This window comes from Ambystoma mexicanum, chromosome 7p (assembly GCF_040938575.1).
Source record: "Ambystoma mexicanum isolate Mex_15411 chromosome 7p, UKY_AmexF1_1, whole genome shotgun sequence".
NCBI lineage: Eukaryota > Metazoa > Chordata > Amphibia > Caudata > Ambystomatidae > Ambystoma > Ambystoma mexicanum.
The window spans coordinates 801,860,907-802,149,264 of NC_090939.1; the positions used below are offsets into that span (position 1 = coordinate 801,860,907).

General features: G+C 44.5%; 1 protein-coding gene across 1 annotated transcript; it reads right to left on the reverse strand.

Annotated features, from left to right (window-relative positions):
• Positions 1–5,776: 5,776 nt before the first annotated feature.
• TMEM182 (transmembrane protein 182) lies at positions 5,777–212,364 on the reverse strand. The gene is made up of 5 exons (XM_069636925.1): positions 212,052–212,364; positions 205,504–205,615; positions 151,077–151,175; positions 34,699–34,836; positions 5,777–6,767 (listed from the first exon to the last, which is right to left on the reverse strand). The coding sequence occupies exons 1-5, from the start codon at positions 212,190–212,192 to the stop codon at positions 6,544–6,546; spliced, it is 714 nt and encodes a 237-aa protein (XP_069493026.1). The 5' UTR covers positions 212,193–212,364; the 3' UTR covers positions 5,777–6,543.
• Between the last annotated feature and the right edge of the window lie 75,994 nt (positions 212,365–288,358).

The following is a 288,358-nucleotide window of genomic DNA, read 5'->3' on the forward strand; positions in this document are numbered from 1 at the left end:
TTGCAAGCCATTGTCTTGCTTGTGGGACCATTCTGTTTCCCAGCTGCTAGTTTCGGTTCATCATCATCTCGGCCTGCCACGTGTCCAGAGGCTGTGTTTCTGTGCTCTGCTGCTCTGAATTAGTCCGAGTTTGTGAGGGATGATTCGTATTTCCTTGGCTGGTGTTATTTGAGTTCAGAGAAAGGAATGTTGCTTGCCTTGGCGGCCTTGGCGGCGGCCCAATCCCGCACGGTTGTTTTCTCCTGTTCGCTTTAGATTTAAGCTCTGTAAACTTTTCCTGAGACGGTTGTGGCCTACTGTAAGTTCCTAAGCCATGGCATGGCATCTACTGCTTTTAGTGTCCATAGGTTAGTGGTTTATGGTCCTGTCAGGTCTCTTGGATGCTGCTGCTATTCCATAGGTTTAGTAACATCTAAGTATCTGCAAGCCTATACAGGATCTCTTGCTTCCTTGCAGTTTCAATCATGCTGCAGCAAGCTAATGACAAAATAATAAACGTGAAGAAAACATGTATATGTCTCTGTCCTCTAACTCATAGAGCTATATGCATGTGTTCTTCATATAGCTGGGTGTGTGATAGTGTCCCGATGTGCGGATGGCACGTGTGCTTCATGTCTAATGCTGCTACGTTGTGGTGTCTCTAACGAATTGAATCATGTCTTCTTATCTCTTTAGTTGAGGCTGTCAATTGAAGTGTCTCTGATGACGTCTGGTGACTCCTCATCCACTCTAGGCAGTGTCAGTACTGGTCTTGGGCTGTATGGTTGACGGAGTGGGTACCTTTCAGAGTATTTGTCAAGCAGGGGAGCAGTGGGAGTTGGTGCATGCTCATGCAAACTGCCATATTGTCATCGGTTCTTCTTCCTGTTCGAGTATTTTGTGGGTGGGGGAGCAAGGGCAGATTTCGACCTTCCCTCTTCACTTCTAAAAATGGTACCTTACTACATTGGAACAGTGTACTCAACAGAATTTTGCAAACAATAACTATGTAGACATGCTTTAGATAGGACAATATATATGAATTTTCTTCCACTGTCGGAAAACATTGTCAAACATTTAAAAAGTGCTTAATACATTAAACTGTAGTTTCACTAACCAAAATTATAAGTGTTTGTGTTTCCAGCAGTAAGCAAAATCGAATGGGCTATCCTATTAGTATGTGTTGCAGAAAAATACTGGTATGTTCTTATAACTGCATATAGAAGACTCTTGAAAATACATTAAGTGTTATAGATATACTAGAGCCTTTAACCTGTTAACACCTCATTGTTTAACTCTGCATGGCCAGATTGGTGTTCTAATTTGACTTGGCCAGTGCTGGGTTTATTGGTTCTTCATCAAGCCTTACAAAAGCCTTGTATACAACGCAGGAGAAAATTCTCCATCTAGAGGGCTAGGTCCTTCTCCAGTCATCAAAGAAACATGTTATGTGTAGTACAACCAAACAATGTCAAAAATAAAGGTTCCTGGTAAGGCTTGGATGTCCAGGAGTCATGGATATAAACAAACAAATTTACCAAGACTGTGTTTGGTCACACTCCTCTTTTTACTACTATGTAGTAAGTACCCAAACAATCTGGATGGTTGTTTCATAAAAAAAATATCTGTTTTATTGTTTCGGTACTAACCAATCCTATATGAATCTTTCTTTTACAAGGGACATATTTCTAAACAATTCATTTTTACACATTCATTTGGCCAAACAAAATATAGGCCTTCAACATAATACTTTATACAAACAGGTTAAAACAACATTTTACTAAACACAAGAATAACGGACACCGTTGGGTGGGACAATATCATATTACAATTCATTTCCCTAGTTGTATATGGCCTATAAGGCTTAGCAACCAGTTACTGCAGACGGAGATGCCAGACGCGGCTGGATACAATGGACACAATCCTCTACTGAGACGTGCGTTCCAGAGATCCATGACTAAACTAAGTCGTGGTTACTGCCCTAACCCTAACGGTTTGGTGATGTTTTTGGCTCCATTTATGGACTCTGCCCAACCACAAGGTTTTTCACACCTGCGAAAGCACAGGATTGACCACTACTTAACAAGACACAATGCACACATGTTGGTGTAAATGAAAATGATATCATCATCCTGAGCATATCTGACACACCTCAACTGGTGACGAGATGGCCAAAACACACTGGGCCTCATTAGGAGTTTGGAGGTAACCATGGTGCTATTAGCGCCATGGCTGCCTCCAAATCCTTACCGACTCCGCCCTGGTGAATGGAGCTATTACCGCCCCATTCCAAGGTTGGTGGGGCGGTAATTCCCCATTCACCAGGGCCCTTCCCCATTCCCATTTGAGCCCCCATAGGGCTCAATGGGAATGGGGAAGGCGCTAATAACGGTACCGCAGGCGTTAAGGGAGGACCCGCAATGGGAACTCGTAATAGGGCAGTAAGGGATTACCGGTGCCCTTACCGTTACCAGTAATCCCTTACCGCCTGCCTCGTAATGAGGCCTACTGTGTCGACTTTTCCATACAGCAACCACCAGCACTGCCTTATCAAGATAGGACATATACAACTAAGGAAATTAATTGTAATATGATATTGTAACCCAACAGTGTCCGTTATTATTGTTCAAACAAACAATCATGTGTGCAGGGCTTGGGAAAACAGTGTGTATATATCTGTTTGAATTCCAGTAGAGTCAAATAAGTGGTCCTCCAGTCGATAAAGATCTGAAGTGCTCAACTGTTCAACCCCATTACTTCAAAGGGATATAATTGTTTTGAAGCTCCAAACTATCAGGTCCTCCAATTAAATCTACAAAATACATTAATAAAAAGTTTTTTTTTTTAAAAAGAAGCCTGTCAGCTAAACGTATGAATCATTTACAGAAGGTTCCTCAAATGGGCATCTAAGAGCTGCTCAGATGGTTTATTTTGCTGATACAAACAGAAACGTAATGGGCGTTTGAATTTGCATTATTAATTAATTTAAATAAGGTGTTTTGAAACGGTGAGATTTTCAGCAACAAAATAAGACCAAACACATATTTTAATAATTATGAGTAATTATTCAAACCACAAATGTCAATAATGAAGTCATATTTCATTACAAATATGTGAGCTGGGTGTATTTTTTTTATTTTTATTTTTGGGTGTATATTGTAAGCATCATGGGAATCCAGAAATCCATGTCTATAAATGAGTCATGTTGCTAGCATTAGATATGAGATAAAGTATAATTCTGTGTCAAAAGTGTAAATATATGAAATATTAGCTCTAGTGAGATATACTATCAATTTAGAATACACATAAAGTTATTGTATCAAATCTATGTATCCACTAAAGATTCTTCTTTTCTGAAAGGACAACAAGCACTCCTCCCTTCCCCATTTTATTTCTAAATTGAGTTCTGCTTAACAGATCCCCATTTCATAATTGCTCCATGCCAAAATGATACTGCTAACATGAACCTTAGCAGAGAAAGCCTGCGTTCACTCTCAGCCCCAGCTCTGAAGTTGCACGGGGCAGTGTACAAGGTCATATTTGCATTCCCTTACAGCTACTGGAACACAAAGTTCATTCAGGCAGTGGTGGCTTTTTAATCTTCCGCACTTGTGTTTGTAAACATAATAATTGGAAACCTTAGTCAGTCTGCTGGCGCACCAATCTTTAAATATAAGTCATGCCTGGTTGTAGCATATTGTACAGCTAGTGCAATTTGATATTGTAATAGCGGCGGCTCTATGAGCAGGGCCCAGCTATTGCAAGACCTATGCAGATTGGTGTCTGGCCTGACTGTCGACATGGCTGCTATGAGGAGCAATGGCCAGGATGCCTCCTCTTTGATGCCCCATGCAGAAAGACCAACACATTAACTTCAGGCACAGACACCGTACCCGAGAAGGCCTCCTCGGAACCAGATGTTTAAGGTAAGCACTGACATACCGAAATCACTCTCACATCAGGGTGCTGACGAGTGCAGTTCCTTTGAATTCATCATCCATGGGAAGGGGGTGGAGTTACAGTAGCCAGATAGGAGAGGTGGGCTGAGAGAAGGGTGCCAATATCTTACTTTCTGTTAGGGCTCTGTTCCTTTTACAATCTGTGGTGGCACTTTGGTGGCTGAAGAAAATTAGTTGATGGAGTAATTAAATTGTACCTCTTCCTCCCAATGTATGTAGCTTCCTCACATCTTGTAAACATTGTAATATAACAGTCTCTCTGCAATAGCACACCTACTAAACTGTTATTTTATTTACTATTTTTATTTTGTTTCTGAATGCTGTCATCACTAATCAATCTGGCTTCAGAGTTGTTGTCTGTCTAAGGGCCTCATTACACGGATGGCGGAGAACCATGGCGCTGTTAGCGCCATGGTTCATGCCGGTAAAATACCGGCACTGCCATGGCGGAAAGGGGAATTACCGCCCCATTCCAAGGTTGGCGGGGCGGTAATTCCCCCTTCCACCATTGCCCTTCCCCATTCCCATTTTTGCCCCATAGGGCTCAATGGGAATGGGGAAGGCGCTAATTACGGTACCGCAAATTGCGGCCGCTGATCATTACGTGACAAAGAGCACAAGATCTGTCAGATGAGATTAAAAATGTCGATGACAGACACAGTAATCCTCTTATTGTGACACGTGCTTTCTGGGAACCAATAACAAACCAGATGCAGATGTACCTGACATCACAGAAGGCTCTCACTGTTCTGCAACAAACACCTTGCTTTCGCCCATGCATAGCTCACATCATGCCCTCTTCTTTCTGAGGTGCGTCTGCCACCAAGGGATGGCCAAGGGCGGCCACGGCCACCCTTATAACACTGACTCCTCCCACACCAGCCCCTTCAGTTATGTGTGTTTGTTTTGGTGTGCCACCCCAAGATTTCCAGTCTGGCCACCACTGTGAAAAATGTCTGGTGGCACCACTGGGCTGTCCACGCTTTGTTTGCCAGTTGTGCCATCAATCTGATCCACTTTCCTTCTGTTCTTGTTTCTTCTCAACTGCAAAAAGCCGCCTCTCCAGCTATAAATGTCCCACTGCCCCTGCACCCAACAATGACCCCCCTCTGCTTTGTGCGTACCACAAGCGGTTTCAGCCGTTCCCAGTGCTCCAGATGGTAGGGTGGGCAATATACATCACCAAATTATAAAGTGGCAGCGAGAAAGAGAACACACAACAAGGTTCCAACTGGTATGCATAACGAGGGCCATAGCAACGAGTTAATGGGGACCACTGTAAAATGTGGATAGCAGACCCCTGAGATTCTACCCACCCATAGACATGCCTAGGTCTAGGACAATCGGGAGGTCCATTAACAGCGGAGATACCCTGGGCTGCAGGGTCTAAAGGTGTATTTATTTCATGCCTGTCGAAAACATTCCACACCCCCTGCATGAAATCCGCAAAGACTTCCTACAATATGAGACCCTGAACACACAACAATCAGATCATATGATGTGTTATTTATAATGCGCTAAAACACCGAGAGGTTTCTTAGACCGAACCCTGGGATCGAACCCGTGTTACTCTGTCTGGTCTTTCTTCCAAGGGGAGCACGTTGCCCCTGAGCTATCCTGATCAAAACGGAGGACCCGACCCAGACTCCATGTGAGGTTTGTGTCTGTTGGATGTTTCATATTTAAAATGCGTACGTTAAGAGTACCCTACTCATTTCTACAGCGATTTTAATGTAACTGCTGTCCTTTCAAAATGCATGCAGAGCTGGATGACAGAACTTGACAAGAAAGCCATGTTTGGAAATCTGCATGCCAAAGACTCATTACTTCTCTGAAAAATCATTAAAATCCGCTGTATTTATTTTTAGATTTTACTTGCACAGAAGAAATAGATGTTTCAAGCATTTATTTGGTTCAGATTTCAAATAAAATAACACAAATATTCGCACAGCTTAGATTAGTATTTCACTTGTAAGCACATGGTTTCATTGAGTAGAATGTCAAGCCACCAAAATATAACTACAGTACAGAACGGCTTAACGAGAATTCATACATTTTCCTTTTGCAGACAACATACTATTTTTACTCAACAGAAAGCTGCTGCTTTGTACAGAAGCCTCGGGCGCGCGCTAGAATCCGCTTCATCGGTACTTTATCGCCCAGAAGACATGGATACCACTTGGACAACTGCAATCTATTTTTATGTACAGCCGTGTCTGTCGGCACGAGCGCTACTGAAGAGGGAACATGGGGAGGAGAAAGAGCGCGTGGACCAGAGACTGGCATTCCTCTTGCGTATGGTATGTCGCCCTCTGCTGGAGAAAGCCTATTTTTCTGCAAGTATTTCTCTCAGAAAAAAAAGAATACACCTTTAATGAATGTTTTGATAGTGTAGGTTATCTAATATTTGATCAGTGTCGAAACCTGTTCTCCTTATTGGCGGTGAGCTTGTTTTTTTTCTTCTTTTTGATAATATTCATTGTGAGGTAAAATAGTCCAGCCAAACACTTATCCTAAACCGTTTTTTTGTGGATACTATATCCAAAAACAACGAGGAGCCAGTCAAATGTTTTCCGCCAAGATTCCGGCATTTGCACTTTTAGAGTTATTTAGTGTGCTGCTGAATGGTGCGTCCAACGAGCAGGAAGAGCATTCCGGCAAACAGGGAAAAGAAAATGCCAAAGGGTGCCACCATGAAGGACCAGCCATAGCGGACATAGACACTGAACTCGGCACAGGCTTCCTGTCTCGATTTCTTATAACCCTCCAGGTTGGACATGACCTGTACCCAGATGACATACAGGACTACGACCAATGAGAAGAAAATACCTGAAAAGCAAAGGTCACAGTTAGAGGATCAATTTTCAATACAGTACATACTGTGGCACAATACTTTCCTAAATTTATAATTTTGCAAAAAATGCTACTTTGACTACTTTTGATTTCCTTTTTCATAAAAAATGCAGACTTGTTGAAATACAGTCAGTATCAGGTATATAATACAATGAACACAAGATTAAAATGGAGCTTTAAATAAGGTTCCTGTGATCCAACATTGTGTTGGAAAGAGGAAACGCAGAGATCGTTTGGCAAGGGAAATAGTTTTGGCGTTTCAAGTTGTTTATTGCATTTTACTTTTAGCATGGAGGAAAGGAATGAGGAATGACAGCACAGAGAAGAAGAAATGGCAGCATGGGAGAGAATGAAGGGCAGTGCAGGGGGTGGGAGAAGCAAGGAGGGGGGGGAATAAGAAATAAACAGCAACATGAGCAAGAATAAAATGTGACAGTTCTAGAGGGAAGAGGAGTGACAGCGCAAGGGGGCAGGAGTGACAGCACAAGGGGGAGGAACGACAACACAAGGGAGGGAGGATCAACAGTGCACAGGGAGGATCGACAGTGCAAGGGGAGGTGCCACAGAACAATGGGGTGGTGCGACAGCGCAAGGGGGAGGTGCTACAGCACAAGGGGGAGAAGCGACAGTGCAAGGGGGAAGAAAGGATATCACAAGGGGGAGGAGGAACAGCACAAGGGGTAGGCACAGAACAAGGGGGTAGGAGGGACAGCACAAGGTTGAAGAGGGAAAGGCATAGCTCTCAACCATTTGTGTTGCAAAGGCGGGTGAAATCACCCGATTTTGTTTTTGGCGGGTGAGACGCCCATTGAAATGAATGCAAGAGTGCAAGAGGGAGGAGCGGCCGTGCAAGGGGGAGTGCAAGGGGGAAGGGGGGACAGTGCGAGGGGGAGGAGGGACAGTCCAAGGGGGAGTAGGGACAGTTCAAGGGGGAGGAGGGACAGTGCAAGAGGAAGGAGGGACAGGTCAAGGCTAAAGGGACAATGCAAGGGGCAGGAGGGACAGTGCAAGAGGGCAGGAGGTAAAGTGCAAGGGGGAGGTGGGAAGGCACAAGGAGGGATAGAGAAAGGGGCGCAGAAGGGCCAGAGAAAGGGTGTGTGGAGGGACAGTGCAAGGGCGGGAGGTGGACAACGCAATGGAGGGAGGAGGGACAGTGCAATGGAGGGAGGAGGGGCAGAGCAAGGGGGAAAGGAACAGTAGTGCAAGGGGGTAGGAGTGACAGCGCAAGGGGTGAGAAGGAGGGACAGTGCAAGAGAAGGAGCAGGGGCAGCACAAGGGGAAGGAGGGACAGTGCACAGGGAGGAGAGAGAACGCAGGGGGAGGAGAGACAGTATGAGGGGGAAAGGGCAACAGCACAATTGAGGAGTGACATATGTTGGCACCTATCCAATGAACTACAACCTGCAGATGTCTTCACAACTTATTTAATTGGAGAGGTGCAGTATCACCGATAACACAAATATGTCCTAATGAGAAATCACATTGAGATTTTTTAAGGACATCTGTATGTTATCAGTGCTACTGCTCCTCTCCAAAAAAATAAAATAAAATAAAACAGAACCAGGGAAACATGAAATATAAATGGAAACAGGTAGTGAGCAGGAATAAACTTTGTCAGTGGTACTGCACCTCTCCAATGAGCTACAACTTGCAAACATCCTCACAACTTATTTTATTGGAGGGGTGCAGTAGCACTGACAACATACAGATATCCTCATAATAGATCACATTGAGATTGGAGAGGCGCTGCACCACAAACAAAATACAGATGTCCTCACAAGAAATCATGTAACCCAACGGGGCCAGGAAAGTAGCTCCAATATAGCCCAACTCACTTTGGCTGTGAAAAGAAAGACCACAACACCATGCTAGCTTTGAAAGTTGCACAGTCTAATCACTTGGTACAAAACACCTGACATAACATTTAGTGTGTCGGCCGACTATGTCATAGCATATCCAGTTGTCATGCCAACCTCAAAGTCAGCTCTCTGGCACCCCTTTTCTCCGAAAAGGATTACACACCAAAAGCTGAAATACACGTATCATAGAAGATGTGGGTAACATCAGGAGGCTGGAGGAGCATGAGCAAAGTGAACGTAGTAGAAAACCATCATTATAATTGCTAGTACTGTAGACGTGGCTTACAGAGAATTACAATCAAAGAAACTCCACACAACACCTTAATTTCAATAACGCAATGTTTGTGCCATTAGATCATGTCCCCTGCAGAGCCCTGAGGATGTCCGTGGATGCGACTCAGGATTTCGAGACACACCAGCACCAATGTGAAGAGCGGGCATAAGATCTACATGGGAGGATCCTCTGGTGCCTCTCACAGCATTGGTGGACTAAGGCAAGGAACCACCAAATTTAATCTACTAGTAGTGTTGGCCTTTTAGGTGATCTACGTGTGTTATTAATCTCCTATTACCCTTCTAAACTACTTCATATAAACAATGCCTCTCTAAACTGTTTTACATAAACAATCACTTTATATGCAGTTCTCGCTAGGAAATTGACGAAGCTCTAACCTTAGGATCTATATTTTAGACTGAATTCACACTTATTGAATTCAGACCCTACTTTTAGTCTACACACGAATATAGTGTCTGATTTCACCTCTACCAACCCCAGAGTTAGCAAATCAGGATGGGGCTGTGAGTATCGTCTGGAGCCTGGAACTAATATTGCTCAGGACGTCCTGTGAAAAAAACCTTTCCCTTAGCCACCTAGCTCTGGAACAGCATCCTATGCCTCTAGGCATTGAAAAAGAAGATGACAACGTAAATACAGAACATATGGTTATCGTTAAGTACCCTTAGAGATGGTTATCGTTAAGTACCCTTAGAGTTGGCTCTGTTAGGTTTCACTAATATATACCCATATCACTGGAGAATAAGCAGCATGCAAGACAGAGCCCAGCCACCGAATATAATTTGCCTTTACAGCTAAGCGCCAGGGATAATCACAGTTTACCTTATTAATTCTATGTATTCCACATCCTTGCATTTTGTTACCAACAACATTCACCTTCTCACACATCCAAATCTTGGACTTGACTACATTCTGGAGTCAGTTTGGCAGTCTAAGAATTACTATTCTGGAAATGCATGTGGTACCACAAATAAACACAACAGGCAATCTAAGGCGACATATCTGCCAGCATTGCCCAAGCATTCTCTAAAGCACACACACAACACTACTAAATTCTAACCAATAATTCTTCCAATGCATATATTAACTCTTCTGTGTTGCATCTGCCCATAAAATAGTCCATACATAGTAGACTAGCATGAATCCTCACTAGTACAAAGTAGTTGCTCCTGATTAACCAATCCCCAAAATAAACTAATTATCAGACAGCGTGTGTAAGTCACAGGGAGAAGCCCTGGTCAGTGGGGCGGGGGACCCAGTCTATAAAAGCCAGGCAGAAGAAGATTTTGGAGGTGTTGGGAGTAGCAGAGCAGTGAGCATTGGAGTGGAGGAATTGGAGGTGAAGAAGTAAGTGGACGTACAGAAGGAGTTGAATGTGCAGGAGGAGATGGCGTAACAGAAATAGTTGAAGGGACAGGAGGAGGTTGGGGTGTAGAGGGAGTTAAAGGACCAGGACAAGGAGAGGGAATAGCAAGTGGAGGACATGAACATCTAGACTGAGGGGATAGAACAGAGGAAGATAGAATGGGTAGAAGGCATGGAGGAGGGCACAGAGCATAAGAGATTGAAGGAAGTGAAGATCAAGGAGGAGAAGAGAGAGAAGAACATTTTGAATGAGGTGAAGGATTGAAGAGAGAAGGAGAAAGTTAAAACAGTGAAATGAAGGAGGGAGGAGAACTAGCAAAGAGGAAACACCATTACAAAAAAGGTAGCAGGTGCCCCTCTCCAGGAAGATCATGGCATGATAAACTGTTCTGTGGTGTTTTCCGACTTTGAGAGTTCACAGCCATCGTTTTTTGCTAACGGTACCTTTTACAGATGGGAAATATCCATTTGCATATCAGTCTTTGTCCCGACCATATGGGCAGTCCAGCAACAAAATGCTATGGCAATTCCCTTCTGAACAAGAGTACCAACAGCAGCCGCATACACATGTTTTGTTGGGCCACATCAGTGAGGTGGAGCTGTGCCTCTCTGAGCACAGTGAGCAGTGAGTTCACGTCTGGGTTCCCCCAGGTAACTCAGGGTGACCAACCCCAAGTTCCTTGCAAAACAATTTTAAAAAAAGGTAGCAGGTGCTTCTCTCCAGAAATAACACGGCATGATAAACTGTTCTGTGGTTTTTCTCACTTTGAGAGTTTGCAGCCATTGCTTTTTGCTCATTGTACCTTTCACAGATGGGAAATACCCATTTGCATATCAGTTGTTGTCCCACCCAAATGGGCAGCCCAGCACCGAAATGCTATGGCAATTCCCTTCTGAACAAGAGTAGCAACATCAACCCATAGACGTTTTTCAGCCTTGTTGGGCCTCATCAGTGAGGTGGAGCTGTGCCCACATGGAAACATACATGTACTCTCTGCAACATGTTTCACAAGAGCACCTTCCATTTTTGCAAGGAAATACCATTAGTTTGCAGAGTTCTGAAGGAACAAAAAGGATGATGGTGGGAAGTACCTTGGAGGTACAAGAACGGTGATAGCCAGAAGGCACAACAACACCAGTCTATCCATTGTCTGGGAGAATAGAATGTTGACGGAGTTAGTTGAAAGTCAGATTGTTGGCTAAAAGTGAAGTGTATGTACAGGCCATGGGCAAGAGGGGGCATTGACTGGATGAGTTGGAACGTAAGAAATACTGGGAAGTTAGGTTCAAGATCTTGGTATGGTGAAGTGAGCCAGAGCCCCACCCAGAGTTTTGCTAACCACCTGATCTCAGGGAGACTCTGTGGAACCTTATTCTAAAAATGAGAAGCTTTCAGCTCCATCAAGAGTGCCTGCAATACTTCAATGATGCTACACAAGCAGTGCTCTACCAAGAGATGCCACACAAATACCCAGTCTTCATTCATCAGGGAAGCGCAAAGCTAAAGACTGTCAGTGACATCAGGGAGAGACCCAGAGAGAAACAACTTGTATCAGACGCATTGCTTTGTCGAACAAAGGAAAGAACGCATCTCTGAATTTGTTTCACATTTGGGTTCACTCTCCCAGATGTTTGAGGGCAATAGATCTCCAAAGAGGTGAACAGAGGAACTCTTTTGCCAGTAGGAATGCCTTTGGAAGGTCTCATGAAATCTTACGAGATCTGAACATGTAAAGTACTAATTACCCAGAAAAGGAGTTCTGTAAGATATATGTTTTACCAGAAGCCACCCTAAACAGACAAATCACCACAGAAGACGGCAAGGATAGCTAATAAAATACCTATTGCGGAAGGTGAGGATTGGAAGGTAGATGTATCCCTTAGGATGTTTCTAATGTATTATTCTGGCAGTAAGAGTATGTCCTTTTGATTTTAGTACCACCCACAATTACTGTACAGGCTGAATGAACAGCATATCTCTAAAATCTTAGTCACGGGTCTAGTTGTGTTTTCCCTATGTCTCTGTTACATATGGTGTCAGAAGTGGTATCACTCAACTAGACTTGCAGGTCACACAGTGTTGCCTTCACAGTTTCTTCCTCGGTGCAACCTAACTTTCCAGTACCCACCTTGGCTGTCTGCCAAGGTGATAATGGCTTTTATTCCCTGGCAGGAACCACAGTCTCTAACCACTCCGGAGAGTCCACCGCTGATGCCTGGGAGACAGACGTCTGAATCCAAGCAACATGGTTCTGGGTCTATGTTAAGAGAGACATGTGACCATTTGGATTCTGCCCTGCAGGAGTACAAGGATGAGTAGAGGCTAAAGCACCTACTCAGCCCTCAAACTCCTACAAATCAAGAGCAAACCCAATCATAAAGGTAAAGTAGGCACAGTTTGGAGATGTACTTCCTTTTCCTCTTTTTATTTTTGTATTTTTTCATTTACATTTTTTTAATATTGTGTTTTTCACTATGAAAAAACTTTCAGGTATCTATTTAGAAAACAAATTCATATATTACAAACAATAACATTGTTATTTCCTATTTCGAATTAAATCATTTAATTGTTCCATTGTAAAAAAAACCTAAAATGTGCATGGTTTCCTTAAAACCCATGGAAAAAGATCAAATATCACATAATTATATACTTATTTGATTACTCATGTGTCTGCATCTAAATCTGACACATGAATCTCTTAAGGCTACCGATAAAATCACAGAAGTACCTGCCATCCAATACAACCAGAAGGCGTCATTCGCTACATTAGTCATATTAAACAGGAATGTATCACAGACCTTGTAATACAGACCCAACAGTCTGGAACACTGTGTCAGCACATGCCTACCAGCTTCTGTAGTCTGATGACAAATTATGCATGACCTCTTTTCTTGGGGCATACCTAATCTTACCCCATTTGTTGCTAAGAATCGCCGCTGATTTAAACGTAAACAAATAAATGTACTCAGCGGGGAGTACAGCACTACACACAAATAGCTTTGAGTATGATCCAATATAATTGTTTGGGAGGCATGCCCTCTATTTACACGTCTTGAAGACACATATTCGATATTACATTGCCAATCCCATGTGTACGCCTTTTCCTTGAGACTGTCAATCATAAGGCTCAATATTCCATCCTCCTTTGGTTTCCACTCTATGGCTGCGTGAAAGCTCCCTCGTTTATTTCCAAAACTACACAAGCAATCATGGCTATCCATATTACCACTTTTTACTTTAATTTCTCAGGCCAAGATTCTCCAGGCTAAGTTTGGTAAATTTTCTTGTGCACATGTTTTAACCTTTTTCCAACAGAAAGTTATCCCCATTATTACCTATGGTGCCGAATCTTGGCCTCCTGATAAACAACTGTATTGTCATAGAGTGGAAGCTCAATTTTGGAAAAAAGTACTCAAACTTCCTAACTCAACACCAACCGCTCTCTTGCGATTTGAATTGGGCATGTTATCAATTCATATTCAAGTCTCTTGGAAGAGATGCTGTCTCTTTCGAAAATGTTTATTGAGCCTTGCCACAAATAATTTGCTCTCAATACTGGCCAATTATCTACTGCTGTCCCCACACTCCTTCCCATCTAGTTGGAGAGACACTGTACTTTCTGACTTACTTGAAGCAACTATTTCATTGTATCTTTCGCTTAATAATCCAACGAGAGCTAAACTTAAGTTATACCAACTGGATTGACATCACACCCAACAGAAATGCTTATTGCTAAACGATTTTGATAGACCTTCTTTTGGTCATAAAAAAATTCGTCAATCAGCTGAATATCTATTGAAGTGTCCTTCAAATGCACTGATAAGTCAAATTCTAAGATTTCATATGAATTTATGGCCAACCAATCAAATCTTATTGAGAAGGGGACTAATCCATTGTGATGCATCGTATTGTCGATTCTGTAAAATTGCGGGAATGGAAGAGACATTAAAACATCTACTAATTGTGTGTGTTGCATGAGGAAGCAAAGCATAACTGTTTTACACAAGTCAACTCAAACACATTACTTGATGCGCTCAGATGATGAATTGTGGAATGAACTATTTGGTACTTCTAAAATTTCCATAAGAATAGCCACAATGCAATTTTTAAGCTCAGTATTGTCCATAGATTGGTTTTGTATTAATCGAGCTGATTACACTGTATTTAAAAATAACACATAGTCACTTAAGATTATTTTACTTTGGACTGCTAGATTTTATATCTTTAGGTATTAGTTAGTTTATATGTGGCTAATGTTCTGAATTAAGTTTGACAAGCTACTTTTATGTTGATTTTATATTTTCATGGTGTTTTTTTGTCACGTCTTGATGTGTTATGATGATTTGTAATTTAAAGTGTTATATAGAAATTTGTTTTGAAATGTTAATTTAATTTAGCCAACCAAAATAAATAAATAATAATAAAAAAATAACATTTATCATTCTGCCAAACATATTCATAACAAGATCATTTAAGGCCTATCACATTCTCAAATGTAAAATTCTCCTGAGCTCCTCCTGATATGAAGTTGAACTTTCATTGATGGGATACCCAACTCAAGTCAGATTGCCTGGACTGGGAAACCTTGTACAAGTCCCAATACTGGTCATCACATTTTGCCTTCGAGTACACATAGCCATAGCATCTTAATATTTAGATATATCCCTATAGGATCCCCTGTGTAATACTATTTTTATTGGGCTGTCCAGGGAGCTACCACCTATCGCCTTAATAAAATGCTTAACCGCTGAAGATGTCTATGTTGCATAACTAAAATTTCTTTTGTTTGATTTGAGCTTTGGCATTACAATTACTAATAACCGCTCCAAGATATTTAAACCGAGTGGCACACTATCTTTTAATTTCCAATACACCAAAAAACAGTGCTTTTCTTTTTGTGGTAACATGAGCAGAGGGAAGGCTATGCTCCCAACACGGATGTGAATGGGATCCAGTAATGACCCAAACAGCACAGCAACATGGTCCAAAATAAAGGGAATTTCCAATAAAGGTTCTATAAATATATATATATATATATATATATATATATATATATATATATATATATATATATATATATATGTCAAACACACAAAAAAAACTAAATAGAAAACACTGTATAAAATCACCCCTGTGGAAAGGACAGAGAAGATGCAACAGATAGAGGAATGGCAAATTATGAACCACAAAAAGGATATGCGTTTGTTTGAAAAAACGTAGCAAAAGTGACCTAACTAGTTTCTAGGCCCAAATTGACCAAGGGAGCCTGTATTAATCAATTGTACCTTCTTTCTGGTCTTTGACGTGTCGACAGCATCAAACCCAGCTCAGTACAAGTACATTGGATTGTGTGGGCCCAAGCGGCAAGTGGGTAACAATCAGGTTCAAATGTGGTAGCTTTGTGCTGTTCAAAGGCGGATTTTGGCAAAGCAGGTCATGGTATTCACTAGGATCTGTTCAATATTGAGCCATGCCGAGCCTAGTTGTAAATGCTGGGAAGACCTGATTAGTAATGCCTCAGTGGTTTGAGTTGGTGGATGGCAATGGTTCAAAATGGTGATCGTGTTCCTCTGGTGTGCAATTCAGCGAAGCAGTAGTTCAAAAGCGAGTCAGGTCCAGGCATAACCCCTGGTTTGAGTCGGCAGTTGAGTCGCCAGTGGTTTGAGCCGTATCTAAGTGTTCAGCTGTTGATTCAAGCATAGCAGATGACAGGCTCAGAGGCACAAGCGTGCTTGAGGTGCAGGTACTGTAGCTCGAAGTTTAGGAGAAGTGTCAGAAAGCAGCACCAGCAGGCGTGTCAATGGTGTCAAGTATGGTTTCGACAGCAGTTTGACCGGCTTCATTGTGGCAGAACAGGAAGCCTTAGCTGATCTGATCTTCCAGATGCTGTGAGACCCACTTCAGGTGTTCTGTGATGGGAGCAGTCCTTTTAGGGTCTGCTCTGCCAGTCATGTGAGATCTGGTGCAGAGTGGCAGGTCCATGTCCACAGCAAGAGTCACCCCAATGTGCTCTGAGAGTGGGTAGGGGGCAGGGATCTACTTTGCATTGGGCTGATCCTTCTTCAACCCAGTAGTTGAGGGCTTTGAAAAGTACAACTATACCAAAAGAGGTCCAATTAATCCTTCTCAGGTATTTGCTACAGAGCTCATCAAAAAAGTGGCGTGAGACCCCTTCCTTTAAAAGTAAAAGTACACAGGTGATAGGACTGAAGCTAGCTTGCTTTAATGATCCAATAAATGCTCTTGGAATGAGTTTTTTTCCCTTCTGACCTCATACCCATCGTGTAGCTATGTGAGACCTCCGTCCACAAGTGCCGCACAGGGAGAATGACAGAATCACTCCCTATGCAACCTTTGAGGCCACAGGTGAAGAAGAATCCGGAACCGCGAAGTACTGGAAGCCCCACGGAAGCTGTGAAGGAAAACAGCATTAAGTACCAAGCAAGCAAGGTAATGCACAGATAACCAAAAAACAGGAAGGATCTTACCAGGAATTGACAGAAGTAGGGATTCCGCGGCTCAAGTGGGCAAAGGTCCCGAATAGGAGACACTTACTGGTAGTCACACCAGACCCCACCTGGGGAAGACCTGCAGGCCGGACTGAACCAGATTGTAGGCAAGGAAGGTGGTGAGTCGTAGTTCATACAATGTTCCAGATTCTGTGAAGAGGGGTAATCCACAAGAAGTCTGTGACAACAATCCAGGGTCTAGAGCCAAGGGTAGCAGTCCAAGCTGACGGAACAAAGCGGGATCCAAAGAGAAGTCCGTGACAACGATCCGATGTCAAGAGCCAAGTGTATCAGTCCAAGCCGGTAAAGCACAGATATAACATAATCCACAAAGAGTTCCGAGAAGAGTTAGCCGGGTCCAAGATCAATCGTGAAACAAGGTAAGAATCGCAGGCCAGACAGGGTCTCAGAGAAAACAGCTGTGAAGCACGGTACTGAAGCACTCCACTACTTAAGTACCATTTGCTTCCTGATCACGTGATCGCGAGTTTGGGTCACGTGATCGCAAGTTCAGGTCACGTGATCGCAAGTTCAGGTCACGTGATCGGATAGACCCAGCAGCACGATGCAAGGAAGCGATCTTGATCTTCTGATGGCCTAATCTCCACGGCAACTGCCAATGGAGGAACGGTCGCAGTCGTGACTGTGGAGTGGTAGCGTGAAGCTGCTGCTGTAGCTGTGTGCGAGCCGGCCTGGACCGCCAACGTGAGCCCCGGAAGGTAAGTGGGGGGTGTATTCGGGCTGAGGGGGACCTGGGATCACTGGTGGGTCGGACGGAGGGTATGACAGAGCCCCGCCGCAAAGGCCCACGACCACGTGGGCAGGAAGGATGCTCCCGATGGAACCGAGCAACCAACCGGGGGGCCTGGACATCCGAAGCCGAGACCCAAGACCTCTCCTCCGGACCGTAACCCAACCAGTCTACCAGGTACTGCAACTTGCCCCTAAGGAGGTGGGAACCCAGAATACCGGAAACCTCAAAGACATCAGGGGCATCCAGGGACACAGGGGCAACCGGGGAATGGAGGCGGGAGGAGGCAGGACAAGGTTTGAGGAGAGATGTGTGGAAAACAGGGTGAATCCGCCAAGAAGACGGGAGCACAAGGCGGTAGGCCACTGGACTGATGACTCGGGAAACCACATAAGGGCCCACAAAACGAGGCAGAAGTTTTCGACAACCCGCCAAACTGAGATGTCGGGTGGACAGCCAGACCCGGGAACCCACCGCATATAACGGGGCAGAACTACGTTTCGAGTCAGCGAAAGCTTTCATGGATAACTGGGCCTCCTGGAGGTGAACCACGGTCTGGGCATGGATAGAGGACATATCTCTAACACAGGCAGCTGCGGCTGGGTTGACAGAAGAAGAAGAGTCAGGAACGGGGAGAACACAGTGTGTTGGCCATACAAAGCGAAAAAGGGGGAAGAACCGGTGGAGGAATGTACAGCATTATTGTAGGCGAATTCAGCAAAGTGAATGACCTGCAACCAGGTTGCTTGTTGTTGCAGCGTCAAACAACTCAGGTATTGTTCTATGGATTGGTTAGTTCTCTCAGTTTGACCGTCGGTCTCAGGATGGTAAGCCGAGGAAAACCGTACATCAATACCAAGCAACCTGGTCAAGGCACGCCAGAACCGGGACGTAAACTGGGACCCCTTATCAGAAATGAGCACAGAAGGCAGACCAAAGAGACAGAAGACAGATTCAAAGGACAGCTTGGCCAACAAAGGGGCAGATGGACTACCCCGGCAGGGGATAAAACGGGCCATTTTGGTGAAAGTATCAACCACCACCCAGATTGTGTCGTAACCCTGGACCCTAGGTAAATCAGTTACAAAATCCATGGTCAATGTGTGCCAGGGCTTGGGTGGTATAGGTAGTGGTTGCAAGAGGCCAAGCGGGCGACCCCTGCGGTATTTACTTTGAGCACATACTGCGCATGTGTTTACATAGCAGACAACGTCACGTTTCATGGATGGCCACCAACACCAGCGTTTCAGTAGGTCCAGGGTACGGGCCTGGCCTGGGTGGCCGTTGAAGGGGGCGTCATGAGACCATTCCAAAGCCAGATTTCTGATATCAGTGGTAGGTAGAACTAGACGATTCTGTACATATGGTAGCCCGTCACAGTACACTGGGTCCCATTCGGATAGCTGCTCGGGATGTTGCTGGACCCAAGTACGGATTGCGTCCAGCAATGCCAAAGGAGGTGTACATGTGCATACAACGTTCTCATGAGACAAGAAAGTGTCGGGAAAGATAGGTAGCGAAACCCCCCCGGGGGAACGAGACAGCACATCGGCTTTACCGTGCGTCCGACCAGAACGGTGTTTAATTTGAAAGTCGAAGGCTGCAAAAAACAAGTGCCACCTGACCTGCCTGCTGTTCACACATTTCAGGGAGGCCAAGTCCTGTAGATTCCGGTGATCTGTAAACACAGTGATCCTGTGTTTGGCCCCCAACAGATGGTGTTGCCAAGTGCGAAAGGCATCCATCACCGCCAGAAGCTCCTTCTCAGTAACAGTATAGTGGGCTTCTGCAGAATTGAATTTGCGGGAATGGAAGGCCACAGGGTGTAGGCATCCAGTAGCGGAGCAGACTTGTGACAAAACTGCCCCTAATGCAAAAGAGGAGGCATCCGCCTCAACAATGAAAGATAGGTCAGGATCAGGATGCTGGAGGACAGGGGCAGTGGTGAAGGCGTTTTTTAAATCCTCAAAAGCTTGCTGATGTACCTGCAGCCATTTGAAAGGGACATGTGGACTGGTGAGGGAGGTGAGAGGTGATGCTATGGAGGAGAAGCCAGAGATAAAACACCGGTAGAAGTTGGCGAAACCAAGAAATGACTGTAATGCCTTCAGGGTCTGCGTGGTCGGCCATTCTAGGATCACTCGAACCTTGGAATAATTCATCGCCAAGCCACCAGGTGTGATGTTGAACCCCAGGAACTCGATATTGGTCACATGAAATTGGCATTTCTAGGGTTTCACATAGAGCGAGTGTTTTTGTAACCGGGACAATACTTCTCGAACATGCTGCACATGTTCTTCTAGGGTATGGGAAAAGATGAGGATATCGTCAAGATATACAACCACGTATATGTCCAATATGTCACAGAACACATCATTCATGAAGTGCTGGAAGGTGGCTGGGGCGTTGCATAGTCCGAAAGGCATGACCATATACTCATAAAGGCCGTATCGTGTACAGAATGCGGTCTTACATTCGTCCCCCTTTCGAATGCGGACAAGGTTGTAGGCACCTCTCAAATCCAACTTGGAGTAGATAGAGGCGTGGGTCAATCGGTCCAATAGCGGAGTGATAAGAGGTATTGGGTACCGATTCTTAATGGTAATGGCATTGAGACGGCGGTAGTCCACACACGGACGTAGATCGCCTTCTTTTTTAGGCACGAAAAAGATCAGGCTGGCAGCTGAAGATGTGGAAGGGCGTATGTGACCCAGGCGCAAAGACTTTTCTATGTACTTTTTGAGGGTTTGGTCTTCGGACTGTGACAGGGAATAGATACGACCCGAGGGTATGGAAGCCCCAGGAGTCAGATCAATCGGGCAATCATAGGGACGATGTGGGGGTAGGGTTTCAGAAGAGCCTTGATCGAACACCGGAGCATAGTCCTGGTACTCCGCAGGGATGTTTGCGGTGACTAAACCCACTACATGCGGATCAGAGGGAGCACTGTTTTCTGTGATACTGAGTCGGGCAATAGCACCCAACGCTGATGCGGGCGTGTTCTCCTCTCCATTCATGGGGAGACAAAAATTCTGGCACAGTTCGCATTCAAAATGCACGTGACCCGAACCCCAATCAATGTGCGGATTGTGATCCTGCAACCATGGCATTCCTAATATAACACCGAACTGGGGCATGGCTATCAAGTCAAAGTGTATGGTTTCCTTGTGGACGGACTGGATCGTCAGTATGAGTGGTGCTGTTCTGTCCCATCAACTGCTTGTTCTAGTTCGGGTCGATTCTTGTTTACCAAGGGCAGGTTTAAGGCTCGGGCTAAGGTAATATCAATGTAGTTCCTGGAGGCCCCTGAATCAAGAGTGATCACTACGGGATGGATGGTGCCAGGGGTGGGCTGCAAAGTAGCTTGTACTTGTATGGGTCTAATTCTGCTGAACATTGGGACTGGATCCGGGGAGGAACATGAGGAGCTCGTCCCTCCCCCCGTGTCTAGGGTCGAGCTGTGTGAAAAACCTGGTTCTTGGGTTTCGGTCTCCGGGGACATTCTTTCACGAAATGGCCACACAACCCGCAGTAGAAACAGGCATTCTTTGGTCTTCTACGTTCCCTTTCCCTAGATGTGATGGGGCTCCTGATACCTCCAATCTGCATAGGTTCCCCGGTGGTGTCTGAGGTGGACGAAGAGATGGCAGGGCCTGTGGAATGGGGAAACCCAGCCTTAGCTCTCCGTTCAGAACGCTGTGCGTCTACTTGAAGGGTCAGATCCACACGAGCGGGGAATTGGACGGGCAGGGACGGAACCGCAGCTAAAGCATCCTTCATGGGATTACTTAACCCTCTGTAGAAGACCACTGCCTTCTTACTTTCTGGCCATGATGTTTCAGCCACTATTTGGTTAAATCGAGTGATGTAATCAATGAGGGACCCCCTACCCTGGGTAAGCTCTAGTAGTTCTAGATCATGAGACTGCGCTTTGTACCTGGTGTCAAATACTCGTGACATCTCCGATACCAGTTGGTCGAAATCATAGAGAGCGGGGTGGTCATTTTCTAATAGGGGGTTTGCCCATGCCGCAGCTGTACCCGTTAGGTGTGATAGAGTGAAGGCCGCCTTAGTGGTGGGATCAGGGAAAGCAAGAGGCTGCCATAGAAAGTGGAGTTTGCATTGGTTAAGGAAAGTCCTGAACTTTCTGGGGTCTCCATGGAACCTTTCTGGGGCTGCCAAGGGAAAAGGAGATGGCAGAACGACGGGAACGGAAGTAGAGGCAGTAGGAGCCGGGGTTGCAGGAGGAGGTGGCACAGGTACTGGAGCAGCGTCCCCAAGCTACGGGTCCGGGGGCAAGGGATGTTGGGCACTCTGCAACAAATCAAGGCGTTGATGGATTGTCGGCCCGTAATACCGTGATTGCTTGGATTATAGCAGCCATGGGGTCCTCCGCGGTACCCTCCATACCTGACACGACAAGGCTTCACAGACTGTTGTAACTTGAGTGTCGTGTAGATATGTGAGACCTCCGTCCCCAAGTGCCGCACAGGGAGAATGACAGAATCACTCCCTATGCAACCTTTGAGGCCACAGGTGGAGAAGAATCCGGAACCGCGAAGTACTGGAAGCCCCACGGAAGCTGTGAAGGAAAACAGCGTTAAGTACCAAGCAAGCAGGGTAATGCACAGATAACCAAAAAACAGGAAGGATCTTACCAGGAATTGACAGAAGTAGGGATTCCGCGGCTCAAGTGGGCAAAGGTCCCGAATAGGAGACACTTACTGGTAGTCACACCAGACCACACCTGGTGAAGACCTGCAGGCCGGACTGAACCAGATTGTAGGCAAGGAAGGTGGTGAGTCGTAGTTCATACAATGTTCCAGATTCTGTGAAGAGGGGTAATCCACAAGAAGTCCGTGACAACAATCCAGGGTCTAGAGCCAAGGGTAGCAGTCCAAGCTGACGGAACAAAGCAGGATCCAAAGAGAAGTCCGTGACAACGATCCGAGGTCAAGAGCCAAGTGTATCAGTCCAAGCCGGTAAAGCACAGATATAACGTAATCCACAAAGAGTTCCGAGAAGAGTTAGCCGGGTCCAAGATCAATCGTGAAACAAGGTAAGAATCGCAGGCCAGACAGGGTCTCCGAGAAAACAGCTGTGAAGCGCGGTACTGAAGCACTCCACTACTTAAGTACCGTTTGCTTCCTGATCACGTGATCGCGAGTTTGGGTCACGTGATCGCAAGTTCAGGTCACGTGATCGCGAGTTCAGGTCACGTGATCGGATAGACCCAGCAGCACAATGCAAGGAAGCGATCTTGATCTTCTGATGGCCTAATCTCCACGGCAACTGACAATGGAGGAACGGTTGCAGTCGTGACTGTGGAGTGGTAGCGTGAAGCTGCTGCTGTAGCTGTGTGCGAGCCGGCCTGGACCGCCAACGTGAGCCCCGGAAGGTAAGTGGGGGGTGTATTCGGGCTGAGGGGGACCTGGGATCACTGGTGGGTCGGACGGAGGGCATGACAGAGAGAAACAAGATGGTGAAATCCTTCCCCAACTGTACAGAGCTATCTAAACTAATCCTGCCTTCCTCCCTTCTCAATATTATCAAAGGCCCCTTTCATATGCAGCACCTTGGTGTAATCCTACTCCCTTTAAATGGGTGTGCTCCTTTGATGCCTGGGCACAGGACAGCATCCTGTTAAGTGGCTGTCACAGGAGAAGGGAGTTACCTACCCTCACAAAGAGTTCAAAGAAGAGACATGGACATTCAGGTTCCTGTCCTATAACTTGGCACGACCACCCTGTCTGAACAGACTACACATCACCTTCCACAACCGAGCTGGCTCACAGGATCTGACACACACAAGTGTGATATCAAATTGGATGTAGCTCTAATAATTTGCAAAAGTGCATGCACAATGCCATAATTCAGATACAACTTATATTAGAGTTTACCCTGCTGCCAGCATGGGGTGATTATAATCATGATACATTGGAAAAGGGGTTTGTATCTTGTGCGGTGCAAACTTTGTCTGTCACTTCAGCTGTCACGCGGGCACCTGTGACCTGATCCTACTCTGTGCTACTGTGGAGCAGGTGCTGCAATCAGGCTACTGATGCAAGAGTGCAGAGATGTGTACTGTGCTTTTAGCATGAAGTTTATGAAAGCAGAATCGGATCATTACTCATTCAGAAACATTGGTTATTCCACAAACATGAGGACCACACTGACATACCGCATGTAGTAGTTTAAACATATACAGATTCATGAATCAGTGTTTCTTCCTTTTCTGGAAATCCACATTAAGAGTTCAAATCCAAGGGTGCACAGTGACACCATCTGGGTGTCAGCAGAGGTACCAGCTGCAACCCCAGCAAATCCCGTGGGAAAGCTGCTACCTTGCATCTGTTTCAGGGATTGCAGAGGAAAGACACACATTAAAATCAACAGGGCCCATATGAAAGAAATGGTCCCTCTTAATATTTCCCACCCATTGTTCCTCCTGTAGCTCCTTAGCAGTTTCATAATGGTATTCATAATGGTAGCTGAACTGCAAATGGAGGTCTTAATGCAATGCAAGTGAGAAGAGCATCAGGCTCCAGAGAAGTATCTGCTGCATGGGGTCCTGAATGAGATGAAGTTGGAGCTCTGAAAGAAGATGATAATGGTGCTGGTCTCCTGAAGAGAAGTGAGGGCGTTGATGAAGAATCTGGGAAATGAAGGAACTGAGGCCTAGGAGCAAGGTACTTCTGCATCCAGCATTGCAGGGGCATGGCTGATGGCTATAGGAATCTACATATTACTTTTGTTGACAGCACCATCGATATAAGGCATTTTCTGACGCTGGATGTCAAAACTCTAGCAGGATATGCAGGCAGGTCGGTTGCATAATGAATTTTGAAGGTTGCGTTTTAGGAACACCAGGTTTGTTTGACTTACATTGATTGAACGAAGAAGCAGGTGGTGGTCTGAAAGCGGTTTGAGCAATTGCAAAGGCAGCAGGACTTTGTGGCTCGAGCTGAGGTAATGACGTGCTTCAGCTGGTGTGGTGCAGCATCAAACTGGTTCGAACAAGTGAACTTGTGGTTGGTAGAACAAAGAATGCCAAAAGCAGCTCCTGAGGGTCCTGCTGATTCAAACGGTTTTGAACACTCTAAAATCATGGCTTGGAAGTGGAATGATGATGAGAACATAGGGCTCCTTTCTGTTCTTGCTTTCAGCTGCTGTGAGGCCCAATCCGGAGTCTCAGGGACAAGATGAGCCCTTTTCTCGTGCTCCAAACCAGGGGTGAAGGGGTGTGGCAAACAACTGCAGGGGTGAGTTCCAACATGGTGAGGTCCAGGGTACCGCTGTAGCTGGCAGAGAGGCAGGTCTTGTTCCAGCAGCAGATCACCCCCAATGGTCCGTGGGGATGGTTAGGGGGAAACCTCTCCTCTGCCTTAGAACACCTGCCTTCACTTCACACCTGGAGGACTCTGGAAAGGACTACTCTCCCAGTAGGGTCCAATGAAATCTTCTCAAGTGATGATCCAAGGATGATTCCCAAGATGATTCAAAGAAGTGATGGCAGACCCCTTCATTTAAAGGTAAAAGTCCACAGGTGTTTGGACTAAAGCTAGCCTGACTTAGTGGTATAATCCTTGTTCTTGAAAGAAGTAGACTGTGCACTTCTGACAACACACCCAAGGTTTGTATTTTGCTCCAGAAGACAGGAAGAAGAGAGAGAGGCAGACAGAAACAAGATGGTGAAAGTCTTCCTCCACTATACAGAGCCTCCAGTCTACTCCTTCCCCTTCCCTTCTCCTCAGTAGAAATAAAGACCTTTAGAAATACAGCACCCTGGCGTGAGGCTACTCCCTTTGGATGAGTATGCTCCTTTGAAGCTTGGGCCCAGGGCAGCTGATTGTTGTGTGACTGTCCCTGGCAGTGGATGTTACCTACCCTCATAAAGAGATCAAAGAAGAGTCATGGGAATTCAGGTTGGTGTCCAGTCATATAAACATTCTGCCCATCTCTCTTCTATACAGTCTTTGATGTCTTCAAATCTTAGCCATCTAAACTCATCAAAGCCGAAAATTCAATTTTTTCATTTCCTCTCAAATTCCCCCTCCCATTTCTCCTCCTTCCATCACTTTCCCCCAACCTACCTAGCTTTATCCACCTCTGTCTACAATCTTGGTATTACCTTTGATGCTTCTTTGTCCTTGTACCATATTCTTGTGACGGCTTGTGTGTGCCGTTACTATCTGTTCGATATACGCAAAGCTCGACCATTTGTAATGTTCAGGGTAATTAAGATCTCTAGCATCATTCTTGCTCATTTAGACTATTGCCCCTCTCTTTTCCTTGATCTTCCTGCTTCTCATCTTGCCCCACTTTGGTTTATCTTTCACTAAACTATATGTCTTAAATATTCCCTCCCTTCCTGTTTTCTCTATCTCTGATGCCCTTAGCTCATTATCCTTTGAGGACCGTCTTCAACACCACTTTCTTTCCATTGTTTTCAAATGCCTTTATGGTATTGCACCCCTACCTCAGTTTTCCTGTATCCAGGTACAAACCATCATATTCCCTTCAGGACCCAATCTCTTTGTTTTGTTTCTGTCCACAGCCTCCCTGTGCTCAGTATTGCTTTCACTCTCTTTCTCTCCTAGCCCCCAAACACTGGAAATCTCTTCCTCTACCTCTTTGCTCTCTTACTTTGCATTCCTCATTTCACATTCAGCTGAAATCTAATTTGCTCTCCTCTTCTTAACGTGTAATTTTCCCAAGTTTATTTATTGTACCATTGTCTAATTGATTATATTTATTTAACCCCTTTGTTCAGCGCTTTGGCGTTTAGGACCATATAGCACGAATAAACAAGATAAAAATGTAAAATCAGTCAGAATAAAAACCTCCTTCCACAGCTGAGCTTTGCTCATAGAAGTTGACAAGTGTGATATCAAATTGGATGTGGCTGTAAAGATCATAAGTAGTGACATGCAACTGGCTTTAGCTCAGGAAAGCTTTATTCTTAGAGTTTACCCTGCCGCCATCATGGGCCACTTATGATCATCATAGTTTTGGTACATGGGTGCACATGTTAAATGCAGCCCCAGCCCTGCAGAGGTTTAGCTGTTGTGGCAGTTGTGAAATGGGAAGCAGTGAACTCTGAACCTGCACTGTGCCTCTGGTAGAGCAGGTTCTGCAAATCAGGATACTGATGCAGCAGGGCACAAGTACACACTATGCTTTTGGCATGAAAGGGGAATCTCTAATCAGCAGATTATTCTTTCAGAGATGGAACTACCTGCATCATTTTATTATGTAATGAAAATCAAAAATGCCAGGGCGATCACAACCTTGCCAAATAGAAATTGTTCACAATATCATTAAGAATATACAGTTGTTGTTTCGTCTTTCAAGCAAGCGTCCTCCTGCTTCTAAGCGCTGTAACAATAGCTATTAATAGCACCCAGTTCACATTACTTCATTTATAGACATCAGAACAATGAAGGGCTGAGTTAGCCCTGCCTGGATTTGGTCTTGTGACGTCCATGGTGGCCTGGTGTCAAAGGCCAATGCTTAAGGTATGAGCTGTCCACCTGCTTTACCCCATATAAGATGACCAAAACATGTAGATGAGACAGTCAATGCCAGGCAATGCCATTACTGGGACATATAAGGCTAAGCTTGGCATGTGATACCGCCACCTGCATGTGTTAGAACGTACCTCAAATGTGGTTACCATAAAAACCACATGACGCATTAAGTGGCACAGGATGGCATTTACTGGTGTTTTTGAAGCTGCACTTGGCAAATGATAGCGCACACCCACATGCCTGACGTTGTGCCTCACACGTGGTTACGCTAAAATGCCTATCAGGTATTAACTGACAGTGGGTGGCACTTTCAAATCCACACGCTAAAAGATTCTTTAATTTTCTCGTTGTGCCCGACAGACTGAAACACATCAGAGATCGTATTCCTTCCCGAATTGACTATTGGAACAACATTTTCCTGGGAGCTCCCAATAAGGTTATTAATCAAATACATATACCGATGAACAAACCTATGCCTATAGGACCATATCATCCACCATCAAGTCACTAAATTGTCTCCCTGGGGACATCTTTCATTCTGACCCACGATGGGCATGGTAATATCAACAGATATATTTCTTTTAAGTTCGAGAAGCGTACAAACAGGATCTCCAAGCGCACATATTTTACTCCCAACTACAAGAGACTTAAACCTATAGGCTGGTCCCGGGCATTGCAGGGTGCCTGCTGCGGAACATGGTGACCCGAAAACTAACAGGTTGGACAAGCTACAAAAGAGTGAGACAACTCCTAGAAATTGAATTTCTCTCCTAGACCTTTCCCTCCAAAGCCCCAATCCCCACCAGCCCTCGCTATGCATGTGAATAAGGGCCGCATGTGGGTGCAAAATGGGGTGCAAACAACTGTATGTTTACATGGGGCAATTCTGTCGCATGGCCAGACTATTTTGACTGGGGTGATCGAAGCAGGGCACTGACTTATGCAAGGTGGCATGCAGTATGGGCGCACCCACACATAATGATCGTAGTTTAGGATAATGAGGTGGCACCTGGTTTGGCCAATCAGATTCCAGGGGTAACACGTGCCACCCCAGACCACTTCCTGGACACGCCACTGGGGCAATTCTTAGTCAATCGAGCTGGTGTGCCCAATTTACTTACGGCTCTAGATGCTGTTTGCGCTTACTGATATTTGCACCTGCAAAGTAATATCTCTGAGCATTGGGCTCTGAGTATTTAATGTACAAACAATATCCAATATTCGGGTGACTTAGATGTGCACAGAAAGAATGAACAGGTTCTCACGTCTGCTGTCTGTCAGTTACAGGTTTAACACATTTATTAAAGGAATGGTTCGCCCATAAAATGTTATTGGCCAAAAAGATGGGCAATAATAAAAAAAATATACTGGCACTTTTTTTTTCTAATTACCTTTGTAAAATTTTGAGCATTTGAAGTTCAAAATTTACAAAAGCAAGCACATGGGGGCATCCATTTTGTGAAATGGATGCCCGCCTGTGCTCGCTTTTGTTTTTGCGGCACTAATGAAGGAAAAGCCAGCCAGCTGTAGTAAACAAAATCTACCACTGGGTGGCTTTTCCTTCATTGGTTTTTCTTTCTAAGTTTCTCAGGCTCCTCCGAGCCGGAGGAGCCTGAGAAACCTAGAAAGAAAAACTGCAGTGTTTTCGAAACACAACCGCTTTGTGTTTCTGCCTGCAGCTGCTTTCCCATTTGGAGCTCTCGGGCTCCCCATGAGGAGTCCGAGAGCCCCAAATGGGAAGGCCAAGGCAGGCAGAAACACTGCAGCATTTCTGAAAACAACCGCACTGTGTTTCTGCCTGCAGCCGCTTTCCCATTTGGGGCTCTCTGGCTCCCCATGGGGAGCCAGAGAGCCCCAAATGGGAAAGCCAGCTGTAGTAAACAAAATCTACCACTGGGTGGCTTTTCCTTCATTGGTTTTTCTTTCTAAGTTTCTCAGGCTCCTCCGAAAAACTGCAGTGTTTTCGAAACACAACCGCTTTGTGTTTCTGCCTGCAGCTGCTTTCCCATTTGGGGCTCTCGGGCTCCACATGGGGAGCCAGAGAGCCCCAAATGGGAAAGCTGCTGTAAGCAGAAACACAGCGGCATGGAAACACGACCGCGTTGTGCTTCTGCCTGCCTTGGCTTTCCCATTTGGGGCTCTCGGGATCCCGAGAGCCCCAAATGGGAAGGCCAAGGCAGGCAGAAACACTGCAGCATTTCTGAAAACAACCGCACTGTGTTTCTGCCTGCAGCCGCTTTCCCATTTGGGGCTCTCGGGCTCCCCATGGGGAGCCAGAGATCCCCAAATGGGAAAACCAGCTGTAGTAAACAAAATCTACCACTGGGTGGCTTTTCCTTCATTGGTTTTTCTTTCTAAGTTTCTCAGGCTCCTCCGAGCCGGAGGAGCCTGAGAAACTTAGAAAGAAAAACTGCAGTGTTTTCGAAACACAACCGCTTTGTGTTTCTGCCTGCAGCTGCTTTCCCATTTGGGGCTCTCGGGCTCCCCACAGGGAGCCCGAGAGTCCCAAATGGGAAAGCTGCTGTAAGCAGAAACACTGCGGCATGGAAACACGACGCGTTGTGTTTCTGCCTGCCTTGGCTTTCCCATTGGGGGCTCTCGGGCTCCCCACGGGGAGCCCGAGATCCCCAAATGGGAAGGCCAAGGCAGGCAGAAACACTGCAGCATTTCTAAAAACAACCGCGCTGTGTTTCTGCCTGCAGCCGCTTTCCCATTTGGGGCTCTCGGGCTCCACATGGGGAGCCAGAGAGCCCCAAATGGGAAAGCTGCTGTAAGCAGAAACACCGCGGCATGGAAACACGACCGTGTTGTGTTTCTGCCTGTCTTGGCTTTCACTTTGGCTCTCCGGTGCTCCCCTGGGGGAGCACCGGAGACCCAAAGTGATAGCCACTGCAGGCAGAAACACAATGTGGTTGTGTTTCAATAATGCTGCTGTTTTTCTTTCTAAGTTTCTCAGGCTCCTCTGGCTCGGAGGAGCCTGAGAAACTTAGAAAGAAAAACTGCAGCGTTTTCAAACACAATCACGTTGTATTTATGTTTGAGGAAGCTTCAAAATCTACCTGTTACGCTCACCTGGTATCCACAGGGACGCCACCCCGCTGGGTTACTCTCTGGTATGCTTCTCAGCTTTGCCCTGATGTGGTCTGTGGGGAAGGTTCTGCCTGAAAATACACGAGGACTGTGTTCAAGACTGACCAACTGGGATAAGCATCCTCCCTCCACCCCCATATGATTTCAGTCCCTCTGGTGCCCTCTCCTCACCTTGTGGTAGAATTAGGCATGCTCTCTGTCCTGCCTTCTTTGCAGGGGCGCTTTGTCTTTCATGGGCGAGTGTGGTCCAGTTACTTCACTGACGCCGGCCCGTTTGATATTGTTCAGGTAGGTCTTATTGCTGTTTTTTAGTTTTGTTGCTATCCTGCATGCCTTTCTTTGTTTAAAATGTCTCTTTTTTTCTCCCTTAGGTATGCAGAGCTTCAGCGCAGCGAACTGGATAGGTTGAGCCCAGCTGGTAAATGATGGCGCATTGAGAGCGCTATGATGCGGTAAGTAAGCGCTATGCGCAGCGCTGTAAAATCTTGCCTTTGCTAACCTGTGTTTTCCTTCTTTGTAGGTCGCAGTGTTCTTCAGCACGAGTGGAATGTCCGGAGTGGTGCCAGCTGAGGGGCGACCAGCCAGGTAAGCCTTTTGAGCAGTTCGTAATTTGTAAATGTCTCTACTGCTTTCTTTAATGTTGCCTCTATCTTCCTCTTTCAGGTCGTTCTGTCCGGGAGGCGTGCAGATTCGAGGAAGCTGTTCTCAGTAGCTGCGAGTGTTTAAAGATGAAAACTGCAGGTAAGATGCTGCTGCTAATGATGTTCCTTTTGTCTCCTTGCAGGTTCTGCTTCTCCGAGGTTCGAGGGAATAGCTGGACACGGTGAGAGTCACGTTGCAAGCTGCAAAGTAACACGAAGCGTGTTGTCTTGCTCTGGACTTGTGTTTTAAATAGCCCCAACAAAATAGTCCAGGTAAAGTAGTCCCTAGGCTGGCACACACAAAAGACTAGACCGCACGCATAGCTTGGTTCCTGGGAACCAAGCTATGTGGATGCCTCCATGTTGGCTGGCAACACAATAAGTAGTTCCCAAGCGCATGTTTCTCATGGTGCATGAGCCTGGCGCCATAGGCCAGGAGTGGCCCCAAGAGGGCTTTGGAAATCCTGACTCCACCTGGCCAATGGGTTTGCCAGAGGGGGTTTTGGGCGAGGGTCGTGACACTACCGCAAACATAAATACAACGTTTTTACAACGTCTCCAGCCCGGAAAACTTGGAAAAAACCACAGCTAGCGCTTTTTTTATTTATAAAATAGCACTTACCGAGATGCAGCTGCAGCATTTCTGCCTGTAGTCTCCGGTCTCCGTTCTGTGAGTCCCGGCACCAATGAAGGAAAAGCCACCCAGTGGTAGCTTTTGTTTACTACAGCTGGCTGGCTTTTCCTTCATTAGTGCCGCAAAAGCAAAAGAAAGCATAGGCGGGCATCCATTTCACAAAATGGATGCCCCAATGTGCTTGCTTTTGTACATTTTGAGCTTCAATTGTCTTAACATTTTACATAGGGACTTAAAAAATAAAGTGCCAGTATTTTTTTTTTATTATTGCCCATCTTTTTGGCCAATAACATTTTATGGGCGAACCATTCCTTTAAGGTGAACAGATGACATAATTTCAAAGAAAGGGAAGGGTTTGTTGCATTAAAAAGAAACTTTGCAAAGTAATTACATCAATACATTGCTTTGCAGGTCACGACAAAGTACGAAAGGCTGCAGCTACATTTAACCTCTTAAGTGCCAAGGACGAGTATGCTCGTCCTTTTTGCATAGACTTGCATAATAGCCTGGCACTTTTAACATGTGTTCATCATGTACACACGTAAATCAAAAAACTTAAAAAAAAGTGAACAGGACAGCATTTCATCTGAAACCAGCTACATTGGCTCCCAATAAAATAGATGCATGTTGTTTGTTTGTTTTTAAGGTATTTTGTTGCGCCCAAACGAGTGCAGTAGGTGGGTTTGCCATTATAATTAAACATAATTACAATACAAAAAAACGAACAGCAACAAAGGCAATGAATCCGAAGCAAAAAACCCAAATCACAGTCAAAGTGGTGCTAAAACAATACACAAAATAGGCAATTCTACATACTAAAAAACTCTATTGCACGGGCACGTTTTTTTTTAACTTTTTAACATTTCTAATTTTAAAGTGACAGCAGCCTGGTGTGGAAGAGGTAAGCAAGCATCCGAGCAGAGACAGCGGCTGCATAGAAGGATCTCTTGAAAGCAGAGACTTGCCGGAATATGGAACCCCCCCAGGACGAGGACATCCCTATTTCGAAGGCCCCTAGACCCACCACACGCAACTAGTTTTTTGGACACATTACTGGGTATCTGGTTATGGGCAGCCTTATTATGGGTTACGGCCTGGAGTCTTCAACAGGATCCTGGCATCGAATGGGAGTCAGTGTAATTGTTTCAGGAGAGTGGCAATACTATCAAACTTCCCAGTTCCATCAACTATCCTGGCACTAGCAACAACAGCAAACAGACACCTCCTCCTTCAAGCATGCTAGAGACATTGGGCCTCATTACGATAGTGGCGGTACAGTGATAACGGCGCCGGTAGTGATACCGCTGCCGTTATCACTGCACCACCCCATTACGAGTGCTGCTCGCAGGTGCCGCTCTGCATGCCTGGTCAGACCAGGCGTGCAGAGCGGCACCCGCGAGCAGAACAGGTTGGTAGCAACGGTACTGTTATAAACGGTACTGCTGCTACAATCCTCCCCATTCCCATTGAGCCCTATGGGTGCTCAAATGGGAATGGGGACTTACCGGCTCCGGGTCCCACGAAAGGGGAATTACCGGGCCCGCCGAGGTGGGAATGGCTTGGTTATTCCCCTTTCGCGGGAACCGGAGCCGGACCCGAGTTTGGGGGTAGCCATGCCCTTATTAAGGGCATGGCTATCTCCAAACATGTAATGAGGCCCGTTGTCTAGTATGTACAGAGTGGTGGTCTCAGGGATGCAGCCAGGTGGAAAGCCTGTCTTAAATGGTGCCTGGCCATGACAAAGTGCTGTGAGAGAGCGAAAAATGGAAGTGGATGGAGAAAGGAGGGAATGGAGGAGGAAGGGAAAAAGGAGTTTTGAGGTTTGGAAGATAAATCCTCGGACAGTGAAAAGAAGCATGACTGACTAGGGGCCTCATTACAACCCAGGCGGTGGACCATGGTGCTATGAGCACCATCGTCCATGCCGGAATCCGCCATGGTGAATGGTGGAATTACCGCCCCATTCCAAGGTTGGTGGGGCGGTAATTCCCCATTCACCATGGCCCCTTCCCCATTCCCATTTTTGCCCCATAGGGCTGAATGGGAATGGGGAAGGCGCTAAGTACGGTGCTGCAAATTGCGGCACCGTACTTAGCACCAAGGTCCCTTTGCGGGTTGGATTTTAACGCCTGCAAAAAGCAGGCGTTAAAATCACCAACCCGCAAAGGGACCTCGTAATCAGGCGTTAAGGGGTTAACGGCGCTGCCACCTTTTGCGGCGCCGTTAACCCCTTAACGCCAGGGTTGTAATGAGGCCCTATGAGTTAGTGCTCAGGGAAAAAAGGATGTCTGCAACGCGAACAAACTCATTTTGGGTAAAATACCCAGGATATGCACAAAAAGTGCAACCCAATACACCCTGTCCAGGCACCTGATCCCTAGCCAAGCCTTGCCCGTTTCCGAGACCAAGGTCCTGTTAATCAGACCCCGAGGCAAATCCATCAGAGTTAAAGCTCATTCAATCTGTAACTTATCCTGTCGTTTAATGGGATGGATAGATGGATCCATAGCCCTCAAATGGGAACTACAGACCATGTTAATGCAAGCCTCTGAATCCTAGAGGCAAGGGCTGTGTCCTGACATCCACAAAACTTGGGGCACCACCTGGACCACTTCAGTATATCCCCTTTTCGAAGGACATTGAGCTACCAATCAACTATTGATATTGATATTGATATTTTATTTGTATCGTGCTCATACACAAGTGTTTCAGAGCGTGACCAGGCATGGGAGGGGAACAAGGGAGAAGAAAAACAATGATCTTACTAGACCCAGTGAGATTGAGAACAACCAAGTGCAAGGGAAAGGGGAGAGTGCATGGGAGGGGGGTGTTGAAGTGGAAAGTGTTGAGCAAAAAGGAATAAAAAATAAACATAAATAAATAAGCATGAATAAATACATAAAAGCAACAGTGATAGTGAAGCAAGCAAGTGGCAAGTGCTAGGTTTAAGCCAAGAGACAGGGTGAGTCTGATAAGTGCAGAAGAAAAAGAAGAGGGGGGACTGTAGGGTTACAGATACAGACCTCAGTGCAAGGAATTGCCAGGAGGCCGTGGGGGGGGCAAGGGGGAGTGGCAGAGTGAGCAGGTGCCTGGGCCCGAAAGTCAGAGGGTGACCATGTATTATCCGACGAGGAATTTGGTATACCCATAAGAGCAGCGAAGCAATAAGTCAGCGTCCAACCAAACATTCAATCCAACACAATAGCTTTACTTGGGTTCAGGTCACACTTACCAGCTGCGATGAAAAGACCTCCTCCAGCTTTGTAAAGGCCATGACTTGAGAAAGGGGCAGCACAGATGATCAAGAACCCTGCTGTCACAATGGTGACCACACCCAACAGCATGAAAACCGTCCAGAAACCACGATAAACTAAAAAGAAAACATATATTTTTAAGTTACTCACAGTGCCCAAAACATATGCTCTGTTGTTCATAAAAAAAGCTGTAGCGCACTGCTGCGGGAGTGCAAAGCACACATGGAAACTGTGTACTATCTGTGTGGTTGTTTTTTACGTGGGTCGTGGGTACCTCTTTGTCTGTAAGTCAGGAACATTCCATATGTTCTAACCCTTTCAATAGACGAGTACAATAGGATGTGAACCTGGTGAGTAACACACTACACAACAAGAAAACAGCTGTTATGTATACATTACTCATATCAAAATATACAGACGGGAAACTTGAAATATTTCGTATAGTTGACAATCGGTTGTTAGATTTGTGTCAGGAATAATTCATCAATCTAATGAAACAGTTCAGGTAATAATGGGCATTCATGTACTTTGGTCACTTTAGCTCATTATGTAAACAATATTGGTTAACAAACCAGTCCCTTGATGTGCTTTTATAATTAAATACAAACTAATAAATATAATGGATAGGTGTATTGACATCTTAATAAATATGTACACCAGGACCGGCTCCAGGAATTTGTATCTAGGCGGGACAGGTTTGTGGTCAGGGGGCCTAACTTCCATTCGGTTTAGGTGGAGGAGTACCCTAAACAAAATGGTGCTGTTAAGCCAGATTTTTAAGATCTGTGATCCAGCAAAAAATGTCTTCCAGGAACAGGAAAAATCCATTTACACGCTTCAATTGGTTTAATCTGTTAAACTGCTTTAAAAGCTGTAGAAGCCTGGATTCAAAGTCAGGTTGTAGGACCATCGGTGACACATTTACCAGCAAGACTACTTTAATGGCTATAAAGATGCTTGCTAGGATTGAACCCCATGAAAGATTTAAGGAAAGGGATTCTTGGGCAATGTTGACAGATGGTCCTGGGTAGGTGGGGCATGTGTGTAGAGCTTATGGCAGGAGTAGTTAATGGCTGTCACGAGTGGAAACAGCCTGTTCACCGCACCAGGTTTTGCTGACAAAGTGATTTGCCCAGGTTCACTCACTTTGTTCAAATGGAAAATCTGCAATTGCCTTCCACCTGCTCATCGATTCCAAAATCACAGACTCTTCAGTACCCCCTACCAATGACTTATGCTCTCTTCTTCCATCTGATCCTTAGTTTCCTTCCATAAGCTCCCTAAGTACTTTGACTTTCCATTCTCTACTCACTTCACCGACCATCCACTCCCCCATCTCCACAAGGAAAACTATTGCAAAGCATGAAAAATGAAAACTGTATACTGCAAAACCCTTAACAAGAGTCTGAGAGATTAATCCTAATTAATCATGCCCTAAGAACAAACGTTTTTCAACCTAATGCTATAATAGAGTTGTAACAAAACAATGCATAGAAAAACAGAAGCAGAAAGATAGTATTGCAAAATCAATCTACGTGTCTACCCTTCCCATCTGCTCTCCCCGTTCTATTCTATCCACTCCTCCTTCACGCTTCACCTCCCAGTCACCTTCCATCAGCTCCCACTGACCACCATTCTATTTGCCACCACTCCCACATACCCCGTCCTAACCCTTCTATGTCTTCTTGGCCTGGCTTGGGGGAATCATGGATGATGCCCCATCCTCCACTCCAGGAGTTGAGCAACGAAGACCCCAGTTAGTTTTTCATCTCAGATGGTGTGCTCCCAACAATACCTCCCTGAATGCTGTGGATAATCCCACTAGGCCATGGAGGAGATGAGTGTGGTCCAGCCATCTTGTTGTAAAAGACCGACCACCTTCTCCTCCAGAATACTGAAGCAAGGAATAGGGCATTTTGCTTCTAACAAAATTAAGTTTTTAAGAAGAAAACTTAGCTTTTTGTTCCAATTTTGCAGCACATTTTAATTGAGGATGTGTGGGAGTGCTAGCATGCAGGAGAGAATGGGATCTCACGAGATAGACAGTGCAGGATGAGGGGTTTCTAGGCTCCTGGTATCACTCCCGGTTGGGGCGTGGCAGAGAGAAGGGGCCGCCATTCCCCTGCCATCCCATATACGTCATTTTCTGGTACATAATATTTACATACTGTTTATAATATGCAATAGTTTGTGTTGATTTGCTGTATGACATGTTTACTTTACTTTGCTATTGAATGTCACAATTTTGTTCAATAAATGTGGCCTTATATTTTCCAAAGAAAGAAGGATGTGTGTCTCCTTGGTGGCCCGTGACCCCTGCGCTGCCCATCTAATAAACCATGAGTGGGCCTTTTTTAGAATAGGTCATACTGCAAACTGAATCAGTTCTAGAGGCACTTAATTTGTCTGGAAATGCACAGTGAAATTGAATGATTTGTCAAGGATTGCACACTTTGGTTAAGTGGTAAAGTCCGAATTTGAGCCTAGCCTGAAATTTAGGTACTTCATCACACATCTTCCCAGCTCAAGTTGGTACAAATATGTATTGAAGTTGGTTTTCAAATACGTAAAATAATGCTCAATTTTATATGGATTACTTTACAAATGGTCAAGTCACATGATAAATCAATCTGACAAAGTATGCATCATTGTAGAATTGTAGAGATTTTGTTTTGAATCCTAAATTGCATGGAGGGGACCACTCCTGTTTGCAGCTTTTGAAAAAGGGCCCCCTCATGCAGTTTTATTGTTTCCACCAAATACTGGAAAAGTCAATAATGAAACATAGGCAAAATCGCCTTATTCCCTTCACCTTACACTACGCGCCTGGAAAAGTGTAAATCTCTGCCACAATTAGCAATTTGGAATCTGCCTGTACAATCATAGGGGTGATTTTCGAAGTCATGTGGAGTGAAAAAAGTGACGGTAAATGGTTTTACCAGCACTTTTTCCACTCTGCAGGACTTTGAAAATGACCCCTATAACTGTAGTTTTATTTTCCCCATCCTGAATGGAAGTCCACAAGCTCTGGAATGCAAATGAATGCCTATAAAGACACTAAGTGAAATGAAATGCACAACAAAGTCATTGTTTCACATACCTTGTTCTGTACTCCCATCATTTCTAATCACTCAACAATCACACTTGAATAGCTTACTAAAACCTTTTTTGTTTTGAAGGAAAAAGTGCCAGTTCCTGTGTAGCGCTGGCTGACTTTGTGGGGAGAAAGGCAGGGCAAGGGAGTCCCAGGGCATTTTTCAATTGTCTGACTGTTAAATTCACCCCTGATTGCACTGTGCAGGAAATAGTTAAATACGTTTTTTTTAGGTTTAAAAAAAGTGCACCGTTTTACTTTGCCATCAACATGATGGAAATTCTCTTTTCTTGTGTTATTTTCCAGGTTTTCATGAACAATCATCTGAGGCAAATATTTATTGGGGGGTGTGGAGAATAATTGTTTCACATCTGTGACTCTCTTCTTAGGGCCAAAAAGTACAATCTCAGTGTTTGCTGCATTCAATTGAAGCTGATTACTCGCCATCCACATATCAATAGCTACCATACACTGATTGATTCTCATAAATGTGTCCTCGATGTTCTTCATCTCAATATAAATGTGCGTATCATCGGCATATGAGTGAAAACTCATCATGTGCCTCCTCAATAAATTGATTGAATATCAGCGGGGATAGAGATGATCCCTGAGGGACACCACAACCGAGAACCACTGCCTATGAAGTGAAGCCTCCAAATAGTACCCGCTAGACTGTATCATCAGGAAGGATCTAAACCACACCAGCACTTGTTCTGAAGCCTTTCCCACTCCTCCAAGACACTCCAACATAATCTGATGATCTACTGTGTCAAAAGCCGCAGATACATACAGCATCACAATACTGTTGTTCTGCCAGCATCTGCGGCCTCCAACAGATCATGCTGTACTGGCAACAACACTATCTCCGTACGATGTCTGGGTCAAAACCCAGACTGGAGTTCATCCAGCAAACACTCTTTATCCACAAATGCTTGCAATTGAGAAGATCCAACCTTCTCCAAAATGTTAGCTGGCCAGATCAAGTCGGCCACTGGCCGATAGGTTTTTAATATGGCTGGATCCAGATTGCATTTTTCAACATAGGCTTGACTATAACACTCTTGAGTGCATCTGGGACCCACACCTCAACCAGGGACTTGGTCACAAGTAAGCTAACAAATGGTGCAATATTTGCTGCCAATCGCCTGGCTACACAGGCGGGCATTGCAAATGCCATGCCATTTGTCGGATTGAGTTGGACAATATGCGAGTGTATCAATTCCTCTGTCAAATGCTGGAAACCAACCTTTTCCTCCTGTTCCCCCTTCCCCAGAATTAGATCCTCCTTGTTATAGACCAAAAACCCCTCCTGGCCTCTCACACTATCAATGCATTTCTGTATGGCTGTGATCTTATCCTTAAAGAGGGCATTGAAGTCACCAGCTTGTTCCTGCGAGGAATCAAGGTAGGCCGCAATACAGGCTGGACTACTAAATCTAGACACTACTGTGAACACTGCCCTTGCCTGATTCCCGCCTGCTCCATCTCCCCATGGAGAAAGTCCCCTTTTGCCTCATATCGAGCTACCTTATAGGATTTAAGTACCATTTTTTCCCTGTCTGCATTGGTACTCAGCTTGGTAGTCCTCCAAACTCTATTGATTTGACGCACCTATTTACGGAGCAAGGCCAACAATGGCCCAAACCAAGGCTTTGAAATGCTAATCTTCTTTATTTTCAATGGCACATACTTGGAGCAAATGTCTTCCAATATGATAGTACCAGTCTTGAAGAATTCCTCACAGGGTAGTGTAATGTCAATATTTGCCAACCTGGCCTGCAACTCCTCCCCCAGAATTTTGGCCAAATCACTTGCTTTGCGAGTAAGAAGTGGTCTACCACCCCCGTCCTCTCCTGTCTGTGTTCCTTCCATGGACAGACCAAACAATTGGGCAGTCATATGTCAAAGGCGACCTCAAACACCCCAATAATGCCATCCCATGCACGTATAGTCCCCACATGGTATGGTGTAACTCTAGGTGTGCAAGAGCTGCCATCACATGCTAAATCCAGCCTCAAACATCCCAATAATGCCTTCATATACTTAGTTTATCCACCACACTATACAAATGACGAAATGAAACGAAATGAGCCTTGCAGGTGATACCAATATGCCATCCGCAGCCTAAAATCCTTAATACTGCCATCTTATGTCTGATAGTCACTGCATGTATTGCCTCGTAATTGGTGCCACCGAATGTGGAATTGAAGCCTCAAATAATCAGCAACTGCAGGAGAAGGAATGCCTGGAAAAATATCTACAGCAGTGGAGGGTGTTCCCCTGTGTGCTGGAGCTTTTCAATAATTGAACCAGTGTTGATTCAAATGTATTTTAAGTTGTGTGTGTGTGCACCCATAGAAACAGAGAAAAGACTACTGATAGGTGCATGAACAGCACTTAAAATAAAATGAATGAGTGTTTATTAAAATTGATTCAGGCTATGGGCATTTGTTTATTTTTGAAGGACCTCCCCAGCGCTGTTACATATAGACACTAATCTCTCGTCTAAGGGTGTCCAGGAAGGTTCTTTACACTTTTATAAGCAAGCTGTCCTGTGGAAGTCTTTAAACCCTCCCCCTACAGCAAGAACCCTGAAATAATTTTTGAAGTGCCAAAAATAAGGAATTATTTCTGAAATATTTGTATTCATTTTGCTTCCATGAGCCGTCTTCTGCTGAAAATAAAGAAACACATTTCTGAAAGGTGGCTATTTTCACTTGGAGACTACACAAGGAATGAAAATAAAGAAACCCATTGAGGGCTTCAAAAGCCAAACACCAGCACCAGACCTACAGGTCGAGTGACATAATAAAGCTACTAGACCCATTAGTTCTCAAGTAAGAGTAAAATGAATGTTTCTGCACTTGACGTTTCATTTCGAAATATGGGTATTTAAATTTGGAAAAATTACTATATTTTATTTTCATCATGTGATAGCAGACATAACTCAGTCAGAATGGTCATACAATTTGGGATGCAAAACCGTAGAGCTGATAACTACTTTGGTTTGTTTATTTCTGGTGGTAATCTCAGGTCTCCTTATGCCATCTGTATCCTCAGATCACAGCAAGTTCAACGAGGGGTGTAATGTGAATCATTAATCTTTGCCCCTTCAATCAAAGAGATAAAGACTAGTACTTTAATTAATTATTTTTGACAGACATCCATGAAATGTCATCCCAATACGTAGCTGTTCAGTTGTATGCACTTACTCCATGTTACGAATTCAGATCAGATATTTTTGCATTCTATATGAAATTGAATTCATGGTCTGAACTTTCTAATTACCTGAATATATACCCCTTTAATGTGCCCAGTTACATGTCTGCAGCAACACCAACTTCTGCTCTGATTAGTCTTTAACTGTGAATTTGCTTTTAAATTCTTTATTATATATTCCTAGGTCACTACATGTATTCATCAAGTAGTGATAATCAGTCCCATGGAGTCTGCTCATGTACATACATGCCTGATGTAACACGATACATCCTACCTAGTCTTTAGATTCGTTTTTGCTATTAGGTTATAAATGCCCCATATATTTGCTGCCTAGTAAATGCCAAAATTATCTATTGAGATTAACAATAACTAGATATGATAGCTGTTTATGATATGATAGGTTATTTATAACGTGCTTAATACCCAGAGGTTTCTAAGTTCGGACCGGGGGATCGAACCTGTGGTGCTCCTTGTCGAGCATGTTGCCCCTGAGCTATCCTCCAAGTGTACACTTGGACATACAGTACAGAGATAACAGTGTAATTGGAAGGTCATAGAATCCCAGTGCATCAATTCAGAATTGTTATCTGCTGATAAAATATATGTCAATGTGTTGCGAAATAGGAATAGTTGGGTGTTAAAGCGCTATGTAAGGGACCAATTATAATTCTCGTACAGGTCTCGGGTTAGTTGATCAAGCACGAACTGCGATGTCACTAAAATCCACGCCCATAAGATAGATTTCTGACCTAGATGCACAGCCCGATGGCCTTCACTGCTGGACTGAAGCAAAGACAAGCGCACACAGACACATGCACAAACACACACACACAGATCATTGCAGAAGTCACTCAATCCAGTGAGTGATTTCAAACTCATTGATACCGGCTATCACCCATCAATGAGTTGCTTTAAATGATGGGCAATGAAGAATTTCAGACAACCAGAAACTAATATCACCTTCTACCTAATATACTAGTTCTGTACCTCCATCACAATCATCGACAAAACGCACTCCATAGTTATGTATGCTCATTTCTAGGCTGGCTAACATGGAACAGGGTCTTCTTCCTAAAGGTCATGTTGTTGCAGAAGTAATTTTATTGGTGCCTGCGGTGCCCTCACCCGCTCACCTCCTGACACTCCTGTTAATCCCTGACCCTGCTCTTCACGTTTGCCAATTGTCGCCATTAATGCCCAATTCTCCCACACATTTATTTTCCTTTTTTTCTCAGGTATCTTCTGCGTCTTAGCGACACCCCCATAATACCCATCTTCTTTTTTCTTGCTCCCTTGGCCAGTCTCTCTTTTTGAGCCCCCTCGCTACTGGCACATGGACCCGCACCACTATCACAGCAAACCATTGTTGTCACGGAACCCTTGTCCAGGGAACCCTGCCAGCCATAAGATGATCCTGATCGGCTAAAGCATTATACATCCTACCTAGTCATCAACTCATTGTTTGCTATTATTTCTTGAAAATAAGATACATTTCCTTCTTAGTAGATATGTATGATGAGCATGGGCCATGTCCATGTAAGCATTGAATTTTTTTTCGTTCTACTTCGTCTCTGCATCTGACTTTGCTCTAACATTCTCCATCTCCATTCTTTCCAAACATCTCCCCCTTGCTCAGCACAGCCATTATTTATTTGTTATTTAATTGTTTTTTTATAATGCGCTTATTACCTGAGTTTGGTTTCCAAGCGCAGATCTGGGATTCAAGCCTCTCTTGCTCTGGTGGTCTTGCCTCCAAGACCATCACGTTGCCCCCGTGCTATCCTCACTTTGCTGTTTACTAGCATTGAACTATTTGCTTTTCTTTACTGTAGTTTAATTTCTTTGCTCGTTTTCCAAAACTGTGTCCTTTCTGATGAATAATATTTTCATCTACCATGCCTTATGTTCCCGGACAACCACACCCATAGGGTGCGATGTTCATTCATCGCTCGCTTTTTTTACCAGCATTTATTTCTGAAAATGTTTTTTCTGAAAAACATAATTAAAAAATAAGCGGGGGCATATAAGGGGTAGGGTGGGTTGGTGTATAGGGAATAAATGATAGGGGAAGAAGGGGTTGGGGGACCCACCCCAAGTAAAAAGAAATTTGATGATTCCTTTCGGAACAATATTTTCAGCAAAAAAAGCACTGAAAAAAAACTGAGGATGAATGGACATAGAACCACCAACAGACATTAAAGACGTGTGGTTGGCTTCAGAACACACACATGGTATGTGTCCCTTTATTTATATTTTAGAAAGCAACAACTTCCAGTGGTATTGAAAACGATCGTAATGCATTTCAATAATTAATGAATGTTGGATTATGAATCAATCAAACATCTAATTAGTAAACCATGCTAACATTTTCTCACCACGTATTCATGCATTGTATGCCTTAGGCCTGAAGACGATTCAGTGACTATTTGTGGGTGTTGGAGAGGGGGCCTGCCACAAATATGCAATGCTTTTAGATGTGACCACGCTATGTGACTGACTCTTATCAGTCTCGTCTGCCTTTCAGAGATGATCTTGACATGTAACTGACAAAGTAACACATCTGCTGATCTTTCAGGTTTATGGCTTGACATGTGATTGTTGGCCCCAGCCTTTCAGAGGAGATTCTGACATGTGGCATCGTCTTGCCTGACATTGGCCAAACATAAATTGCCGAAGTACAATATATGCATGTTTTATGTAGCAAATCAAAAATATACATTGATGTTATTTTCCAGGGCAATATTTTTCTCCATTCACTGGTATAATCTGGTGTACACAGGTAAAAACAAACACTGAATAGGTCAAATCCAGGTCAATGACAGCGTATTACATAGATCACTTCCAAAACAGATGAAGATAGTTTTCTCAATAGCCTGCACACTGTAGGCTACTTTAAAGAAATAAATCAATCATAAAGAACTAGCAACACATGCCATTCCCAATGAAAATATACAAAGTGAAAGGAAAACGGCTGTAACTCTTCACAGAAAGATTGTTTGCATTCCCAGACAATATGAAAAGCACAGCAAATGTCAGATATTGGCATGCAAGTGCTTCTAACAAATTAGCAGCCCAAGAGTGTGAGCATACCGGGGCAGCACTATATGTATTTGCCAATGATATTTTCTTCTCTCCTCAATTTATACCATTCGTTTTGGCTCCACCAAGTGTTGCTAAAGCGCTACCTAAGAACCGAAATCTAAATACCCTCCTTAGAAAATATTCTAAATGTTTATTAAGCGTAGTATGTCACTTGGTAGGATATATCATCTGTTATATATGCCTTGAAGGTGGAGGTACAAAATCCAAACTGGACAAAAATGTTTTACATCTTTCTTTTTGATGTTCATAACTGAAGCACTGGTGTTTCCCTTCAATTGAATGAAAACAGTTTTTACAAAGGGCCATGTTGAGAGAGAGGATAAAAGGGTGGGCATCTCTGATTGCCTCCTCTCACCACCTTACCCATATATTGCATAAAAGGGCCAGAATTGACCCTTTTGTGGTGCATAAATAAAATTAACCGTTGTGATATGAGCCACTTCTGTACATAATCCAGTTCTACCTTCACATTGATGCTGAAAATGGATGGATACAAATGTTTAAAAATAGGTTTTACATTACCGCCATCAGAGACGGTATTTCTAAAATAGCACTGGAGGCATTCCAGAAATACCACTTCTGCTGTTGTAAACTTTAAGTATGGTGGATGTTCAGAAATAGTAATGGCAGAGATGATAACCTTCTTTCAACAGTATTAAACATTTCATGCAACTCTGAAGATCCCCCTTAGGTTGTATTATTCTGATAATTAACACCTGGATAGTACATCTTTCTATGTGTGTTTTTCAACTGTGTTCAAAAGTAACTACCACAAACCCTCCAGCAGCCATTTCTGTGACCACTACACAAGTCAAATCCATGGGTGCTATTCAGGGTGCTATTAAACTCTTTTTGTATGAACAGAATGGTGATCATGTAATTCACTAGACCATATAGGGGAGGCATTCATACAGAATCAAACCGAGGACAAACTCTAAAAAGATATTGGCCTTTACTTCCTTTGCAAGTAGGATTCGTGATAAGTTGTTGTGGAGTGTAACAGGCCAATGGTGTTTGGGGAGCAGTGATGCCAACCTTACCATCCAGGATCACATAAACTATTTGAATGCATACATTGCCAGAAGGTCGTAAGAACATGCTCCTACAGCCTGGACTCTGCTCCTTCACTGTGGAGGTCCATGTGTGGGGGCCACCTACGCACATCTACAACATTGCTGAAATAAAGATGAATACCGGGGGACAATGCCTGTGTGCCCCCCTTGCCAGTCCACCCCTGATGTCAAGACACCTAACCATGAACAATAAACTAGCCCCAATGATGCAATCTGTTTCAAGTCACAAACTGATAAGTTGAGTGGGGTTGTTTTGGCTTTGAGTTTATCAAACTGATAGTTTCAGATCAAACCGATAGTTTGAGTGAATGTTTGTGGTTAAGCTGTGATTGTTGTGTCATTGAAAGATGCCATTAGCTTGTTTACCACTACTGTTTTATTCTTAAATCCTGCTACTAGGTTTTTTCTCCAGCTATATTGCAACTGCACGAATTGGGGTGAGTGCTGCCTTTCACCGGGGCAAGGAGCCAACCCAATGAGATTTTTTTCTGGTTCTCCCCAATGCATGAGGGTGGCCCACCTGAGAATTAGTTTACGTTTTTCCTGTCACATCACAGCCACCTAAATGACAATTGTTCTTCCCCTGAACCCAAAAGCCACCAACATGAGAATTTCTTGTGTCCCACTCATGCAACAACACAGAGACCCACTAATATCATTTTTCTCAGGGTTTCCCTGATGATGGTGGGTGAACAGACCAACAGAGGCACAAAGATGAGTATTTACAAAGAGATGTCAGCTAACATACTTTTATTGGAGGTCAGGGAGTGGGAATCAAAGGGGAGAAGAATGTGCTGGAAAGGCTTGGGATGACTTCCAACAGTAGGACATGGAATTGGAGGGCTGAGTTCAATGCAATTATATTTGTGGTGTTTGTGATGTCATGGAAGGGTAAGGTGTTTCAATGATGAGGTTGGGCAACGGAGGAGGGAGAATTGGTCAAAGTCACTGAATGATTACGGAGCAATGGCATGGACAGAAAGACTAGGTAGTAGATGGTAGGGTGACAGCAGAAGAGCTGCAAGTGATGAGAGAAGCCAGGTGGGGGAGCTAGCCCGGGCATACTTATTAAATGTTTAACGGTACACCCCAAAATTAATTGAGGGTGTTGGAGTGATACGCAAGCTTATGGCCCACCCATCATCTGCTGGCAGATGACCACCATCATTCAGGCAATGTATGCATGAGGGCCAGAACTATGCATTTAATCATAGTTGGAAATTTCCTGCATCTCGATAAGTACAGGCAGATGTTCTATTCACACCACTGGAGGAGGTTACAGTGGGGGCGAGGGTTTTAGATGCACATCGAAAATCTTTTTGAAGTTATTGCAAAATATGTTTACACATTCTGTTGTCTCCCAATGCATAGTCTTCTTGCCCCAATACACATTCAGCCTAAGCCTGTGTTCCTTCTGATACAAACTAATCCCAAAAAAGTTAATGATTTGTAGAATGAGTACCCGACGGGGGCGTGATTTTTGCCTTCCAGTCAATGAGGAGGCTTGTTGTAGAGTCATTATCATACAGTAATCTCGCAGCACCAAGCCACCTCAGTGCAGGAGGCCGCCATCTTCCCCGCCGGGGTACAAGGTAAGTGCTTCCCCTCGCCCCCTGCTCTCCTTACCTCTTTTTCTCAGTTTGGGCACCCTCCCATCCCACTTACCTTCTCTTACCTTCTCCTGGGCCGGGAGCAGTACTGTTCCCAGCATATCCCGCTGTACGACTCACCATCATGGAAAGTGAGAAGGGACTATTTAGTCCCTTCTCATCTGATCCATGGTGGCCATATTATTTTTTCGTTTTCTTTTTTTTTTAAGTTGTGAAACTAATAGTACCCCGGTCCAACGGGCCGGGGTACTAATAGCAATAATCTCTGAGCTTGGGGGGCATTACCACTTCAGTTAATGCCCCGGGGCCCGTGTTAACTACAGGGTCCGGGGCATTACCTGAAGCAGTAATGCCCCCCAGGTCACGGCTTATTGCTTAAGAGTTGCTCAGACACAAACACAAAGGTTAACAAATACCTCATTATGAAATAGGTGAGGAACGCAGCTTCAAAAAAAGTTATACATGTATTACATTACTTAAAAGAATTCAGCATAAAGAAACGTGATTCCATATTGTAATAATACATATGCTAAAAATAAATTTTCATATGGTGGCAAAAGACAACACTACATACAAATAGTAAAATAAACTTTCAAATAAACATATATCATACACAGACGTTTAATCAATCTTATTATAACATCAACTAACAACTAATTAAATCAAAACAAGTCAAGCAAACAAATGAAACATGGATTGCAAGGCCGATTGAAATCCAGGGCCAAGTGAGAGCACAACAAAATAAAAATAGGATTCTGAGACCTAACAAAGTGTGAGGGCAACTGAGGTGTACTTAGAAGCTTCAGGGTGTGAAGAAGTGAAGGGCAGTGGAAGGTGCTGAAAAGGAAAGAAGAAAATAAGCTTAAGGAAGACAGACAGGGAAGGAACAAAGGGGGAATGAGCAAGAAGGTTATAACAAGGTGGAAAGGGACACAGAGAAGGAGAATGAGGAAGAGGCACAGGCTGGTATGAGCATGGGATAAGAAGATGGGGAGAGGATATTGAGTGAAGGGGAATGGTGCATGAAGTGAAAGTTTTCTGGGGTAGAAGGAACACAACAGGCTAGAATTAACATGTTGGACTAGTATAAATGACTGAAGCAGCATTGGAAGGTGGAAGGAGTATAGGATAAAATTATATGGGAAGAAGCACAGAAGGGAACAAATCCCTGGGAGGAGCCATGGGAGAATGAGCAATCTGGTAAGGAGCATTAGGGTTGGGGAGTAAGGGAAGGAGAATGGGCAAAGACAGCAGGGGAATGAACAGTGAAATAAGTGAAATAAAGAAGCATGGAGGAAAAGAGCACACCACACAAAAAGAGAATAGGGGTGTGGCAGGGGCTTAGGTGGAGAACACTGGGAGGAGCACAAGTAAGGAAAGACTTCACACAATTCGGCTCAACTCTCAAACTTTCAAATGCACATGTAAAGATTGTAACAAAAGGCCAAGGTAAAGTATGTCAGTCTTCTTCTGTAACAAAACAGCATCTGTTTGAATAGATATTACTCAACTACATCCCATATTACATTGCCAATATAATTTGATTGGACAAGCTCTTTTCCTGGAAGGCAATGTCATGTTTTACGCATGCTGATATTTTCCCCACTCCATAAACATACCTTATATCTTGTGTGACCGCAGATCACAAAACCCCAGGTCCTAGTGTTGTTGTGACATGCCAATGGATTGGCATATTGTTTTTTTCAGAGGTTACTAATAAACCTTAGCATAAACCTTGACATTAAGCTCATCCAAATATCGCGAGAAGCCTTCCACAAAAAGGTATTCCCTTTGAATCACATGTTATAGTTAACTATATTTAGTTTAGGAACAATGTGAAGTCCTCTATCACAACTACTACACAACTACTACATTTGAAGTGGTAGGGGAGGACAAAGACAAAGACTGATATGTTTTGGATATTTCTCCTGTGTGAAAAGATAGTGAGCTAAAGACTCTGTGTAAGGCTCTTGTAACCAGGACTAATGTCTGGCAGAGGGACACCCAGGACCCCCCTTGTTATTTGCATATTTTAAGTAACTTTGGGTCTCACTCTAAGTTACTACGGAGATCCAGATGTTGATCCCTTGCTCACTATTCTTAGAGAGGCAGAGTTCCAAACTACTGATGAGGTCCAACCAGACAGAAACATGGTCTAGGGTTCCTGTTCATACTCTTGTTGAGAGGAGAATTGCCTAGCATTTTGGTGCTGGACTGCCCCAGCGCATGACAAAGACTGATATGTTTTGGATATTTCTTCTCTGTGAAAGATTGTGAGCTAAAGACTCTGGGTAAGGCTCTCATAACCAGGACTAATGTCTGGCACAGGGACTCCCTGGATCCCCCTTGTTATTTGCATATTTTTAGTAACGTTGGGTCTCACCCTAAGTAACTTCGGGCATCCAAATGTGAACCCCTTGCTCACTATTCTTAGAGAGGCACAGCTCCACCCTACTGATGATGTCCAACCAGACCGAAACACGTGTCTGGGGTTGCTATTGGTACTCTTGTTCAGAGGAGAATTGCCTAGCATTTCGGTGCTGGACTGCCCCAGGCCAGGACAAAGACTGATATGTTTGCGATATTTCTCCTCTGTGAAAGATAGTGAGCTAAAGACTCTGGGGAAGGCTCTCGTAATCAGGACTAATGTCTGGCAGAGGGTCTCCGAGGACCCCCCTTGTTATTTGCATATTTTAACTAACTTTGCGTCTCACCCTAAGTTACTAGGGGAATCCAGATGTGAACCCCTTTCTCACTATTCTTAGAAAAGTGCAGCTCCACCCTACTGATGAAGTTCAACCTGACTGAAAGACTTGTCTGGGGTTCATGTTGGTACTCTTGTTCAGAGAAGAATTGAGTAGCATTTTGGTGCTGGAATGCCCCAGGGCAGGACAAAGACTGATGTGTTTTGGATATTTAACCTCTGTAAAAGATAGTGAGCTAAAGACTCTGGGTAAGGCTCTTGTAACCGGGACTAATGTCTGGCAGAGGGACACCCAGGTTCCCTTCTTGTTATTTGTATATGGGAACAGATCCATTGAGAATACTGATACACAAATAAAGCCGGTCAAGCAGCGGTCTATGGAGCACAAATGTAAGTCAAGGGTACAACACACCTAATAGAAACAAATATATTTCCCAAGAGCTCCCAATGTAGCTAACCACCTGGAACTGCACTGGGTTGTCATGTTACATCTCATTTAATTTAAACCAGGTGCACATTGGCTATAATTACGGTCTTGCCCATCTTTGATTAAATATGGAGAAACCATGTCAGAAGTCTTCAATACGCAAGTTGGCTCTGGTTTACCTTGGACTAAACATGTAAAAGCACCTTTTGGTTCCCCAATTATAAAATAACCCTTCTCTTATCCAAGAACATACCCGAGATCAGGCCAAACAAATGTTCAACAATAAAGTTTGAGAACTACATTTTCAGAAATGCACAAACAACACTTTACTTTGGACATTTCTCATGATTAGGCATGATTTTAGCTTGCACATTATCAAGGTTGTATTTCCCATCTAACTACATTGTTCCAACATGCCAGAGGATGTTCACCTTGGAGACCTACGGCGGATATAGGTCAAGAAGAATTTATATGGAGATACATTTAGGAACTATACCCTTTGGTATTGTCACCAAAAAAGGGATCACTCTGTAGATGATTGTTGTCCCTGTTGCCTAAAATCAAAAGATTCAATACAACATTTTTAATTTCTTTGCCCATTATACCACTCTATAAGGAAAGCTAGTTTCAAGACCGGCTTTTAAAATAGGATTTAAGCAAACTCATTCATGCTGAATTCTTCTGATGCTCTTCAAGATGTAATTACATGATTGAGATTTTCAGACAGTATAGTGGAAGGATGTTTGATTCTTTTACAGAAATAGTAAGGTCTTTCATTTGTTACATTGTTATGGATCATACAATTGTAAATATTATATTGTGATTAATCCTACAGAGTCCTCACAAAAACGCTACCTAAAGTCTCTTCCCGTATGGCCAAGGAAAGGCAAATGCTTCCTGATCCTGACCCTGGGGGTGGTATTAGCCGGGAGATGGAAGGATCGCCTGGGAGGAGAAGAGCCCCAGGGGAACAGAAGGACTCAGTTGGTTGAGACGCATTATTTGTCTTCATTTAAGAACGAAGTATCAGGGATACCGAGATATATAATAACCTGTTGTCAGAGAGAGCTTTTAATTTCCCAAGCTAACTATCTCAATGTGAGTGAAAACAATAATAACCAGTTATTCATTGGAAGGAAGAAAAGCCCCTTTAAAGTCACCTTCATAGAAATGAAAGAGAATATTAAAGATGCATCCTTAAATATTACCAACTTAAATGCGAGAAATCATAATTCCCCTGTAAAACCAAACTCTTCCTTAAATCCTTATAATACTCTGTTAGGGGATGTAAATAAGGAGAGACATACACTTGGTATTGATGTTTCCATGAGAAAAACTGATTTGATCATTGTGAACTCCAAGTCCCACAATTCCCAAAGTACTTAGACGAAGAAGAGGGCTGCAGAGGCACAAGATAAAAATGCTGCAGCCTAATGGTGCTAATGACCCACACCTGAGGGGGAATTGGAGAGATAAAAGGCCCCCCCCAGGTGCAGGCAATAGAAAGTAGCAGCATGAGATGAAGTAGTCATGATTTCTTTATGTTGCAGCAGAAGCAGAGTCTGGAGGAGAGTGGAGATACCGGGACCATTGTCGTGTGTTGAGCAGTTGCTGGTCCTGAGAGGGCAACTTCCTCTGGAGACCTTGATTGCAGAGGTTGCACAGTGGGAAACATTGGATTTAGTAGCTTTCCCCCTGGAGACCAGAATTGCAGAGGTTGCGTGGCGGGAAACATGAACATGGAAGGCTTTTCCTGAAGTAAGGAAGGCTCCAGTGGCAGGCAAGCACAGGAGAGCCTCTGGAACAGAGAATGCTTCCTTTTCAAGTGAAGAAGATTGCTGGGCTGCGTGAAGCAGCAGATGCAGAAGACCTGGAAGTGGCGCACGCCAGACCCAGTGAGTTCACAGTTGTAATGTGACCCCGAAGTGTTCTGTGATTGCTGAACTGAAAAAAAGTTGAATGATACTCCGGTTGAAAATCAAGCTGATGTAATGAGGAGAAAGTGGCAGAATAAGAACTTAACAAACAAACCAGAAAGGGGTGATAGTATTTTTGTGGGTCAGAATAAATGCCAGAGAGAGGGCAATATCACAATAAACCAATGCAAACAACTATTGCCAAAGACAAAATAGAATCATACTAAGGCAATTTACAAATAACCAATACTGCCAAAGCCAAAAGTGGACAATTAAGAATCAAATTGGATGTGAAGTATATTGTCCTTTTGTAAAAGAAGTTCTATGAGGAACTGTCTTAAACCCACATTGAAAAAAAGCCAAATAAGAGTAAAAGCAAGAGAGAACCATTGTCAGCATTTGGCTTATCCACAAGTGGGAAAACAAGAGTGGCATGAGGGCTGTCCATCTGAATTTGTATTCAGAAAAAGTGGAGCATAACCGGCATTGTGTATGGCAATTCAAAGACTGTAACAATCAGCACCAGTGTGTTTCTTGTTTTCACAGAAAAAATACTTAAACTTGATGTTGTGAAGCAAAAGACTTTGCTAACTTGTTGGAAGACAACCTTTACCACAGAAGTACTTGTGGTTAGTAGCTTATTCTGTACTGGCATGAGAGTACGCCAGGGCAAAGGACCTTACAATAGTAGGCCTGGCAGGTAAGTGGACCAGGCGGAAGTCATTGAAGTACTCTGATGTGGTTAAAAGTATTGAAGAAGAAGTGGCAGAACCACTCATTTACTTTTGTGAACCCATACAGAATCATCCAGACAAATTAATATTGTTGAAGCAAGTGTTGTGTGAACTGCTGCAGAAGTATCTAGCACTATTAAAACAAGTATGTTATGAACTGTTACAGAATCACACTGAAAGAGACATGTTGTTGATCCTAATTAACTATGGAAATAGTCATGGTTTATGAGAAGCTCTATTGTCTAAGTGGAAAGAAGAAAATCTGGTTGAACATCTTTGAACTGTTGGTTGAATTCAAGTTGGAACTTTGTGTTGTTAAGATGGAACCAAAAGAACTGAAGTGGAAGTGAAGTGGGACTTTGTTATAAGACAGGATTTCCTTATTATTTTTGAATTGTTGAATAGTATCCTGCTTGAATCTGGGAAAGGGGAATTCACCCAGATTGTAAAGGGAAACAGTTATCAGATTGGGAATATAACAGATATATGTGTTTTATTTGAATTGCCATATATTACCTTATTGAGTTGTATGTATACGTGTGAGGGACAGAAAACCTTTGTTAGAGTGTTGCCTTTAGTTTATTTTAGGCAGGGAAATCCTTGTCAGGGTAGGGATAGTGAGGCATTTATCCAACCTTTTGTGTTAATTAAAGGGCTTCTTTTTAAAAACCTTCTCAAAGTTGTCTGCCTCATATTCTGTCCCCTCACAGTATATACTGTGTGGATATTATTGATTTATGCTTAAATTACAGTCAAATAAAATCAATAACGAATGAGTGCATTAATGATAACCTAATAGAAAATCATTCATACAGTTATTCTAGGTTTCAATAAGGTGCTTTGTGAAAAACAACAATGGGAGCATTTGTATTGTGACTGCAATATTTACTGGAAGTAATATTGGGAAATGAACATTGGAACATTTTAAAAAGAGCTATACCATGTTTTCGCACAAAAAGTTATTTCTCCTTGCAAAGGGTTGTGTTTCGATTAAAACTAATTGTGTTTCTTCCATGAACACCAAAAATGTTGTATTGTGGCCACTGAATATTAGTGTTTTTGCAAACCAACAAATGAGAGGCACTGTGAACCAATTAACAAAAAACAGAAATGAACCCTGCAGACCAGTCTGCTGGTCCCTTACTAAGTATGTCAGGCGTCCAGCACCCATTGAAGAGACTACACGCATTGCACTGAGAGCCAGCATTAAGGACAAGGTACCCTAAGTTTGATGTTGACATTCCTGCAGAAGACACGTCATGTTAATGTAGATCTCCAAATACCAGGCCGTCCCCAACTCTGGAGGATGGTTCTTTAGCTTCTGCACTCATAATTTGAATCATAAATAATATCACTCTGCAACCTCCTTCAAGATGAACAAATTACTTACCCCAGGCAATGTTCTTTCAACTGGATGTTCCTCCCACATATTCCTCATCTTATGATAACTCTTTCCAGTGTCAGCTGCTTCGGGTTGAAATATTTTGCAGTAGAGGGCGCTGTGCATCATCATTGACTCAATGTCCCTTGATGGTCTCTGTCCGCTCTCGAGGCTGGCGTCACCCATGGTATATATAGCACTCACCATGCCCGTTACTTCGGTTCCTAGTTTTTCCCCATCTGTATCAGAACTCCAGCATTCGCAAGGTCAAAAGACCAGGCATTCAGAAAAGAAAGGTGTAATGCACAGAAATTCTACCGAGGGGTAGGATGGGAGGGGTGATGACATTACCAGGGTTAAGTAATTTGTTCTTCAAATGGATTGTGTCCTCCCACGTATTCCTCATCTTATGATACACTCCAAAGCAGTATTGGATTGGAGGTAGGAGTAGGACTGTTTCATTTTTCATTAATGCTGTGAAACACAGTCTTCCGGAATCCGGCCCCATTTTCCAGACGCAGAGTCCAGACAGTAATGTCTCGTAACAGTATGTCACGAGGACCAAATGGCTGCTGCATAGATATCCTGTAGCAGCACCCCTCTCTGCAAGGCTGAAGTGACCACGCCCGTTGTTGAATGTACCCACAAGCCCACAGGGACATCCCTACCACTCAGTGATGCATAGAATTATCCAATGGGATAAAGTTTGTTTTGCCACTGCAAGGACAAATTTGTGTCCTGCGTATCCAAGGAACAATTGAACATCTTGCTTCACCTTTGCCATATGAGAGATGTAAAAGTTTAAAGCCCTTTTGGGATCAAGTCGATGAAGCCTCTCCTCTACTTTACCAGGAGGAGTCAGGGGATAAAAGGTTGGGAATACAATTTTATGAGAGAGGTGAAATTCCGAAACTTTGGGAGAAAAGGGATTTGGACTCTCAAACCGAGCACACATAAGAAATTTCAAAATCAGATTTAAATCCAAAAAACGGGAACCGCAAAAGGGACCAGAGGGAACATATTTGTGAGCCCTTTCAAGATTTGAATCACAGTAGGCATTTTGAAGTAAGATGTCTGCTCAGGCATGCGCTTAAATATGGATAGCGCTGCCAAGTATCCCATCACATAGCCAACCCTAGCCCCAAATTGGCTAGATGCAGCAAGAAAGATAACACCATAGATGTGTCGCACATAAAAGGATCCACATTGTTATCCCTGCACCAGCTGCAGAACTTGTTCCAACAGCAGCAGCGATACAGAGATTTAGTTGCTGGCCTTCTATCCATAAGCAAAACTTCCATCATATCACCTGGGTGATCCCAATCATAATATCTCAACCTTTTCAGAAACCAGGTGTAAAGGTTGAGAGTCTCGACCTCTCGATAGAGAAGGTCCTCCCTTTGTGGAAGATGTATTGGAGAGCAGATGGACAGGTCTGCGTTCTACATCCTTCTAGCCCCATCTGCAGCAATCAGGATCATGGATTTCCCAAACTTCCTCAACCTCCTCATTAAATGAGGAAGGACAGGCACTGGAGGAAACGCGTACAGGAGTGGAAATTCTCAGTCCATTACGAACGCGCCCCCTAGAGCACAACAGTTTGCACTTCCTTAGTACGCTGAACGTGAACAGATCCACTTGAGGGATGCCCCAAAGGGTGAAGGTCTCCTGAAGGACTTTGTGAGCTAGTTCAAACTCGTGGGAGACTGTGCTCTGTCTGCTCAGAGCAACCACTGCTGTGTTCTCGTCTGCAGCAAGGTGAACTGGTGATAGGGAGATTCCTTCTTGAAGTGCACAGAACCAGAGCTGCATTGCCTCTCTGCACAGAGGTAGTGACCCTACACCTCCTCTCTTGTTGAGGTAGTACATGGCTCTGTGTTGTCTGTCAGTGTCAGGACATTCTTGCCCCACACAGAGGGCAGAAAGGCCTTCAGCGCTAGTCTCATTGCCCTCAGCTCCAAAAGGTGGATGTCTAGTTAGGACTCCGATGAAACCCAACAATTGCTGATGGTTGGATCATTGACATGTGCTCCCCAACCCATGAGGGAGGTATCTATAACTACTGTTATCTCTGACCATGGTTGCCAAAAAGGTTCCCATTTCAGAATGTTGTCCTTGCAGGCCCCCAACAGGAGATCCTGTGCAATTCTGCTTGGAACCTGAAGTAGGTCTGACATCTTGCCCAAAAACTGAGACCACTGGGACCTGAGGGCGCACTGTATGGATCTCATTCTCAGACGAGAATCTGGCACCAGAAAACTGCAGGATGCCATGAGCCTGAGCAACCACAGGAAATTGAGGGCCAAAAGATGCTGGGCATTCTGGAACTTGATCACCATCTGCTGAATGTGCTGACCCCTCACCTTAGGTGGTGAGGATTTCGCTAAGGAAGCATCCAGGAATGCTCCAATTAATTGGAGATTTTGGGAAGGTATCATGTGGGACTTCTTGAAACTGAGGGAGAAGCCCAGTGTCATGAACCATCGGACGCGTCCTTTCTGGACTTCCTGGTCCCTGACCCATAGGGGCTTGCACTCAACAGTACTCCCAACATGGCCGCCAAATGCAGAATACTGTTTACCAGTTTCTGCGCCGTACGCATTACGTTCTATAAAGCAGACAGTGTCTCAACGCTACCGCTTGCCGTGGCTAGACGTGTGCTGCCGTAGTTTGCTTGTGTTTCTCCTTTGATTCCTGGTTCCCGATTCCCCTAATTTCCTCCTCCTTCATTCCCCCTCCTTTTGTCCTCCTTGCATCCTGGATCTCCGTGCACTCGTCTTCCGTGTGCACTCTTTAGTGTTTTCCTGGATTTCCCCAGACTTCCCGGACATCTGCACGTTCCCAGGACTCAGAACGCTGAACGCACGCTGGAACCAGAGGACCTGCACTCAGGGTTATACAAGACCCGAACCCTGTGAAAGAAAACTCCATAGACGAACTCCCACAAACAACAAAGACAGGTGGGAAGGGGGGAAACCTGTGATGCCAACAAACTGATACGGATACAGACATGGAGGCTGCAGTTCAAGACCTCATGTGCGGCATGAAAGAGTTAACCACAGAAGTTCAGAATCTCAAAGCTGAGAATGCCGCATTAAAACAACTAGTCCTGTCACGCGATTCTGCGACCAAGGAAAGTGTATTGCTGGGCGGAGTAGTGGATAAATATGATGGCTCCTCAAAGAACCTCTGTGGCTTCTTTGATTTGTGTTTAGTGCACATTACCTTTAAGCCCTACTACTTTTCCACTCCCAGGGCAAAGGTGGGCTTTATGATTTCGCATCTCTCCGGGAATGCATTAACTTGGGCTACGCCCTTAGTTAATTCTGGAGATGCCCTCCTGGATGATTATGATGGGTTTGTACGGGCTCTAAAGACCATGTTTGACTGCCCAGAACAGGTTTACAGTGCCCAAGAACGTCTATTGGATTTCCAACAAGGGTCCCAGGATATGCTTACCTATCTAACACGCTTTAAGAAACTGGCCAAGGAAGCAGATTGGCCCCTGGAGGCCTGTTTCACCCTATTCCGGAGAGGATTAAATGAAGAAATAAAGGATGAGCTAGCCAGGGTAGCTCGCCCAGGTTCCTTCCAGGCCCTTGTGGACCTCTCCTTACAAATAGACTTTCGAATGCAGGAAAGGAAGGCGGAAAAGAAGAAAACAAAGATGCCTTACCAAAAGACCTCTATAGAATCTTCCTCTTAACCCGAGCCCACTCCTGCCCCGACCACAGACCCTGAACCCATGCAACTGGGGGCCTTCCATGGACCCATATCCCTGCAAGAAAGATTGCGATGGATTCAAACTGAGTTGTGTATGTACTGTGCCTCAGATAAACATCTTGTGAGAGAATGTCCTTTGGCCCCTCCACAGCGTTCAGGAAATGCCAGCTCCCAATCCTAGATGGAGCACATCTTCGGGAGAGAGATGTTTGCTCCACATCTATTCCATCCTTGAACTCTCCTGGACAAAACAACCTTGTGATCTTGCAGGCCTTTCTATCACCGTCCAAGAAAGAAACTTACCCCATTCTGGCATCAGTGGATTGTGGAGCCATGGGGATTTTCATAGATCAGGATTGGGTCATTACCCACCACATTCCATATGAAACTCGAGACATCATGCAACCAGTAGAGGCCATTGATGGACAACCTCTCTCTTCAGGACCAATCACCCTGCAAACCAAAGAGATCCAGCTCTCGATAAACCATCATCAAGAGATGATCAAGTTTGACATCATAAAGTCTGCCCATTATCCAATGGTACTGGGTATGCCATGGTTACAGAAGCACAACCCATACATCAACTGGGCAGCAGGATCCTTGTTTCTTGGCTCCAAACATTGCATGTCTCACTGCCTATCCTTGGATTCCTCGTCAAGTTCTTCTGAAGCTACGCTGACAGACCAGGAAGGCCCACTCACGGTCTCAAATATTATCCAGGTCCCCAGAGCCTATCAGGACTACACTGATGTGTTTTCAACTGCCATAGTTCAAGCCCTACCCCCTCACAAACCCGAAGACTGCGCTATCGATACTGAACCCTCGGCAGTGATTCCCTTTGGAAGGATGTTCATCCTATCAGAACCTGAAAAAAGGGCCCTCCGAGAATACTTGGATACCAACCTAGAAAATCGCACCATACGACCATCCAAATCCCCAGTGGGAGCTTTTTTGTTTTTCGTTCCCAAGAAAGATACTAAGGAGCTTAGGCCTTGTCTTGATTATCGTGGTCTTAATCAATGCACCCTCAAGGACCGCTACCCATTGCCCTTAATCTCGGATATCCTGGAAGCCGTGAGAGGAGCCGTAATCTTCACGAAATTGGATCTCAGAGGTGCCTACCATCTGATCCGTATAAAGGAAGGTGACGAATGGAAAACAGCCTTTAGAAAACCCTTTGGTCACTTTGAATACCTGGTCATGCCTTTCGGACTCGCAATGTCCCAGCGGTCTTCCAACATTTTATGGACCGGGTGTTCTTCAATATGCTGTTCCACTTCATCATAGTTTACCTGGACGACATACTGATATACGCCAAGGATCATCTCAAGCATGAAGAACATGTCAAGGCAGTCTTACAATGGCTACGTGAACATAAACTCCTGGCTAAACCCGAGAAATGCCTTTTTCATGTCTCTACTGTTCACTATCTCGGATTTGTTCTTAGTCCAGAAGGAATTGGAATGGACCACTCAAAAGTAAATTCCATACTATCCTGGCCTGTTCCAACTACTGTGGAACAGATTCAATCCTTCCTGGGGCTTGCCAACTTCTAACGGAAATGTATACCTTCCTTTTCGGAGATAGTTCGCCCGATCATTACATTGTTGAAGAAGGATACTCCCTTCCTCTGGACCACAGCACAAGATGAAGCGTCCCATTGTTTGAAGTCAGAATTTACACAGGCCCCCATTTTAGCTCAACCTGACATTGATCGACCTTTCCTAGTAGAGACTGATGCCTCTAACTACGCCATCGGAGCAGTCTTAAAGCAGGAATTCGAGGACAAGTTGGAACACCCCATCGCTTATCACGCGAACCCTAACTCCTTGCGAGACCCATTATTCTGTTCTGGAAGAAGAATTGTTGGCCATCCGTCAAGCCTTCACAGAGTGGCGTCATCTACTCCTGGGAGCTAAGCATCCTGTTCAGGCCCGTACGGATCATCGGAATCTCCAAGTCCTACAATCCATGGAATCTAGGAATAGTCGTCAAGCCCATTGGGCCTTCTTCTTTGCCCAGTACCAGTTCCAGATCCATCATGTACCTGGAACACACAACATAATTACTGACGCCTTATCCTGACATCCCGACTACGAAACTCTGGAAGATCGATCCTTCCCAAAGATGTTTCCCCATACAATTTTCGTAGCTCAAGCAATCACTCTCCTGGAAGACATTCAGATTCAAACCCAGACCTCAGAAATCTGGAACGAATTTACTGGGAAGAATCGATGGAATCTTAAAACCAAGGATGGGTATTTGTTCAAGGGCAATGGCCTGGTCATTCCCACACAGAGACTGCAACAAAGGATTACAAGCCTCTGTCATGATACACTTCATTCAGGACATTATGGCATTACCAACACTCTCTGTTTAATACAAAGACAATTTTGGTGGCCAAAAAATTAAAGTTGACGTCCAGCAGTACATCCAAGCCTGTGCAGTTTGCAATCAAAACAAGCATGACAACAAGAGGACGGCGGGTCTTCTACTCCAACCAACGCTACCATAAAGGCCCTGGGAATTTATTGCTACAGACTTTATTGTTGAACTACCACCTTCCAGGGGATACACAACTATCATGGTTACCATTGATTTATTCACTCGCATGGCTCATTTTACACCCTCGTATAAATTACCATCTTCCTCAGAACTCGCTGGAATCTTCCTGGAACACATATTCCGACTTCATGGACTCCCTTCCAAGATCATATCAGACAGAGGTCCTCAATACGTATCTCAATTGTGGAAACACTTATGCCGTATACTAGGAATCCTACGTGCCCTCTCCTCAGGTTATCATCCACAGACCAACGGAGCTACAGAATGTGTGAACCAAACCCTGGAGCAGTATCTTTGTTGTTTCACTACCAAAGTTCAGGACGATTGTTCTCTTTTAATACCTGTGGCTGAATTTGCCTAAAACAATTCGGATCACTCGGCTGTCAAGACCAGCCCCTTCTTCTGCAGCCAAGGATTCCACCCTTCGGTTCTACCATCCCTTCTCCCACATCCTACACCGGTTCTTACAGTCGACTCCTGGATTGAAACCCTCATCAATGTACACAAGGAAGCCAAAGAACACCTTGAAAGGGCCGGAGCTAACACCAAGCACTATGCGGACTCCAAAAGAAGACCAGGACCTTCCTATGTAGTGGGTGATAAGGTCTGGCTATCCTCGAAACTACTGCCTCGACACTTACGACCTAATAAGTTGGCCCCTCGGTACTATGGCCCTTTTTCCATAAAGGAAATCATTAACCCAGTGGCCTTCCGACTCAAATTACCAGACTCCTGGAAGAGGATCCACCCAGTATTTCACAAATCTCTAATGAAACCATACGTCCAGACCTCCCGGTCTGCTCCAAGATCTACCCCTGTGGTTGTCGACGACCAGCTAGAATACAAAGTATCCCGAATATGTGACTCCAGGTACAGACGTGGTCAGCTACAGTATCTGGTGGAGTGGAAAGGCTATCCACCCAGTGAACGCACCTGGGAACCGGTCTTAAACCTAAACACCCCCAGGCTACTTCAAAGGTACCACCTTATAGACCTGGGCAAACCCGGAGGAACAGGCCTTCGGAGGAGGGATGCTGTCATTAACCATCGGATCCGTCCTTTCAGGACTTCCTGGTCCCTGACCCATAGGGGCTTGCACTCAACAGTACTCCCAACATGGCCGCCGAACGCGGAATACTGTTTACCAGTTTCCGCGCTGTATGCATTACGTTCTATAAACCGGACACGCCCCGCGGCCCTTTGTGTCTCAACGCTACCGCTTGCCATGGCTGGACGTGTGCTGCCGTAGTTCACTTGTGTTTCTCCTATGATTCCTGGTTCCTGATTCCCCTAATTTCCTCCTCTTTCATTCTCCCTCCTTTTGTCCTCCTTGCATCCTGGATCTCCGTGCACTCGTCTTCCGTGTGCACTCTTTACTGTTTTCCTAGATTTCCTCGGACTTCCCGGACATCTGAACGTTCCCAGGACTCGGAAAGCTGAACGCATGCTGGAACCCGAGGACCTGCACTCAGGGTTATACAAGACCCGAACCCTACGAAAGAAAACTCCATCGAAGAACTCCCACAAACAACAAAGACAGGTGAGAAGAGGGGAAACCTTCGACACCTAGTCTGTGAAGAGAGTTGAAGGTGATGCTGAGATATTCCAGGACCTGTTTGGGAGAATGAGCCCTGATCAGCCAATCGTCTAGGAAGGGGTAGACGTGAATCGTTCCCCTCCTGAGACTCGCTGCCACCACCACCCTCAACTTGGGGAAAACCTGCAGGCGGAGGTCAGCCCGAATGCAGAACTCGAAACTGATAGTAAGAACCACCAACATGGAATCTCAGGTGCTTCCTGTGCTTCTGGAAGTAAGCATCCTGAAGGCCCAATAACACCATCCAGTCCGGGAGCTGAAGAGCATGAAGAATCTGAGAAAGGGTAACCATTTTGAACTTGTCCTTTCTGAGGAACTTTTTCAAGTATCTCAAGTCCAAAATGGGTCTCAAACCTCTGTACTTTTTGGGGATCAAAGAGTAAGGGGAATACCACCCCATGTTGCTTTCCACCACAGGCACTGGCTTTAAAGCAGCTTTCTCTAGCAGATTGGAAAATGCCTGCAAAAGGAAAGGATCTGACATTTTTGTGGGAATGGCACCCAGTGGATGATCTGGAGGCCTTCTTAAAAACGGTAGGCAGTAACCCTGTGCCACTATTTACAAGACCCAAGCATCAGAAGTAATGACCCACCATTCTTCCAAATGCTGACTGAGCCTGGCCCCCAACCACAGTCCTGTGGACTAAGGCCTCAGAGTGGTTTTGGGGCAGCTAAAGCAGTGGCTGAATGTAAGGCAGCTGCTGCCTGGCCAGTATTAGCACCTCTTCTTCGTCCAACATGAGGCAATTTTCTTTGGCCCCTTTGATTGGCCTGACCGCTCACCCTTCAAAATGAGGAATACTAGTGTAAGGGGCGACCTCTCCATCCCAGAGTAGTTGGATGGGAGGGTTGAGGTTGTCTTATAGCGGCACTCAGATATTTAGCTGCCGTCTTGGAAGTCGGTAATTTTTCAAGAGTTTGAACAGCCTGTCAAGATGCCTAACCCCAAGGACCCAGACCAAGTCCAGCAACCCCGGAAGCAGGCATCAAGTTATCCTAAGCAAGCCCAACAACCCCTGCTAGGGGCTGTTTGGGACCAGTCCTGGCATCTATGGCGCCAGGCTCATATGGAGAGTCAGTCCTGGCGCCATAGGTGCCAGGCTCATAGATTAAAATGTACCTGATGCAGACCATGCTGCAAGAGCTCCAAGGCAAAAGAGGCTTGGAAGGGACTACTTTACTTAGGGACTATTTTTTTACTCGGGCGGGGCTGGGGAGGAATACTTACCTGGGACTACTTTGGAGGCTATTTAAACCACGCCCGAAGAGCAGCACACGCTTTGCGTTATTCTGCATCCAGCAGCGTAACGCTCACCGTGCCTGCAAGTCTGCATCCAGCCTTCTGCCACGCCCGCCTCGAGTTTGGAGCTGCTAGAAAGAGGGAGAAAGAAGGACAAAAGGTTACAACAAGAGCAATACCTTTGATCCTTACCTGAATTCCCGATCCATCGCGCCTTCGAGGTGGAAGAAAGGAGTTATTTTATGCGCGTCGCCTCGCCTGCTGCAGCGCCGCGCTTAACTTACCGGCCTTCGCAGCATCTTCACATTCCACCACATCCTCCTGCATGTTCCCGCCGCACTCCGGCACCTAAGGAGAAGACAAGAACAGCAAGGTGAGCCAAGGGAATACACAGAGGAATATTAGTTACTCCCCATAGACTTACCTGATTTTACCACCGGGGGTACTATTCCTCTTCACGGGTCGGCGCAGCTTCCACTGCATCTTCGCCGAACCCCGGCCCCTAAGGGGAAACAAAAGGACAGCAAGGTAAAACAAATGGACTAACAAGGGGAACCCTCCTCACCACAATAGACTTACCTGATTTTACCGCCGGAGGAATTATTCCCCGAGACTTCATACTTTCTCTCAGCGCCTGAATAAGGGAGAAAGCAACAGGTTACATATTGACATTTTATCGAACTGTGTTGGAAAATTCAAATCCTTACCAGAATACTACCGGTTGCCATGAGGAACTCTTCATTAGGGTTAAGCTGCAACCTGCAAGCAATTGGACAAGAGTGAAAGTCAGGCATTTGAACTTTTACAAACTTTATACTTACGGCGTCTTGCCGGGAATCTCGGAGTCAATATTGTTCTGGAACTCACCAATTCCTTCGAACCAGTGAAGCAACTGGTTATCAACGCGCCCCTGCGCTCATTGCAGGATGGAGAGCTCATCTTTTCAAACCATCAGGTGAAACTATAAGAGGGGACATCAAAGGTGATCTGTGGGGAGAACAGCGGGGGCGGGGGGATTTACGCTCAACTCCACCGTTGGTTAATTCCCTTTCTCCATTTGCAGAAGAATATTCCTACGGGCAAAGCAAACAAAGCTAGGTGTGCCAGTCCAGTCCGTCATCTCGGCCCTATGCGTCACATTGGTGGAAACCGCAGCTGTCCAGTTCCAATCGACGCCTCTGTGGGAGCCAGGTGAGCGTAACACAGCCTTGTTGTCAAAAAGGTGTGTGCCATCAAAGGGCATGTTAAGAAGTCTGGACTGCACATCTGGTATGAACCCAGACTTTCAGAACCACGCAAACCTATGTGCTACTGTGCTAGCCACCATGACCTTGCTTACACTATCAGCAGAGTCCAACCCTGATTGGAGTGACTCACAGATTGCGTCTTTTCATCCTTTATGATATTATGGAAGCGCTCCCATTCTTCTCCTTCAAGGATATGATCAGCTGCCATTGAAATCAGATTGCACCAAGTGTGGCTGAATTTTAGCCAGAGCACAAGTATTGATTTAAGGGCCATGCTACTGGTCGAAAAAACCCTTTTTGCTAGGGTGTCAAAGCGCTTGTCCTCCCTATCAGCATGGACAGTAAGGTAAGCTCCTGTCTTAGATATGGATGTGGCAGCCTGCAAAAACTAGGCTCTCCAGGGTAGGATGCCTTGAGAGGAAGTCAGGTTCAATGATGGATGGCTTGTGTTTTCTTGTCAAAGTTTTATTGACAGCTGGTTGGTGTCAGGGAACTCCCAGTTTGCCATCACTCTTTTTTGCAATGCTTAGAGAAATGGTAACATAGGATATTTTTGTGGGCCTTTGTCTAGTACATCCGTTAGGTCATCCTGCTCATAGACAATAGCAGGTCACCCCCAACTAAGGTTTCCAGTGACCTCGTTCATTAATTTTCTGTATGATGCTTGAGCGTGCTCAGTAGAGTCAGTTGTTGTAAAGTCAATCTCAGGGGAAATGTCCAGGCCACTTGCATTCTTTACACTCTCATATACATTTTCAATCATTGACTCCTCATGCACTAGTGCCTCTGGAACATTAGGTGTTCCATAGTCCTAGACAAAAGGTGGATTATCTTGGTGTGAAGGTTGTACCTCCTCAAAAGTAGAGGGGAGAGACTTGAAAAAGTCTTTCTTGGGCAAGAGCATAAAGCCTTTTTCCACCTCCTTCGAAGGAGTTGATGGTTTTGACGCCTTCGACGCCAAGAGTATTGCCCTTAATGGGCTCGACCCACTACTTGAAGGAGTATTCGAGTGTAGAGGAACAGGCCTCTCATCATCTTGAAACCTCTGGAGCTCTCTGGGGTTCAATGGCTTTCGGCCCTGGCTCGAGGGCGTGCAAGCTTTAGCCTGTTTGGACTCCTTATCAGCCTTGGTGGCCGCAATAGAGTCATACCCCTTCACCAGTTCCTTTGAAGTGGCCGCAGTCACCTTTTCAAATATCTTCATCATCTGGAGATGGAACGTCTCCCATTCAGCTTTTGAGACTCACCTACCTGGGCAGGCCACCCTGCAGTTGGGAGATGAGTTGGAGGAGAAAGATGGTGACCTTTGAGACGTGTTTTTTGTTATTTTCCTCAACCACAACGAGGAATGATCAGAACGGCTCTGAGATCATTTTCTGAGTACATTTTCTTGGCAGCGACACACCCCTCGAATTTCGTTTGTCCAACGATCTTCTTTTCGAGGGTGTTGTGGAAGGGGATTTCTGAGGGGGCCTATCCGCAGTGAGGTTCCCCTTTCTTTCCTTGAGTGCCTTCCCTGTCATAGACTGACAGGAACCACAGTCTGCCAATTTCACGGTTGATGCCGAGGCTCCATAGACAAATGCGTGAGGGTTAGTGATAGACATCTTCGACCTGCACTCAACACATTTCTTAAACCCGGTCTTAGGGGTCGACATTTTTCGCAATAACTGCCATGCCAGAAAATGATCTCAGAGCTGTTCTGATGTACTCAACAGAAAAACTGCACCGTATTTCAAGCAAAACCAGCAGAAAAACAAAACTGAAGTAACGGTCGTGGCTGTTAGGGAGAATTCTCTGTTTAGGATGAATTTCCTAACCTAGTGAGTCCCCCAGCAGTTTTTCTGGATTTTTTGGGTTTATTTTTTTCTCCTGCCAAGAGTGAGACTCTTTTACCCTCACTCTTGGACATGAGTTGAGTGTGTTTCTTTGAATCTAGATGTGTTTAATGGGCTATGGAGCCTTTTACTCCATAGGGTTTCATGTGTTTTTGTGATGTGTGTTACACAGCACCCTCCGTGCAGTAACACAGGGGTGTCATAGTGACCCCCCAGTATAGACTCCATACCCTGGGACTGACTACTGTCTCCCAGGGCATGTAAAGTCACCATTGACTTTACTAGTCTTAAATTCTGAACAGAACCAGTACAAACCATCATATTGTGGACGTACTGGCTGGGGCAATTCGATTGCCCCAGGGTCTGTTAGTCGAGGGGGCACGTCTCCGTCCCCCCTGATCGAGTTTTGGCTGGTGGCAGTGGATACTACTTTTTATATTCAACCGCGAATATTTTCCTATGGGATTTCCCATTGTTTTAGGCTACTATCTTTATTTAATTATTTACGGTAGCCTCGAACATACCGCCGGTTTATTTAATTAATATTAATTCTCCGGTTGGTATTTTTTGCCAAAACTTGATTCTAAAATGGCGTTTGTTTTCTCTTCTGTGACTCCAACCCAAGTCGAGCCCTTTGTTCCACTTTTTGGCGGGCTTCTCCACAGAAGCCCTCCAAAGTGGTGCCACTATGTCTGGGGTACTTAGGAGGGGTGGAGGGGAATTTAGGCACCCTGGACTGAGTTGCCTAGGCAACTCAAGTCGCACTCCATCCTGATTGGCCCAAGTGGTGAGCCGGCCGGCTCACCACTTAGCATGTTTGAGTGACAGCTAGGCTGAGTGAATGGGGGTTGGCTGCATAAAAGCAGGGCTTTGGGGACTGGAACTTTAGAAGTCGCCACAGGACCTAAGAATCCGACGAGGGAGAAGCTGAGCTGACCTGCCACGACACCACGACCGGTGGAGCCCTGCTGGACCGTCTCACCACTTTTTCCCAACGACAGAGGAGATCTCCCGCCGGAGAGTCTTCTTCCTTTGACTGGTGGGGATAACCAGTTTCACCGTCTTTTCGCTTTCCCGACGTATCTCGTGGCCGCCTTGCCCATGCTAAGCACCCCGGCAACCGGGATACCACGTTTTACCACGACCGCGAGACAAAGGTACCACCTTTAACCAGAAAACTCTGCGGCTGGTTTCTGCCCAGGTAGTGCAACGACCTTCATCTTTCCTCCAAGTCGAGATCTTCTCTTCCCCTGGACGACGACGCAACTTGCACCCACTACCAGGAACAACTGCCACCGCTGGAGGATCCTTCCCACTTAAGGTACCGTGTCCCGCCTGGCTTCCCTTGCAACCGACTGTACGGGGTAGATTTTGCCCCCGGCTTTCGAACCTGGGTTAGCCTGGGACACCCTGGCTAAACTTTTCTAAGCCTCTCTAACTCTTTTCTGAACCCTCTGCAAGACTTTCTAAGCCTAGTGTAACTGTATGATCTTGGGAGCATTTGTGCTCTGCTCTCTCTAAGAGTGGGCCCAGCCTTTAGACTTTGGCTCACCAGTGACTTTTTGCTCTCTGCCTTGCTAACCGTGTTCTGGAATCCTAGAGTGGTGTACCTCTTCATATTCTGTCTTTTTCCCTCCCTTTTTCACAAACTTATTAGAGTGCAATCTAGTTAAGCGCTCACCTCTGTATGAAAATAAGTGGTGTCTTACTGTGATGTTCTAATAGGGAAAAAAGGGGTGTATATATCATAATAGTAACTGTGTTTAGAATATTTTTCAATAAGAGTGCTGGAGTGTTTCAACTGTGTGTTTTTAAATAAATAATTATATATCTTGATACCAAAGCTCTGGTCAGTGTTTGTTTGTATTAATGTATCTAAGTGCCTATTGAGTATACTTTGCATACTGCCTAACTCTTCTTGAGGGAAGTCTGACTGCTCAGCCACAGCTACCAGGTAAATCTGGGTGGTACGGACTGCTACCAAGTGGGTTTACTGCTAACACCTGTAGTCTTAAATCTTTTGCAGTGGTCCCTAAGGGAACTGCACAGGTTTCTGCCTAACAGTGGCGCATGCTATTTATAGCATGGGTGAAGTCAGCCTTGAGAGCAGACGGAGGCCATCGAGGGACATCGAGTCAATGACGACACATGGCGCCCTCTACCGCAAAAAAAGGCATTTCTGAAGCAGCTGACTCTGAAAGGAGTTATCATAAGATAAGGAATTCGTGGGAGGACACAATCCATTTGAAATATGTGTTTTCTCTCTGGTCACACTTCTGTGAGATATGACTAGAGTGGCTCTGGAAATGGGCACCTGACAACATGACACTAACCCATAGAGAGCCACTGATTTATAGTGCGACAAAAAGAGAAAGAGAGGGAAAGATTAGTGTATAAAGTACAGCTAGTTTGTGGGAGCGAAGGGGCCACTAGGCCCCTCGCAGCCTTCACTTCTCAGTACAAAACTCGGACCAAGTGCCTCCAGTAATGGGTACGCCCCTCACCCTTATGGGATGTTAACTTTGGGTGAAATTCGCGTAGATGGGACCACTGAGCAGGACACAGGACATCCATTTTTGTACCCCCTTTCGACTCCATCTTGGTGACCAGGCCTCACTGCGATAGTACAAAATGCTTCTCTCCCTTTCCTCGCAGCAGTAGCTCGGAGCACATGGCCCCCACCCTTGTTCCCACTCTGACTGGAAAACTCTGCAGCTCCATTCTCACGCTGAAGCCGGAGGTGCTTGCAACAAATAATAAATGTAACACATCTCTTTTCCTCTGAGATCACTATCCTGCATGTGAACCAACATGAGCTAAGCACATAGCTCGTCCATCTCCACAAAAGTGTCCTTGCCCTCTTACTCTCGCCAGTGGAAACTTATTGCCATTCCAACCCTGTGTCCCTGTAAGATATTCCATGTGCCAGACCACTGACCATGCCGTGATGCCCGCGCAGCAAACCTTTAACTAACATTAGACCCCTGCTGCAGTATATCGTGCCCAGTACTAACAAATGCCACATACCTGAGATTCTTGCACATATAAGATACACTCTGGTCATTGTATTAGGGACTATTTTTTTACTCGGGCGGGGCTGGGGAGGAATGACTGGGGAGGAGTATGACTTGTGTAATCTAAATACCATAGATAATATAGGCGCCTGAGTGACTTTTATAGAAGACATGATAAACTACTGACAGTCTTTTTGAACCACTAATATTTAGTGCATGCATTATAGAGAATGAATTATATTAGCTTAGATAGTGTTTCACAGCGACCTGACCTTCACCCATCCGGAGCACAGATGTCTGACGTCAATCCTCCCGCCAACCAAGCAACCAACCCAGAGGAAGAGATGCCACCCACACCTGAGACAGTGTGCAACTGACCAATCCGGAATAGATATAGTATCCTATGTTAATTGCGTCGTACTACTGTATAAAAATGTAATGTAATGATAATTTGTCAGAGCGCTCTCTTTGCCTTATTCCCTGCCCGGGGAGTGTTTGTTTTATTCTTTTGCACGTATAAGACGGGGAGGGCACAAACATTTGGTGACCCCCTGCAACATGATTCGGAGAGGTGCCTCGAGGCCGGCGCTGTGCGGCAAGATCAAGGACGCCCCCCAGCAAAACCATTGCCTCTGCGGCCGACCAGCCTGTGCGCACTACGAAGAAGGGTCAAGGGTTCCCGGTTGACGAATACCCGACTGAAAAGCTGCTCGCTGAGGCGGGCCATGGCTTGGTTGGGGTGCGGACCTGACTGGGGTCGGACTGCGAGCGGTGACCCTCGAGTCACCTGACTGACAATGTGAGTGCCGGTTGCGAAGGTTACCAAGGAAAGGTAAGGGGAAAAATAGGAGGGAACAGGTGGTAATGGGTTATAGGGAAGAGTAGGGCCTGTGTGAGTGATGATGAGGCTTTTCTGATCTGTCCTTTATATGGCCATTAGGGTTTGTGAGAAGTGAAGAGAAGAAGAGAAGAGGTATCCTAGCCCGAACAGGGTAGAAGGCGGCGCCGCGTAGCATTGTCTCGTCCAGTGCAGAATAAATAAGTGAAGATAAAGAGAAAATAGTAGGAGTCTCGTATATTGAGTAGACTCAGAGTTATTTAGAATATTCTTTTTCTGGGTACGAAAGAAGTCTTGGAAATGAGTAAGAGAGTGTAAGAGGTGGGGAGTGAATGAGAAGAGTAGGTGAAACGGGGAAGGGTTGGTAACAAGAACAAACGGGAAGTAAAAGCGCACAGGTAGTGCATGTGCATGATATGTGTTATATGTTTTTTCGTGTTCTGTCTATTTTTGTCAAAGATATCCAAGTATTGTAATTGATTTGCTGGTAAAGTGGCAACATTTGCAAAAGTGAACTGTTGAATTTGAAAATGCAACGATCATAAGAATAACATTGAAAATTGACCTACATATATATACATTGACATATATATGTACATATAACTACAAGTAATTGAGAGGTACGTGGTATATTGTTGAGCTCGAAGAAAGGAAGAGTGGGTGGGGAGGTGATTAGAGGGGAATAGAGATTCAAGCGCAAATACAGGCAAAGGGAAAAGCATTGTCATGGGGGGGAGTAACACCATTAGCTCATATTTATCAACACCTTCCACTATACAGTGAAAAGATACAAAAGTACCACGATCAGTGGTTGACAGAGATAAAAGGAGACAGTGTCATGCCAACTTGGCCAGAAGGTGGGTCATTTGATAAAAGGGTGTTGGATTTAGTGTGCACGCACTTGTTGGCAAGGTATAAGGGGAAACAGTTACAGAATAGAAGAGAAGTACTAGACCTGTGGCGAATATTTGAAGAAGTTACGCCCACAGCAGAGGTAGGTAAAGAAAGAATGAACGAAAACTAGAAAATGCAGGAAGAGGTAAGTGGGACGCCAAAGGGCGAGTGCATGACCACTACAGCTGAGGGTGATACAACTAAACTATATCCCCCAATGTCAAGACCAGCAGTGGGATACAGTGAGCCCCTGTACATACCAGCATGTCCCACCCCCACACCCTCAAACGGAGCAGTCGCTACGGCACCGCTGCCCTATGGTAAAGGAGGTTTGTATGGCCCAACGAGTGCACTCCCTGTGAATTTGGCACACTTAACCGGAGAATTAGACCACCAGCTAGCGCATGCACAGATGGAAATAACACGGCTAAGAGCATTGTGCGATAGAGGCCAAATGCTGCCAGGGGGAGGAGAGGTACCATTGTTGTCCATGGCAGATCTCACGCCATCATTAAGCACAGCAGGGGAAGTGGCGCCAGCAATCTCAGAGCCAGCACGATCAATATCATCCCAGGGGACACGCATACCACAAGGGCGAGAGAAAGAGTGGCAGTCAGGGGAGTTCCTTTTCCATCTAAATGACAAGCCCGTGAGGATTATACACCCACCCCAGAAAGTGAGAAAGGAGAAGGACACGAAGAAAACAATGAGCAAGAATCAGAAATAGAAGAAGTATGGAGTGACTGAGACGAATATGAAGAGGCAGCTGCCGTGGCAGGGTCCCCACTGCCAAACCGCCGTTACCCAGATACACCATCACCACTACTATGGCAGGGTAGATTAAGACAGCGAGGAGGGAATATGATGGCAAGTAAAATAAAGAAAGGTACGGTAAGTAAAGTGGGAAAGAAACACAAGTTACAGATGCCATTGATACATAAAGGAGCGGGTAGGCCACACTACATCCCGTGGGCTCAAATAGATAAAAACAACTTGCTGAAAGTCCTCCCCCCACTATCTTGAGGGGCTGGGAAATGGATACATGCTTTTGAGAAGAACACGGCAGGAGTGCCACTAGCAACAGGGGATGTGAAAAGTTTATTAGTGTCAGCAATTGGTGACCAAGTAGACGCAGTGTGGGAAAAGGCTGGATTCCCCAGAGTAACAATGAGTTGTGACCGCCACGATGGGTCGGCGTTCAACAACGTTCGAGCACAAGTGTTGGATGCATTGCGGCGCACGTTTCCAGATATCCCGGATTTACATTTAGTGATGCAGTGTACAATGGAGGAGAACGAGGATCCTACGCAATTCATACTACGGGTGCAGGATTTGTGGAGAAGCGAAATTGGCACGGCGTGGAACCAGTCCACCCCCTTGTTCTATTTTATCATCAAAAAAGGGCTCCCGAGGGAGGTACAGAAGGCCTTGTATAAAATAGCTGGGATAGAAGCCAAGGGTTGGCCTGAAATTCAGAGTATAATTGTGCACCACTGCAGGAGGATCAAAGAGAGAGAAAAGGAGATAGCACAAAAAAGGCTGGCAGATGAGGCAAAGCTGGTACAGAACAAATTAGTGAAGGTCACCGCCATCAACGCCAGCGTAGCCACAGATAGAGAAAACGAGGAGGATGAAGGCGCGGGAAACAGACCAGTTACAATAGTAGCACTGCGGGCAACAGGAGGACAAGGGCTGTGGAACGGAGAAGAGCAATACGGCGGACAACAGTGGCAAGAAAGACAGGCAAGAGGAAGAGGTGGGTACCGTGGCCAGAGAGAGGGGTTTGGGGGTATGGGGAGTAGAGGATTTGGTGGGCAAGGAATGAGAGGCGGACCACAAGGGTCATGATGGAACTGTGGGAGATGAGGACACTATTCAACAGATTGCAGAATGCGGCCTTCAGGGTATTTCCAAGGGCAGCAGGCCATAGAGGACGAACAAGTATGGGGGTGCCCACACCCAGGTAGCCCTTATGGACTACCAATGGGAGGAGGAAGACAGCAGGATCAGTGCTATAACGAACCTCAAATGCAGAAAATACAGCAGCCACCGCCACAACCTATGGCAAGACAAAACACAATAGGAAACGCAAACAATAATTGTTTCGCAACAGCTGCTAATGGTGCACCCGCACCATTCCACTGCGTGACAGTGGTTGGAGACAATGTCTTTTCAGTACCAGGACAAGAAAGACATTCAGAATAGGACAGCCCACAGGGAACACTTGCGTGTCCAGTCCTATCCACCACCCTACGTGCAGAAGAGGAACCACTAGTGGGGGCAAAGATAGGAAACAAGCAGTTTATCTTTATGGTAGACTCAGGAGCAGAGAAATCATGTCTTATGGAAGGGCGGTTTCCGCTCTCAGGCAGGAATTTGGAAATGCAGGGGTTCTTTGGGGCTATTTAAAAGTTCCTTACACTAAAGATCTTGATATAACGGTGGGGGGAAAAACCATGCGCGCACCCTTACTGTACCACGAAGACGTGCCAATCAATTTGCTGGGGAGAGATTTGTTAAGCAAATTGAATATGACCATCTCTGTTACAGAACGAGGAATAGTATGTTCAACCTCAGGAGTGTGCCCAGTACGAGCCATGTTGATGCTCAGCACAGTGATGAATGAAGTTGTGGTGCGAGGAATACCCATTGACATAGGCATGTTTATTTATGGCATCAAAGTATTAGCCCGTGTGGTACCAGAGATAACGAGAAAAGAATGGCGAACACCATCAGATTTTATATTCCGCCCAATTGCACACACAGATGTTGTGCCAGGTACGATCATGTCCATAGACATCGAGGCAGTTCAGGTATCAAGCAATCGCATTGTGGTCATAGGATTGGACACGCATGGGTGTGAGTGGAGAACTGTGTTATGCATAGACCCAAACATAATGCTAAGAGACATAACAGGCGAGGAATTATTCACTGATAATGAAGATGACGGAGAAAGAATAATGGAAATAAGCATACCATGTGAGATCATGATCCAGTACAGAGAGGTACACAACCCATTCATGGCTAGTGTCAATACACTACATTTGAGGAAGACAAGGCAAAGGTAGCACCTGAAATTTGGACTACATGGCCCCACGATGTAGGGTTACTACATGAAGTGACACCAATAAAAATAAAACTCAAACCAGGTGCCATACCGCCGAGAGTAAAACAATATCCCATATCTAGAGAAGCAGAGGAGGGAATTAGGGAAACAATAAATGCACTCTTAAAACAAGGTATCATAGTGCCATCGAATTCCCTGTGTAACACAGCAATTTTCCCGATCAAAAAAGCAAAAGGAGGGTGTGGAGGATGATCCAAGATCTCCGCCCACTCAATGACATCATTCAAAAAGAGTTCCCATTAGTGCCTAACCCGGCATCAATATTGTGTAGCATTCCAAAAGAATCGACATGTTTTACTGTAATTGATTTGAAGAATGCCTTTTTCTCCATACCACTCGAACCAGGATCCCAATAGCTGACAGTGTTCACATTAGGGAACAACAGGTATGAACATCGCAGACTCCCACAGGGGTATTGCGAGAGCCCGAGCTTCTTTAACAGAGTGCTGCGTGAAGACATTGGGAATATAGATGTAGAAAGCACCATTATTCAATACGTAGATGATTTACTCGTCTGCAGCCACACAGAAGAAAAGTGCAGGGAAGACTCGATAGCACTACTGAATGTGTTAGCTACCAAGGGGTACAAGGTGGACAAAGGAAAATTGCAATACTGCCTCGCCGAGTTTGTATACCTCGCACAGTTAATATCAAAAGATGGGAAACGGATACTCCCAGACAGAGCAGCTGCCATCCGCAACATAATCACCCCGTAAACATTGAAAGATATGCAAAAGTTTCTTGACATTTTGTAAATATTGCCGAGCATGGATCCTCGATTACGCAGCATACAAATGTCCCTTTCTACAAGCATTAAAAGAAGCACAGAAGAATAGAGCCGCAATAAAATAGACACAGGAAATGATGACACAGTATTTTAAATTAAAAGACCTCATTGCTGATGCCCCAGTTCTCGCGAAACCAGATTATGAGAGGGAGTTTTTCTTGTTCTCACACTGTAATGGAATACTGATGACAGCAGTACTGACACAAAAAACATCACTAGGTCACAAACCATTGGCTTATTAGAGTGGGACACTAGATCCAGTAATGCAAGGCCACTGTGCGTGCGAACAGGCTCTCGCAGCTGCGGCCTTCGCAATTGAAAAGAGCGCCATCATTGTGATGGGATATTCAGTAACGCTATATGGGGAGCATTACTTATTTGTGATTCTTGAGCGATCAAAATCAACATTGACAACCCAGAGGGCAACTGCATATAAAATAATAATTTCTAGCCCCAATGTACACGTGGTCAGATGCAAGACAGTGAACCCAGCAACATTCATCACAGAGCCATGCACGACAGAGGACATACAGGAACACGATTGTGCCACCTATGAGGGGGAAGGTGATAACATCACAAAAGCAAGTGAAAATGCCCTGAAGGAGGGAGAAATATATTTCATAGATGGGTCAGCATCAATAAACCCAGAAACAGGGGAAAAACACGTAGGGATGGCTGTAGTGCGCATGGAGGAAGATGGCTATGAAACGATTGTCCAAAAGTGACTCCCGTCCCATTACTCAGCACAGGCAGCTGAACTAACTGCACTGATTGAGGCATTGCACACAGCTAAAGGATGCACAGTAACAATATACTCAGATTCAGCATATGCAACTACAACAGTCCATTCAGGGCTGTCCCGGTGGCGTAGAAGGGGGTTCAGACGAGCAGATGGCTCTCCAGTACAGCACGCCAAACTATTGAATGAGCTGACAGACGCACTAGCAGTACCATCGGTAGTGGCAGTGGTGAAATGCCAAGCCCATATCAACAACACAGATGCAATCTCATTGGGAAATGCGGCAGCCGATGCAGCGGCAAAGGTGGCCTCGTATTTCAATGTAACGCCAACACTCGAATGCGTTGTAAAGGCAACCATTACAGAACCACTAGAAGAAACCTACAGTAACACACCAATAGCGCAGATAATAGAGTTACAAAGAAGAGCACCACAGGAGGAGCAAGAATTGTGGAACAAACCGGGATGTAAACAATCAGCCACAGACCTCTTTTGGAGGCAGGAGACAACAGGAAAGGTAGTAATGCCTGTAGAATTACTAGAAATAGCATTCCAACAACTGCATTTCCCCGGCCATGTAGCAAAACAACACATTTCCGCAGAAATCCAGGAACATTGGTTCGTCCCTAATTTACAGGAGCACCTGTCAAAATTAATTGTAGAATGCATAACATGCCAAACATATAATTCAGGGATGACATTGAGAACACTGCGCGGTACCCTGCCCCGACCACCAGGACCATTTAGAGAGCTCCATATAGACTATGCTGATATGGGAGAGCGATGTAATGGAGCAAGAGATTTGATTGTGGTGGTATGCCCCTTTTCAAGATGGGTGGAAGCGGGCCCATGTCCCCAGCCAGACGCAAAATGTGCGGCGAAATTCCTTGTTTGGGAAGTGTTCTCCCGATGGGGAATATGTGATGTGATAATATCAGACAACGGTACGCACTTCGTGAACAACCTCTTTAAGGAAGTGATGTCACTTTTGGGGGTAAAACACAAACTATGTTCCATTTATCATCCGATGGTCAATGGAGTGGTAGAAAAGATCAACGGATTACTGAAGAGTAAGCTATCCAAATTGTGTAATACACTGAAAAATAACTGTGTATATTGCTTACCCCTAGCACTGTTCCAACTCAGGACGCAGCCATGTGAGGACCACCATCTGAGCCCCCATGAAATTCAAACTGGGAGGCAAATACACATGCCAGTATCTCCGATTAGGAGAGCATCGGATGCGCACAGGGCTGCCACAGTGCTGGGGGAAGAGTTCAAGGAATAACTAACCCAGTTGACGCGCGCAGTGCGAAGCATAGCGTGACAAATAGCAAAACCATTTACTGAAAATGTGGCAACTGATACTACCACACCAGCCATAGACAGCCCAAGTGGGCCACTGATGCCAGGAGAACAGGTCTTTGTTCACAGTTTTGTAAGGAGATGGAATTCACCCAGGTTTCACGGCCCTTACGAGGTTATATATAGTACACCCACTGCGGTGAAGGTCAACGGATTGAAATATTGGGTGCACCTCTCAGAAGTGAGAAGGGCGCGCGATAGTGCAATCACACAGAGTGAACAAGAATATGCTAGTAATACTTCAAGTGAAATTGAAAAGTAGAACCTAGAATGTCTGATGAAAAGGTATCTGAAAAGGAAAAAGTTATGACATGCATTTTTATTTCTCTCTCTCTCTTCTTCCTCTCGATTATTGTTCCTCGCTTTTCTCCATCACTCTTTCACTCTCCTTCTCTCCATAGTAAAAATAAATGTGTAATGGAGAAATGAGCAAATATGAATACAAATGATGATTAAATATGAAGTTGAAACAGAAATGTAAATACATGTATATATTGTTGTGACTTAACAAATTTATATCGCCTGTCCAGGTGATAAATGGCCCAACGAACCACAATCGTGGAGAACCAATTAATGCTAGATTGTGATAGGGATGCCATTAAAGCTAATAGGTTCAGTAATGTTGAATGTGTCCTAAAATGTGCTGCAGTTTTGTTGTCAGTAATGTTGTTCTTTATGGCTTGGTATTATACCCTTCTATCCTTGGTTAATGACATGCACAAGGGAGGGAGCGGGGCTAACTTGATACGAGAAGGGTCGCACTTGATATGGACTGGGGTAAAGATGATGTGGAAAGAAACATATGACATTAATGCCAATGGTACAATTGTAATACAACCTTCAGAACACGCCACCGCAGGCCCAACAAGTGTCTCCTTGCTACTTCCTAGTATAAATATGAGTAATGATTATGAACTTAATGAATATGATGGTGATTATTATTGGCTAGACAATGTAATTTACAAAAATACATATGCACAGACAACTATACCCCCTACTTCATATTACGCTGCTGCTAATGAGTATATGCATGCCATCTCGAACAACAATGACACATCCTGGGATGGAATGTTCCCAATACATGACGAAAAGGTGAGAACAAATGGGGAAAAAGGAAGAAGGAGAAGAAAAGGGGGGGCGGGAGAGAAAAGATACGACATTTATCATGACCTGGGGCTAGACGAAATAGAAGATCCCCGCCACCCTGATCAATCAAATAAATGGTATTTGGACATGAGTGCCAGGGCGAAGTAAGCAACAAATGAAAGCTGCTACTTCTGTTCACTCATCATGCATCAGGAACACCAAAATGTTAATACCCGAGGAAGTGCCATTGTCGGAGGCCCAATGTTTAATTCATCTAGTTCTGTGCAGAATAAAAGCACCTTCCAAGGGCTCACCGTCACAATGGAAAAACTGGAAAATGAGAGAACGTGCACCAGCAAGCGCCAAGGAGTTGTTTACCTTAAGGAACCGTTTCTTGTTATCAGGGAAACAAGGTATGCAGAAAATAAATGGCACGAGGAAATTATCGAAGGTAAAGCAGAGGCACTTCGAGGGCTATCCAACAACACCTTCCAATGGATAAAAGAAGTATGTGCCCCCATCTGGTCGCAACATGTCACAAAGCTAACATGGGTTGCAGCGCTGGAGAAACCTATCAAAATACAGAAAGAGGTGCCACACGAACTGTGCTTCCATGGAGAAGGAAGGGTGAACATGGGGGAAACGAGGAAATGCAACAAGACGCTAATCATACCTGACATGAAGAAAGGCACCGCTGCACTCATGGAAATGTACTGGATTTGCGGCAAACAAGCCTATCTACACCTCCCAGCAGCATGGAAAGGTACATGTACCTTAGCCACCCTTCATACAGCCCTGATGTTAATACCAGAAAGTCATATCCAAGGAGCAGCAGGAAAATCGGCTGGCATATCGGCAGCAGGGCAATCGGCTGAACCATCGACAGCGCCCCAACTAATGATAACAGAAGCTCCAGCGTATGAACTATTCTCAGAATATGAACTGAAGAAAAAACTAACACGAAGTAAGAGGTCCTCCAATTACATCTCATCAGAATCCTCAAAACTCCTTGCTGAGATCCCGCAGAAGTACAAGCTCTTTTCGTCTGCAGAGACATTTTTCACATCACTCCTTGCTCCAGGACTCCAAGCATGAGCAAACGCCAAATGGTTGCAGATAGTGCGCTGGGAGCTCATCCAACTGGCCAACGACACTGAAGAAGGGTTCAATGTTATAAAAATAGAGCTCCACGCAATACGCCTGTTGACAATGCAGAACAGATATGTCTTAGATCTCCTCACGGCGATGGACGGTGGTGTTTGCCGAAAAATCGGGGGGGGCTGTTGCACATTCGTGCCAACTGAGGATGCTGATAACGGGACACTCTCACATGTGATAACACCAGTGCACAATCTAGGAGAGAGGATGAGAACAGAAGGAGGTGCAGAGGAAAGCAGATGGTTCGACAATCTGTTCAGCTGGATACCATCATGGGTAAACGTGGCAATGAAAATACTCGTCCCCATCATTGTCTTTGTGCTCCTATTCTGTGTGTGCCAACTGGGACTCCGGTGCTGTGAAAAGAGTATGCCTACCTCAACTATGATGATGGTAACAATGGGCCGACCGACAACGGTAGCCACTATGATATATGCACAAATGCAAACTGGGGAATACACTACACCACAATACCGGATGACAGCCATTTACAGGCAATACGGAGATGGGGTTGATAATTTGCACCACACAACAATAAAAGAACCAAGAGAGCTACAATGGTACAGAGAGGTATGGGTGGATTTGGATGGAGATGGTGGAATATACATGACATGTACACCAGATGAATATGCAAGAAGAGGGAATAGCCTAAGAAGCGTATGCAGGGCATGGATGCCAATAAAAGGTACCCCAGCATGGGACAAAGCAGTTGCAGATGCTGAGTACTACCGAAGGGAGAATGAAAAGAATAAAAGATAAATATTTGTTACTTTAGATGTAATGAAAGGGGGGAATGTGTGGGAGCGAGGGGCCAGTAGGCCCCTGGCAGCCTTCACTTCTCAGTACAAAACTCGGACCAAGTACCTCCAGTAGTGGGTACGCCCCTCGCCCTTATGCGATGTTAACTTTGGGTGACATTCGCGTAGATGGGACCACTGAGCAGGACACAGGGCATCCATTTTGTACCCCCTTTCGACTCCATCTTGGTGACCAGGCCTCACTGCGATAGTACAAAATGCTTCTCTCACTTTCCTCGCAGCAGCAGCTCGGAGCACATGGCCCCCACCCTTGTTCCCACTCTGACTGGAAAACTCTGCAGCTCCATTCTCACGCTGAAGCCGGAGGTGCTTGCAACAAATAATAAATGTAACACATCTCTTTTCCTCTAAGATCACTATCCTGCATGTGAACCAACATGAGCTAAGCACATAGCTCGTCCATCCCCACAAAAGTGTCCTTGCCCTCTTACCCTCGCCAGTGGAAACTTATTGCCATTCTAACCCTGTGTCCCTGTAAAATATTCCTTTCATGTGCCAGACCACTGACCATGCCGTGATGCCCGCGTGGCAAACCTTTAACTAACATTAGACCCCTGCTGCAGTATATCGTGCCCAGTACTAACAAATGTCACATACCTGACATTTTGCATGTATAAGATACACTCTGGTCATTGTATTATAGTGGTCAAGGCCCTTAACCTATGACTTGTGTAATCTAAATACCATAGATAATATAGGCGCCTGAATGACTTTTATAGAAGACATAATAAACTACTGACAGTCTTTTTGAACCACTAATATTTAGTGCATGCATTATAGAGAATGAATTATATTAGCTTAGATAGTGACCACCGTGTTTCACAGTGACCTGACCTTCACCCATCCGGAGCACAGATGTCTGACGTCAATCCTCCCGCCAACCAAGCAACCAACCCGGAGGAAGAGATGCCACCCACACCTGAGACAGCGTTCAACTGACCAATCCGGGATCGATATAGTAGCCTATGTTAATTGCGTCATACCACTGTATAAAAATGTAATGTAACGATAATTTGTCAGAGCGCTCTCAGAGATCTAGATAAACTTTTCCTTGAACTCTCGCAGCCTGCTCTCTTTGCCTTATTCCCTGTCCGGGGAGTGTTTGTTTTATTCTTTTGCACGTATAAGACGGGGAGGGCACAAACACTAGTAATTAGTAAATTATCTTGATAACTTATAGATTGTTTGCAAACATTGAAAACATTATCTGCTCAAATGAGCTCTAGGTTTTCAAGGTTAAGCAAAGTCTTGTTGGAGAAAATGCTGTCTTTCCAGCTTCCGTTTTTTTTACGATTCACTGCAGATAATGCAGTTGGAAGAAGAACGCTCTTTGGCAGAGCAGTGAAGTAGTAACATGATGGGCCTCATTACGACCCTGGCGGTACAGGGTTAACGGTGCCGTAAAAGGTGCCGGCGCCGTTTACCCCGTACCGCCTTATTATGAGGACCCTTGCGGGACCCAGGAAGTAACACCTGGTCAAACCAGGCATGCTTACCGGGTCCCGCGAGGGGAAGAGGGAGCAAACAACGGGCCAACTCGTAATGGCCCATTGTTTGCTTCCTCTCCCATTCCCATTCAGCCCTATGAGTGTTGAAATGGGAATGGGGAAGGACCGGGTATGGGTCCTTGGAGGGAGGAATTGCCAGGCCTTCCGAACTTGGAATGGCCCGGTAATTCCTCATTCTGTGGACCCGGACGCGATTTCAGCGGGAGCCATGCCACCAATAGCAGCATGGCTACCGCCGACGTCGTAATGAGGGCCGATATGTTTATTATGGTTAGCCCTGATGCAAATTGTAATAAGGAGCGCCCACCAATTCCTTGTAATCCTGGTAGCTCAATTTGCATATACATTAGTTAGCTTTCTACAAATCCAATAATCTGAAAAAACTTTGTTAAAGGGATGTTATGGTTAAATTTCACTAATAAAAACCTATGAAATACAATGACAAAACTTGGTTAAAGGGACGTTATGGTTAAAAGTAAAACCGAAAAAAAAACCTCATAAATTCACCAGTTAATATAAGCTAAGCAACCATAACCCTTGCACAGCTCCTACACCTATTCTTACTCATTACCATTAACAATCTTTTACAAAGCACATACTTAGAGGAATATTAGCTAAACTGCTATTTATCTTAAACATGGCATTAGCTGTTGCCATCCCTACTCCCCAAAAGCCACCACCACTACTAGCTGGAGGACCTACACAACAAAAAAAACACATTACTTCCAAAGACAATGAAGAGGACCAAGAAGATGAGGTAGAAGAAGTGCCTACCTCTAGCACCCACAGAGAATCAGGGGTGTGGCAGTTCTTTACCACTGTGGGGAATGTACCAAATGCTAACGCTACCAAAGGGAACTAACTTCAATAAACAACTAAAGAAAGGTTTATTTAGGAATCACCTTTCACAGTTAAAAAAAAGAACTAAAAGTACATAGACTCAATAAGATTTTCCAACATTTCCATTGGCATTTTGTTTTATGCTAACGATAATAATGTGGCGTTGATCCCCCGTTCCAGGGAATGGAAAAGGGATAACAGCCTGGCTGCCCAAGTTATCGAGCCAAGCCTGTTCCAGCCCCTGCAATGGGGGAGGAAGGCCATTAACACACCGGGTTCCCAAAGGGGGAGCCCAGGGTGCTAAAAAAGGATTTTTCTTCCTACACTGAGGCGCCAGCAAGGTGTCCCGCTGCAGGAATGAAAATCCTTTTCCAAGATGGCCACCATGCAAAGGGAATACGGGGCTCAGTACAGAGCCCCTCTTCCCTTTCCATGACAGCCTATAGAGGGCGAAGAGAGAATCCTATGACCATATTAACACAAGCACATATTTTCGCCTTTCAAACCTATCCCACTTTCACTTCAACCCCATTTGTCGTCCCACGTGGTCATGGCCAGTAGCCAGATTGTCCGGGTCAGGACCTTATGCCATGGGCACTTGCCTTTGGGCCTGGAATTGCCTCATTGTTACTGCACTTGGTCAATGGCCCATGAGAGTGGCTTATCTCAGCACTTACCCCAGAATTCTGACTGACTGGGTACGCTTGGAACCCCCCTGCACTTGTCCTCCAACCCCTCCCCACCCTACCCTGCACCGTCTGTGCATTTACACAATCGGAACGTACCTTGCCTTGAAGCTCGTCTACCTATCTTCCCTTGTCTCCCCTCCTTGCATGGTGGCGCCTCAACACCACCATGCAAGGATTTCCATTCCTAGGACGGGGCACTGCAAAAATAAACTGCAGAATCGTCGTCAGACCTATTTGCTGTTATCTACACTGTCAATTGTATTATATGCACTTTCTCTGCCTGCGCAGACTTATATCGTTCAGAAATTCAAGGGCTCTGAATAACTGTTGTTTTTCCCCTTGTTCCCTCCCTCCTTGAGTGCTTTGAAACACTTGCCTTGTGTATAGGCACTTTTCGAATAAGAATTACCATACCATAGCATAGCATGACCTCAGTCACCAAAGGTAAATCACTATTTTGTATACCTACATTATGAAACTTGTCAAAAAATAAAACATGGTCAGATTTGCAAAGTCATGCTTTAAGGTCCTAGCCAATGATATTTACGTTAGTTTGCTGGAAATCCGGCCATGTTTTATTTTTTATGTTTTTTTTCAAAAGTGTCAAAATGTAGTCATAACTTAGCCCCCATTTGACAAAAGCCATTCAGACTTTACACAAACATTCGAGGTTGGGTCTATAATCTTTCTGATAACTTTTGTCCACATTTGTCATATGGCAACAAAGTTATAAGCCATCTAAAAATGTTGGGACCCCCCTTCTAATTTAGCCCCCTTTTAAAATCCCACCAAAGCAGATTTGTCAAATTGCACCATATTTATAAGCCTTTACAATATCTTGGAACCCCCCTTTAATGTTATTCCCTCTTGACACCAGAATCAGATCTAAAATAAAATTCCAAAATTTCATGCAGGTTCATTCAGTGGCGCCAAGGTTATAAGCCATTCAAAAACTGCTTTTCACCAACTCCCTAATGCAGAAATAGGCATAGATGTCCCCGAACATCTGAAGTGTACGTGAACATCACAGGACTGTACCCGAACATCCGGACTGTTTGTAGTCTTCGAGGATGAAAAACACCTGTTTTTTGGCTTCTTACGGCCATATCCCATCCCATTCTCATCACCCCTCGCCTCCCCAGAGATTGTTTGTTTTGACAAGTGCAATGTTGTGTTCTTTGTAATGTTTTTACAGCGATGTTCGCAGACAACTGCGGCTGTCCGTGAATCCAACATGGTGGGCGTTTACAAAAATCTGATGCACTTCACACTCCTCTCCATTCAATCAGTGGGCACGTCTGATGACCGCTGACATCACGTCGTCCTCTAGGCCAATCAGATGGGGAAGCGAGTCAGCGGACCGAACCCAGATATCACACATTTCTTGGAACTTAGTTTTGGGCCGTTTTTAAAAAAAAGTACTCGATGGATTTACATAGAAAAGCACACTCTCGGGACCAAGCAACTGCTCCTGTCGCAAATTTGGTGAAAATACATCCAGCAGTTTGGGCTGCAGACGTGAGCAAAGAGGGCAGATGGGGAGCAGGTGCAAGTGGATCTAGGTCACCTGGCCTAAGCCCCGCCCACCTGGTGCCTTCCTGCCTGCCGCTCTTTTTCACCACTTAGCAGGCCCCGCCCACCTTGTGCCTTCCTGTTTGCCTCTCTTGTTCCCTACTTAAGGAGCCCTCCAGCCTCTTTTCCTTTGCAGATGGGGAGCAGGTGCAAGTGGATCTAGGTCACCTGGCCTAAGCCCCGGCCACCTGGTCCCTTCCTGTTTGCCGCTCTTTTTCACCACTTAGCAAGCCCCGCCCACCTGGTGCCTTCCTGTTGCTGCTCTTTTTCACCACTTAGCAAGCCCCGCCCACCTGGTGCCTTCCTCTTTGCCGCTCTTTTTCCCTACTTAAAGAGCCCTCCAGCCTCTTTTCCTTTGCAGATGGGGAGCAGGTGCAAGTGGATCTAGGTCACCTGGCCTAAGCCCCGCCCACCTGGTGCCTTCCTGTTTGCCGCTCTTTTTCACCACTTAACAAGCCCCGCCAACCTGGTGCCTTCCTGTTTGCTGCTCTTTTTTACCACTTAGCAAGCCCCGCCCACCTGGTACCTTCTTGTTTGCCGCTCTTTTTCACCACTTAGCAAGCCCTGCCCACCTGGTGCCTTCCTGTTTGCCGCTCCTTTTCCCTACTTAAGGAGCCCCCCAGCCTCTTTTCCTTTGCAAATGGGGAGCAGGTGCTAGTGGATCTAGGTCACCTGGCCTAAGCCCCGCACACCTCGTGCCTTCCTGTTTGCCGCTCTTTTTCACCACTTAGCAAGCCCGCTCACCTGGTGCCTTCCTGTTTGCCGCTCTTTTTCACCACTTAGCAAGCCCGTCCACCTGGTGCCTTCCTGTTTGCCGCTCTTTTTCCCTACTTAAGGAGCCCTCCAGCCTCTTTTCCTTGCAGATGGGGATCTGGTGCAAGTGGATCTAGGTCACCTGGCCTAAGCCCCGCCCACCTGGTGCCTTCCTGCCTGCCTCTCTTTTTCACCACTTAGCAAGCCCCGCCCACCTGGTGCCTTCCTGTATGCCGCTCTTTTTCCCTACTTAAGGAGCCCTCCAGCCTCTTTTCCTTTGCAGATGGGGAGCAGGTGCAAGTGGATCTAGGTCACCTGGCCTAAGCCCCGCCCACCTGATGCCTTTCTGTTTGCTGCTCTTTTTCACCACTTAGCAAGCCATGCCCACCTGGTGTCTTCCTGTTTGCCGCTCTTTTTCACCACTTAGCAAGCACCACCCACCTTCTTATTCCTGCCTCTTCCTTCCTGCTCCTAACTATTAGATCAAGGGCGTGTCTCGCCCAGGCGTCCTAAGCAAAGGGCAGACGAAGAAAAGGGGAATTCCTGTTTGGACCTGTTCGGACCAGGAGGACCCAGGGCCCAACCCCCTGCTCAGACAGCAGGTAGGCATGCACCAACATGTGTTACTTCCTCTGGTCCCCTCGTGATGTTCCCTTGTGCCCCCCATTCTTGCACACAGGTGTTGCCTGTTTTGCTTGATTCTTCTACCCTGCTCCCCCCTCGCCCCACTCAAGCCTATTTCTGCAGGAGTCTGTCCTGATACATTCTGGTTTCACCATCACTGTCTTGTGGACAATGCTGGATTTGACTTTTATGGACTTCATTCATTCATGGTGCATCACCCTTTCTCAACTCTCATGCTGAACTTCTTTTGCATCTTGTACTCATGGTGGCCCTGAATCATGCTGTTCCCATCTTCATCTTGTATCCTGGCTTGCAACATTATGTGTTACTACTGACTTCTGCAATTGTATTCACTCTCCCCTATTGCATCTCCACTCTTTTGACTGCTAACTCTCTGTTCTCTCCTCCTTTCCCTTCTCCCTTTTCCTATCTCCTCTCCTTACTTTCTTCTATGCACTTACTCTATCAGAATTGTCCCAGGGCCTAGTATGATAGCAACCTCGTCTGTCTCCTCCTCCCTCCCCTTACTGGTTTTTTCCTCCCCAACCCCCCTCCAGCACTATCTGAAATGTCATCAGGCCTAATATGATAGTCGCTTGTTTTGTTCCTCCCCTCCCTTTCTGCACCCCTCTCCCTCACCTCTTGTTTTTTTTCCGGCTCTACCAGAAATGTCGTCAGGCCTAGTACGGTAGTCGCCTGTCTGTTTCCATTTCCTTCCCACTCTCCCCCTCCCTTCCTTATCTATGTTTTAGCTCTTGCACTATCTGAAATGTCGTCAGGCCGAGTATGATAGTTAATTTCACATCCTTACTGTTCATGGCCTGTAAGAATGTCATTGTTTTTTCCCCTTGTTCCCTCCCTTGCCTTGAAGCGCTTTGAAACACGCTATATAAATAAACTATCATATCATATCATATCATGTATTTCCATTGCGTCTATGGAAAAAACAGAAATTTTGGGACCCCCTTATAACTTTGCCCCCCTTTGATGAAACCTTAATAAACTTCACAGAATCAATATACTTTTTTTGTTGCAAAGTTTGGTAAGAATTCGTCCAGAAGGGCAAAGTTAGAAGCTGCCAAAAAAGTGCTCTTTCTATGGGTTGAGCAACTTAACCATAACTACAGGGCCGCTACCGCAGGCCCTTTAATGTATACCCATATAGACAAGTAACAAGCATAACATGCAGAATATATATTAAGTGTCTCACAGTACTTTCATGGTTCTGTCTCTCCATGGCTTGTAGAGAGGGGGGCCTTGATATTGGTGGGGCATTGCTGTGCCCCATGCTGCATGCCCCACTGTTCTGTCTTCTGGATGGCCCCATCCGCCACCCAAATGTTCTGCATGCATGGGCCGTGCCTTGAACAGTCCCGGGATGCCCCCTGTCCAGTTGGGGGTCCACCCAATTTCAATGTCATGGCCCCAAAGCACACCAGATCTTCTTCACAGCTCCTGTGGTTTGTCACCACCAAAAGCTATGGCCAGTTTCCAATCTTCTGGGCAGCCTGTTCCCCTGGGCAGTTGCTGGTGTCCCTGATACACCCTGTAGCAGTGTGTTGTCTTCAGGCAGCATTCCTTTTGCTGTGGGGCCACTACCATCTTAACCGACGCACCCACAGCACTGTTTCCAGTTTAGTGGACCCGTCCCTTCTGAATTGCATTGCAGAGACGCAGGGGGTGGGCCACACTTCTTTCTGGTACTGTGTCCAGCATGCTGGAGCTCCCGACTTCATCTGGGCTGCTCCACCGTGGCAGCCCAGGACTTTTCTTCACCTGGGCTGCCTGGTGGAGCAGCCTAGGACTTATCTGGCCACACCTTCCCATTCACCTGGGCTGCTCCGGTGGTCTACGGCTTCCTTCACTTCCCCTTCCACAGAAGGCATTGTGGACGTCAACCACCTCACTCTTCACCTCCCTGGCCCGCTGCCACTTAATTTTCTTCACTGGGCCCACCTGAACTGGCCTTGGGATGGGCCAAATTCCCACCCCAGCGCAAACAGCCAGGTTGCTCGGTTTGAGCCTCTGTCCTATGCCCCCCGGATTGGGCAGCTTATCACATCTTTGGCCCGATGAGCACTGCACAAGCTCGGTGGGCCCTTTTCTACATATGGGTCTGTCAGATCTGGCCCCAGGCATGGAAAATGTCTGTAGGCCCTGGGGGGCTGTTCAAGGCCGCCCCTCCAAGGAGTTGTTTCTTTTATCTCGCCTTCCCCTATTTCTTCCTCTTCTTTTTTCTCTCCCAGTCGTTCTCTAATGGTTTTCTTTTTCAAAAACTCTTTGATTCTTTTCTCCCCTGTTTCCTTTTCTTTCTTTGTTCTTCGCAAAATTACATCCAGCCTCATTGTGATCGGGATGGACTAGTCCAATGGATACAAACACACACATAAATAAAATACAAACTACATAAAATGAAATACTTTATTCAACCCTGGTGTCTTTCTTCCTAGATTTTCCTTAAGGGACACGTATGTAGTCCACTCTAGCCGGGCCCTTTGTGGGCCATGGATTAGATTACTAACCCCCTTTGGGAAATACCTGACTTTAGGAATGCCACTCACAGAGATGCTTGGAGGTGTCACTGTAAGTGTAGCACCGGGCCCTCAAGGGCATAGCCCAATTTAGCAATGCCTCCAAAAAATGTAGCGGGTATGGTTTTACCACATTGATTGGGGGATAGGTGTAGGCTGGTGCAGCAATATATATTTTTTATGACACTATATTTGAACACTTGACCCTGCCCTTCCCTGCCTCCAACCGAGTTTACCTAAGCTCAATAACACTCTGGTGCTTCTCTCTGAGAAGTTGAAATGGGCTGGAAAGGCAAAGGTTAGGATGTATGTATGTTCATCCTGAATTCCCAAAGGAAATCATTGTAGGCTCTGCCCACTCCTGCAGTTCAGTGGTTAATAACTACAAATGTGCAGTGAAGCAACTGCACTCTACGACCATACACGTATTATAGGGAGACAGTTTGAGACATTCTTCATAACGTGATCTCTACAGGCACAAGCATCAACACTTGGAGTTTGAAGCTGACTCATAACAGATGGAGTTCCCCATGAGACTTCACAACCCTGAGGAAGATGTGGGAGGGATGGATGTTAGAGAACAGAAATACTATTTGTAATTATACTGTCATTTACAATTGCAAGTTTGTTGAATGTGGGACATGTCATGATCCACAGAACGGGTCCCTTTTGGACTTCCTGGTCCTTGTCACAACGGGGCTTGCACTATTTGATACTCCCAACACGGACGTCTAACGTGGTACGCCTTGCGCCAGCTTCCACGTCGGACGTAGCACATTCTACAAATAGACCATGCCCCCACGGTCCCGCGCGTCTCAACGCTATCGCTGGCAGTGACTAGACGTGTGCTCCGTAGTTCGCTGAACTATTCTCCTATCCTTGGTTCCCGGACCCTCTAATTTCCCAATTCATTCCTCCCTCATCTCTTTACCTTGTTTCCCAGATTTCGTGTACCTCCTTCGCGTACACTTCCTCGCTTCCTGGACGTCCTGAGCATCCGAGTATCCTGGAACGCTGAACGCACGCTGGAGTCAGAGGAGACTCGCGCGGGCTTGTACAAAACCCGATCCTTGCGCGAGAAGACTTCCTCCAAGAAATCCTGCAAGGAGCGATCTCAGGTGAGAAGGGGGGAATTCCGTGACACATGTGACTAGAACTACCATCATCTGCCTTGCATTGAAACACGTGTCGGTTGGACTTATTCTTTTTGTCTACTTCAATTCCATGGAAGTGGAACATTAATTGGAACAATTTATGTTTTTTATGATGCAAATATAAAAAAAATCTCCTGTATATATTTCATGTGTTAGACATGTTATGAAGTGTATAAAATTGTTTGACATTTCAAGTAGCTTTTGTTTCTTAAGTGCAGCTAATCTTAGCAAGACAGAAACTGTTTCTTCTTTTTTTGAACAAAGGATACCCACTCAACATCACAAGGAGCATTCCTTAGTTTTCTTTTCTTTTTTATCATTTCCCCCGCAAGGGGTTACATTGGCATAATGTAAAACACTACACTATATACTATGCTGACATGTTCAAATAGTGCTCGTCTGTATATGGTTCATAAAATACAACCTCTATCATTACTTGACAATTTGGCGGGTATGTGTACTGTCACAACAAGAAGCAGCGGCACGGATGCTTTAAAATCAATATTCATTCATGTGTGGACCTAGAGTGGCAAATTCATAAAACTGTCCTCTGTCACAGATATAAATAGCATAAATAGCATCACAAGGTATTGCTTATGTGATAAAAGTGATGTTTCTTTCTTAGCATTGTTGATTTTCATCTATCTGACACAATATGCCGGCAGATTTTTTGACCATTCTATTTTTAACATCCGATTCTGTATTTACCTGTGACAGTACACTCATATTGGATTTTCTTTATTAATCTGATGTTTAAGTGATTTGTTTCATGCTTATCATGGTGCTGCAAGCATGTTATGCCCACTCGGGATCCTGTTTTTTTTTGTTTTATTCATATATGCATTTCCAACTGCTTTGCAAAATGGTATTTTTTTCCAAATTTAGCACATTTTTTAGATTTGTAAAGCGCACTAGCAGCCCGTTGCTTAGCTTACCAAAGCTGGCGAATATCTGAGGTTTTTCAATTTTACTTGTAACTATAATGTCCCTTTAACAATGTTTTTTCACTGAATTTCATAGGTTTTTATTAGTGCAATTTAACCATAAAGTCCCTTTAATAACGTTTTTTAATTGAATTTCATAGGTTTTTATTAATGCAGCTTTAAGGGACTTCTATATTATCTTACAAATTATGTTATCAGATATGTTGATAATCAATGTCCTACTTGTACCTATCCACCTTCCCCCAACAATCACCCCAATCAAATTCACTAAACAAATTAAAGACCATTTGATGAAACTTCTCCTCCTCCCACCCCCAATTATGACTTTATAGAAATGTCATATTCTCCCATTTATGTTTCCCATTCTGATACCACATCCCTTTCAATAAAAAACATAGACAATACCTCCTATCGTAGACACACCTGCGCATGCACCTGGTGTGTCCTGCTGCCGCGGTCCGAGGGCATCATCACCCCATCATGGAAGTCATCACATGACCGCACCTGTGGAGCGTGATGATGTGTCCGCAATTGGAATCCATGCTTCGTGGACATTTAGAAACTGCATTTTTGGCCAATATAGGAAATTTCAAGTGAAGTAAGCGCAATTCCCCAACTCCTAGCAACATTCAACTTTCTACAACTTGTAACGCAGTGTCCTGTTCACCGACATTCACAAACGTCTGATGACATTGCGGATGCCCCAGACAGCATCACGTGGCCTGCCCATGTGGTGTGATGACGTGTTCACGAACTGTTCCATGTTTTGAAGACATTTTGAAAGTGCATTTTCAGTCAATCTCAGAAGTTTCAAGTTGAACGTTTACCCTTCCACGGTTCCTAGACCCGTTCTTATTCATTCTCAATCTGCAGTTCAGGACAAAGCTCCTGCTCGGAAGTGTATTTGCATACCTGCTATATAATTTCATAAATGGCATCAGCCATGGCCATCCCTCCTCCACAGGTGCCACCACCACCAGCTGGAGGGCCTGAACAGGGGAACTGGTGCAATGATGCAGAGGAGAATCAAGAGGACCAGGAGGGTGAGATAGAGTAAATGCCTACCTCCAGCACCCAGAGAGAATCATGGGTGTGGCGGTTCTTTAACCCCGTACGAGGGGTATCAAAGGCTCGGGCTGCCCATGTTGAATGCATTGAGGTGTGGAATCATATGCAGTTGCGGACAACATGGGCAGTACTCTTTTGGTACCACCTCCATGCCTGGGCCATACCCACTCAAACCACCAGGGTGCTCTAAGAAAGGCTGTTCCTTTCTCAGGGAGTAATAGGCTGTCTTCCTCTTCCTCATCTTCCTCAACTGCTCCTGCCACCACAAAGGATACTCCACAGGCTTATGCCACACAAGATATAATATATATTTCCAAGACAACAGTATTCTGTACATACTTCGACACACAACTCTGCAGAGGGAAGCAGTTTCAAAGTGCTTTCGAGGCTGCGGTCAAGGAGCATGAGAAACACGCCCTTAGATTTAAGGTATGCCCAACATCATCCCCTGTCGACCTGCCCCTCCGTATCTGTGGTTGGTGGCCATTCCATCATTTTCCTCCTCCACCTCAATTCCTTGCCTCTCAAAAATAAAAAATAAAAAAATAAAAAATAAAAAAAACACCAAACAAATGGTTCTTTTCTGAGCCACCTTTCACAGTTAAGAAATATAACAAAAAAATCTCATAGACTACATGTGTTTTGCCTTTTTCAATAAAGTAGCTAGACTCAATAAGATTCTCCAACATTACCATTAGCATTTTGTACTATGGTAATGGGAATAATGGAAAATTGTATACTGGAGAAAAAGAAAAAAGGACAGAAACAATTTGCTGACACAAATACTTGTCTCTAGCATACCATAGGGACCATATTCCACGGACCTTCATGACTCTCCGCAGTCTCCACAGTCCCCTTTCCAGGCCAGTCATCACTAAAAGACCCAGATGGCAAGTGCACACCATTGCACATGACAGCCCCTTTTTACTTTTATGTTTGTAACCCTTCCTCATTGCCTGCTTTCGAATAGTCACACATCCATCCAACAATCACTTCCAAAAACTCTACATGTAACTCTATCAAAATATTAAACTTCCGCACACCAACTGTTAATTAATTGTGTTCTAGAAATATTTTGCATCTGCATTTCCCTTACTTATACAAAAGAATGTTACGCTCACCTGGACCCCACAGGGGTGTCGATCGGACACGGACAGCTGCGGTCTCCGTCAACGTGATGCGTAGTGCAGAGATGACTGTCTAGACTGGCCCACCTAGTCTTGTCTGTTGGACCCGAAGAAGTATTTTCCTTATGTTTGTAAAAGATGAGCTCTCCATCCTGTGTGTCTTGCAGGGGCACGTAGATACCAGTTACTTCATTGGTTTGAAGGCGTTGGGAGAGTTCCGGTAAGCATTGACTCTGAAGTCCCAGGCGGGATTGGTAAGTATCAAGTTCAAAGAGTTCAATGTGCCCAATGTTCACTCTTGTCCCCTTCCTTCCTTAAGTTGCAACTGAGTTCGTGAGAAGAAAGTCTCGTAGCACCTGCTGGCGTTCAGGTAAGAGTCTGTGTTACCCAACACTGTCCGGTAACTATTGCATGCGTTAACGTGTTGTTTTTCTCCCTCTTTACAGATGCGGCATATGAAGATATGGAGAATAATACCACCGGTGGTAAATCAGGTAAGTCTATGGTGGTAAGAGGTATTTGTTGATTCCCTTGGCTCACCTTGTTATTCTTGTGCCCCTAGGTGCCGGAGTACGCCGAAGAAATGATGGAGACAGTGCCGGATCAAAAGATGCTGTGAGAACTGGTGAGTATGGCGCCGTGCTGGAACTGGCGAAGCGACGCGTGCAGGACTGATGTACTTTCCAGGTCGGGAGATGAAATGGATCCGGAATCAGGTGAGGAATTTGAAATAAGTTTGTTTTCTAACCTTGTCCTTTTCTTCCTCTTTATTCTAGGATCTCCGGATTCGAGGCGGGCGTGGCAGAAGACTGGATGCTGGCTGCAGGCACGCGGGCGTGGCAGAAGACTGGATGCTGGCTGCAGGCACGGTGAGAGTCACGCTGCTGGATGCAGAATAACAGAAAGCATGTGCTGCTGTTCGGGCATGGTTTAAATAGCCTCCAAAGTAGTCTCAGGAAAGAAGTTCCCCAGGACCACACCCGAGTAAAAAATAGTCCCTGTAGTAAAATAGTCCCATCCAGGCCTCACGTTGGCTTGGATTTATTTGCAGCATGGTCTGCATGAGGTAAGTAAAGTCTATGAGCCTGGCGCATATGGCGCCAGGACCGATTTTTTTATGAACCTGGTGCCTACGGCGCCAGGACTGAACCCAGACAGACCCTAGCTGGGCCTGCTGGGGTTTTTCTAAATTTCTGGATGCCTGCTCCCGGGGCTGATGGGCTTGATCCGGATGCCCGGGGATAGGCATCATGACAAAGAATTATACACAGGGCTGCTAAAAATGCACATATACATTGTGCCGTGAGAGAAGTGCATGAATGGAAGGGGGAGTAGGGATGCGCAAGTGCTGATGGGACCCCGGAAGGGAAGTTGCAAGGGGTGCCAAGGTGGAAGGAGACTGGCTAAGTGCTGAGGCGAAGGAGTCCCAACGATGGGGTGCATAGCAGCAGGGCGGTGGGCCTGCAAGGGCAGTGCTGAAGGAGTGTAGGGCGTACTGGTGTTGACAAGGTATGGGGCCTGGAACCTTTGAGGTTCATGAGGGACCAGGATAGAGGCTCGAGAAGGGCGGCCAGAGAGTAGGAGGGAAACAGGGCACAGGTGTCTCAATAGGAAGGATCTCCATCTTACTTGCATTGAGACAGAGATGGTTAGCAGCAAACCATGCTTGGATGGCAGTCAGACAATCGAGGGTAAGAGAGGGGGAGGAGAAAGTAGTAGAGGGAAGTTTGAAGGAAAGCTATGCGTCATCTACATAACACTGGAAATTAGGAGAAAAGGAGGAGATCAGGTGAGCCAGAGGAGCGAGATAGACATTGAAGAGCCACGACAATAGGCTAGAACCCTGGGGGACGCTGCAGGTAGAGAGTGAGGTGGTGGAAGAGAAATGGCCCAGTTGCAGCTTGAAAGGCTGGTTAGTAAGAAAAGAGGTCAGCCAGTCCAATTCCCGGTCCATGATGCCGAAGTTCTCATGGAGCCATTTAATGAGGATAGAATGGTCGACTGGTTGACTGTGTCAAAGACGGAGGAGAGATCGAGGAGCACTATCCTCATTTGTACTACAATCATAAATACCATATACAGTTCAATTATATTATTCCACCATATTACAAATACGATATACTCCTCCTGCACTACCTATAATGACTATACACATATTACTATACTATTACTATAGTGTATGTGGCCAGTGTCCACAAACTCCACAATAGAATTAAAACATACAGTTTGTACAATACACCTTCAAATACAGAAAAATTCTGAAAGACATGACAGCACCTGCACAGCTTCTTTTCACCTATAAAAATAGCTCTATATAAACTGTTTTCCACCACTCCCCTACCCTTTCCAGGCCCTCTTTCGTCCACAAAATAACCCCAAACATTTTTTCTAGACTTCTTTTCCTGCGCTGTCCGTGGAAAAAGGCAGTGATCTGCCCATCCAATATGGTGACCATTAAAAAAACTATGATGCACCTCATGTATTCAAACATCCTATCAGTGTGCGCCTCTCTCCAACGTTTGGTTACCATTCTTTGAACAGCACCAAAGTTATAAGCTGCCAAAATAGTACTCTTTCATTAAGTTGAGCAGCTTAACTAATGATCCTATTACCATTCATTATATGAACATTTCTCATAAGCAAAGTTCACCATTTTTTATTTTGACAGAAATGACAAACATACTTGAGTGGCTAGAAGAACTTTCCCAAAGAAGAAATTATTGATTATGAAATCTTTAATGATAAAAAATACATATTTCAATATAAATAAATGATATAATGTATGCAGAATTCATTGTGATAATCATTTCTTCCTTTCTTATAGTACATACTTTACATGAAGAAACTACACTTCAGATTAATTATGGAGAATCCCAACAATCAAAAAGACAATCCAAATCACCACCTATACACAATGAAATCATGATCTTGTCTTCAAAATTGGATTAATTTACAAATGACTTTAAACAACTTCTAAATGATGTCAAAATCATGTTATTTGAAATGTTCATTATCACTGTCCTACTTGTACCTGTCCCCATTGCTCCCAGCAATCACCTCAACCAAATTCACAAAATATAAATTAAAGACAGATTCATGAAACTTCTCAGCATCCCTCCCACAATGATGACTTTAAACAAATTCCAAATTCTTCCATTTATGTTTCTCATTCTGATAACCCATCACTTTGATAAATACATTTAATTTTATACTATAAATATGTTGTACATTATTCTGTCATAAATTTCCTTTTAAAAAAGAAACAATTAGTAGTGCACAGGTTATACAACTGTTCAGTCTCCCTTTGCGCAATGGATGATGTCTGCGGTCATCGGGTCGTGTGCAGACATGTTCAGTCAAACATGATGCACTTTAAATTAGTCCACAGACAAAGTGCCATATTGCGGACATGCGCGTGCACCCTGCATCTCCAGCTTGAATGGGTCTATAGACACCTGCCGCTGCCATGGACATACCCGGACGTCATCATGTCACTGCACCCGTTCAGCATGATGCCGTGTCCGTGGATGGCATCTGTGCTCCTTGGATAGTATGAAACTGCATTTTTGTCCAATCTAGGATGTTTCAAGTTTCAAGTTAAAAGTTTACCCTTCCAGAGCTCCTACACCCATTCCTATTTGATCGGTCAACGTTTTACAACTTTTCAAGGCCTATTTCCGACTCGATAGTCTGGGGACAGTCGCACGGTTCGTAGACGGTTCCTCTGAAGGGACCCACCTATTTAATTTAGTCATTCTCAATCTAGCTATCCAGGAGAGCGCACAAAGTGAAGACATGCTTTGCAGAACTTTAAGAACCTGCTTGAATGGCGTCTGTCATGGCCATACCTCCTTCCCAGGAGCCACCACCACCAACACCACCACCTGAAGGGCCTGGACAGAGGAGCAGGCGCAGTGATGTAGAGGAGGATAATGTGGAGCAGGAAAAAGAGGTAGAGGAAGTTCCTACCTTCAGCACCCGGAGAGAGTCATGGGTGTTACGGTTTTCTGCCACAATTGAGGGTGTAACAAAGGCTTGGGCTGACCAGGTGAAATGCATTGAGTGTAGGGTCATTCTCAGCCACGGACAAACTGGACATTACCCATTCAGGGCCACCTCCATGTGCCACCACACCAGATCCAACCACCCGGGTGCTCTGAGAAAGGCTGTTCCTTTCTCAGGGAGAAGTAGGTTAATGCCCTCTACCCTATCTTCCTCAACTGCTCCTGTCACCACATAGGGTACTCCTGTAGGACAGAGAATCCTGCTGGCTGCCTCGCGGGCGATACAGGAGGCTGTTTATCCATACTTTTCGAGGGCCACAGTCATCTCTATTTACTGCGACACACTGCTCTGGGGGTGGGGAGCAGTTTTGGAGTGCTTTTGAGGCCAGGGTCAAGGAGCACAAATAGCACTGACTCCTACCTTAGATTTAAGGCCCGTCCAACATCTTTGCTTGACCACTTGCCCCTCCATATCTGTGCTTGGTGCCCCCTGCCTCCCTTCCCTCCCCCACCTTACCTCCTTGCCTCTCCTACAAAAAAAACGAAATCCCCAAAAAATGTAAAAGCCAGGATGACAAAAAGAAAGGTGTCTTTTGGAGCCACTTTTGCCAGTTAAAAAATAGAACAAAAAAAATCACAGCACCTTTTGCAGTTAGCATAGTCCACGAACAGTATAAAGGTCTGCGGACACCTGGAAAATTCCAAGCGTGGGATGTGGAATTAAAACTAATTAACAAATGGTTGCTCTTAAAGAAACCTTTTTTTTAATGTGTGGGGGTTCTATATATTGAACTAACACATGTTCTACTGAACTTAATTATTTTTTCTACCTTTCACAAAAACTGCTTCTAATTTTATTTTCTGTTTTTACCCTTTATTTACAACTACAAAAAAATACTTCATTACATATTTCATCTGTTCAAATAAACCTCTTCAATGCATTTTGAACATTCAAAAGAAAAATCTGATTGCCAACATCACTCAAATGCACTCCATCGCTCCGAAAGGTATTTACGCCATCCAACTTGATATTTTCATTGTCAAAAATGCCATTCCTAAAGCATATAAAAAAAACAGATACAGCTTTATTGACATGCTGTCTAGCTTCTTTCATTTGAGTACAAAACAAGTTTGGACGTCTCCACATTTGTCTTTGATTGATTTCAGAAAAAATAATCTTTCCAGCTGGAAACAGTTCCATTAGGCTGTTCAATATATCCTTCCTGACAAACTACAAATATTCTGCAGTCACATAGCGCAAACTGTTGCCTCCACAACGCACAATTATAATATCTGCACGTTTAAATTGAGTCATACTCTCACAGAATGGTAATTAGGTCGCCCAGTTTAACCCACAAACTGCATACCATGAAACTTCCACTTCTTCCAATCCAACAGTGTCATGGATTAATGATCATATTAATGGTCGTATTAAGACAAGTTGGCTCAGACCAGGCAAATTTAAGCAAGAGACTAAAAGTGTGAGGAGAGTATTAAACAAAAGTTCACTTCTAATACAGGAGCCGTTTTCAAGGAACACGCATAGACACATGCTCTAAAGAGCAGAAGCTCCATTGACCACACACTGAAGCGTAGTCAGCAAAGAGTAAGTGCATAATCTGTCTCTTGGTTCTAAACAAATGCTATGAACATGGTTTGATCATTTCCTCTTTCTAACCACAGGATAGCAGCTTCTTGTCTTCAACGGCTAAGATTCGCCGCTGGCACATCAGATAAGAGGCCAAAGGCAGGGAACACCATACCAAAGTAGAAGTACACAGGTGCACATAAGCCAACCACAAGTGACAGCTTCCTGTTGTAGATGAGCTTGTAGCAGGGTCAAGAGATGTGTCTGCACTGATAAGCAGCTTTGAACAGGAAGCATGATATGCGGTTAAAGTGTCCAAATCTATTGTCACGCTTAAACCCCTTCAGAAAATGCATTCAATATGCATTTGAAATAGGCCAGAAGAGAACACAGCGCTTTTCTTGGTCGTCAACCGGAAGCACATGCATTCTAATGGAAATAATCAAGAAGCAAAGACAGTACCCATCATTTGAGTTTTGAGTTTTCACATAGGTAAATCATGGGTGCAATGCAAAGCTAAGCTCAAGAGCATGGACAGACTGTAGATGTTCTGTCCAGGCCAAGGAAATGGCGCACATAGTATGTGTAGACTAAGTCACGCGTATTTACATAAAAAGGGTGTCCAGACATTTGGTCGACTGAAAACTGGTCGGATGACATTTGGTCGACGCAATTTGGTCGAAAACCAAATGGTCGAATTTTTTTTTAAATTATATATTTATTTTTTGGGTTTTCCTTTTTTAAAAAAAGGGTTTTTTAGAAAAAAAAGGGGGTTGGGGCAGACCCCCCCAACAAAAAAAAACAAAGGGGTGAAAATAAAAAAAATAAAAAATTCAACCATTTGGTTTTCGACCAAATTGGTTTGACCATTTGTCCAGTCGACCAATTTTTTTCAACCAAATGACTGGTAACCCATAAAAAGCACAACAGACTAAGGCTAGAGGGATTCCGCAGCAGGTAACCAAGAGCAGACCATGAGATCATGTGGGATGGGAAGACAATTCGATAGCGGGTCAGAGCAGCAGACCCCCGTGGTCACTTTGCATGCAGAACAGCAAGGCCTGGAAATTGTGAGTTTTAAGTGTGTTAGTTGAAATTTTTTGCATATGTTAGACTGACGGCATACTTTATTATGTCACTCCACTCCTGATTATACCATAGCATAGCTCAGGCAACAAAACATGAACCCCATGATTGCTCAAGCAAGTGTGTTAAAACTGATGAATTGTACTTAATCTTTGTTATACGCCAATTATGTTTTTAGCTTATGCAATAACGCTTTCCATATATGAGAGTATGCTATGTTATTATTGATACCATTGTACCAGGCATAATGATGATCAAAGCTGGTAGAGAACAGAAGTGATAATAAATATATTGACTTGCTACCTTCAAGTGTCAGCTTCATATTTTTTGAGTAATGCTTCATAATAAGGTCTCTTTGAGCCACAACAAACTACACAATATTTTCTGGCTGTGTTTCTGTCAAGTATGACAAGGGGCGCAGAACTCAGAGAACTGTCAAAAGTGCTAGGCCAAACCCCTGAGGCACCTCTCATCATAACACAAGACTTGTGATTCTGTGCCCACCCCACACAGCCCTACCTAGGGGTTGAGGGGGGTGGGCAAGGAATCATGCCCCAAGGGGCAATCAGGTCAGATGGCACAACAAAATGATGTAATGTCTTAAAGATGACCAGAGCATTACTACTATTTAAATAACCTCATATCCCGGTCACTGGAGAAGGACAGGACAGATTATTTTTTTCCTCTAAAAAGCTTTTTTTTAAAAAAAAAAAACAAATTAGAGGTTAGAGTGCATAGAATGGCTCTATATGATTGGTATTTTGATACATTGCAAAATACTGTGCTGCAATATGCAGCTCAGCAGGGTATAGTGCCTGCGCAGCAACCTCAAGGACAGATGGATGCAGGTGGGGTACAACTAGAGACATTGAGAATAATATTGGGCTCCTGTCCATCCAAGAATGAAAACATTCCCAAGTGGTATTCAGAAAAATTAGGACAATTGCAAGCTGCTTATCCACAAGTAACTCCCCAGCAGAGACACAGGGCCCTAGCTATGTTTCTTCCATCTGGCTGCACACCGCCTCTAGCGAGCTGTGACAGCTGGATCTCAATCTATAGATGGCTTTATTTACAGCTGATAGGCACGCCGGCCATCACATCACTAGCACTGATACTAGCTGACATCAGGGGAACAACGGCGCGGCCGCAGCCATGAATCTAGGCCTTTCTATAGCATCTAACCATTATCAAATGGTTGAGAGCATAATTCTACCCTTATTAAAAGGAGAGCCTGCAATGTTAGAAGTCCATAGAAAATTGTCCCAATTAAATGAGCAGGAAAAAAGGGAGCAATTTGGAGACATAGTGACATCCACCTATCAATCATTGGGCAGGGATCACTTGGGCAGAAGACCAGCAGACACACATAAAAAGGGTAACAAGGATCTTAGGCCAGATAAGGACACACACGATGAAGGGAGATCCTCAAAAGTACGGAGCTCATTCCAGGGTAAAAGGGGCAATAAGCCACATAGGCAGCAATTGTCACTCACAGAGGAAGAAAAATATCCAGAGCCTGGGCATACAAATGAGAAATCTGAGGAGATAGGCAGAGCCAGCAGTGGCAAGGTTAACCACAGGGGTCCTGGGGTAAGACCCGGGGCCAGTCCCATTTTAGACCTACTGACTATCATTTTAGAGACAGGAAACACATGAAAAGTCCCCAGAAGTATGGCACTGATGAGACTTTGTCTCCCTCCCAGCAGGCACAAACAGCAGATCGTTCTAAGGCTGAGGAGAAGGAAGTGAAGGTCGAAAAGAAACACACAGCGACACTACAGGTTTTACAGAATGCAGAGTCCACGCACTCATCGCATCGTCCCCAAGACGATTGAGGTCCTACTAAACTCTGGGTCTGACATTTCCATATTTGAATGCAGCCACAAGGCATTATTGGAGCACACCAGGGCACACAGGAATGCACAGTTCACTACTCCCACTGGGCAGACATTGGCTCATAATGAAATATTATGAAATATTATTATTATTATTATTATTATTATTATTAATTCAGCTGGAAGGCGAACACCCCAAAAAGATTGAAGTACTATTTTGGCCACAGCTACACATTCAATATAAAGGGCTATTAGCATTTCAAGACTGGCCACCTTTATATGTAAGGCAAGCACCAAGGGGAGAAGAAGTGGTAATGCCTGCCTTTTCAAAAGAGGTGAGTGGGGAACTAATGCAAAAATATGCAAGAAGATTGGTCAGCGCTGGCATCAGTGCAGCTGTTTAAAAATAATGTAGGGCACAATATAGAATGTCTAGCACATGTGATTCCAGTGCTGAAACCACCCCGTCACAAAGGCAATATCCAGTTAAACCACAGGCAGTTGCCCACATGCAAACCATAGTAGACCAGCTTATGGACCAGGGAGTAATCATAAAGCAAGCTAGCCCACATACAGTCCTGTGCTCCCAGTTTTAAAACCTGATTGTACCTACCGTTTTGTTGTAGATTTTAGAATTTTGAATGCACATTGTAAGACAGAGGCCGTCCAGAACCAACATAGTTCTCGATTGCTATCCAACTTACACAGATGCAAATATAAAACAAACCTTGATCTATGCAATGGGTATTTCACACAACCTTTAAGTGTAGAAAGCAAGAAATACACTGCATTCACTTTTAAGGGAACTCGTTTCCAGTTCACTAGAATAATGCAGGGGTATAAAAATTCACCTAGCACATTCTCAAGCAGAATACAGAGCTTACTTGCAGACAGTCCTAATTGTTGGCAGTATGTAGATGACATTTACATCACCCATGAGAATCTCAGTGAACACTGGCAAGAAGTAGACAGAGTCACAAGCACATTGGCTGCAAAAGGATACCTGATTAATTTAAATAAATCAAGAATAGCTCATCGTGAGGTTACCTTTCTGGGATTCACTCTTTCAGATGAGGGCAGAGGGTTTTCAGCAGATTTTCTTGAGAAGTGAGCCAATATGAGACCGCCCATGTGCTTAGGCAGTTACAGGACATTCTAGGGCTGTTAAATTTTGGCAGATCGTATGTTTCTAATTTTGCTGAACTAGTGAAACCATGTATGCTTTGAAAAAACCCAAACTTCAAGCAGCTCACTGGCCACCAGAACACACTCGGATTCTGCACCAGGTATAGTCATTAATGACTCACACCGGTCCTTTGCAGGACAGGAATGCATATAAAGACTTAGAGATAAACCTTGTGATGGGAGACAATGCTTTCACATACACAGTGTGAAATCTAGGGGAGACTAAACCAATTGCATATAAGTTACATGTATATTCCACACCTGAGTTAAAATTTACACTTGAGGAGAAAATTCTGGCTTCAGTTCAGATGATTATTCAGAAAGAGAGACCTCTGGCAGCAAATATAACCATACACATAAACACACCTTTAGCTCAACTAGAAGCTGCCACAAAAGCTAGCGTCCCAAATTAAAAAGCATTACACACTAGATGGATTCAATGGTCAGCATCTTAACATGCTCCAGATGTAAAGTACCATTATAAGGCAGAATTGCAAAGACTGAGTGGATTGAGTTGGGCAATGGACACAGAGCCAGACATCTAACGGCCTGACATACCATTGTTTCCAGGTGATTTACTCAGATGGGTCAGCTATCCCAGCAGTGGGGACACGGTCTAAGTACGCTGGCACAGCAATCGTAGGATACTTCACACATGAAGAAGAGTTTACATATACTGATATTACAACCATGCACCTGGAGACATGTCTTACCCAGACTGCTGAATTGCATGGGCTACTACTTGCATTGCACCAAGCAGATTCAGGGAAGCCCACTCTAGTAGTCTCAGATTCAGATGACATTGTCAGGGCTTATAACACTGACTTGCATTGGTAGAAGCAAAAAGACTTCAAAGACGTTAGGCATAAAACCATTGCTTCCAGGCTGCTCTGCAAGCAGGTTTGGGATCTGAAACAGACTTGCCCTTTACTATGCACAAGAGCACATACCAAAGGGCACATTCATACCACTGGGAATGCATTAGCAGATAAATATGCCAAAGAGCACACAGTGAGAGAAGCAATAGCAGCCATGACTCGCTCAGCGACTGCAATGGATGAGGAAATAAAAGAAGCTTGTTTAGGTATTGTAATTATATGTATGACATTGAAAATAATAGAGCAGTAGTCTCAATCCCTATGAAAAAAGGGGATCCTATACAAAGATTAATACCAAATAGAGCAGACAGGGAAAAGCTGATTGCAGCCACACATGCTGGACTTGAATCTTCCCATTTTGGGGTGAGTTCAACTGCACAGCTGCTCCTTGATCACTTCTGGTGGCCAGGGCTTCGACAGAAGGTGTAAATATATATTGCAAATGGTGCCACATGTTTACAGACAACTGTGGACCACAGCAAAAAACCTAAGGAGGTTTGTTTGAGAAAGGCAGCCACGCCCTTTGAGATCCAATATATGGATCATATAGGCCCACTACCAGCAGTAAACAAATACAAGTACATTCTAGTAATAGTATATTCTTGCACTATGTTTACCTGGATGATTCCTCAAAAGACAGCAGACTGCAAATCAGTCATGCAGACACTTAGGACTGTAGTAGCAATGAGAGCAACTCAAACGTTCCATGCTGACAATAGTCCAGCTTTTTCGGGATGGGCCCTGAAGAAGGCATTAGAGGCCTGGGGAACAGAGATGCATTTCTTGCACCCATTCTCGGCGAAATCGAACAGAATTGTGGAGAGTGCAAACCAGTCTGTAAAATGGCCTTGACTAAAAGCATTCTATCATTGTGGGGAACTGGCTAGACCATGTACCATTAGTGATCAGGAGTGTGAATTATTTACCACGCCAGTCTCTATGCAACGGTAAGACCCCATTTGAACTCTTGTTTGGGAGAAAGATGTATGTGCCTGATATGCATGCTCTTCCCAGCCCCAAACCCAGGAACGAGCAACTGCTGGCAACAACGCTGCTGAGGGAATCCCTCCAGGTGAAAGCTGATGAGGCCAGTCCTGAGAACACTCTCAAAGCAGGTGATTGGGTCCTGGAAAAGATCCATGACAAGACTCCATTTGGCCCATTTTACAGACCAGCAGTTCAAGTAATCAGAGTGAAAGGTTCCAGAATTGCCATCCCAACCGCAATACCACCTAAGAGAGGTACTAGGCAAGTTTCTGTGGACCACTTAAAACCTGTGCCAGATGGTTTCCGAAATGTTTCCACAGACCCTCCCTCTTCCAAGTGAGGAGCCCACGGAAGATGAAAAAATGGAGATCTGGCAAATGATGATGATAGGTGTGCAAGATGGGGAAGAATATTCCAATCTTGATTACATGTCCACTATTCAGGAAAGTACTGCAAGTCTGCCAATTTGGAAACAGAAAGCCTTCCAAGTTGCAAAAGTGATGAAAGAATTCTTTTGGACAGACTTCCTAAATCGGTGTTCTAAATTGCTGGCAGTGTATTTCCTCCTAATATGGTTCAGCCTCATTTTATTCTTCATCTCACTGACTTCTGGGCATTTTCTGAGCAATGTTTCCACTCCACCTCTAAGCAAAGAAGTTGTTCTAAAGCCTTTAAGTTTTTCACACATGTTAGAGAAAAGAGAGCTCCCAGAGTCAGGAACGCCCGTCTCAATACAGATGTTTCCTCTAACTATGGGTCACGTGTGGATGCCATCATTCAAAACCTATAATTTGTATTTGTATTTTATTGAATTTATATAGCCCTTTACTCCAAAGTGCTTTACATGAGAACAAGTAAACAATACAGAAAGCATGAGATGACAATTGAACCATAACCTGAAAACAGTATAAAGAACAACTTACAAAATTTCAGGGGTGAGGAGGGTGAAGGGATGGGAGAGGTGTGCAAGGGAGTAGTAGATGTTAGAGGAGGTAAGGACGGGGCAAAGAGGGAATGCAGGAATGTGAAGGAAGAAGAGAGGAAAAGGAGAGGCTGAATGCGAGCAGGGGGAAGGGAGGAAGGAGATAGTTTAGATGGAAAGGGTAAGGAAGAGCAGTAGTAAGAGGTGAGAGTAGTGGGGAAGGGAGGAGGAAAGGAACATGGATGTTAGGGAGGAGAGTGGAAGAGATAAGATTTTAGGGAAGAGCGAAAGGAAGGATAGGAGAGAGAAGAGCAGATGTGAAGGGGGAGGCGGTTCCAGTGGAAGTGAGCAAGGAGTTGGAAGGAGCAGAAGCGGGAGGGGGTGCAGGGTGGAGGAGGAAGAGAGAGTAGGAAAAGATTAGCAGAGCGGAGAGAGCGAGAAGGGGTGTAGAAAGAAAGAAGGGAGGAGAGGTAGGGGGGGGCAAGACCATAGAGTGATTTGAAAACAAGACATAGGAACTTGAACTTGAGCTGGGAGTGAAAAGAGAGCCAGCCTAGAGAGGTGAGGGAGGGGGAGATAGAATAAAGAGGTGAGAGAAGGCATAGGGAGTGGATGGCAGAGTGGTAGATGGATTTAAGAGGGGAGAGATGAGAGGAGGGGAGTCCGAAGAGAAGGGAGGAACAGTAGAAGAGCCTGGAGAAGATGAGGGAGGTAAATAAGAGTTTAGTGGTGTGGAAGGTAAGGAGGGGTCGGATTTTACAAATGTTGTAGAGGTGAAAGCAGAAAGGGAGTTCCTATCTGGTTCTATGTATACTAAATTTGCTGATGTATACTGCACTAGGTTAGCGAGAGAAAGGACTCTTTAAACTGATAGGCCCTCATTACAAGTCAGGCGTTAAGGGTTTAATGGCGCCGTCGGCACCGTTAACCCTTAACGCCTGATTCACACTTTAACGCCTGCTTTTTGAAGGCGTTAAAGTCCAAGGCGCTAAGCGACCTTGGTGCGTAATTAGCGCCTTCCCCATCCCCATTATGCCCTATGGGGCAAAAATGGGAATGGGGAAGGGCAAATGGTGAATGGGGAATTACCGCCCCACTCACCTTGCAATGGGGCGGTAATTCCGCCATCCACCATGGCGGAACCCGGCATGGACCATGGTGCTAATAGCACCATGGTCCAACGCCTGACTTTTAATGAGGGCCCTAGTTTTTGAAAAAATAGACTCAGTGTGGGTCCAATGTTACCAAAAAGATTTTTATAAAACAGTATTTAATAGAAAGTTACTCATTAAGAAATTATTTTCATAAAATGTTTTAGACCCAAACATTACATCTCGCTAACCCAGTATAGTATACATCAGCAAATTTAGTATACATAGAACCAGGTAGGAACTCCCTTTCTGCTCTTATATACATATATGTTAGGTCTCCCTCTGACCAAGCTAGAGAGGGTTTATTGTGTGTTAGAGGTTATCGGCCTTTAATAAAGTTATTGCTGAGGTGAAAGCGACAGGATTTAGCAGTGAGAGAAATGTGGTGAGATAGAGCAAAACAGCTACAAGTCCACACCTTTTCTGTGATTGATGAATTCAGACTGTATGCACCCAGTAATCCAGTGTCTAGAACATACAGAGAACTGTTAAGAACAAAGCTTCAGACATTTGCACAAAATGCATTATTTGATGTGTTTGATGATGTGGAGGACCTCCATGAAATGGGGCCTCATCATGTGTGTTATGTGCGATATTACAATGCCTTTTTACTTGTCACACATGAGCCAATTCTGTGGCCTAAATACACATTCTGGGAACACTGTGCAGTGCCTTTCCAAACTGATAGTCCTGAATTCAAACACAGTTCCCATATATTTCACTGAGACCATATCAAGTAGGGGATTACATATTTGAAAATCAGTACAAATTGTCTCCTGAGCCACATGATGCACAACATATGTATGTTGCAGATTCAGTCATCTTTGACAGAGAATACTTTGCAAACATGACTGAACAAACATGGCAGGGAACTGTCCCTCTATGGTTACTTGGGGTCAACAGATGTGGCAGATTAAAGGTATTCACACATTAGGTATGGCTTGTAGGTTCCCACATGTAATGTATTTCTTAAATTATACGCAGTTCCAGACCACTTGCAGCAATAGGAACCTGAGTTTCTACCCTGAATGGGAGAAAACAGAAGGTGAGTTCTGGAGTGCGTCCTATAGAGAAGCAAAAGAATGCAATGGCACCAAGCATATTACTTATGCATCAGGGGGACCTGTGTTATGGGCAGTTCAAGCCAATGAATGCAATAAAAGAAAAGCAGGAATCAGTGTGGGCCCATATAGGGCTGGGAACTAGGTAAGCTGTGCCAAGGAATGCTTTCACAATATCACCTGAGTGAGGTGATATAATTTCTAGATAACCTCATAAAAGAAGAGAATTGGACAGCTATCATGCAGTCAGGTAGGTGTGACAGGAGAGCAGCTACTTGCACCACCTCAGACCCTGGTGTATCTTGTGAGGTGGGACAAGCATCCATAACAGGAAAAACGTACACTTGGTCACTAGCAATAATGCAAATCCTGCAAACTGAAAGTGAGGCAGTACAGCGAGGAGTTCATGTTTCAGAAGCTAATGATCAAGCACTTCAACAAGGCTTCTATGCGCTAGGAGATGCCATAACAGATGTTGTGGGTTTGATTCAAAATGACTTATCTATCTATTAGAAATGACCAAGAGTCCTCAGTGAGTCTTTCTGTAGTAACTGATTTTCTGGACACTCTCAGCAGATTGGAATGTGATTTCATGGCCTGAACAAATACAGACACTTAACTTGTCCAAAGTGGCAACACGCCATGCAATGTCCGGCTCCACTTTCTTATTGCTTAGTGTGTTAGCAAAGAGTGTAGTGATAAATTGGATAGTGCATGGGGTCTAGGCATTCCCATTCAAACAGCACCCTCTATCATATGTCAAGAATTACACTCTTGGGGTAATGTACATTGGGTGAATTATACGTGGATCAGAGAAGATTACGTAATACCATATTCACATGCATGTGTGTCATCAGCTAGGCCTGACCTGATACTGTACTCATTACGTGATTGCAAAGGTTCTACTAGAATAATGTGTGAACATGCTGAGCCTATGAATTCCTGTGACAGTAACTCGAAATGCACACTGCATGTTCCACCAATTGTCTCATTCTACTGTAAAGCACATAGATTGCAAAACGGTTCATATTTGGTGCATTTCAACCAATCTTGCTGTCATGTCCCAATAGGAATACCAACGCTGATCACCATAGGAACACAAGTAAATTTCTGTGGGTTCAATTTGGATTCACCTAGCTCATTTCAATTGAAATCATTAGTCTGGCCTGGTGGCAATTTACCAAAACTGAGTACCCGAAATTGAGTTTATACATAGCAAAGCCGTTGAAAATGCGGTTAGAAGTGTGAAGTACTGAAGATACGTATCTGCAAGCACATTCCACTGTGGTCAAACAGATTGCATCTCTGCTAGGCTCCGAACACACAAGACAGGAAGCCTTGAAATCTCTGATTGATAGCTCACAGTTTAATGGGGCCAATACTGGCTTGTCTGCAATCACTACAGTAGCTTTGAAACTCCTACTTAAAGGAATGATTGCCTTGGATACAGTCATTAGAACATTGACTTCGTCGAGTGCTTGGTACAGTTGGCTGGTGATAATACCTGGACTTTTTCTCATATTTTGCTGTAGACACTGAAAATTATGACAAGCCACAGAATGACCACCCTGGAAACAACCCGTCTCCGGTACAGAACAGAGCTGTGCAGACGTATGGGATATGAGAAGTGTTAACTGTTTCAAAAGCATTTTATTTTGTCCAGCATCAACCACCCTACCCCTCTCTCTCCACTCTCTCCGCCACCACCCCATCCCGCTCCAGCACCGAAACCAACCTTGCCTGTCGATGTGAACTGTATCCTATTTAACGCCCGTTCTGTCAAACCAGACCTAGTTTTCATCACTGAAACCTGGTTCTCAGACGACTTCGGCCCAATGGCCAATGAAGCCTTTCCCCCTGACTACTCCCTCATCCCACTGAACCGTCCGTCCAGAGGAGGGGGGGTAGCATTCGTCTTCAAATCTCTCCTCTGCGCCTCAATCATCGACAACCAACCCTCCATTCCAGCCTGCAAATCTCTCCTCGTTAAACTATCCCTCTCCCCGTCGCTCTCACACAGCTTCCTAATAATCTACAGGCCCCCTGGCTACGATAGAAAATTTGTAAACAACCTTTGCTATTCTATCGCCACCCTCCAACTAAACCATCCCAACCTCACCCTTCTTGGAGACTTCAACATATGGCTCGACATCCCCACCAACCCTATGACACACGCCCTGGTTGACGGCTTAGATGCAATTAATCTCCAAACGGCCCGACTCACTACAAAGGACACACTCTTGATGCCATCTTTAGCTCCAACACCCTGATTCATTTAAAGCCCCCCACCCCTATCATCTGGTCTGATCACTTCATCCTCTCGTTCGCCATCCACTCACCCGACCCCCTTCCCATACTCGTATCTGAACCTCCGAATCTATGCAAATGCTGGAAAAAACTAATAATCACCCCGGACCTAGCCGAGGCACTCCTCCAGTCTCCACCACCTACCTGCCGTCTCAACAACCAACTAACCCCTGAGGCCTTTGATTCATGGCTCAACGCATCTCTGATGCCGCTCACCCCCCCCTTGCAAACCATCAACCCGCCGTGGCCGTTTCCCCAAATGGTTCACTCCTGAGTTGAAGACCACTAAACGACAATACAAATACCTAGAACGCAAATGGCAGAAAAAGAAAGCCCACGAAAGCAGGACCACCTTAGCCCGACACCTGTACCAGTACAAGGCTAAAATCCAGAAAGCAAAAAAAGCCCACTACAACACCCGAATCCTAAACTGCAAAAACCCAAGCAAAGAACTCCACAAAATCATCTCCGAATTCACCAATCCGGCTTGTAACACAACCGTCCCGACTCCGTCACAATCACTATGCGACTCACTCTCCCTCCACTTTTACACCACGGCTATCGAAAGACAAAAACTCTAACCACCAAACTGGCTCTCTTACAGCCACCACGCAATCCTCCGCCCGTACCGGCCAGCCCATCAGCTGCGACCTCTACGCAACCAACGTTCGAATCCTTTAGTCCAATATCACCAGAACAATTTCTCTAACTTCTATCTGCCCGCAAACCTTCTGGATGACCACTGGACCCTTGCCCAGCCACAACCCTTAAAGAAATGTTTGCTTCAACCTGCGCAGGAGAACATGCAAGATCTATCATAAATGCCTCCCTTTCCTCCGGTATCTTTCCCGACGCATTCAAAATGTTGCACGTCAAACCTCTAATCAAATAACCTTCACTCGACCCTCTCGAGCCCAAAAACTACCGCCCCATCTCAAACACCAGGTTCCTTGCCAAACTCATTGACCGAACCGCCTACTCTCAACTAAATGCCTTTGTCGAAGCCAACAATCTTCTAGACCCCGCCCAATCAGGTTTCAGATCAAGTCACGGAACCGAAACCACCCTTACCACGATCTGGGATGACCTTAAAATGACAGCAGACGCCGCGGGATGCGCCGCACTAATCCTTCTCGACCTATCGGCTGCTTTTTGAAACGATCAATCACTCAATCCTCCTAGACCACCTCCACTCCCTAGGAATTTGTGGAACCGCTCTTCAATGGATAGCTTAATTCCTCAAAGACAGGCACCAAATAACAACACTCTCCAGCTTTACCTCCCAAGCCCGACCAGTCGACACAGGAGTCCCACAAGGAGCATGTCTATCCGCCCTCCTGTTCAATCTCTACCTGATCACCCTCCCAGCAATAATTCGTTCACACAACATCCTGTGTTACAACTACGCCGACGAAACTCAACTAATTATAAAATTCCTGAACTCGAAACCCAACTCCCGACCTGACCTGACATCCTGCCTCCTTAACATAGAACTCTGGATGACCCAAAGCCACCTCTTGTTAAACCCCTCCAAAACAGAAATCATGGTTTGTGGCAACTCCGATCTTCTTCCGCACCCACTTCCCTGGCCACCCGCCCTGGGCAACTCACCGACACCCTCCAACACAGTGAAAAATCTTGGATGCACCCTGGACTCTGACCTAACACTCTCGCGCCAAGTCAACAATGTCTCAAGGTCCTGCCACCACCACCTTAAAACCCTTAGACGCATCTTTCCATATCTCTCATTTCCCAACAGACTCTCCACGGTCCATATCAAGACTGGACTACGCAAACCCCCTATACCTCGGAATCCATGCCTACCAACTGAATAAACTCCAAAGGGCACAAAACGCGGTGGCCAAATTGCTACTTGCGCTCGGTCCAAGAGACCACGTATCCCCAGCTCTTAAGACACTCCACTGGCTCCCAGTAGCCCGTAGGGTGGCTTTCAAAACCTTATGCCTCACCCAACGAGCACTGCATAAAACTGAACCTCAATATCTTCAAGACAAACTAATACCTTATCATCCCACTCGCACCCTAAAATCAAGCTCAGCCAGCCTCCTAGTAATTCCTAAGACAAACTCAGTCAGGTTAGGAGGATCGTCAATCTCAGCCCTGGCCCCAACCCTGTGGAATTCGCTCCCACCCCACATCCGCCTAACTGAGGACTTAACGTCCTTCCGCAAACTACTGAAAACCTGGCTCTTCCCCTAAAACCAACCGGTTTTCCAAACTAACATCATCACAGTAACACCGTCCCAACAAACTACCTGAAGCGAAAATTGACAGCTATTAAACTTGAACGTAAACTAGAAAGACAAACAGAACTAAACGAGTAATGTAGATCAAAACAGTGAAGTGGATAATAGGAATAAATCATTGGGAAAGTAAGGAGATCTAAACTGATGAAATGGACATAATGAATGAGGAGAGAACGTAGTGAATGACATAGATGAAGTGCAGGGGTGGAAGAACAGACGACTAAAAAGATCAAGTAAGTATGGAGATCCGATGGAATAGATTAACATACTAAAGCCAATGAGTGTTTAGAATGGTTGGGTGTGTAGTGCGGACGAGCGTGTAGAGTTGATGAGTACGTAAATACAGAGTAGCGAATAAATCGCAGGAGGGTGTAGAACTGATGACTATACTGAACGGACAAATGTATAGACTGGATGAACGCTTAGACCGGATGAACATGTAAGAGCGAACAAGCAAGTTGAGAGGATGAGCGTGGAGAGCAGATGAGTGTGGAGAGCGGATGAATGTGGAGAGCGGATGAATGTGGAGAGCGGGTGAATGTGGAGAGCGGATCAGTGTGGAGAGCGGATGAGTGTGGAGAGCGGATGAGTGTGGAGAGCGGACGAGTGTGGAGAGCGGATGAGTGTGGAGAGTGGATGAGTGTGGAGTGCGGACGAGTGTGGAGAGCGGACGAGTGTGGAGAGCGGATGAGTGTGGAGAGCAGATGAGTGTGGTGAGCGGATGAGTGTGGAGAGCAGATGAGTGTGGAGAGCTGATGAGTGTGGAGAGCAGATGAGTATGGAGAGCGGATGGGTGTGGAGAGCAGATGGGTGTGGAGAGCAGATGGGTGTGGAGATCGGATGAGTGTGAAGAGCGGATGAGTCTGGAGAGCGGATGAGTGTGGAGAGTGGATGAGTGTGGGGAGCGGATGAGTGTGGGAGCACACCAGTGCGGAGAGCGGATGTAGGTGGAGAACAGATGACTGCCGAAAGCGGATGAGTGTGTGGAGTGACTGAGCACGAAGAGTGGGTGGGTATGGGGAGCAGCTGAGTGTGGAGAGCGGCTGAATGTGGAGAGCGGCTGAGTGTGGAGAGCGGCTGAGTGTGGAGAGCGGCTGTGTGTGGAGAGCGGCTGTGTGTGGAGAATGGCTAAGTGAAGGGAACGGATGAGGGTGGGGAGCGGATGAGGGTGGGGAGCAGATGAGCATGGAGAGTGGATGAGCGTAGGGAGCAGATGAGCGTAGGGAGCGGATGAGCGTAGGGAGCAGATAAGTGTAGAGTGTGGAGAGTGGGTGAGTGCGGGGAGCAGCTGAGTGCGGGGAGCAGCTGAGTGTGGAGAACGACTGAGTGTGGAGAGCGGCTGAATGGGGGAACGCATGAATGGGGGAGCGGATGAGTGTAGAGAGTGGATGAGCGTAGGGAGTGGATAAGTGTGGAGAGCGGATGGCTGTGGGGAGCGGATGACTGTGGGGAGCGGATGAGTGTAGGGAGCGTATGAGTGTTAGGGAGCGGATAAGTATGATGTGTGGAGAGCGGGTGAGTGTGGGGAACAGCTGAGTGTGGAGAGCAACTGAGTGTAGAGAGTGACTGAGTGTGGAGAGCGACTGAGTGTGGAGAGCGACTGAGTTGTGGAGAGCAGCTGGATTGTGGACAGCGGCTGAGTGGGGGGAACAGATGAGTGTGGAGAGTGGATGAGTATGGAGAACGGATGAGCGTAGGGAGCGGATAAGTGTGGAGAGCGGATGGCAGTGGACAGCGGATGACTGTGGGGAGCGGATGAGTGTGGGGAACGGATAAGTATGTGGAGCGGATAAATACGTAGAGCGGATGAGTACGTAGAGTGGACAAGTACGTAGAGCCGACAAGTACGTAGAGCGGATGAGTACGTAGAGCGGATGAGTACGTAGAGCAGACAAGTGAGTGGTGCGGATGAGTATGTGGAGCGGATAAATACATTGAGCGGATAAGTGTGTGGAACGGACGAGTACGTAGTGAAGACAAGTACGTAGAGCAGACGAATGTGTGGAGCAGATGAATGTATGGAAAGGATGAGTGTGTGGAGCGGATGAGTAGTATGTAGAGCGGATGAGTAGTACATAGAGCGGTTGAGTAGTACGAAGAGTGGACGAGCAGCATTTTGAGCAGATGAATATGTGGACCGGATGAGTGTGTAGTACGGATGAGCGTACAGAACGGATGAGCACACAGTGCAGATGAGCATACAGAACGGATGAGTATACAGAGCGGATGAGTATATAGAGTGGATGAGTGCATAGGCAGACAGGAGTACATGCGCGGGGTAGACCGGAGTGCATGCGCGGAGAAGACAGGAGTGCATGCGTATGAAATACATGAGAGCATGCGTAAGGCACACTGGAGAATGAGGGATAGACTAGAGCACGCAAGGCAGACTAGAGTGCGTGAGTGTGTCGAGCAGACATGAATGTGTAGGACTTCCTGAACACCTGAAGTGAATAAAATGCATAGAACGGACCTGATTGCATAGAATTGCGTGACGTACATAATATGCTTTGGAATGCAGGGAACATTTGAAAGGGCATATATCATACCACACCCCATGCTTACTCTCTTCTTTACACCACCACTCAACTAGAACACAGAGATAGTATGACACCATTCGGTATAACTGTTCTCATATCAACATCTACCGCTCACTCCCCATCACTCTAAGTAAACACTGCTGGTTTCACACCCCCCAGCCAGGCGTTCTCCTCAGGCCTAACGCAGCCACACTCGGTCTGGATAAATCCTGCCAGAGCAAACACATACTCCTGATCTCTCAACCACCACACCTACCGCTAAGAAGCAGCTACCACATGAATTCTGCACCAGCTGCACACATACCTGGTGCGCACACGCACCTTTGAACTCCCTCTACTGACCTGAACTTCGGTTCCCAAGGGCGTTCAACCTACGAGCGCCTTCAGACCATACCATTGGTATATAAGGCGCTATATAAATGCAAAATAACAATAACAATAACAATTAACCAGGAAGAAATCTACTGTATCAGCCAGTGCTAAGTGCTGAGTCTGTCACCAAGAACCATTGCTTGCAAAGAACGTGGGAGTGACAGCGTCACCTTCTAGACTGCCACTGTGGGGCAATAGAATCTCCAGGACATTGGCTGTGCATAGAGACATTTGTGGGATTCAGAGGTACTTCCCAAAAGTATTCTACTCTGAGTTCATTGAGAGTCCCTCTGACACCATGCCTGATAATGGGGTCATGCCAGAGCAAGAGAAATTGCGCAGAGGATGAAAGCGATTATTGCCCAATGTATCCAGCACTCCCAACGGCATTACCAAGGAATCACCTGGTCCCTCTGCATCACAGCCAAACCCAAGTAAGCCACAGAATGATCGATGCATGCTCTCAAACCCAGACCACAAGGGATCTGGGGAAGCCAACAATGTAAATGACGGATTCCTCTGGTTCCAAGAATACATGTTAGAAGGGAAAAATGATTAAACACAGTGTGCAGTGATGACATGAGCATTCTGTTCTCTTGTCTGCAATGCTTCTTAACCTACCTCAGAAAGAGACTTGCTTTTAATTCAGTGTTCAGAACACCTGACGTTCTACACAGGTTTCTAAGCAAGCTGCTCAGTCAGACAGCATGGAACTGAAGAATTATCACATTCTACCTCTAGATGCAAGTATGAATGCAAAGCAAACATATGAACTGGATGACCTCCATGTGCTGATCGCTGTGAGTGACCGAGACACTCATATACTGGTTTATTTACAAGGACACCGATTTAGACTATTAACTGTTTATGCATGTGACAATGTGCTCAAGATCACAAGCTTGACAGCTCATTGGATCAAAAAACCAGGACAGAAGCCATTGCCAGTAATGATTTTGCAATCAACCTAAATACCTCCTTGTGAATACATGCATTATTAGCTAGGTCCAGTGACAATATAATGGACTCATGCTGAATACCTCAATGTTGGATATTTGTATTCATCAATGCTCATTTTAGCAAGTAGTGCTAACCCTTGATAAATTTGATGCAGCTGTTGATGTTTTATTTTTGTTTATAGCATACATTACAGGCCCATAGGTGCTTTGCAAATATATCACACGGCTTAGTTTACTTATTGCATTCAACAGCCTTGTGCTGAAATATGATGTGTACATGATGTTTCCTTATGCCACCAATATAGGCAATCTTTATGTAAACACAGCTCCCAGTAAGGGTATTAAGGACTTCACAGAGCTACAAATCCGTTGATCTGTGCCACATTGCCTTGAGGGGGGTTTCATGGATTAATAGTCATATTAATGGTCGGATTAAGACAAGTTGGCTCAGACCAGGCGAATTTAAGCAAGAGACTACAAGTGTGAGGAGAGTATTAAACACACGTTCACTTCTAATACAGGAGCCATTTTCAAGGAACAGGCATCGGCACATGCTCTAAAGAGCAGAAGCTCCATTGACCACACACTGAAGTGTAGTCAGCAAAGAGTAAGTGCATAATCTGTCCCTAGGCTCCAAACAAACGCGATGAACATGATTTGATCATTTCCTCTTTCTAACCACAGGATAGCAGCTTCTTGTCTTCAACTGCTAAGTTTCGCACCTGGCACATCAGATAAGAGGCCAAAGGCAGGGAACACCATGCCAAAATAGAAGTACACAGGTGCACATAAGCCAACCACAAGTGACAGCCTGCTGTTGTAGATGAGCTCGTAGCAGGGTCAAGAGATGCTTCTGCACTGATAAGCAGCTTTGAACAGGAAGCATGATATGCGGTTAAAGTGTCCAAATCTATTGTTGCATTTAAACCCCTTCAGAAAATACATCCAATATATTGGCATTTGAAATATGCCAGAAGAGAACACAGCGCTTTGCTTGGTTGTCAAGCGGAAGCCCATGTATTCTAATGGAAATAATCAAGAAGCAAAGACAGTAACCGTCACTTGAGTTTTCTCATAGGTAAATCATGGGTGCAATGCAAAGCTAAGCTCAAGAGCATGGTCAGACTGTAGACGTTCTGTCCAGGCCAAGGAAATTACACACTAAGTATGTGTAGACTAAGTCACGCGTATTAATATAAAAAGCACAACAGACTAAGGCTAGAGGGATTCTGCAGTAGGCAGCCTAGAGCAGACCACGAGATCGGGCTGGGAAGAGCATTTGATAGCAGCTCAGAGCAGCAGGCCCCTGTGGTCACTTTGCATGCAGAACAGCAAGGCCTGGAAATCGTGAGTTTTAAGTGTGTTGGTTGAACTTTTTTGCATATGTTAGACTGACGGCGTGCTTTATTATGTCACTCCACTCCTGATCATACCATAGCATAGCTCAGACAACATAACATGAACCCCATGATTGCTCAAGCGGGTGTGTTAAAACTGATGAATTGTACTTAATCTTTGTTAGACACCAATTATGTTTTTAGTTTATGCAATAATGTTTTCCATGTATATGATAGCATGCTATGTTCTAATTGCTATCATTCTAGCAGGCATAATTATCATCAAAGCTGATAAAGAACAGAAGTGATAATAAATATATTGACTTGCTACCTTCAAGTGTCAGCTTCATATTTCTTGAGTAATGCTTCATAATAAGGTCTCTTTGAATCACAACAAACTACACAATATTTTCTGGCTGTATTTTTGTCAAGTATGACAAGGGGTGCAGAACTCAGGGAACTGTCAAAAGCACTAGACCGAACCCCTGAGGCACCTCTCATCATAACACAAGACTTCTGATTCTGTGCCCACCCCACACAGCCCTACCTATGGGTCGAGGGGGACGGGCAGGGAATCACGCCCTGAGGGGCAATCAGGTCAACAGTACCAGAGATGCCACGAGATTCAGTATAAACCTTCAATGAGTGGATCCAAGAATTTCCCACCATCCACACACTCTGCTTCTTCATGGCCATAGCCAACTTCACAACACACAACAAAGAAAACTCCTGTAAACTTCAACTTCTCTCGCAGACCCACAAAACCTGATTGGCTTGTCCCCCGATGTCTTCTTTCCATGCCAGGCATTCTTAAAAGACCTGGATGGCACATGCAGGTCCACGGACTACTGCAGTGTCCATGGACGCCGTCACATGGTGCATCCCTTCTACCTACATGGCCACAACCACCACAATAGAACTAAATTATATAACAAATATGTAAAATACACCTTCAAATAAGAAGACTCACCCTAAACCACCCCACTCCCAATGTAGTCCGTGGACAGTGACAATGACCGTGGACTCTGAGGCACCGCATTGCTTTTATTCACCTATATAAACAGCTTCCTATTAAGTTTTTTCGACTCCCCCACACTTTCCAGGCCCTCATTTGGCCACAAAATAACCCCAAAAATGTTTTCCAGACTTTTGCTCACTGCGCTGTCTGCGGACAATGGCAGCTGTCAATGGATCCAATACGGAGACTGTTTCAAAAATGATGATGCACCTCACATTTTTGAACATCCAATCAACGTGCGGCTTTAACATCCACGGACACCAAGCCGCCCCCTGATTGGCAAAGGGGCGTTTGCGGACTCTGAATCAGTAAATTAGTCTGTGGACTGAGCCCAGATATCACAAATTCGGTTTAATCTACGTTTCGGCATTTTTTTTTAAAACTACTTAATGGATTTACACCACATTTGCATAATCACGCATTCGGGACCAAGCCGCCACTCCTCCCGCAAGTTTGGTGAAAATCTGTGCTGCGGTTGTGGCTGTAGGTGCGAGTAAACATTTTTTTCCATTGTCGCTATGAGGATCTCAAAAATGTTTGGACCCTCCCTTTAACTTTGCCCCCGCTCCCCTAGAAGAAACCACATCAAACTTCACAAAATAATTCTGAGGGGCCCATATACTTTGTTTGCAAATTTTAGTGCGGATTCATCCTGGGGGGGAGAATTAAAAGCCATCCAAAATGAGCTCTTTCTATGAGCTGAGCAACTTAACCATAACTACTCAGCCCGCGGTAACTTATATTTAAATCCCAGTGTTGTGTGGAGGAATGAGTGGCTACCACGCTCAGAGATTGTGTTTTTTCATATAAATATATATATATATATATAGATATGGGCACATGAAGTGATTAGTGTTTAGCAGCAGTTGGAGATCCCCATGGTAAAGTGATTGGTGCTTTTTGTTCACTCATACATATATATAGCTGGTCAAGTGGCACAGCGAGCAGAGGCTCGCTTTGGCATCCGTGCAGAGCCTGCTAAGCAGGTTTGAATCCCAGCAGGGCCAAACTCAGCCTTTCATCCTTCTGAGGTCGATAAATGAGCACCACACACCATGGGTAATAATAAGCAGCGCTCAGGTACCCGAGGGTTCGTAGCGCTATATAATGCCAAATTATTATTATTATTTATATATATATTCAGTGAAAAAACTTTGTTAAAGGGACGTTATGGTTAAGTTGCGCTACTAAAAACCTATGAAATTCAGTGAAAAAACTTTGTTCAAAATGGATGTTGTAATTCCAAAAAAGGTTGCAATGCATTTTGTACATTTCTCAGAAAAATCTGATTGCCACCATAAGTAAGATGGACTCCATCTTTGCGAAAAATGTTTGTACTATGAAACAGAATATTTTCATTGTGAAAAGAAGACATGTCAAAATCTTTTAGAAAGGCACAAACAGCTTTATTAACATTGCACCTTGCTTTTTCCATTTGTGGACCAAGTGAAGAAGAACAAAGACACATTTGTCTCTGCGCAATCCGTGAAAATATCACTTGAGAATTAGGAAACATGTCCATAACCTTCCCAAGTCCTTCTTTCATAGCAAATTGCTAAACTGTTCCCTCCACAATGAATTACAATTATGTCTGGATGTTGCTCTGTCTCCAAAGTAGCACAGAGAGGTAGCAAGTCCAACCACTTCATTCCACTTACTCCATGCCAGTGTACTTCCACGTGTGGGAATCCAAGATCTACAGCTACTCCACCGCTTTCTGCATGCACCTTCAACCAATATATCCATGAATCTCCCAAAATCCATACAATCTTTTTTCTAAAATACACAGACATAGCTATCTGTTGTTCTCTCAGCAAAAACAGTATATGAGAAACTCTCTTCTGGCACAACACACCCACTAAACTTTCCTGACCAATCCCTTTTAGTACTCATTCTCATTTGCATGACTTCTGAACCCAAAAATCCCCGGATGTAACTCCCGAAGTCCGCGAACTACCGCCATGTCCGCGGACATATCGTAACATGAACAGCCCTTCTACCATTTCCACTTCACTCTCTATGCCATTCCCTCATTGGATGTAGCTAAGAAGTGACATGACCATGCACCAATCACATTCAAGACCTCTACATCTAACTGCATCATCATAGATCAGCACTGCAAATGTACTGTGAATCTCTCTGAGTACAAGTGTCATATCATTGGCAAGCACCATCTACCAGAAATACTGTACAAGTCTCCAAGATTTCTACTTGCAGCTCCATGCATATCCATATGCATGAACACAAACTTCAGGTATGCATATTTTCTGTACAGTAGACGAACACATTTTCAAACAGTCTTTTAGCTTGTGTAATCTGTAAAATGAATTTACTGTATTTTTTTCAATTTCCTAAAATCAACTATCACTTATAAACCTTTATACTATTTACTTTCTTTATACACACACACTCAAATCATGTTAAACTAACATTTTTTAAATGAAATATATAGACTACATATATTCAAACAAAATTGCATGCAAGCACAATCTATGTTTAAATCTTTAAAAAAAATAGTTATACAATTTCATATTGTTTGTTTTTTATTTATTTATTTACTTAATTACTTTAATTTTAGAGGCGCTATTACCTAGAACAGCTTAGTTACAGAAATAGTGGTATTCGCTGCTATATTATAAATTTCACAAGACATAGTAAAGATATTTTTTTTTGCTACAGTTAGTCATTCAATACAATTTGTTCATTAAGAACATATCATATGTACTGAACTGATGCAATGTATCTTATGTAAATAAATTAGTTTAATGGTTTTAAAGAAGGCACTGAGGATTTCAATAAAAGAATCAATATCTAAATTAAAAACAGCGCTATATACAAACAAAGTTACTAATTTGAAGCTTTTACAATTGCAGTGAAGACCAGTCTCCTGAAAAGAAGCAGCCGAATTCGAAGAACAAAGAAGAACTAAGAAGTTACCTGTTAATTTAAGAAAAAAAGTAAGTAGAATATCACCATAATATTTGTATTATTAATCAAACATACTATAACGTTAATACAAGCTATTTCTGTGCCTAAAAATAGAGATTGTGTACCATTTTGTCCAAAAATCTCCATGTCTTAAACAGCGATTTACAGCCAGAATGGCCCACAAATTCCTATTTTTGGACACACAAATTACCCAACTGAACTGCTACAATTTTCATATTATAGAACAAACAACTGTTTTAATTGTATACATTAGATTTACTATTTGTACTTTTCCACACCACTAGCTTACTTTTTTTTGTCATCTGAATCCCAATTTAGTAACACATAAATTCAAGAAAACCTATCCCTACTAGTTGTAGTTCCCAATGCACAATCACACACCATTACATACATTTTTATCATCTTACTCAAACACTCATGCACACAGCACACATACATTCAAGAACACCCCAACCCATATCTTCTTTATTTTTTCAACAGACCCTAAAGAATGCCTACCAAAAGTCAAGTCCGTAGAAAGCAACGCAAAAGTAGAGCAAATGAAAATAAAAGTGTCCAACATAAGCATCCATCTCTAGCAGAATTTGTAAAAAAAAGTTGAAACAAAACAGCTAATACAGTCATTTAGTGAAACACAAGAAGTTTCAAGTACAAAAACTTTGCCTCCTCTATCAAAATGTAAAACAAACCAAAAAACAATTAACAGAAAATCAGCTATCACTACAGATAAAACTACTTCTTCAAATTTTAATATAGTGCAAAGTAAGCATACCAAGAAAAGTATTTTAGCCAAAATGTACCGTCACAAAGTCCTTCAAAATCTTATAAAAACAGGAGAGAAATTAGGTTCAATGCTTAAAACATATCGTAGGAAATTAATCTTAGAAGCGTTGATGGACAGTGCAATTCTTCTCAAAAGAAAGTTATTTTATTTACTGTTATACAAAATGAAACCACTAACAAAACTAATAACTAAATTACAAAAAAGACTTCTCAATAAGCGAAATGTCAACAGAAAGAACTTCTTAAGTATCTGCGGAGGTGAATGGAATCACACTACGAGCACAAAACCATATTTTAATGAAGAAGCGTACAAACAAAAGCAAACAAATACAATTGCCATACATAGCAGTGGTCGAGGTTATGAAAAAGTGAATAATACCATAATGGAACAAGAAGTATTCCTTACAAAAATATGCCCTGAAAACTTAGAATTACCCCTCCATTCAAATGAATCAGAACGTCTAGTGTACAAATGGCCATGCACGTCAATGTGTTACATTCCCAAACAATGTTTCAAATCTTTACGCTAATTCCTCAATAAATATGTAAAAAGCAAAGACAAAATCAAAATTAAATTACTGCAAAATATGGATACCTGTCCAGTGCACTGTTAAACAAAATGAAACCACTAACAAAACTAATAACTAAATTACAAAAAAGACTTCTCAATAAGCGAAATGTCAACAGAAAGAACTTCTTAAGTATCTGCGGAGGTGAATGGAATCACACTACGAGCACAAAACCATATTTTAATGAAGAAGCGTACAAACAAAAGCAAACAAATACAATTGCCATACATAGCAGTGGTCGAGGTTATGAAAAAGTGAATAATACCATAATGGAACAAGAAGTATTCCTTACAAAAATATGCCCTGAAAACTTAGAATCACCCCTCCATTCAAATGAATCAGAACGTCTAGTGTACAAATGGCCATGCACGTCAATGTGTAACATTCCCAAACAATGTTTCAAATCTTTACGCTAATTCCTCAATAAATATGTAAAAAGCAAAGACAAAATCAAAATTAAATTACTGCAAAATATGGATACCTGTCCAGTGCGCAAGTACACAGGACTACAAGGACATTCATTGGCCTGCATTAGAGGACCTACTTGTAAAACCACTTTCCATGATATCAACACATCATTCAACTATAAGAAATCTAGTCTATAAACTGTACTATGCTAAAAGTCCTGCTTTAGCACTAGCAAAGTTAAATAACATCCTTCTACATGGTACAGCAAAAGACCTACTTGAGGAAATTCACTTTATCCAGAAAAAATATTTTGAAAGTGAAAGCCATTTACAGAATGAATAGCTTTAAACCAATTAAGCAACAATTCTACACATGGCAACCTTTTGCTAAACACATACAAAAAAGTAATACTAAAATTTAAAAGTACATCAGCTGAAGTACCAAACCATGTATGTGTATGTTGCCGTAGAACTTTTTATAAAAGTAACACAAAAACTGTAGACCTATCATGCAAAATAGAAGACAATGAAGATTCTAAATGGTTTGAATTGGTGTCCAGTCAACTGGTCGACTGCAATTTGGTCGACACCATTTGATCGAATGCCAAATGGTCGAATTTTTTTTTTTTTTTATATATATATGTGTTTTGTGGGTTTTCGTGTGGGGAAAAAAAATAAAAAAGAAAAAAAAGGGGGTGGGTGCGGGGGGAACCCCCCCAAAAAAAAAAAAATGGGTAAAAAAAAAAAAAAAAAAATTCGACCATTTGGCATTCGACCAAATGGTGTCGACCAAATTGTCTGTCGACCAAATGTTTTCGACCATTTTACTGGTAACCGTTTGAATTAGCTCTCTACCTTGTAGCAGAAAACAAATACGAAATAACTGAGCCCTTAATACTTTGCAGTTACTGCACTACAAAACTTGACAACAACCAAACTCCTTCACGTGCTATCACAAATAATTTGGAATTATACCCAGTACCAAAACCCCTACAACAACTTAATTTATATGAGAGCATCATAATTCAAACAGTACACCCATTTCAAGCAATAATACGCCTTCAACCAAAAACAGCAAAATTACCTCCCTCTGAATTGGTAAAAGGCATTCATGGAAAAGTAGTTTATTTACCATTAGATCTAAAAGAAAATGTGCTTACTCTAGGAGTGCAACGTCCAATGCAGCAATCTTTAATTATCTTAGTAAATGGAGTACCTACAAAAGACAAAAAAACATGGCAACAGCTGGTAGATTTATATAAAGTCAGACAAGCCTTCCAAGATCTTAAAAAGAATAATGAATATTACAAAGAGATTAATATTGAAGAAAACGTGAAAGATACAACTGAAATAATTCAAGAAATACAATTCATCCTTTGCACTGTAATGACACCGTAGAAGATGTACTGGAAACTTACCAAACGCGTCAAACAAAAGGTTCGCCAATCAGCATATGGGAAAAAAGTATAGAAGCACGTGCTTTTCCTCTACTCTTTCCTATTGGCAAAGGAGGTAGGTATGATGATAGACCTATTCAAATATCAGCTTCAAAATACCGCTCATTACGGATGTATTCTGAAGATCCGAGATTTAGACAAAATGTGGAATACATATTCCACCTACTCTTTGAAAGTGAACTAGCAACTTTATGTTACGAAGTTGCACACATATTAAAATCAGGATCACACTTTCAAAATATGACAGCTACACAATTATTAGAAAACGTGCAACAAAAGGATGAGGTTTTACAATCAAATATTACAAATCTATTAGCAAATATGCGTGGTACTAAAGAGTACTGGTTTCGACGTCATGGAGATGTACGTTGTATGATCAGAAACCTTGGCCCACCCACTTGGTTTGTTAAATTAAGTTGTGCAGAATATGCATGGGAAGATTTACATGATTTCCTACGCATATCAAATAAAAACAAAACAAATATAGATATACTAACACCTGCAGAACTTTGTTCTTTGGATCCTGTTAATGTTTCAAGATATTTTCACCATCGCTTCATTGCTGTGCTACATTTTATTTGTAATAAAACTGTTCCTCCCCTTGGAGAAGTGCAACACTTCTTTTGGAGAAAAGAATACCAAGCCAGAGGAGCACCACATATCCACATGCTTTTATGGATTAAAGATGCTCCTAAATTTGGTCAAGACAGTGATGCCACTGTTTTACAGTTTATTGAAAAATATGTCACTTGTGAAATTCCATCAGAAGCCACAAATAGTGATCTTCATGCACAAATTTTACACTTTCAAAGACACAAATGTGGAAAATATTGTCGTCGCAAATACAAAAACAAAGGGAAATACTACACCAAATGCCGATTTGGTTTCCCTAGACCAGTTACAAATACAGGTCAAATGAACAACCTCATGTCTTCAGTTAGACATAGTGTTAAAGGTAAGTCACCTAAAAATACATATTACATAAAAAGAAAAGAAGAAGAAAAATATATCAATGATTATAATGCAATCATTGCCCACTTATAGAATGCAAACATAGATGTGCAGTACATTGCAGACAATTCTACTGCAGTTGCACGATATGTCACAGCATACTTAACTAAAGCAGAAAAGACAGAGCTCCAAGACCTCTGGAATGACCTGTCATCAGATAAAACAGTATCTCAGAAATTATACAGCTTGGGCATAAAAATGCTCACCCATAGAGAATGTGGATCATATGAAGCAGCTGATCGTTTAACTGGTACTGCATTGTATGGTAAATCTGAAAATATAGTATGGCTAAGTCTTGATCCAGCTAAATCTAGATAAAGAGTTCTAAAATCATATGAAGATATAGAAAAAATATCCAAGCATGATCCCAACAGCCAACACATTTTAAAAAACAATTTATTGGACACATACTACCCAAACAGAAGTAATACTTTGGAAAACATGTGTCTATACCACATAGCCCAAAACTACACATACAAAAATAATATGAAACCTAATGAAAAAAAGTTAAATATAGAGTGACAAACTGTGAAGGCAGCTTAGTTAAACTCACTAAACCAAATTTAATTAATCATATCAAATTGTTATTAAAGACTCCTCAACATAAAGAAGTATATTACATGTCCCTGTTACAACTCTTCAAACCATGGAAAAAAGAAGAACAACTACTAGATAAATATGACTCATATGAGGATGCTTTCAAAGCAAATGAAAGCACTATAACTGACGTAAACTTTACACAGTACAAAACAATGTTGCACAATAAACAGAAACACGAAGAAGAACTCCAAGCCCAACTAGATAAGGACTCTCCTGACAGTAGTTAACCTTCTGTAACAGGAAGCCAAGAACCACTGGGAGAACCACTAATAATACATGTGGCAGAATTATCTATGATAGAAGTAGAAAACACTATGTGTCAGTGTGAAGATAAGGAAGACTTAACTATACTACAATCAAAACTAAACAATGAGCAAAGTAGCATTTTTGAAGAAGTAACAAAACAAATTGCACATGGTGTAAAACATGAAAATAAAGAATGTTCCTGCCATAATTATAAACCTGTACTACTGTACGTCAGTGGTGAAGCTGGTTCTGGCAAAACATTCCTAATCAAAATCATTAGTAAGTTCCTTCAACAATTGACAAACAACAAACTGTCAGCTGTTGTCACTGCCCCCGCAGGTTTAGCTGCCTACAACATAGGTGGTGTTACATTACACCGATTACTACTATTACCAGTAGAACACCAGAACAAATTAGACTATTACAAACTTTCTGCAGAAGCTGCAATGGAATGAAGCAGAGTATTGAAACAAATGAAAATGCTACTAATAGATGAAGTGAGCATGGTCTCCAACCTGATGTTAGCTTTGATTCACCTCAGATTACAAGAAGTACTCAAAACAGACTATGAAGAGCTCTTTCCAGGAAAACACATTATTGTTTTTGGAGATCTGCTCCAATTAACACCAGTAAAAGGTGAGCCTATTTTTAAAACATTAGGACAGAAACTCTGCCATAAAACTGTTGGCAGCATTGGAAATGTCAACCTTTGGTAACATTTCCAATACAGAGAATTAACAGAAAACATCCGGCAATCTGCAGATCTCACTTATGCCAACATTTTAAAAAGTATCAGAGTTGGTATACTTTCTAAAGAAGCAGAAGCAATATTGAAAACCCGGCACATTAATGCACTTTATGCCGATAATGCATGTGCTACAGATGTTATGGAACAATTAGCCCACAAAAATGTCAATTGTATGGCCTTAATGCCAACTCTTGCAAGCTGTTTCAAATTCAATAAAATCATGCTAAGTGAAGAAATGCAACCAATCATGGAAATTAGCGCCACTGACAAAATAGATGTACATGGTATATGACACTACCCATGTGTGACCAAGCCACAACAAGACTAAATAGTTTAGAAAAATCAATCTCAAACACATCAGGCTTAGAAAAGATATTAGAATTATCCTTAAATTGCAGAGTAATGCTTAAACGTAACCTTGACGTGGACCAAGGACTAGTTAATGGAGCACTGGGTACAGTTGTTGGCTTTCAAACATACCCACGTGACAACAAAATTCAGTTTTTCAATATACTCTTTGACAAACTTTCAGAAGTAAAAAGGATAGGATGCTCAACAACTAGATTCCTTCTCTTCAAAGATATGTATGTACGCAGAGAACAATTTTCTCTAACTCTTGCATACGCAGTCACGATTCATAAATCACAAGGTCTTACCCTAGACAAAGCAATGATAGATATTGGTAACACAGTCTTTAAGGAAGGCATGAGCTATGTGGCACTATCACGCTTACGTACACTTGACGGTCTATTTCTAATCAACTTTGATGCAAGTAAAATAAACGCTGATATTCCTTGCATTTTAGAATACGATAGACTTCGCTCACTATACACCCCCCACCTAAACACATATTCTGTTCCACAAAAAGTAAAACGCTATAAAAGAAAAATAAATCAAACAGAAATGCAACAGGATGTCACTGCAAATCCTCCAAAGAGAGTAAAAGAAACTAATACTTCATCAAGTACCACAAGCAAAAAAGAATCAATTAGGGAAAGTAAACCAGGTACTTCTTTAAAGAAGGAAGACAAACTCCAAAAAAAGCAGTTAGATACAGAACTACCTGGACCATTTAAATTCTCAAATATAGTTGGTGTAAGTTGCTACGCAAATGTAGCAATGAATATTCCATTTCAATTACCACCAATTGTTGACAACATTTACTTACACAGTACAGACCCATTGTGTTTGCAAATGTTAGTACTTCACAGAAATGCAGCAAACAATCCTGACAACACGTATAGTGTTTATGGAATAAGACAACAATTGGGCTACTGTGCTGGAATGGTGAAATTCACTATAAACTCACAGGAAGATCCACAAGAATTTCTAATGTACTTACTAACTACAAGTACTGGAAAACAAAAACATACCTATAAACGAAATCTTTCAGATTTCATACATGTGGAAACATACATGCACTCTCTGCAACAATGTGACACAAGAAGAAATCCCCAATGAACGCTTCATATATATATCAATACCAAATTGTGAATCAATTCCATTTCAGCGACTTGTACAAAATGCAAACCATGGTAGATTATGCTCTACCTGCAATTCAGATAATCGCTCCACGTTAGTAATACAAACACATAGTAAATGCATAATACTAATGCTTCTACGTTACAATGCAGATGGTACCAAAAACAACTGGAAGCTGACTGGATTCACACATGGTCAAATATCACTTGGTAAGAAAACCTTCACAACAATAGGTATAATCTACCACGCAGGAGCCACAACCAATTCAGGGCACTACACTGCATATATAAAAAAGAAATGTGAATGGTTTGAATGTAATGATAGTACTAAAGCAGAGATTACCAGGAAATCTTACAAACGCTTATTTGATGTACTTAAAACCAAAATTTGATAACTAAACTGTATTTAAACCCTAAGTAAACTTGTGTTAAAAAAATATAAACTGTTAGAATACTCCAAAAGCTATCTAACTGCTCAAAGATTCTACAACATCTAATCAGATAAATGAATATCACTAAATTAGACCAGAAAATACACAGTTAGAATATGCCAATTGGTATCTAACTGTCCCAAAATGTAACAATATCCAAATAGATAAATCAATACCACTAACATATATCAAAAAAATAGACAGTTAGAATACGCCAATTGGTATCTAACTGCTCCAAAATGTTATAATATCAAAACAAATAAATAATATGTTACTGCTCCCAAAAAATACAAGCCAAAGTATAAAGCATTAGCCAGAAACAACAAGTGAACACTGAAAACAAACAAACAAATAAACTGTAGCATAACAGAAAAAGGTTTTTTTTTAATCCAACATGGATTTTCTTTTTCTCCCACAGACCCAATGATTTTAGCAACAAATACAGAAACTGAGAAAATTGCACAGTACTCTGATTTGTAATCTACTAAATATGAGGGTCAAAAAAAAAGTATATTGATTATACAATGCAATAAGTCATTACAAAATACTAATACTAACATGCTATTTTCTTTTATCACAGAAATTAACAAGAAATACATGTACTCCGGTTACTAGACCAAACAGTAAGTATACAATAATAAGGAGAACCATAGCAGCATATCACATCAATAGTATCTAATACCTTTGTTCCTTATACATTTGTTTTTCACCCAAAGTTATAAGCAAATATGAATGTGATATGCTGCGGTGGTTGTTGCCAGGGCATAGAGTCTTGGGTGCATGGCCAAATGGCCATGCACCCAAGACTCTATGCCCTGGCAACAACCACCGCAGCATATCACATCCATAAAGTCAAACATTTCAACTATGGTCTATGGAAACTTTTAATGTCCACGGACATTATGAGTTTTCTTAGAACACTTTCAACTTGACAACCAACAATACGGACAGTGTCCTCAGGACACCCCCATTTTGTTTATTTGCGAACATTTCAGGACACTGCGAGTGTTCTTAGAACACATTCAACTTGCCAGCGAACAATACGGACTACGCCTTCAGGACATCCCCTACCAACATTCCAGGACACCGCGAGTGTTCTTAGAAACGTCTTCAGAACACCCCCATTTTGTTTATTTGCGAACATTTCAGGACACCGCGAGTGTTCTTAGAACACATTCAACTTGACAGAGAACAATACGGACAGCGTCCTCAGGACACCCCCTACGAACATTCCCCGGACACTGCGAGTGTTCTTAGAAGCGTCTTCAGAACACCACCATCTTGTTTATTTGCAAACATTTCAGGACACCGCAAGTGTTCTTAGAACACATTCAACTTGACAATGAACAATACGGACAGTGTCCTCAGAACACCCCCATTTCATTTATTTGCGAATATTTCAGGACACCATGAGTGTTCTAAGAACACATTCAACTTGACAGAGAACAATACGAACAGCATCTTCAGGACACCCCCTACGAACATTTCAGAACAACGCGAGAGTTCTTAGAACACATTCAACTTGACAGAGAACAATACGGACAGCTTCCTCAGGACACCCCCATTTTGTTTATTTGCGAACATTTCAGGACACTGCGAGTATTCTTAGAACACATTCAACTAGCCAGCGAACAATACGGACTACGCCTTCAGGACACAACCTACGAACATTCCAGGACACCGGGAATGTTCTTAGAAACGTCTTCAGAACACCCCCATTTTGTTTATTTGCGAACATTTCAGGACACTGCGAGTGTCCTTAGAACACATTCAACTTGACAGAGAACAATACGGACAGCGTCCTCAGGACACCCCCTAAGAACATTCCCCGGACACCGCAAGTGTTCTTAGAAGCGTCTTCAGAACACCACCATCTTGTTTATTTGCGAACATTTCAGGACACCGCGAGTCTTCTTAGAACACATTCAACTTGACAGAGAACAATACGGACAGCATCCTCAGGACACCCCCATTTTGTTTATTTGCGAACATTTCAGGACACCGCGAGTGTTCTTAGAACACATTCAACTTGTCAGCCACAACCCCCATTCATATTTGCGAACATTTCAGGACACAGCGAGTGTTCGACAACGTCTTCAGAACACCCCCATTTTGTGTATTTGTGAACATTTCAGGACACCGCGAGTGTTCTTAGAACATATTCAACTTGACAACGAACAATACGGACAGCGTCCTCAGGACACCCCCATTTTGTTTATTTGCAAACATTTCAGGACACTGCGAGTGTTCTTAGAACAGTTTCAGTTTGTTTGCGAACAAAACGGACACATATTGAGTCCTCAGAACACCCCCCATTCAGTTTATTTAGAACAATTCAGAACACCCGTGATGTCCGCAGACAAATAGAACACAAAAAAAATGTCTAACACATAAAAAGCACAACTTTCATCCTATCTCATACACTCCCACCCTCCCCAAACGCTCCTACACACCAACACACTCTACTAAATACAAGTTTTGAACAAAGTTTCACCAGGCTGTCCGCGGACGACCGCGAATCCAAGATGGCGTGTGCTACCAAAAATCTGACGCGCTTCACGCTCCACGCCGTCCAATCAGCGAACACTTTGCATGTCCGCGAACATCACGCAAGCCGATTGGCCAATCAGGACACTGTCCGCGGAGCGAACAGGGAAGTGTGTCCGCGGACCGAACACAGATATCACTAATTTTTTTTTACCTACTTTTTGGTCATTTTAAAAAAACTACTGGACGGATTTTCACCAAATTTGCAAAAGCACGCTTGCGGGACCAAGCCGCTGCTGCTGGTCCAAATTTGGTGAAAATCCATCCAGCGGTTTGGGCTGTAGACGCGAGCAAAAAATGTTTCCCATTCAGTCTATGGGAAAAAAAAAGTTTTGGGACCCCCCCTATAACTTTGCCCCCCCGGACGAATCCTCACCAAACTTTGTAAAAGAATTCAGAGTGACCCAAATACTTTTTTTGCACAGTTTGGTGAGGATCCGTCCAGGGAGAGCGAAGTTATAAGCCGCCCAAAAAGTGCTCTTCCTATTGAAACAGCAATTTAACCATAACTACATGGCCACTATCGTGGCCATGTAATATATGAGAGAACAAAAAGCGGGCAAAAGAAAGTTTTCTCTGCCTGCAAGCGGCGGCGGCACTCGCTCCAATTTCTTGAATAATATGCATAAACTTCCATGGGCTTCATTACATTCCTTTATTATAATGGCTGTGGACATCAGAGGCAGCAAACAACAACTCATTTCACCCTTGCGGGCTTTGTCAGATTGTACAAGCAAGTTTTGCAAACACCCATTTTTATCTACAAAATTGCCCTCTTCGTTGTTCATGACCTAATTTATCCCCATGCAATCCTAGTCAAAGGAGCTCGCCATTTTGGAACGTGTTGAGGGCCTGGCTAATAACAATGATACATTATCTATCGTTTGGAGTTAGTGTACCTTTATATTTGTATGTCTGCAGTTACATCTTAATATAACACGTCCACGTGGATGGGCTGTCATTCATTGCTTGGTTGATTTATGTTGATCGTATTTTATACAACATGTTTAGTAGCAATAGCATTAAAGATTTTAAAGTGGATATGGGCACATGAAGTGATTAGTGTTTAGCAGCAGTTGGAGATCCGTGCTTGGTGCTTTGCGCAAAAAGGCTTGCTACCTTGTTTTGTAGCAACAACTTTAGTGGTCATAAAGCTGGATATAAGTACATACATTGTGTAGTGCTTGGCTGCATTTGGAGATCTCCACAGTAAAGTGACCAGTGCTAAGTGCAAGGGGGCTAGCAATATTGGCCATAGAGTCTAAATGTCGCAGATTTGTACCTAGCAGCAGTTCCAAAGTATCCCAAAATAAAGTCCTTAGAGCCTAATGTACGAATTTAAAATCTCAGCTCTTAAGTACCTGTCATTTAGGATAGTTATGGAAGTGTCCAAAGTTGAATTAAATGCATAGTGCTTTGTTGGCTTTGGAACTACCATTTCTAGATTGATGTAAAGTTGTAATTTACTCAGAGCCCAATACTTGACTTTAGGACTAGGCTGCTAAGAGTTGTTAAACATTGCCCTAGAGCTATGTCACACTGCATGGTATATATGTTTACATGTAACACATGTTTATAACTAGGATCAGGGCCTCATTACAAGTTTGGCAGTATTCTGGCAGTACATCCGTCACATGGCATTACCGTTACTACCACATGGTCCGGAGGATTTATCAATGGATTACAAATGGTGGTAGGTGAGGTTAGACCCATCTATTGGAGTCTTTAGGACTCCTTGGGGATTTCAGAAGAATTACTGTCAGCGGCAATTCTGCAAAAGGTAATTATGCCGATGTTGCTGATTTTCAGTGGTAAAGTGGCGGATTCACCTCCAGCTTGTTGCTGGAGCTGAATCCTCCACTACACCACCTAACTTGTAGTACGGGGGTGCAGTAATGCAGCAGTAACAGAGTTACCACTGTGTCATACTCATAATGAGCCCATAAGTAAAGAATAGGAATGTTATATGGGGGGTTTGTAATTTGGGGAAAAGGTACTGAGGATGAAATGATAAGTAATCAATGATATGAAGGTTATATGTTATGTGTATGTAATGTGTATAGTATATAGAAGGAATTAGAGGGGTTAAGGACCCAGGTGTGCGGTAGTGGAAGAAAGGTGGAGACCTGCCTGAAGGGTTGGGACCACCCACAGGGGCCATCCCCTGTCCTGATGCATCAGTGGGTGGTACCGAGCATTAAGCAGGAGGTCTGTTGGGTCAGCCCCACCTGATGGGTTTTCCTGTGACCCCTCCAAGGAAATGTGGACTGACGGAGCAGACCCCTTTTCAGGAAGAACGCTTGTCAGGAGAACTTTAGCTGGGAATGCTAAGTTAGAGCATAGGAAAGCTTATTTCATAAAGGTTTGTGTTTTTTTACAAATTAAGAGGGGTCCATGCAGGGTTGCTTATGAAATCCACATTGGTGTCTATGTCCCATTGTAGTAAGATAAGTCCTCAGGACATAGCCCATCTCCTGCTAACAGCAATTTATTTTTCACAGGTGCTTTGCCCGTCTGTATTTGGCAGGCCGGTTGGGGGCAGGGGTGGGTATCAGGGAGCTTTGCATGGGGACTAACTGTGGCCTGGGCCAGGGATTATACAGTCCTTGGCCAGGCTGGGGCCAGAAATCGGGGCAACACTTGCATTTAATAGAATTGTATCACAATCTTAAAAAATAAACATGCATACCTTAGAATGTATTGTGGGTCTCAACTGTAGTCTATGGGGCACTGCGCCAAGCGGAAAGATAGCTGGAGTTACATTTTTGTGAACCAGAGGAGTATGTATGGAGTTTACTTGCTGCATAGTGAGCCTGGGCATGTTGAAGCCATGCCCAAGAAAACACAGACTATAAAGCACTTCTGCTTAATTCTCTAGCAACATTTGGGACAGGTTATCCGTAAGGAATCCGAATTTGCCAAGTTTGCATGAGCTTGATGAAAATTGAGTAAACAACCTCACCTTTATTGGTTTCCTCACTCATGTCATGGTTACCAAAACCCTAGGCTTGTGTGCAAAGTGCTCAAGGACGCAAAGCCTGTCCATAGGCAGACATTTGAACCATCCACTGTGTTATGGTGAGCTAAGGCATGCAGAAACCATGCCCAAGAAAACACTGCATGCAAATACCCTCTACTTACTCCCCTAAACTCCAAGCAGCCATGTGCTAAAGGTGGGAACGCTGGAAGAAAATATGGGCACATTTTACTGAGGATGGAATTTTGACCATGGCTTCCTTGGGAGCAGAAGCCCAGCCTGGCCTTTCAGGAGGTTTCTAAGTCCTGCTAGGGCCTATAAGGTAATGGTAAGGGATATATTGATGTGTGAGGCAGGAATCTTCTTAGGCTGAGGCTGGATGCTTATGGGAGCTTATTGACATAACTCAGCCTTTCACTAGCGCATCACCCTGGCCTGCAGTTACTGTGCACTGGTATTAGAGGGCATCATACGAATGTTAAGTTAACACAGGGATGTATGGTCTAGATAACAGATTAGCTGCCTGATTCATGGAATTATTTGCATGAAAAACGCATATGTGCACGCATTTCTGCCCGAAAATCCCCATACTTCAAACAGGGATTTTCGGGCAGAAAGGTGCGCAAATCTGCGTTTTTCACGCAAATAATTCCATGAATCAGGCAGTAGGTTTCCAGGTCTACCTTCTGGGCTTTTTGTGTGCTTAGGGGGTTGCAACCTGCTGTTTTAAGGATGCTTTTAAGGTGCTTGATAATTAGACATTTAAAGCAAAACATTATAATGAAACCTCAACACAATATACATAGCACTTGTTTGAGTTATTCTTAATAGCTTCATGCACCATGGAAAAAAGAGACTCTACTCAATTGTTAGTGATCATATAAAGTTTATTGGTATTTAATTCTCCGTACAGTTGCCCTTTTGATGACACGTGTTTCGGCGGATGACGCCGCCTTTTTGAAATCAGGGCCAATTTGTGTATCTTGACTGTAGAGTTTTCTATTTGCATGCATGTAAAGTCATGGGTTCGATCCCAACCTGAAAATTCATTATCTCCTCTCACCCGTGCGTTCTGTCACACATCTGAGAATTTTCAGGTTGGGATTGAACCCATAACTTTACATGGGTTCCTCAGAGTTTTATTCTCAACACAATATAACCTGATGTAACCAGCTAGTATAAAAGGAAACGGATATCATTCCCTGCTCACCAAAAGGAGTGACTGAGTACATTCCTTAGCACTCAGGTTAATTCTTGCTAACGTGCATTCAACTTTGGGAAATTATTACATTGAGCCCAGCAGAGCAAGCCTACACAACATGTTTCTACAGCTTAAAACGTGAGATGGTATAGCATACCATGACACAGTGTAGCATACCAAACCTAACTTAGTGTAGCACTGCACTTCAAAACAGGGCAGGGCACAGATATTATAGCCTAGTGCAGTCACATAGCAAGACATCACCCACACACACACACAGACACAACTACACAGCATCTGTTCCAGGCTCATCTTCTGCTGCTCTTGGGTTGTCGCATGCATATGTTTATTGTCGGGCACAGTTTCTTGACACATTTGTCAAGAAAAGCTGGTTCAGTGACTATAGAGTGAAGTCTTGTGGTCAGATTTTGGTGCCAGCTGTCGTGCAAAATGCCTGTTGGTGTGATTGGAATGGTCAACTGCATAGGCCGACCTCAAGTGAACAGGTGATTCCTGGTCATCCGACTCAGCATATTGGTATGTCGGGATATTTACAAGTGCCTGTTTAGGATTCCAATTCCTCTTTTAATTTGTTTTGACCTCTGTGACCTAGCCCTGTTAACATGGCACTTTATTTCCGCTGGGAACTTCTGATCCTCCTTTTAGCTTCTATGTCTGCTTTTGTTTTGGGCCGCATTGATTGCTACTCTCAATCTATGCAGCGAGGTTCTTCCTCATGCACATGTATCATTGCATAAGTGTGGTAAATGGCGGGCTCCAGCTCCCCCACTAGGCTGGACAAAGTGTGCCAAGCACATTCACTTGACGCTCCTTGAAGCACTCTGGTGTGAGAGTGATAACCATTGCTATTGAATGGACAAGCGGCCCTCTTAACGGCCACATCCACCTTTTAGCAGCTCTAGCCAAAGTGTGCCTATATTCACAACTTCAATCTTGCCAACCAAGGGTGGAAGAGGTTTGGAGACAACGCTAGAAACGTCCGGAATGTGATCCCAAGCACACTTCATGGTGAAAGCAACAATGGGCTCTCTAGGGTCGTGTGTGCTATTCAAGTGTCTTATATATGCATACAAGCCGCGCTTCTTTATTTTTCACTAATACCAAGTCCAGAATGTCCTACCTGTGTCCACCATAGGCTTCACTACACCAATAAGGAAGGGTTCAAGCCAGATTCCCATCATCTACAAGGGATGTCTCCAATAGTTAATTGGTGAAGTGATCAGTCAAGATCACTGCAGTGCATCTGATACAGGTTTTCCAAGAGGAACATATCGAAATACCAGAACTTACTCTGCGTGCTATCTAAGTGTGATGACTCTTTGACCGTGGCACTAAACAACGATATCTATACACTTTCAAACTATGCAGCAAACAGAGTTTTGCAAAATATGCGGCCAAAAGAATCACCTTTTTCATCATCTTGGGGTTGTTCCTATATCCAGGAGGTGAGAATGATAATTTAGAGAGCTCAGAGGTGTCTCTAAACTGTGGGTGCAGCAAGTTGAACAAACATTTCTGAGTAGTGAGGCTGCATGTGGATCTGGTTTTGGATGACAGGCCCGTGCTACCATCTTTCTTGAATGGAAGGTAACATATGGACCTATTTTTGCACCAATAAATAGATGGGGGGGTTAGGTTAGGGAACAGAAAAAGGTGGAGGGATTTCGGGGGTTGTCGGGGGTCGCCCCAGCATTTATAAATGCAAACAATGCAAAAAAAAGAAAAAAATATTTTCGAATTTCGACCAATTAAAATTCGGTATTTTGGACCTCGTTGTTTTATTTTCGGTATTTCAACGTAGAACCTAGTGACATTTGGAAGTGCAGTATGCATACTGAAAACTGAAGGTGGGGTCCACCAGCTGATTACTGGATGGCATCTGATACTTCAGGATGGCACACCTCACTCTGTTTCCCATTCTCGGGATCTTGTGTACCAGAAGATATGAAATGGATTCTGGCCTCCACTGTGAAGAACATGTATGGGCAGAAGCAGTGGATTGTCGTTGCCACAGTTGTGGAGGTCAGGGTGTGACTGCATGGGCTGTGGTGTGAGTGTGGCAAGTGGTGTGCCTTTAAGTGCAACGTGTCACACTCATCATTAGAGACAAAACAGACAGCCACATCACATACTTTTTTTCGGAGAGCTTGCAACTTGGTGCATAGTACTCGCCTATATGTACAATTGATTGTTCTTAAACTGAAGGGACACACCACACACACTACAATTCCCAGTATCAATTGTTTTCTTCATCTCAGCTATCATAAGGGTTACATCACCAGCATACGTGCGGTATAGTTAAGCAATCATTGGCAATGCAAACTGTTAGGCTTTTGTGTAGGCCTGTGGAAGGCAAAATGGTTGGAGGTCCTGTGCATCTAATAGCAGTGCCTGGAAAATGCCTAATTCTTATTCACAAGCTGCAACTGTTGGCTTTGGCAGTGCATATTTTTAACAGGACTTCAGTGAAGGCTTGTTTTTAACAGGACTTCAATGAAGGACACACATGGTGCTTACAAATCGAGTGGCTGATGGCAGACCTGGTTAAGACATTTTTATTACACCAGTAGCGAGTTTACAGCTCCATTTAAGTCCGGTAACAACGGTGTCGGACTGGCACACTCTGAGTTCTGCAGGCGGGTGCCTTTCCCGAGGCCAGTTCTAACCTGACGGACGGAAAGGCTCCTGCTCGCAGACTTTGACAGATGTGCCAGCATTGTTGCACACAGTGCCGCTGCATCTGTTCTCCCCATTCCTCAATGGAGAGGGACTCAATGGGAACGGGGAGTACATTTTCACGGCGTCTGGCTATGGGGAATTACCGGGACCGCCGGGGCAGTAATGCCCCGGTAATACCTCATTGCCAGCACTGAAAAAAAACAACCCTGGTGGCGGTTGTGCCATTTTTACCGGGTCGTAATGAGGCCCATTAACTCTTAGAAAGCTGCTTTGAAAAAACGCTGACAGGCACTTTGAGTGCAAAGTTTGATGGTAAGGTTTTCCACAGCAAGCGCAAAGAGTTCCCATGAGGAGGTGTTTTGGGCGGGGAGGTGAAGGAACTAGGTGGGAAAGGCCATCGGGATTAGCATGGGCATGGGCAGTCAATCGTTGGGCAAATATATCAAACAACGCCTACAAGTTTTGTGTCCTTCCTCATATGCCATTTCTCCCTATCTGTACTCTAAAGGCATAGTTTCGACTTATAAGTGGTCCTGTATTTTTGTTCGCTTACATAAAGGGGCAGTGACAGTAGTATTGTGCTGGTTATGCACGCTTAACTACACCCTACACCTGGGGGAAGTAGAACCCATGACCGAGACCATCCTGCGCTCCGTTTCTGAACCCAGGAAGTGGAAGCCAAGGCGTAGTAAGAGCGCTATAACAGGATTGGTCTAGCGCCTTAATCCTGTGAAGAGATGCTGCCAAGCCCGGTGTCGTAGCGTAGCAACACCTTGACTGCTTGGAGGTAACATAGCAATCTGCATTTCTCCAAATGTTTTCAGGATACCAAATAAAAAGTCAATCTACTTTTTTTTTTAAATGCGCAAAATAGTGAGGGTGACAAATGAATAAAAATACGTAAAAGTGACACAATTACACACCGAGGAGTGGTTTGCCATCACATTTAGATGTGTGCGCGTCTGCAAGCTTCTCTTATTCATGAATGGCAAGCGTGTGAATGGGAGACTCAGTGAGGCAATGCAAACGCAGCACAGAAAACGCCTTCATGAAAACGGATAGTACTAGCGCATATCAGCGCATACATGGGAAGTGACGTCGCCTTTCTTCTATGGGGCAGACAGACACAAATGCACAGATGAGAATATCGCTCGAGCTCTGCTTTGCTTAGCCCTCTACGCCAGCAATCCCAATGGACTGGTGTTTGTAATTCAGCAAATGTGCTTCAGGAATATGCAGAATGGTCATGCCTCACCCCCAAATTCGTGTTCTAGCTCTACGGGCACGGTGACTCGCTATTTATAAACGTGCCACCTGACAGCTGCCCTTGGAACAGCACTGCCCTCTGCGCCGCTCCCGCGCCCCGGCTAGCCAGGGATTTCCCGCATAACCTGCCAGCTGCCACCGACATCCCGACCACCCGTGAGCACATGCCCCGTTCTACGGGAGTCGGCGACTGCCACTTTGGGGAGTGGGCAGGGCGGGCCTCAGCTGTGCATTACCATGACGTATTTTCAAAGCAAATCTCTTGCGGCTAATGCTCATAGTCAGGTCGCTCTCACAGAAGCCCACCTGGCTGAAAGGTTGAATACAGTTTTGTTCAATTCCGCCTGACCCAGTTATCTCTACTTTTGAAGTAACGGCTCTCTGTTTTGTTACTATCATAATTATTAATTGTATTAAGACGGGTTATGAAACCAAACAATATTGAAACCATATATGGAAGTTAAAATGAATGCAAAACAATAACACCAAATAAAAACACCAAATGTACCTTTTATACATGGGGCTAAAATGAGTAGAGCCTTACAATTTAGACCAAATGCGGTGCTACATAAACCAATTTGTGGCCCAGAAGTATTCATATGTATTCAGTAAAGCCATACATTCTTTATCAAATGTAGCACATTACAACAAGTATTATTGTGATTCACCATTGAAAAGGGAAGGCACTGAAGACGGTAATCTCCTTTCCCACGTCTGATGCTCCCTGGCCACCCATCCCTTGTCCATCTGCCTTTATTCCCCTCCTCATAAGCTTTGGTCCATTTTGAACTAATCTTCAACTTTGCACGTTAAAAAATCTTGCTGAGCACTCTTCCACCTGTCGTCTTTAGATTTATAACACGTCTTAAATAAGATCAGGTGTTACCTTTTTATCTACCAAACGTCTCTGCAAAGCTTTGTATCTCTCAAATCTGAGATCTGGAATGTGTTAAAGGTCAGGTTTGGGCACAGACAGACACAGTCAGACGATAAGTGTTCATGTTATTTGGATGTGACCGCATTTCATTTACGCTGCACTGTACTAGCCTAGCCCTATGGTCGTTTGTTGCTGTAGTGTACCAGTTTGTCCCTATGGTCTTTTATCGCTGCACTGTATTAGCCTGGCCCAATGGTCTTTTGTTGCTGCACTGTACTAGCCTGGTCCTATAGCCTCTTGTTGCTGTACTGTACTAGCCAGGCTACATGTGTGCCTTGCCAAACCCGCATGCCCAAGACACTTCCCCATTCCCTGCCCCACACCGTTCCTGCCCACTACACCACCTTTCCCACCTAGCTACTACCAAAGTAACACTACCAGTGACCACCTCGGTGACACTTTAGCCAACCTCATTACTAATACTGATAATACCTCATGTCACCAGCCTAGACCCAGCCTACTGTGCCAGGTTGATGGCGCCATTCCCATTCACCCCAAACCTATCTCTAAGTCTTCTAGAACTAATCACCTTGGCAACACAGTCACCGTCAACCTGAACCTCACAGACCGTAACATTAGACTAGGCACGAGACTCCTCCATATGAATAGCAATCCAACAGCCAAACCCTCTACTAGGACCAATAAAAATAGCACCACCTCCAACAACTCCAATCCACTCCAATTAAAAGGAGCGCTTCTAAATGTCAGCCCCTTGTGGCTAACCCCACAGAGATCGCTGATATCATCCTGACTAACAACCTTGACCTCCTAGCCATAACAGAAACCTGGCTACACGAGGCAGCAGGACCATATTTAACCCTAGCTATCCCTGACAACTATTCCATCCTCAGAGCTGACAGACCCAATGGTCGTGGAGGAGGCGTAGCTATCATCTTTAAATCCTCACTTAAATCCCAGATCAGTCACCTCCTCCCCGCTAAATTCATGTGAACACATCACAATCAAACTGCACACTTTTCCCAAAAGTACAATCTCCATTCACCTGATATATAGGCCCCCAGGTCATTCCGGCTTCTTTGAAGAAGATATCACTTCTCTAATAGCTGAGAATTCTAAACCATCAGCACAAACCATCATCCTTGGAGACTTTAACCTTGGTACAATGACTCAAACGACCTTCCAGCTTCCTCCGTAGCCAACGCCTTAGCTGAGCATGGCTTCATACAACTTAGCGCTCAACCCACTCATCAGAAAGGTCGAATTATCGACTGGGTTGCTGTGCTAAATTGTAACGTCACCTGTAAGGTGGCCCCACCTCTCGCATGGACTGATCATTATCTCATCTCACTAGATATTAATATCAATAATCTAGAACCAAAAAAATCCCCCATTATACCAGCCTCTCCTACCATGAATAAGCGCAACATTACTGTCGAATAACTAATACCTTTGGTACTTCCCTCCCTCAACGCACTTCCGGCCATGGCTGACCTGAATTTACTGGTCAACACCTATAATGACTCCATGGCCAAAGCCATTGACAATATCGCCCAACTGAAAATGTGCAAAGGTAAACCCAGAGCACACTTGAACTCTCGGTACACCCCTGAACTCAAGCTATTGAGGAAAAAGAAAGCCAAACTAGAAACACTCTGGAAAACGACTCCTTCCACCGAAAATAAAATGAATCTCATTAACACCACGTCCTTATATAAAAGTGAGATAATACGCGCTAAGAAAGAAGCCTACAACGTTAGGATAAACCAGTTCCAGCTCCAGAGAATTATTCAACATTCTAAAGGAATTAGAAAACCCTAATCCGCCAGTAGATACTTGTATGAAGGACAAACCCTGGTGCACTAGTATCCAGAATGGCCTAGCTAACAAAATCATAGGAGTCCAAATGACAAAACTTAATTGTAGCAAGGCTACCGGCCCCAGCACTCATCCTACCACCAACACTAATTCAGGCTTCACATTCAAGAAGGTAACTATACCTGAAGTACAAAAAATGATAGCCTCTTTGAAACCTTCCAACTGTAAAGGAGATAGTTGTCCGGCCCAGATTATAAAAGATGCAGCCAGAGATCTATCCCCTTTCATCACTAAATTTATAAACCTATCTTTTTCTACCAATTCAGTCCCTAGCAATCTGAAACAATCTTGGGTTCTCCCACTTCTAAAAAAACAAACATTAGACCGGCCATACCCACTAACTACAGACCCATCATCACCGTCCCATTCCTGCTAAAAATCCTAGATAGAGTTGCTTATCTGCAAATTCAAGATTACCTAGAGACCAACCAAGTACTGAGAATTCGTCAATCTGGCTTTAGACCCCAACATGGAACCGAAACGGCCCTTGTCGACCTCAAAAGCCAGATTAATTAACTTAAAGATAAAGGCAAGGCCTCCATCCTACTTCTGTTAGACCTCTCAGCAGCCTTCGACCTGGTTGACACCGAAATCCTCTGCAACCACCTGTCATGAGCAGCTCACTTCTCCTCGGCTGTCACGTGGATTCAATCCTTCCTCACTAACAGAACCATGAGGGTCTTCTCACCTGAAGCGGCAGCTGACCCCATCCCCATCACATGTGGTGTCCCACAAGGCTCCTGTGTTTCACCCACTTTGTATAACATATTAACAAAGCCTCTCTTTGACAAATTGGACCATCTGGGTGTCACCTTCACCAAGTATGCAGACGACACCCAGATACTCCTGACCATATCAGGTAACTACAATGCCGATGTTACCCGTATCAACAAAATCTTCACCATCATTCAGGCATGGATGGCCACACACGGCCTCTGCCTGAACGATGAGAAAACCAAACTCCTCCTTGTCGGCTCTCCCAACAACCTGCTGAAACTCAGCCCTAATTACACTAGTATTATCATCGATGGAAACGCTATTCCCATTGTTAAAAGTGTAAAATCTCTAGGTTTCTACCTTGATGCCAACACCAACCTTGCTAAACAAATCAACATGACTGCCTCAGCTACTGCTTATACAGGTAAGCTGATCAGAGCGTGTAGACCCTTCTTGTCCTCCAATAGTTGCCTCATACTGGCTAGGGCCCTTATACAGTCCAAACTGGACTATTGCAACAGTCTTTACCTAGGTGCTAAACAGTCCATAACCAACAAACTGCAGGTACTCCAAAATAACGCTCTACGAGCGGCATTAAACATTCCCAGGCGAGAGCACATCTCCACCATTAGAAAATCATGCAATTGGCTCTCCATACAACAAAAAATGGACCTAAAAACTCTCTGCCTCACATATAAAGCCTTGAACCACCAAGCCCCCCCCTTATCTCACCAACAACTTTACCTTGAAATCTGCAACGAGAACCACAAGATCCACTAACACCGTATGCCTAGTGGTGCCCAGATTCACTCTAAGAAGATCTGGAGGAACTAGCTTCTCGGTCCTTGCCTCCCAACTGTGGAACATTTTACCATTGAACATCAAATCCATCTCTACCTTTCAATCATTCAGAAAACACGTCATCTCATGGCTACTGAATAAAAACTAACAATTCGCTCCCTTATCCCCCCTTTTCCTTCTTCCGCTCGACTCTCCTGCAATGTATTCTAAATGTGATGTATAACTTGTAAAATGTACCTTGAACCGGCTGTAGAACTTGTAAAATGTATTTGGTAACCACCTACCTAAGCGCTCTCTTACCTCCGGGTCTGGAGCGCTATATAAATAAAATAAACAAAACAAACAAACAAACAAACTCTGCATGTGTTCTGCATGTAAATTATGGCAGATCCCTCAACTGTAGACAGTTCCCCTTGGGGTGTATACAGCGGTTTATACTAGCTCCTTTTCCTCCTGTAGTACTGTGCCCCTTAGAATATGACTAAGTCCCATTAAAGATCTCTGACATCAAACCACCCAGCGCCTCAACACTCCTCACACTTCGTCTTCTTCAACGTCACTTTACGAGGTATCTCTGCTAAATTGAACAGTTGCTTTAATTACAATGTAGTCTTTGCGTGCAAAGCAAGGCTCCTTTCTCTTGTCTGTTCAGGCAATGGTCTACCAAAGGACCATTCAACCTACAGCGCTTCAATGACATAACAAACGGCAGGAGGCACAAAAAATAAATTTCAAGTAACAAGCATCTTATTGATTGCTTATGTTGGTCTTCTCAGGATGCCTCACTCCTTTCCAATTAATCCTTCATGCTATGTTATGCTATGTCTCGGGAGGATAGCTCAAGGGCAACATTCTCGCCTTGGAAGCAAGACGACACGGAGCACCACAGGTTCTATCCCAGGGTCCGCGCTTAGAAACCTCTGGGTATTAAGCATGTTATAAATAATCTATCATATCATACCTATCATATGTTAGGGTCCATTTCTAGGGTGCATATATGCCAGAGGTGGCTGTCTGGCGCTGGCAGGAGATACGGAAGCATTCCTACATTGTACCTTATGGCGTGTGTAAATACAGAATGTACAAGCAACACATCCTCGTCATGGCTACTTCCCACGCTGCAGCCTGATGTGACGCAAACTGGACTGAACTGCACATCTGCAAAGCTGCGGGATGTGCGCTAACACACAGGAACTGGTAATTTATGATCCAGGAGGCTTTGAAAGTTTAAAGCCCAAGACATTTCAACTACTACTTGCTACTCCCTGTGACACAACCATTTTTAGGCATACGTATGTAATGCTCTATTTTTAACTTTAACATGTCTTTTGCAGCATATTCAAAATTTCATTTTCATTTAATTCATTTTTCATTTTATTTAATTTATAACTAAGAACTCTGTAACTAGGAAACTGCATATTCTTGTAATGCACCCTGATACTCACGGGTGAGGAGCGCTTTATAAATAATGAACAAACAAACAAACAAACCTTTCGCCAAAGGCGCTGAACAAACTATATCAAAAAGCAGTACATTCATGATAGAATATAAACCTGGATACAAATAAAAGAGGGGAAAGCAGTATAATTAAGCAGACAAGAAAAGATAAAAGATGAGTTTTAAGGTTTTATTGGAAAATGCGGAGAGAAGTGGCAGAGCGAAGTGATAGTGGAAGGGAGTTCCAGTGTTTAGGGGCTAAGCACCCAAAGGTAACCAAGCAGCATAGGTAACGCCAATAATAGCACTATCATAATGCAGGCCAAGTGCATCAAATAAATTCCAAACAGCATGGAAAAAAAAAGCATGGAATATAACCAACCTATCCACACTAGACATGCCCCACCCCGTACCATTCAGACAATACACAAACCCCCTACTCTTCAAGGGATACCTTCCTCACATCCCATAACATGCCTGCTCCCATTATGCCTCCTGACAACCACCCTGAGCCCACCCCACATTCCTCCCCACATCACCTTTTAACACTGTTAGATGTTCACCACTAACTATACATTTTATCTATTGCCCCAATGATATGCCATTAATACACGCTATGTGATGTGATATGTTTTACTGTATGTATATATATGATTGTGTAAATTGTTTGTAAAAGTGTGTAGGAACGAATACAAATAACATTTTTTTAAAAAAATAATAATAAACGCTATGTCGTATAAACTGTCCCTTCCGGAACAATCTAACGTATGACTATAACCACTTCCGATGTACAGCGCCTTGTTGTTTACCAAAGATCCGTTCAAGCTCACTAAATAACCCAAGAAAAATCAAATCAAATCAAAAGGAAGATAGCACACATCCAATAGTAGACGAGAGCCCTGCAATAATCGCTTGACCTGAGTCGAGAGAAAAGATGTGGTGACCATGCGTGGAATGTTCGAGTCCCGAAATCTCTTCCACGATGAGCTATCCAAATACAAACATCAGTCACTCTGACTGGGCTCTCCCAGGGCAGTGTAGCATGGTTACCACTTCACAATGTACTAAGGATCCATGCCAGCTGCTTGCCACATACCATCTTTTAGAGTGTGACATTCTTGTCAGTTTAGGTCATAGGAGCTGGAGCCCACTTGTTTTTTGACAAGGGAGGGAACTGCCTTTGAACAGTGAAGCAAGCAGGGGTGGGAAAAGCACCTGTTTTATGCGATTGAGAACCATGCAGTGTCTGAAAAAAATACGTTTATGATTACAGCTTTTGTAAGTTCCTCTAAGTTAAATTGCTAGTCAAAAACACAACATATTAATCTGTATCTTGTAGTTGCCAGTGTTGAATGCAAATGTCCCACAGTCACGAACAGGAAATTAAACCACAGGGTGTATCCATGTTACAAACGGTGCAGAATGTTTGTAAGATAAATATCTGCCAGGTGGTCGAACAAAACACAGCGATTTTTCCTTCTCGAGCATTAGTCTCCAGCTATAAGGCAGAAGCACACTAATGGTGCATAGGGGCGTAGCTGTGGCGAGGGGTGGTCCCACGGTCCCTCGCAGTGTGGAGCCCCATCGGGTTTAGGAAGTTCTGTCAGGCCTAGCAGGAGTTAACAGGTTATGTGTGATTTGATTGGCTAACCTGTGGAGCTGTCATGATTTTGGGGCAGCCGCTTCAAAGCTTCCTGTAGCTCTTTTATCAGCAGAGGCCTTCCAAGCAGATAGCCATTAATTTCATATGACTGGAGGACACGTTTATCTCCCCCCCCTCCACCGACACTTTTATTTGTTAAGCCCCAAACCTTCATGAAAATTGTTAAGATGGGTAGCAAAGGTGCTTGATTGGGCATTTCTTTTTTAAAAGTATAATTGCTATCGTAGCTTACAGTTAAAGTGTGCAAAAAAACAAAGAGTAAACAAAAAAAAATGAAAATGTTACAAAGCCTGGTTGTTTGTCCAGTAAATATCAAACACATTTCTGTGAACACGCATGGTTCATTAGAACAAGCTGAACATCTGTTTCAAACAGTGCTGAAGCAGGTGACGTCTTCATGCTAATACAGCGCGGAAGAGAATGTGTACGCATTGTAGACATTGCACGTTGCCCTGTCAGGTGGCTTGCGTTCTATCACTTTCATCACCTGCGTTCTATCGCAGCTAAAAGACTAATCAAAAAGCAACACCAGAATGCTGAGAAATACATGGCTTGCGATGTGCCCCAAAGAGCTGACATGGGGCGTTGTTAGATCTCTTGGGCTCCCAAACTGCTGCAAACATGGTCATTGTAACTGTGCCTCGCTCCTTGACCTACACATTTTACAGGCAGCCTAAGTTGTTCAAAGTCACATCTAAGCAAACGATCCAGTCCAAATGTTCTTTTTTCTTCACATATTTCTTTTTACAATGGAAATTGCATAACGTATGGGTACAAGGATGCAAACAGACATAAAAGGCTGAGCTAGCCACTCACAGCAGGCATGGTATGAGGGAATATGTCCCTGCTTTGCAACCACCAGGCATAGAGCTACCAAGTGGATGGCCTTTGCTATTTAGACAATTGCACTTTTTTATTTCAGGATATGTGCAGCATGTTAAAGAGCAAAACTATAAGCCCCAGAATGCAAACCTCTGTTGACTGTGAAGCAGGGTTGATGTAGTTGTCAGGGCATCACTCACTGAAAAAATACTAAAGCCTTCTTGGAATTCAGTTTCTTGTTTGTGGATCTTCAAGGCTGGTGTTATATACTCTAAGTACATACTACACGAATCCTGGAATCCACCCTCGCATCACTCTACAAGTCTACTACTTGCAGTCTTCCATTTATAATAGGAACATTCATTTTGAATATAGGATCACGATGCCAACTGACTGACATAAATCAAAAGCCTAGGGCCAGCAGATGATGTCAGATGCCACATGGGATAAAACTGTTTCTAGGCATTTTTGAGACATTCGTTTCAAAGAAGAAATTATGTGAAATGACAAAAGTGGACAATAGTTTGACAACTTTATTAGCTTTAATGGCCTTTGAAAATGTCATTACACGTCCTTACATGCAGACTACTATGTTGTGACTAAACAATTTAAGTTATATTGCGGGCCCACATGGGTAGTTGGGTAATCTACCTTCCTGTGAGCAAGGTGGCTCGGGTCTCATAAGTGGGGCTTTGTGAAATGTAAGCCATTTGCAGGTATATAGTGCAAGGATGTGTTCCAGTTATAGGCAGGGTCCACGTTGTTATTCTTTCTGGATGTCATTAATAGGTGCTATCAATAGCCAGCCTAATGATAATGATTTCATTGTCATCAGAAGGCTGAAACACTGTCACCACTTCGAAGATTAAAACATGTGGCTTTTAGCGGCCATTCAGGTATATCCTTATATATGCGTACATCTGAACACACCACACTAATCACTATCTGCAAAAATGGGGATCACCTCATGCATGGGTAATGTACTACACTGTCCCTTCCTCTGTAACAGTATGGACTGTGCATATAACAGGCTGAATTATCTCTATGCTCACTCGTGGTTCTTCAAATGTGATCCACGGTTACCAAAATGTTTGGTAGGTAGGACGATCTTGGAGGATGTTTGAATTCTGTCTAGGTGCCATTAAACATCCCCCCAGTGTCCCACACATGGTCACAGCTCAGTCTCCTAATAATCAGTGATATGCTACTATTTGCAGATGTCAAACACAGTGAGGCGATGGCGAACCACCGTGGCCTTCTCTTCTAACCCCTTTCCCACCCTTAATTTTAGGTGGGGGCTCTGAACTTGTGGTGGACTGGCCTACAGGGAACTCTGGAGATTGCCCGGTGGGCCTCCACTCCATAGGCCTGTTTCGTGTGGTCAACCTGGTCTTCTGCACCAATTACCCTCTCGTCCAGTCACCCATCACGTGCACTTTGTGATATAGGGCCACTTTGCAAAACATTTCCAGGGCATCTTTTGGTTCCCACTTCACCCCTGGCTCTGAACACGAGTTTGCTTTCTATACTCCTTGTTACCCTACACTACAAAAACAAAAAATACCTTTCCTACGCCTGTCCATAATGTATATAATAACAAGTCTGCATTAGGAATATGATAAAACCTTTCGTTTTCTAGCATGAGCATTTCTCTGGTGCTACACATCTAAATGCATTAGGCCTCATTGCAAGGTTGGGGGTATTCCGATGGTAAATCTGCTGAAATACCACCAAACATAATTACTGTTACCGCCACGTGGTCCAGCAGATTTACCACAGGTTTGCAAGTGGTGATAGTTTGGGGTAAGTCCTCATTTTTGCAGTCTGTAGCACTCCATAATGATGTTGGCGGAATTATAGTCTGCTGTAATTCCGTTGCTGATAATTCTGCTGATTTTGCTGATTTGTGGCGGTAAAGTGGAGGATTTACCTCCAGTTTTTTGCTGGAGATTTATACTCCACCTTACCACCAAACTCATAGTACAGCGGTGCACTAATGCAGTGGTATAATGGTGGTAAGGGAATTAGGGCTGCATTACCACCATTTTTATCCAATGCCGTACTCGTAATGAGGCCCAATATTGTTTCTTATTTCCAGCTTGAGAGAGCACGCTCAGGCTAGAAATAGAAAAACTGTTTTCTCTTTCCAGCTTGAGCGGGTGGTAGTACTGGCAACAGAATACCGAGCCCTGGGGGTGGCAGGTAGCCTTGCTTTGTAGGGCCCTTGTCTGCCTTGAACTCTCAACCTTTTTCAACAGAATTGTCCAAAACGTTTGAGAAACTTTGAACCAACCTAAAGAAGGAGGGTTACCGATTCCCTCAATCTCCTATGAACATATATTGGTCATGACTATGACATACATCCTGCAAATGGTGAGCAAAGATATGAAGGCATTGTATTTACAATAAAACATGGCTATTTTTCCGTTTAGAAGACTGCAATAATGTTCAGTTTCCCAACTGATTGTGCTATTCTGTGTAGTTTATTACACCCTATAGCTTTTTGGGACATATTATGTCCCCACCCCCTAGATATTAATGATTAAGCCATGTTTGAAAGAAGGGCTATTTGCTGTTCTCCAAACATATTCCGAAGGCTGGTTATCGTGAAGCAAGTGGCCCTGGGTTCAAATCTGTCACACAGGTCTGACATCTGCACCTGTCTTTTGACGTTACTTCATATGCAATGATCCAACACATGAATGAATTTGTGCATGCGCACGATACATCACCACACGGAAGCAAGCACTTCTGAGCAGTTAGCTGTGCTGGCAGGGAGCAAGCCGGCCACTGATGCCGACATGTATGTTGGTTTGTCTTCTAGAAGGAAATCTTTTTCATGGTGGTCTCTTCATGAAAACATCTGGCATCATGTTCTTTTAGACTCTTCCCTTTGGAGCGTCATCCCCGACAGAGAAGACAACGGGGACAAAAATGCGAGAAAAAGGTTCTGGGGTACCATGGGAACGGGGAAAATATTGGCCAATCAAGGGCAAATATAATGCCAACAGCAATTCTAATTTGGAGACAGTGCAATAAGGTTGGAGTCGGAGTAGGGTCATGCATGTCGGCTCCCGTGATCAGTCCCTCTTAATGTGCAGGAATCAAAAGGCACTGTTATAAAGTTATACCTGTGCACCCCAAAAATTCACCTAAGAAGCACTTACTGATGGCAGAATCATACGCAGCGGTTTTGTTGTCCTCCCGGTTCAAAGGGAATGGTGAGAGGTAGGCATGCGTGCAGTTCTTGGAAGGCGACTGGTTGGCTGGAAAATACAAAACAACCAAACCTTATTAGATATTATGAATGAAGTTCAATTCAAATTCATTTTTAAATTCCGCTAAAATATATTGGTTCAGCAAAAAATTGTTCAATTTCAAACCCTCATATTAAGATTTGGATACTTGTTAAAACGTTGCATTGAAGTGGCTATAGCAAACAATCTTGATGTCTGGAAGATTTAGAATGAATCTCAACCTCTGGCATTGCTCTGGGCAACCCTCCAGACCATCGTTTTTCACCTGCCAAGCCATTACAAAAGGGGAAAGACCATATGCAAATCAGGCTTGGTCCTACCCCAAAAGGGTCAGTCCAGCCCGAACTGCAAGAACGAACAGGAATAAAACATATTGGGCCTAATTTCAAACGGTTTTCCAATGGAATTTTCCTATTGAAAAAGGTGTTTTGTAAATCAGGCCCATGGTATCATTAGCTGGTGACATTGATGTTTCAGAGCAGGTTACAGCTTGGCATTCTCACATACTTCCCTTTGGCGAAACAAAGAAATATTGACCAGTCCTCTATACCATCTTCCCACAATGACCACCATCCATGAAATCCTTAAATCCTATAAACTCTTGACAGCTTATCATTTCAGACATATGAACCCCTCATAATAACTCTTCCCCAGCTGCCAACCTCTGCATTAGAATCCTTAATTTCTACAAACCCCTCGCACAAAAGACAAAGCTGAAAGGATAACTACTGTTTACGCAATGCACTGCCACAATGAGCCACCTACCAAAGCATTCTACATTTCATAGTGCATACTATCTGACTAGCTGACTAGTGGCTCAGTATACTACAATGCCTCTCCTCTTGAGATGTAACTTCCTGGCAGGCAATTCCCAAAATGGAAGAAAACCTAACCAAAAAGAATGTGTACAAAAATGTCAAAAATAAAACAGATGGAAAGAGTTTTAGTTTGGGAAATTGGCAGAAGATGGAAAGAGTTCAGGTTGGGAAAGTGGCAGAAGATAGAACATTAATAGTAATGACACCATATTTTATTTTTGAAAGAAAAATTCTGGATGCTTTAATGCACAGGACAGCTGTAAAAGATTATCAAAACCAGGAGGAGATTGGTGCATGCAGTATGTTTAGGTGGGTTGGATGTGTTACATGACTGTCACTTCGTAGGTCTGTATGTGTTTTAAAAGAGTGTACATTTGCCAGGGACCCCCTTTGTGTCCATCACCTCTTTCCCTACCTCTTCTACTCTAGACGACTTCTCCCACACCTTTCCTATTGATTTAACCCCCATTAATTGCAGCACCAACCCATCTTGGGGTTCTATTGACCCTTTTGTTCCACAAATATTCCAAGATTTAGTCTCAGTCAGTTGCCCATATCTCTCTGAGATCTTTAATCTTTCTCTGCTGGACTCTTCCCTGCCTTCTTCAAATGTGCAACTGTCTTACACTTATTTAAGAAACCCTGCGCTGACCTAAATGCCCCTGTAAACTATTGTACAGTTCCACTCATCCCCATTATTCAAAGGTCCTTGAGTGATTGGTCTTAAACCAGGTCACTAAGTACTTTGAGGTTAAGGGCCTTGGAGATCCACTTCAATCTATCTTCCATAGTAAACACTCCACCAAGACTGCAGTCATTCATGTTTCCAACATTCTCTCTGTTGCTCACTGCTCCAAATTCTCTCGAATACTTATACTTTTGTACCTCTCTGCCACTTTTGACATTGTTGGCCACTCCTCTCTTCTCCTCCCTCTCGGTGCTATGGGTTTTGCAAATCTGCTATGCCTGAATTGGTTTCTACCTGGAAGGTAAACTCTTTAAAATCTCTTGGAACACACACGTCTCACCACACCGCTCTCCTGTCTGCATCCCCCAAGGATCTGCCCAACTCTACTCTTCACCCTCCATATATCTGTTATAGAAAAACGTGTCTCGTCCTTTGCTTTCAGTTTCACCTTTGGCTGATGACACTCAAATATTTTTCTCATTTCCCTTCCTCACCCCAACCACCTCGGAATGGATTACAAGCTGTCTCAATGAAATATGCCACTGTGTGGCCCTCCACTGCCTCATCCTGAACTCTTCAAAAATGGAAACAATCTTTCTGAAGGCTTCCAATGCCATCCCTACCCTCCATTCTTCTTTCTCCTTCCTGCCTGACTTTCTTGATCCCTCGCCCTAGGCTCATAATGTTGAACTCGTCTTTGATCGCAACCTCTGACTGCAACAAATGGTCACTACCACTGCCTCTCCCGATGGCATTACACTCCTCAAAATTAGAAAATGTATTCTTTTCTTACTAAACACTATGCACAAACTCTAATCTTCAATGTAGTGCTCAGCAAATTTGACTACTGCTCATGCCTACTCATTGGACATTCTCTCTACTCCTTCCTCCTGTTAAACAAAACATAAACTTTTCTATGCACAATCTCTACAACCTACCCAGATCCTCCCCCACTTCTACCTACTGGGAAAATGCTGGTTGGCTCTCCAGGCACAACTGCGTCCTTTTCAAGTTCTTTCTCGTAGTCTACAAAGCTATCAATGGTCTTGCTCCTCAGTTGCTGCCTGATTGTATCTCAGTTTGATCACCATCTCATTCCCTCCAAACCTCCTCTGCACTTGATGTCAATGTCCCATATCTTCCACTGGAACCCACTTCCTATCACAATCAAAGCCAGCACAACTTTGGATCTCTTCAAAGCTTGGCTTAACCTTCACTTATTTGCTAAAGAGGGAGTTCCCCCCCTCATCTTCCCTACTTGATCTCATCACTCCTAGTAGTGATGCTTAGTAATGTAATGTTGCATATATATATGTATGGTATGCCTCTTTAGTTGGAATCGCTTGCCCCCTTAGGTTAATATTACATTTGTAAGTCACCTGTTTGCTTATATATGTATCTGTTTCTGTTTGTTTTGTCCCTGATATGTTCCACTCTTTTGCACCCTCATACCTACACTTGTCATCTTTGTGCTATTGGACAGGATGTCACGTCTTTGCATCTTTGCCTCAGAGGGACTTTGCAGACCCATGGGGAGTTGTCAACCATCACCAGAGAAGCCCCGGAATCGTTATTTAAAATATTTCCTTTTAAAAATCTGTATTTCTGGAAACATGGACTTAGATTCTGATAATGCACCTGCAGGGTATCTGGGAAACCCGGCAGCCCAACCCAGACACTTTTGGGAATCTGAGATGCATGCACCTAGGTCGCACTGTGACTGAAAGCTGACAGACTCATTTTAATGGACTGCACATTCAAAATACCACAGCAATCAGTGTGCTTTTATTTCTATGCAAATACTCTTGGAATTTGTCAGCACTGGATCCTCTCCCAAAGTGCATGCCAGACATTTCCATTAACAACACGTGTGACCGCTTGTGCAGCCCAATCATGCAGCTCCACCCAGGCTTTCCTCCCTGATAGCACTACTTATATGCTGCCTCACCCTCAAAATCCCTTCTCTTGCATTGCAGTCGGAACCTTGTGCAGCTGTAATCCATTTGGTATCACTCTCTGCCTTGCTGACTATTCTGACTTGTGCTTTGCCTGTCACCTTTCAATGCTCCTTTGCTTTGCTCCTATTATTGAAGCCTTGGTGGTTCAGTCCTGCACCTGTTGTCAGTTTGTTTTCTTTCTCCCTTTGTGTTGTGCCCGACAGCAATGATCCCCTATTTATTGTCCTGAATTCCCGCAGTACCTAACCATATCCCCTCTACTGCGTCCCTGCAGCTTTCATCCTCTTATTTGCATTGTTATCATTCAGTCTCCTTTTCTGGTCTACCTCTGCCCTTCCCTTGCTTTTAAGTCTATTTGCTCTCAAGCTTTACCCCATAAGTCAGTCTCTGTTTATCTTGCTTCTGTTTGTGCCCTTTCCCCTTAGTTCTATTCCTGTTTTCCAAAGTCTTGCCTTCTATAATTTGGGTGTTTCCAGTCCAATTTAATTTTCCAGCCTGCTTTTGTGACCTACATTCGGTTACCTTGTCTCAGTACCCTACTGCATAACCCTGTACCAGTATCCTGCTCAGTTACCTATGCCAGTTCCTTGCCTCTGTTACCCTGTACCGGGTTCCTTTCCTCTGTTAGCTTTTACCAGCTCCTTCACTCTGTTACTTTGTGCCAGTAGTTCCTCCCCTCTGTGACCTTGTATCAGTTCTGTGCTACAGTTTTCTGCATTCCCAGTTCCTGCATTCCTGTTCTGAACTCTTTTGGGGCTCTTAGTGGCTGGTAAGTGTTGTATGATGTCCGCACCCGTAGCCTCTGTGTATTCCGTAGCCTTCTACAGGGATTGGCTCCAGTACCCTAGGAGACATTCTCTGCACCATCCTTTGTCTCCTTTTACCTATAGTGTACGATTTGATGTATTAGTGTGTTGTATTCTGTTCCCACAGAAGGCATCCACTGTATGTTCGGGCTGGACACAAACCAGCTTGTCTCCTTGTTTGTGCCTTAGGGTCCAGATACAGATGACACGCTTGCTGCCCCTTCCATGGGCATGTAGGGTGTGGTGCCTGTAAGAGTAACTTGTACAGAGGCATTGAGTTTCCCTTATTTATGTGGGTAGTCTCAAGTCTAACTTGTGAACACCAACAGTAGGATTCCTCATTTTTTGTCCAATACACGGTTCCTATCCCTTCTTGTTCACCATTGAGGTCTGTCCTTTATTCCTGTTCTGTTGTTCTAATTTACCTTATCTATTCTTCCTTCTTCTTTACCCTCTTGCTGTATGTGCTTGCCAGCCCCCTTATATCAGCATAGCCACACCAAGCCTACCTTGATGCCATGTGTATTTCCCGACAGAATGCAAGAACCTATACATTCAGGTACTGTGAGCAGGAAAGGCATACACAGACCTAAAATGCTTTCCTATTGGTTTAAGAAACCTCTGCCTAAATTTAAAGTCTGCCTAAAGACAGCAAACATAACCCCTAGTTTAAATGACGGACTTGTCCTTGACAACAAATCTTTGCAAGCACAGTATTACACACACTGGCTCTCTGACCCTTCTATGTTAAATAATTAGGGCATTTGCAATTATGTTCTGCAGTGCCTGTCTGTAGAGGAACTGCAGCAAGATAATACTTTTTTGAAGATTTTGTTAGCCCCAACAAGGGAGAACACCCATGTGTCTTCTAGCATTTTTTTTCTGATACTGTATTCGACTCTCAGCCTTTGCATAAAACATGTACTTCAGTATCACTGGTTGCTTTTCCCCAGGCCCGATGTCCAAACACTGCTGCAGCCAAAGATTATTCATACATAGTGGCATATTCTCAATTGGAGTACATCATGAGGATTCCACTGGCTAAGTTTGTTTGCTCAGAATCTGCTTGGTTAGCTGCCCAATGCCCTAAACCTGCTTCTGGAACTCTGCTTCCCAAACAGGTCACTCAGTTTCCTGAAGGCAAATGGGTACAACCCATGTACAAGACACCAGAACACACCCTGAGATTTATCAGCTCAACCCCAGTGGCTAGCGTCCATACCCAACCAGCAACCAGTGCTCACAGTGCAACAATTAGTATCAATGCTAAATCAGTATCTAGCATATGGGAATGTGAAAACAATATGAGCATGGACCAAGTACAAAAATACCTCTTGCAGGTGAAAAGACACACACATGATGTTTATGATGACTACGTTTGTTTGTATTGGCAAAATATTCCACTTGGGTACTTCTCACCTGAACAAGATTCAGTGTCCACATCCTGACATTCTGTTTATCACTCTTAGTGAAATGAGACTTGTTCTAGAGCAGAATAATTGATGTGAACCCATGCAGAGCAGTTGCAGGCCTTAAAAAAGCATTATGCTTACCAGCTGCAACTGAAGAAAAGCCATGCTTCTCCCAAAAAGTCATCCAATTCTGCCTCTGCCACCTCTAAAGAGGGTTTGTTTTCACTTCTTCTGAGCACCGATCTGGTAACTATTCCTGATGCCATGCCCATCACCTTTTCAGAAGATTTCTCTTTTACTGATATCCTACTCTCTGCTACAGACCCGCATGGGACGTCAGTCTCTCCCTGGAGTCAGAAACCACCACTGTCTTACCTCCTGATCTCAGCATACCACTGAATTCACCTGTGTCTCCAGTCTTAAGCTTAGCGTTGAATGATTGACTTGTCCTTAATTTGCCAATCCTCAAAACAGGACTGAAACCTATTAATCCAGTTACACATTCTGTTTATTCCAAATCCCAGCCACCAAAGAATATGAACGATTCCTTAAACAAACTTGCCCCTCCAACCATAGAGGAATACCTGAACTCTAGCCCAGTCTTTAAAGATCAGATGATAAGCACTGTGATTAGTATGTAGGGTAGTCTTCAATTTCAACCCAGTGTTAGAAGTAACTGTTTTTGCTCTTGTAAAAGAACTCAAACCCACTAATGATGTCCTCTTTCATCTGTCTGCATGGAGAGCAACTCACCTGGCAGCAGCTATCAACCCTTTTTTAACCTGTTTTGTCAACAAATCCTTGGAGCAGGGATTTGTTCCCACCGACTTAAAGAAATTACTAATTTCCCCGTTGTTGAAAAAAGCGGATTTGGACATTGACAACTTTTCAGAATTATCTCCCATTCGATGAAATCAGCAGTTGGATGTCAGCTAACTCCCTCTTACATAATTGTAACAAGACTGAAACTGCCCTGTTTGGACCAAAACACCTCCTTACAAAGGATAGATGCCCCTTGCCTCCAGCCCTGTTGGGTACAGAATAAAAAATGGCACCAAAGAATGATTTGGGCTGTGAAGGTAAAATCGAAGGCAATGTGCAGGCTGTTTTCCACTTTCTGTGAATACTTAGACAAGGCCTTCCTTTTGTTCCAGTGAGTGACCATGTGGTTAACTCACAGTTGGAGTACTGTAATAGCCTCTTGGCTGGAATTATGGCAAAACAGGTTCAACGACTTCAAAAGGCGCAGAATGCGGGAGTTCGAATGGTGTTCGGGGGGTCAGTAAATTTGCACCCATTTCGGGATTACAGCGATCCCTACACTAGTTAGCTGTGGAGGACAGGATCAGGTTTAAGATCATTTGTGTGATGTATACATATTTGAATAAAGTGACTCTGGCATATCTTACTGAAAAATGTAAGCCTTATCTGACAATGCTGGCCCTTTGATCGTAAAACAGGTTTCTTTTGACGGATCGTTCGTCATCCTGTGTGTTCAGATGTGACCAGAGATTTTCAGTCTTTGGCCCCAAAGAATGGAACTGTCTCCCACTAGAGATCAGAAAACTGGAGCCCTTTTCTAGGTTCTGTAAGGCGGTAAAAACGGATTTGTTTAAGTAGGTATTGAAACCGCTAGTTACTTCATGCTCAACTCACCTGTGCATCAGTTTATGACCATCTTTAATTGTTAAATTGTATGTTATCTGCACCTAGATTTGATTTGGATCATACAGAGCGTGTAATAAATGTCTCAATCAATCAATCAATCAATCAATATATGATGCTTCAATTATTTCAAATCCAACAGAAGAGAGTATTTCACCTTTCAAAGACTTGAGCTGATGCCATGAATCTACTTCAAAGCTCCAGTAGTGCTGCTAATTCTAATTCAGTCCCAACTCCAGCAAGCTCCAACTCTGAGAAGTCTATGCTTTCAGATAAGGAAGAGTTCAATGCCCTGCCAGTGTCAATTGACCGAGACACACCATGCACTCCTGCTTCTGATTGCTTGGAATCATCTGAGTCTGCAATTGAAGTTCCATCTTCCCTTTCAAACGATACTGGGAGTACAACCAGTGACTATATTGCTACAATGAAACAGAATGTGCCCCTGCCATCAACATTTCCGGAATTGCATTCTGTTGGTAAAATGCTATCTCTTGCCAAGGAAGAAAGAACATAGTAGTTAACGGTTGTTTTGAACTCTTCAGTCTGAGAAAACAATAAAGCCCTTCCTAACACCAAGCCTATGACTGCAGGCCTGACGACACCTGCTCTGTCTTCAAGTGTCAAACTGCTTACCAAGAAATCATTCATGACCTCTATGGGTATGAAGAATGTCTCTACATTCCGCTGGGAGATGTATCCCTCTGTAATACTTTTGTGTCTGCTGGATCCTTTTGCTGTAACTAATACTCCTTTCGCTTTTGCAGATTGTGGAGAGTAGCACATCCTTTGTTCCTTTCATACATCATGCAATGGACCTTGAGGGGTGGGGGGTGGATAGTGTCACATCTCTGCATCTAGGCATCTGGGTAGTGCTGTCTGCAGACCCATGGAGCATTGTCAACCATCACCAGAGAAGCCCTGAATTGTTATTTAATACTTTCACAAGTCTGTATTTCCAAAAAGACTTAGATTCCCATAATGCACCTGCAAGATATCTGCAAAACCCAGCAGCCCAATTCAGAAACTCGTTTGGAATCTGAGTTGCATGCAGACTGGTTTCACTGTGACTGGAAGCAAACAGACTCATTTCAATGGACTGCAACATTCAAAACGCCACAGCAATTATTGTCCTTTTCTTTCTATACAAAAATAATTAACTTTGCATAATGAAGGCCTTCTGACCCAAAATAGGCACCCTGAGTGCCTAGGAAAAGTGTGGCTAAACCAGGAGTTCTGTAGCAGAGTAGCAAATCATATGCTTCATTGCGGGATGGGTGATAGGTGCAAACCAGTGACTGGGATGTAGAATCCCAGTCAAGGGAATGGAAGTTTGTAACTTCAAGAAAACATCTGGTCAAAACCGCCATGCCTGTTACACCATTCCTGCGATGGCAGATCAGACGCCACTGGTCTCTGTGTGGAGGCATGTTACATGGAATCTCCAATAGGGCAAAGAACTGTTTCAGCAGTCTAGTTGTTCCACGCTGCCAGCGGAGGCACGTGTCTGATCACCTGACTCCTCTTAAGGAACCCGGAACACTGCTTCGATGCGTCGCTTCTGCTGAATCTGATGCTTCGTAAGTTCGCAGCGGATTCTACCCTCGTATTCTGACCTATTGAAAGCAATCTTACTCTCCCTTCTGACTAACATTCTGTCTCCCGTAGAATTGTGTCCCGTCTCGGTCACCCCGCTTCCGCTCCCTCTTTTCGTCTCTGGGTTTCCCCCGTTTGTTCAAGCTGGGCTCTCGATTCGAAATTCCGACCCGATCCAGAGAGAAAGTCGCCTTGCGGAAGTAAGTTCCGTTCTTACGATTGATTCTTACTTTTCCTCCTCGTTATGTGCCTTTAATAACTATTCTTATCTCGTCAGTTATTCCCCTCCCCTTCGGGTTACAACACTCCCAGTCAACAGGATTGATCTACTCGAAGGACCTAGTTCCAGTCACGCCAGTCATTAGTAAGCGCAGTCACTGCCACAAATTGCCTTTTTTTCCCTCTCATTCTTTCTGCTACTTACCTGTCATTCTCTCTTTCACCACCCTGAGAAGAGTCATCTATCCGAGAAAGCCAGTCCAAGACGCCTCGAGTCATCAATCCAAGAAAGCTGACCCAGGACGTTCAGGGTTTTTTCCCCCAGAGGGTGTCCCTGGGGTTCATGTTTCCCTTCGCTGGTACTCTGATTTCCAGTGAGTGGGGGAGACAGGGACTCTCGGGTGATCCTTTATTTCTGCAGTTGTTGCTCCAGACAAGTTGGTACCCGATCAGGTTAGTGTCTTCTCCTGTCTATTCTCCTTATGGGATTTGGCTATAACCATACTGTGTTGTAATTATTTCACCGGTAACAGTAAGCAACGCCCTATTAAAGGGAGAGACTGACAGGATCGGGCGGCGACAGGATGGAGCAGCAAATGCAACAATTAATGGCCGCCATGCAGTCTATGTCACTAGAGATACAGACTATCAAACAGGATAATGCCCAATTAAGACAACAAGTGACCCAAGCATTTTCATGGACACCCCCTATTACATTGAGCACGGGCAGGTTTGATGGAGATCTGCAAAAACTCAAGGAGTTTTTGGATAGTTGTACCGTGCAATTCACGTTTAAATCCCGATTCTTCCCAACAGACAAAGATAAGGTGGGATGCCTGGTCTCACATTTGTCTGGTCCGGCTCTGGCATGGGCTTCCCCTTTGGTTACTTCAGGTAACGCTATATTGGATTCCTACCCTGCATTTGTTAACAGTCTGAGATCCATGTTTACTCATCAGGAAATTTCTGTCACTACCCAAGAGAAGCTTCTTGATCCCCGCCAGGGAAGTAAGGACCTTATTTCTTACATCACCCAATTTAAACAATTATCCTCATAGTTCGGATGGCCAGATGACGGGTTATTAACTTTGTTCCACCGGGGCCTGTCGGAGGAACTGAAAGATGAGGTTTCCAAGGTTCCTCGGCCGGCCAATTTGGCAGAAATTATAACCCTCACCATGCAAATTGACTACCGACTTCAAGAAAGGGCCCATGAGAAAAAGAAGCCAAGGGGGATTCGTTCTCATTCTGATCCACTCCCCAGTGTTATCAAATCCCCTCCGGTTGATGAACCCATTCAGATTGGATCTGTCAAAGGTCCGTTAACACTCGCAGAAGGAGAACGGAGGAAGGCCCTAGGACTTTGTATGTATTGTGGCTCGTCTTCTCACCTACTACGCGATTGTCCATTAGTTCCCCCGCACAGGACTAGAGCTCCGACGCCGGGAAACGCCAAATCCCTGCCGTAGAGGGAACCATGGTAGGGAAATCTGATCAAGGTTCCCCACACCAGTTAGGGTTATCTCTGGAACAGCCCCCCTGCAATCAGTCCATGATAGTTCTCTCTTTGACCTTTAGCCTGCCAGATCAATTCATTCAAGGTATTCCTGCAATACTTGATTGTGTGGCCGCAGGAATTTTTTGGATGACCATTGGGCAGCCACAAACGGGATCGCTAGGACTCTTAAATTCTGCTCCACACCTATTCAAGGAGTAGACGGCAGTCCGTTAATCTCCGGGCCTATTCGGGAACAAACCAGACTGGTGACTTGTCTGATCGCTTCACATAAGGAGAGCCTGGTTTTTGACCTGATAAAAGCTGCCCACTTCCCAGTTATATTGGGACTCCCCTGGCTACGTACCCACAACCCGTTTATAAATTGGATGGCAGGAACTCTTTTTTTGGGTTCGGAGTACTGTTTAGCTCATTGTGTATCACAAGATGCAGTGGGAATTCAGGTTCCGTCTGAGATTTCTAGCATTCCCGAAACTTCATCTATCAATCAGTTAAAGACAGTGCCGATATGTCATCAGCAGTACTACAAGGTCTTTTCTAAACCCCTCTTTCCCACCTTACCACCTCATCGTCGAGATTGACTGCCACATCACACATCTCCCCGATCAACCTCTTCCTTTTGGACGTATGTATGTCCTATCAATAAAAGAAAAGGCGGCACTCAAGGAATACCTTCATTCTAACCTACAGAATGTGTTGATCACTGAGTCCAAATCGCCAGCCGGGGCTTCTCTCTTTTTTATTCCCAAAAAAGACTCAGAAGAGTTACGTCCTTGTATAGACTATCGCGGACTCAACAAGATCACTGTTCTGGACAAGTATCCGATGCCCCTGATCAAAGATATACTGGAAGCGGTTCAAGGAGCAGCTCTATACACCAAATTAGATCTTCGCGGAGCATACCATTTGGTTTGAATCGCACCTGGACATGAGTGGAAAACAGCTTTCCGCACCCCCTTTGGCCACTTCCAGTATCAGGTAATGCCATTCGGTCTTGTAAACGCACCAGCTGTATTCCAGAGATTCATGGATCATCTATTTGCTGACATCCTTCTTCATTTTGTAATCATCTATCTGGACGATATACTAGTTTACTCGGCTAATGAAAGCGATCATATCCGTCATGTTAACATCGTCTTGGATCGCCTCCAGGCTAATCAGCTATGTTGTAAGGCCGAAAAGTGTGAGTTTCATCAAACACAGATCACCTACCTAGGGTTCGTCCTATCAGCTCACAGCATCTCCATGGACCAGAGGAAGGTTACAGCCGTCCTAGATTGGCCATCTCCCACTTCAGTTAAGGAGATCCAACGATTTCTGGGATTTGCGAACTTTTATCGGAAGTTCATCCCTCGCTACTCTGAGATTATGTTACCCATAACAAGATTACTCAAGAAGGGGGTCAATTTCTCATGGGATGTACAGGCCCAACACGCCTTCGATACTTTGAAGGGTCTGTTTACTTCTGCACCAATATTGGTCACTCCAGATCAGACTCGTCCTTTCATCATGGAAACTGACGCCTCACATCATGCTTTAGGGCCTGTCCTATTACAACAATCAAGACTAGGAGACGAAAGGCCCGTAGCTTATCTCTCGAAGACGTTCACTCCTTCCGAAGAACATTATTCAGTGCTTGAAAAGGAACTACTGGCTATAAAAAAAGTCCTTTGAAGAATGGAGACATCTCTTACTGGGTTCCCCCTTCCCGGTAGTGGTACAAACGGATCACCAAAATCTTAAAGTCCTTCAACAGGCTCAAACAACCAACAGCAGACAAGCACGATGGGCACATTTCTTTCTTCCATATCGGATTGAGTTTACCTTTTTACCAGGGAAACAGAACCTACGGGCGGATCCTTTGTCCCGCAAGAACCCTCAAGCCACCAGTTTCTGTTCAGAGAAGATGTTTCCCCGAGCACGGTTTGTCTTCGTCATCTCTGATTTTCTTCAGGTCCTTAAATCTGAGACTTCAATTCAACGTCACCTGTGTGAAGAGTTAGCTAGATCCTACCACCTTACCAGAGATCAGGAGCTGTATTTTCGTGAAGGTCAAGTTTTGGTTCCTACTCAACCTTTACAATTGGAGGTTCTTCGGATGTGCCATGACACCCGGGCAGCTGGACATCGAGGCATTCAGACTACTCTTGACTTGATTAAGCGACACTTCTGGTGGCCTACTCTTCAGTCGGACTTCACAGATTATGTTAAGGCATGCAGTATTTGTATTTAATCAAAGACATTACGCACTCCACCCTTTGGTCTGTTAGCCCGCATGCCCATACCAGAAAGACCTTGGCAGGTCATCTCTACAGATTTCATTGTAGATCTCCCCCTCTCTTCTCAGCACACCACTATTATGGTCACCATCGACTATTTCACCAAATTGGCCCACTTCACTCCGTTACCCAAGATTCCAGGAACCGCTCAAATGGCTAAGATATTAATTTCAGAAATCTTCTCAAGACATGGTCTTCCAGATACAATCATTTCCGACCGAGATCCTCAATATACGTCCTGTTACTGGAAGAGAGTATGCCAAGTCTTAAGCATCAAGAGAGTGCTGAGTTCAGGGTATCATCCCCAGACCAACGGGCAGACAGAACATCTAAACCAGACCTTGGAAGGCTACCTATGCTGCTTTGTGTCAGCCTCTCAAGACAACTGGTGGATCTCTTGCCATTTGCTGAGTTCGCTTACAGCAATGCCAGGCATGCTGCATTAAAGACAAGTCCCTTCTATTGTTCATATAGATGCCATCCTTCATTCATACACTCCATCTCCGCAACCTCGTCACGAATTCCCAGAGTGGACAATCTTATAGCAGATATCCTCGAGGGACAGCAGATGGCATGTGTGGCACTACAAGCAGCACAAGATCGCGCCAAGAAATACGCAGATCAACACCACCAAGAAGCTCCAGTTTTGAACCAAGGAGACAGGGTATGGTTGGCCTCTCGCTTTCTCCCCAAACATCTAGTTCCTTCAAAATTATCCCCAAGATTCTTTGGACCCTTTAAAGTACTAGAACAGGTGGGTTCTGTGGCAGTTCGATTGTCCTTACCTCCCTCCTTCTCTCGTATCCACCCAGTGTTCCACTTGTCCCAGATCAGGCTTGATGTACCGGATCGTTTCCCTCGATCCACCAAGCCATTACCACCTCCTGTTATAACCACTTCTGGAGCTGAATTTGAAGTGGCCGGTATCTGTGGCTCTAGATATCATCAGGGCCATCTACAATTCCTTATTGATTGGAAGGGTTACTCACCTGCCGACAGAACATGGGAACCAGTTTCTGGGGTTCATGCACCTCGTTTGGTACGACGTTTCTTTCGTCTTCACCCGGGCAAGCCGGGTTCGACTCCGCTAAGGAGGGGGCATACTGTTATACCATTCCTGCGATGGCAGATCAGACGCCAGTGGTCTCTGTGTAGAGGCTTGTTACATGGAATCTCCAATAGGGCAAAGAACTGTTTCAGCAGTCTAGTTGTTCCACGCTGCCGGCCGAGGCACGTGTCTGATCACCTGACTCCTCTTAAGGATCCCGGAACACCACTTTGATGCGTCGCTTCTGCTGAATGTGATGCTTCGTAAGTTCGCAGAGGATTCTACCCTCGTATTCTAACCTATTGAAAGCAATCTTACTCTCCCTTCTGACTAACATTCTTTCTCCCATAGAATTGTGTCCCGTCTCGGTCTCCCCGCTTCTGCTCCCTCTTTTCGTCTCTGGGTTTCCCCTGTTCGTTCGAGCTGGGCTCTCGATTCGAAATTCCGACCGATCCAGAGAGAAAGTCCGCCTTGCGGAAGTAAGTTCCGTTCTTACGATTGATTCTTACTTTTCCTCCTCGTTATGTGCCTTTAATAACCATTCTTACCTTGTCAGTTATTCCTCTCCCCTTCGGGTTACAACACTCCCAGTCAACAGGATTGATCTACTCGAAGGACCTAGTTCCAGTCACGCCAGTCATTGTAAGCGCACTCACTGCCACAGATTGCATTTCTTCCCTTTCATTCTTTCTACTACTTACCTGTCATTCTCTCATCCTGTAGGACTCCTTCCCACTTTCACCACCCTGAGAAGAGTCATCTATCCGAGAAAGCCAGTCCAAGACATCCCGAGTAGTCAATCCAAGAAGGCTGATCCAGGACGTCCAGGGTTTTTTCCCCCAGAGGGTTTCCCTGGGGTTCGTGTTTCCTTTTGCTGCTGGTACTCTGATTTCCAGTGAGTGGGGGAGACAGGGAGTCTTGGGTGATCCTTTATTTCTGCAGTTGTTGCTCCAGACGAGTTGGTACCCGATCAGGTTAGTGTCTACTCCTGTCTATTCTCCTTATGGGATTTGAATAAAACCATACTGTGTTGTAATTATTTCACCGGTAACAGTAACAATGCCTCCTCCTTTCTGGTTTACTCTATTGTGCCATTTGATCTGAAATGACTCAGGTACTGAAAGGTGGAAATAGGTAGTGCTACTGTCCATAAACCATGATTCAGTTATGAAGAGCATATCAAGCTTCATAGTGGATATGACTTTATTTAAAGTCACACCATTTTTCATAGCAGAACGTGCATTAGTCAGCGCTACTTTCAATGGCAGTACCATAACAGATTGTAATGGCAGTGTGTTAGGAACAATATTAAAAAGTTTAGTCTTATTTAGAGTACGTAACGAAAGCATACCATGTTTAGTATTCCTGAATGAGTGTAAAAAATCAGAGGAATATGTAATCCACATGGTAATTATATAAGCATGAATATTCTTACTGAAATGCAGATAATAGGCCAGGGTAACTGGGAAAATGCTTACTCTGAATTTGTTATCCCAGCATGCAACGAGGTGCCTGCCGTCCTCCACGTGCGCCATGAAGCGACACAGACCAGCTGGTCTCAAGCACGCTCGCGCTGTCATGCCTGGTGGTTAATAAAAGAAGGCACAGACTACATAGCTCTTGGGAGTTGTAGTTCAGCCTTTCAAACAGTCTAAGTTAAAACAGAGCATTCACTTGGGTGCAATGTGTTCTCCTCACAAACATAATATTTCCTACTAATCTTCCTGCTCTACCAACTTCCCAAAAGATTTACTGTGCAAAATTAGCACATTTCTAAAAGTTGAATCTAAATAAAATTTTAAAATTCATAAAATTTTAAAATTCATAAACATCTAAGAGTTCATATAATGATTCAATAATATAATGCTACCTGGTGCTGGTGGAATTCCCGGTGAAAACCAATTTACAGTGTGTAAGGATCTGGATGAATTCCAGGCTGGTTCAAAATACCATCTGGTTGGCAAAGAGTGAACTGCTAACCCTGGGATTTGTGCTTAGTACTGAATCAACTATGGGCGGTGAGACCGGAAAGAAAATACAATACCAACCTAGAAATCTTAGCTCCAACCTTGTGGTACCCAAATCAATTGCCTCACTTTGTAAAAAGGCTGACTGCATATGTAGTCTTACAAATACAAAATAAGTTCCCTAGTCGGGAACTCACGTCCCCTGCACACTATCCTTTGTCCAGAAAACCAGACCAATAAATAATAGTGTATAAATTGTCAGTAAATTAATTACATATGCTTTAGAAAACGAATAATTTTGAAAAAATGCTCATTCCAACAAATTTAGGTCACAAGAAACCATCTTCTTTTTATTCATATTCATGATGTGGTAGTCAAGAGGGGCCCAACGTGTTTCGAGTGTAAGTAAAAGTAGTAGAGGGCAAATTTGGGAAGTTTACCTTAACTCACATTATGACATTCTATCAACAAAAGGTGATTCCTAGTTTATTGTATGGGATTGACTCCTTTTTGCCTCAAAACACTAATTGGCCAAAACTGGAATCTCGCTTTTGGAAACAACTAGTTAACATACCCACATCTGTGCCATTATGATTAATCAGGCATGAATTGGGTTTGTTATCACTTGAAGTACAAGTTAAATGGATAATGGTTGGTCTACTAAGGAAATGCATTTTAGGTGTATCCTCATGTAACTTACTGGGAATCATGGCTGAACATCTCTTGGCACGGGATCAGACATTTACCAAATTGTGGTGCGACTACACACTACACACATTAGCTGATGCGTCAATATCCTTAGATTTACTTCTGGCTAATCCTGATCATGCCAAAGTTAAACTGTACCAGAATGACTGGATAGTGAACCGTAATTTGTGCCTTAGGTATAAAGACTTCAGGTCCAACCCATTCATACACAAGTGATTCCATACAATGGCAGACTATCTTACTAAATGTCCTGTGCCTTGTCTGTGTAACCAATATCTCAGGTTTAGGCTGAATCTATGGCCGACTAGGGAGATCTTGGTGAGAAAAAAATTAATACCAAAAAAATTAATTCATTGCCGATTTTGTGAAAATAAGGCCACAAAAGAAACGCTAGAGCACTGCTTAATGGTTTGTCCTAGTTTATTTAATCTAGGAAAACTTATTTTTAAAAAAGAATGGGCAGTGCTGTACCGCAATATGGAAACAAGTGTGTTCTGGCAACATCTATTTAACAATCCTAAATTAACAGTTCGTATAGCGATTGTCCAATTTTTGTTTGCCATATATCCTGATATGAATGAAAGTCAAAAGTCATTTTATATATAGATGTTTACTTATTAACTTGTAGTTTATTGAATTGATTGATTTAATAGATGGATCAGATGAAATGTAATATATTGTAAACATTTGAAAGGATGATTTTATTATCCAATACAAATAAAAATAAAAACATTAAAAGAATATATAATGCTACACATGTAAAAAGTCTACACAACAAAAGTGAGCCGCATAATTCTAACGTGCAGTGCAGCTGAGAACAATCATTATTTTGTCAACATCATCATGCCTGACACATCTGCACACACTCCAAAAGCTTTTAGTTAGCCTTCCACTTTAAACTATGCCCTGGCTTACGATAGTGACAATTAAATGACAGCCCATGTTAAACATTGCTAAAAGCACATTTAGCAATGAATGCTAGATTTAACTACTAATTAAAGGAATAGTTAGTACACTCATTCGGGTAAACAAATAACTTGGCCGATTAAAGCACCTCCGGCTTCGAGAAATGTGTGTGCAGACATGAAGCCTAAGGTCTGAATTCCTTTGGGTTAACTTAGCCATTGCAATACTGCTGAAACAGTATCATTTAATTGTGTAATACAGGGCCTGGAGCCAGATCACATTGATACATTGTGGTGGTGCTTTTTTTGGTTTGGTGGTAAATTAGAGCTGGTGCACATTTTTTCACCATATCACATAGCACGTATCTTCCACTGTTTGTCATGAACACATGCATTTTTGCCATTTTCATATCAAATACACAAGAGGCTCCAGTCACCCACACCATTGAGCCACAGGTAGCAGAGGAGCTAATACTGAAGACCTAGCTTCTGACTCAGCCTTTCCTTTCAAAATGCGCTTATCGTCTTTTATTTCAGTCCTGTGGAAAGATGAAATAAAAGCACAAGCAAAGCCAACAGGTTTAACTTTTCTGTGGGCATGGGATAGGTATTTGTCAGTGTGATGCTGGAAATGCATTGGAGGGACAGGTCATCCATGTCCTTGTCCTGTACTCCCTTATTGTGTGTGTTCTATGTTGTTTTCTGTACAGGAGTCCAGTTGGGACCCCTGACAGTGCAGATCTTCCTCTTTTTGGTTTTGTTGATCAGAGACGCTTTGGATACCCTTATGGCACCCATGGGTGGGGTTACATCCCTGTACCCTAGTGTATGTTTGTGGGCACCTGTGTGTTGCCCACTGAGCAGGGTATAGGCTGGTGGCAGCTTCATGCTGATATGACAGGAGCACTGAGTATCCTCCATTTTGGGATACCCAGGCCTTTCCATAGGAATTAGTGCATTCTTGATAGAAGGCAAGATGGCCCCTGGGACCTCTTGATTTCTATTGCCTGTTACCTTGTTTTCCCAAAGTCCTGGGAAGTCCTGACTCTGGCCCTTCCCCTGACTGGCTGTTGGGTGGAAGAACCATATATGGTATTGTGGAAAAGTCCAGGCCAGACGGCTGGAGCCTTCCCAGTGACTGTATGTTGTGGGTACACCCTTGGGGTGGGACCTGGGTGAATAGGGTGTGTGACCAATATGCATTCTATGTTATGGGTGTCTAGTTTCTCTGTGTGTGACACAATGAATGCGATAGCCCAACCTGAAACTGACATGAATGCAGTGTGGTGTGCTCAAAGGCTGGGTGTTTGCAAAATCCATATTCCTTGTTATGGGTGTCTGTGTGGAAGTGAATGGCCTGAATGCATGTGAGCCTGATTGGCTGCCTGCCTGCATGAATGCCCTTCTGTGTGATTGGCTGACTGAGCCTGGCTCAGCCACAGTGAATGAGGGACACATGTTTATATCTGAGGACCTCTCACTTACCAATTTGTTCAGGAGCTGAAGTTGAATCTTGAAGCTCATCCTTGAAGCCCAGCTAGAAGAAGAAGATTGCTTCTGCTTTCCTTCGACAAAATCGAAAAGCTGTCGAGTCTGTTGAGGACTGATCCAAGAGAGGACCTGGCTAGGAGACCTCTTCCCGAGCTACGAGGGACCATCTTGCAAAAACAGCTATTCTTCACCGAAGCACCCTGGAAGCCAGTTCTGTGAGTCTGACTTCCAAAGAAGAGGAATGCCGAGAATCCTGAAAAGAAGCGCTGGGACATCGACGCCATCGAAGTCCATTTCTGTCGACCGGGGTTCTGAGAATTTCCGAGACCACTGGAAGCCAGTCGAGTCGTGTCGCCCAGAAGCGGGGACATCAGCTCGACACCTGGAGCCAAAAAGCTCTGCATCACTTAAGAACATTTGAACGAGGGCTCCCTTGTCATCACTGTCCACCACATTGTCCCGCCAGAGAAAGTCAAGGTTGCGGCTACCGAGGAAAGTCCACTGGTGGGTTTCACACCACCCGAAGCTGACAAAGATGTTGCAAGGACACTGAGAGTGAAGATCCAAAGTCCAGCTAGTGGTCGAGTCCCGATTTCCGTAGCTATCCCGAGGTACGTGATGCGGCTGCAGCACTGACAGGCCAGAGGACGGCCGAACATGACTTCTGACACCCGACACCCGCTACAGGGCCTACATCCATCACTGAGTCTTCTTTGCATCTCAGAACACTTTACATCGAGGTTTACCGCATGCCTCATCTTCCCAGGACTTCCATGATCAATCGTCGAAGAGCAGCACAAAGGTCAATGCTGCAACATCGATGCCATTGTTCCACGTTTCTTCATGGATCTCGACACCCTGTGGCTACTTACTGCTTTAAAGGGAGACCACCCTCAAGGGGCACCATCAATGACCCGTCGAAGAAACTCTTCCATATCAGGTACCTTGGGGTGGTTTAATATTTTGACCAGGAAGCAAGACATATTAAACATGTATGGACTGGGCTTGTGAATACTTTTATTACAGCTTGCCCAGGTGGGGGGATCCTCACTCAGAATTGTGTCTCTATAAATAAAGAAAGCATTCTGCCATTGTTTAACCTAACCTGCCTCCCTTCGTTATTATCTATGTTGATACACCTTGTTGCATGATTTATATGCCCTATAATAACTTCCAGCACATGATACATTTTAAAGGAATCTAAATCGTAAGTGTGGTACCACATAGAAACTGTATATATTTGTCATCTTAGAATAACCAGAGTACAAAGTGTGTTATTGATTTGTGTATATACCTCTGAACCTTATTTTTATATGAAAAAAACTCTGTTAGCACACAACATAGTGTGGGTACATTCCTGTGTGGGGGCTTGGGTATTCACTGTACTTAAGAACCAGCCTGCATCACCTCCTGAAAGCTTAAGCCTTGGTTGCTCATCCATAGCTACCATATAGAGAACCTTGGCTGGGTTGCTCTGTGCCTCTGCTCTGCCATATAGAGGGCAAAAGTACAAATACCCCCTCCAGTCTTTACAATCTGGCTCTGACATAATGGTATTACCTTTGCATAAGACAGCAACAGGTGGAATATGCTGTAATTACCTGGGCATATGAGAATAGTGCCTGGTAGTATTATGCAAATGCTTTTGTAATATCAATGTACAAGACAACATTGATCGGTCAATCCTTGTTTTTAACAGGACTTCAGTGCAAGGAACATATATCAATAAAGTGGCTGAGACACACTTGGTTAAAAGATTTTTACTGCACTAGTAGCATATTTATAACTGCAATGAAGCTGTGAACTCTCAGGAGACTGCTTAGAAATAACTCTTGTAGGCCACGTTTTGATTCTTCTACTTGATAGAGCTAGCTCAAAGACATCCCCAAGGCTTTGTTTTGAGCCAGTGAAATGGGTAGGTACTGAGTGGGTGAAAATGTTCATAGGGAATACCATGGCACTGGGCAGTCTATAGGTTTGTAAATTACTGAGCAACACCCACAAGTTGTTTGTCACTTCTCATATGGCAGATGTCTGAAATCCTGGCCTCTCTAGATGTTTTGGACTACAAATCCCATCAGCCCTAGCCAGCCAAACCAATGGTGATGTATCATGGGAGTCATAGTCAAAAACATCAGGAGAGCAGCAGGAAGTAGACCCCCTGCACATGTCATCCCCCTCCTAGCTGTCCTCCAATAAAATCGTTTTGGCTTTGTGGTAGGTCAGAAAAAGGAGACAGACGAGTTTTTGGCATTCTTGACTTTCTTTTATTAAAATAATAATTAAAAAGGCCTCACTATCTCTACTCATGAATTTCCCAGCCTAACCAAACTAACTAAGATGCTCGTCATCTATTGTGAACTCTAAAGTAAACAGTCTGTCCTCTGTCTAAACTTAAGCTGCTCTGTCCCTACCACTAAGAGAAAATAACAAAAGACAAAATAACAAAAGACCAGGAGAATGCCTCCCTTCTCCTGGATAGGCTTCCTCAATGTCAAGATGCATTTTATCTATCTCTTGGAATAACTTTCGTCTAGGTGACTTTTTCAAGCCTTTGGGCCTCATTACACGGATGGCGGTAAGGGTTTACCGGTACCAGTATTTTACCGGTACCGGTAAATCCTTACCGCCTTACTACGAGGTCCCATTGCGGGTTGGGGAATTTAACACCTGCTTTTTGCAGGTGTTAAAAACCAACCCGCAAAGGGACCAGGGAGCTAATTACGGTACCGCAATTTGCGGTACCGTAATTAGCGCCTTCCCCATTCCCATAGAGCCCTATAGGGCCAAAATGGGAATGGGGAAGGGCAATGGTGGAAGGGGGAATTACCGCCCTGCCAACCTTGGAATGGGGCGGTAATTCCCCTTTCCACCAAGGCGGTGCCGGTATTTTACCGGCATGAACCATGGCGCTAATAGCGCCATGGTTCACCGCCATCCGTGTAATGAGGCCCTTTGTCTCCCCTATTCATTCTCTTTGTAGGGTTCTCCTCCTCAATGTTATGGGATTCGAATATTCTTGCACAATGGGCCTCATTAAAGGTCCGGTGGTAACCCTGTCGGTGCTACCGAACCCATAAAAAATTACTGCCACCTGACTTCCCAGTGCCACCGGGCTATTCCAAGTCCGGCGGCCAGGAAGTCAGGTGCCTTTAATGCCGTTAGTCCCCATTCCCATAGAGTCCTATTCCCATAGAGTCCCATAGGTCTCTATGGGAATGGGGACATGGGAGCACCAGCATCGCTGCTAACAGTGCCAGTGCTCCCGTAAAAACTCTGCGGGCGGGTACCGTCCCGCTGGCAAGCCTGACCTGCCAGGCGGGATAGCACATGCCCACATACTTGTAGTGTGCCGGTCCGGACCAAAGGTGCCGGTCATTTTACCGGCACCATTGTTTCTGGTCTGGCACACTTAGAATGAGGCCCAATGTGTTTTATTTATTGTTCATTTGTAATGCGCCTATACACAAGTCTTTCTTGAGTGTGTCTGAAAGTTGTAACTTTATATCTATTGATTTTATTGTTGAAAATGTGTGGAAAGTTTTTTGTTTTTTTTATAGCTGAAGCACGCAATAAATTAAATAAATAAATAAATAAATACATCAAAGTCTCTCCTCTGAGATTACTGGATACTGAATACTGAATCCCTCTTTATATGGTTCTTGTCCTCTGTGTTTCTGTAGTACTTTAAATGAATAAGGCATTTAACATCTTGTTCATCCTATGTCTTTCTCTTTGAGATGTGTATTGTAGACCCAACAGTTATTCTCTTGTTCAGTTATCTGATTACTGAGACAAGTAAGACAAGTTTCATACTGTTTCTCACTCTTCTTGGATGCATGCCAATCACTGGGATGAGTAGGCTGAGGCCCAGGGTGTTTCTCACTCTTCTCAGTTTTGGGCCACTCACTGGGACGAGTTGGCTGAAACCCAGAGTGTTTCTCCTTCTTCTTAGTTTCGGGCTGCTCACTGGGACAAGTACACTCAGTCACAGAGTGTTTCTCACTTTTCTTATTTTCAGGTCACTCACTGAGATTAGTAGGCTGAGCCCCAAATTGTTTCTCACTCTTCTTAGTTTCGTGCCACTCACTGGGATAAGTAGGTTGAGTCCCAGAGTGTTGCTCACTCTTCTTAGTTTCATGCCACTCGCTGGGATGAGTAGCATGAGTCCCAGAGTGTTTCTCACTCTTCTTAGTTTTGGTCCACTCACTGGAATAAGTAGGCTGATTGTACTCTTTCCCTCGGGTCGTCCGTTGCTCCCATTACCTTCTTTTCTATGGATTGGCATCACTGGGCCTGTTTTGCAGGATAGGGACTTTCTTCGTAGTCAGGAGAGTTTTGGTTCTCGCTCCGACTCCTTCTGTTTCTTCTCCATGACTACGCAGCTCCTGTGCTCCAGCAGTCTAGGCGTTGTTGCCAGACTGAACAGTCCACCTCTCCTGGGTCATGCCACCGCTCTCGACTGGCTCTTTGTCCTGGGTTTTTTCTTCTCCTCACGGAGGATCTCCCGGTGTCTCTCAGCACTCCCGACTCGGCTGGTTTGAAACTCCTGGGTTCCACTTCTCATGGACACTAGTCCATCTTCAATTTCTATGATCGGCTGCTCTGTCTTCGGCAATGGCAGATTATAGTCTGTTCTCTCGTTTAGTTGATCACTCTTCATTGTTTGTTCATTCTTCTTCACTGTAGAGTTGGTTTCTAACCACTGAGTAATCGATATTGCTTGCTTAGCATTTTTCTTCTTCACAGTAGTTTTACTACATTGATCCTCAGTTTGGATCTTTGAGCTTATGTCACAATAACAAACAGTGGCTTGATTTGACTGATGTCTCTGGAGTTCTGATATCACTGTTGTTCTAGAAGAAAGCGTTCTAGGGAGCTTCTCTATGGAACGGGAGTCCTTCTCCCCAGAGGGGAGCCTCTCCCTGAGTGGTCTGGCATGCCGCCACCCATAGGGGGATTATTGCATAGAGGCTCACCTCCCTAGCCTCAGAAGGGAAGGCTCCCCTCCAGGGAGAAGTGACTGAATTCCATGATTTGTCACAGCTTGCAGGTGGTGCTTCAGTGCCACCCAATAGCCACACATAGGAAGGAAGAAGATAAGAAGAAGAGAAGCAAAGAAAGAAATGTGAGTGGAGGACGGGAGATGGAGACGAAGAGAAGAGAGATGAACAGGGAAACAAAGGAAAGCTGGCCACCAGCTAGGGTCCCTGGAATAATTATGTGGTGCAAGTCCAGTTCTCACTATATAATGACACTTTTTGGACGATGAGAACACATTTATAAATTCTTACACTTCAACTTGTTTAAACATAAGCCAAAACAGAGCACTAGTAGTGCAAAACTAGCGCTGTCTAAGGTTTGCACCAGCAAAAACTATATTTGATCTGGAATGGTCGAACGCCATAGAAAAAGTACACGCTTAATAACACTGTGGCTTGGGCAGCATATGTGTTCCCACCTTTGCTCCTAAAGCAGCTACCATTTGGAGTGTTGTAGATATAAATTTGACTTTTGGTATGACAAATGGATGAGTATATTCAGAGACCCGGCTTTTCATCTGGGTCATGCACAGTGTGATAAGTGTTAGGTTCTTATGTGCTACAGTTCTGTTTGCATGGTGTTTTGTACAATGAAAAAGCAGTGCACCTCACTGTCTATTCCACCAGCTGTTGTGCTACAACGTATTTCATAAGAGGTTATGCATTGATAGAAAACAATACACTTCTATTCAGCATTAAAATAGGACATAAAAGTGTCATGTATGTTAGGGATGCGTTCATATAACACAGTGAGCATCATTGTATGTCTTGCAGCTGTTTTGCCATTTCATAAAGCAGAAATTAATTAACAGTGGCTTCTACTTCAAAATTCAGTGGCATTCATTTTGTCGATCTCTGAAAGAACCAAGTCATACTAATTGGAACATGTTCATACAGTAATATCCTCATGTCTAATGCCATCCGATAATAATGTGGACCTGACTTCATGGGTTCAATCCACTCAATTGGCTGCAACATGTGTTCTCTCTTTGCCATGCATACCCTACATTAAGTGTGAATGTTGTAAAATGATGGACGACTTTGAACTAGAACAGTCTGCTACTGGTCCATGAAGAGGGTGTCCAGCAAAACCCATTCAATACTCCACAAGAGCTGCAAGTTATAAAGGGACTGCCCTCAACAAAGGGAGTTGGTGAAAAAAGATAAGCTGTATGGTGCTAGGTCCTTCTTGACAGCTACGCTGAGCAGCTCAGTATTAGGAGCTGGTGATCACTACTCTTTTTTATACAATTGTGGTGAGTCAGAAGAAGGACAAATGTGCTGCAAGGACATGATTCACACGGTTCCATGTCATTTCATCGCCTACCTGTTCATCCCCAGGCTTTTTAACGTGCACATTCCATCGAATGTGCTCATCGTATTATTATTTTTTTGGGGGTAGACCCCCAAGCACCCCTCCCACACTTAATTTTAGCTATTGAACAACCACCCAAACCCTTATCTGCCCTTTCCCACCCCCCCTAAAAAATACCCCAGTAATTGCCCATTCGCTGGTGCCAGATTTCCATGCCAGTATGGAGGTAGCCTTGCCGATTTTGCCGGCAAGACTACCTCCAACCTTGTAAAAGGCCCATTGTAAGTTAATTTAGGAAGCAATCCCTGTAAATAAAATGTGTATTAAAAGTATGGATTTCTTCCTAAATTGACTTGAAATTCTCCCCTTCCCCTAACTAGAAATCACAGTGATTGCCACAGTTCAATATATTACAATTTTGATATTTCCTTTATTGCCCTGCCCACATGCTCCCTTGCCTCAAAACTGCCCTACTCATACTGGCTATGTATTTTTAAGGCAGTGTCCAAAACGAATCGAGATCTTGAATCTCAAACTGCGTAATGGCAGGTTTTCAGAATTGAAAAGTCTTGGCACCAGCTGTGCAGTATGGGAGAAATAACTAACCTTTGGGTACAAGGGCTACCCACCCAACGACAAATTACACCAAACCAACAAAGGATTTCCTTCTAGCGCATTGTGCCTAACTTGTTTCTTATTTAGCGCAAATCCTTCCAGTGGTTTGGGCTTTGTGTATATGCACAAATTAGATATTCTCCCCTTCTTTTGATCCTTTATTTCTTTTGAATGGTAATATGGATTTGCACAAAATGTTTCAGTCTTGGGGGGGCCGGGCCACATATTTTGTTGGGAAAATGTTATGCTAATCTGCCCTATGGCTCAAAAGTTCTTAAACATAGAATGTTTGCATTTCCTAGGGATGATAGGTTTTTACTTCAACTATAGGATGATTAAACTCAACCCTCACAAGACACTAGGGCCTTCATTCATACTTTGGAGGTGTAGTAAAAGTGTGGCAGTAATGGAATTACAGCCACTTTTGCTGCACCACCAGATTCAGAGTTTCAAAGTGAAACTCTAAAAATGTCTTTCACACAAAACCATTAGCACATGCTGTAATTAGCACATGTGGTAATTTCCATGCGTGATTTTTACTGATCCCCATGGAATCCTCTGGGGCTCCAAAATGGGGAATAGCCTAAAAGTCTGCATTTCTCGAAATCATTCAGACCTTCCCATTACCACCTACATACAACCGTATACCACCACTATTTTTACCACACAGCCATTCTCTGAAAGAGTGCCTAAATGAGGCCTTTTCAGGCCTTGTAGAAATGTTGTCAGTATAACCTCTGGTAATACCAACAAATGGAGGTGTGGTATGCATGTGGTAACAGGAAGGCTCTGCATGATTTAGAGCAATGCAGACCCTTCTGTTATTCCCCATTTTGGAATCCCTTAGGACTACATGGTGATAGGTAATTATTGCATACCACACGTGATTATGGTTTTGTGTGGAGGAAATGTCCACCAATCAAAACCCGGTAGTTTTCTTTTTTTATTTTATTGATTAATGCGTGGATCTAACTCCAGAGGAGCAAGCGTTTGGGCTGACATCTTTTTCCGGTAGCACAGTACTGTGAGTTGCAATCTTTTCATCATGTCTGTGTGTCCACTGAGATCAGTCCTTGGTCAGGTGTTGCTGAAATAGCCATGTTTTGGGAGATTGGAGAATTGTGGGGGCATGCAAATCCGATACTGGGATCGAGTTCCCGAGGATGGGTGTGTAAAAAGAGAAGAATTGTTTGCAGGTTCTCTCTTTGCAGACGAGTTGTGATTCGAGCTGGTCAGTCGATTTGCTATGCAAGGAGTGTGTGCCACCAGATATGTGGGGTTTTGCCACCAGGTATGCAGTCTGCTACTAATGACTGCTTTTTTGTTGATACATGCAGTCTTGAACAGTATCCTGGCTTGGAAAGGAAGCCAAAGTAGTTTGAGATGGATGGAAGTAATTCAGTCAAATTTATGTGCACCCAAAATAGGTCATGCTGTAGCGTGATGGTCTGCTTTTAGAAGAGCCAAGTGAGGGGCTGGGAGCCCCATGATGAGGGCATTTCCCCAATTGATGTGCAAGACCACAGGGGCCGGCACTGCGGCCCAGAATCCCTGCAGTAGGGTGAAGGGTTTGATTTCAAGAAGGGTGGAGATTTACAGCCAGGCCTTATTGGCTGTCTTTCCAGAAGGACAGGCTGCTGACAGTGGTTAATCCAAAGGATTTTTCTGAATCCAAGATTTGCAGATCAAATCCTTCTAGGCGCATATCACAGAGCCATTGTTGGATAAATTGCTGTTTAACAGGGGTACTGATGAGGATGAATTCTGTCTTGGGTGCGTTAAGTTTGAGGTGGGCTGTCAACATAGAATGTAGAGGAGGTCCCAAGAAAAGCCTGCACTCCAGTCGCCCATTTTGAAGTACCAGGAACGTTCACACCAACATATGTGACATGTGATGAGCAGATAAATCAGCAGAGAGCCGCAGTAGGGCTCTGCCCAGTACCTATTACGAGAGGAATACCTATTGAAGTACAGATACCATGAAAACCATGGACAGTAAGGTATCCATTACGGAAACCTTACCAGCAAATTAGACAAAATGAAGATTGCCTAAGTACAGTCCCGGAAGAAATCAAAAAGGTCTTAATGGAAGACGAATGGTGACGTCACGAGGACCCGTACTGACGTACAAATAGAAGAAATGACAACCCGATAATGAAGCACAGAGACGAAAACGCCATGAATAAGGATATTGTGAACCTAAAAGGGGAGAACGATGTTGAAATACAAAGAAGCTTAAGCTGTAAGCAGGATGAAGATATTCAACCAACTAACGCCTGTACGTATGCTTGGAACTGCAAGAAAGCTAAGAAAACAGAATGGCTTGCAATGCTAAGTAGAAGAATAGTGCCACAAGCGCCATTATACATACATCTACCTCAAACAAAGCACAGTTTTATAAGTGCAATTCCACTTTGCAAACGAAGCAGAATCAACCCAGGTTACTAAAGGCCAAATGAGCAGAGATTCATATTCTAGCAAAACGAGAAGAGACGGCTGAATCAAAACTTGGCAGATGCAACTCGTGCCAGGAGAGACAAGGTCATACCAATAAAAGGAACGAACAGTAGCTACATATAATTGAAACTTAAGAACAAAATATCCTGTCTCTGAAAGGTCGAGATAAGGAGGCGTAGGCAGGTGGCAAGCTGAATAAGAATCAAATGCACAAATTGAGAGAAACTAGACAAATTCACGGTGTGGGAAGCACATGAACAGCCGAGCGAGGAGAAGCACAGGTTCACACCTACGCTTGGCATCCACCCAGGCAGAGATATCAGAACTTTTCCAGACAGAAGATGCAGTTTCGAGGCCAACCACAGTAAAATCATTGACACATAGTTGCTGAAGCGATGATTGATTGTAACCTTAATTGGAGAAAGGCCGGTTAGCTGAGGGGCACCCTTCACCTGGCTGACCGTTCTGCCTGCTGCTAAGCAAAGTGGAAATGTATGCATGGGGTTGGTGCCAACCCAATCACAATGCGCCAAATAATATAGGGTCCTATAGTTAGTAGAACCAATGGGACGTCATACTTTTAGTGACGTCTACAGTAGTAATTTTGGAAGGAAGGGCTTAGACGCCCACATGACAGTGTTTACCCAATCCCCTCACTATGTTACCATGTACAGATATAGTACCTATATTAAAGTTACCTTTTCCTAACCAATAGAATTGCACCTTAACTTTTGAGTTTTACACGTCAATTATGACGAGTTTTGAGTATAAATCTTACTACTTGTATGAAGTTCATTGGAATTGAAGCGAGAAGGTCGGTCGCATCACTGCTGATTTCCATGACTCCTCGATTTTTGTTCTTGTCATTAAACAAACTCCCTTTGCCAAACCATTGAGTTGTCCTTATTGATTGGTGTTGGAGTAATAAATCTGCACCCCCATCCATCTCAAGGGTGCAGCTATCTCATCTTAAAGTACTTCGGAGCAAACCTCGGCTCTATGGGTTGGCTGGGGATCTCCGGAGTACACTTGGTAGCAGAGATTGATGGTTTATCGATTATCGATTATTGATTAGAATAAGACACCCATTGACCGTCGACATAAAGTAACTCTAGGTCTTTGACAATATCACAAGTCTTTTGCCATTCGGCTGAGTAGACCGTGAAGCTTCCCGTAGACAGTGGTAGTGTAAGAAAAACTGCACACCAGGTCCTGAAGGGACCCGTTCCCCTCGCTATCCCTTCCCATAAAGCCGAAGAAGGCAGTAACAAAGGCGGTGATCCCGAGGGTCCAGAGAGGAAACATGAGAACGGTGAGTAAAAAACCTTGAATGTTTTGGCAAAAGAGCATGCCTTAGAGCAAGTAAAGGAAAAAGGTAACAGAGGGAGGTGGGAAAACAAAATATATTTAGAAGTAGAGAAGAATGTATATATATAAGGAAATAATGACTCAAGAATAATGAAGTAAATAAATGTTATCTGGGAGGACACCAGAGAAGAGAGAGGTTACTGTCATGATTCCTGCCCTTCATGTCCCCAGCCCTCCAACATGTCAGACTGGAGCCAGGCCACGATCACCTACATGGCCCTCAAGGGCCTCTCCATCCCTACCAAAGACCCACTTGGAGTCAGACTTGGTGCTTGCGGCACCAGACTCACTCACTCCCATAGGATAACATTGGGGATTGGACTTGTAGTGCATTAATGGGGACAAGATGGATGCCCCCACATATTTATGTTCCCAGAACTGCATGTGCGGTCTAGTCTTTTGGGTGTGGTTCAGCCCAGAGACACCTGGGATACCCAGAGACTATTTAAGCCACGCCCAGGATGAGAAACATGCTTTGTGTTTTCTGCATCTGCAGCGTGACGCTCACCGTGTTCGGATCGGTCTAAAGTAGGCCTGCATCTTTTTTCTGCGCTCAGCTCCTGCAAGAACAAGAACACCGTTAGGAACAGCCTTACCTTATGGGGCTTCTGCCCATCATTCATCGCTTCTTCTGTTCTGCGGTCATCTTCGACAGTGTCAATCCCATCCCGGCACGCCGCTTCTTAAGGAAAAGGGCAAAGAACAGAAAAAAGGGATTAGTAAGCATTCAGCAACTCTTCGCTTATTTTTAAAGACTGTTCGAGCTTCAAACGCTTACCTGAATCCCAGCCGCTTTGGGGGAACTCTGTCTCTGGAACTTCTCATCCATCTGCAAGAGGGAAAAGACACTCCAGGTTAGCGTGGAAACATCTAGAGGCGCCGCATACCGTGCTTACTCACCGCATTTCTTCTTCATAACCGGCATCCACGCTGAAAACATTGCAGCACCTAAAAGACACAGAAAAAGAACTCAGTTCAATACAAATACGAAAGGGTCACATCGCGCTCTCACTCATCTACAGCGCTACTCATCTCAGCAGCATGTCACCATCCCCGGATGCCAGCCATCATCTAAGGAAGGAAAGGAACGAAGTTAGAGAACTGTTCAAAAGACTCATTATACTTACCTGTCGGACTCTTGCCAGTAAAGTAACTAGGCAGCAGCGAGCCCGCATCAATCAACGCGCCCCTGTGCTGAAAGCAGGATGGAGAGCACACTTTCCAAGAAAACAAGGTGAGCTGTGGATCAAAGGGAAGGGTTGGACCCCGAGGAAGAAGGGGTTCAAGCACAAAGAGACAATAGGGAGTTAAACTCTACCAATCCTGTGTTTCAGGCCCAGTCTCCAGTCGAGTAGACTCCAGGGAAGGGGTCGAGGTCGTAAGAGGTCAGAACAGGCTGAGTGACGTCCCCGTGGATACAAGGTGAGCATTACAGTTACCGGGGTGGACACCCGAGAAGAGAGAGGATTCGCCTTATTCCTATGCTTTTAATACAAGCGGCTAGAAGAAACGTGTACCTAGAGTCCCAGCTAAAGGGGTAACGATTAGACTACCATGATGGTTAAAGACGTCGTGAAAGGGGTAGGTTTAGACTCCATGAAGGGGTAAGGATTTGAAGCAGAGATAACTGTGACCAGCTGGTGTTTGTCTAGTCTGTTAAGCATCTGTCTTATATGTTTTTTGTAGTGACGTCATACATCAAAACATTTTCTTTGAGAAAACTGATTTAAATTTTACGCGATTGAATAGCTGAGATAATATCGCATATGAATTGATGTTTTTGAGTAAAATAGAAGGTATAACATTTTGTGAAAATTCAGGATTTGAGCTTGTGGTGTTTGGTGCTCGCTCATATTGTTGGAACTGTTTAAGCCACACGAAAGTGTTGACAAGTGTTATATAAGAGGAAAGGGAACAGATTTGAGCATGGAGGACATAACTCCATTGACACATTTATGCAAACAGTTGCTGAAACACGCACCCAAACTGAAGAAATACAGTACAGAGTGGGTTAAAGGAACCGCCCACAAGATGTTTATGCCATGGCCACAGGGTGGGTCCTTATCTAAAGCCATCTTGCAACACATGACAACATATTTGCATTCCACATACACGGGCAAAAAGCTAGACAAATGCCTTGCTATTTTAGAAATTTGGAAAATGTATGAACACGAGAAGGGAGAGGAGCCGCCAATTGGATACTTAATATATGCTCAGAGGGGGGTGAGACGCCTACAGCGCCACCCGCCCCATCCAAAACAAAGGGTGAAGAAAGTAAGGACAAGAGATTATACCCGCTGAGAGAACTTAAAGCAGCCACAGGCTACAGCAATCCGGCATATGAGTCACCTACGCATAGTAGTGATGAAAATCAAGGGAAAGATAAGGATAAGGATATTACCTCCACAGTTCAATGGGACAAGGGGAGACGCGATGACGACAGAAGAGATCAGGCACAGACAAGTGCATTTCTCGACAAAGAGAGAGAAGGGAAGAGATGGAAGGGAAATGAAGATAGAACTGATGAGATAGCATTCGCAAAAAACGAATGGATGGGAGGACACATTTTATTGATTGATGGCAAAGGCATTGATGACGCAAAACAAAAGGAAAGGATATAGGATGTACAGAGAAAGGGGAAACAGAAGGAATTGAGAGACAAAAGAATAAGAAAGAAAGACAGACAAAGGCGAGAACAGTTATATCGCGAAGAGCAAGAAAGACAGCTCGATCGCAAAGAGCAACAAATGATCATTACAGTCAGGAACAGCAAATGTCAGAGAAAGAACAAAGAATACGAAAGAAAAGAATAAAGAGACAGAGACGAGCTAATTCGAAGGGCTGTTGAACATAGAAATGAAAAGAAAAAGGAAGAAGAAAGAGTAAGAGAAGAGTTGAGGAAGCACAGAGAATTCGACGATGACATAGAAAGTAAGCAGAGACAGAGGGCACACAATCTAGAATATCTTGGGAGAGAGGTTAGAAAACCCGCTCCAGTAGTAGATTGGGAAGACATAGAAGAATTCTTTCCTGCGTACGATTCAGTACCAGGCACGTCTAGGGAAAATATGGAAGATGACTTCGACACCAGAAGCATCGGAGAAATGATCGATAAAACATATGATGAAATGGGGCTGGAACAAACTACCCGGGGGGGGGAAGATGAGCGCCTGGAGAGCACCCAGCTCTACGACACTGAGGATGTCACCCGAAGTAGTGGGAATAGGGACCTATCCCTCGATAGATTAGAAATCAGTAGAAACAATGAAGATACAAGAAGTTGTACGAATTGGGGACAGACAATATCTGACTCAGAAAGGGAGAAGCGCGAGAAAAATGAGGAAGGGATACGGAGTGAAAGACGACTCCCAAGAGAGAAAGGAATAAGATGGTTAGACACTACTGAATCTGTACCAAGGGCATCAGAATCAGCCATGCAGTCAGACCGGCACAAAGAAGTATCACACGGCCATAGGGGGGTGTCTTCACCACCCTACGTGGACAGACTTAGGTCCCTACCAGGCAGGCGACGATGCGGGAATATTAACCTTGCCATAGATAGAAGAACCATGAGGGAAGAGAGAGAGAACTACACATCCCAATTTCCGTTACTCAAGAAAGGGGGATTAAGACCACAATATATTCCATGGCCACACATGGATTGAGAACATTTGAAAAACAATCTTCCAATGCTGACATCGGGAGCTGGAAAATGGATACACGAGTTAGAAAAAATGACAGGAGGAAACATTCTAGCCATAGGGGACATCAAAGGTCTCCTAATCACCATACTTGGTGAGATAGCAGACGATGTGTGGGCATGAGCAGGCTACCCTGGTGTAACCACAATTAATACCTCGCAAGACGGAGCTCGATTTAACAATTGTAGAGCCACAGTATGGAAAGTGTTACGAGTGTTATATCCAGATACTTCCGATATGGGAGCTATAATGACACGAAAAATGAAGGAGTTTGATGATCTGTTAATTTATATACAGAATTTTCAAGACACATGGGTGCTCGAGACTCATGAATATTGGATGAAATCTATACCTGTGTTCTACCACATATTGTGCCAAGGGTTGCCAGAGCCGGTGCAGAAACGGATCAAGAAATTGGTGGGAATTGAGGCCAAGCCTTGGGCTGAAATACGGCTGACCATCGCACACTATTGCAGATTACATAAGAGTGAGGAAGCAAAATTCAGAAGAAATTGTCAAAATATGCTCTTGAGGGAGCCATTATAACTAGCACAGCTGAATCAAGCATGCAACAGGTGACTAATCCACAGCAGAATAATCAGGGCAATACAGGGTTTTACCCCAGGGGAAGAGGATTTAGGGGAAGAGGATGGCAGAGTAATCAGGGAGGTTTCCAAAATAATCAAGGAGGTTTTCAAAATATGCAAAATGGTACTCAAGATATGTCAAACGGGCAAATGATCCGACCACCGCCAGTATGTTGGTTGTGTGGAATGACAGGGCACTCAGCTCGCACATGCAGAAACCAAGGCATGATGCAGAACAGACAAGGAACAGGAGCAGGCATGGCAAATCCACCTGCAGTTTTACAGCAGGGTATTGCACAGAATCACATGGTGCAACACCAAGCGCCAGGAGCGCAACAAGGCGTGCAACCTTAGAGCATGAGGAATATTCCACAAGGACAATCCCAACATGCACCGTTGCAACTATCGCAGACGATGGGCACAGGTCAGACCACAAACCCTGGAATGGTAAGTAATAATGGGAATGGGGGTAATCCACCAGCACACAGTGGGTCAAATTTGTATATGGACTAGGACAGCTCACTGGGAACCCTGATGTGTTCCATCATTTCAGTGACACGAGACCCTCACAGGGAACCTAAGGTGGATGTCATTATAGGGGATAAAGAATATTCCTTCCTAGTTGACACAGGTGCAACACGCTCGTGCATACGTGAAGGCAAGTTTTCCTTGTCCGGTACTCAGAGTTTTACAGGAGCTACAAGTCATGTGCTCTTCACAAATGCACTTCCATAGGAGAATGTGAGATGAATGTGCCTTTACTATATTCACGTCAGACCCCAGTAAACATTTTGGGTTGAGATTTAATGACAAAGTTAAACATGACAATCTCATTCACGGAGGATGGCATAATATGTTCATCTCCAGGAATGCACTATTCAAATGTATGCGAAATGATCAGGGCATACGCAGGACACACAGCCATGAGGGCTATACCATTAGAGCCAGAAATATTTGCATATGGTGTGCGTGTGCTTATGGCAGGATTGCCAGGCCTTGCAGACAGAATCATGAGAACCCCTGATGAATTCCTATTCAGGCCAAGAATACCGATGCATGAGGAAAATGGACAAGTGTTTCCCTTGATGATACACACAGCTGCAGTACGAGGGAGGGTGGCCTTGTTTTGGGGTTATGATGACGAGGGCCGACAATGGTGAGCAGTAATTGCCATTGAAGAAGAATATCGATTGACTGACGTCACCGATGACGATCTGTTTGAAGAACACGCCGATATGGGAGAGACAATGGTTGAAGGGAGTCTCACCTTTTGGGTAAAAATTATCAAAAGAAAAGTACCTCAGAGAATGATGTTGGCAGGAAACCGTACTGAATATTTTGATGAAGACATGGCCCAAGTGCCTGTCTCAGTATGGACTACAGGACCCTATGACGTAGGCCTCTTGAAGGCGGTTGGAGAGGTGAAGATTAAACTGAAACCAGAAGCAATTCTACCAAAAGCCCGGCAATATCTCATGTCCAGAGAGGCAGAGGAGGGGATTTTTAAGACAATTTCTGCAATGATGGAACAGGGCATTTTAGTGACTTCAGAGTCGTCATGCAATACCGCGGTTTATCCAATCAAATAATCAAAGGGAGGCTAATTCAAGATCTGAGGCCAATAAATAATATTGTTGAGGCCGAGTTCCCTCTAGTCCCTAACCCGTCTACAATTCTATTAATATACCTATTGAGGCAAAATATTTCACGGTGATTGATTTAAAAAATGTATTTTCTCAATCCCGTTGCACGTGACTCACAAGATCTGACGTCATTCACATTCAGACAGATGCACCTGAAAAGCACGAGACTACCCCAGGGGTATAGTGAGTCTACATCTATTTTTAACAGAGTCCTGCAGATGGACTTGAGCTATATTGCACTAAAAAGTGTGTGGATGACATCTTAATTTGCAGCACCACAGAAGAGCAATGCCGGTACGATTCTGTTCAGCTATTGACTATACTGGCTGTGAAAGGATATAAGGTTGACAAGGAGAAGTTACAATATTGTCAACAGGAAGTGCTGTACATAGGCCAGCTAATCTCACATGAGGGAAAGAGACTGACCCCAGAAAGGGCTGAAGCCATACTTAACACGGCTAAGCCATACACGATAAAACAGATGCAGAGCTTTCTAGGCCTATGCAACTATGTTAGGACATGGGTCTTCGACCATAGCTCTTACACTAAACCTTTACTTCAGGCCCTAAAGAAGGCCCAAGTGACGAAAGAAAAGATTGTATGGTCTGAGACCATGGAGAAAGGATTTACTGTACTCAAAAGAGCTATTTGCACAGCACCAGTTCTAGGGATCCCCAATTATGTAGAGGAATTTTACCTGTTTTCACACACGAATGGCAGCGTTACGACGGCAGTACTCACATAGAGAACCACGTTGGGGTACAAGCCCCTGGCATACTATAGTGGAAATTTGGACCCAGTAATCAGAGGTAATTTTCCGTGCAAACAAAATTGAGCTGCCACAGCATTCGCCATAGAAAAGGCTACAACCATTGTGATGGGATGCTCCATGACGTTGTACGTCGAGCACTCACTATTTGCCATTTTATAGAAACCAAAGGGCACATTGATATCTCAGAGAGCTTCTGCTTATGAAGTGATCATATAAAATCCATAAATTAAGGTAGTCCGATGTAAGATAGTGAACCCAGCTATGTTTATAGCAGAGCCAGTCACTGAAGGAGAGCCAACACATGACTGTGCAAATTATGAAGATTTCTATGATGAAATCTCCAGGGTGAAAGAAAATGCCTTGGCAGGAGGAGAGATTGCTTCATTGATGGGTCTTCGAGGATCGATCAAAGTGACAGACAAAGATATATTGGCGTTGCGTGGTGAAACACACAGCAAATGGAGAATTTCGAGTACTTATTAGTGTGCGAATACCATCTCAATATTCAGCACAGGCTACAGAATTATTGGCGTTGATACTCGCCATTGAGAATCATGCAGACCAGGAAGTAACGGTGTACAGTGACTCTGCCTATATGACGTCAACAGTGCACGCAGGCTTAACGTGCTGGAAAAGGAGGGGCTACCTCTAAGCTGACGGCATGCCAGTGCAGCACGCAGCCTTATTGGACAGACTCATTAAGGCACTACAGCTCCCAGTGGGTATATCAGTCGTGAAATGCGCCGCCCACGCGAATGGGACAGATTTTATCTCACGTGGAAATCTAGCAGCAGACACGGAAGCCAAGTATAAGGCATCCAAAAGTGAAACGATCATGGAAGTGGAAGTTATCCATGCCAACAAGTGAATGATGGTTACACGAACTGCACCTGAAAGTTACAGTCATTTGGGGCAAACACAGCTAATTGAACTCCAAGGGGAGGCACCACAGGAAGAGAAGAATATTTGGAGACGTCGAGGGTGCTCTTTAAACCCCTCTGACAGCTTGTGGCGACAAGACAGCACTGGTAAACCAGTAATGCCTGTTGCCCTATTATTAACAGTGCTGGAGCAGTTACATTATCCAGCACACATGACAAAACAGAATCTAGCAGCAACACTCGCTGAAGACTGGTTCATACCGAATTTAGCTGAGCATGTTGCATTCTTTATAGTGAACTGTATAATCTGCCAGCAATTCACGGCTGGGCACACATTAAAAGTAATGAGAGGAGTCATCCCAAGGCCAAATGGGCCTTTTCAGCACTTGCATGTCGATTACGTCGACATGATTCAAGTATGTAACGAGTACAGATACTTAACTGTTGTGGTGTGTCCATTCTCTAGATGAATTGAGGCAGGTCCATGTACACACCCAGACTCTACCTGTGCAGCTATATTTTTAGTGAGAGAGGTGTTCCCCAAGTGGTGGGTGTGTGAAGTCATGAGATCAGATAACGGAGCTCATTTTGTAAACAAGACATTTGAACAGATTAGCTTGCTGCTTGGTATAAAGCACAAGTTCTCGTCTGCGTATCATCCGCAAGGTAACGGGATCTGTGAGAAGCTCAACAGCTTATTAAAGGAAAGGATAGCCAAGTTGAAGCTGACTCTAAGAAAGGGATGGTTGCACTGCCTTCCTTTGGCACTGTATGCCCTTCGGAACCAACCCGGTTCTGACCATCATTTTACGCCACATGAGATAGCCAGAGGAAGAAGAATGAGAACTCCCTTGACACCCCGAGATAGAGCTGGATGTGATGCCCAGTCAACAGGAGAAATTGTAGTGTCTGAAATGCAAACCTATCTGAACTGCATGACATCTTGCCTTACTGTAATTTCAGGCCAGCTGCAGCAACAACGAAAAATGTGCAGAGCAGCACAGAACAAAGAAGGAGATACTACAACAGACCAAGTTCAGGGTTTACATGTTCCATCCGTCTTCCCTGGAGACACCGTCCTTGTGAGGAACCATACAAGGAAAAAGTGGGATGAGCCAAGGTTTAACAGTCCCTTCAGGGTAGAGGATTCTATCCCATTCGCAGTGAAACTACAAGGCAGGAGAGCTTCGATTTTACTCAGCGATATCAAACCCTACATCGGAGAAGGCCCCCTGCCTGAACCCCAACGAGAGGAGTTGACGAGCGACGGGGAAGAACCACAGCATGTGCAGACCAGATCAATGATGAGGAAGAAGGACGCATGACCAGCCAGACAAAGACAAAGAACATTTTGCAAGTTGTGGCTTAAATTGGACACTTCCTCTAAGCAAAAAAGGGGATAAGGACATAAAAAACAGACACTCTGTGCATCCTGGTTGCAGGATGAAGAAGAAAAATTGCATGCATAAGCCACAACATAACCTGTGAACTTTGAACTTTGGACTGAGACACACTTAAGCCTTGATGAGAAAAGAATATGCCAAATTTTGTCTGAGGACACTTACATTGCAAGCAAATACAGTATCCCGACTCATTCCACACCGAGACCCTATTCGGAATCAATTATGGTGTCCCGCAGCAGTGACATCGCCAAGGATATGGTCACCTATTTTGATCTAGGGCTAAGATCATACCCTTCATTGGTAGGGAAGCTCACCAATGTCACTGACTTTCTTCAAGATTCAGAAAATGAAAAGACAATAAGAAGACTGCTTACTGTCATTGCCGAACAATTTCTCCTACTTCCTGAGTACAGTGAGAAAGGCCAAAATATCACAAACACAGACGGAAACACAGACGGAAAAACAGACGGAAACACATTGTTCTTTCGCATAATTGAAGATTGCCCAACTCTTGTTGGAAGATCAACAGACACACTCACGTTTCTTCGAGACCCAGCAAATACAGAATATTTAAGCCAACTTTTAAATAAAATTGTGATCATATTCGCACTCCATGTGACCGTACAGAGCAGACATTGTTTACATTGAAGAGAAAGCATACAATCCTGAAAAACTCAGCAAGACAGGACGGATGTCCCTGTCACTAGAAGACAGCAGGTTAGCTCACAATGTCCTTTTTGGTTTAGTCACTGACTTTCCAGAACTAGTGGGGAGACTAATCGATGTTGACGTTCTCACATTCATCAGAGATCCAACTAATGTTGCACAGACGGGCATGCTCTCACATGGAATCGTACTGCAAAAAGAGCTCTCTAACCATCAGCAAAGCTATCTGAGGAGATTCTAAAAGCCTTCCGCCGAGGGACAGATCGAGGAAGCAGTGTCAAGGACTTCACTTATTGCTGTTGCTGTTATTTTGTCATTATTTCTTCATACTGATCAGCATATAATATGTCCTCAGGACTGAAGCAAATCCGAGGAGTGGACTGGGAGCTTACTTACTTTGAACATGCACAGTAAAAGTACTTACTGAATTATTATTTAATTAGATTTTTTCCATAGTCTAGCAAAAGAATTGTATCCTGAAATAAGAGACAATCCGTCGCCCGCAAGAGGGGGGTCACTTGTGGAGTACCTAACACTCTTAAACATAAAACCTGAAAGACACTGTTGTTTAAAGAAATACAATAAAAATTGACATTTGGCTAATGATCGAGATGGGGATCCAGAGCAGCAATCTGGTTCTCCTGTAGGAGGAGAGACACCCACGTTTCTCTGGAAGTAAATGCTGCCGCCTGACTTACAGGGCATAATGCATTTATGTGTCATATTCATCATTGTTTTACTGTCATTAATGATCAGAAATGCATTTTTTATTGGTGCACAAAGCGTTCCAATTCCAGTGCACCCACCTAATGATGCACGCCTGAAACCCACAAAAGCACGCATACCTTACATAGTCATTCCAGTCCCTAGAAGATCTGATGGAGGAATGAATGAACTTGAAATGGATGTGATTAGCAACGACACACACATACTTGTGGTAACAACCAAAAAGAAAAGCTGGAGACAGGATTGACAAAGAGTGAATTAAGTAAGGTTACTGACAACCACACGCATGCAAACACTGAATGCACACGAAACAGGCCTAGTGTCAATGACTGCAGAACCAAAAGTCAAAACAGTAGAAAATAAGAGACTGCTTGCCATAAGAAACTCCACAACAGACATTGTGGAAAGACAAGTGGAATCAGAGAAGAAACCAACAGAAATGATAATGATAAACACCCCTGAGAAAATACTGATGGAGAAAAAGACAAACTCAAGGAAGATCTCACAAGCACAACTAATAGTAGACTCATTATGGCCGTTCATAGCCAAAGCAAGGAAAATGCAAGAGGAACTGAAGAATAAAACTGCAGAGTCTGTATTGCCAAACATATATGTTCCAACACAGGGGACAAGTGCCAGTTCCACAGTACAACCATATATTAGACCAGTGCCAGAATGGATATGAACATTTCTAGCCCGACAGAAAAGGATGTATGAAGAGAGGGAAAGAGCTGTCAGACTCTTATCCACTCAAATGGCGCAGATGAGGAAGCCTGCACCATGGAGCGGGATACCTGAGAATCCTCTAGCAAGAAAGAGCCATACAGATGCAATTAGGGATGTAGTTATAGCCAACTACAGGAAAACACTAAGAATCAAGAGAAGCATGCATGGAGATTACAATTAACTAAACAACTACCTGGACAGCACCGCACATCTGGGAAACAACATTTGGTACCAGGATATGAAAGAAGTTGGAAGAAGGTATTCAGAAGGGGAATGCTTTGTTTGTGCACTCCTACCATACAGCATGGGGAAATCCAAGATCTTCGTAGCTGTAGAAATCGATGTCAAGACAGCACACTGTCTGTCACACGTAGCAATGTGCAACCAGAGGCCAGTTAATGGCTAGTGATGTCTCATTGAAATTGGCAACTGAAGCAACTGATCCCAATGAAGACGACTATGTCCAGGACATAAAGACAAGAAACAATGGAAAGACGAAACACATTGTGATCAGGTATGTGAAGCCTGGAGTTAAAGGAGCAGAAATAAGAAGAGAAGCAAACCAGAAGCTAAATATCCAAGAAAAACTCCAGAAGAAGCTTGGAGATGGAAGAATTGAGGCCAAATGCAAATTTGGGGAACAGTGCTTTCACCAGACAGATGTGAGAAAGGCATAGTGATATGTCGAGCATAGATGGTCTTCGGTCACTATGAGCCCACCATCAACATAGTGCGAAACGGATGCAAGCCATTGTGGACAAAACTTGCAAAACTATTGACATGGGTCCAGAGGAGGACCCTTGCAGATAGTGCCACTAGAAAGCCAAAAATTCTGTTTCAGGAATAATGGCACCAGGAAGATGGGAGAGAATAAGAACTGTGGACAAGTTTTGGACACACATCAGACTGCAAAGAGACTCGGGAGGTATATGCACAATAGTGAACGTCCACGTTCCAGCATTAGTGATCCTGAAAAGTGACCTGAATATTGACAGTTTCCCGAAAGCAGATGCTCACCTGAGGAAGAAGAGATCTGTGGAACTGATAACTCGGATGAAGAGAGAGAATTACTTCTCTGCTAAATCAGAAGAAGCCTTTCATGTAATCCCATATGAACACAGGCTGTTCAGCCTCACCTCATCAGTGTTCACAACAGTTTTTATGCCAAGAATCCAAGTTTGAGTAAATACTAAATGTTTGCAGATAACCAGATGGGAATTACTGTAGACAATCAACATGACCATAAAAGGATTCAATGCGATCAAGGAAGAGCTAAGAGCCATCCGACTGATGACTCTTCAGAACAGATATGTCCTTGACTTGATCACAGCTATGGATGGAGGAGTTTGTGCACATTTATACCATCTCACGTCCACGTTCCAGCATTAGTGATCCTGAAAAGTGACCTGAATATTGACAGTTTCCCGAAAGCAGATGCTCACCTGAGGAAGAAGAGATCTGTGGAACTGATAACTCGGATGAAGAGAGAGAATTACTTCTCTGCTAAATCAGAAGAAGCCTTTCATGTAATCCCATATGAACACAGGCTGTTCAGCCTCACCTCATCAGTGTTCACAACAGTTTTTATGCCAAGAATCCAAGTTTGAGTAAATACTAAATGTTTGCAGATAACCAGATGGGAATTACTGTAGACAATCAACATGACCATAAAAGGATTCAATGCGATCAAGGAAGAGCTAAGAGCCATCCGACTGATGACTTGTCAAGAACCCCACTCCTGTGCGAGTAGCTGGGGCATATACTGTTGCCAAACTGCCTAACAGACGTAAATGCCTTTATTTCAGGGCCCTCCTGTGTCCAAGGTGCAGGCAAATGACTTGGGACCAGCCCTCCTGGCATAGAAGTCCACAAACACCAGAAAAGAAACAGAAGACTACATTTCCCAGAGGCCCCGCGCGACCGCGAGCCTCTGGGAGCTTTGGGACCACGCCCGATCAATCGCGCATGCGCGCGGAACCCGCACGGATCCCCGCTTGCGCTACAGACTCTTCGCCGAAGAAGACGTGTCTCCGTGGGCTCCTGCAGGCTGCTGTCAGCGGGGCCATTCCCCGCCTGCGAACACTGCAGGCCCCGCTGCTTGCTTGAGATAAGTGCTTTACTCATTGGTTGGGAACGAGGGCATGTGGGGAGTTTTGGTGCTACTGAACCGCTCCGACTCGGGGCCTTGAAACACCGCGGATTGGGCTCCGGCACCGGCACCATTAACCCTTGGTTGGCAGACTCGCATGCCGGACTCCAATACTGTAGTGAACCGAGGCACCCGGCATCGTCAACCCTTGCTTGGCAGAGCCGCATGCTGGATTCTATGTTGTAGCGAACCGGCACCATTAACCCTTGATTCTTAAGGTTGCACGCCGCATGCTATGTCTAACGCTGTTAAGCACCAAGCTCATAGGTGTCTCATTTCTTGTAGTGGCAGAACACCGGCTACGTGGCCTCGTTAAGGAACATTGGAGTGATCGATCCATGACAGAATCCCGTACTTCTGAAGCTAAGTGCTTAAACCTTTGTGTAATCAAATGCTCTTGTGTTAATGTTTTGGGGGCATTTACCAGTGTATCTGAATCTATGAGAGCTCTCTGAGTAATACGCTATGGTCAAATCTAAGAATCTATGCATGTATGAATGTATGAATGTGATATGGTATTGTCTAATGCATCCAAGCCTAGAGAAGTAATCTGGGTGTTGGAATTGGTAAGCACGAGGAAGTGCAAGGTGCATGAATCTGGCAGTATCTGAGAGTCCACGGATAGCCCAGGAGGGCTGAACCTTATTTTCCCTGAACTACCCCAACCCTATCCAAAACCTCTCCCTTTCCCTCAACCCGGTTTACCTAATACCCCCTACCCATCCAAACCAGCGGACCCTAACCCTCTTTCCCCGGCGGGTCGCGGATGCCTGAGTGTTGAATATCTCAGGCGCCAAGACCCAACGGGGAGGCAGGTGTACGTGCTACCTCCGCGCAAGACAACGTACCTGACAGGACTCTTCAGAACAGATATGTCCTTGACTTGATCACAGCTATGGATGGAGGAGTTTGTGCACATTTATACCATCTCACGATGAGGAGAATGGAACCCTAACAGAAGCAATAATTAAGCTGACAAACCTACGGAACCAGATGATCAATGAAACTGATGAGGTTGATGATGCAATGACAGCTGGTTTGGATCACTATTCCCGTGGGTCCCACAATGGATGGCAGATGGATTCAAGTTCTTGGGAACCCTGCTAGAGATGATATTGCTAGGATTTTGCGTTATTAAGATAATAATCTCTCAGTGCCAGAAGACTGCAAAGAAAGTCATAGGGATGAAGATCATGATTGATGTCAAGCCAGGATGGAAGCCCAAAGACCTGACTGTTGAAGAAATAAGAAACTTTGTGAAGACCAGTATTCACGCGCCAGAAGGAATGAAGTTTCTCTATCCCAGGAAGCACAGAAATTATGTGGGAAGATCAGTTTACTGTAGCCCAAATGGACAATGTCAACTAATGACATGGAATAAAGACGAACATGTAAGGACAGCAGGAAGCCTGAAAGGAGTAATAAAAATAAGGACTCCAAAGAGACACTTCTTCAAACCATAATGTTAATGTTAATGTTAAAGGATATTTGTACCGTGCACTATCACCACGGGAGTGGTCCCCTGGCGCTCTGGCGTCTCTGAAAGAGGGAGGGGTGGGGGGTGAGTTAGTGGGAACAAGCTGGAAAAGTGCAAGATAGCAGTGATGTGCTGTTGGCAGCCACTGCCCGGTGGGTCCGTTGGCTGGGCCTAGGGTGCTTTACTGTCAGTAGTCGTCGTGTGCTGTTGTGCAAGTCTATGTGTGGTTTGTTTTGTTGTTGCAGTGTAGTGAAGTTTGTGTGGATTGCTGCATTTTAGGCTTGTGGTTGTATTTGGTTAGCGTTTGAGAGGTGTATGCAGAGGGATGAAATTGTTAGTGGATTGGTTAGTTGGCATTGCTGTCCTTGCAAGTTATGTCTAGGTGTGATGCTTTCCATCATTCACCATACCATCGGAGTGTGGTGCTTGCTAATTGCAGTATTCTGTGTAGATGTGAGGCAGGTCAGTGATCGCGACTTGCACTTGTCACCATTCACAGTCTCATCTAAGCATGGCACACGCCAACACTCACACTTCCATCTAGATGCGGCACAAGCCAAGGTCAAGAATTCCGTCCAAGTGCGGTAAATGCTAACATTGACATTTCTATCTAGATGCCCAAATAATTTCATCTTAGTGTGGTACATGCTAAGATTCTAAATATCTGTCTAGATGCGGCGCCAACTAAGGTTAAGAATTGCATCTAAGTGTGGTACATGTTCACATTCACATTTCTATCAAGATGCGACGCAAGCTAAGGTTAAGAATTCCATCTAAGTGTGGTACATGCTAACATTCACATTTCTATCCAGATGCGACGCAAGCCAACATTAAGGATTCCATTTAAGTGTGGTACATGCTAACATTCACATTTCTATCTAGATGCGACGCGAGCTAAGATTAAGGATTCCATCTAAGTGTGGTACATTCACATTTCTATCCAGATGCGACGCAAGCTCAGGTTAAGAATTCCATCTAAGTGTGGTACATGCTAGCATTCACATTTCTATCTAGATGCAACGCAAGCCAAGGTTAGGGATTCCATTAAAGTGTAGTACATGCTAACATTCACATTTGTACCCAGAAGCGACACAAGCTCAGGTTAAGAATTCCATCTAAGTGTGGTACATGCTAGCATTCACATTTCTATCTAGATGCAATGCAAGCCAAGGTTAAGGATTCCATCTAAGTGTGGTACATGCTAAGATTCAGAATATCTGTCTAGATGTGGCACCAACTAAGGTTAAGAATTGCATCTAAGTGTGGTACATGCTAACATTGGCTAGTGTGTTAGTGCATCATTCAATGAAATATTTACATTCCAGTAAGGGAAAGCTTTAGATTGGTGATCAAAATCTCTCTAAGTTTGCATGTTGTAATTCTATAGCAATGTATGTGATGGAAAGGTAAGATAGAGTGGTAAGAGCTTTCTGGAGTAGAGTGCTTGCTCTACACCCCACCCATACCACACTTACAGTTTTGTTGGTGTCTTTTGGCTTCATCTGCTTCCCCTGCTGACACCCGCAGACACATCTTTTTGGTGCCGCCTCTGTTGGAGCCGCCCTTTGCCTTCAGGCCCTTAGCCACAGGGCCTTCCCTGGGGAGGTAAGGTTTGTTTGTCAGGTGGCCAATCACGGGGGAGTGGGTGGGTCGGGAGGTGGGAGGAGGTATGGAAATCACGAGAACTGCTCGGGAGGGGGAGAGGGGACCAGGTTGCACTTGGGCAGCTGAAGTTGCTAATATATTAGCAAAACGGGCCCAAAGTGGTCCTGGGGCATCGACACTCACCTGGCTCTAGGAATCAAGTGGCGAGGTGGCGAGGCGGCTGGTGACAAGGCCTACACTCGCTGTGGGCAGTAGCCAATCACAGGGGGGTGGGTGGGTCGGGAGGCGGGAGGAGGTGTGGAAATCACGGGGACTGCTCGGGAGGGGGAGAGGGGACCAGGCTGCACTCAGGCAGCTGAAGTTGCTAATATATTAGCAAAACGGGCCCAAAGCGGTCCTGGGGCATCGACACTCACCTGGCTTTAGGAATCAAGTGGCAAGGTGGCAAGGCGGCCGGTGACTAGGCATACAGTCGCTGTGGGCAGTAGCCAATCACAGGGGGTGGGTGGGTTAGGAGGCGGGAGGAGGTATGGAAATCACGGGGACTGCTCGGGAGGGGGAGAGGGGACCAGGCTGCACTCGGGCAGCTGAAGCTGCTAATATATTAGCAAAACGAGCCCAAAGCGGTCCCGGGGCATCGACACTCACCTGGCTTTAGGAATCAAGTCATGTATAGACCCAGAAGATGAAGATGGAATGAACCCAGGCGATGGAGTGAAGATAAATACAGAAGAATCGAGTAAGTTGAATCCAAAAGCAGAGGTGAAAGTGTTCAATGAATCACCCAGAGGGGGGAGTGTAGAGGAGGTCCCAAGTAGAGCCTGCACTCCAATCGCCCATTTTGAGGTGCCAGGAAAGTTCACACCAAAATATGTGATGTATGATGAGCAGATAAATCAGCAGAGAGCCGCAGTAGGGCTCTGCTCAGTACCTAGTAAGAGAGCAACACCTATTGAAGTACCGATACCAAGAAAACCATGGACAGTAAGGTATCCATTACGGAAACCTTACCAGCAAATGGGACGAAATGAAGATTGCCTAAGTGCAGTCCCGGAAGAAACCAAAAAGGTCTTAATAGAAGACGAATGGTGACGTCACGAGGACCCGGACTGACGTACAAATAGAAGAAATGACAACTGGAGAATAACACACAGAGACGAAAGCCATGAATAAGGATATTGTGAACCTAAAAGAGGAGAACGATGTTGAAATACAAAGAAGCTTAAGCTGTAAGCACGATGAAGATATTCAACCAACTAACACGGGTACATATGCTTGGAACTGCAAGAAAGCTAAAATAACAGTACGGCTTGCAATGCTAAGTAGAAGAATAGTGCGGTAAGCGCCATTATACAAACATCTACCTCAAACGAAGCACAGCATTATAAGTGCAATTCCACTTTGCAAACGAAGCAGAATCAACCCAGGTTATTAAAGGCTGAATGAGCAGAGATTCATATTCTAGCAAAACGAGAAGAGACGGCTGAATCGAAACTTGGCAGATGCAACTCGTGCCAGGAGAGCCAAGGTCATACCAAAAGAAGGAGCGAACAGTAGCTACATATAATTGAAACTTAAGAACAGAATATCCTGTCTCTGAAAGGTTGAGATAAGGAGGCGTAGGCAGGTGGCAAGCTGAATAAGAATCAAATACACAAATTGAGAGAAACTAGACAAATTCATGGTGTGGGAAGCACATGACCAGCAGAGCGAGGAGAAGCATGGGTTCACACCTACGCTTGGCATCCACCCAGGCAGAGCTACCAGAACTTTTCCAGACAGAAGATGCAGTTTCGAGGCCAACCACAGTAAAATAATTGACACATAGTTGCTGAAGCGATGATTGATTGTAACCTTGATTGGAGAAAGGCCGGGTAGCTGAGGGGCACCCTGCACCTAGCTGACCGTTCTGCGTGCTGCTAAGCAAAGTGGAAATGTATGCATGGGGTTGGTGCCAACCCAATCACAATGGACCAAATAATCTAGGATCCTATAGTTAGTAGAACCAATGGGATGTCGTACTTTTAGTGACGTTTACAGTAGTCATTTTTTAAGAAAGGGCTTAGAGTCCACCTGACAGTGTTTACACAATGCCCTCACTCCGTTACCATATACAGATATAGTACCTATATTAAAGTTACCTTTTCCTAACCAATAGAATTGCATTTTAACTTTTGAGTGTTACACGTCAATTATGACGAGTTTTGAGTATAAATGTTACTACTTGTATGAAGTTTGTTGGAGTTGAAGCGAGAAGGACGATCGTATCACTGCTGATTTCCATGACTCCCCGTTTTTTGTACTTGTCATTAAACGGACTCCCTTTGCCAAACCATTGAGTAGTCCTTATTGATTGGTGTTGGAGTAATAAATCTGCACCCCCATCCATCTCAAGGGTGCAGCTATCTCATCTTAAAGTACTTTGGAGCAAACCTCGGTTCTATGGGCCGGCCGGGGGTCTCCAGAGTACAATAGGACTGGATGATGACTAGGTAAACGTGTAGATGACTGATGTCCTGTGGGATTTTTACTCTAATGTACAACTGAGTATCATCTGTATTTTGGTGGCTGGCTATATTGTGATCTTTAAGGAGTGTGACAAGAGGCTCCATGTAAAGGTTAAAAAGGATCATTGAGAGGAGGAAGCCTTGGGAAACTCAGCAGGACACTGGGAGTTGGTTGGAAAGCAATGTGCCCAGTTCATCGGCCTGGTGTCTGAACAAGAGATGTGGTTTTTTGAGAGTTTCATTTTGAAACCCTAAATTTGGCAGTACAGTACCACTTTATCACCGCAACACCAAACGCTAAATGAGGCCCCTAGTTCTTGATCTGTAACAATCCCCTTCGCTATAAAGTGTGTGACATCTTTGTGTGTGCAATTATCCTACAGGGACAACCATAACATGAAATTCAGGAGGTTCCAAACTCCATTGTCTAATTTGGCTTTGTTTGACGTTAGGAAAAAAATCAATTTAGATAAATTACGTTTATGTGTACCTGTTTGAGTTTGATAATAATTAACCATATTACCCTTAAGATTATTTTAGTGTATTGATGTTAGCTATAACTGTGTTTTTAAACAGTGCTTGTGACTACAGTGTTTGATGTTGCCTGAATGTTGATAACAGATGCTGCTAGAAAGTGTTTATTGTGTTTGAATCCATAACAATGAACACCTATTGGCTGCGTATCCAGAGGAACACGTCATCGGCTATTCCGTATTGTGGCGAATACTTAATTATGCCATTCTGTACGACCCAACAAAACAGTGTTTAACATGAATTGAAAAGGTGCAGGAACTGGTGAATTAGGGGCAAGGAGAAAATGGGACGCAACAAGCAAGATTCATTTTTACCGAAATCCTCGGTTCATGGGGAGTGCTGGAAGTGAATTATGAAATATAATTTTTCTAAGAGTTAGAAACTGTTTCGGAATCATGCAGACCCTTCCGGTTTTTCTCATTTAAAAGGGACAACATTTGCATAAGCGCAGATGTATTTCGTAAGTGCTCTTTTTTTCAGGAAGGCAGTTGTCCACACTGGACGCCTTTACAAAGTTTAAAAGCCTCTTGCTAATTTTAGTAGACGCACGTGTGGCAGAACTGGAGTGATTCATATCACTTGCCAGACATGCCTCCCCTGAACAGCTGTTTATTCTGGCTGAATAAGTACGGTAACTGCGTTTTCCTTTTTCTTTATACAAGCTTTTGGTCGCAGTTTCAATTATACAGAACAGCTGGTAACTCCTGTTCTGCAGGCCACCTTACCATCCTTCACTACCATATGACTCTCCATTCTTTCACCAGCTCTCACCACTTATTTTTTTCAATCGACTAAAGAAAGCGGCCTCGTGACCTCAATCAAGGCCTCACCCTTCAACAGTCAGCTGACAAACACTCAATCATGTGTCCTCTGTCCCAATACTCAAAGTAAGATTGCATACACTGTTGCAGCAACAGACAATTTTGCCCTAGTACATGGATGTATTGCAATAACATTTTCACCAACAGATCACTGCAAGGCTGGCATTTGCACCAAATGACCAGTGAAAAGATGGGGGTCATTGCAATTTTGTCAGTAAGCCGCTGGTAGTAACGGAGCTTACCAGCAAACAGCTTACTGTTTGTTTGCGCTGCCTGAAATCCCTGTATCACCAGGATATTACGGGATGCAGAGTAACGGTAAATTCCCATTCCCATAGGAACCACTGAATCACTGGCACCGCTTTTAATGGTTCCGGTGATTCAGTGAATTCACTACTGGTAGGGGTATGAACTACCGGCAGGTCAGGCCTGCAGGTCTACCAGCAGTCTCGGAGTATGCCGGTTCAGAAAAGGTGCCAGTACATGTTGTTACCGGCACCTTATTTCCAAACCACCATACTCATAATGACCCCCAATGTCAGTGTATATTCATCCAGAATTGGTGAAAAATGTACCAGCACATGAGCAATTTATGTAATGCGACACCAGGATTTAGCGCAAACATGGGAAAATGCTTCTTATTGCTATAAACAGACACGTGGTCTGCCTACATTGGCCAATGGACATACAAAGCCAACTATGGTTTCCTTATGTTTCTGTGACACTGGTTAAAGTTTTGTTAAAGTGTTGCAGCTTACGCAGCTTCAACCTGTGTTAATGTGGGCATTTATATGTCTTACAACAACAACCCTGGCTCCGGCCCTTGCTAATTTTTGCAACCACTCCTTTGCATCAGGATCCTTCCCCTCCCCTCTGAAGCACTCCCTTGTGCATCCTCTTCTCAAGACACCCATAGCTGATCCTTCTTGTCCAGCTAACTATCACCCAATTTCCATTGCTCCCTTTCTGGGCAAACTCCTGGAAAAGTTGGCCATCTCTCAGCTTAAGCTTCATTCAAATTCTGTTGGCTGTCTCCATGACCACAAGTCTGGCTTCAAAGCTGCCAGAAGCACAGAAACTGCTCTCCTGAACATCGTGAAGATCTGCTCTCCAACCTTGACTCTAACCTTCCCTCTGTCCTCATCCTCCTCGATCTCTCTTCTGCCTTTGACACGGTCAACCATATCATCCTGCTCAACCGTCTCCGAGAAAACCTGAGCATCACTGATCAGGCTCTGTCCTGGCAGACCTCTTTCGTCTCTCATCGACCCTCCCAGGTCCAACTTGGGTCCTTCCTATCATCTATCTTCCTCTCTACCTGTGGTGTTCCCCAGGGGTCTAACCTCTCGCCCTGGCTTTTCAACCAATATCTGGCAACTCTCACCCACTGCATTGCCATTTACTGCTCAAATTTCCAGTGCTAGGCTGACAACACTCAACTCATTTTTAGGCTGCCCTCAGCCACCTCCTCTCCCTCTCTCATCTCTGATTGCCTAACTGCCATTCAAGATGGGTGTGCCGCCAATGATCTTTGTCTGAATGTCAGCAAGACTGAGATCCTCCTCATCGGCACACCTTCACCATCCTTTCCCCTCACTCTCTGGCCGGCTTCCCTTGGCCCGCCACCTACCCCCACCTGCGAGGCTAAGAACCTCGGGGTCACCTTTGACTCCACCTTTTCCTTCTCTGCCCACATCTCTGAGGTCTCTAAAAAGTCAAACTTCCTACTGCACCTCCTCAGAGGTACTCTGCCTTTCCTCTCCTTCCCCCAGAAGCTCATGGTATCCCAAACTCTGGTTCTCTCTAGGTTGGACTATTGTAACAGCCTCTTTCTAAATCTACCTGCCTTTACTCTCCGCCCAATGCAACTAATCCAGAACAGCACTGTGAGACTTGTCCTTGGCCTCAAGCCCTGGGATCGTATCTCTCCAGATCTGAAATCTCTCCATTAGCTCCCAGTGGATGCAAGGATTAAATTCAAAACCATATGCATTGTCCACAAGGCTTTCTGGGTCCAAAATACCTTCAGCTATCCCTCCGCAAATACCTCCCCTCTCGAGCTCTTCACTCTGTCTATCTCTAATTCCCTCAGGGGCAGTCGTTTTTCAAAGAAACAAGCTGGGTGTAGATCTCTGTCTTCGGCTGGGGCCTCCCTCTGGAACAGCCTCCCTGCCACTCTAAAACTTGAGGAGAACCATCTCCGGTTCCAGAAGCACCTCAAGGCCTTCCTCTTTGCGTCTGCCTTTGCTCCCCCTCTCCCCTGCTGATCTGTTCTCTCTTGGCACTGTGCACCTGGCCTCCCTATGTCCTTCGTGCCCAGGTACCAGCTCATTCTGCCACCCTCCCTTACTGCCTACGGGCCACCCCTTGCACTGTTTCTGTACCTGTACCCATACAGTCCCCCCTTTTTCTTCCTGCACTTATCAGACCTACCCTGTCTGCTGTCTTAAGCCTAGCACTTGCAAATTGCTGGCTGCACTACCACTGTTTGTTGCCTTTATTATTTATTTATTATTATTATTTATCTGTTTCTCCTCTGCTTCGCACTTTCCACTTCTCCCCCTTTCCATGCACTTTTCCCCTCCCCCTCTCCCATGCACTTGCTCGTTCTCAATGTCACTGGGCCTAGTAAGATCGCTGTTTTGTTCTCCCCTGTTCCCCTCCCTTGCCTTGTCGCGCTCTGAAACACTTGTGTACGCGAGCGCGATAGAAATAAAATGATATCAATATCAACCTATGAGACGGTCATTACCGTCTTCTAGAGTATCATGTCATGCTATTGTGATGTCACCTGGAACACAATAGGGACATCTACTGTGCCCTATATAACATTACTGTACAACAACAGAGCATTATAGGCATATAATAAGTCCCCATGGACTTCTGCGTGATATAAAGCCAATGGCCTCAGAGCATGGACTATATGTAAGCAGAGAAGTCCCCAATGAATTATCCTATCCTTAAAATGGGCTTGATGAACTTGAGGGTGGGCTGTGATTCTATAGAATACCAAAATGGTCCGGCATTCTCTTCTTTAAATAGACAATGGGTGCAGTGATAGGATATGATGTGGCATTTATATAATGCGCCTGTGCACATGTGTTTCTAGGTGAGACAAGACAAGGAGGTGTGAACAAAGGGAGGACAAAATAACGATCTTACTAGGCCTTGTGTCATCGAGATCATGCACGTACGGGGAAGAGGGAAGCTGAGAAGTGCCAGGGGGCAGGGGAAGGGGGGAGTGCAGTTAACTCACAAGTGCAGCCAGCGGTTGGCTCATAAATGCAGGGAGAAGGGACTGTATGGTTGCAGATACAGACCCTTAAGTGCTGGGTAGCCCAGGGGCAGTGCGAGGGCAACTCGACACACAGGAGCCTGGGCCCAAGTTCAGAGGGTAACCAGGTGGCCAGTGCGCAGAGCAGTCAGGTGCATGAGCAGGGGATAGGATGGGAGAAAGCAGAAGCAAACAGGAAGGTCTTGAGTTGCTTCCAGAATTGCAGGTGGTTCTGCTCAAGTTGGAGAGATGCAGGGAGGCTATTCCAGAGGTAGGCCCCAGCCTTGGAGATAGATGTGCCCTCAACTCTCTGCTTGGAGAAGCGTCTGACGCTCAGAGAGTTGGAGGTGAATGAGCAGAGGGCTGGAGAAGGAAGAGGTTTTGGAAGAGAAAGTTGGCCGTAGAGCGGTCCCAGGCCCTAGAAAGCCTTGTGGACAATGAAGCTAGGAACGTACAGTTATGTTTCAAAAGGCAGTATTATTGGTTTTGGACAGTTCAACTGTCTGTGAGATAATGTTACAGCCACTTTTTGCAGACAGTGAGGGATGGAACACTGCGCACTGCGATCATCTTGCATCATATGTTCAATAGAACCAGACCGTTGACTTATCACAATTAGGATATTTAATTCCATGCATCAAAGTTAATGCTAATCTTGGTATCATAGCTAGATATCTCATCCCCGCCCCACTACAAGATCCTTACAGTAGCTGCTGGATGAACAGTACCGTGAGCTCTGCGCCCAACAGAAATACGTGTTTATAATTCAGTTTACCTGTTTGAATCCAGAAAGCATTGACTTCTCGTATTGATACAACAGGAAATCTCAACAAGTGCCAACTGTCTGCTATATATTATAAAATAGTCAATTTTATCTGTAAAGACCAGTATAACAATAACAGCAAAAATAATAATAAGACCACAGTAGCAGCTGTATAAACATAGCAAGAGTTTCCCCTACCCTAACAAAAGGGAGAGTACCCTTCACTTACTGAACCAGAACTTTAGCATGCCGCCGCTTGCACCGTTCCCGGACTCCCCTTCAAACCAGCACCTCCAGAACAAGCCTTCATGGTGCAGGGTGACCATATCATGTGTGTCCTCCTACATTTAAAGAGAAACAATGATGCATTCAGGACATAGCAAGGAAAGGCCATCACAGGTGCGTATAACACAGCACAGAGCACCTAATCGGAGCCGTCCTTGCTGCAGACGCTCAGCTTTCTTCCCGTATGTTCCACACGGATGTCTGTTACTTGGCAAGGAGCCAATACGGTTTGCCAGGGGAGTTGCTAGGTTTGGAAAAGACCCGGGGCTATGCTGATGTCGGAACTGTTGGGACTGGGGGCTAGCTAGTCTTTTGGCTGTAGCTCCTGAGATGCTATCCGGGGCTACAACCAGAAGATCAGGGGCTATAGCCCCCTTAGCCCCCCCTAGCAACGCCCCTGCGGTCTGCACCAAGGACGGGGTGGGACATGGCATGTTACCAGCCCAAAAGGGTTACACTACATAGACTTCCAGCAGGGGCATGTTTTCTTTAATTCCTGTCTGTAGTTGGGAGCGCACCTCAGTGTCAATGGAATAGGGCGAGCCACACTATAAGAATCATATATTTTTATTAACAGTGCCTTTTACGTCCAAGACTTTGGCTGCAAGTTATAAAAGGGATTGGGGGGGGGATCTGGTCTGATAATTATGCTGTCACTTGTAGAACTAGGACACTTAAGTTAGTCCAAGCTATCCCCCCCTCCCACCACCATTTAATTAAATAATGTTATTCTGAGCAAATACACTTCATCTTCCCATGCCTCAACACATCTGTTTGCACACATTGTAAGAACCTGGAAAAAGCTTCTCACTGCTGGTGTTAGACATCAGACTGGCTCCTTCAATTCAGAAAAGAACTCAAGACCCACCTCTTCAAGGAGTCTCTCCTCCTCAACACCTAGGCCATCATGTCTCCCCTCGCGCCACCTGACTCGCTAGATGCCGCCTGGCCCTTTCCTTCCCGCCACCCGGTACAGCTGTACCCCTCCTCTGTGTCCCTCTGTATCATAACCTCTGTATATCTGTTCTGTTGTTACCTCTATAAAGTGATCCGTTATGCATCTGTATTGTTGTATACCTCTGTAAAGACTCTGTTGATTCTCGAAGCTAGGTCGATGCTCAATTATTACCATAATAATAATAATATTAATAATAATAATTAGGCTGTATCCTTGTTGAATTGTGGCCCTGGTCTGGTGGCATGTGCACACTCCTTACCCCAGGCCAGGGAGGGACCACTTACCTCCACCCTCCCCACAGACCAGCTGCAAGCAGAGGGGCGCAAGGCAACATGCAAATAAAAACAATTGTTACCTTTCCTACAACATGAGATTGGCAACCCCCTGAGTTCCTACCTTTCATCGATGTCAACGCCTCATGTTGACCACAGATAGCTGTGTGGAATTGGATGATCTTTTAATTTTAAACATAAACAAACTTACAACTAGGGGTGGGCAAAATTACAGAGAGCAAAACAAAATTGGTTTCCATTTCGCCAGCATTGAGTTTTTTCCCCTGTTCCACAACCTTTTTACAGCAGATTATATTTTGCTCAGAAATGTCATTTTTTCACAAACTGTTTTTGGGAGGGGGGCTTAAAACACAAGGGCCCTCATTACAACACCGGTGGTAACCAATGGCGCTATTAGCACCATGGTTGCTGCCGGTATTGTAACGAGTCCGCCATGGTGCAATGGGGAATTACCACCCCATTCCAAGGTTGGCGGGGCGGTAATTCCCCATGCACCATTGGCCCTTCCCCATTCCCATTTTTGCCCCATAGGGCTCAAATGGAATGGGGAAGGCGGTAATTACGGTACCGCAAATTGCGGTACCGTAATTACCTCCAAAGTCCCTTTGCGGGTCCCTACTTTAACGGCTGGTCCACACCAGCCGTTAAGGTCGGGAGCCGCAAAGGGACCTCGTAATTAGGTGCTAAGGGGTTAACGGCGCCTCAGCCTTTTACGGCGCCGTTAACTCCTTAGCGCCAGGGTCGTAATGAGGCCCAACATTTCAGACAAAACAAAATGGAAAGAGGGAAAACATCCGAAATTTCATATTTTTCCCCCCATGAAAAATACAATTTCCAAAAACTAAATTTAAGGTTAGAGAAAGATTTAAACAGCCAAGATATTGGTGAATTGGGTGAGTTTTGCCTGGAATTCACAAATCTTCACGCAGAACGAATTTCAACCATTTGGCCCATCCCTACTTATAAAATGAAAAAACTGTCCATTAATGAAATCCCCTTTTTCCCCTTCCTATCCTGGCATGCACACTTAGGGATTCACACGGCCAGCTCACGCGAACTGAATGGGAGCATGGTGAGAAACTCAAGATAAACTGATGGGGCAGACCGCTTCTACGTATCTGTCACTGCCCACCTAGGGGTAGGGGCCAGAGGATGGCCTTGTTGGTCTTTCCCTTCCCCTAGGCGGCCTCTGGCAGGTCACCACGTTCACATACCCCATCGCGAAAGGGTGCTTGATCTTTAATAACTTTATTTAAACCCCTATAAGTAAATTACTACCCAACACTTACAACTATATCCCTACTCCAACATGAACACTTATTTCTACCACTACCTCTGCATACAATAAAATAAATACATGTCAACATAAACAAGTATATTCATAAAATAGGTAATCAAATATACGCCCGAGGCTCATGGATTAGCCAGAACACCCTTGGCAAATGCAGTCTAGCTGTGGCAATCTTTGGAGCCCTGGGGCTTCCTCCACCCCATAGGGAAAAGCTTATTCAACTTCCACCTGTTTTATCTCTTGCTCCACAATGGCAGTTACCTTCAACGTTTTCTTGTCTCATATTTTGAGGTTCTCTTCCCTGCCCAGTCCCCTGCTTGGGCAAGGGAGAGCTGTCATTTTTTTCTACCTTGACCAACATTCCTTCCAGCCTCCGATAATGGGATGGATTGCAGTGGCACATGTAAATGTTTTTGTTTTACTACAGTAAACGCGAAACATAAACATAAACAACAAAATAAATTACTGTTAGTCACCACCCTGGTGTCATATTAATGTAGTTTCCTTCAAGAGCAAGCAATGAAATGCAACCCGTCTAGCCAGGCGCTAATTGGGCCAGGTGCTACAAGGCTCTTTATGGAAGCAGGATACTTACATAAAAAAGTTTTGACAATATGGGATTAGTAACCCATCCCATGGGCTACACTGGGGGGCACCAGGACGTTACTCCATGGTGTAGCCATTGGAACATGCTACTAATGCCATTAGCACCCCAGGTTACCAAAGTGATAACCCGGGGTGCTGATAGAAGGGTCTTTTCTATGAATGAACGGGACGCCTCTTGGCGTCCCGTTCATTCATAGAAATTACAGTTCCAAGATGGCCACCACGGGGATGGAAGGCGGGGCTCCATACGGAGCCCCTCTTCCATTTCTTTTGCAGCCGGCTAAGTGAGACAGAGAAGCATTGGCGACAACAGACCTCGCCGCGACACAGCCACGTAAGTTGGGCTGGGGAGGGGGGTTGGGAATGTAAAAAAAAGGGTTGGTGGAAAGATGGCGTTTTGGAGGAGGCAGCCTGTGGGTTCCGTGAGCTAAAATCAGCAGTTTCAGCCCACGATCCACAGAACCTGATTGGCTGCTCCCCCACCTTGGGTGCTAATTAGGAAGGTCCTTGAATACCTGCAAGACAAACCTAGCCTTTCATCCTTTCAAGGCCAATAAATGAGTACCAACTTAAGTTGGGTGATCATTTTATGTAAAGGTTTTATGTACAGGGCTTTGGTCACAGTTCTATACTAATTATAAATTATTATCATGACAGGGGGCCTCATTACTACCCCGTTGGTAGCCTTGCTGGTAAAAACCGCACAGCTTCCGCCAGAGTTTCATTTTTTTCCAGCGCCTTGCAATGGGGAATTACTGGGGCATTACATCCCTGGTGTTCCCGGTAATTCACGAAAGCCAGGCGCCAGAAAAAATGACTCCCCATTCCCATCCCATAGGAATCAATCGGAATGGGGAGGACGGAAGCACTGCAATAGTGTGCAACAGTGCCGGTGCTTCCATCAAATTCTGCAGGCGGGTGCCAACCTGGCGGGCGGAACGGCACCCGCCCGCGGAACTCGGAGTGTGCCGGTCCGGTAACAACGGTGCCGGTGGCTTACCGGCACCAATGTTACTGGACTGGCATACTCATAACGAGGCCCATGGTGTTGTCCGGAGAAAGCCTAACCTTCCTACCTCCTTTCAAGGACTACATGCACACCTAAAAGCAATCTGACCAGCAAGTGAAATGCCTTCAGTTCTTTGATAATGGAACCAGTTGAAGCTAAATTCACAGTATGCAATTTGAAATTTGAGATCCTAAAACAAAGACCTTTGTGGGTCTCTTTTTCTCTGCCCTCTCGTGTGCATGTTAAGTGCAAAGGCATTACTGCACGACCTCATTTCTGTGGCTCGTACTCTTTGGAAACAAGTGGGAAACGATTTTCCCTCTATGGCTTCCAATACTTCCTGAACGAGTTCATATGTGTATTAAAGCAGCCTGTGGGGAGCATTCAACACCAAGGAAGTCTTCAAATAAGACACGAAACAACAAAAACCAACATAAATGCAAAGACAATTGCAAACACCTACTCACCGCTTAATTGACAGGCTTGGTCAGTTCGTTAAGTTTAATGCAAAGAAAAAGAAAACAACCAATCAATTATATTGGGCTCACTTTAACTTTACTATATATTCCTGTTTTCCAAAACATGGCAATTTATTTTGGCCACTGAGACTTTTTTTGTTGTTTTTTTGTTTTCCCAATCAGTTTTTTAAGGTTTTTTATGTTGTTCTCAGCCCCTCTTTGCAGGTAAAAGACAAAAACAAACACCGGGTGTTGCCTTGGTTTTTGGCTACATTTGGAAGATCCCTGAATCATAAGTAATGCTCACGGTTTAATTTCAATTTGTCGACCTTGATATATGTGAATGTACATCATTTTTGGGCCATTTCATTGGTATGTATCCACATTTGTTTTCCTATACAAAAAAGTAATGGTGTTTCTGCTTAGATTGCTATATTGAGTTCAGCGATAATCAACAGAACATGGAAGGATGGGGGGGTACCACTCAGATTCGTAACTCTTAATCTAAGTTAACTGTTACTGCAGGATAGCTCAGGGGCAACGTGCTTAGAAGCAAGACGACACAGGGCACCACAGGTTTGAGCCCGGGGTCTGCGCTTAGACACCCCTGGGTATTATGCACGTTATAAATAACATATCATATAGGCGTCCTCCAGGAAAAGCTGATACACGCTTGATCAGGAAAAAACTGAAGAATAGCAGATGTGTGGTGATAACCTTCACCATATCTGGGGTCGCACCTGTTATTACAGCAGCTAGAATACTTTCAGTCTGAACAGCCATTGGCCAAGGCATGCCACGTAGTAGGGGGGGCCTGACCAGAAACACATTCTCCTATTTTCATTTTTACAAATACATGCTGAGAGCAAACAAACTGACTTCCATCCAGATTTACATGACAAAATAAGTAGGCGGGTAAATCAGGGTTTAAACAATACGCTGGGTGCTCTATGTTCTGTTACTTAGCACGGGACAGTAGCAGAATGATGTCGTTAGTTTGCAGGCAGCCCACAGGGGATATCTGGAAAGAGTAGGAAAGTGCTGTCTGCTGTTGCAGTTTTCCCCATTAGGATGTTTGGGAGAGTGGCAAAGTGCTGTCTGCGTTGCAGTTTTCTCCATGAGGATGTCTGGGAGAGTAGGAAAGTGCTGTTTGCGTTGCAGTTATCCCCATGAGGATGTCTGGAAGAGTAGGAAAGTGCTGTCTGTCGATAGCAGTTTTGCCCATGAGGGTGTCTGAGGCGAGTGCTGTCTGTCAGATGCAGGTTTCCTCATAGTGGGTATCTGGGGACAGTAGGAGAGTGCTGTCGGTGGGGGAAGGGTCATTTGTCGGCTGCAGACTTCCCCATGTGGAGGTGTGCTGGGGCAGTAGCAGACTGTTTTTTGTTGGTTGCAGCTATACCCATATAGGACATCCGGGGAGAGTAGGAGAGTGCTGCCTATCAGGGGCAGGTTTCCCCATAGTGTGTTTCTGGGGAGTTTAGGATAGTGATGTCTGTCGGTTGCAGGTTTCCCCTTTGGGTGTGTCGGAGGTGTAGGGAGTGTTATTTGTTGGTTGCAGTTTTCCCCATGAGGGTGTCTGGGGAGCGTAGAAGAGTGCTGTCTGTCAGTTGCAAGTTCCCCCTTTGGTTGTGTCGGAGGTGTAGGGAGTGTTATTTGTCCGTTGCAGTTTTCCCATGAGGATGTCTGGGGAGCATAGGAGAGTGCTGTCTGTCAGGTGCAGCTTTCCCCATAGGGGTTGTCAATGTGCTGTCTGCAGGTTCACCCTTATTTGCTCTGGCGTGTCCTTTCAGATCCTAACTGCATTAGAACTGGTCAGCTGGGGGTCGGAAGACTCGCGCAATGCCATCATTCTGCTGAAACACACTGTCAATACTAACCCCAGCTGCGCTCTGATTTTTCGAGCACTTCTCAACTTCTGTTGCAAGAAGCCAATAATCTGTTCCGAAAGCCACCAAAAAGATCAAAATCCCCAGAGCGCCGAACAGCCCTCCAAAAAAAATGCCCACGCTGAGTTTCATTGTCGATTTGAGCTTCTTTCTTCAACTGGAACAAACAAAACCGGCAATCCTTAAATGACAGCGCCTCGTCTTTGCCGCAGTTTCTCTCTCCGGGTCCCGAAGGCTGGGCTCCTTGTTCTTCTGCGTGCCCGTGCTCGGCAGCCAGCAGTCTCGGGTCTCGAACTGACTTTCTATTTTAGGCCCCTGGCTTAGGAGCTTTGTTGGCGCTCTCTCTTTCAGGGTGTGTCCAGTCGAAAATAACTGACCTTACCACAAGCGTTCCAGGGGGCGGGGGCTGACATGATAACTATCCATTTACGAGAGTGATTAGAAGATGCCATGTAATAACAACAATAATATCGATGGCCATTTTTATAATGCACGCCATGAACGTAATTGTCTGTTTGCCCTCATTATCTCTGTGCTACCAGGTTTAAACTATAACGATTCATAGTTGCACTTTAGAACACCAAATACGTAACAGACATGTACCCTTGCGAATATTGGTATGAGCACCTAGTTATGACACCAGAACTATCCGATTATTATATAATCATATCATGGGGACAGCATTACATTGTACACAACAGACACTCTCCCCCGTGCTGACCCCCCCCCCCACATCATTTCACCAAAATGCCAGGGGTAGCGGAAGTGACATCACGTGACCCTTGACCCCCTGATGACATCACAGGAAGTGATGTCATTTGACCCGCCCCCGAAGTGGTACATGACCTTTCACCCATTGACAAAACAGGATTGTACACTACGAAAAATATGGCTACGATATCACTATAATGTGATGTACATTTCATACAAGAATGGATGGCCCTATGTATTGTTAAGATCAGTGTTTATAGGCCCATATTACCAAATTACTATGAATGCAAGCAGACGTCCATGACCAAATGATAATGATGTGTTATTATATAGCACTTACGCTTAAGCGCTTTATATAGAAAAAATATACACCCAATATCACCCAACCTGTGTTGGTACTCATTTATCGACACCAGAAGGATGAAAGGCTGAGTTGAGGCGTTTAAGAACAGACTAAATCAGTGACTCACCCCCTGAAGTGTGCCTGAAATAAACCTTTAATGAGTCTAGCAATTATTGTATAGAATTCCAGAATTACATATTATTTGGTATTCCTATTCTTTCTTATTTAGGGTCAGTGCTGAAAGTGTTAGACTTTTGGCACTCCTGTTCTTATTTTTCTTCTTTTTTTTAAGGGGCCTTAACAAGAAAGCCAGTCACTCTAGAAGTAAAGAGCCACATGGTGCTGGCCACAGCCCAGGAGCTTGCATTACAAAAAAAAATATCTTTTTTTAAAAAGACAACGTTTTTTTTGCTTTTTTTTTAGAGGTCGCAAGGGAGACTACAGAGGTCACAAGTGAGACCTGAGAGGTCGCAGTTGCGACCTCTGGCAACCCCTAAATAACATCCTTGTCCTCCCCACCTCAACGACAACCTACAGAAGCATTCTTCTTAGGACTGTCACAGCACCTAACCCAAGGACAATCCTCACACTCAAGGCCCATGCCCTCTCAATACTCATCCCGAAATGAGGCCCATTCCTATGCAAGACTCATCCTTAAGCAAGACTCATCCTTATGCAAGACTCATCCGTTTGTGAGGCGCATCCCTTCCCGCAACCCAACAACTCCCTGAGGAGCATCCTATGCCTAAGATCCATCCCTTCCCTGACAGTCGTACCTGCTCAAAAGCCCATTACTATCCATCCCGTTCTAAGGACAGTCCCTGCTCCCAGGTGGACCCCAAACCCAACGCCCATCCTCCTTTGGGGACGATCCCGGCTCATGGGTGTACTGGGAAATCGGGACAAGGTGGAAATTGCCCACCAGGCTGGCTTGGCTGTTAATCCCTGGGCTAGAGCTTCAAAATGTAAAAACAAAAAATTGAAAAAGCTAAAATTCTTCAGAAACTAGGCAGGCTTGAAGGAACCGATTGCTCTCAGGCCTGCTTGGCTCCTGTTTAGATAGGGTAAAACCCTTAATTGCAGCAGTGTTGCAGATGGGCCTGAGTGAGACCCACACATGGCCCACCAAAGTGAGAGCAAAAAGAGCCTAGACAAACGAACATGTTCACATCGCCCAGCGGCAATGTAGGCATTTAAATGACAAGATTCTTGATGATAATGATGTTAATAGCACCCTGAATAGCACTGGTGGATGTTACTATATGGGGCTTATAGAAATGGCTGTTGGATTATTTGTGGTACTCACTATTGGGGGAAGATGCCAAAAACTCATAGAAAGATGTAACATTCAATTAGTAATTATTAGTACACTAAAAGGGGGGTCATTGAGAGTTGGGTGGATTTTTTTCATGAAATAGCGCTGGCGAAAGTTTAGAGTTTACTGCAGGCAGAGATTATATTTTTGGAATACATTCGGAGGTATTTTAGAAGTACCACCTGCAGGTGGTAACATTAAAAGGTGCTTTAAAAAAAAACAAATGTCAGCCATTTCCACCTTCAAAGTTAAGGTGCAAATGGATTATGTAGATTGGTGTTTCATACCACTACTGTACACTTTGATGCACAATATGGTCCATTCTGGCCCTTTTATGCAAAACGTGGGTAAGGAGACGAGAGAGGGCCACCTTTTCACCCCCTTACCGTGGCCCTTGGTAAAAAAAAAAAAAAATCACTGTTGAATGAAAGTGCCTGAACTTCCCATCTGGAATGGGAATTATTTATTTAAAAAATAATTGGCTATTTTAGGTGGAGGTAAAAAACAGGCACATATTCTGCAGGAAATCTGTTTAAAATGCTGCCATCTGTATTCCCATGGAATACTGCCAGTAGTATTTGATCCATTCCCTCTGGTTCCATTAACTGAAATATGCAACCAACTTTCAAGAAGGTGCATCTTGGGAGCACAATAAATCGGAGTCTTTTGCTCTACATTGTCGAAGGGCAGACCCGATTGTCACATTTACCATCAAGATCCCAACCACAGCTTTTCGTCATGGCTGGCAGAGGCTAATTAGCGAATCAAGGTGGTCTGTTGTCTACATTTGAGCCAGGGCAATAAAAGGGGGGGGGGTGACACATAATTGGTTACTGAGCAATGTGGGGAAGTAAAAGAGGTGCGAGGGAAGGCGATTGAATAAAGGGTTGAGGAATGGTGCAAAAGGGGAAAGGAAGTCTGAAAGTTAATTGTATTGTAGAGGCTGAAGGGACATCAAGGATGCGGTGCAAAGGAATGACAGCAGAGGGTGGTGGGTAAGGAAAGTATTGTAAATGAGACAGGCACAAATATGGAAAGGTAGGTCAGCAGATTGAATGCCTGTACCTGAGATATGTGCCTAACCTGCATGCCACTGTACCAGATTACAGGCGCAACACTATTCTTATTTTGTGACAAAGTGATGCATACTTGATTTTTGAACATATGTTTCAATTACGGCTTCTGTTACATTTTGTCAGGCTGCTTTGTCATGTGACTTGGTGCTTTGAAAACCGGATTTATTGAGGAGTGTACAAGTTTAGCCCTTCAATAAGCATTTTGCTGCTTCCATTACTGAAGATGGAACCAGATAAGAAGATGTCTCCTCTGCTGTCTAAGTTTAAAACTGCGGAACCGGGAAGCTAGTGCTTAAATCCTCACCTCCCACAATTCACACATTATGTTACCCTGTGCAAATCACTTTTCATCACTGTGTCTTGTTTTCCTTAACAGCAGAACAACAAAATGTAAACATTTTCCTGCCTTACCAACAATAATACATTTCTTCAAACATTTAAAAAGTACTCCTTACTGTTAAGGATTTCGATCAGGCGACACGTACACCGTGGTCTCGGCCTAGTATGCAGCGCCTAACCAAGGTACTTTTCTCCTTATTTCTGTGGATTCAATTTTGGGATGATATACCACTCATATCACACACCCTTTTTAAATACCCCGAGTCACAATGGACCATGAACCAGGCTGCTTGGTCAAATGCAATATTTATTTATTTATTTAAAATTCAAAAGAAATCACACACTTTTAATATAGGGCAGCAATTACCAATGGGGTGATAGTTATAATGAGAATGTGAGCAATGCACTGAGTTTGACTTTTAGAGCAGCATATACACTGCACAGCAGAATAGAAGCACTTTTCATTTAGGACAGATAGCACTCAAGTTAGGATTTCCCCCAGCAAAAGTTCCCTCAACCCACAAATAATCAATTCTGAATGGATATAAGGAAGTAGTAGGTGATCAGGAATAAGAAGCTGAAACAGAATTCAAATCAGATCTTCACTCCCCAAATAAGAGTGAAAAACGGATTTAAAAACCCTTGCAATGTTAAAAAGGACACTCAGAAATGGAAGAAACAAAATAAGGAATGTGTGCAAAAACCTTGAAACAAATCCAGTTCTTCACTAAAGCAACAATGTAAAGGTACTAACAATCACAAGCAATGGATTAGCAAGTGCATACAGTTCAAAAAATGAATGGAAGATTTAAAACAGTTTACAATCAAAAGGACACGTTGGAAACTTAGCAAATATTTACGTTTTCCGTGTAAATTTACTAAAACGGTTTCTTTGAAAAACGGGTGAAATATTGTAGGTAGGGAGATAGATATATATATGACAGGTATAATATGGAAGTGAAATTAAATCTCTATCTGGTAAATTGGATGAGTTATGCAAGATCTAGAAAGGTGCACTTTGAGTAAATGAAGGTGCGAAAAAGGAAATAAAATCAATTGTGACAAGAATAGTTTTACTCTACACTAGAGTATTCACGTTAGGCCACCAAAGAGGGATACAGTAAGCTCCAGGGTTGATACACGAGTTCAACCCCCTCGCGCCAGCACCCACCCTGGCGGAATCAATCTGATCACTCGAAATAGGATTAATAGCTTGGGATTTCACGAGACAAAATTGCTAAAGAAATGGCGCTAGCACTAGAAATCAATGGAAGGGTTGCAAGAAGGATTCTGACAGTTTTAACAAGGTATCAGGATAAGGATAGGGTGATGTAGAGAGTCGGATGAGGACAAAGACAAGATAGGCTATGTGTTTAGATGGGGTGGCAATTGATATTCACAGTCCACTTTTTAGTTTTTGGATTTTGGACAGTCAACAGTTCTGGTCACTACACGGCAGGGCACCTGGCAAACAGCTGGGCAGTTCTGGTTACCGGGTTGCACTTATGGACTGGCAATTCTGGTCACTGGATAATATAGGTTCATCAGGGTAGCAGGATTGCAGCAGCACGCAGTGAGTGGCAGCAAGACAAGCTGGACCAGGATGCCAGAGGTACCACAGTTTTCCCCTGGTTAATGGGAAATTTTGTGTTTTTCTTTTATATTGGACGCCTTTCTGGGAATGGGATCAGCACTGCTTGGGTGCTGCACTGGGCCCTGGAGTAAGACCAGCAATGCTTGGCCTTGTAGTTGGAATCTGGATTTGGAAGATGACGGGAACAGGAATGCAGCGCAGGAAATCAGGAAGAGTGTCTGTGTCTAGAGTCTTGTCAGGGACCCTTATTTATAGTGCATAAAGACATCATCAAAGTATAGGCTGGGCAGGGTTAACTAAGCACGCCCCTAAACTACTTGGATTGGACAGGGGTGCTTATCTCCACCTTGCTCTCAACGGGTTGGATTTCCAAGTGAATGATGTCAGATTTATGAGGTGAGTTTTACAATGTCCAAAAACTCCCACATTTACTTAAAATCCGATTTTGCCAAAAATATACATTTACACCATTGCAATCTCTTGGCAAATTATATACACAGGTTACATATTTTGCGCAGCACATATCCGTCCAATCCTACAGTCTGTGGGTCTTTGTTTCGCCCTTCTGACACATTTTGGTAATTTTGAGCATGAAAAATTCGGCCTAAAATTCCCTAACTATATATACAGATGCACATTCTCCCAAGGGATGTATGTATAAAAATGTATGTTTGCAACATTGATACGTTTCTGTCAATACTTTGCCCTTTCTGTCCCCAAGGTGTCAATGAGTTCTATCATGTCTCAAAAGAAAGCACCAAAAAAATCACTTTTAAACTGCAACGTTTTTACAATTTTTCAAAGTCTTGCTGCAGATTTAAGAGTCTTTAAAGTTTATTCCTGAAATAGTCTTTGTGAACAAATGGCAGTTCCTTTTGTCTCTGGGTCATTTTTTTTTCTTTAACTTCAACTGCTGCCAACTGTCATTTCCTTCAGAGCATGGAGGGGGTTGTAGAGGAGGTCCCAAATGCAGCCCGCACTCCAACCATCCATCTTGAAGTACCAGGAACGTTCACGCTGAAATATGTGACATATGATGAGCAAATAAACCAGCAGAGAGCCACAGTGGGGCTCTGTCCAGTACCTATCAGAAGAACAATGCCTATTGAAGTACCGATCCCAAGGAAACCATGGACAGTAAGGTACCCATTGAGAAAACCATATCAAAAAATGAAATGAAATGAAGATCGTCTAAGTACAGTCCCTGAAGAAACCAAAAAGGTCTTAATGAAAGACGAATGGTGATGTCACAAGAACCCGGATTGACTCATATACAGAAGATATGACGACCAGGGAATAACATAAAGAGACTAAACGCCATGGGCTACGGATATCCTGTACCTAAAGTGAAAGGACAATGTCAAATGTAAGAAGCTTAAGCCATGAGCATGATGAAGATATTCAACCAGTTTAAGCATGTACATATGCTTGGAACCGCAAGAAAGCTGAGGAAATCTTGCGGCTTGCTATGCTTAGTAGAATGATAGTGAGCAAGATATCTACCTTAAACGAAGCATGTTATATAAGTATATTTCCACTTTGCACAAGAAGCCGAATTAATCAAAGGCTACTAAAGGCCACACGAGGAGAGCTTCAAATTTGTCAAAATCGAGAATAAGCGGCAGAAACGAGACTCAGCAGAGGCAACTCGTGCCCGGAAAACCAAGGTTGTACCAGTCAAAATGGACAAACAGTAGCTACAATTAATTGGAGCAAAGAACAGTATATCCTGCTCTGAAAGGTCAAGATAAGAAACCAAAGGCAGGTGGTGGGTGATACGAAAATAAAATACACAAATTAAATGAAGAAAAGGCAAATTCACGGTGTCTGAATCACGTGACCAGCCGAGCAAGGAGAAGTGAGACCTTCACTCCTACGCATGGCAACAGGCCAGGTGAAGATATCTGAACTTTTCCAGACAGGAGACGCAGTCTCGAGGCCAACCACAGTAAAATAATTGACACATAGCCACTAAAGTGATGATTTATTGTAACAATAATTGGAGGAAGGCCAGTGGAGCTAGGGGGCACCCTTCACCTGGCCGACCATTCTGCGTGCTGCTAAGTAAAGCGGAAAAGTATTAGTGGTGTTGGTGCCAACCCAATCACAATGGACCAAGTAATCTAGGGTCCTATAGTTAGTAGAACCAGTAGGACGTCATACATTTAGTGACGTCTACAGTAGCCATTTTGAAGGTAGGGCGTAGGTGCCCAACCTGACAGTGTTTACCCAATCCCTCTACTCTGTTACCATATACAGATATAGTGCCTATATTAAAGTTACATTTCCTGAACCAATAAAATTGCATGCCAACTATTAAATGTTACACGTCAATGATGACGAGTTCTCAGTATAAAAGTTATGTTTTTTGTGAAGTTCGTTGGAGTTGTGAAGTGAGAGAGAAGATGACACATCCGCTGATATTCATGAGACTCCCCGTTCTTTGTACTTGTCATTAAACAGACTCCCTTTGCCAAACCGTCGAGTTGTCATTATTGATTTGGTGTTGGAGTATTAATCTGCACCTCATCCATCTCAAGGGTGCTGCTATCTTGTCTTAAAGTGCTTCTGGGTAAACCCTGACTCTATGGGCCAGTTGGGGGTCCTGGAACACAGGGTTTCTCCCTTGATTGAAGTTATATTGCCCCTTCACACCTCAGGCTTCCTTCCCTGGGATCTTCATTGTCAGGGTCCCAGCAGAGAGAAATGTCTGTCCAACCCCGTAATTATCAAGGGGTTGTCAGTATCTACTGAGATAGAGCCCTCCTTTTGGTGCCACCCCTCCAAGCAGAAAACCTATTTTTCAACTTGCAACTCCAGCCCCCATAGTTTTAACCTTTAATTTCTGATCTTAGATCCAGAACTAAAGCAAGCCGGTTGCATAAAATAACCCATGTTATAGAATCTCACCAGCAAGAAATCCCTTCATATTGCTAAAAACTGGCAGGCTTTCATTCACCACTGTACTGTTACAACACACAGGCATTTGTTTTTCTTCAGTTTGCAAAAGCCAATTTTTTTACACGTGGTGCAGATGGCCTTCCTTTTTAAATTCAACTTTCCATCTCCAGCATATTCACACACTGTCTGCAGCTATAGTTATTCTCTTGAAATGCTAGAGTTAGTCTGAAACACAGATACATTGAAGCAGGCATGGCTCAGCTAGTTAGAGTCTCTCTCTTAACAGCTGAGTTTTGGATACTTTTGCAAAGAAAATGACTGTGTTTCACGTGTGAGTAAAAGTAAGGTTCCTGGTTGATTTTTTATTTTTTTTCTTGGTTTGACTGGGCTTGTCAATTCAGAATCATGCCTGGTTTTGCTGAGGCACAGTGAAAGACACGGGGCTTGTTAGGGCTTATTAATCACAGTGGCTTTAAGGAACAGAGGGAATTAGCATCAAAGGCACATTTTTTAATGGTGAACAAGGGTTTATTTTCAATGGAGATTTTGGCTTTTGCATCAAAGCAATGCTGCTTTTTCCACTTTCTTCCTTTTGTTTTTGTGGGAACCCACTGTAAATCTCCTTTAATGTGCCCCCTGGTTCCATCCTGCCTGATGTGTGCTTGGCAGGACGGTGCAGCCATTTTTGTTCTTGTTGCAAAATGCAGTTTTGAGCCATGGCGCTCACAGGAACCAGCACAACCCTTTTGTGGTTGTTTCTGCACAAATGCAGCTTAGTGATGTGGGGCAATACCGTTGAGTGGGTCAATATATCCCACAAATCCCCCCCGACTTCTCCTGGGCTTCCAAGTCGATGGAGAGTCGGGCAAGTGGGATTTCTCCATGGGACACAACAGGATCAGGCAGGTATGAGTCCTTCCTCCATCAGAGAGCGGTGCATCCTGCTCCTCTCAATGTCTCAGGTTGGAACGTGGAATGACACCCCAGCTTCCTCTTGGGTCTTCCTCTCATGGTGTGGAGCGACACTCCCAGATCTCCTTTGGTTTCTCCCTTCCAGGTTGTCATGGACGTCCTCCTTGGTCTTTAGACAGTTGCACCCAGTACGAATCTATGAAAGAGAACACAAACTGGTTACGACAATTTCCCACTAACTGCCCTCCAATCGGGTTGACAGCAGTGGGATACGCAGGCATTCAATTGATCACAATTGATAATGAAGAAAATACTCCCTGTTACATAATCATATTTATAAATCCTATCGGCTCCCTTCTGGTTCTTCTTTTCCTTATTCTCATATTTCCGATGTCTCCTCTGTTTGTATCTCTCTGGGCTCCTCAATTTGTTGCAAAGGGTGCGTAGGGCGGCAACTCTTTAGCTGATTAATATGGACCCATTTCTCTTCTGTCAATTCGCCTTTGGGGATGCAGATTCTCTAGGCGACAGGTGAGATTTTGTCTACAATTTCAAAAGGTCCTCGCCAGCTAGGCAAAAATGTTCGCTCTTTGGTCTGGTTCCTTTGGAAATTATACAAGTAGACCCTGTATCCTAGGTATTCCTTTTTGGTTGTTTTTAGATCATACTGAGTCTTCATCTCCTCTGCAGATCTTTCTTGATTCCGTTGAGCGTAAAAAAAGCATGTTGAAGGTGTTTTCTTAGATTCTCAACATACTCATGAGTAGTGGAGGTATTAATCAGTGTCTGCTCCTGTGTTCTATAGAGCAGATGCTGAGGTAGCACCATCCTTTGTCCAGTCATCAGGTGAAATGGAGACATTGTAGTTGCAAAAGAAGGTGTAGATCTGATGGCCATCAGGACAAGCGGTAATCGGATGTCCCAACTTGGCCCAGAATCTGCCACAAACCTTTTTAGAATGCTCACAATGGTTTTATTGTACCTCTCAACTCCACCACTAGAGGATCTCTGGTAGGCAATGTGAAGTTTACTTTTTACCCCAAGTATCTCCCACATCTTTGTCATCACTTTGCTGGTGAAGTGACTACCTCGGTCTGACTCAATCCTTTGGGGTAGGCCAAAACGTGAGAAGATGTAATTGATCATCAGGGCAGCTACTTTTTCTGCCTTGCAATTTGGGGCCGGGAGACATCCATCCATTTGGTATACAAGCATGTTATGGTTAACATGTAATTGTTCGCCCTAGAGGAGCGAATCACGGGCCCGATGAAATCTATTTGTAAATCTGAGCAAGGCAGTGTCATACCCCTCTTCTGGAGGGGAGCTCGGTGTGTGAGTGATGTTGGCTGAAATTGTGCACACACAAGACACCCCTTCAAGTATTGGTCAAGGTCCTGCCCTATGTGTGGACAGTATGAAACCTCTTGCAAGATTTCTAAGGTAGTGTGAAACCCCCGATGACCAGCTGTGGCTGCATCATGGGCATGACTCAGCATCAGGCTTCGGAATGAGGTAGGGACCACCCACTGGTCACAGCCAAAAATGGATCTCCTTACCAACAAACCGTCTTGGATTCGGAACATTTTTTGACATTCCATCAACACCCCGACGACCTCTTTCCCAATGTAATCGGTATCCGTCAGGGGAAAGTTCAAAGGGTCCTCAATGTGTTAATAAAAACTTACCAATAATCGAAACTCCTTTTTGTGCCATGATTAAATCAGCATCTGGGGTCTCCTTACTCCATTGGGCAGTTGGGAGTTCATTGTGAGCATTTGTCTGGGACCTAGTGATAGCAGTGACCTGGATTTCCCCCAACAGGGACTCGATCTCGAGGAGCCCCCCCTGGATGGCTCCAGTTTTGGCCAGCTGATCAGCTAGGTCATTTCCAGTTTTGTCTGGCCCCTCTATTCTGGAATGACCCTTGATCTTCTTCCAATAGATGGTTATCCCACTAGAGGTGACCAGATCATCAATATTTTGGATGAGTTTGCCATGTTTAAGCGGTTTATTATTAGCACATAGCATGCCTCTGGTTTTCCAATTAACCTGGTGCTCCACAAACCCGTTCTGGACATAATCTGAATCAGTGATTATGACCAGTTTGTAGAGTTGGTGTTGGTAAGCAGTGAGGATGGCTTGATGAACTGCCATCAACTCTGCCACCTGACTACTGCGGGGTCCAATTTTGTACCCAGCGGAGGGTTGTGGGGCATCATTCAGCCAGGCATTCCCAACACCGGCCACCAGTTCCTTTTCCCTGTTGTTATCAACATGGTAGGAGCAGCCGTCCACATAGACTGTGGGTATTCCCTCGCACTTGTATTCTTCATAGACTTTGTGCAGGGAATTCAGGTACGCCTCCATGTTGTCCTGGATTTTGTGACTTTCGTCCTCGAGACAGTTTTCTCTGGCACAATCATGCAAGTCAGCCAGACCTTGCACGAGGGGACTGTTCTTGTTTTGGCCATATCTGACCTCCACAGGAAAGCTTTGCATTGACAGAATCCAGGCAGTAATTCTTGAATTACTCACATTTGCAGGCTGGATTCTGTCACTTTGGAGGTATTACAAAGGCTGGCGGGGAGTCTCCACTATGATGTGTTCCCCCTGAATGAACGGGTGGTAATTCTTCAATGCCCACAACGTTGCCAGGAGTGCCTTCTCACAATCATTGATTGGTATTTGAAAAATTGAATTTTTCCTCCACAGAGGATAAAGTCTTGCTTGCATAGGAGATGACTTTATTGACATTGTCCTGCTTTTGATATAATACTGCTGTTAAGCATGTATTCGAGAACCCTGTCTCCAAGAAGAACTCCTTGTTTTTAACAGGGTAAGCTAGACAAGGTGCTTGTGAGAGGCTTTTTTTGAGTTGCTTTACTGCCACGCTTGTTCTAGACCCCACTCCCACTTGACCCCCCGTTCAACAGATATTAGGGGTCTTGTGATCTCTGCGTAATCCTCAATGAACTTCCTACTGTAATTAGTCAGTCCAAAGATGCTTCTTAACTCACACAGCGTTGTGAAGTCTTTAAGTTTTAGGAGTGCTTCCACTTTCTTCTCCTGGGGACAGAGACCCTCAGGAGTTATCTCATGCCCCAAGAAGTTGACACGGGTCCGGCACCACTGTGCCTTTTGGAAGGAGAGTTTTGCTCCGGCAACCCTCAACTGTGTCAGAACATAACGGATTTTCTCTATGTGTTCCTCTACAGTCGAGCTTTTTTATCAGGACATCATCCACATGGGCCAGGTTACCCCTATCACTCAAGTCGGGCATGGCCTTCTGTAGGAAGATGTTGAATTTGTTGCCGGAGTTGATGTATCCAAAGGGGGTCCAGGTGTACTGCTGCCACTTGAAGGTAAAGGCCAGCTTGTATTGGTCCTCTCTACTGACAGGCACGGTCCAGTACCCATTGGTCAGGTCAATGACAGTGTATACCTTTGACCCCTTGATCTGGGCCTGCCCCTGGTCAATGTAGGGGAGGGGCCATCAGGACATATGGACATGTTTACTTAGCTCCCTAAGGTTGGCACAGAGTTTCCACTGGCCGTTCGGTTTCAAAATCCCCAGCACCGGATTATTAAAGGTGCTGTGGACTGGACAAATTATCCCATTGGACTCAAGGTTTTTGATTATTTCCACCAGGGACTCCATGGATGTGAGAGGCAAGCGGAATTGCTTCACAAACACTGGAGTCATTCCAGGGTCCGTGGGAATTGTTGTATGGATTTCAGTGCGACCACAGTCATACGAGTCCATCGCAAAGAGATCTTGAAAATCTAAGAAAACTTGTTTCAACATTTGCTTTTGCTCCAGAATCTCACAGGCATCAGCTAGGTTGACTCGATCTTCAACCATTTGCCCGAAGCCTGGAAAGACTTCCGGTTTTGCTATCTCTGCAGCCTTCTCGAGCTGGGTGGAGAGGTACCTGGTGAGAGTATTGACCTGACAGAGGGTTTCAGGCAGGCGAGGCTGTCATTGGGGACCTGGAAGATCACCTCATTCTGCTTGATGTCACAAGTCACCTCTTCCTCCCTGTAAGGGCAAGAAGAGTACACCAGGAGATTCCCCCCTTGCAGGGTGAAGATCCTATCTGGTGGTCAGTCATTGTCACTATCACTTTCAAAACAGTCATTGGGGATTGGTACTATCAGATCCATAGAAAAATGTCTGTCATCAACCGCCATTCCAATAATGGTGCCTGAGCCCTGAGTGATACTCCTAAGGTCGTTGTTATCCATAAATATTGGAATGGTGTTATATTCTTCGTTGACTAATGGTGTTGGGTTTAGCCTCAACCCCTGCTGTTGGAGATGGGCATTGAGGTGCACATATGCATCAGGATTTTGCAGTTTCTGTCCTCTTTTAATTTTTAAACCGAGTGGGAATAGTTGTGTCCGTCCTGGGGTGGTGACCTCCTCTCCAATTTGAACTGCAACTGCATACGGCAGCAGTTGGTTGTCCAATAGCAATTACTGTCACGTCCGGTATTTGATTTTTCTGAAAATGGAACTCAATATGATCAGGTTTTGTTCAACCATGTGGCATGATATGAAATGATATTTGATTTATATCGTGCTCATACACAAGTGTTTCAGAGCGCAACCAAGCAAAAGGAGGGGAACAGGGGAGAACAAAAATACGATCTTACTAGGCCCAGTGACATTAAGAACGCGCAAGTGCAAGGAAAAGAGAGAAAGGGGGAAAGTGCATTGAGGGGTAGAAGTGGAAAGTGCGGACAGAAGAGAGAACAGAATAGATAATACGTGGGATAAATAAATAAATAAATGAAGATAAAAGGTAGTGCAGCCAGACAGGTGGCAAGTGCGTGATTAGTCAGACTGGGTATATCTGATAAGTGCAGAGGAAGAGTGGGGGACTGTATAGGTACAGATACAGATCCCAGTGCCAGGGGTGGTAGGAGGCAGTTCAGGAGGGAGAAAGGGTGCGCAGGTACCTGGGTCCGAAGGGCAGATGGTGGCCAGGTGCACGATTCCAAGCGAGAGAAACAGATTAGCAGGGGAGAAGAGGGGCAAAGGCAGAAGCGGGGAGGAAGGTCTTGAGGTGCTTCCGGAACCGGAGATGGCTCTCCTCAAGTTTCAGGGTGGTCGAGAGGCTGTTCCAAAGGGAGGACCCAGCCGAAGACAGAGATCTGCCCCCAGCTCATTTCTTTGAAAAACACCCAACCCTGAGGGGATTAGATGTAGAAGAGCGAAGGGCTCGAGAAGGAAGGATTTACAGAGGGATCGTTGAAGGTATTTCGATCCCAGGCCCCAGAAAGCCTTGTGGACAATGCAGATGGTGCCATTTAAACTAACATGGTTGACACTCTGTTTCAGTTTTATTGGCCTGTTAGTCTGAGTCCAGAGGACCTTGTTCACACAGTCTATTAAGGGGGACACCCTTCGCAGGGCGTCATTCCCTAGTAGATAGGGTGTGCCCTCTGGAGTCATGACTATGACAGGGTTTTTCATCTTATGTCGCCCAATTTTCATTTCCAAATCTGCAGTCCACTCGACAGGAATTTCATTCCCATTGAACTTCTGGAGTTGTCCAGGAAGAGGGGTGAGAGGGATCTGATATCTCTCCCCCCTTCCTGAATTTATCTGATCAAAGGTCCTTTTTGACAGAAGAGTGGCTTGGGATCCAGTGTCCACCAGTGCCGAAAATGTACATTTCCCCTGCACGTGGACCGGGGCATAAAATCCACCCTCCTTCTCCTCCAGGGGGCAAAGAGAATGTGCATTTTGGGCAAGTTGGGTGGTCAATTTCCTTATTTTGGACTCCGTCACAGGGGTAGTTTGGGCATAACTCTGTGTAGGAGTTTGGGACTCTGAAAGAAAAACTTTGCACTCAGAGATTTGAGGAGTTTCGGGCTCCTCCTTTTCTGATTCTTGGCTGCCCCCCTCCTTTTTGGAGACAGCCACCAGAATTGCTTTGGGAAGTTTGGGAACCCTCTCTTAATATTATGTCTTCTTGATGCTCATTCTGGTGTTCTAGGATGGGCGGTTCAGAGTCAGTCCCCACTCCCACCTAGTCTTCATCTAGATCTCGTGGAACCCGTTTTTCTTTGGGAGGAGGCCCCCCTTCCCTGAAGGAGAAGATATTTTCTCAGGATCCTCTAAGGATTCTTCCCCTTCAAATTGGAGGACACTAACCTCCTCCACAAACAGTTTTTTTTTTAGTTCTTTATTTCTCCTACCCCCCTCTATTCCTTGGGTGGCAGGTTTTCGGGGGCAGGAGATTTTGGTTCTGGTTCCTGGGTGTTCAGGGGCTTTTCACGAGTGAGCAAGGAAGCTTCCTCCAAGGCTTTACACCCTCTTCCCCTGTGCCTCCTCCTCTGGAACCGGTGAGCTGTCAGGGTTCTCGCCCGTCATTGTTCTGGGGTGCCAGATCCTTGGTTTGTGGGGTTCTGAGCCGCCATGTTTGTCTGAGGATTCTGTTGAGCCCTCAACATGTGACCCAGATCCTGGGTTAGGTTCTGGACCTGGCGCTCCAGTTGGGATACCTGTTCCAGCTGGTATGGGGGTCTCTGGTCAACCCTAGGTGGATCAGGGGAAGGGTAACTATCCCTTCTCCCATAGTATGCTGGATATGGCAAATTTTGGTAACCATCCACCCTTGGCCTCCCCTCTCCTGGATTGGGTTGTCTAGGTTCCTGAATGTTTGGAATGAAAGGAGTGTTGTCCTGCAGGTTGGGGCTTTGTGGGTATCAGGGAAAGAAACGTAACCCAGCATTTGGGGAATTCCTGCCCTCCTGAGGGAAGTTAGGAGGGAAGTTTCCCAGGGCAGCACTTACCTCGTTGGATCCCACTTCTTAGGCCGGGAGAGTCCATACATACCCCAGGATTGGTCTGTTGCCCTTGTATCTGGTGCTGATATAATCAGGGGAGTTAGGGGTCCCATTAGTGAGATTACCTCCCTGCCTGCCACCAGTATGTGACTGGCCAGAAGGCCTTCTGGGTCTTTGATTCTGCTGACTTTGTGCAGGTGTATTTTTAGGCTTCCCCAGCTCTAGGTCTAAAATGGGGGCAACCTTCACCTCTGGCACCTTAGCGGAGCAGGGGTGTTTTGACTGGTTTGGGGGTTTTATTCAGATTTTTATTTTCTGCAGGTTTTGTGGGTCGCCTGCTCTATGACCCAGTCCAGAGTTCTTTTCTCTTGGAAGTCCCTCACCAGCTGAGTCCTAATAACTTGGGGAGTGCATGAAAGAAGGTGGTTACAAACTCCCTGCTATCTGTGTGCACCCTACTAGTTGTCTGTGCAAAGGCACGTTTGAGCTGCTGCACAAACTCTCGTGGGGCCTAATCTTCGCCACACTGTAGATTGTAGGCCGCTTTGCAAGCCTCCTGGGGGTTTCTGTGAGCAGAAAAGTGGTTCTGGTCCTCCAGTCCAACAAAGAAACTGGCATACTCAGGGGAGAATGTCCATTTTACATATTCTATACAGTTTTGGTTGTCTTTCACATGAAAAGTGTCCATCATCTGCTCATAGAGCTCATAGAGCGCCAGATGTTCCCAAACAGAATATTTTGCATTTCTATGGTAGGGGGATATGACACTCCTAAGGTCCTTAATCTGCCTAATTGGGTCCTTCGCTTGAGTTTGTTTGCCTTCTTCGGCTTAGTCACCCGAGTTCACTGGCTCTCAGATTCAAAGGCGCTCAGCAGCAACGTGCATCCCTTGGAAGCAAGACGACACAAAGCAACACAGGTTCGACTCCCGGGTCCGCAGTGCTTAATTTGTAAAAAAATAAGTGCCGGGGCCCAAAAACTCTTGGCTCACTAATGCCGACGGCGCCACGGCACCAGCCGGCCGGCTCAGTGCTCAATTGGCCCACCACCAGCCCATGACACTGCTGCTGCTCCATGTCACATCTTTGGCACTGCAGTAACTGCTGGCACGGGATAGTGGGAAGGAGCACACATATGTATCTTTGATAATTACACAACTACTTTTATTTCATGCCTTAAATCACTGAAAGTACTGTGCGGTTAACTAGATATTTCAGTTTGGAATTATCTTGCATTCTGGGAGTTATAGTTACCATTAAAGCCACAATCATATTCTTTTGGCTTAACATGTTGCTATACGTATTTACATGCTGTCATGTGGCTTTATAATGCAATTTGTGTTTTTTGTAAGTAAACTCTGTAAGACATTATTACTGTTAGTATCCAAATCTGCCTGCTCTATAGGTCTTCCCCAGGGTCGGACTGGGCCATACAATTGTCTCGGGCACCGATGAAAAAGTGGCCCGCAGTTGCAAACGGCAATTCATTCCTTTTGTGACACAGTTTGAATAGTGCGCAAGGTGGAGTTTTTTGATCAAATGTGATGCAAATTCGGAATTTTAAAAAATATGCAACGCTGGTAAAAACTACTAGCCGCTTGGTCAATCAACTCATCAAACTGGCTCACATTGACCCAAAAAACTGGCACAGACTAGAATTTTGCGTTTTTGGTTTGGCCATGTGCCTATTGCCCTATATGCTACCCCGAGCCTGGTCGTCCCTCTTTCTCCTGCTCTGAGGCAGGATCAGTGGTCAAGGGTAAAAAAATAAATAAAAGCAGCAGCAGCAGAAGTATGAAATGTCCCTCTATACTCATCAACCATGCCCCTGCCCACACTTTGGCCCTACTACAAACCCCTACCTGGAATCCTGTCTCTTCACCAATCAAGACGTTGCACTATTAAGAAACATTAAATGAAAACGCCTCCTACGTTCGTCATTACTTTCAGTCATTGTTCCCCACGGCATACAACTGTATACACCCATCCTGCTTCCTATTACCCACCATCAGCACCTGTTAAGGGACATTCCAAAGACCATTGCCACCCCTATTACCCACGCCCTGCTGTGCTGGCAGAAACCCTAATTCCTGCTGAAATGCAGAAGACAACCCCCAGCAGAGCTCTTCTGTGGTAGGGAGAACTCATCGCAGAGGGATCCGTGCCGTGTGATGGAGCAGGAATGGGTTTTACGTCCCGAGCAGGCAACTGTAAGGAAGCAAAGCTGCCATGGCATCATCTTCAGTGATCTTTGACACTAGAGAATTACCTGGAGGACACCCACAGTCCAGGGACTGTACTCCAAATGGAAAAATGTAAGCACAATGGCTCATTGTTTAGGAAAGTAGAATAACGTCGTACCATTCAGTTCCCACCCACTGCCAAAGAAACCAGTCTATGTTAGCGTTCTTTATGATCTCCTCACACTTTTCCCAATGGGCACCCCTACGAAAACATCACCGAAGGGCCACACTTACCAAGTGAACATCTTACCCACAATGGATAGACGATCCCAATTCATAAATATAAACCTCTCCCCAACTAACATTCTGACTTCAATGTTCAGACACATGATTTACATACAAACCAAGCGACTTGCACATAAAGTACCCCATATTGGAACTCTAGACCTCTACACCCAATTTACATATTACATTCCTGACCAATGCATGCAAGCACCACAGGCCTATCTGCAGCACAAAATCCCTGGAAACAGATCCTCACGGGGTTCCAGGCTATTTCTGAATTGCCTGCATGAACACAACCTCAATGTTAACATGCGTCCCCGGCGCTAACCGAATGAAATGAAACCCAATTTGGCGCTTATTTAACGCCTGTGTGCATGTATCATGATCACGTAATGACACTGGCTCTTCCGCCTCGAAGGATGAAAGGCAGAGCCAGCGTCCCACGCGTGCCCTAGAAAAGTCTGCCAGTAAAGCCGCCTCCTTTCTGCGCATTTCGCTGCCACTTGGCCTGCAGATGCGGGTGAGACGGGGAGGTGGCAGCAGTTAGTTAGCACCTACTTGCGAGAGGCCCGGCGGTGTAAAGCTCAGTCAGCAGCACTGGCCCATTCCTTCCTTCCTCTTCTGAGGGGAGATTATGCACATGATTCACCTGCCGTTAGCAGGGGCCTGTGCCGTGTGCGCTGAGGCGAACCAGCCCTCCCACTAGAGGAGCGGGATGAGGGGGATTCCAGAGCAGAGCTCCCTGTCCAGTCAAGCAACAAATGCCCCTAGTCTGAGGAACAGGAGGGGTTTGAGGGAGTAGTGATTGTGATTAGATAGCCCCGCCCCCCCAAAGCAACATAAGCTTGCAGTTCACTTGACTCACCACCACCCACAACAATTAGTTTCTGAGAGGGAGAGCGCGGCCTGAGCTGGGCTGCCTCCTGACTGGCACCACGCCGGCGGGTTCCTGGAGCACAGGCTGCAGAGCCTCAGCTAATGAGTGCATTCATCACAGAAAGTTAACACTTTAATTGTTAGCTTTCTTTGATGAATGCCTCTATCTCCGTGCACCCCTGTGCAGCAAGCCATGATTAAAGGCAGCTGCAGAGGGAGTGCCGGTGCTGACAAAACAGTGCCGGTGTTGGGGACCGGAAACCACCGGCACAAATTAAGCACTGCGGGTCCGTGCTTAGAAACCTCTGGGTGTTTAAGCGCGTTATAAATATGCAACTAAGAAAAAAAAAAAACAATTACGCAACCAAAAAACAAACCATTCCTGTAACAGCACCTCGATGCCCGCGGGCTATGTGAGCACTTTAAAAATGTAAAATAAAATAAATAAATAAATCTAGGCCCTCCCGGATTCTGTGAGATTGAGAGGGGCTCGCAGAATGGTGGGGCCTAGTTTCTCCACTCCTGTGGGGCACAGGAGAGTAGTCTTCTGACTCCTCCCTACTCCCAGGGTTGGCAGAGTATTCTCCCCAATGCCCCCGTTGGGTAGAGATCTTCAGGATGCTATTTTTGGGCCTAATTTCATCAGGTTTTTCATTAAATTGGACCAACTTGTCCATTGGAAAGTAATGTTTTGTTGGATCTAAGTCCCTGACCCTCCCCTCATAGGAAACGTCCTTATCAGAGACATCAGCCTGAATGTTTGGGTATCTATACAGGGCACTGATCTGTTATTTCCATCATGGTTGGTCTCTTGAATTCTGCCAGCCTCATGGTTTCTGGCTCATGTGAACCGGTAGACATGAAGATGGCAGTGTTCACAGTATTAAATGGGTTGGAGTCCCTTAGCATATAGGTCCTTATGCTATGATCAGGGTTTACCCTGTCCCTCTCTACCTGTTCGGGGTCGCTTCAGTTAAGATTAAATCTAGCACCCTCTTTCTCCAACCTTGCTAGTTTCTCCTTTTCAGCACCTGTTTCTAGATAAGAAGCAAAGATCTGAGCTTTTTGTACAGCTATCAAGGTTTTACTGGCCTCTATGAACCGCTTTTGCACTGCCACTTGTTTGTTGAGCCCATCATTCGTTTCACAGAGAGCCTCATTGTCTCTCTGCCCTTCCTGTATGATCTGAGGAGACTCACCTCCTGAGTTTTAGCATCTTTGGTCTGGGTGTTCTCTTCCAGAGCACCTTCTACCATCTGGCGTACTCCAGTAGATTCACATACTCTGTTTTCAGTTCATTGAGTTTCTGGGGGGCTAATTCACTCCCCTGTAACTCTATTTTTAATTTGCTGATTTCCTGGCTTAGGGCATCTTTCTCCTGATTTTCGGTGCCTATCTGTTCAGCCAGGTCATCCCTTTGTTGCCTGATGATATTGAACTTCTGGCGCACTTCATCAAATTCTGTTTGAGAGTCCAGGTCTCTCATGATTCATTTATTATTTTCCTCTTTTAATTTGTCTATCTGGTCTTGTAGGGTAACCATCTGCTCTGCGCAGGCTCTATTAAAATGTATTTGTTGATTTAACTTCTGTTGACTCTCTTGCAGAGAGTCAACTTTTTCCTTATACTCCTCTTTCAATACCTCTAATTGGGTCTCTTGATCTGCATTATCGTGCTGCTGGAGAGCCAAATCCTCTAGATTCTACCTCCAACTCTTGGCTCTTTTGTAATGTTTGTTCCGCTAAACTTAAATCAATCTGGATCTTATTCAATAGTTCAGATTGATTCTGCGCTAGAGTTTCATTTTCGTCCTGCTTTACCCGCATCACTCCCGTGTGGAGATACAGGTAGGCCGTGATTCTGGCAATTTTGATTTGCTCCTCTTTAATTTTTGGGGTCATATATAGCTTGCTCAGAGCTTGGTGTAATAGGCCACCCGTCCTGCCATATATCCAGGTCCATGGCGGTGACCTGTTGGGTTATTTCTTGTAGGCAGACTTTTTCATCCTGCTCTGGCCACTCACCTCTGACAAAGAACGTGTGTAGAAGGTGTTCCCTAGCCATATTAATTTCTACTACGGTCATTTTGGACATGTTCTTTCTTTCTTTCTTTATTTATGTATGGGTAAGCTGTATTCTATTGCTTTTTTGGTCTATTTTGGGGTTGATTTAGCTTTAATTTTATACACAGGTCTGGTACTTAGAGTATTTGTTTTGGGAGGTGCTTGTACAGTGTAACCCAGTATTCCAACCACACAAAGTATTACTCCCTTGCAAGTTAGTCTGCTGTGTTACACTGTCACGGGTGGCAACCAAAACCCAAATCCCGGCTTACGAGCCCCCAGGTTTGTTAAGGATTTCAATCAGGCGACACGCACAGCGTGGTCTCGGCCTAGTATGTAGCGCCTAACTGAGGTGCTTTTCTCGTTATTTATGTGGATTCAATGTTGGGATGATATACCACTCATATCACACCACCTTTTCAAATACCCCAGGTCACAATGGACCATGAACCAGGCTGGTTGGTCAAATGCAATATTTATTTATTTATTTAAAATTCAAAAGAAATCACACACTTTTAATATAGGCCAGCAATCACCAATGGGGTGATAGTCACAATGAGAATGTGAGAAATGCACTGAGTTTGACTTATAGTGGAGCATATACACTGCACAGCAGAATAGAAGAACATTTGATTTAGGACAGATACACTCAAGCTAGGATTTCCCCCGGCAAAGGTCCCTCAACCCACAAATAATCAATTCTGAATGGATATAAGGAAGCAGCAGGTGATCAGGAATAAGAAGCTGAAACGGAATTCAAATCCGATCTTCCCTCCCCAAATAAGAGTGACAAACGGATTTGAAACCCTTGCAATGTTAAAAAGGACACTCAGAAATGGATGAACAAAATAAGGAATGTGTGCAAAAACCTTGAAACAAATCCAGTTCTTCACTAAAGCAACAATGTAAAGGTACTAACAATCACAAGCAATGAATTAGCAAGAGCATACAGTTCGAAAAATGAATGGAAGATTTAAAACAGTTTACAATCAAAATGACACTTTGGAATATTTCTGTTTTCTGTGTACATTTCCAAAAACGGTTTCTTCAAGAAACGGGTGAAATATTGTATACAATGCAGTTTTTAGGTAGGGAGATAGATATATATCACAGGTATAATATGGAAGTGAAATTAAGTCTCTAGTTGGTAAATTGGATGAGTTATGCAAGATCTAGAAAGGTGCACTTTGAGTAAATGAAGGCACGAAAAAGGAAAGAAAATCAGCTGTGACAAGAATTGTTTTACTCTACACTAGAGTATTCAGGCTAGGCCAACAAAGAGGGATACAGTAAGCTCCAGGGTTGATTCGTGAGTTCAACCCCCTCACCTCAGCACCCACCCTAGCAGAACCAGTCCGATCACTCGATATAGGATTAATAGCTTGGGATTTCACAAGACAAAATTACTAAAGAGATGGCTCTAGCACTAGAAATCAATGGCAGGGTTGCAAGAATGATTCTGACAGTTTTAACAAGGTATCAGGATAAGGATAGGGTGAGTTAGAGAGTGGGTTGAGGACAAAGACAAGATAGGCTATGGGTTTAAATGGGGTGGCAATTGATACTCACAGTCCACTTTTTAGTTTTTGGATTTTGGACAGTCAACAGTTCTGGTTACCGGGTAGCACTTCTGGACTGGCAAATGTGGTCACTGGATAATGTAGGTCATCAGGATAGCAGGATTGCAGCAGCATGCAGTGAGTGGCAGCAAACCAAGCTGGACCAGGATGCCAAAGGTACCACAGTTTTCCCCTGGTTAATGGGAAATTTAGAGTTTAAAAAAAATAAATATTGGAGGCCTTGCTGGGAATGGGATCAGCACTGCTTGGGTGGTGCAGCGGGCCCTGGAGTAAGATCAGCAATACTTGGCTTCCTTCCCTGGGAGCTTCATTGTCAGGGTCCCAGCAGAGACGAAAATTTGTTCAACCCTGTAATTATCAGGGGGTTGTCAGTATCTGCTGAGAAGAGCCCTCCTTTTGGTGCCACCCCTCCAAGCAGCAATCCTGTTTTTCCACTTAGAACTCCAGCCCCCATTGTTTTAACCTTTAATTTCTGATCTTAGATCAAGAATTAAAGCAAGCCGGTTCCATAAAATAACCCATGTTATAGAATCTCACTAGCAACAAACCCCTTCATATTGCCAAAAACTGGCAGGCTTTCATTCACCAGTGTACTGTTCCAACACACATGCATTTGTTTTACTTTAGTTTGCAAAAGCCAATTTTTTTACATGTGGTGCAGCTGGCCTTCCTTTTTAAATTCAACTTTCCATCTCCAGCAGATTCACGCACTGTCTACAGTTATAGATATTCTCTTGAAATGCTGGAGTTAGTCTGAAACACAGATACATTGAAGCAGGCATGGCTCAGCTAGTTAGAGTCTCTCTCTTAACAGCTCAGTTTTGGATACCTTTGCAAAGAAAATGACTGTGTTTCCCGTGTGAGTAAAAGTAAGGTTCCTGGTTGATTATTTTTTTTTTTAGTTGGTTTGACTGGGCTTGTCAATTCAGAATCATGTCTGGGTTTGCTGAGGCACAGTGAAACACACAGGCTTGGTAGGGCTTATTAATCACAGATGGAATTAGTGTAAAAGGGGAAAAAGAGTTTCTTTTCAATGGAGATTTTGGGTTTTGCAACAAAGCAGCACTGCTTTTTCCACTTTCTTCCTTTTGTTTATGTGGGAACCCACTGGCAATCTCCTTTAATGTGCCCCCTGGTTCCATCCTGCCCGATGTGTGCTTGGCAGGATGGTGTAGCCATTTTTGTTGTTGTTGCAAAACACAGTTTTGAGCCATGACGCTCACAGGAGTCAGCGCAACCCTTTTGTGGTTGTTTCTGCGCAAATGCAGCTTAGTGATGTGGGACAATGCCGTTGAGTGGGTCACACATTACTTAAAAGAACATAAACTTATCAAGTAGGACAAGACCAAAAAGAGGTTTACACATACATGAATATTTTGGAAATTTGGTCAAACATAACTTTACATAATACCTAGAAAAGTGGCACAACATATTGTTAAACATTTTTTTTTTAAATCATACACCTATTTCACTATATTAATTCATATAGAGTAGGTGAATTAAAGATTCTAAGAACAAAGTTATGCACCTTTAAAAGATGTAAATCCTAATACATTAGAGAGTGTAATGCACATCCATGGTGTAATGCCCTGGATTTTTGTTTTCCTTAACAGTCTGTAGGAAAAGTCTCAATCATATGGGTTCATGATCTATAGAGTTACTGCAGACATAAATATTAACAATGTTTATAATGCGTACTGGTGAGGTCCTTGTGTGCGGAGTGCTGGTAAATAGGGTGCCAGACACAGCTGACAGGGAGTGGCACATGGCAGCTGGTGTCTGTAAAGATAGCCTAGCCAATAGCATCAATCGCCAAATTGACTCTCTCACCCCTATGTTCTGCTGCAAAAATAGTGAGCGACTATGCTGACTCTGTAGAAGGGAGTCCCGACCTGTGAGTGGCCACAGACCTCCTGGGGTTTCTACGAGAAAGGGCCCTGGAATAATGATCCCTCCAACGACCTGTGCCACCCTCCCTAGACTGGGAGCAAGTTTAAGATCTATGCCACCAACTGTAGAAGGGGATATAAGGCCTCTGATCCATTCCTGCTAGATGATGCCACTACACAATGAAGAGTATGCATAGAGCAAAATGTAACAGAATTGCTGGCTCTGCTAACCTCAGGCCCCTCCCTCAGCCTCAGTCTGGCGCAGGCTGATGGCCGTAAACCGTGGTAAGGAGAGCAATGGCTGGTATCCGCGACAACATGTCAGTTTAATGTGCCTGCCTAATCATGGCATCGCATTGAATCACTGCAGAAAATGCCATCCCGCCCCCTATGCAATACAGGCAAAAAGGTTGGTTGGGCAAAGGGAATCCAAAGAGTTCCCGTAAATGCGGGAAAGGGAAAATAAACTTCAAAACTCACCAGATGTTCCTCCTATTTCCAATGAGTGTAAGGGTGCAGAATTAAGTCTCACACACATTGGTGGCATATGTTAGGGCAGAAACTTTCATTGCTCAATAAAGAGTTGGAAAAACGCCTTTCTATCCCTAAAACTAAGAGGGGTTTCCCAACCTCAAAGAAAACTAATGAAATTGGCAGAATTTCCAAAACTAAAAAGTCTGTTGCTATCATGTCTCAAAAGCCTACCTCTGTCCATAAAACAAATAACTTAAATCCACTGTGCAAGAATGATCTCTTCCCAAAGTTAAGTGTTCATTGTAGTTCCAACCAGCACAAAAGTTACCAGTCTCTTGGGTAGTCAAAACTGATGAAATAAACAAATGTTCACAAATGCAGGAATCCAAGGCTAGGGTTGAGATCCTTTCCCCTAGAGTCTTAATTTTTCTACTTTCTTTCCTTTTGGGGACTTTCCGTCCTGTATTTTCTTAGGCAAACATCACTGGGTCATTTGCAAGAATATGCATTTTACATTCACAGTACTTTATCCCAACATCTTGGCACGCTCCCCTATCAAGCATAGGATTTCTTTTACAGTCAATTATTCTTCATCAAACTCTCCTGCCAAGCAACTGTCCTCTCGTGGACTGTCTCTCTTTGGGTGCGAGTCCCAGACTTGCAATATTCTGAATAGCTTGGTTTACTCTCCTGCCAAGCAACTGTCCTCTCATGCACTGTCCCTTTTGGGTAAGGGTCCCAGACACACAATATTCTGAATGGCTTGGTTTACTCTCCTGCCAAGCAACTGTCCTCTCGTGGACTGTCTCTCTTTGGGTGCGAGTCCCAGACTTGCAATATTCTGAATAGCTTGGTTTACTCTCCTGCCAAGCAACTGTCCTCTCATGCACTGTCCCTTTTGGGTAAGGGTGCCAGACACACAATATTCTGAATGGCTTGGTTTACTCTCCTGCCAAGCAACTGTCCTCTTGTGGTCTGTCTCTCTTTGGGTGCGGGTTCCAGACTCATAATGTATTGTTGTATCCACTTGGTGTACTCCTCTGCCAAGCATACAACTCTGCCTTGTTTGTTGCTTTTAAGTCAGGGTCCCAGACCCTCTTATTCTCGGTTCCTCATAATGGTGTGCGTTACAGACTCGCACTTCGTTATCAGAGTCCCAAATACTCTTATTCCAGTTTACGCTTTCATCCCCTTGCTTCCCTGGACCTCAAGCACGTCTTGGGTAACCTGTGTACCTGTTTGTCTCTTCTGTGCAGGTACCAGTGTTTCCCGAACAGCTGCTTCATTTCTTAAGCCTGTGGTAGCATTGGGGGAACCAGTGAGGTCTGCAGCGGCTCTGTGGATATCTGATTCTTCCTGGCGGTGCATCCTCTCTCTCGGGCGCTTTGCCAGAGCCTGGGGTGCCCAGAGGTTTGACTTGGCACCCACCGTAGAAGTGGCAAGTCTTTTTACCAATGGGAATGTAACACGCAATTAAGTGAAACACTGGCATGTGATGGAAAGCCTTTCTTTCCCTAACATCAGTAATACTTAGTTGCTGAGCAGTCAGGTGGCTCTGGTTAATACGGAGAACACTGCTTGCAACCTAATTAAAGCTAAACTGACTTTCCTGAATAGTTGTAAGTGTTGTTAAAGGGATTGTGTGCATGAGACAGTGTTTACCAATACCGTGGAGGCTGATCGCTGACCAAAATGTGGGAACGCGCCTCTCTATGAACTGGCAGTTCGATACTAAAACAGAATTGCGTGTGTCTAACTTTCATTTCAATTGAAGATACACATCTTGCAACACATCAAAGACTGAAGCAGGAGATTGTAGAGGTAGTAGAAGGTGAAACCAGAACAAGTATTACCCAAGCGCATAGAGGGATCTCTCTGAAAGTAAAATCCCACGCATATAAGAACTGTACACCAGTGCTCTGAAGTTGCTGAATGTTACAGAGCAGTAGAAGTTGTAGTAGCAATAGGACGACTGTGGCTATTAGTATTTGTCAAAACTGTCGAAGCTAACTGTGAGGCAAAGGAACCTGTTCTCACAGTTACATTGCAGAAGAAAGTTGCTGAGAAAGGTGTACATCTCAAGCAAGAACATCCTGACAATGTGTGCATAAAACACAGCAGAATCTGAAAGTGAAGAAGTTGTCAAAGCAGGAGAAGAAACTTTTGTCAACTTCATCTATTCTGTCATGGAAGAATGTCATCCAAGAAACTCCATTGGTGCTGTTCATTCTTTGTGGAACTGTAAAGAAGGAAGTCTTTCACCAAATAAAGAAGAGACTTTGGCCAGTGGATGTAGTTGTGTGAACATTGTGTTTTTTTGGAACTTTTTAAGACTTTGGTTAACACTTTTTGTTCCTTGGAGAAAACTGACTTTGGGATATTCTTGGGGGAGCAAGATCCACACAGGACCACGAGAAGTCATCCAAGACACTGGGTGTTTGGTAATCTTTTATTTATGTTGTATTTATGTTGTTTTGAATGTTTATATTATTTAGGGTGAGGGTCAGATTTGTGAATGCTAGGAGGTTTACCCATAGATCTTAGAATAGGTAGGGAATCCCCTGGTAGAGTGGGTTTAGTTAGTATTTCTGTTATTATTTTATGTGTAGTAAAATGTCAAGTTCTGAGAAAACTCAATACAGCCGTGAGTCTCACACCACAGAGCCCTCACACAAGCCAGAAAACATGCCACCATCGAAACTATTTCAAATACAAGTTACGGAGGACCACTCAATCCAGAGAAAAGTACTTCATTACGTGATACTCTACATTCCCAAGATCGCACAGACCTTGATCCGCAAATAAGCGGTGACCTTCCGGGCTTTTCCAAAATCTAGCCAGATTCACCCCGGCCACCAGGAGCAGTTGTGTTACCAACTTCGCTTTCGGCCCTGACATAGGGTAAGAATCATCATCTGGACATCTCCCAGGACTAGGGTCAACAGGCACAATGGAAGGAGGTGGCCAGTGATTTTTTTTAATATGCACTCTAATGTGCTCCCAGTAGGATTTAATAATCGGGCAGAAACACCACATATTCTCTTCTCCTCAACACCTAGGCCATCATGTTGCCACTTGTGCCACCTAACTAGCTAGATGCTGCCCACCCCATGCCTCCCCGCCACCCAGTACAGCTGTACCCCTCCCTTCTGGATCCTACCCCTGCTGTATATCTGTTCTGTTGTTACCACTGAAAAGCACTACGTTATAATTCTGTACTGTGATATACCTCTGAAAAGTGCTCCGTTATGTATCTGTATTGTTGTATACTCCTGTAAAGCACTCCATTGCTTCTCAAAGCTCTGGCCACGATCAATAAATGCCATAGTAATATGAGTAAGATCCCATAATTGTCCGCGTCCATGCCAACAGTGGTCATTGTGCTCATGATGTATTTTTGCAGTCTCTGGGGTTCAGCGGAAGCAAACCTTCAGTGTGGCTTCTTTCAACATAGTGTTTCTTGAACAATTATGACCCTTGGACCAGCTATGCTGGCATCATTACCACAGTATTTCAATCCCCATCTCACGTTCCCAACTAAGCATATACAGGAGTTTCTTCTCACCTAGAAGTTCTCCGGAAGACTATAACAAGTAGAAATCTTGCTGCCTCCTTGCCCATCCCACAAATCAAGTTCCTATCCCATGTGGGGTCTACTGCCAGCAAGACTCACCTTCCCATGTGAAATCCAATGGCTCAACTGGGCATACCGAAAATGTCCCTTTCGGAGAGAGAAAAGCGTTCCTTACATTCCAGAAATGTAAGGGGGAGTCCCTCTTAATACAGATCGCCTAATCTCAAGGGCCCCGGGGAGTCCCACTGCTTGAAGGCTTTAGGATTCTTCTGTGGCATAATGTCTGGATTCTGGGACACTGGGGGGGAGGGGACCCAACCCTATCTTGAATCCCCTCTGAGAGCCAGCCTTGCCCTACTGTCGCAAGGAGCCGAGCGAGGTCTCCAGAATGCCCTGCTGCACTCGCCTGGCAGACCTAGGCAAGAATGGGAGGTCAGCCAAGCGAAAGGAGGCACAAGCCTACTCAGTCTTTTTACACCTCAGGTTCCTGCCTTTTACCTCTCAATCCAACATCAGGCCATCTGAGTGGCATGAAAATAGTGCTGCTGGGCAGACAGGACATTCAGTCCCCCAGCACTCTTACATCTTAAAAGAACCTTTTGCAGCACTCTTGGAGGCTTCCGCACCTAGATACACTTTCCTAACACCTTCTGTAAGTGTAGAATATCCTTCTCTGGAATCTGAAGAGAGAAGGCCTGAAAGCCATAGAGCAACCTGGGCATTACTGACATTTAGATGGTGTGAACTCTACCCAGCCAGAAGATCTCCTATAGATCCCAACACCTCAGCATGTTGTTGGCATCCTACAGAAGAGCCGGAACATTGGCCCTCATCGGGCCATCATAATTGGAGTTCATGTATCTAATTTATCTATTTATTTAATCTCCCAGTCAGAGCATTGAAAGGGGTATAGATTTCATAGAGAATCTATAATCTGGCGAGATTCAGAATTATTAAGGCCAACAGATTTAGCATGATTAATACAGACTCCTGAGACCAGGCCAAACTCCCTCAGAGTCGACATCAGTTCTGGCAGGGAAGAGAGATATTTGTAAAAAAACAAAAGATGTCATCAGCGTAAAGAGCAAGTTTGTGAATGGCTCCCCCATGTGAGATTCCCTCAATACGAGGATATAACTGAATACATTGAGCCAGAGACTCCATGGCAAGGGCAAACACATGGGGGGAAAAGGGTCAGCTCTGCCTAACCCCGTTCTCAAGGAGAATCAAAGGCGATCAGTGGGCATTCGCCTTTACCTTCATAGTGGGCTTCTGAAAATTGGCCATGACATACCCAGTAAAGTTCGGACCAAAACCAAAGGCACCTAACAACGAATGCAAATACTCCCAAGAACCTCTATCAAATGCACAGTGCGCGTGATAAACTTTGCCTGGTCTCTGCGGGCCAGAGCAATCAAGTCAACCACCCGCCTGATGTTGTCATCTGCCCCCCAGTCTTTAACAAATCCTTTTTGGTCGTTTCTGATCAGTATTGGGAGCACCACACGCAGGCAAGCCACAATTATTTTACTATATATTTAGTGTTTCAGTTCAGCAGGATGATCGGCGGGTGAGAAGAACACTCCTCGGGGTCCCTACCCGGCTTCAAGTTCAATGTTGTGGCTGATTCTGCCATGGAATCTGTTACCTTTTCCATCCACAAAAAAACAGTGTCGTAAGATGGGGAAGAAGAGCATGAACAAAGGCTTTGTATGACTCATCAGTGAAACCATTGGGTCCCGGCGCTTCCTGGCTGGGAACGAACGAAGACCCTGCAGAACCTCTTGGTCTGTAATCTGGGCCCCAAGGGCCTCCTGAAGCTCATGGGAATATTAGGCAGATTTGCAGTCTCAAGAAACTGATTAATCAGAAAGGGGTCACCAGGATGTCCTGCCGAGGACTTACAGAAGAAAGTTTCCATAGAGACCAATTTCTCCTCCTCCGATAATACTCGCTGACCCACTGCATCCCTCAACAAAGCATAAGAACTTCTGGATGCTGGCTTTTCCAATTTTGCAGCAAGACATTTATTGGTTTTATTACTTCTGATATATTAATATTGCTTTGTATAAAGAATAGACCGGGCAGACTACTCAGTGAGATGGGCCTCCAGAAACCCTCATGCCAGTCGGAGCTCATGGAGAGCTTAACGCAATGCCTCTTAAGCATGCACAGTTTCTTTCTACCTGATCTCTTCCATTAGCATGGTCTGCTGTGCAGCTTCAGCTTTACAGTAAGCCACTGATTGTGCTATAATAGCCCTGTGAGAACCACTTTTCCAAGGATCCAAGACTGTCCAGAAATCTATTTTGCCAATATATATCTCTGAAAAATAGTTATTTAGAGAGTCCAAGATCTGGGTCCTTGTGGCTTTGTCCAGGAGAAGCAAATCAATCAGCTACCAGGATGGTCTATCTCGTTGAACTAAGGACACCTTGTCTAAGGCCAAGTGTACCAGGGAATGGTAAGACAGAGCCTGGGGAAGGATGGTTACCCCCAACACCTCTGGAATGAGAGTGCTGGCAGGTAGGAACCCGTTATGAGCTGCTGAGAAAAAAGTGTATTCCTGCTCCACAGGATGAAATAAACACCAAGGGAGTGTTCCCACAGAGGAGTGATGAATGCCTGCAAATGTCTTCTGGTGCTAGCTGTGGTTGCCAGTGATTTGTCCATGGTCGGGTCCACCACACAGTTAAAATCTCCCCCCATGATGATCTTGTCAGTAGCAAACCTAACAAGAACCCTCGAAAATGACATTAGGGGCATAGATTGTGGCCAATGTGACCTTGCACCCAAACAGCAGAGCTGATATCATTCAAACTCTACCTTCTGCATCCCTTGCAATCTCCAGAACTTTATGCTTGGTGCCATAACCAGTGTGTTACAAGCATGCAAGTCAGAATACACTGACCTGAATTAATTGTCTCTATCGCAGCTGTAGGCAGTAAGGAATTGCCCCGAAACCGCTTGTTCCCAGTTTGTTAAAGGCAGGGAAACGAGAAGTCTCAGCGAAACCCTATGGGGGCGAAAACTCTATAGACTGATGGTTTGGTCTTAGGTGGAGCAGGATCAAGCAAATAAACCTTTTCCAAGGCACATCGCAGTGGGCTTAGGTAGGTGGAACAGAGAGAAGCAGGCCTGGAGCAAGTAGACGGGCGAATCAGAGAGCATCAGAAACTATGGTAGTAGCGACACACCAGGCACCGTGTTGCTGCAGCATTTGTTGGTTTCTTCGTTCGTGAACCAACGTCTGGAGATGTCAGCTCGCAGCATGGGGTTGACTAGACTGCTGTACAGGAAATAAGAAAATGTGTTGGGAACACCCGGGACTGGAGAAAGAACAGCCCAATGAAGCAACTTCCCCTGATGCCACACAGACCATTGTCTGCGATGGGACATGACAGTATGCCCGTGCACAGGAGGAGAAGGACCAGGTTTTACAGGATGCAACTGGTGAAAAAGATGTACCATTTTTGGAGAGTGGACATGGGCAGCAGGTTCCTAACCACAATCTGAAAGTATGTACCCCTTCCAATACACAAGATAATGTATTCTACCCCTGAGGTAACAAGAGTCACAAATGCTGGATACCTTGTATTCAGGTCCTGAATCTGTGTCTAATGGAGGGGACTGAGGTCTTGCATTCCTCTGGAAATGATCAGACACGTGTTTTTAGCTGAGAGATATGAAATACTAGAAGAATATGGAATCAGGATGGAGATAAGTGCAACTTGTAGGCATCAGGACCCCTTGGAGCCAGAATCCTAAAGGGACGGAAATATCTCTGAGAGAGCTTAGAGGGAACCAAGTGACGAGAAAGAAATCAGGAGGCCAACCATACCAAGTCGCCCAGCTGAAGGACAGGTGTGTGTGTACATCACAGATCTGCATTCTGCTTAGTATGAAGATGTATAGCATCAAGAGCTGCTAGGGCTGTCTTGTGTCCTTCCTGGATATCCAACATCACTGCTGTAACTGTAGGAAACCTAGTAGAAGACAGAACCATAGAAGGACAGCAGGAGGGATTGTATCCATAAGTGCATCGAAAATGACTGACACCCAAAGCAGCCTTTGGAGAATTGTCATAGGCAAATTCTGTGGGAGTTAGGAGGTTGGTCCACTTATACTGATCAGCTGAAATAACGCATCTGCAATAGCACTCCAGAGTTTGATTGAGTCTTTTGGTCTGTAGGTTAGTCTGTAATGGAAACCGGAACTGAGATCTTTGTGAATCCCAAATGTCTTGCATACAATGCACCAATACGTGGACGTGTACTATGGTGCATGATTTGAGAGTATGGAATAAGGAAGCCCATGACGGGCAAAGATAGAACATAAAAAAGGCAAGGTAACCACAGAGCGGTTGGTATTTGGTACAAAGCTAACAAATTTGCCTTCTTTGTGAAGGAATCAATAGTCACCATTATGGTCATGAGGCTGTTAGATGGAGGCAGATTGACAATAACATCTGTATATATCATCTGCCAAGGCTGGGATGGTAAAATAGGTTGAACCATTTGTCCCAATGGATGTTTTCGAGGGATCTTGGATTGCTGAAAGATGATACATGAAGATATGAAGTCACGGACGTCTGTGGCGATACCTTACTACCAGAAATGGCGCTGGATAAGTTCTAAAGTGTTCTTCACCCTTTAGTGCTCAGCCACCACAGAATCATGACACATGCGTAGGGCAGTCTTTGTAGTGCTGTTGTAGGAATCCAAACCCTTTGGCCACAAAAGAATAGATCCCCTTCTTGCGTGAGTTTATATTTTTCCACTAAGGTCTAACAGGAATGCTCATTTGCCCAAGTCTTTTGCCTCAGATTCTAGAGAAAGTCTGACACAAAATACAAAAATACGGCTTTAGGGAACATTTTCTTAGATTGGAACCTGGGAAGAACAGTTCTGGATTCCCACGACAAAGAATCAGCCACAAAGTTGGTTCTCCCTTGGAGTACAGTAAAGGTGATGTTTCAGGGAGAAAAGAAAAAGGCTCAGTGAGCCTGTCAACTGTTTTGGGTTTCCACATATTGCAAACTCATTCTATTCTGATAGTCAGTTCTTACTTTCAGTGGCACCAGAGATGCAGGCGTGGTATCACTAGTAAGGACACAGACACAAGAGGTACAAGTTTCAACACCTTTATTAAGTTTGAGTGTGTTTGGAGACTTCCTAACTGGCCCTATTTCTATAATGAGAGTAGTCTCAACCAGTAAAGTAAAACAAAATGGTCCAAGTCAGTCAGTCAAACAAAGGAAAAAGTATGTGTCAGAAAGCGATACTTGCCCCCACGTTTCACAATAACAAAGTGTCAGAAAATGTATGAAAATAAAGAATGTATTAAAAGAATGTCATTGGCTTCCTCGCCAGCTAAATACATTCAAGCTTTCAGTTCAACATCTTTATCCTTCAATGTGTAGCCATGCGTGTAACACTGTAGCCTTCAACAATCACACGTACCACAAACCAGGCTCTCCCTTTCTTTGAACTCACCAGCTGTGATTTCTTTCTTGTGCCCTTCTGCTTTCAGCTCGTCGAGGTCAGTGTCTTGCCCACCTGCCCCTCAGACACTCCCAGCGGCTTCACGGCCGAGGGGCGGAAACAAGCAGTTTGCTGGTGCATGGAGGAAAGGGTCTAGCTGGCCCCTCAGCTCCCTTCTCTGAAGTCTATTGGCTTCTTAGAGACAGGGCTCACTTGACAAGCTTTCTCCTGCCTCACCACACAGCCTGTCAGCATCTCAGCATCCCGTTCTCCCGTTCTCCCTGGCATAGTTCTCTGCAGCACTCTCTCAGCTGCTCCGCCTTCTCGCCATCCAGCTTGACTTCATTCTTGGCCCCTGCCTTCTCTGTGCTCCACATTTTATAGTTTGAAAAATGGTCCATGAGTTTCAGGTGTGTGTGATTGTGACTGAGTGCCTGACCTTGCCTGGCCTTATTAGTGGGACAAGGTCAGTAGATGTTTTAGAGGAGCAGCTGCATGCCTCTGCAGGAAACCCCACCCCCCCACCTCACCCCCTCACATATGTTGGAAGCCTGAGATTGTGCCGTGTTTGACACCAGCCCTTTGCCAATACTGCAACGTATGTTCGAAAGAAGATACCCATTGAGACAACGCTACCAGTATCCCCAAAGGGACAACAATTTGAGGGAGGAACTCCCTCAAGGAATATAAAAAAGAGCAAATAAAGAAGCCTGTGAAGTCATAAGCGAGTACGAATGATGTCTCAGGATACTGGCTGAAGAGGATGTATGGATCCTACAGAAACTAACGACGAAGTAAAGAATCAAGTGAACCTTTAAATTTAAAAAAGATTACACATGCACAAAGTGCTGCAGAGAATAAACTGTTCAATAATTGTACAGATGCTGACACACAAGTAGACTGAGTTATCATAGAAGGTGGCTATATATAGTGAATAGCATGCAGGCAAAGCTACCATTGTATAAAAGCTGGACATCAGTATCATGAATTTTAGTAAGCCAGGACCCATGAAGAGGGAAGAAGAAAAACTATGTTGCGGCAAGAATAAGCTGAATCGTGGAGCTGCATTGCGAGGATGTTTGGCCTTGAGTCAAGACTAAAGTAGCCAAGGTCGGCTAGCTATTCTGGAAAGGATGTTAAGATGCAAAGTTAGAACATCCAGAGTGCCAAGTTTAATTAATTTAAGACATTTAAAAGCTCCAAAATGGACCAAATCGTGGTTTCCTGTCACATGCGCCAAGGATGAAAATAGAGTTTGAACTTGGAGTCCTAGAACATGATAGCGAGTGCCCTCACTTCTGTGTATTCTCAGAGACAAGGAAACTCTGCAAGGCCAAGTTCAAAGACAAACTTCATGGCAGAAGGCTTGGGTGTTGAGAGATGCTGGGCTAATTGGGTGGGGAGGTAGAGTCAGGCCCATCTCCTGGGTCTGGGCGTACATGCTGCTAAATGAACCTAATGTTCCAGGACATGGCACAAGTGTGCCAATCAATTGTGGTGGTCCATATAACGAAGGACATTGGGCCTCATGACAACCCAGGCGGTAAGTTCCATACTTTACCACCATGGTGTAAACTCTGTTTACACCATGGTGGATGGCGGATTTACCGCCCCATTCCAAGGTGAGTGGGGCGGTAAATCCCCATTCCCCATTTACCCTTCCCCATTCCCATTTTTGCCCCATAGGGCATAATGGGAGTGGGGAAGGCGCTAATTACGGCACCGTAAATTACGGTGCCGTAATTAGCACCAAGGCTAATTGCATGCACGTTCCTAAAGGGCCCTAAACTCAATGTTACTAGTTTTAATCTTCCTAGTCTCAGTCTTCCTCTTCCTCTTCTTCGTCTCAGTAGTTGGGCTGATTAGGAAATGAGGGGGGTTATGGGAGTTGTAGTATCCCATAAAGGTAGAGGGACTATGAGGTAAATAATTGTCAGGAAATGGGGGTTACCATGTCTCACCTTTCTGTGTCTCCTCCCCACTCTCTGAGTACCACCTACCCAGGTGATCCTGCCTCACTTGTCACGGGTCAGGATCCAAGAATGATGGCTCTTTGCTGGCCACCTGAATAAGTCATGAAATACCTTCTCCATTCTTGGAAGGCCCTCTTGATAGCCAGCAACTCCTTTTCCGAGACGGTCTAATTGAGTTCAGAAGGAGCTATTGTCTTCCACAGATACACCACTGGGTATTCTTCACCCAGCAGACTTCTTTGTTTAACCACAGCACCCAAAGCACTGTGTGTGGCATCAAGTACCACGATAAATCCCCTATTCCGATCTGACTTTTTGAGGATCAGGTGTTAAAACAATGTAACCCCCTTCTTGAGCAATGCGGTCAGGTGCAGCAATTTGCGTGAGGAAATTTGAGATACATTTCCTGTAAAGATTGGAGAATCTCAAAAAACCTTGCAATTCTCTAATGGCTACAGGAACTGCCCATTCTAGTACTGCTGAAACATTGTATACACTGGAGTACTCTGAGCAGATAATATATAATCTAGACAGGTGACTTCTGGCTGGTGAAATACACACTTATTGAACTTAACAAAAAGATCATTGTCTTTGAGATTTTCACATGTAGCTCATGATCTGAGATGGTCTGAGTAAATACAAAAAATATTGTCCTAGTAGACTATAACAGATTGGAGTAGGAGGCCTGTAAACACATGATTCATAAAGTGCTGAAATACAGCAGGAGCATTGGACAGACCGAACAACATGACTCGGTACTCATAATGACTGAAAGAAGAACAGAAAACAGTTTTCCATTTGTCTCCAGGACGTATGCAAACAAGATGATAAGCTCCCCTGAGATCTAGCTTGCTGTAAACAGATGCCACCCTGATGGCCTCTAAAATGTCTGGTATGAGTGGCAGAGGATATCGGTCGGGCACCATGATCTTATTGAGTCAGCAGAAATCTATAAAGGGGAATAATTATGCAGTATTTTCTTCAGAGTGAAGAACAAAGACACCGCTGCTGGGGATATAGATTGCGTGATAAGGCCATTTCTGAGGGTGGTCTGTAGATACTCCTTAAGAACATCTTTTTCAGTCTCTGGTAGAATATACATGCATCCAAATGGTCCCGGCTTGTCCGGTTGGAGTTTGATAACACAGTCATCTTGGCAATGCAACAGTAATTCTTTGTATTGGAGATCCGAAAACACAGCCTGAAAACACTGGTATGACTCACGGATGGTTTGAATGCTGTTGTTAGGAAAGATTTCTCTTTACTGCCCCTTTCCTTCCATTTTTATGGACCCCCAAACTTTTTGCTTTTATTTTTGATGCTGGCCTGTACTTTTTACATTGCTGGGAAGCCTTGAGCCTTAAGTCTTTTTCTCATCTGTTATGGGGAAACTGACATGTCCTTCAGGCTGTCAGTAATGGGAAACATTGTTTACCTTAGTCTAGTTACTTTGTTGCTACTTTTGTGACTTTTTATCACTTGTGGTAACTTTTATGATTGTACAAGGCATCTTACAATGCAGTACAATGGGGTCCACGTTTTGTTTTTGGCCTAGTATAACACTCAAAGGATTTTTGGTTACTCTAGGTGTGCTAAATGGACAAGCTGGTGGCTACAGAGACTTTTTACCATTTTTTGGTGCTTTTCATTTCAGGCTTACCATGTTTATTGTGGTTGGCTACTAAATGTGGCTTGTGTCCAAGCATGTCCAACCCACAAGATTTTTCGTTTGTCCTTTGGCCATCTTGTTTTTTTAGCCTTCTTCCTGGCCTTTGAGGTCAGGAAAATCCTTATATGGACTTCCAGTGCCCGGGAAAGCAGAGGCGTTTTGACGGGCTAGTGGATGGGCTATGTGTGTTTGCTGGCATGATGTGGGCTGGGACTGTCTGGTCCCAATCCACAAACTGGTTTCAGTGTGTCTGAGTGTTATGCATGAGTTTTCCCGACAGTGGTCCTAATTGGACCACTGCTGGAGTGTGTGTGGGGCTAGTTCTGCTATTGGCTAGTGGGGGTTTCAGCTCTTACCTGGCTATTAGGATAAGAAGAGGACCCATGCACACACTCTGGAGAGATCCTGGAGTAACCTGAAGGAGCTAAGAATCCTGTCCAGCTGTTAGACCTGTGAAGAGACTAGAGACCCGCCTGAAGAAGGCCTGGTGACCAACTTCTGCTGCTTTCCTGGAGGAGCCCAGCCTTGCTATTGATCTTCAGCAGTCCTACGAGGGAGCCAGTACCCTGGAAAGAAGAACAGTCGGAAGTATCCCGGGACAGTCCTGTGGAAGACCAGCTTTAAGTTTGGGCTACCTTGCTGCCAATGTCGTGACATTCAGCATTGAGGCCTGGAACTTGGGGGTCCTCAGTTTGTTCTACAAGACTTATCTCCACAAAATTTCAGAGTCCTAGCATCAAGGGGACCCAGGATAGGAGGGAAAGTCGAACAGTGACAAGTGAGTCCCTTTGAGTCGCCGTGCTGCAGTGATCACCATCCAAAACAGCTTACCTGAGTCAAGTCCAGCCATGAGAGGGGTCCTGCATTGTGTTTTTCTGCATTCTTCATCCGAGAGTCCTTGCAGCAGCTAAAGACAGCGACTGGAGATCTGCTCGAGCCTGCAACCCCTGCAAATCAAGGGCTGAGGCTGATGGCGGGAAAAGCAACCTCAGACCTTCTTCCATCAACCTGCCAAGTCCTGTGAAGAACCAGAGTATAGCTGGTGAGCTACAGTGGTTCTTACCTACCCCTAAACTCCCTTTAAAGGTTGCCCTAACTTTTATAAAATGTTTGCTATACATTGGCTTTGTCATTGCTGGCTCGCGCAAGCCTTCTGAAAGCTGGGACACTTCTATTAGTTAGAATAAACTCTTCTCTAACCCTTGGAACTGTTCACTGGACCCCACAGACCCTACCTTCATTTTTGCCTGCATCACAAATTTTGTCAGAATGTTTCCTGAACTTTTGGGCATAAGGCCCCAGACAACCTAGGGAAGGACCTTTGAAGTTAGGGTTCATTCTCTGTGGACCTGTAGTGAATAAACTAATCTGTACTTTCCTTTACAAGGGTTTGATTTGTATTATACCATACTCTAGTGACTGTATATTTGTAAACCAATATTAGTGTTGTGTAATACTTCTACCTGTTAGTAGTACTTTTTCATAGTGATATATGGCCATAAATAAATAACTGTATTTTTATACATACTGTCTCAGTGTAATGTGTGATTCCCATTGTGTGTACTCATTGTCGACCCTTTACAAGCTCACCACCTCTTGAGACTTAGCATAGACCTCTTGTCAGTGCTACCTTGCACTGATTTGGCTACAGCTGCCAGAGTTTTCCCTGTCGCAATATAGGTTGGCCTTCCATACATCTGTCCACCAGGCCAGAGTATAGAAAATCAGTCCTAACAAATTGGTGTACAGTAGTGGATGACCCTCTCAACTTAATATCTGGGTGTTCTTTTAAAAGGATCAGTATTGGGTACCTCAGTGCAGTGCACTGGTGGTGTGTCCATATAATACATACACAGTACACTGTGATTTTAGATTGACTACTAGTTGCCAGTCAGCTACTGATATGGATAGCATGGAGACAGTTACTTTTAACACTTTAAGGTCTTCTAAAGTGGATCACTTGAAAAAGTTGTGTAGTGACAGGGGCCTAACAGTCTCTGGCACTAAACCAGAATTAATTGTGAAAATTCTTGATTTTGAGAAAAGCAAATGGGCCTCATTACAAGTTTGCCAGACCGGTAACAACAGTGCCGGTAAGCTACCAACACCGCTGTTACCAGGCCGGCAAACTGCGAGGTCTGCGGGCAGCTGCCTTTCCACCAGCCAGGTCTGACCTGGCGGGCGGAATGGCACCCGCTTGTAGTACTTGACGGATGCACCCTCCTCCCCATTCCCATTGAGACCAGCAAATGGGAATGGGGAGTAATTTTTTCCGGCGCCCGGCAATAGGGAATTACTGGGACTGACGGTGATGTAATACCCCGGTAGGTCCCCATTGCCGGGCACTGGAAAAAATGACTCTGGCGTTAGCCTTGCCAGTATTCACGACTACTGCTGGACTCATAATGAGGCCCAATGTGTACCTTCCTTATCTAATGGTACTGGTGGCTGTGAATGGACCCAGCAACAGTAATGGAGTTGCTGGCACTGCAGTTTCGAATGGTGTGGAAGTGGAGGAGGAAAGTGAAGCTTCTGGACTTTGGTCTCCAATCACAGCAGATGCTGAGGCATTGTTTGACCTGAAAAAGGAGAAGTTCAGGATCAAGGAGAAAGAGCTTGATTTCAATATAGCCAGGTTAGAGTTTGAGAGAATTGACAGTCAGAAGGACAGAGATCACCAAATGAAGCTTGCCAAGATTCAAGCTTCACAGGGTTCTTCCAGAGGATCTGGAAATGGTTCTGGGTCCTCTTCACATCCAGATTCCCAAAATATCTTCTAAGTATATATGTAGATAAGAATGATAAAATTGATTGGCTTATAACTTTTGGGTACGCATGTGAAGTACAAGGAGTGGGTGATGAGGATAGCACTGCATGGTTGCTCAGAAGACTGCCTCATTCTGGCTGCCGTGCCATTATGGAAATGTCTAAAGCTGATTGGCAAGATTTTGCAAAACGTAAGCAAACTCTCATGTTAAAGTTTGTGAAGTCTCCTGCCCAATACTTGAGGAGGTTTAGAGAGCGCAATAAGAAAGAATGCATGACCTTTGTTGCAGATTCTTTGAAAAATGTGTGTGGCTGGGTAGAAGGTTATCAGGTAACCACCTTTAAGGGCATGATTCATTTCGTCATGCTTGAGCATATTATTGCCTCTTGTTCCCCAGACCTTAAGCAGCATTTGGCTGGCTCAAAGGAGTTAAATACAAAGAGACTAGTCATTGCTGCTGATTTATGGGTATCACATAGAATGTCCCATATGGGCATGCCTGCTTCAGGTAAGCAGGAGGAGGGAAAGAGGTAGAAGCAGAAAGTTCTGGGGGTACTGATAAAACTAAGTCCAAGAAGGCCCACAAAAAGTTTAATAAGGGGAAGTCACAAATGTCAGGTCAGGGTAGTGGGACTAATCCCCTCAAGCATGAGAGTGGTTTGCCTAAGCCTCCCTATGTGTCAAGATCCAATGGAACTTGTTACACTTGTGGAGCAAGTGACCACAAGATGGGGTCCCCAAGCGTAAGGGTAAAACCTTGGGGGTCCACTCTGTAAGGTTGGCCTTCGATCAGTATGAGGAAGAAGAGTTTGCAGGGGTTTCCTTCCCTTTATATTTCCTCCCCTCAGGTGAAGAGTCGGAAGATAGACTAGATTTGTTTGAAAATGGTAGTGCTGGAGCTTCTGCTGCCATCCCAGACCTGTCCCTTAGTTATGTATTTTCTGAGGATAGTGTTCAAGTAGAAGGTGTAAGTACCTCTAGTGTTAGGAACACTGGGCACTGTCTTAATGAAGTAGCTTCCTCCATGGTAAACCCACATGGCCTTCCCAGAAGTCCTGTGGGGGATACTCAGTTGACTGGTATGCCCTCTCTCGATGTTCCAGTAGAACCTGTCAGTAGAGCTGTGAGTAGTGAACTGGTCAGGGGATCTGTCACTGTTATGAGAGTAGTTACTTGAAGAGTTCTGGGTGAGCTTGATCTTGAAGATTTAGGTCCTGATAGACAATCACTAGACCCTTCAAGCACTTGGTCTCAGAATCAGGCTCCATTAGCCAAGCCTAAGGGAAAGCCTAGGCCTAAGGGGAAACCCATGGCCAGATGGGTCAGAAGAATAGACAGAGGAAAGAGAATATTCCCCCTGTCCTACCTTCAACATATGTTGAGGCAGTTGGTAGAGTCCCTATTCCTGGTATGGAAAAAGGACTCCCAGAAAATCTTGGATCTTATAGTGCTCCTGATCTACCTAGCATGCTGGTAGAGGAGACCCCTAGGGGAGAGATTAGTATGGGCCAACATATAAATAAACCATCTCACCTAGGCCTGTGGAGAAAGGCCTGCTTCCAGTGGGAGGGTTCTCCTCCAGTGAAACAAAGGATACAACACTATTTGTGGGTTACTGGAAGGTAAGCCCACAGAGCCCACCAGAGAAAACCTTCAGAAATCATGACACTGGAGGAGTCTAGAACCACTGACATGCTACTGTTTTAATGTTGCATTTTAGGAACTCTTTGAACCCCTTCCCAGGCTCACATGTGCAAAGGTGCAATTTGAAACCGCTGTGGGGCATTTTGAAACCGTCAGTGGACCAGTTTCATAACTTGACATGTCGAATTATAAAAATGATTGTGCATTCACTGCTTTTCCCCGGCACCCATAAGTTTTGCTTCCTGACCTCGAAAGTATCAAAGACTGTTTGTTTCTTACCGTATGATCCTTGGAACTTGTAATTTGCAATGTGCTTTCAACCTCTGCGGCTACTAAGCAAATTAGTAAAACGTGAATTTGTTTCTAGTGAAAAGCAAGCTCTGAGGCCTGTTTACAGTGCCTCAGTCTAACATTAAGCCCCATATACTTACCTGTACCTCAAACTTTATTGCCTACACGTTTTATTGAAATGCTATTAGTTAAAGCATTCTTCAGCCTAGTTCATAAAACTGAGTGACTAACAATGAAGCCCCCTCTCCTTTTAGTGGACTAATCCTGCAGCAGGTAGGTTTGCACCTTTTTACGGAGATTAACTTGCATTTTTCCCACATTTGCAAGCGCCGTCCTTCTACCACCTCATGAGGCGTTAAGTAGTGGTTGGATCTGGGTTGATTGCGCAGTGTGAACAGGGCCATTGGTAAAAAATAGAGCCAATCCTTCTTTAGAGTTACATTTATTTTGGCAATTTTTTCTTTGAGCAGGCCTTTAAGGCGCTCACACATTCCATTCACTTGTGGGTGATAAGCACAGGAGAATGTGTGCTGTTTTCCCAGCAGGGTCGTGATATGCTGAAAAGTCTAATTCACAAAATGAGCTCCATTGTCAGACCACATGACCTCACAAACACCCTATTGCGGGAATACTTCCCGGACAAGAAATTGGGCTGCCCTAAGGGCTTTGATGTATGAACGGGGGCCAGCCTCGATCCATTGGGAGAATGGGCACACAACCACTATCATGTAGCAGTAGCCCTTACACAACTGGATCATGCCAACCTAGTCAATATGGAGTTGTTGCAAGGGTCCTTTTGGGCATCATATGGCTACTCTCAGTACACATAAAGTATGTCCTGCAATATACTTCTTATATGCCAGGCAATTATCTATGAATGTGGTCACATGTTCTGCCGAGTTAGAAAAAGAACAGTCATCCCGAATGTGAGCAGCAAGCACCTCTTTACCCATATGGGTAGGGTGATGCAGTTGTTTGCGTGCAATCTGCAACAATTCTGTTGGGAGTACTACCTTGCCTGTGCACTCTTGTCGCCATATGGCATCTGAAGGAGAGATTGAACATCCCCTTCTTTTCCATAACTCGTTCTCCTCCTTTGGAGCCCTTCCCTGGAATTCCATTATCTGAGTTGCTGGTAATGTCTTGTAGCCTTCCTTCAGAACCATATAGCGCACAGGCCTCTCTGTGTTTGATGGGGTATCAAAGTCTGCTATTTCTTGGATATATGCGGTCTACGTTTCATCCGAGTCTGCTGCTTTGTTGCCCCAGGAGACAAGGTCCTCCACCTGGACCTGAAACTTCACGACCACTACCACTGATGGAATTAGAAGCTTGTCTATGATTCTACCCAATAGGGGGTGTGCTGCACTGGTGTGCCATCATCATGTCTGGAGACCGACCCTCCTCTGCCACTGTGACAGGCCAGAGTGTACTGTAGATGTCACATAGGCCGAGTCTGAATACACTGTAATTTCCTGGTCCCTGTGTGCTTCTAAAGTCAATATGAGAGCTGCCAATTCTGCCACCTGCACTGAAAAATGTAATGGCAATCTCGCGCTTGCTAGTACTTCCGCTATGCTAACTATTTTTAGTCTTATTACTGCCGTCCCTGTATGCCTTTCTCCCATCGCCTGCTCAATTGTCGATGACCCGTCAACATAAACAACTTCTCCCCCCTCAAGTGGCTTCTCCCACACCTTAATAATATCATCAAATTGCTCCATGTAATTGGTACAGTCGTGTACATAGTCCCCTTCTTCTACTGGTATGGAGACAAATGTCACCGGGTTGACAGTCCTGCAACTTACTACCTTGATCACTGGATTCAACATAATCACCTCATACCCAGAAGCTCTCTGGGTGGTCAACATACTTTTAGGCTTCTCGAGGATTGCAAAGAGGGAATGCTCCATTTAAAGCGTGGTGCTGCACCCCATGCTAATACTCGCTGACTTCTCTACAGCAAATACGGCAGCAGTCAGAGTCTGTTCACAAGAGTAGTGTCCTCTCATTACTGGGTCTAGTCACCTACTATAATGTGCCAATGGATTGTGCCCCAAAGTGGTCTTCTGTGTTAGTACCACAGTCACTATGAATAGAATTTGTCCTAATGGTCTGGAATCCCGAGTACTGGAGCCGTGCATATTGCTTCCTTCAGCTCCTCAAAAGCCTCTACCATTTCATGTGTCCATTCCAAGTCACCATTCCCTTTCTGTGACTCCTTAAGCATGGTCAATAAGGGTCCCATGTGTGTGCTATAGTAAAATACCCAAGCTCTGCAGTAATTGCAAAGGCCCATAAATTGCTGCATTTCTCTCACTGTCTTTGGCATTGGCGTTCTGTGGATCGCATCTGCCCTTTCTGGAGTTATCCTTCCTGTCATATTAACTGCCCTATTTATAGCACTTCCTTTTGGCAGTATTGTAGTTTTGCCTTGTCCACCTTATAACCTTTTTCTTCCAATACTGCGAGCAGATATACTGAGTCATGTCAACACTGTTCTTCTGCCTTGCTACAAATTAAAATGTCATCCACATAGTGTATGACTGTGCTCACCATCTGTATGTTGCCTAGGTCCATTTGAAAGGAGCCTATTAAAGATGGAAGGTGCCTAACCGTACGCGTGTGCTAACCTTGTGTTTCCACGTCCGGTTTCTATATAAAAAGGATGCTAAGTCCTGTGACTCTTCGTGGAGTGGTATAGAAAATAAGGAGTTCTTCAAATCTATCACCGTGAAGTAAACAGCTTCCTTTGGGATGCTGCACAAGGTTGTCGCTGGATTCAGAACTAATGGAAATTCTGCTTCAACAATTTGGTTTAAAGAGCATAGATCTTGTATGAAATGCAATGATTCCTCTGTTGCCTTCTTCACAGGATACACTGCAGTGTTACACTGTGATTCTGAGGGTACCAGAATGCCTTGCTTTACCAGTGCAGGCATCATCTCGTATTTGCCCTCATCTGCTTCCCTGGATAGAGGGTATTGTCTTACCCTGGGCAGGATAGCACCTAGTTTGAGTTTTATCTTGACCACTCCTAACCATTTTAGCAAAGTCACGTCATAAGGACTGATGGTCCATAAGACACTGGACACCTGCACTAGGTCTTCCTCAAGAAATGGTGGTGGTGGTTTTCGCACCATAGCCATTCTCTGCAGCACTTCTCTGTAACATATTTCCATCCAATGTGTGAGACCTATGTCAAATATCACCTCATTGTCTGACCGGTCATCCTGAAATAGCTCCTCATCTGTCACATCAGCCAGACTATATCCCTCCCCTACTGCTATCACAGTTCTCCATGATCATCCTGTATCATCAGTTCCATGCAGTACTTTCCCCTCATTTCTCACTATAACTGCCTCGAGTTCTATTGGGATCCCTTTTCCTTTCTTTTCATCTGAAGGAACCTCTTGCCTGAAAAGGAATTAATTCTGTATTTGTAACAGCTTTCCTGTATCCCTCGAAGCCATGCGATTAATACTCTATCCCATATGAAAACAGATCAATGTCTACTGGCACCCCCCTCTGTATTGTTAATCCACAATAACCCTGGATGAGTTCTCTCACCTTCATGTAATGAATCCCTGGTGTTGAGCACACTATCCTTTGGTCTGTGAATGAAATGCTCATGTTGAGTCGGCTTATCATATGTCTACCCATTATGTTCACTGGTGTCTGTCGAGAATATATGAGGGGCATGCTCAAGTTGTGTTCTCCCACAAAAAGCGGCAATTTGTCAGTAAAAGGAACCAGATCTATGACTCCAGAGAATCCCTTTGCATTCATGGCAACACCTAACATTGGGAATCTCCCCTTTCTGATACAGGACCTAGTCGCCCCTGTATCTACGAGAAAGGAGAACATTTTGTCACCTATAGTCACCCCTATACGTGGTTCCTCAGCCGGATTGGGTGTAGTCGATAGGATTGAACACATCAGGTCTGTCTGTGGGCTGTCCTATTGTGGGTCCTATTGTGGGTATAGTGACATTCATGTCCCTGTGAATGGGTTACCCCGTACAACGGTCACCCCTCCCAAATGTCTCACAGGAGCTGTTGTCATGGAGCCCACATGTGCCGTAGTCACAACATATTTTTGGACCAGTGTCTGCTGTGCTGGTTGTGGTTGTGGGTGGTGCATAAATCCCAGTGTCTGTGTATGTCATGGACTGATATTGCTGTGTCTGCATGTCTTGGTTATGTGCCTGTGGTGGTGTGTGCATCTATGTTGCGTGTGGTCCTGGGCATGATAGTCATTCTGATCTGTCTGGTGCATGGGTTGTTGATGCATCCCCCCTTTTTGAGACATCCCACTTCTATATCTGCACACTTGTGATATGTGGCCAACCTGTCCACACAACCAACATTGTAATGGTGCCCCCATTTGTCTCAGTTGTCCCCCTTGGTACCCGCCTGCATTTTGCTGCATTGGATGTCCAAACACCCTTCCACGGGGAACCCCTCCCTGTCATTGTGGCCATTGGTTCCTATCCCCTCGTCCTGCAAACCCTCTACCTGTCATTTGTGGCCAGTTCTACGCTATATGAGTGACCACCCCTTCTCTGCTTGTCAACATCACCCCTTCCATTGTGTACTTAGACAATTTCTTCTGCATTAGGTTTGCTTCCTCTTGCTTTCTTTCCTTATGCTTCTTGCGCGCATTCTCTTGCATTAGTCTACAATAGTGCAGTCTGGTTAACTGAATTTCTGACCGCGGTTTAGCCTCTAACCACACTAGCTCCTTAGGCTGATTTGCACCTTGTCTTGTAGCCCTTGGAACAATATATGATAATATAACCCCACTGTTTTGTTCAACATCTTCTTCATCTCAAGGCACCTTTTCTTTTGAAGCTGCAATATGTATTAGAGTGGGTCTTCTTCATCACACATTTTGGGGCACCATAATTGCGCTTATGTCCGACGTGTCAGGGTACTGTACTCTTAGAGCTTGCCACACACCACTCTGCAATTATTGAACGGTGCACCATTGTGTGCTGTGTCCTGTGCAGTCACTCTAGGGTACCCTGCTCTCCTCCACACCGTGTCAGCTACCTCGCAAAGAATAGCAGAAAGTAAACTCTTCATGTTCCCTACAGCCAATGTTGTCCCTGCTGTCATTTTCTCGATCTTATAAATCAACTTGCCAGCCGCAGCAGTTAACAAAGGCAGTTTGCATCTTAAATTATCCGTATCCATCTATTACCATAGTATATAATGAGGTCGCCTCCACCCTTTTCTAGAAATGGGAGCTTTGTCATTGTTGTCCCTTAGTATTGGTGAACGCCCTCGCCATGTTAGTCTTTGTCCATCCTGGCCTGGCCCTGACCCTCTGTGCATACAGAGTAATATTCCTGCCTCTCCCGTCCCACCCTCAGAGAGTGGTAACTGTCCTGAGATGTCCCCCTCTCTCCTACCCATGCTTTCTTTGTCTCCCCACACTGTATTACTGTCTGGTCTCCCTCCCCAAGGGTGCCATAAATATCGTTTCTTCTCCTTGTCCTCACTTCTCAGTGAATCTCCGTCCGACCCTAGGGTCCCCAAGCTATCGTCACTGTACCCTTCTCTGTTCTCATCAAAACTGAGTCTCTTTAAGGTTGCGTCTTCCCACCGTTTGCCCTGTGTTGGGTCTGTAACATCACGCTCCACCCTCACTGAGGGTCCGGCATGTCTACCCATCCGTGTGCCTCCTGCACTATTTCCCCTGTTTCGGTAGAGATCCTCCACCCTTCTTCGTATACCCTCCCCAATGTCGTCCCCTAAATGAGGCCGGCCCATCCAAACTTTGGTCCCCCTCGAAATGTGCCTTTCTCTACTCTTGTTTCTTTCTCACTCTCTCCTGCACTCTTCCTTTTCCGTGTGTCGGTGTTCTTTAATGAGCCCCTCAACCTCTAACTTCCTTCTCTGCCTCTTTATCTGCTCTTCTTCAGCTTTCCATTTTGCTATGTTTTGCTAGGCCCTCTAACAGTCCCTGTCTTCTTGTCTTCCTTTCCTTTTTGTCTTGCACTTCTGCTTGCTCCTTTTCCTTTCATACTCTTTCACTTTCCTCCTTCTTGTCCCTTTGCCTTCTTTCTACTTCCTCCATTATCTCCACCCATTTGTTAGCATATTCCTCTGTCTCATTACCACTGGATATTCCCTTCTCTTCACACCCGTTCCACTTACTGTTTTCCCATCTAGTTTGAGCAAAATTTGTCAGCATACCTATTTGTTTGGTATACCTGATCTTTGCCTGCCTTAAGTCCTGCTTTCCCCAAGTCGTTCTTGTTTAGCTTCATTTTTATGCTGCTGCACTCGCTTACGCTTGCTGCTGTTATTTCATGCTGTGTTACTCGCTTGTCTTGCGCTGTCAAGTGTGCCCTCGCCACTGTATGCCGGAGTATCAAAAGTGGGATTGGTGTATCTCATTGCTGCTTTTAATTTGTTCATGGGGTAAAATCCCTGACGTTCTGTTGCAGTGTCTACATGAACTGTCTGAGGTGGAGGGGGAGGGAGAGCTGAGGGCTGTTCATCTCCCGTCTCCCGTTAGCTAAGCATCCAATGCTACCGAACCGCATCCTTGTCCTGGAACATTTTCTAAAGTTCCAATCGTTTACTCAGTTTGTCCCCTTTATACGTATTCTGCAAATCTGTGATTAGTTGTTGCTGCACACATTTGGAAAAGCTGCGATCTTTGGGCCATAGCTTTGACAATTTGCATTCTGTATCACGATTCCATTCAGTGCTTTACTTGCATATTTTGTCTTGATATCTGGTAGGGTAGGGACTTGCACAAATTCTGAAGAGATGTGTCCCTAATTCTGTAACCTGGGTACATTACTTTGTCAATACTTACTTGACCTCAAATCGGGATTTCAACGCATCATCAATCAATACAATATGACAAAACTTTCTCAGCAGCCTCCGTGCTCCTCCCTTCTCTCTGCGTTCTCTGCCCAAAAGACTCAAATGACAATTTCACTCCTCAGCTTCCCAAGCTCTTCCCAAATGGCACAACACTGCTTTTCTATAACAATCGACATCCTACACACAACATGTTCACCCATTCTATACACGTTGAGTCCTATGAATCAACTTCACCAGTGACGTCACCACTACTGCAGAGAAGTGAGCTGACAAAAGAAATCCAACCTTCCCACGTGTCCCCCTCTGTACTGCCCTAAACACAATGTCAATGACAACAGAACATGTATATGGCCGCCTTCCTGTCTTTTCCCATCAGGGAATTCCAAAAAGCGCGTGATCGCCTTATAGATAAAACGTCTCGACAAGACTTAACCAGGAAATCACCTTCCGCAATGTAAGGTAGCCTCTTCTGCTAACCAACATACCCAGGTATACAATTAAATCATCATCCGTAAAATAAGCTGACTACCTAATTCCACAGGTAACCCAATATATTTTTTGTCTTTTTGTTGTTTTCAGAGTTTTTTTTCTCTTCTGTAAGCCAAGCTGACTGTCCCAACTGACCGCCTAAACAACAGATATCCTTATGTTAGACAAAACACTTCAACAACGACACCATGCAGACCTTCCCTTCCCCCTTTTTGCCATATAGCTGAGTCTAAACTTACACTCTTACACTCTGTGATCTGCTGATATCTCTCGGACACAGACTCTCCCCCAACCTGTCACTCTGCCGTCTGGTCTCCTTGGCGTCCCACGGGAAGTGGGCAGGAATTCCTTCAAGGTGGCTCCTGTCAGCCTCTTCTTTATCCATGCGTGCAGCATTAGACGTCTGTTACCGTGGGTCGCCACAGAGCCCTTCAAGCATGTGGCAGGATGAGGCGGTCTATTCGCTGGGAAAACCTAGTGAACCGTCCTGTGCTGCAAACTTGTTAAGGACTAGTTCAAGATCATCAGGTGTTTCTATCGTTCACCCCAATTACCAGCAGAGAACCCTTGGGCCCATCAAATCGTCCCGCCACAAGAATGGAAGACTCAGCCATGGGGAAAAGTTCTGTCTTTTATTAGCAATCAAAAATAGACAGGGATCACACCGGAAAACATGTATCCCCCAGAACTCTCGACATTTGAGCCTGCATCACGTGGTTTTGTTTAGCTATGACGTCACAATATCAGGTTTCATCCCACAAACCTATCAGCCGATTACATTGGTCAGTTTGAGCTGGTTACATATAGAGAACCTATAGGCTAGTACTAGGATTGGAGAATCATGTCTAGGAGCCCCTCCTGTTACCACCCCTGCTAATGCTAGTCTACAATGTTGCAGGGTCGCAGAGAGACCATTGGCTCTTGCAACAAATTATCCATCTATGAAAGTCGAATCTGGATTGCTCACAGTGTGTCCTCCCATCCCTGGGACCCTGGACAGTTACCAGACTGAGTGTACATTTTCAAGGCAATGGGAATGAACTTGGAGGTGTGAAATGTTCTTAATGTTGCCACGCTCTGATCACCTAGGCCTGTAAAAGTGTATTCAGTTGAACATCCAGCTGCAACACTTATAGCTTCTTCTCTCCTTATTCGGTGGGAACAGCTCCCTTTGTCTGCCTTTGTTGAGTGGGCATTGACTCATTCAGCTGGGTCACGTGTGTTCAGACCACAAAATGAAGCCCTCTAACCTGTAATTATGAGGATTTTAGCCTAACTTTCTGCAGGTGACGTATTGTCTTGATAACTGCAACTGTTTGCCATCTTCACGTGTCCTTGGCTGAGTGCCTTGGTTCAGCTTGTCTTTGGTTCAGGCAATCGTGTCAACCTTTCATGTGCTCGAAGCTTGTCTCCTCTTCATCATCCCTTTCATAGACCTATAGCTTCTATGTTACGCCTTATGGCTTCTCCGTGTTAATAGCAGTTAAGCATTTGCAAGCTAAATATATGGACTCTTTGCATCTTGTAGTTTCAGCATTAACGAGAGAAATGAACACAGCAATATGTATATTACCTGTCCTCTTACCTACGTGAGTCATAAGCATGTGCTTCATGTCTCTATGCATTAAACGGATGCATGTTTGTGTACCTTCATGAATGGATTCATATGTTCTTTATGTATGGTAGGGCTACGTCGTGATGTCTGTGGTGATGTCAGTGATTTCTGGCCTTGCACTCAGTCGACTTGCTTGATCAATGTCATTTTCATATCGTCCAAGTCATCGATTGTATATGGTATGGTGTGGGATGTCTAACCCACATTTGCTCTGCCATGCGGCTTCACTGTGTTCTGATGGTGCCAGAAACATCAAATGGCCGCAAAACCCTTGTGCACACCAAAACCTCTGAAAATCGCGCCTTGCAAAACACAAAAAGATGGCTGCCCAAGCTGCCATGCATATTGACAGTGGTGGAACAGCGATCTCACTCCTGAAACATGTCACTGGGCTCCACAACATGTGAAGATGGAGTACAGAGGAAAGTAGTGCTTTGCTAAAGGAAACCCCAAATCTTGCTTTAAATCACTTTTTCTGTGTTGCTGAAACTGCAGAATGTCAGTACAAAACACTCTCAAACATCCAAAATTCTTACTGGGTGCTACAATTCACTTAGTGCAAGAATCCATTGTGAACCTACAATGTCCTGAAAAGCTGAAAGCATCAAGGGATTTCCACAGTAAAAGTGGCTCTGTGGATCTGTCAAAATCTGGGCGCAGTACCCTCGGCCGCCTGAATGACATCTGTCAAGGGCCTGCTGGATTAAAACTTTAAACATGTATAAACTAAAATCAAATGTTTGCAAGCTAAGAGGCCTGTGATTGAGAGACACCCATCTTGTAATTGTTTTGATTCCATGGTTTAAAATCTTGAAGAAGTATTTAGATGTGATTCGATCCCACAAGTTTGTTGTAAGCTAAGACAAAATGCAACAGAATTAACATTAAAATTTAAGCCTGGCTAAAGCAACCAAACTGGAATAACAGCTTTCCTCACAGAGGGAAATACTCCCCCTCCAGCTTCCTCCACCAGGAAATCACACCCAAGTGATAAATATAGGGTGGGGGAAGAACCTGGTCTGCAGTGGGGAAGGAAACAATGAACAGCTGCAAAGCAGGAAAGGCTAAGTGTGAGGACCGTCGTAAAATGGCTTCTGCAAAGAGAACAGGGAGGAGACTGCTCCTGATCTGAAGGGAGACAAAAAGAGGTGGAGACAAACAGCCATCTGTGGCTAAACATTCACAAAGAACATTTTGTTTGAATACATATAACTTGCCACTTAAAATTGTCAAAAACACAAAAATAACAGAATTGTAAATGTAATTTTTGGCTGCACATTTCAAGAGGCGACAACACCGTGTGACATAATTTGAAAGGAAACGGCAGAAAATGAGATTTTACACCAAATGTATTTCTGCTAGAAGTATGAAACGTTATACATTTATGCCCACGTTATACGCGCACACTTGTAGAAATTTGCTGATAAATGGGACATTGTGTTCCTGATGAAAAGGGCGAAATTCTGGGAAAAGCAGACACAAGATCCCACGGCTACGGGTTTGGAGGAGTAGCTGCTGTACAAAATATGTGATCTATATATGTGGTTAATATAGAGGTTGCACAGGTGTAAATATGTATTATGTCAAAAGTAGATTTTGTGTTCAAGTGACACCCCGTTGTTCTCCTCCTATCAAGGCAGAGAGTAAATTCTGACCAATCCCTGTCAAAGGGGCGAGCTTAGGATAAACCAGCACACACACCCCCTTCATCATCGCATAAATAGAGACAGCAGAGGGCAGAAAAACACAGACAGATTCACCCACTATCCGAATGCTGGCAGAGCACCCTGCTGCAGAACTTTCAATCTTCCTTGCTCCAGACTCCAGAAACTTGGCAAAGCAGAACCCATTGCATAGCTGAATTACTTTCAGCTAGGCCTCAATTTCCAGAACCAGAACCAACCCCACCAACCTAGGGAACTAAAATACAGCCGGACTGCGCTGTACTGCTTTCCTGCTGAAATAATTATCATCAGAACCAAAAAGGGCAGATCCAATCCAGTCCTGTGCCGTGCTGTGACCAGAGTGCATTGCAGATCAGATCCAGTCTGGTGCCGTGTGGTGTCCAGAGCGCCTTGATGCTGTGAAATCTGATGTCTGTCTGTCCTGAGCAGAATCCCTGACCAGAATCCTGACGGTTCTGTTTGAAACATATCTAGTGAGTATCTATAGATAGAACTGTGTCACTGGCCTATGTACCTTGCTTAGTCAATCCCTACCTTAAATACATCCTATCTTGTCTTCAGAACCTGCATTGTTAGAAATATTTTTGCATTGCCTGAACTCTCTATCCTATCCCTCCTATCTTCCTCCTGTGCTAGCTTTGTTAAAACTATCTCTGTGCTGATCTTTTCTCATCTGAAGAAGGCGGGACCACTGCAGGCAGTCACCCTGATCAAGTGGCTGTGTTACTATGTGGTATTTGTGATTATCGCACAGTGAAAAGTTTGCTGCGAATTCCATTTTAGGGAAATTCTCACACATGTAAAACAGATTTTGATTGCTCCCGACTTGAATTTTAGGATTTCAAACTGTTTCTTTGTATTGAATCATTGCTTGTGTTTGTGTGCAGCCATCCAAAGCGGCTCCCTTAAGAAGTGATAGCAATTTCAGCAATGTTGACCATATTAGTGTTTTTGCCCAATCCATTCTCAAGATAACTTTAAAAGCCATTCAGACAGCTTGACTGTCAATTCTGTTTTCTCTTCGGTTTGCTGGGGGAAAGAGGGATTGTTATTTTGTTTGAATTCTGCCATTCCTGAATACCTGCTCTCTCCTCCTATCTCTTAACATTGCCTACTGTGGGGTTGAGGGGTGTGCAGGGGGAACCTTTAACCACAGTGCTATCTGATCTGCAACACAGACAAAAGTATTATTTCTGTGCTGAATTGTTTTGCTCACCATTACTCCTTGTGTATTAAAGAGATTATTTAGTGTTACATCACCCCATTGGTGATCATTGTGTACACATCAAAACATAGGGCCTCATTACGCTTTATGCGATAAGGGATTACCGGCACCGGTAAGGGCACCGGTGCCAGTAATCCCTTACCGCTCTACTACGAGGTCCCTCAGCGGGTCCTGTCCTTAACGTGTGGTCAGACCAAACATTAAGGATGGGACCAGCTGAGGGACTTCTGAGCAAATAACGGTACCGCTAAAAGCGGTACCGTTATTTGCTCCTTCCCCATTCCCATTGAGCCCTATGGGGGCTCAATGGGAATGGGGAATGTTAATTGGCATGGGGATTTACCGGGTCCTCTAGGGTTGGAATGACCTGGTAAGTCCCCATACCGCCTACCCGGACCCAGAAGGCGATAGGGGGTAGCCATGGCGCTAATAGCACCATGGTTAACTCCTACCGTGTAATGAGGACCATAGTGTGATTGAATTGTAAATACATAAATAAATATTCTAACTTTGCAAACCAGCCTGATTCCTGGTTCAGTGTGACCGGCGGGGTTCCAGGAGAGGGGCGTGATATGAGTGGTATATCGTTCAGAATAAAGAACTTTTAGACAAAAATAAATAAGGATTTCAGTTGTGCATTACATGCCAGGCGTTGACTTGGGTGAGTGCCGGATTGAAATCACTTACAGCTTGGGGGCTCATCACAAGATCTTGAATTAGGCATACCACTTGTGACAGTCTAACACAGAGTGCTAACTTATGGGGTACATACACGCTGTTGGGCTACCATACTGTGCTACACTGTAAAAACACCCCTCAAGAGAAATATTCAAAGGAGTTGGGCCTGTTTTGAAAAGGTAAAAGTAACCTTGAGATAAGTCAGAAGGAAATTAATATTTCCGGAATGGGGAACCCAGTGGAAATTAATATGGCAAAAGAACACCTACTGCACAAATTGTTTGTCAGGGGTGAATGGGTTGAGCAGAATAAGAATGTTTGGCTGCAGGAAATCAAACAACAAGCCACTGCCACATAATTAGATATATGGCAGGTCCAGGGTCCATTACTGTATCACAAAAGAGGGCAACGCACAACTTTATGTCATTAAGATTAGGCAGTAGGAGACACCCATTAGGTATAAGACAAAAAACACTAGCATTCAGTGGCCAAGGAGATGCAGGGTCAGTCGGAAGACAGTAGGATAGTGAAGAAAAACTGTCTAACCCTGTCCTGCCCTTAAGGTTTTAAAGAGAAAACCCTATCCCTAGGAAGTGATGATGTGCCGCTTACAAACAGGGGGAGACAGTAAAAGAAATCAAAAGAGAATTCATTTTTGAAAAAGCAACAACATGAAGGTTGTTTAACTCCTGAAAATCCTTGGTCACTGAGGGTCCTCACAGAGGAGGAATGGGCACAAAAAGGGGAAGGATGTAAAAATAAAAGTAAAGTTTACACCTTGGTCTAGGAATCCAAGACCAAGGTGTAAACTTTACTTTTATTTTGATACAATACTTGTCTGTTAGGGCTGCACCCTGCTAACTGCACCTTGAGTGCCCTTTCGTTTATAACCACGGTCCATTACACCACGCACTTAGTGAACTGTATATGGCTCCAAGGGTAAAAGAAGAGCAAGGCAAAATTACCAAAATAGTGGCATACCTGTACCTCCACATTGGAGTAATACAGGAAAAATATGCCGAAAACCTAGACCTGGCAAAAAGGCATGTACAATCCCTAGGGAAGACCCAAACCGATCTGGACTCTGCAGAACAAAGGCTACAAAAGAGCCAAGAATCAGAGAGTGAAACCTGACAAAAGTAAAAGAAGATCTGGATCTCCTGCAGCAAGACACCAAATTATGGACACTGCAAAAGGAGTGCCAAGAAAGGTTGGATCCTCTACTACAGAGCCAACAAAAGCTGGAACAGCAATTAAATTATAACAGGGCCTGCGCAGGGCAGCTAATCGCCCTGGAAAATCAGATTGATGAGATAAAGGAGGAAAATAATACATTAATTGTGAAGGAGCTCCACACTCAAACAGATTTTGATGAGGAGCGCCAGAAATTATGTGCCATTATAAAACAAAGGGACGACTTGGCTGCACAGAGGGGTACTCTAATTCTGGAAAAGGACGCCTTAGACCAGGAAATCAGCCATTTAAAAACCAAGGTGGAAGAAAATCACCTGGCCCTTCAGGGACTGGGTGAACACAAAATGGACTATGAAAAACTGTTGGAGCATACCAGGAGGGTGGAAGATGCTCTAGCAAAGAATGAACTCAGGAGGTGAACCTCCTTCCGCAAAAATTGGCCAAATACTCTCAAATCAGGCTGGAATCACAGAGAGACAATGAGGCTCTCTGTGAGAAAAATGACAGGCTCCATAGACAGATAGCCATGCAGGAACAACTAATAGAGACCAGTAAGGCCTTAATAGAAGAACAAAAGGGTCAGATTCTTGCATGCCAACTGGGAGTAGAGGCGGAGAGAGATGAGGTCAGATGGGAGAAGGAAACGCCTGAGCATAACCTCAGGAACCCTGGTAGCAGAGACTTTAATCTCCTAAATTCCATGGACTCTGCAAACCCCATCTCCACTGGCTCACATGAACCAAGGGCCACGGGGATGGTAGACTTCAACCCAATGGGGAATATGGGGCTAATAGGTCAGCGCCTCCCAGAAATGGATGGGCAGGCATCTATGTACAGGTTCCCAAGTGCTAGGGCCATCTTCTCTGATCAAGGAGACTCCAGTGAGGGGAGAATCAGAGAGATGGATCCTCAGAAATATAACTTACGCAGTGAAATTTAGTGGGGAATTCCATGAGATTAGGCTCACTAAGAGCATACTAAAAACCTCTTCCCAGCTAGGACAGAGGGGGATACTCAACCGATCCGGGGAGCAAGGAAGAGTCAGAAGACTCTTCTGAGCACCACAGGACCCAGGAAACTAGGCCCCCACATTCTGCCAGCCATTCCCAAGCTCGCAGAAACCAGGAGAGTCTAGAAGACCAGACAGCCACCTCTGTTAGCAGTGCCTCTGAGTCAGAGGATGAGTAGACCAGGGTGACAAGAACTAAAAAGGCTAACAAAGTTAAGAGGGCTTTACTCAAGGGTCCCCTAAAACAAATAAAAGCTATTAGGAGCTTCATCACGCGAAACCAGAAAAATGTAAAATATTCGGTTTGGGAGCACCTTGAATTATTTGAGCAGATGATGGAAACTTTCCATCTGAAGGACAGCCAAAGCTGTATTCAGTATTTAAAGTGGACATTCTCTCCTGAGTGCTCCAGCTTCATTGCGGGGCTGGAGGATCAGAACCATTCCAGATGGTCCGCCTATAGGACGGCCACCCTGAAACATTTTTCCATTCATAGGAACGCTCAAGAGGCTCGCAAGGCAGCCTACAACTTACAATGTGGGGAAGACCAGGCCCCACAAGAATTTGTTCAGGAATTGAAACGTGACTTTGCGCAGACCACTAGAAGGGTGCGCACTGACAGTAAGGAATTTGTGAACACATTCTTTCATGCTCTCCCTAAGTATATTATGACCCAGCTAGTGAGGGACTTTCATGAGAAAAGATCACTAGACTGGGTCGTTGAACAAGCAACGCACATCTATGAAGTACAGAAGCCATTGGAAAATAAAAATAGTAGCAAAAGCCCCAAAACAACCAACACCGATGCTGCTGCTAAGGTGGCAGAGGTGAAGGTTGCCCCATTTTAGATCTGGAGATGGGGGGGCCTAAGAACCTTCCCGTGCAAACTCCGACCAACCCCAAACCCAGAAGGCCCTCGGGCCAATCCCAAACAGAGAACCAGGGAGGTAACCCCACAAATGGAACCCCTAACTCCCCTGACTACATCAGCCCACACTACAACTGAAATAGACCCATCCTGGGCTATGTGTGGACTCCTGCAGCCCAAGGGGTGAGGGGATCCAACCAGACAGCAGGAAACCCAGGAAACTTCCCTCCTCACATTCCCCAGGAGGGCAGTAAAACCCCAAATGCCGGACCAAATTTCTTTCCCAGGTACCCAACAAACTTTAACCCCCAAAACAACCCTTCTTTCTTTCCCCACTTCCCTGAGCCCAGACAGTCCAGTCCGGGAGAGGGGAGGCCAAGGGTAGAGGGGTACCCAAACTTTGCTAACCAGGGGTATTTTGCGAGAAGGGATAGTTACCCTTCCCGGGATCAACCCATGGTAGATCTGATGACCCCATACCAACCAGAGCGGGTGTCCCAACTAGACCAGGTCCAGAACATGGCACAGGATCTGGGTCGCATGCTACAACAGAACCCTCAGATGAGCATGGCGGCTCAGAACTCCTCAAATCCAGGGTCTGGTGCTCCAGAACAATGATGGGGGAAGAACCCCAACAAACCACCGATTCCCATGGAGGAGGCACAAGGGGAAGTGGGGTGTAAATCCTTGGAGGAAGCTTCCTTCCACACTTGTGAAAAGCCCCTGGAAACCCAGGAACCGGAACCAAAATCTCCTGCCCCAAAAAGTCTGCAACCCAAGGAGCAGAGGGTGGGAAGGAGAAATAAAGAGCCTAAACAGACCCATTTTGAGGAGGAGGTGCACATCATCCAGTTTGAAGGAGAGGGGTCCTCAGAGGATTCTGGGAAAAGGATCTTCTCCTTCAGGAATGGGGGAACTCCTCCCAAAGAAAAATGGGTACCAAAGGATCCAAATCCAGACTGGGTACATGTGGGGACCAAGTTAAAACCACCCATCATCAAACCCCCGAATGACCAGCATGAAAATCCCCTGGTTCAAACCCATCCTGGTGACTAGCTCCAAAAATGGGGGGAGGGGGCAGCCCAGAATCAGAACCAGGTGAACCCAAAACTTCCCCCATATCTAGCTGTCACCTTTTTCTTACAGGTTCCCAAGATTCCAAACAGAATGCTGCCCAAAGCACCTCTCTGTCGGTATCCAAAGCAAGGAAATTAACCGACCAGTTGGCCAAAAATGTGCATTATCTTTGCCCCCTTGAGGAAAAGGAGGGAAGATTTTATTCCCCGGTCCAAATACAGGGGCAATGCACTATTTTGGCACTGGTGGACACTGGATCCTAAGCTACCCTTCTGTCAAAAAGGGCTTTTCATCAACTGAATTCGTGAAGGGGGGAGAAATACCAAATCCCTCTTACCCCTCTTCCTGGACAACTTCAGAACTTCGACGGGAAGGAAATTCCCATCGAGGGGACTGCGGATTTAAACATTAAAATTGGGCGACACAAGGTGAAGCACCCAGTCATAGTTGTGACTCCAGAGGGCACACCTTGTTTACTAGGGAATGACATCCTGCATAGATTGTCTCCCCTCATAGCTTGTGTAACCAAGGTCCTCTGCACCCAGACTAACCAACCAATAAAATTAAAACAGAGTGTCAACCATGGTAGTTTAAATGGCACATGCCACATGGTTGAACAAAAACCTGACCAAATTGAATTTCACTTCCAGAATAAGCAAATCCCAGACATGACAGTAATTGTAGTAGGACAACAAACTGGTGATGGGGAGTCCTCTCTATTTCTGAAAATCAACCTTCCTGCTGGCATTCCACATTGGAAGAAAACACTCTAATTCAACACAAAGTCACAATCAGAAAATCCCATTCCTATAGTCCAAAATGATGAGAAATCAGCTCAAAGCTTGGCTGATGTTCAGAAAATTGGAGAGCAGCTGTTCATCCCTATTCAGTTAAATGATGGGAATGACTCTGTTCTCGCCCGAGTATGTGTGAACAATGAATGGTAAGAGATTCATCAGCGAGGCCATGTTCTGCAAACTCCCAAAAGATCCAGCCATTCCCACATTTGAACTGGTAGACAAATGGGAAATGGACCCGGAAACACCCAATTCCAAACATCTCCTGCCTAGCAGGTGTATGCTCAATATTTCCATTGGCAACAAGAGCATAGTCCATAAGTGTTGGGTCATGCGAGATGTCCCTGCTGCATTTTACTTAGGCAGTGACATTCTCAATCGCTTTGCCATTAGTTTGGACCTAATAAACCTCAAAGCCTGGTCCCGATTAGCGGGTAATCCCATGGACTTTGATGACCCAGAGAAAGCATTTCGGTCAGCACAATTGCTGCCATATGCAGTTGAAATTCAGATTGGAGAGGAAGTCACCATCCCAGAACGGACCTGACAATTCTCACTGGCAGTAAAAATTAAAAGAGGACAGGATCTGAAAATCACTGACACCTATGTCCACCGCAATGCTCATTTCCAACAGCAAGGGTTGAGGGTAAACCGAACACCACTAGTCAACATAGAACATGACACCATTCCAATAGAGGTGGATAACAGTGACCTAATGAGTATCACCCTGGGCGCAGGCACCATTATTGGAATGGCGGTTGATGACCAACATTTTTCCATAGATTTAGGTAATGAACTGTTAGGACCAATCCCCAAGGACTGTTTTGACAGTGATAGCGACAATGACACAACACCAGACAGGATCTTTACCCGGCATGGGCGGAATTTCCTGGTATACTCTTCCTGCCCTTATGGTAAGGCAGATGTGACCTGTGACTTCAGGAGGGATGAGGTGATATTTCAAGTCCACGAGGACTGCCTTCCCCACCTGAAGCCATTAGTCCAAATCAGCACTCTGACCAGGGACTGCTCCGCCCAGCTTGAGGAGGCCGCTGAGATAGCCAAACTGGAAGCATTTCCAGGCTTCAGGCAGATGGTTGACGAGAGAGTCAACCTAGCTGATGCCTGTGAGACTCTGGAACAAAAGCAAAAATTGAAACAAGTTTTCTTAGATTTTCAAGATCTCTTTGCGGTGGACCCAAATGACTATAGTCATACTGACATCCACACAACAACAGTCCCAACACGGACCCTGGCATGACTCCACTGTTTTTGAAGCAATATCGCTTGCCTCTCGCATCAATGGAGTCCCTTACTGAAATAATTAAGAACCTTGAGTCCCGTGGGATAATTCATCCAGTCCACAGCACCTTCAATAATCCGGTGGGGATTTTGAAACCTAAAGGCCAGTGGAGGCTCTGTGCTGACCTAAGGGAGCTCAACAAACGGGTCCATACTTCCTGATGGCCTCTTCCCTATATTGACCAAGGGCTGGCCCAGATCCAGGGGTCAATGGTATTCACTGCCATTGACATGACCAATGCGTACTGGACTGTACCTGTCAGTAGGGAGGACCAATACAAACTGGCCTTTACCTTCGGGGGGCAGCAGTACACGTGGACCCGGGCTCCCTTCGGATACATCAACTCCAGCAATGAATTTAACATCTTTCTACATAAGACCATGCCCGACCTGGGTGAAAGGGGTATCCTGGCCTATGTAGATGATGTTCTAGTCAAAAGCTCAACTGTGGAGGAACACTTAGCGGAGATCCGTTATGTCCTGACACAGTTGAGGGCTGCCGGAACAAAACTCTCCTTTCAAAAGGCACAGTGGTGCAGAACCTGTGTCAATTTCTTGCGGCATGAGATTACTCTTCAGGGTATCTGTCCCCAGGAAAAGTAATTGGAAGAACTCCAGAAAATAAAAGACCCCACCACTCTGCGGGAACTAAGGAGCCTCCTTGGACTAACTAATTACAGGAGAACGTTCATTGAGGACTACGCAGAGATCACAAGACCCCTCATCCGTCTTTTGAAGGGGGATCAAGTGGGAGTGGGGTCCAGAACAAGCTGAGGCCTTAAGACAACTCAAAGAAGCCTTTCACAAGCGCCTTGCCTAGCTTAACCTGTCAAAAACAAGGAGTTCTTCCTCGAGACAGGTTTTTCAAATACATGCTTGACTGCAGTATTATATCAAAAGCATGACAAGGTCAATAAAGTAATCTCCTATGTGAGTAAGACTTTATCCTCTGTGAAGGAAAAATTCAACGATTGTGAGAAGGCACTCCTGGCAACGGTGTGGGCATTGAAGAATTACCACCCGTTAATCCAGGGGGAACACATCATAGTGGAGACTCCACAACAACTGTTGCAATATCTTCAAAGCAACAGAATTCGGCCGGAAATGTGAGTAATTCCCGAATTACTTCCTAGATTCTGTCAATGCAAGGCTTTCCTGTGGAGGTCAGATATTGTTACGCTCACCTGGTGTCCACGGGGGCGTCGGTCTGAACTGGGCTTTTGTTACCTCTTCCAGCGACACACGGGCGCCGAAATGATGGACTGGACCGGACCACCCAGCTTAGCTTGTTTTGCCGGTATGAATATTCTTCTGTAATGGAGAAAAGGGAATTAGCCACCTGCGGGGACTGGGCGCCAACCCCACCTTCCCCCACTCCTGCGATCTCTTCCCACAAATTACTTCCGAACTCTTGCTATGTTCTCACCTGATAGTTTGGAAAGATGAGCTCTCCATCCTGCCTCGAGCGCAGGGGCGCGTAGATGACCACTTCACTGGTGTGGGATGTTGGAGAGTTGCAGAACGGTATTGACTCCGTAAGGAAATAGTTTGAAAAAGAGTTCAAAAACGTCTGGCCTTCACTCTGTCCAAATTCCCTAGGTTGCCTTAATAGTTATTGAGAAGAGATCCAAGTGGCAACCAGTAAGATGCAGGTAAGTGTTTATGGATTCTGTTCAGTTCAATAATGAGGACCTGGTCTAACCTGTGACCCTTTCCTTTTGCAGGCGCTGACTCGGTGGAGGTTCCGGTGATTGCGGCCTCAGGCAGTAACCAGGTAAGTCTGTAGCGGAATTCGGTTTCCCCTACTTGCGCTTTTGTGTTGCTTTTGTTTCCCCTTTGTGGCACGGGTACGGCGGAGAAGCTGTGGAGGCCGCGCCAACCCGAGAAGAGGTAAGTACCCCCTGTGGTATCAGGTAAGTCCTGGGGATTGCCTTTATTGTCTGGGAATGCTCCCTTGCTCACCTTATTGTCTTTATTTCCACAGGTGTTGGAGAGCGGCCGCTGGATGCTGAAAAGCGCGATGGAATGCGGAGGATTGCTTCAGGTGAGTTCCCGCGCGGCGCTGCAGGATGCGAAGCGGCGTGCGTCTGATGATTTCTTCCTTCTAGGTCAGAGCCAAGAAGATTCAGGATTCAGGTAAGGATTGCAGGTAAAAACTCTGGTTCTAACCTTCCCTCTGCTTTCTTTCAGGTTTTCAGGAGCTCCGGCATCCAGGCGGGCGTGGCTGAAGACTGGAAGCTGCTGCAGGCACGGTGAGCATTACGCTGCAGGTGCAGAATAACGCGAAGCATGGGTTGCTGTCAGGGCGTGGTTTAAATAGCCTTGGAAGTAGTTCCAGGTAAGTATTCTTCCGCGGCCCCACCCGAGAAAAAAAATTGTCCCTAAGAAAAAATAGTCCCTCCTAGGCCTCATTTGACTTCTGGTCACTGGCAGCATGGTCTGCCTCAGGTAAGTTAGCAGCATGGTCTGCTTCAGGTAAGTCCTTGACCATGAGCCTGGCGCCCATGGCGCCAGGACTGATTCTGAACTTATGAGCCTGGCGCCATAGGCGCCAGGACTGCACCCAAATAGCCCCTAATTGGGGTTCATGGGCTTGCATTAAATGGCATGATGCCTGCTTCCGGGGTAGCTGGGCCAAACCTGGTTTCCCGGGGGCAGGCATCGTGACAGCACTCCCCCTCAAGGCCCGTCCTAAAGTCGTTCTTCCTCTGGGCTTTGGTTTGTGTGGGAGTGGGATGTGTTTAGTAGATAGCCATACTTGGTCTCCTATCTGGTATTGTGGTGCTTCTCTCCTAAATTGATCAGCGTTTTTCTTGTATTTATCCTTAGCTCTCTGTAAATGTTCTGTTGCTTCCTTGAAGGTTTGTGTAATGACGGTGTGGAGATGGTCTACTGCAGGCATCTCCAAATGTTGGGGCGAATCCAAGTCTGAGGTTCGAGGATGATGTCCATATATAGTATAAAAGGGGCTGTGTCCAGTTCCTGAGTGTTCTGAATTATTGTACGCATATTCAGCGATCCATAAGATGTCTTTCCAATTGCTCTCAGACTGATGTAGCATACAACGCATGTACTGTTCAAGAGTCTGATTGGTCCTCTCAGTTTGACCATCGGTCTGAGGGTGGTGACTAGTTGAAAGCCTAAAATCTATTTGTGCCAGTTGGCAACATTTTCTCCAGTGTGAGATGAATTGACTCCCTCGGTCGGAAATTAACACGGATGGCAAGCCGTGTAGGCGAACAATGTTTTCAAGGAACTCCTTGGCCAGGGCTGCAGCTGAAGGTATCCCTTTTAATGGAATAAAGTGGGCCATTTTAGAAAAAAGATCCACAATAACTAGGATAGTGTTGAAACCATAGCACGGGGTTAAGTCCGTGATAAAGTCTAATGACAAGGTGTGCCAAGGAATCGGTGGGATGTCCATAGGTTGTAATAGACCAGCTGGTCTTCTTTTTTGACTCTTGTTTTGAGCACAAATGCCACAAGATAGGACAAACGACTTAATGTCCTTTCGCCAGGTGGGCCACCAAAATTGTTTCTTGATTTTAGCTTCCGTTTTTGTAACATCAGGATGCCCCTCCATTAACGTATCATGGTAACGAGAGACGACTAGCTCTTGTAGTTCCTTTTGTGGCAGAAATAGACGTCCTCTGTAATATGGTAGCTCATTGGTGACGGAGAAGTCTGGGCCTTTCTTAGCCCAGTCTTGTAAGGCAAGAGGATCAAAGAGTTGTCGGATAATTCCTTGAATGTCTTCCAGCGTCTGTACAGATGTTATGCCAAGAATTCGCTGTTCAGGAATTATAGGTACGGGTTCCAGGGTCACTTCTGCTTCTCCCATCCCTATTCGGGATAAGGCGTCTGCTTTACCATTCTTACAACCGGGCCGATAGGTTATTACAAAATCAAATTCGGCAAAGAATAGTGCCCAACGGATTTGGCGAGAAGACTGGGCCTAGATATTGTAAATTTTGGTGATCTTTGATGACTGTAATGGTATGTCTGGCTCCGAGTAGATAATGCCCCCAAGCCTTGAAGGCGGACTTGATAGCTAACAGCTCCTTATCAGTAATGGCATAGTTTAATTCAGGAATCGAGACCTTTTTTGACCAAAAGGCCACTGGGTGAATCTGGTTAGTTTCAGGGTCCATTTGAGAGAGGACGGCTCCCATTGCCAAGCTGGATGCATCAGTCTCCACAATGTACGGGAGTTCAGGACGTGGGTGCCTTAGGACTGGTGCAGATGTGAATTTAGCCTTTAACTCTTGAAAAGCGCTTTCCGCTTCGTCTGTCCACATAAAGCGTTTTTTTTTTCATAAGAGCGCCGTAATGGGATGAACAATATGCAAAAAGTCTGGGATAAACCTGCGGTAAAAGTTGGCAAAGCCAAGCATGCTTTGCACTCCTTTGACAGAACTTGGCGAAGGCCATTTGAGAATTGCATCCACCTTTCGTGTATCCATCCTGATTCCTCTCGGGATTAGGATAAATCCTAGGAATTCCACTTTGGTGGTGTGAAAAACGCATTTTTCCAATTTGGCATAAAGTTTGTGCTGGCGTAATTTTTCTAAAACTGCTCGGACGTGTTTGATATGATCAGATTCTGATGAAGAATATACTAGGATGTCATCAAAATAAACGACAACGCAAACATCAATGAGTTCTCTAAGGACATCGTTCATGAAGAACTGGAAGGCTGCTGGTGCAGTGCACAGTCCGAAAGGCATCACCTGGTACTCAAATAGTCCGTACTTAGTGCGAAAAGCTGTTTTCCATTCGTCGCCCTCTTTGACACGTACCAAATGATATGCCCCCGGAGGTCGAGTTTAGTATAAATGCAAGCTTCTTTCACTTGGTCCAGTAATTCTGGGATCAAAGGCAACAGGTACCGATTTTTAATGGTTATCTGGTTCAGTGCGCGATAGTCTATGCATGTTCTGAGGTCACCTTCTTTTTTGGGCACGAAAGAACAAATCGGATGATGCAGGGGACTTAGACGGGCGAATAAAACCATTAGCAAGGTACTGGTCCAGGTATTGGCGTAGGTGAAGGTTTTCGGGCTCCGTAAGGGCATAGATTCTGCTGCAAGGGGGTTGTGCGCCTGGGATGAGATCTATTTGGCAATCATACGATCTGTGCGGAGGTAAGGTGTTTGCCTGTTCTTTTTGGAAGACATCTTGAAACTCTTGATATTCCGCAGGTAATTGCATGGCAGCTGGGGTTACAGAAGCCAGGGCTGTGTTCTGAGATTTCCTGGGGTAACAGGTGTGCGCACATTCTGGGAAGGTGATTCTCTTCTCTCGCCAATCAATGCAGGGATTATGTTTTTCCAACCAAGGTATCCCCAGTATTACTTGGAACTGCGGGGCCTTGATTAAATCAAACACCAAAGCCTCTCGGTGCCCATCCTGCGCCAGCAATGTCATCTCTGTGGTGGAGTGAGTTACGGGACCATAGGCAATTTCCGTTCCATCAACTGTGGTGATGACATCTAAGGTGGTTTTTTGGGCGAGAGGTAGGTTCATCCTGGAAGCCAATTCACGGTCCACGTAGTTTCCTATGGCTCCGCTATCAACGTATGCTTTTACCGCATGCATCCGAGATGGCTGTTCTGGATCTACGAGGACCATTGGAATGATGAAATGCGAGGTCTGAGTGTCCTTCTTTAAGCTCGGCAAGCGGACCTCTACGCTTGCCGGGCGAGATCGTTTCCCGAGTCAGAGTTTTTATCTGCTGCCCCCACGACCTTCTTAGGCGGTTTTATAGGACAGTTCTGCAGAAAATGACCAGTATTCCCGCAATATAAGCATAGCTGCATTTGCCGTCTCCTTTCTCTCTCTTTTTGAGTCAATGGTCCTCTCATCCCACCGATTTGCATAGGTTCTGAGGCTTCTGCTCCCTTGGAACTGACGTGGGTCTTGACCAACACTCGGTTCTCAAACTTGGCTCAATCGGCCTTCCTATTTTGAAGTCTGTGATCTAGTTGGACCACTAGGTTGATGTATTCCGCACAATCTTGAGGCGGGTTCACAATTTGGGCCAAGACATCTTTGAGTTCTCCTCGAAGCCCTCAATGGAACAATGTGATTCGTTTAACTTCAGGCCATTCGGTTTCTACTATTAGTCTATTAAAGGTTGCAATGTAAGAAAGAAGATCCTGATTCCCCTGTCGTAGGGACAAAAGTTCGTTATCCAGGGCCTGACCCTGGGAGTGTTGGGCAAAAAGTCTTTCCATGCTTGTTTGAAACCCCTGGAAATCCCAAAGAATTGGGTCATCCTGATTAACTAGAGGAATGGACCAATCTGCTGCACTGCCGCTGAGATAGGAGAGTACAAAGGCTACCTTGGCTTGATCACTTGGGAATGCTGCAGGTCTGCATAAAAAGTGTAAGCGGCACTGATTCATGAATACGGCAAAAATTTTAGGGTCTCCGGCAAAACGTTCGGGCGGAGCCAATGGAACAGTTCCTGGCAAATGTATTTGTACTGGGTTACTTGATGGTAAAGGAGCTGGACTAACCCCGAGTCCAGGTAGTGGTGTTTGCCCCACCTGGTTTTGCAATAACTGTCTGGCCAAATCATCTGTCCGTTCCTTTGAAACTATCCGTTCCCTTCTAAGGGCATTAGTTTCCTGGCGGGTGGAGTGCACTTCAGCTCCTAGCTCCCCTAATAATTGAGCTAACTGATCCGTCTCTGTGGTCTCCATAACGCCCAGGTGGCCTTTTGTGGGTAGGCTTCGCGTTCTGTTATGCTCACCTGGTGTCCACGGGGGCATCGGTCTGAACTGGGCTTTTGTTACCTCTTCCAGCGACACACTGGGCGCCGAAATGATGGACTGGACCGGACCACCCAGCTTAGCTTGTTTTGCCCGTATGAATATTCTTCTGTAATGGAGAAAAGGGAATTAGCCACCTGCGGGGACTGGGCCCCAACCCCACCTTCCCCCACTCCTGCGATCTCTTCCCACGAATTACTTCCGAACTCTTGCTATGTTCTCACCTGATAGTTTGGAAAGATGAGCTCTCCATCCTGCCTCAAGCGCAGGGGCGCGTAGATGACCAGTTACTTCACTGGTGTGGGATGTTGGAGAGTTGCAGAACGGTATTGACTCCGTAAGGAAATAGTTTGAAAAAGAGTTCAAAAACGTCTGGCCTTCACTCTGTCCAAATTCCCTAGGTTGCCTTAATAGTTCTTGAGAAGAGTTCCAAGTGGCAACCAGTAAGATGCAGGTAAGTGTTTATGGATTCTGTTCAGTTCGATAATGAGGACCTGGTCTAGCCTGTGACCCTTTCCTTTTGCAGGCACTGAATCGGTGGAGGTTCCGGTGATTGCGGCCTCAGGCAGTAACCAGGTAAGTCTGTAGCGGAATTCGGTTTCCCCTACTTGCGCTTTTGTGTTGCTTTTGTTTCCTCTTTGGGGCCGGGGTACGGCGGAGAAGCTGTGGAGGCCGCGCCGACCCGAGATGAGGTAAGTACCCCCTGTGGTATCAGGTAAGTCCTGGGGATTGCCTTTATTGTCTGGGAATGCTCCCTTGCTCACCTTATTGTCTTTATTTCCACAGGTGTTGGAGAGCGGCTGCTGGATGCTGAAAAGCGCGATGGAATGCGGAGGATTGCTTCAGGTGAGTTCCCGCGTGGCGCTGCAGGATGCGAAGCGGCGCGCGTCTGATGATTTCTTCCTTCTAGGTCAGAGCCAAGAAGATTCAGGATTCAGGTAAGGATTGCAGGTAAAAACTCTGGTTCTAACCTTCCCTCTGCTTTCTTTCACGTTTTCAGGAGCTCCGGCATCCAGGCGGGCGTGGCTGAAGACTGGAAGCTGCTGCAGGCACGGTCAGCGTTACGCTGCAGGTGCAGGATAACGCGAAGCATGGGTTGCTGTCAGGGCGTGGTTTAAATAGCCTTGGAAGTAGTTCCAGGTAAGTATCCTTCCGCGGCCCCACCCGAGTAAAAAAATAGTTCCTAGGGAAAAATAGTCCCTCCTAGGCCTCATTTGACTTCTGGTCACTGGCAGCATGGTCTGCCTCAGGTAAGTTAGCAGCATGGTCTGCTTCAGGTAAGTCCTTGACCATGAGCCTGGCACCCGTGGCACCAGGACTGATTCTGAACTTATGAGCCTGGCGCCATAGGCGCCAGGACTGCACCCGAATAGCCCCTAATTGGGGTTCATGGGCTTGCATTAAATGGCATGATGCCTGCTTCCGGGGTAGCTGGGCCAAACCTGTTTTCCCGGGGGCAGGCATCGTGACAGATATGGCCAAAATAATAAGTGTCCCCTCACGCAAGGTCTGGCTGACTTGCATGATTGTGCCAGAGAAAACTGTTTCGAGGGCGAAAGTTTTAAAATCATGGACAACATGGAGACATACCTTAATTCCCCACACAAAGTCTATGAAGAAGACCAGTGTGAGGGAATGCCCACTGTCTATGTGGATGGGTGCTCCTGCCATGTTGACAACAATGGGGAAAAAGAACTTGTGGCCAGCGTAGGGAATGCATGGGTAAATGATGCCCCATTACCCTCCACTAGGTACAAAATGTGTTCCCCGAAGTAGTCAAGTGGCAGAGTTGATGGCTGTGCATCAAGCCATCCTTACTGCTGTCCAACACCAACTCCACAAACTGGTCATAATCACTGATTCTGATTATATACGGAACAGGTTTGTGGAGCGCCTGGTAAACTGGAAAACCAGAGGCATGCTATGTGCTAATAACAAACCATTGAAACATGGGAAATTAATACGAAATATTGATGATCTGGTCATCTCAAATGGGATGACCATCTGCTGGATAAAGATCAAGGGTCATTCTAAAGTAGAGGGACCAGACAAAAATGGAAATGACCTAGCTGATCAGCTGAACAAAACCAGAGCCATCCAAGGGGATCTACTTGAGATCTATTCACTGTTGGGGGAAATCCACGTCACTGCTATCACTTGGTCCTAGACAAATGCTCACAATGAACTCTCAACTGCACAATGGAGTAAGGAGACACCAGATGCTGATTTGATTACGGCTCAAAAAGGGGATCCAATAATTGGTAAGTTTTATCAACACATTGAGGACCCTGAGAACTTTCCCCTGACAGATAACGATTACATTGGGAAAGAGGACCACAGAGTGTTGATGAAATGTCCAAACATTTTCTGAATCCAAGACAGTTTATTGGTAAGGAGATCCATAGCTGGCAATGACCAGTGGGTGGTCTCCACCTCATTCCGAAGCCTGGTGCTAAGTCTCGCCCATGATGCGGCCACAGCCGGTCATCTGGGGTTTCATACAACATTAGAAATCTTGCGAGAGGATGCATACTGGTTACACATGGGGCAGGACCTTGACCAATACTTGAAGGGGTGTCTTGTGTGTGCACAATTTCAGCCAACATCACTCACACACAATGCTCCCCTCCAAAAGAGGGGGATGACACTGCATTGGTCAGATTTACAAGTCAATTTCATCGGGCCCCTGATTCGCTCCTATAGGGGGAACAAGTACATGTTGAACATAACATGCTTATTTACTAAATGGGTGGAATGTCTCTCGGCCCCAAATTGCAAGGCAGAAACAGCAGCTGCCCTGATGATCAATCACATCTTCTCACGTTTTGGACTAACCCAAAGGATTGAGTAAGAGCGACGTAGCCACTTCACTAGCGAAGTGATGACAAAGATGTCGGAGATACTTGGGGTCAAAAGGAAACTACACATTGCCTACCAGATAGCCTCTAGTGGTGGAGTTGCGAGATACAACAAGACTATTGTGAGCATATTAAAGAAGTTTGTGGCAGATTCTGGGCCAAGTTGGGATTGATTATCTCTTGTCCCGATGGCCATCAGATCTACCCCTTCTTCTGCAACAAAAATGTCTCCATTTGAGCTGATGACTGGACGAAGGATGGAGCTACCGCAGCATCTGCTCTACAGAACCCAAGAGCATACCTTGATAAATGCCTGCACAACTAATGAGTATGTTGAGAATCTGAGAAAGCATCTTCAACATGCTTATGCCTATGCTCAGCGGAATCTAGAAATATCTGCAGACAGTTTGAAGACCCACTATGACCTCAAGACAACTAAAAATGAATACCAATTAGGAGACCAGGTCTACTTGTACAATTTCCAAAGGAACAAGCCCAACAGCGCAAATTGCTCCCTATTTGGTGGGGTCCTTTTGAAATTGTAGATAGAATCTCTCCAGTCACCTACAAAATCTGCATCCCCAAGGGCAGTTTGGCAGAAGGGTAAGACAAGTGGGTCCACATAAACCAGCTGGAGAGTTGCCATCTCAAGTACACTTTGCGGCAAATAGAGAACCAACTGGAAACCCAGAGGGAGACATTCCGTCTCCCTAGAAAAATTACAACTGTTAAAACCATTCCACCTGTTAAAATCATTAGGAAATACAGGCAGGGAATATTTTAAATTGTATTCAATGTATGCATCTGCCCCACTACTATTCATGAATAGTAGTGGGGACAAATCCATAACCATGCTCTGTTCTGTCTCATAGCACTGAAATCAAGGATTCTAAGTACCAAGGAGGACCACTCGGGGACCGGGAGGAAAGACCCAGGGGGCCCAGAGTATCGCTCCATCCTCCCATCCAGAACTGGTGAGGAGAGCATGTCAATCCACCACTGATGGGAGAAGCAGGCGACTTTCTCCACCTGGACCAAAGAAAGAAAGAACATCCCAATCTCCCGACTTCCCCGCGACGGGCGGTCAAACTCAGGTCATGAGGGGGGGACTCTGTGGGATGTCTAACCCACTTTTGCTCTGCCATGCGGCATCACTGTGTTCTGATGGTGCCAAAAACATCAAAATGGGCGCAAAAACCTTGTGCGTCCCAAAACCTCTGAAAATCGCGCTTTGCAAAACACAAAAAGAAGGCTGCCCAAGCTGCCATGCATATTGTCAGTGTTGGAACAGAGATCACACTCCTGAAACATGTCACTGGGCTCCACAACATGTGAAGATGGAGTACAGATGGAAAAGCAGTGCTTTGCTAAAGGAAACCCCAAATCTTGCTTTAAATCCCTTTTTCTTTGTTGCTGAAACTGCAGAATGTCGGTACAAAAAACCCTCAAACATCCAAAATTCTTACTGGGTGCTACAATTCACTTAGTGCAAGAAACCATTGTGAACTTACAATGTCCTGAAAAGCTGAAAGCATCAAGGGATTTCCACAGCAAAAGTGGCTCTGTGGATCTGTCAGAATCTGGGTGCAGTACCCTCGGCCGCCTGAATGACATCTGTCAGCGGCCTGCTGGATTAAAACTTTAAACATGTATAAACTAAAATCAAATGTTTGCAAGCTAAGAGGCCTGTGATTGGGAGTAACCCATCTTGTAATTGTTTTGATTCTATGGTTTAAAATCTTGAAGAAGTATTTAGATGTGATTTGATCCCACATGTTTGTTGTAAGCTAAGGAAAAATGCAACAGAATTAACGTTTAAATGTAAGCCTTGCTAAAGCAACCAAACTGGAATAACAGCTTTCCTCACAGAGGCAAGGCCTCACCCTCCAGCTCCCTCCACCAGGAAATCACACCTAAGTGATACATATAGGGTGGGGGAAGAACCTGGTCTGCAGTGGGGAAGGAAACAATGAACAGCTGCAAAGCAGGAAAGGCTAAGTGTGAGGACCGTCGTAAAATGGCCTCTGCCAAGAGAACAGGGAGGAGACTGCTCCTGAACTGAAGGGAGACAGAAAGAGGTGGAGACAAACAGCCATCTGTGGCTAAACATTCACAAAGAACATTTTGTTTAAATACATATAACTTGCCAATTAAAATTTTCAAAAACACAAAAATAACAGAATTGTAAATCTAATTGTTGGCTGCACATTATAAGAGGAGGCAACATCATGTGACATCCTTTGTAAGGAAATGGCAGAAAATGTGATTTTACACCAAATGTATTTCTGCTGGCTAGAAGAATGAAACTTTATACATGTATGCCCACGTTATACGCGCACACTTGTAGAAATTTGCTGATAAATGGGACATTGTGTTCCTGATGAAAAGGCCGAAATTCTGGGAAAAGCAGACACAAGATCCCACAGCTACAGGGTTTGGAGGAGTAGCTGCTGTAAAAAATATGTGATCTATATATATATGTGGTTGTTATAGAGGTTGCACAGGTGTAAATATGTGTTTTGTCAAAAGTAGATTTTGTGTTCAAGAGGCTAGGGGTGGACTCTAAGCCTCATAAACCAACACCATAAAGGTGACACCCTGTTTTTCTCCTCCTATCAAGGCAGAGAGGAGATTCTGACCAATCCTTGTCAAAGGGGCGAATTTAGGATAGAGCAGCACACACACCCCCTTCATCATAGCATAAATAGAGACATCAGAGGGAAGAAAAACACAGACAGATTCACCCACTATCCGAATGCTGGCGGAGCACCTTGCTGCAGAACTTTCCATCTTCCTTGCTCCAGACTCCAGAAACTTGGCAAAGCAGAACCCATTGCATACCTGAATCACTTTCAGCTAGACTTCAATTTCCAGATCCAGAACCAACCCCACCAACCTAGGGGAACTAAAATACAGCCGGGCTGTGCTGTACTGCTTGCCTGCTGAAATAGTTATCATCAGAACCAAAAAGGGCAGATCCAATCCAGTCCTGTGCCGTGCTCTGACCAGAGTGCATTGCAGATCAGATCCAGTCTGGTGCCGTGTGGTGTCCAGAGCGCCTTGATGCTGCGAAATCTGATGTCTGTCTGTCCTGACCAGAATCCCTGACCAGAATCCTGACGGTTCTGTTTGAAACATATCTACTGAATATCTGTAGATAGAACTGTGACACTAGCCTATGTACCTTGCTTAGTCAATCCCTATCGTAAATCCATCCTATCTTGTCTTCAGAACCTGCATTGTTAGACATATTTTTGAATTGCCTGAACTCTCTATCCTATCCCTCCTATCTTCCTCCTGTGCTACTTTTGTTAAAACTATCTCTGTGCTGATCTTTTCTCATCTGAAGAAGGCAGGACCACTGCAGGCAGTCACCCTGATCAAGTGGCTGTGTTACTGTGTGGTATTCATTGTCTTCATAGTTATCCACTACTGTAAGAAATCCTTTTTGTCATTTTAAAAGCGCATTGCCGTTTTCCCATTATTGCGCCTATCTCGATAAAACCGATCTCCACTAAAACGTCTGTGACTTCCTCAGTTATTGTGCTATAAACAAAATTTCAACTTGTGCTTGTAGCTAACATCCACAGCTTTAAATCACATCTAAACCTGCATCCCAAATCCATACAGTTTTCTCATTATCGCGATTATCGCGCAGTGAAAAGTTTGCCGCGAATTACATTTTTGAGAAATTCTCACACATGTGAAACAGCTTTTGATTGCTCCCGACTTTAATTTTAGGATTTTAAACTATTTCTTGGTATTGAATCATTGCTTGTGTTTGTGTGCAACCATCCGAAGCGGCTCCCATAAGAATAGGTAACAATTTCAGCAATTTTGACCATATTAGTGTTTTTGCCCAATCTATTCTCAAGATAACTTTAAAAGCCATTCAGACAGCTTGACTGTCAATCCTGTTTTCTCTTCTGTTTGCTTAGGGGAAAAAGGGATTGGTATTTTGTTTGAATTCTGTCATTCCTGAATACCCGCTGTCTCCTCCTATCTCTTTACATTGCCTATTGGGGGATTGAGGGGTGTGCAGGGGGGACCTTTAACCACAGTGCAATCTGATCTGCAACACACACAAAAGTATTATTTCTGTGCTGAATTGTTTTGCTCACTATTACTCCTTGTGTATGAAAGTGTTTATTTAGTCTGACATCACCCCATTGGTGATCACTGTGTAACCATTAAAACATAGTGTGTTTGAATTGTAAATACATAAATAAATATGTTAAATTTGCAAACCAGCCTGATTCCTGGTTCAGTGTGACCGGGGGGGGGGCGGGTTCCAGGACAGGGGCTTGATATGAGTGGTATAGCGTTCAGAATAAAGAACTTTTAGACACAAATAAATAAGGATTTCGGTTGTGCATTACATGCCAGGTGTTGACTTGGGTGAGTGCCGGATTGAAATCACTTACAGCTTGGGGGCTTTTCACGAGATCCTGAATTAGACATACCACTTGTGACAGTCTAACACAGAGTGCTAACTGATGGGGTACATACACGGTGTTAGGCTACTATACTGCGCTACACTGTAAAAACACCCGTCAAGAGAAATACTGAAAGGAGTAGGGCCTGTTTTGCAAAGGTAAAGGTAACCCTGAGATAAGTCAGAAGGAAATTAATATTTCCGGAATAGCGACCCCAGTGGAAATTAATATGGCAAATTGTTTGTCAGGGGTGAATGGGTGGAGCAGGATGAGAATGTTTGGCTGCAGGAAAACAAACAACAAGCCACTGCCACAGAATTAGATATATGGCAGCACCAGGGTCTATGAACTGCATATGGCTCCAAGGGTAAAAAGAGCAATGCAAAATTACCAAAATAGCGGCATACCTGTACCTCCACATTGGAGTAATACAGGAAAAATATGCCGAAAACCTAGATCTGGTAAAAAGGCACGTACAATCCGTAGGGGAAGACCCAAACTGATCTGGACTCTGCAGAACAAATGCTACAAAAGAGCAAGAATCAGAGAGTGAAACCAGACAGTACCTGACAAAAGTAAAAGAAGATCTGGATCTCCTGCAGCAAGAGAGGGTAGAGCAAGACACCAAATTATGGACACTGCAAAGAGAGTGCCAAGAAAGGTTGGATTCTCTACTACAGAGCCAACAAAAGCTGCAACAGCAATTA

Excerpts from the sequence above, each read along its gene's own strand:
- TMEM182 (XM_069636925.1), bottom strand. The coding sequence starts at position 212,192 with ATGAAACTCAGCGTGGGCATTTTTTTTGGAGGGCTGTTCGGCGCTCTG. Across the intron at positions 34,837-151,076 it reads TGCGTATGATTCTGCCATCA|TTTATCGTGGTTTCTGGACG; the intron begins GTAAGTGCTTCT and ends TTTTCTTTTTAG. Across the intron at positions 6,768-34,698 it reads AGGTCTTTTCATCGCAGCTG|GTATTTTCTTCTCATTGGTC; the intron begins GTAAGTGTGACC and ends TTTGCTTTTCAG.